Source organism: Heptranchias perlo, chromosome 20 (assembly GCF_035084215.1).
Source record: "Heptranchias perlo isolate sHepPer1 chromosome 20, sHepPer1.hap1, whole genome shotgun sequence".
Classification (NCBI taxonomy): Eukaryota; Metazoa; Chordata; class Chondrichthyes; order Hexanchiformes; family Hexanchidae; genus Heptranchias; species Heptranchias perlo.
This window is the reverse complement of record NC_090344.1, coordinates 12,857,531-13,114,035: the sequence shown is the minus strand read 5'-3', so window position 1 is coordinate 13,114,035 and position 256,505 is coordinate 12,857,531. Positions and strand designations below refer to the sequence as shown.

Sequence of the window (256,505 nt, the reverse complement as noted above, 5' to 3'; positions counted from 1 at the left end):
CATGGCTAACTAAGGAAGTCAAGGATGGTATCAGGTTAAAAGAAAAAGCATACAACATGGCAAAGATTACTGGTATGCCCGAAGATTGGGAAAACTTTAAAAACCAGCAAAGGATGACCATAAGAATAATAAAGAGGGAGAAAATCAATTATGAGAGTAAACTAGAAAGAAATATAAAAACTGACAGTAAAAGCTTCTACAATTATATGAAAAGTAAGAGGGTAGCTAAAGTAAACATTTGTCCCTTAGAGGATGAGACAGGGAAACAATAATGGAAAACATGGAAATGGCAGAGATATTTTGTATCTGTCTTCACAGTAGAAGACACTAATAATATAACAATTATAGTAGAAAATCAAGGGGCAAAGGGGAGAGAGGAACTAAAAACAATCACTATCACTAGAGAAAAAGTACTAGGTAACCTAATGGGTCCAAAGGCTGACAAGTCCCCTGGACCTGATGGCTTGCATCCGAGGGTCTTAAAGGAAGTGGCTACAGAGATAGTGGATGCATTGGTTGTAATCTTCGAGAATTCACGAGTTTCAGGAAAAGTCCCAGCGGATTGGAAAACCGCAAACGTAACACCCCTATTCAAGAAGGGAGTGAAACAGAAAGCAGGTAACTATAGACCAGTTAGCCTAACACCTGTCATTGGAAAAATGCTAGAATCCATTATTAAGGAAGTAGTAACAGGACACTTGGAGACTCATAATACACTCAAGGAGAGTCAACGTGGTTTTGTGAAGGGGAAATCGTGTCTGACAAATTTATTAGAGTTCTTTGAGGAAGTAACAGGCAGGGTGGATAAAGTTGAACCAATGGATGCAGTATATTTGGATTTCCAAAAGGTATTCGATAAAGTGCCACATAAAAGATTACTGCACAAGATAAGAGCTCATGGTGTTGGGGGTAATATACAGGCACGGATAGAGGATTGGCTAACTAACAGAAAACAAAGAATCGGGATAAAAGGGTCATTTTCAAAATGGCAATCTGTAACTAGTGGGGTGCCGCAGGGCTCAGTGTTTGGGCTTCGACTATTTACAATATACATCAATGACTTGGATGAAGGAACAGAATGTCTTGTGGCCAAATTTGCTGATGATACAAAGATAGGTGGAAAAGCAAGTAGCGATGAGGACACAAAGTGTGTGCAAAGGGTTATTGACAAGTTAAGCGAATGGGCAAAAATTTGGCAGATGGAATATAATGTGGGAAAATATGAAGTCATCCACTTTGGGAGGAAAAATAAAAAAACAAAATATTATTTGAATGGAGAAATACTACAAAATGTTCTGTTACAGAGGGATCTGGGTGTCCTCGTACATGAAATACAAAAAGTCAACATACAGGTGCAGCATGTAATCCAGAAGGCAAACAGAATATTGGCCTTTATTTCTAGGGGGATGGAATATTAAAGCAGGGAAGTCATGCTACAACTGTACAGGGTGCTGGTGAGACCACATCTGGAGTACTGTGCACAGTTCCGGTGACCTTATTTACGGAAGGACATACTTGCATTTGAGGCAGTTCGGAGAAGGTTCACTAGATTGATTCCGGGTATGGAAGGCTTGTCTTATGAGGAAAGATTGAACAGGTTGGGTCGATAGTCATTGGAGTTCAGAAGAATGAGAGGAGATCTTATTGAAACATATAAGATTCTGAGCGCTCTCGATAGGGTCGATGCTGAGAGGATGTTACCCCTCATGGGGCAATCTAAAACTAGGGGGCATAGTCTCAAAATAAGGGGTCGCCCGTTTAAGACGGAAATGAGGAGGAATTTCTTCTCCCAGAGGGTCGTGAATCTTTGGAATTCTTTACCCCAAAAAGCTGTGGAGGCTGAGTCATTGAATACATTCAAGGCTGAGTTAGACAAATTTTTGATCAGCAAGGGTGTCAAAGGATATGAGGAAAAGGCGGGAAAGTGGAGTTCAGGTAAAAATCAGATCACCCATGATCTCATTCAATGGCGGAGCAGGCTCGCGGGGCCGAATGGCAAACTGCTGCTCGTATCTTTTATGATCTTATGCTCTTATGGTCATCATCCTTTCAGGCAGCACCTTCCCGGTTATAACTACACGCTGTGTAAAACATGTATTTCATGTCGCCTTTGGCTCTTTTGCCAATCACCTTAAATCTGTGGTCTCTGGATTTAGATCCTTCCACCAATGGGAACAGTGTCTCTTTCTTTACTTTATCTAAACCCCTCATGATTTTGAACAACTCGATCTAATCTCCTCTGCTCTAAGGAGAAAAGCCCCAGCTTCTCCAGTCTATCCATGCAACTGAAGTCCCTCATCCGTCGAACCATTCTGGGAAATATTTTCTGCACAGTCTCTAAGGCCTACACAACCTTCCGAGAAAGTGCGATGCCCACAATTGGACAAAATACTCCAGTTGTGGCCGAACAAGTGCTTTATAAACGTGCAATATAACGTTCTTGCTTTTGTACTCTATGCCTCTATTTGTAAAGCACAGGATCCCGTATGCTTGTTTAACCGCTTTCTCAACCTGCCCTGCCACCTTCAAAGATTTGTGCACATGTACCCTCAGGTCTCTCTGTTCCTGCACCGACTTTAGAATGGTGCCATTTAGTTTATTTTGCCTCTCCTCGTTCTTCCTACCAAAATGTATAATTTTGCTCTTCTCTGCATTAAATTTCATCTGCCACATGTCCGTCCATTCCATCAGCCTGTCCATGCCCTCTTGAAATCTATTACTACCCTCCTCATGAGATAAGGTTAATCCTTACACCCTTTTTTGAACAAGGGTGTAACATTTGCAATTCTTCGGTCCTCTGGCACCACCCCCGTCTCTAAGGAGGATTGGAAGATTATGGCCAGTACCTCTGCAATTTCCATCCTTACTTCCCCCAACAACCAAGGTTGCATCCCATTCGGATCGGGTGACGGATCGACTTTAAATACAGCCAGCCTTTCCAGTACTGCCTCTTTTTCAATTCTCACCCCATCCAGTATCCCATCTACCTTCCGTTTACTGTGACTTTGCCAGCATCTTCTTCCCTGGTGAAGGCAGATGCAAAATATTCATTTAGTACCTCAGCCATGCCCTCTGCCTCCATGTGTAGATGCTGCATTTCCCCACTGTACGGCGATCCCATTGCTAATTGAACTGTTTTCTATTAGAGCTGATCCTGCTCTGACTGTTATCACTGACTGAGGAGATTCTGCATTCACCCACTCTAAGAAGATCTTTATTGTTCATTGTCAAGTCTTTCTGCCTTTACTCACTGCACATGGAACCTTATTGTTTATTGTTAATTCTCGCTGCATTTACCCACTCTACAGGGAACCCATTGTTCATCGCTCAATTTGCTGCATTGACCCACTGTACAGGGACTCCCATTGTTTATCGCTCAGTTTGCTGCATTGACCCACTGTACAGGGACTCCCATTGTTTATCGCTCAGTTTGCTGCATTGACCCACTGTACAGGTACCCCATTGTTTATTGCTCAGTTTGCTGCATTCCCCCACTGTACAGAGACCCCATTGTGTATCGCTCAGTTTGCTGCCTTGACCCACTGTACAGTGACCCCATTGTGTATCGCTCAGTTTGCTGCATTTCCCCACTCTACAGAGACCCCATTGTTTATCGCTCAGTTTGCTGCATTGACCCACTGTACAGGGACTCCCATTGTTTATCGCTCAGTTTGCTGCATGGACTCACTTTAACGGGACCCCATTGTTTATCGGTCAGTTTGCTGCACTGACCCACTGTAAAGGGACCCCATTGTTTATCGGTCCGTTTGCTGCGTACACCCACTGTACAGGGACCCCATTGTATATTGAAGAGTTTTGCTGCATTTACCCACTGTAAAGGGACGCCCATTCTTTATTCAACAGTTTTGTATTGGAAATGACCCTGCTTTGACTATTATTACTGACTGTAGTGATGCTGCATTTACCCACTGTAAGGGGATCTTTATTGTCAAGTCTTGCTGCGTTTCCCCACTGTTCAGGGACCGCGTTGTTTATGGCTCAGTTTTGCTGCATTTCCCCATTGTTAAGTCTCGCTGCATTTCACCAATGTGCAGGAATCCCCTTGTTTATCGTTGCATTTACCTACTGTACAGGACCCCCATGTTTTCTTGAACAGTTTTGTATTGGAGCTGACAATGCTCTGAATATTATCACTGACTGTAGTGATGTTGCATTTATTCATTATACAGGGGCCTCCCATTGTTTACCGTCCAGTTTTGCTGCATCTCCCCACTGTACAGGACCCCCATTTTTTATTGAACAGTTTTGTTTTGGAGCTGACAATGCTCTGAATATTATCACTGACTGTAGTGATGCTGCATTTATCCATTATACAGGGGCCTCCCATTGTTTACCGTCCAGTTTTGCTGCATCTCCCCACTGTACAGGACCCCCATTGTTTATTGAACAGTTTTGTATTGGAGCTGGCCCTGCAATGAATATTATCACTGACTATAGTGAATCTGCATTTATCCATTATACAGTGACCCCCATTGTTTACTGCCCAGTTTTGCTGCATCTCCCCACTGTACAGAGACTCCCATTGTCCGTGGTAAACCAACCCTCCTTATCCTTCTCGACCTGTCTGCAGCTTTTGACACAGTTGACCACAGCATCCTCCTCGAACACCTCTCTTCCTCCCTATTTGACCCTGAGCTGAGCTTCTGACCGCCGCCCCCGCCCCCCCCCCCATCCTCTCCATCACCAAGACCGCCGACTTCCACCTCTGTCGCATCGTGCGTCTCCGCCCCTGCTTCAGCTCATCTGCTGCTGAAACCTTCATCCTTGACTTTGTTACTTCTAGACTCGACTATTCTAATGCTCTCCTGCCCCGCCTCCGTAAACTTGAGCTCATTCAAAACTCTGCTGCCCGTATCCTAACTCGCACCAAGTCCCAATCACTCATCATCCCTGTGCTGACTGACTTGCATTGGCTCCCAGTCCGGCAACTTATCGGTGTTAAAATTTTCACCTTTGTATTAAAATTGCTCCATGGCCCTCGACCCTCCCTAACTCTGTAACGTGCTCCAGCCCGACAACCCTCCGAGACCTCTGTGCTCCTCCAATCCTGGTCCCTTGCACATGCCCGATTTTCATCACTCCACCACTGGCGGCCGTGCCTACAGCTGCCCAGGCCCAAAGCTCTGGAATTCCCTCTCTAAACCTCTCTGCCTCTCTACCCTCCTTAAAACCTACCTCTTTGACCAAGGTTTTGATCCCCTGTTCTAATATCGCCTTATGTGCCACAGTGTCAATATTTTGTTTGATAACGCTCCTGTGAAGAGAATTGGGACGTTTTACTATATTAAAGACGCTGTATAAATGCAAGATATTGTTCTTGTTTATCGCCCAGTGCTGTGTTTGAGCTGAATCCTGTTCTGACTATTATCACTGACTGTGCAGATTCTGCATTTACCCACTGTAACTGGATCCTTATTATTTATTGTCAAGTATTTCTGCATTTACCCAATGTACAGCGACTCCCATTGTTTATTGAACAGTTTTGTATTGGAGCCGATCCTGCTCTGACTATTATCACTGACTGTAGTGACACTGCATTTACCCACTGGACAGAATTCCTATTGTTTATCGCCCAATTTTCGTGTATTTATTCACTGTCCAGGGATAGACCGTGACTGAACTGTGCAGTTTAACAGTCACAATCGACAAATGAGCTTGTAACTTTTTATGGCAACTTGCCAAAGATTAGAGGAAATGTGTTGTGATCCCTCAGTGAGACTCTCACAGAGAAGCAGAGCCGACGGACACGTTTACTGGGAATCAGAAGTTGCACATTATCACCATCGATGAAATGTACGAGGGAAAGACACGGTGTGTTCACTGTAAACAAAAAGGGAAGTGATTTATAGAAGGTGATCACTTGGAATCGAGGATGACTTTCCATAACCCCAGTGTGTGAAAAGCCGCTCACAGTCTGCAGTGTCTCAGACCTGTCGCTGTGTGTTTTGCTGTTCTGTTGAACTGACAGGAAGCACCTGGCGTTGTGGGGATTTCTGTGGTCGAGTTTTGTTGTCTGCTCACATGAAATATTGACATAATGCTGCTGGAACTTTCCCCTTGTGATTTGAACATAGGCGGCATAACATCCAGCAGGTCAATGTATCAGAGGGAAGTATATCTGGGTAATATCATTAATTCACTGAAAACACATGACAGCTTAGTGTCTGCAAACAAACTTAACCCTTATCGCAAAGACTGAGTCCCAGTACAAGAAGACAGTAATCTGTGGAAACTTTTCCCAAATGTACAACAACAAATATCCATAGGTCCGGCTAAGTGGAATATTTCTGTGTCTAAATCAATCAGGCAATTCAGGTAGAGCGGGAGCAGCGATTCTCTCCGTGGTCTTAAAGTGAAGGAGAAGAATCCAGAAGAAGTTTAGGCTGATTTCTGGATCAGTGTCCAGTCCTGGGTGATATTGATCATTATACATATTAACCAAGGGCTGCAGTTGTTTCTCTCCCCGATATCCCAGTGTTGGGGGAGTGTCCAGTCCCGGGTGATATTGATTATTACACATATTAACCAAGGGCTGCAGTTGTTTCTATCTCTGATATCCCAGTGCTGTGGGAATGTCCAGTCCCGGGTGACATTGATCATTGCACATATCAACCAAGGGCTGCAGTTGTTTCTCTCTCTGATATCCTAGTGCTGGGGGAATGTCCAGTCCCGGGTGATATTGATCATTGCACATATCAACCAAGGGCTGCAGTTGTTTCTCTCCCTGATATCCCAGTGCTGTGGGAATGTCCAGTCCCGGGTGACATTGATCATTGCACATATCAACCAAGTGCTGCAGTTGTTTCTATCTCTGATATCCCAGTGCTGGGGGAATGTCCAGTCCCGGGTGACATTGATCATTGCACATATTAACCAAGGGCTGCAGTTGTTTCTCTCCCTGATATCCCAGTGCTGTGGGAATGTCCAGTCCCGGGTGACATTGATCATTGCACATATCAACCAAGGGCTGCAGTTGTTTCTCTCTCTGATACCCTAGTGCTGGGGGAATGTCCAGTCCCGGGTGATATTGATCATTGCACATATCAACCAAGGGCTGCAGTTGCTTCTCTCCCTGATATCCCAGTGCTGTGGGAATGTCCAGTCCCGGGTGACATTGATCATTGCACATATCAACCAAGTGCTGCAGTTGTTTCTATCTCTGATATCCCAGTGCTGGGGGAATGTCCAGTCCCGGGTGACATTGATCATTGCACATATTAACCAAGGGCTGCAGTTGTTTCTCTCCCTGATATCATAGTGCTGGGGGAGTGTCCAGTCCCGGGTGATATAGATTATTACACATATTAACCAAGGGCTGCAGTTGTTTTTATCCCTGATATCCCAGTGCTGGGCAGTGTCCAGTCCTGGTTGATATTGATAAGGCTGTGGAGGTGGGGGATAATTGTAGCTTTCAAGACTGAATTCGATCGATTTTTGTTTGGCAAAGGTATCAAGGGATATGGAGCAAAGGCGTGTAAGTGGAGTTTAGGTACAGATCAGTCATGATCTAATTGAATGGCGGGGCAGGCTCGAGGGGCTGAATGGCCTCCTCCTGTTCCTTATGTTCCTCTGTTCCCATTCATCCTCCAACTCTCTTGCTGGTCGCTTCAAAGTCATGGACTTCATGTACCCAAAGCAGAAATGTACCAACTTTCTGTCCTCATGGGCGACATTGCTACAGACCATCGAGCCTCCTCGGCCACATGTAAGTTTAAATCCCTGTTCCTGTTAATCTGCGTTAGTCTCAAGCCGTGAATCCGAACAACCCTGGTGTTTTGATTTAGGGTTAATCCACCAAGAGTGCCAATGGGAAGGTACAGGCAGCCTATTTCCTGACTACGTGATTGGAGGCCCCCTCTCCCTCCCACGCCACGCCAACCCCTCCCCGACCCGGATCCCGGGACACTGACAAGTTCAAAAAGCCATTAAAAAAAGCATATGGGCTCCTGGGGTTTATTAATTGAGAATTCGAGTATAAAAGCAAGGAAGTTATGGTAAACATTTATAAAACACTGGTTAGGCCCCAGTTGGAGTTCCCTTTTGAGAGTTACGATTGAATCTGCTTCCACCACCCTTTCAGGCTGTGCATTCCAGGTCATCACAAATTGCTGCCTAAAAATGTTTCCTCATGTCGCCTCTGGTTCTTTTGCTAATCACCATAAATCTGTGCCCTCTGGTTACCGACCCTTCTGCCACTGGAAAAAGTTTCTCCTTATTTACTCTATCAAAAATGATCATGATTTTGAACACCTCTAACAAATCTCCCCTTAACTTTTTCTGTTCCAAGGAGAACAACGCCAGCTTCTCCAGTCTCTCCACATAACTGAAGTCCCTCATCCCTAGTAACATTCTAGTAAATCTCTTCTACACCCTCTCTGAGGCCTTGACATCCTTCCTAAAGTCTGATGCCCAGAATTGAACACAACCCTCCAGCTGAGGCCGAAACAGTGTTTTATTAAGGTTTGGCATATTCTATCCATGCCTCTATTAATAAAGCTAAGGATCCTATATGCTTTTTTAACAGCCTTCTCAACTTGCCCTGTCACCTTAAAAAAGTGTGTATGTATACCGCCAGGTCTCTCTGTTCCTGCATCCCCCTTTAAAATTGTACCATTTGTTGATATTGCCTCTCCTCGTTCTTCCTACCAAAATGTATCACTTCACACTTCTCTGCACTAAATTTCATCTGCCATGTGACTGCCCCTTTCACCAGTCTGTCTATGGCCTTCTGAGGTATGTTACTATCCTCTACATTGTTTACTACATTTCCGAGTTTCATTTCATCAGCAAATTTTGAAATTAGCCTCTATACCCAAGTCCAGATCATTAATATATATAAAAGAGCAGTGGTCCTAATACCGAACTCTGGGGAACACCACTGTACACTTCCCTACGACCGGTTCCCAGACACACCACAATGTTGTTTCACTGCCCTACACCTATACCTGGGGATTCCAGAGTGTGGCCGGAGATCAGGAGAATCTGATCAGAATTTCAGGGCCAATGTTTTTGGACTTTAATTTTAAAAGCTGAATACCGCAGTTATTCACCAACAGAGGGCGTCCTTTATTCTTTCAGGCTAACTGCTGCACCGTGCAGTATTCACCAGCAGAGGGAATACATGAACAGGAGGAGGCCATTCAGCCCTTCGAGCCTGTTCCATCATTTCATTCGATCACGGCTGATCTGGAACTCAACTCAATTTAGCCGCCTTTGATTCATAATCTTTGAGATACTTATCTCATAAAAATCTGTCTATCATTTTTAAAAATATCAATTGACCCAGCCTCCACTGCCTTTTGGGAAGAGAGTTCCAGATTTCCACGAGAGAAAAAGTGCTTCCTGATTTCACTCCTGAATACCCTTGCTCTGGTTTTATGATTGTGCCTCATTGTTCGGGAATCCCCACTAGAGGAAATATCCTCTCCGTTTCTACTCTATCGAATCCTATTATCAGTTTAAACAGCTCAATCAGATCACTCGTCAAGTTTCTAAACTCGAGGGAATACAACTCAGGTTTATGCAACATGTCTCTGTAATTTAACCCTTTCAGCCCCGGTTAATTTTGGTCAATTTTCACTGTACCCCATCTAAGGCTAATATATTCTTCCCGAGGTATGGTTCCCAAAACTGAACACCGTTCTCCAGATGGGGTCTGATCAAGGCTCGAAACAACTGAAGCATCACTTCCTCCCCTCTGCATTCCAGCCCCCTCGAGATAAAGGCCAACATTCCATTCGCCATCTTGATTCTGTGTTGCACCCGTTTAGTAGCTTTTAATAATTTGTGTAAATAATATATTTGGCAATTTGTTGACAGTTTAAGGTAATTGGCAAAATAATCAGAGTGAGGTGAGGATAGAGAGACTAGGGATAAAGGGAATGTGCTCTGACTGGCGGAAAATATGATATGATCCACTTTCAAACTCAGAAATATAAATCAGAATATTTAATAAATGGTGTGAAACGAAGAACTGTAGAAGATCATAGATTTGGGACTCATGGAATCATGGCATCATACAGCACAGGAGGAGGCCATTCAGCCCATCGTGCCTGTGCCAGCTCTTTGAAAGAACTATCCAATTGGTCCCACTCCCCTGTTCCTTCCCCATCGCCCTGTAATTTTGTTCCCTTCAAGTATTTAACCAATTCACTTTTGAAAGTTATTACTGAATCTGCTTCCACCACCCTTTCAGGCAGTTCATTCCAGATCATGACAACGCATTGCATAAAAATAGTTGCCATCCGGCCTCTGGTTCTTTTGCCAATTACCTTCAATCTGTTTCCTTTGGTTACCAATCCTTCGGCTACTGGAAACGGTTTCTCTTTATTTGCTATATCAAAACCCCTCATAATGATAAACACCTCCATAAATTCTCCCCTTATCCTTCTTTGCTCTAAGGAGAACAACTCTAGCTTCTCTAGTCACTCCACGTAACTGAAATCCTGCATCCCTGGTAGCATTCCAGTAAATCTCCTCTGCACCCTCTCTGAGGCCTGTCTATAGTGCTGCCCATAATTGGAAACAATATTCCAACCGGGACCTAACCAGTGATTTATAAAGGTTTAGCATAACTTCCTTGCTTTTGCACTCTATGGCTCTGTTTATAAAGCCAAGGATCCTCTATTCTTTTTAACAGCTTTCTCAACTTAGTCCTGCAACCTTCAAAGATTTGTGTATATACACACCCAGGTCTTTTGCTCCCTACACCACCTTTAAAATTGTACCATTTAATTTATATTGCCTCTCCTCATTCTTCCCACCAAAATGCATCACCTCACACTTCCCTGTGCCATGTGTCATTTCACTGGCCCAGTTCACCAGTCTGTCTGTGTCCTTCTGAAATCCGTTACTGTCCTTTAACTGTTCACTACATTCCTGAGCTTTGTGTCATCTGCAAACTTTGAAATTGTACCCTGTATACCCACGCCCAGGTCATTCATGGAGCAGAACTTACTCAGATTGCACGCCGTTCCGTAATGGCGTCCATTCCAACCGCCGTCGGATCCATCGGAGCAAGTTCGCGAATATGAACGTGGGACCCGGAAATCACAAACTTGCTCTGATTGGTTTAACAGTGTTTTGACAGTCCCGAATTAAAGGGCCAACTACGTCACAATCATTTACAATCAAATAAAATCAAATAGAATCACCAAACAATCGTAAACTTACCCATCTGCCCAGCTGGAACGGAGATACTTACACCACGAGAAGGTACGCTTGAAAATACCAGTCCTACACTACTTTTTAAAAGCGCAGAGACTTACAATGACTGCAAAACAACAAAAAAAAAACATTTTAGAACTGTGGAATATCTAATTATTCCTATTTTAATATTTTTGATCATTAAAAACAATTAAAAGTAAAAATTTTATATTTTAAAATCTTAGTTTCTGTGGGTTTCAGTTAATTATAAATCATTTTCTTGCCTTTTTATAATGAGGTATGTTGTTATGTGAAATTTTTATTTGGACTAACATAGGGAGTGTCACTTTACATTTGTGAGTTTAACTTGCCTGCTTGTGGGCGGGGCTTGCAGTCCCACAGTGTTTCCATGCCCACATGGCCTGCACTGATATCACAACACACCACTGAGGAAGATCACAGAATCCAGCAAATTTACACCGCGGATCACACGTTAAGTACATTGGCACTTTTTATCCACGGGAGGTGCGGAGAGCCTTCCCTTGCCGGTCGGAGCAAGTTCCGGCCCATTATATATCAAAAAGGGCAGTGGTCCTAATACTGATCCCTGGGGAACACTACTGTATATCTTCCTCCAGTCTGAAAAACAACAGTTCACCGCTATTCTCTACTTTCTGTCCCTTAGCCAAATTCGTACCGACACTGCCCCTGCTCCTTTATTCCCATGGGCTTCAATTTTGCTAAAATGTCCATTATGTGGTACTTCATTAAATGCCTTTTGCCTTCAATAACACTACCCTAATCAACCCTCTCCGTTCTTTCGTCAAAGCACTCAATCAAGTTAGTCAAACACGATTTGCCTTTAACAAATCCGTGCTGGCTGTTATTTATTAACCCATATTTTTCCTAGTGAAAATTTACTTTGTCCCGGATTATTGATTCTAAATGTTTCCCCAACACCGACTTTACGCTGACTGGCCTATAATTGCCGGGTTTATCCCTCTCCCCTTTTTTGAACAGGACTGTAACATTTGCAATCCTCCAGTCCCCTGGCACCGCTCCTATGATCTAAGGAGGGTTGGAAGATTATGGCCAGAGCCTCTGCACTCTCCACCCTTTCATCCCTCAGTAAACGAGAATGCATGACATCTGGACCGGGTGATTTTTCTAATTTGAGAGCTGCCAAATTTTGAAGTCCCTCCTCTTTACCTATTTTTACCTGATCCAATTCCTCTACCATCTCCTCTTTTACTGTAACTTTGGCAGCATCCTCTTCTTCACTGAAGGCAGCGGCAAAGAACTAAATTAGAACCTCAGCCTAGCCCTCTGCCTCCACGAGAAGATCTCCTTTTTGGTCGCGAATCGGCCCCTCCCTTCCTTTGAATACACTTTCGCTATTTATATGTTTATAAAATACTTTTGTGTTCCCTTTTGTGTTACCCTCTAGTCTATTCTCATACAATATCTTTGCCCCTTTTATTTCCCTTTTCAGTTCTCCTCTGTTCTTTCTGGACTCAGTTTGGTTCTCGACTGTATTATGAAACTGGCGTTTAACATAAGCCACCTTTTTCTGTTTCATTTTAATCTCTAAATCTTCAATCATCCAGAGAGCTCTAGCTTTGGATGTCCTTCCTTTCCACCTCGTGGTAATTAGAATTACACCGAATGTACAGCACAGAAACAGGCCATTCGGCCCAACTGGTCTATGCCAGTGTTCATGGTCCACATGACCCTCCTCCCACCCTTCTCCATCTCAGCCGATCTGCATAAAACCAGATGCCTTTCTCTCTCTTTTGTGTTTATCTAGCTTCCCCCTAAATGATCAATGCGCTCCGCCACAACTACTCCATGTGGGTGTGAGTCCCACATTATTACCACTCTCTCGGTGCAGAAGTTTCTCCTGACTTCCCGATTGGATTATTAATGAATATCTTATATTTATGGCCTCTAGTTTTGGTCTCCCCCACAAGTGGAAACATTTTCTCTGCATCTACCCTATTAAACCCTTTCATTGTTTTAAAGACCTCAATCAGGTCACCCATCTGCCTTCTCTTTTCTCGAGATAAGAGCCCCAGCCTGTTCAGCCTTTCCTGAATAGTATATCCTCTCAGTTCTGGTATCAGTGAATCTTTTTTGCACCTTCTCCAATGCCTCATTTTTTTTAATAACATGGAGACCAGAAGTATGCAAAGTACTTCAAGTGTGGTCGAACCAAGTTTAACATAACTTCTCTGCTTTTCAATTCTTTCCCTATAGAAATGAAGCCCAGTGCTTGATTTGCCATTTTATGTCCTCATTAACCTGTGTCGCTACTTTTAGTGATTTGTGTAACTGTGCTGCTAACTCTCTTTGCTCCTCTATCCATAGGAACATAAGAACAGGAGTAGGCCATTCAGCCCCTCGTGCCTGCTCCGCCATTTGATAAGATCATGGCCGATCTGTGATCTAACTCAACATGCCTGCCTTTGGCACATATCCCATTTAGACTCTTATTATCCAAGCAGTATGTGGCCTCCTTATTCTTCCGAACAAAATGCACCACCTCACACTTACCTATATTGAAATTCATTTGCCAATTACACACCCATACAGTAAGTTTATTGATGTCCCCTTGCATTTTGACGCATTCTTCCTTGGTATTAACTACACACCCCAATTTGGTTCCATCCTCAAATTTTGAAATTGTACTTCCGATTCCTCAATCGAAATCGTTAATGTAAATTGTGAACAACAGTGGTCCCAGCACCGATCCCTGTGGAACACCACTTCCCACCTTTTGCCAGTCGGAGTATCTATCCTTAACCCCTGCTCTCTGTTTTATATTTTGTAGCCAGCTTGCTATCCATTCTGCTACCTGTCCCCTGACTCTACATGCTCTGACCTTAGTCATGAGTCTACAATGCAGTACCTTATCGAAGGCCTTTAGAAAATCCAAATAGACTACATCAACTGCATTACCCTTGTCTACTCTTTCTGTTATTTCTACAAAGAATTCAATAAGTTTGGTCAAGCATGAATTTCCTTTCTGAAATCAGTGCTGACTATTCTGTTATATATTCGTTTTCTGGACGTTTTTCTATTACATCTTTGTGTAAAGATTACATTATCATTTCCCACTTACTGTAATATTAAGTTCTCTCCATTCCACCATTTATATGGACTAAACTCACTCACAGTGTCAGCTCTCACTCCGGCTCCTCCCACAGTAACTCCCACTGAGGACTGTAACCAGGGACGAAACTCACTCACAGTGTCAGCTCTCACTCCGGCTCCTCCCACAGTAACTCCCACTGAGGACTGTAACCAGGGACTGAATTCACTCACAGTGTCAGCTCTCACTCCAGCTCCTCCCACAGTAACTCCCACTGATGGACTGCAACCAGGGACTAAACTCACTCACAGTGTCAGCTCTCAGTCCGGCTCCTCCCACAGTAACTCCCACTGAGGACTGTAACCAGGGACGAAACTCACTCACAGTGTCAGCTCTCACTCCGGCTCCTCCCACAGTAACTCCCACTGAGGACTGTAACCAGGGACTGAATTCACTCACAGTGTCAGCTCTCACTCCAGCTCCTCCCACAGTAACTCCCACTGAGGACTGTAACCAGGGACTAAACTCACTCACAGTGTCAGCTCTCACTCCGGCTCCTCCCACAGTAACTCCCACTGATGGACTGTAACCAGGGACCAAACTCACTCACAGTGTCAGCTCTCACTCCGGCTCCTCCCACAGTAACTCCCACTGATGGACTGCAACCAGGGACTAAACTCACTCACAGTGTCAGCTCTCACTCCGGCTCCTCCCACAGACATCCCACTGATGGACTGTAACCAGGGACCAAACTCACTCACAGTGTCAGCTCTCACTCCGGCTCCTCCCACAGTAACTCCCACTGATGGACTGCAACCAGGGACTAAACTCACTCACAGTGTCAGCTCTCACTCCGGCTCCTCCCACAGACATCCCACTGATGGACTGTAACCAGGGGTGTCAACCTGACTCCAGGTGACATCACAACGGAACCGGGAGCCAATCATACAGAAGCCAGGAACAATGTCACAAAGCAGCCGTAGCCCCTCCCACTCGAGATCACATGACCAGGCTCTGCTCCTGGTCTTCATTCTCGCTGGACTGGAGCTCAGGTTACAGAATCGGACCAATAGTTTTATGGGCCTGTCTACGACCCCAGCTCCTGTCTAACGACGCCCCAGGCAGGGAGCACAGCCTCCCAATATTACCCTTTATGAATCCTGTGTCCCAACCTCCTGATGTGAGGTCCCACTATTCAATGTCCCCACATCCACCTCTTGCTTCTTTTACCCAAAGAAATGACAAGCTGATGTTTTAAAGCAGGAAACGATAAAGAGATGTTCTGCTGCTGATGGAGGAGAATGTCCCAAGGGTCGTGTTGGTGCCATTGGATAGACGAGCAAGATGGATGGTGATGAGTGTGACTGAACATGTCACACCTCTTTGGGTTCACTCCCTTGTCCCTTGTCCAGTTCTGGAAAAGTGCTGTCAGGAAATGTGTGACATGTGAAGGGCAGTCCTGGTCTTCAGATTAGCTGAAATAGAAGAAATAAAGGGCTTACAGGTGGAAAATTCCTCAGATTTGATGTTATACACCCTCAATATTCCAACAACAAACACAAGAAAATCATAAAGTAGGATGGGAGTGGACAGGGGCTGATCTCTAGAGGTTACTCATGTACCTGGACAGTTAGTGCTGCAACTTCTCAGGGTCTGATCTCCAAAGCTTACTCATGTACCTGGACAGCTAGTGCTGCACCTTCCCAGGGTCTGATCTCTCGAGCTTACTCATGTACCTGGAGAGTTAGTGCTGCACCTTCCCAGGGTCTGATCTCTAGAGGTTACTCATGTACCTGGAGAGTTAGTGCTGCACCTTCCCAGGGTCTGATCTCTAGAGGTTACTCATGTACCTGGACAGTTCGTGCTGCACCTTCCCAGGGTCTGAACCTGTGATTGGGATGTTTCGTGCTCTTGTGCTGATCTCTGAGTGTGTGGAATGTACCAGATTTCAGCCCAGTGCTGGGTACATTAATGAAATGGTCAATGAAGAAGTCACTCAGTCTCAACGGGCAATTCAAACGAAGAGTGAAACAATTTACCTCAAAGAGCGATCTCCATCACTTGTCCGTTCATCTTTGGGAGAGGGGGCAGGACGGTTAAAACATTTGGCTGAATCATTTGTCGATTAGTTTTTCCAGTGAATATCTGTTCGTTTATCAGGCCAGTAACTGTAGAATAGAAAAGAACAGAACAGTGATGGGTCCCCACCCTCCAGGGATGTACTGAACCATTCTGACTTTGGGAGAACAGTCATGGGTCCCCACCCTCCAGGGATGTACTGAATCATCCTGACTTTGGGGAGAACAGTGATGGGTCCCCACCCTCCAGGGATGTACTGAACCATCCTGACTTTGGATCACCTCTCATTCTTCTGAACTCCAGTGTATACAGGCCCAGCTTCTCCAACCTTTCCTCATCAGATAACTCCTCATCCCAGGAATCAGTCGAGTGAACATTCTCTGAACCACCTCCAAAGCAATTATGTCCTTTCTTAAATAAGGAGACCAAAACTGCACACAGTATTCCAGATGTGGTCTCACCAATGCCCTGTACAACTGTAGCAAAACGTCTCTACTTTTATATTCCATTCCCCTTGCAATAAATGACAACATTCCATTTGCTGTATCAGCATATTAGGACACCCAGATCCCTCTGTGCCTCTGAGTTCTGCAATCTCTCGCCATTTAAATAATATACTGCTTTATATTCCTCCTGCCAAAATGGACAAGTTCACATTTTCCCACATTATACACCATCTGCCAATTTTTTGCCCACTCACTTAACCTATCTATATCCCTTTGCAGACTCCTTATGTCCTCTTCACAACTTACTTTCCTACCTACCTTTGTGTCATCAGCAAATTTAGCAAACATACATTTGGTCCCTTCATCCAAGTCATTGATATAGTTTGTCAATAGTTGAGGCCCAAGCACTGATCCCTGTGGCACTCAACTCGTTACATCTCGCCAACATGAAAATGACCCATTTATGCCTACTCTCTGATTCCTGTTAGCTAAGCAATCCATTATCCATGCTAATATGTTACTCCCTACACCATGTGCTCTTATTTTGTGCAGTAGCCTATGAGCAGGGGAATGGGATTAATTGGATAGCTCTTTCAAAGAGCCGGCACAGGCACAATGGACCATTTGGCCTTCTCCTCCGCAGTACCTACTACGATACGATACTATGACAGGTTGCATGGATTAGGCTTGCATTCCCTTGAGTGTAGAAGATTAACGGGTGACCTGATTGATCTGTTTAAGACGATTAAAGGATCTGATCGGGCAGATGGGGACAAACTATTTCCTCTAGTGCGAGTGTCCAGAGTACGGGGGCATGACATTAAAGTTAGATCTCTGTCGTTCAGGGGTGATGTTAGAAAGCATTATTTGACACAAAGTGAAGTGGAAATCTGGAACTCTCGCCTCCAAAAAGTTGTTGAGGCTGGAGATCAATTGAAAATTTCAAAACTGAGATATCGAGACTTTTGTCAGGCAAGGGTATTAAGGGTTACGGAACCAAGGTGGGTAGATGGAGTAAGATACAGATCCGACATGATCTCATTGAATGGCAGAACAGGCTTGAGGAGCTGAATGGCCTGCTCCTATGTTTCTCTGCACTGTCCCATCAAACACTCCCAGGGCAGGTACAGCTCGGGTTAGTTACAGAGTAAAGCTCCCTCCACACTGTCTCATCAAACACTCATAGGGCAGGTGCAGCATGGGTTAGATACAGAGTAAAGCTCCATCTACATTGTCCCATCAAACACTCATGGGGCAGGTGCAGCATGGGTTAGATACAGAGTAAAGCTCCCTCTAAACTGTCCCATCAAACAGTCCCAGGGCAGATCAAAGACGAAAGCTATCTTTGTCATGTCCCAGGAAACACCTCACATCCTCCCTCTCCCATCTCTCCATGGTCTCTCCTCACATTACACGAGTGATACCCTGCAGCCATGTGTCCATGCCTGCGCCTCCAACACTCCACATGGATCCCCCTTGCTCCCCGTTTCCTTTACCCCAACATCAACAGCTGCTCTTTAAGTCATTAATTTGCTGCCCATTGCAGCTTCCCTCTCCAATTCTTCTGGAATTCCAACCCTGGGACTGTACGTGGGGAGTCTGACCCCGGGGCCCGGCACGGGGAGTCTGACTCCGGGGCCCGTACACGGGGATTCTCACCCTGGGACTGCACATGGGGGCCCAAATATAGGTCTCTTCTGCTACAATTCTGCTGGGATACAAACCGTAACCCGACCACTTACAGAGTCCTTGAGGAGAGATGGTGATAAATCCCCTGTGGGCAGAGTGAGAGTAAAATAAATGAGGCAATGATTTCCTCTCCAGGTCACTGGGACCCTGAAGCCCCGCCCACTCTTTGCTCCGATCAAAAGATGGCTGCGCATGCGCAGTTCTGCTGCGCACTGAACCAAAATGGCGGCCGGTAACCTGAGCCTGTGAGCGGGAGAAAGCCCCGCAGCTGCCGACTCGATGGGAGCAAACGCGGGACCTGTCGGTTTTTATTCGGGGATTGAGACATACGCTAGTTGTTTATGAAGACTCCCTGCCCAACCGCGGGTTTCATTAATCCCCCGCTCCCGCCGTCTCTTACCCTAAATGGGATAGATTCAGAACAGATCGAGCAGCTCAAAACTGGGCATCCATGAGGCGCTGTGGGCCATCAGCAGCAGCAGATTTGAATTCCAGCACAATCTGTATCCTCATGGCCCAGCATATTCCTCACTCTATCATTACCAACAAGCCAGGAGATCAGCCCTGGTTCAATGAGGATTGTAGAAGAGCAGCCGGGAGCAGCACCAGGGGTACCTAAAAATGAGGTGCCAACCTGGTAAAGCTGCAACTCAGGACTACATACGTGCTAAACAGCGGAAGCAACATGCTGTAGACAGAGCTAAGCGATTCCACAACTAACGGATCAGATCAAAGCTCTGCAGTCCTGCCACATCCAGTCGTGAATGGTGGTGAACAATTAAACAACTAACGGGAGGAGGAGGCTCTGCAAACATCCCCATCCTCAATGATGGCGGAGTCCAGCACGTGAGTGCAAAAGACAAGGCTGAAGCGTTTTCAAACATCTTCAGCCAGAAGTGCCGAGTGGATGATCCATCTCTACCTCCTCCCGATATCCCCACTATCACAGAAGCCAGTCTTCAGCCAATTCGATTCACTCCACGTGATATCAAGAAACGGCTGAGTGCACTGGATACAGCAAAGGCTATGGGCCCCGACAACATCCCAGCTGTAGTGCTGAAGACTTGTGCTCCGGAACTAGCTGCACCTCCAGCCAAGCTTTTCCAATACAGCGACAACACTGGCATCTAACCGACAATGTGGAAAATTCCCCAGGTATGTCCTGTCCACAAAAAGCAGGACAAATCCAATCCGGCCAATTACCGCCCCATCAGTCTACTCTCAATCATCAGCAAAGTGATGGAAGGTGTCGTCGACAGTGCTATCATGCGGCATTTACTCACCAATTACCTTCTCACCGATGCTCAGTTTGGGTTCCGCGAGGACCACTCGGCTCCAGACCTCATTACAGCCTTGGTCCAAACATGGACAAAAGAGCTGAACTCCAGAGGTGAGGTGAGAGTGACTGCCCTCGACATGGCAGCATTTGACCGAGTGTGGCACCAAGGAGCCCTGGTAAAATTGAAGTCAATGGGAATCAGGGGGAAAAGTCTCCAGTGGCTGGAGTCATACCTAGCGCAAAGGAAGATGGTAGTGATTGTTGGAGGCCAATCATCTCAGCCCCAGGGCATTGCTGCAGGAGGTCCTCAAGGCAGTGTCCTAGGCCCAACCATCTTCAGCTGCTTCATCAATGACCTTCCCTCCATCATAAGATCAGAAATGGGGATGTTCGCTAATGACTGCACAGTGTTCAGTTCCATTCGCAACCCCTCAAATAATGAAGCAGTCCGAGCCTGCATGCAGCAAGACCTGGACAACATCCAGGCTTGGGCGCAGAAGTGGCAAGTAACATTCGCGCCAGACAAGTGCCAGGCAATGACCATCTCCAACAAAAGAGAGTCTAACCACCTCCCCTTGACATTCAAGAGTATTGCCATCGCCGAATCCCTCACCATCAACATCCAGGGGGTCACCATTGACCAGAAACTTAACTGGACCAGCCATATAAATACTGTGGCGATCAGAGCAGGTCAGAGGCTTGGTATTCTACGGCGAGTGACTCACCTCTTGACTCCCCAAAGCCTTTCCACCATCTACAAGGCACAAGTCAGGCGTGTGATGGAATACTCTCCACTTGCTTGGATGAGTACAGCTCCAACAACACTCAAGAAGCTCGACACCATCCAAGATAAAGCAGCCCGCTTGATTGGCACCCCATCCACCACCATAAACATTCACTCCCTTCACCACCGGCGCACTGGGGCTACAGTGTGTACCATCCACAGGATGCTCTGCAGCAACTCGCCAAGGCTTCTTCGACAGCACCTCCCAAACCCGCGACCTCTACCACCAAGAAGGATAAGAGCAGTAGGCACATGGGAACATCACCACCTGCACGTTCCCCTGCAAGTCACACACCATCCCGACTTGGAAATATATCGCCGTTCCTCCATCGTCGATGGGTCAAAATCCTGGAACTCCCTTCCTAACAGCACTTTGGGAGAACCTTCACCACATGGACTGCAGCGGTTCAAGCAGGCGACTCACCACCACCTTCTCAAGGGCAATTATGGATGGGCAATAAATGCTGGTCTTGCCAGCGACGCCCACATCCCATGAACGAATAAAAAAAAAGTATAATTGTACCAGCATTTAACAGGCTCCTGTGAACTCCTCCCTCTGCTATTTTCATGCAGACTTTAAGCCATTTATTTTAAACGGGTTTATTTTAAATGACTTAAAACCTGCCTTAAATGGGAGACACAGGACTGTCACACAAACAGGATAAATCTTCATAGAATAATGACCAGTCATTTTTACACTGGACGCCGCACGGCGACTTTGCTGTCAGTGAAGAGAGACAAGAAAGTCCAAAGTGCCGTTTGCCCCTCTCAGTGTGGCCCTGAAGGACTGTGTCCAGGCTGAAGTTCTGTTCCCACCGGGCGATCCTCCCCCCAGATTGTACTTTCTGAGCTCCAGTCAGGTGATGCTAAACAGTCAGGTGGGAAAGAACAAAATCTACAACAAGGTGTTTGAAACAAAGCTGATTTATTTAACAGATATCAAGAATATTAAACTCCAGCTCAGTTATAGAGGTTATTAACATCAGCAGAAACAAACCCCAACTGTCATAATGAACATCCAGTCCTGGATTTGATTAACAACAGAATCCAACCCCTGCAGTCATCTATGAACTCGTTGGTGTCTCAGCACGTGTGATGACTGAGTGAATCCCTTCCTGCACACGGAATCATAGAATCATAGAAAGTTACAGCACAGAAGGAAGATATTCGGCCCATCGTGTCCGTGCCGGCCGAAAAAGAGCTATCCAGCTTAATCACACTTTTCAGCACTTGGTCCATTGCCCTGGAGGTTGCGGCACTTCAAATGCACATCCAAGTACTTTTTAAATGAGTTAAGTGTTTCTGCCTCTACCACCTTTTCAGGCAGTGAGTTACAGACCCCCACCACCCTCTGGGTGAAAACAATTCTCCGTTTCTGTGTATCCTGCTACTTTATCACTGCAATCCGGAGGACTATAAACAACTCCCACCAAAGCCTTGCATCCTGTTCTGTTACTCAATTCGACCCACCTTTACTGATATCCCCTCTTTCTAATGCTGTAATAGTGTCCCTCATCAATATCGCTACTCTCTCACCTTTTCCAATGTCCATATCTTTTCTAAAGGACTTATAACCTGAAATATTTATCTCCCAGTCATGCCCAGTTTGTATCCAGGTCTCAGTGATGAACACTACGTCATGCACTATGAGCTGAATTTGCGCTTCGAATTCACTTGCTTTATTTCTTATGCTCCGTGCATTAGTGTATAGAACATTTAACCGGGCAATAGACCTTGTCCTGACTTTATGGCCTGATGTGATTAACACACTTGGTAAATAAGGTTGGTGAGCTGCAGACACAAGCAGAAACATGGGATTATGATATAGTGACAATAATGGAGACCTGGCTCGAACAAGCGGAGCAATGGCCATTTAAATATTCCTGGTTACAATGTATTCAGGAAAGAGAGGAAAAGGGAAAAAGGAGGGAGCGGAGATGGGAGCAGTCACTATTGATCAAAAATACTGTTACAGTTGTAGAAAGGGACGCCGCGCTTAAGGGTTCAAATACAGAATCTATTTGTTTAGAATTAAGGAACAATTGAGGAGCTATTACGTTGCTGGGTGCATACTATTGGGGATAAAATAGTGGGAAGGAGGTAGAGAGGCAAATTGCAGATAAATGCAGGAAGATCAGAGTAGTGATAATGGGGGACTTCATTTAACCTAATATAGACTTGGAAATAGCAGTGCAAAGGGAAAGATGGGGAGCAATTCCTGAAATGTGTACAAGAGAACTTTCTTAATCCATATGTTTTCAGCCCAACGAGGAAGGAAGCAGTGTTGGATCTAGTTCTGGGGAATGAAGTGGGGCAAGTGGAGCATGATTCAATGGGGGAGAATTTGGAGCAGGTTTAGTGTAGTTATGGACAATGCAAGGAAAAATCAAATATGAAAGTACTCAACTGGCGGAGAGCGAATTTCAGCGAGTTGAAAAGGAATCGGGTCCAGGTGGATTGGAATCAAAGATTGGCAGGTAAAACAGTAAATGAGCAATGGGAGGCTTTCACCGAGGAGATAGTTCGGGTACAGACTGGACACATTCTTACTCGGGGAAAGATGGGGCATGGAAAGCTGGAGCTCCCTGGACGATGAAGAGCATTTGAGACAGCATTTTGTACATTCTGCATACCAATGTCCCTCTACGTATGCCCGCGGTTCGCAATCCCAAACTTGTCACCTCCATGCTGACAGATACAAAGCGGCCATATTCTGCTTCAGTGAAATGAAATCCAAGAGCGGTTTGAAGGTCGATTGCAATTGCGAGCAGAATGCATTCAGAGGACCTGAGGCCATTGGGATGCCTCGAAAGATCCTGCCAGTTGGAACAGCAGCTCAAGATCAAAAGTCATGCGGAAAATGAGGGCTTATCGGGGATTTGAACCCGTGACCGCTCGCAAATTTTTAAATAACCAAACCAAAGCGAGAATCATACCCCTCGTAAAACGAGCCATTTAATGCACTTGCACCATGTAGTCACACGAGGGAGTGTTTCTGAGTATCAGCGCCCACTTTGCCCAAATCTCCCTTGAAGTACCGGAGATAAAATTGTGTCCTTATATTACTCAAAATTATAAATCCAATTTCTTCTCTCTTTGGTCTTGTTTAGGTTTCCCGATGCTGTTAAATGTGATTGGGAACAGTTAATAAGTTAACGCGTGCAGATACTCCGGTGCCAGGGTATACATACTCGGATGTAAGGGTGCAGGTACTCGGATCTTTAAAAGTGGCAGTGCAGGAATAATATGACACGCACTCACTCAATTCATGCCACTGCCGTTTGTGAGCTGTTTGTAATTTGGGTCCAAGAAAAGAAGCATCGACAAGAATTTGATTCGAACCCGCTCGTGCAAAGCACAATCGCCTTAATCACTCGGTCACCTCGCCATCGGTCAGTGAAATCCAAATAGTAAAGTTCCAATGGCAAATAATTCTCAATGACCGTTTCCCACACACAAGTCGTCAACCAAGATTCGATTCGTTTTATTTACAAACGGAGGCTTGGAACTCTCTCATCGAGATTTTGGAAATAGAAGCAAATAGAATAATAGAAAAACCCAGGTTCAGCGATAGGATTCAAACTTTGCTGAACAGAAAACTACAATTTCAATCGGTCCGCCTGGGTGTCCTTTTAAAAGTAACAAAGAATCCAAGTGTTAAAAAATGTCCCCGTCCATATTGTGCTTCTGGAAACTGAGACCGCGGAATAAACAGAGAAGGGTTGGTCACGGGGACTGATTCTCACTTCGGGGTTGATGATTAAAATATGCGAAAGATCCCGCGTTCACATCTCCAAGGAGTCTTCATTTTTCCCTGGTCTTTTGATCTTGAACTACTGTTCAAACTATTAGGAATTTTAAAGGTACCTCAGTGACCGACACGTCCTCTGAATACATTTTGCTCGCAATTGCAATTGACCTTGAAACCGCTCTCGGATTTCATCTCACTGAAGCAGATTGTGGCCGCTTTGTATCTGTCAGCGAGCAGGTGACGAGGTTGTTCTTGATAACCGTTGGCGCACGTGACGGGAGATTGGTATTTGGAAATGTACAAAATGCTGCCTGAAATGCTCTTTTGTCATCCAAGCAGCTTTAGCTTTGGTTGCCCTTCCTTTCCCCTCGTGGGAATGTGTCTCGTATGTAACCGAGCTATCACCTCATTCAAAGTCTCCAACTGATCATTGACTATTTACCTGCCAATAACTGATTCCAATCCACCTGGACCCAATCCCTTATCAACTTGCAGAAATTAGGTCTGCTCCAGTTGAGTATTTTACATTTGATTTTTCCTTGCTTTTTCCAAAACTACTCTAAACGTAATGATATTGTGAATACTGTTTCCCAAATGCTTCCCCACGGAATCATACTTCTTTTGTCCTACTTCATTCCCCAGAATTAGATCCAGCACTGCGTTCTTCCTTGTTGGGCTGAAAACGTATCAATCAAAAAGTTCTCCTCTGCACATTTCAGGAATTGCTCGCCCTCTTTGAGTTTACACTGATACTTTCCCAGTCCATATTAGGATAAATAAAGTCCCCCATTATCACTACACTAAAATTATTGCATCTATCTGAAATTGGCATCCCAACTTACTGCTCTATCTCCTTCCCACTATTTGGTCGCATATATTGTGCATCCAGCAGCGTAATAGCTCCTCAATTGTTCCTTGATTCTCACCAAATAGTTGCTGCCTTTGAACCGACAAGTACATCATCCCTTTCTAGTGCTGGAACAGTAGGAGTGACCAACACAGAGTGAAATGCTGAGAGTTTGGTAAGTGTGGGAGTTTGGTGAAGTGGGGGAAGGAGGTGCTGCTTTGCCTTGATTTTCCTAACTTTTTCCGCAGAGCGGCAGTGGACCTGAGCAGCAGAAGACTCAGATTAGGGAATAAAAGCAGCAGCAGACCTGCAACAAGAGAAAACTACTGTGCGACGTCACAGGTGAGGCAGGAGAGTCAGAGTGGTGAGTACAGTATAAAAGGAAAGACCGAGAGCGGGAGGAGAGTCCCTGGCGACCACGTGTGCAGGAAGTGTGTCCAGCTGCAGCAACTGGCTAACTGTATTTCGGAGCTGGAGCTGCGGGTGGATTCACTGTGGAGCATCCGCGATGCTGAGACTATCGTGGATAGCACGTTCAGTGAGGTGGTCACAACGCAGGTAAATATTACGCAGGCAGAAAGGAAATGGGTGACCGCCAGGCAGAGTAAAAGGATGAGGCAGGTAGAGCAGGACTCCCCTGGGGACATCTCCCTCTCAAACTGATATTCTGCTTTGGATACTGTTGGGGGAGATGGCTTATCAGGGGAAAGCAGCAAGGGCCAAGTTCGTGGCACCAGGGGTGGCTCTGCTGTACAGGAGGGGAGGAAGAAGAGTGGCAGAGCTATAGTGATAGGAGATTCAATTGTAAGGGGAACAGATAGGCGTTTCTGCGAACGTAAACGTGACTCCAGGTTGGTATGTTGCCTCCCTGGTGCTAGGGTCAAGGATGTCGCGGAGCGGCTGAAGGGGAAGGGTGAACAGCCAGTAGTCGTGGTCCATATTGGTACCAACGACATAGGTAAAAAAAGGATGAGGTCCTGCAAGGTGAATTTAAGGAGTTAGGAGATAAATTAAAAAGCAGGACTTCAAAGGTAGTGATCTCAGGATTACTACCGGTGCCACGTGCTAGTGAGTATGGGAAGAGGAGAATCGACCGGATGAATGCGTGGCTGCAGGGATAGTGTAGGAGGGAGGGATTTAGATTCCTGGGACATTGGGACCGGTTCTGGGGAAGGTGAGACCTGTACAAGCCTGACGGGTTACACCCGAGCAGGACCGGGACCAATGTCTTCGGTGGGGGGCGGGGTGGGGGGGTGTTTGCTAGTGCTGATGGGGAAGCATTAAATTAGAGTGGCAGCGTGGTGGGAACCTGAGCGGGGAGTCAGAAGGGAGTAAAATTGAGAGCAGCAAAAGAGGGGAAGACCCAGGGGAAATTTACAATACAAATAGCACAAACAGTTGTTAAAGAACAAGTGAAAAGGAAAAGTGTAGAGCAGCGGAAGGAAAGTGTACTTTAGGCACTACAGATAAAGTAAAAACTAGAAGGCGTAAGGCGATTAACCCAACATCAAAGCTGAAGATCAGGCTCGGGTGTGTGGCCCAACTAAGAGTTCTATATACAAATGCACGGAATATAAGGAATAAATTAAATGAACTACAGGTTCAAATTCAAATTGGAGGGTATGACATGATAGCTATCACTGAGACATGGCTGCAGGATGGTCAGGATTGGGAACTAAATATACCGGGTTATAAGGTCTACAGGAGAGATAGGGAAAACGGAAAGGGGGAGGAGTCGCCTTCGTGATTAGAGATGAAATCACTTCAATGATAAAGGAGGATATAACGAGAGATAAGCAACCAACAGAGACTTTATGGGTTGAATTGAGAAATAGGAAAGCATCTAAGAATATAGTGGGAGTTGTATATAGGACCCCTGGCAGCAGCTCTGAAGTGCAAGATTGTATAAATGCAGAGATTAGCCAAGCGTGTAGCAAAGGCATTGTGGTCTTAATGGGAGACTTTAACCTTCATATAGATTGGGAAAAGCAGACGAGCAACTGTCAGAAAGGTAGTGAATTTCTTGAGTGTGTCCGGGATAGTTTTCTACAGCAGTATGTCCTAGAGGCAACAAGGGGGCAAGCCATACTAGATTTAGTAATAAGTAATGAACATCTAGCCAATAGTGATCATAACATGATCGAGTTCAATGTGGTGTTTGAAAGGGAAAAAAATGAGTCAGCTGCTAAGATTCTAGACTTTGGCAAGGCCGACTTCAATGGGATGAGACAAAGACTGTCCACAGTAAACTGGGCAAATATGTTAATGGGGACAACGATTGATGATGAGTGGGAAATTTTTAAAGAAACATTTAACGATATACAGAATCGGTTTACACCTCTGTGGGGCAAGAACTCTACTTGACAAAAGAAAAACAGCCATAGACAACTAAAGAGGTAAGGGACAGTATAAGACATAAGGAAAGGGCATACAAAAAGGCAAAAAATTGCACAGATCCTGGCGAATGGGAAAGATACCAAGATCAACAAAAGGTCACAAAACAGATAGTAAGAGATAAAAAAAGAGAGTATGCAAAGTAACTCGCAAGGGATATCAAAACCAATACGTTATATTAGGAAAAAGAGGGTGGTCAGGAGCACTGTTGGCCCCTTAAAAACTGAAAGTGGGGCTATTATCTTTGACAATGGGGAAATGGCGGACATGTTGAACAATTACTTTGCTTCAGTATTTACAGCAGAGAAAGAGGATAGCATGCCGGAAATCCCAAGAAAACTAATATTGCATCGGGGCAGGGACTCGATAAAATTAACATAAGTAAAACAACAGTAATGAAGAAAATAACAGCCCTAAAGAGTGACAAATCCCCAGGACCCGATGGTTTCCATCCCAGGATTTTAAAGGAAGTAGGTGAGCACATTGCAGATGCCCTAACTATAATCTTTCGAAGTTCTCTAGACTCAGGAACTGTCCCTCTAGATTGGAAAATTGCACATGTCAATTCACTTTTTAAGAAAGAAGAGACAGGGAAACCGGGGAATTATAAACCAGTTAGCCATCTGTTGTGGGGAAAATGCTGGAATCTATAATTAAGAATAGGGTGACTGAGCGCCTCTAGAATTTTCAGTAAATCAGAGAGAGCCAGCATGGATTTGTGAAAGGTAGGTCGTGCCTGACAAACCTGATTGAATTTTTTGAAGAGGTGACTAAAGTAGTGGACAGGGGAATGTCAATGGATGTTAGTTATATGGACTCCCAGAAGGCATTTGATAAGGTCCCACATAAGAGACTGTTAGCTAAGATAGAAGCCCATGGAATCGAGGGAAAAGTACGGACTTGGTTAGGAAGTTGGCAGAGCGAAAGGGGCGGAGGGTGGGGATAATGGGTAGGTACTCACATTGGCAGGATGTGACTCGTGGAGTTCCGCAGGGATCTGTCTTGGGGCCTCAATTATTCACAATATTTATTAACGACTTAGATGAAGGCATAGAAAGTCTCATATCTAAGTTTGCCGATGACACAAAGATTGGTGGCATTGTAAGCAGTGTAGATGAAAACATAAAATTACAAAGCGATATTGATAGATTAGGTGAATGGGCAAAACACTGGCAAATGGAATTCAATGCAAACAAATGTGAGGTCATCCATTTTGGATCAAGAAAAGATAGAACAGGGTACTTTCTAAATGTTCAAAAGTTAAAAACAGTGGAGGGCCAAAGGGACCGAAGGTTTCAGGTACAAAGATCATTGAAGTGTCATGAACAGGTGCAGAAAGTAATCAATACGGCGAATGGAATGCTGGCCTTTATATCTAGAGGACTGGAGTACAAGGGGGCAGAAGTTATGCTGCACCGATACTAAACCCTGGTTAGACCGCACCGAGAGTACTGTGAGCAGTTCTGGGCACTGCACCTTTGGAAGGACATACTAGCTTTGGAGGGAGTGCAGCGTTGGTTTACTAGAATGATACCCGGACTTCAAGGGTTAAGTTACGAGGAGAGATTACACAAATTGGGGTTGTATTCTCTGGTGTTTCGAAACCTAAGGAGTGATCTGATTGAACTTTATAAGATATTAAGGGGAACTGATAGGGTGGATAGGGAGAAACTATTTTCGCTGGTTGGGGATTCTCGGAGTATGGAGCACAGTCTAAAAATTAGAGCCAGACCTTTTAGGAGCGAGATTAGAAAACATTTCCACACACAAAGGGTTGTAGAAGTTTGGAACTCTCTTCCGCAAACGGCAATTGATACTGGCTCAATTGCTGGATTTAAATCTGAGTTAGATAGCTTTTTGGCAATCAAAGGTATTAAGGGATATGGGCCAAAGGCAGGTCATAGAGTCATAGAGTCATAGAGTCATACAGCACGGATAGAGGCCCTTCGGCCCATCGTGTCCGCGCCGGCCATCAGCCCTGTCTACTCTAATCCCATATTCCAGCATTTGTTCCGTAGCCTTGTATGCTATGGCATTTCAAGTGCTCATCCAAATGCTTCTTGAATGTTGTGAGGGTTCCTGCCTCCACAACCCTTTCAGGCAGTGAGTTCCAGACTCCAACCACCCTCTGGGTGAAAAAGTTCTTTCTCAAATCCCCTCTAAACCTCCCGCCTTTTACCTTGAATCTATGTCCCCTTGTTATAGAACCCTCAACGAAGGGACAAAGCTCCTTAGTATCCATCCTATCTGTGCCCCTCATAACTTTGTACACCTCAATCATGTCCCCCCTCAGCCTCCTCTGCTCCAAGGAAAGCAAACCCAATCTTCCCAGTCTCGCTTCATAGCTGAAGCGCTCCAGCCCTGGTAACATCCTGGTGAATCTCCTCTGCACCCTCTCCAAAGCGATCACATCCTTCCTGTAGTGTGGCGACCAGAACTGCACACAGTACTCCAGCTGTGGCCTAACCAGTGTTTTATACAGCTCCATCATAACCTCCTTGCTCTTATATTCTATGCCTCGGCTAATAAAGGCAAGTATCCCATATGCTTTCTTTACCACCTTATCTACCTGTTCCGCCGCCTTCAGGGATCTGTGAACTTGCACACCAAGATCCCTCTGACCTTCTGTCTTGCCTAGGGTCCTCCCATTCATTGTGTATTCCCTTGCCTTGTTAGTCCCTCCAAAGTGCATCACCTCGCACTTTTCCGGGTTAAATTCCATTTGCCACTGTTCCGCCCATCTGACCAACCCATCTATATCGTCCTGCAGACTGAGGCTATCCTCCTCACTATTTACCACCCTACCAATCTTTGTATCATCAGCGAACTTACTGATCATACCTTTTACATTCATATCCAAGTCATTAATGTAGACCACAAACAGCAAGGGACCCAGCACCGATCCCTGTGGTACCCCACTGGCCACAGGCTTCCAGTCACAAAAACAACCTTCGACCATCACCCTCTGCCTTCTGCCACTAAGCCAGTTTTGTATCCAAAGTGCCAAGGCACCCTGGATTCCATGGGCTCGTACCTTCTTGACCAGTCTCCTGTGGGGGACTTTATCGAAGGCCTTACTGAAATCCATGTATACCACATCCACTGCGTTACCCTCATCCACACTCCTAGTCACCCCCTCAAAAAATTCAATCATATTGAGTTAGATCACAGATCAGCCATGATCTTATCAAATGGCGGAACAGGCATGAGGATCTGAATGGCCGACTCATGTTCCTACGTTCCTATGTTTCCTATATCCACAGAAACAAAGTCCAGTCTATAAAGCAGATGAATCTTAAGAGCAAAAAATTGAGAAGCAATTATTATAGGGCACGACAACAACTTGGTTCCATAATATGTTATATATATATCAAAATATATTACATCGAATACAACACAACATCAGGCCATTCAGATCAGCAGGGTAAGGACGTTTCTCCTGAAATCCTTATTTTAAAGCAACAATAACTTGTCTAAAAATATAATCTAGATTACAACAACTACTGCAACTACTACAAAACCCCCGTAAAGCTGTGTGGAAAGAGTAGGGGGGTAAATGGGACTAATTGGATAGCCCTTTCAAAGGACCAGCAGAGGTACAATGGGCCAAGTGGCCTCCTCCTGCGATATTATAATACTACGAATAACAACTTCAAAGTCATGAACCTGAAAGAAATGGCCGCCCGCCCAGAACTTGAAAAAAATGGCCGCCATGAATCTAAAACAAAATGACTGTCCTGAAACAAATGGTCGCCATGAAGCTTAAACAAAATGGTCACGAGTAAGGCAGCCATCTTTCCGAGGGGCAAGGCGGAGCTTATTATCGTGAGGGACACGGAGAGGGTTCATTTGCTGTTCCTGTTACATCACTGTTGCACTATATTTAAAGATATAAACTGAATGAGACTTGCACTAACTGGTGTTTAACACAAAGACAGCAGTGCAGCGAAGGAATTAAACATCGAAATGTGAACTTCTGCAAAAAAAATGGATTAACATTCGATTAATCGGTATAATGCTTACGGAGAAGGAGAGCGCAGACATTCGGAGGAAAGGTCAAATGAGCTATTTTGTTTAGAGAATGAAATTCTAGCTTCTATGAAATAAATCAGAGGGAAATTGGATTCAATCTGAAAGTAGTTCTGATATGGCATATTTTTAAAGTATTAATATTTCTTTTTAATCTGAAACAATAACATAGGAGAACAGTGCCAGATTAGTAGCACAGCAGAAGGGATAAGAGTGCATTGTGATTTATTACAGTATCCAATAGCTCACTGGGAAAGTTACACATTGGTAGGTGCAAAAAGGTGCAAAGTGATTTTAAAGTTTAATTTGGGGCAATGCCTTTTTATCTCCACAAGGTTTAATTCTATATTCAACTTAATTGGCTCTTTTTCCCGAAAGAAACTTCAGGCACAAACCATGGCTTTATAAAGAAAACAACCATTTATTATTAATACACTAGAAACATTGATATTTGAATTTAAACAAGATCTTGGGTTTATGATCGGTTTAGAATTGCTATAACAATAATAAAACAGCACATTCTGAATTCCAAACATGCATAACGATTTACAAATCAAATGTCTATCTTAGACTAACCCCTTGACGAAAGTTTATATACTCATGATTGGCTCAAGCTTGCAGGGAAGTTTCCAGGTATTTTGATGGATACCGTTGTAGTGTAGTGTGGCTTTCTCTTGTCGCCAGGTCATCTGCTTCATCGGCAATCTGTAAACCTGCATCGAGGCATCAAGCTGAGAGGTAGCGAGCACTCATAAAGATTCCAGATAAGGTGGTGCTGTCAGAAAGCGAAAAGTGAGGTTGGAGCAGTCATGGTCGATCCATGTCTCTCCCCACTCAACTTCTGCCCGCTTTTAAAGAGTTTTTTTAACACTCTGAGGCGGTGGCTTGTCAACAACATGTTCCTACAAATACAACCCACGATTGATTGACACTTCAATTGATTTCTCTCATTGTAACCAAGTCGGCAGGTGTCCAAACTACCTCTAGCACTCCTGGAATCGTTCTTTTTGCTATGGTGCTATGTGATGTTTTACAATATGCCATTAACAATCCTTTTTACAGTCCTTCCGCCTTTTTAGAGTTCTTTACCTTCAGGCATGCTGAAGCCGATTTAATGTCAGTCTTTCGTTTCCCAAATGAATTATTACCGCACGGAGCAGCTGGGAAACTCCTGTAGTAAGTAATGGGCAGGGTCAGGTACACAAGACTGAGGGACTTTATTGTGCAGCCTCCGGGCATCACCTTTAGAACTGTCAAAATTAAATCCACAAGAGTCTTTCCCCAGAACAAATATTAACGCTCTCTCCTTCATCATCTGCTGCTGTTCTGCTCGTCAGCACTCACACACTCCAGGCTGATTGCACAGTTTGTTTGGTTACATAATGCTTTCTCTGTTTTATTCTCTCTCCCGATTCTACCTTTCTGCACTTTATATGTTTGTCCGTCTTTCTTTGTGTATGTGTTCTGTGTATATCGTTTATCTCTGTTTATCTTCAGTCTGTTTTTCTATCTTATTCTTTCCACTTCTATTTTAAGTTCTGTCTCTCTGCTGTTGCTTATTTTTCCATCTTTTTCGATCTGTTACTCTTGGCTTTTTCACGTGGCCCCCTCTCTCTGTTTGCAAGCCGCTGTCTGTCTTCTCTCACTCCATTCTCTGTCTTTGAATACATCTGCCTCCCTGTCTCTCTCTTGTTGTCTCCCTCTCTCTGACTTCATTCGTCGTTTTATCTTTCTACTTGTCTCTGTATCCTTCTTTCTCTTTCTGTTTGCCTCTGTCTGTCTCTGTCCTTGTTTCCCTCTAGTTATCTACTTTTCCCTTGCCTTTCCTTCCATCTCTTTCTTCATGCTTCCCTTTTATCTGTTTTTGTTTCATTCTGTTTGTTTGTCACGCTCTCCAGCTCTGCTTCTGTCTACCTCTTCCTGTTTCCAGTTGAATTATCTGTCTCTTCTTTGCATCTGTTTCTTTATTTCATTCCATTTTATCTATCTCTGTTTTAATCTTTGTATGTCACCCCCTCTTTCCTGATTGCTATTTTTCTCTTGCTTTTTATTCCTCTTTCTCTCTTTCTCAAAACAGACTTTTTATATCTGACTCTCTTCTGCTCTGCCTCTCTCAGTCTCTAATTACTTTGGTTTGATTTCTTCTGTCTATTTACCTATCCACTTCTATCACTTTGTAATGCTTTGTCAGTCTCTCTCTATCTCTCGTCTGCTTTCACTCTCTCTCATTCCATCCATGTCTGCTTTCTCCCTCTTTCATTCCATCCATGTCTGCTTTCTCTCTCTCTCTCCCATTCCACATGTTTGCTTTCTCCCTCTCTCATTCCATCCATGTCTGCTTTCTCCCTCTCTCATTCCATCCATGTCTGCTTTCTATCTCTCTCATTCCACCAATATCTGCTTTCTCTCTCTCTCATTCCATCCATGTCTGCTTTCTCCCTCTCTCATTCCATCCATGTCTGCTTTCTCTCTCTCTCTCCCATTCCACATGTCTGCTTTCTCCCTCTTTCATTCCATCCATGTCTGCTTTCTCTCCCTCTCTCCCATTCCACATGTTTGCTTTCTCCCTCTCTCATTCCATCCATGTCTGCTTTCTCCCTCTCTCATTCCATCCATGTCTGCTTTCTATCTCTCTCATTCCACCAATATCTGCTTTCTCTCTCTCTCATTCCATCCATGTCTGCTTTCTCCCTCTCTCATTCCATCCATGTCTGCTTTCTCTCTCTCTCTCCCATTCCACATGTTTGCTTTCTCCCTCTCTCATTCCATCCATGTCTGATTTCTCTCTCTCTCTCCCATTCCACATGTCTGCTTTCTCCCTCTCTCATTCCATCCATGTCTGCTTTCTCTCTCTCTCTCCCATTCCACATGTCTGCTTTCTCCCTCTCTCATTCCATCCATGTCTGCTTTCTATCTCTCTCATTCCACCAATATCTTCTTTCTCCCTCTCTCATTCCACCCATATCTGCTTTCTCCCTCTCTCATTCCACCCATATCTGCTTTCTCCCTCTCTCATTCCACCCATATCTGCTTTCTCCTTCTCTCATTCCACCCATATCTGCTTTTTCTCTCTTTCATTCCATTCATGTCTACTTTCTCCCTCTCTTATTCCATCCCAGTCTGCTTTCTCTTTATCTCATATATATGTATCTGCTTTTTTCCCTCTTTATTTTTCTCTCCTGTCTCAATAACTCTCTTTATTTTTCTCCATCTCCGAGTAACTCAGTTCCTGCATCGCTTTGTTTCTATCTCTCCCCCACACGCACTCCGTCCTCTTTATGTGAATCTGTCTTAATTTTCTGTATTTTATTTAATCGTTACTTTTCCTTTGTCCTTGAGTTCTCTCTCCGTGTTTGTGTTTCTTTCGATTTTAATTTTTTCTCACCCCATATCATTTCTTTCCTCTGGCCCACTTTCTGCCTTCTCCCTGTCTCTTCACTTCTTTCTTTTCCCTTTCTGTATTTTTGCTGACTATCTCCATTTCTCCGTTATATATCTGACTGTCTTTATGTTTTTCTAGTGGTCTCTGATGATTTTTCGTTCTCTTTACATTTCGTCTCCTCAGTCACTGTCTATTATTTTGCGTTTTCCTACCTCTTCCCTTCTATCTCTCTCTTCCCTGATCTCGCTCTCTGTAACTATGTATCTGCTTCTGACTTTGACTCTGCCATAATTGCAATCTCCCATTGTGCCTGCCTGTGTTATGATGTTTGTCTCACTGTCTAACAACGTCTCTTCCTTCCCATGCCTATGTGTGTTTGTAAAAGTAAACCTATGTGTGGGTGCAGAAGATATGGGTATGGTTCTTAATGAATACGTTGCTTCTGTCTTCACAAAAGAGGGGGACAAAGCAGATATTGTAGTTATTAAGGAGGAGTGTGAAATATCGGATGGGATAAACATAGTGAGGGAGTTAGTATTAAGGGGATTAGCTTCTTTGAAAGTAGATAAATCGCCAGGCCCGAAGGAAATGTATCGCAGGCTGTTAAGAGAAGCAAGGGAGGCTCTGAATAGCGGAGGATCTGACCATCATTTTCCAATCCTCATTGGATACAGGGATGGTGCAGGAGGACTGGAGGACTGCTAAAGTCGTGCCATTGATAAAAGGGGAGCGATGGATAGACAGAGTAATTACAGGCCAGTCGGTCTAACCTCGGTGGTGAGCAAATTATTAGAGACAATTCTGAGGGACAGTAAAATCGTGATTTAGAAAGGCACGGATTAATCAAGGACAGTCAGCATGTATTTTTTAAGGGAACGCCGTGTCTGACTAACTTGATTGATTTCTTTGAGGAGGTAATGAGGAGGGCCAATGAGGGTAACGCATTTGATGTCGTCTCCGTGGATTTTAGCAAGGCTTTTGACAAAGTCCCACATGGCAGGCTGGTCCGAAAAGTAAAAGCCCACGGAATCCAAGGGAAAGTCGTAAGTTGGATCCAAAATTGGCTCAATGGCAGGAAGCAAAGGGTAATGGTCGATGGGTATTTTTGTGACTGGAAGGCTGTGTCCAGTGGGGTTGCACCCGGCTAAATACCAGGTCCTTTCCTTTTTGTGGTACATATCAATGATTTAATCTTAAATGTTGAGGGCATGATTAATTCGTGTGCAGATGATACTAAAACTGGCCATATTTTGATAGTGAGGAAGTATGCTGTAGGTTGCAGGGAAATATCAATGGACTAATCAGGTGGGCAGAAAGGTGCCAAATTGAATTCAATTCGGAAAAGTGTGAGGTAATGCAATTGGGGAGGGCGAACAAGGCAAGGGAGTATACAATAAACGGGAGGATACTGAGAGCTGCAGAGGAAGAGCGGGACCTTGAAGTGCATGACCACGGATCCCTGAAGGTAGCAGGACAGGAAGATAATGTGGTTAAGAAGGTATGCGGGATACTTTCCTTTATTATCCGAGGTATAGAATATAAGAGCAGCGAGGTTATGCTTGAACTGTATAAAACACTAGTTAGGCCACGGTTAGAGTACTGCATACAGTTCTGGTTACCACATTACAGGAACGATCTGATTGCACTCGAGAGGATACAGAGGAGATTCTGAGGATGTTGCCAGGACTGAAATATTTTAGCTATGAGGAAAGATTTGATAGTCTGGTTTTGTTTTCTTTGGAACGGAGGATGCTGAGGGGAGATTTAATTGTATATAAAACTATGAGAGGCCGAGATAGAGTGGATAGGAAGGACTTATTTTTTCTTAGCTGAGGGGTCAATAACCAGCGGACATAGATTTAAAGTAATTTGTAGAAGGATTAGAGGGGAGCTGAGGAAAAATAATTCACCCAGGGAGTGGTGGGGTTTGGAACTCACTGCCTGAAAGGGAGGTAGAGGCAGAAACCCTCATTGGACTTATAAGGTGCTTGCATATGCACTTGAAGTGCCATAACCTACAAGGCGAAGGACCAAGATCTGGAAAGTGAGATTAGGCTGGAAAGTTCTTTATCGGCCAGCACAGACACGGTCGGCCAAATAGCCTCCTTCTAAGCCGTAAATCTCTATGATTCTATGATGAGGAGACTTTTTCATGCAGCGAGTTATTATGTTCTGGAAAAAACTGGCTGAAAGGGCGGTGGAAGCAGATTCATTAATAACTTTAAGAATGTCTTTGGATAAATACGTGAAGGGGAAAAAATTGCAGGGCTCTGGGGAAAAAGCAGGGGAGTGGGACTAATTGGAGAGCTGTTCCAACGTGCTGGCACAGTCACGATGGGGGGGAATAAACTCCTTCTGTGCTCCTTCTATGATTCTATATATGTGATTACTAGGGGAGGAATGATCAATGGCGGGAGATCAAGAACGTTCATTTCCAGAAGGCAAGTGAGAGGTATTGGTTGGGGGAAACTTCGAGCGGGAATTGTAGAAGGGGAATTGTATATGCGGAAAATAGAACAGTGATCATACACTACTTGAAACTCTCTGTTTCTCTTTTGGTCTCGGTCTCCGCCCCTCTGGTTTTCTCTCTCTGTTTTTGTTATACTCTGTTGTTCTCTCTCGGTTTATCTCTTTCGTTTTCTTCTCTCACCTCTCTTATCACTTCTCTGTTTATCGCTCTTTCTCTCACTCACATTCTGGCTCTCTTTTCCTCTGTTTTTCTCTTTTCATTTCTCTCTCGTTTCCCCCGTTCTGTCGATATGCGTGTGTATCTGTTTGTCTCTCTCTGTCCCTCTCCCTCTTCCCGCATCTGTCCAGCATTCTCTTTCGCTTTCTCTGTCTTTCTGTCGCTGTCTGTCTGTCGAGATCTCTCTCTCCATCCCTCTTTCTCTCTCTCTCTCTCCCGTTCTGTCTCTCTCTACTCTCTATACCCTGCGTGTCTGCCTTTCTATCTCTTTTCATTTCTCTCTCGTTTCCCCCTTTCTGTCTATATGCGTGTGTATCTGTTTGTCGCTCTCTCTGTCCCTTTCCCTCTTCCCCCATCTGTCCAGCATTCTCTTTCGCTTTCTCTGTCTTTCTGTCGCTGTCTGTCTGTCGAGATCTCTCTCTCCATCCCTCTTTCTCTCTCTCTCTCTCCCGTTCTGTCTCTCTCTACTCTCTATACCCTGCGTGTCTGCCTTTCTGTCTCTCTCTGTGTCTCTCTCCCACTCTGTCTGTCGGTCTGTCTCCCTTTGTCTATCTGTATGTTTTTTTCTCTCTCTCTCCCTTTGTCTTTCTCTCGCTCTATCCCTATGTTTGCCTGTCTGCCTCTTTCTTTCTCTGTCTCCCGCTCTAACTGTCTCTCTGTCCCTCCATCTATCCCTATCTGTCTCTTTGTCGCTCTCTCTCTCTCCCTCTGTGTGTGTCTCTCTCTCCCTGTTTCTCCCTCTCTCTGCCTGTCTGTCTGTCTCTCTTCATTTAGACGGAGTGCATCCATTTTGATCAGGCCCACAGCAGTTACTTTGATTCGCAGGTTTCCTCATTTTGCAAATTCATTTAGTTGAAGTCTAGCTGAGCTCTTTAATGCAGCATTTTGAGCAAAAATTCATGTATTGTCTGCAGAGCAAGTCCCGCCTCAACAGCACAGATTATCAATAAAATGTAACATCAGTATCAGATTTAAGATAATTTCATGGCTCTGTCTCACTAATATAAAATGTACTTTCTGTCCCCTGGGAAGTGTAGGGGATGGAGTATGAAATGGGATTTAGTTCGAGTTCTTGAAACCATTAAGCTCTTTTCATGATTTCATTAATTTAACAATTAAATTAAATGGGTATTTCACCGCGTTCTTCAGCTCCTCTCTAAATTTAGTCTGAGTCAGGACATAAATACACAAGTTTGTGCAGGAACTGAGAAGCTGCAGCATCTTTGCTGTATGTCCTGTGATATAATTAGGGTCAGTGTAGGAGGAATAAGTCCGAATGTTTGTAATTCGCGCATAAATATTAAATACAACCCGTGTCACCCATAACAATATAAAACTGCCCGATATACTGAAGAGTAAAATGATGGATTTTTTTCGGTTCTCCATCTCTGGGTCCTTTTGATTCTCTCCATTGCTGCGGCCTTGGAGTCCCATCCGGACTCGATTCACCGCTAAAATACGCCTGACTGTCAGAATATTGAGCAGTAAAATCAGACAGAATGGCACAATAGGGGTTAAAATGAGGTGAAACATGTCAAATGCGGTCCACCCGGGGGAAGTACGGAAGCTCGGTTTAATCTTACAACGCCAGGGAACATTATCAGTTATATGGTGAGGATCATATACAAAGTACCAGGGGACACACTCTAAACAGCCCAGCACACTCACTGTTCCCAGTACCACAGTCGCCGTTTTCTCGGTGCAATATTTAGTTTTCAGCTTCTCCCAACAAATGGCCACAAATCGATCAAAGGTGAAAGCGACTGTGAGCCAGACAGAAACCACAGCGGTTGCAAAACCCAAGAAGTGAATGAGCCGACACACGGGAGTAATGTCCAGGAATGAATATGGAAAGTAAATCGAAACAATCCACCCCAATATCGGTTCAATGATAACGACCAGGAGATCGGTCGCTGCCATTCCCACCAGGTAGCGACTGATACATTTGGAGAGACCGCACTTTCCTCGTGACAGGATCACAATCGCCACCAAGTTAACTGGAACAGAGAGAGAAGGAAGCCGAGAAATTACTGATCAGACTTGGAGACAAAGCAGCAGTTTGACAGGATCTGGGCTGAAATTTGCTATCTTTTGCATCAAACGGTGGAAAGTGATTCATTGACCTGGGCAGCGCTTACAGGCAGAGAGGTGTTTTTAAACACATGGTCAACAATGAATTGGAAAATCGATACAGAAAGTGAATAAAGTGAGCACCGCATCCACTGGAAGGGCTGAGTGAGGGCGCAGTGCTGGTGGAAAAGAGAAGGGGTTTTACCGAATGGGAATCCAGTGGATTTGGGTTCCAGACCGACCGGAAAGTGGGCGAAGAGTCGGGAAGGTGAAGGGACAGGGGGAGATGGAGCTGGTTAAGAGAGTCAACAGGGGCTGGCATTAAACGGGAAAGGCAGCTGGAGACCGAGCCAGTGAGTGAGATTGGGAGGAAGACAAGGAAAAGGACATGTAGGAGCTGTAGGGGAGTCAAGAGCAGACGATTTCTGAAAGCGGACAAACTGAAGCAACAGGTGAGCAGACAATGGGAGGAGAGGCTGGCATTCACAGGGAGAGAATACGGCACAATGTTCGGTGTTAACTAATCCATCACTCTCAATAAAACAACCCAAGTAATATATTGAACAGTCGTTTCTGTGGTTATTGGTGCTAGGGAACCTGTGTTGGGTATTAAAATATGTTAATTTGAAAATATGTTCTCCCATCACCCACTGTGCTCGCTGACCTACATTGGCTCCCGGTCCGGGAACGCCTCCATTTTAAAATTCGCATCCTTGTTTTCAAATCCCTCGATGGCCCTCGCCCCCTCCCTATCTCTGTAACCTTCTCCAGCCCTATAACCCTCCGAGTTCTCTGTGCTCCTCCAATTCTTGCCTCTTGCACATCCCAGATGTTAATCGCTCCACCGTTAACGGCCGTGTCTTCAGCTGCCTCGGTCATAAGCTCTGGAGCTACCTCCCTAAACCTCTGCACCTCTCCGCCTCTCTAACTCTCTCAACTCCTTTAAGACGCTCCTTAAAACCTATCTCTTTGAACAAGCTTTTCGCCATCTGAGCTAATACCTCCTTATGTGGTCCAGCTTGATTTTTTTTCTATGAGCCCTGTGAAGCGCCGAGGGACCTTTCACCAGGTAAAAAGCGCTATATAAATTCAAGCTGCTGTTGATGAATAAATTAACTTCGTACATTCAATTAAAATTAAATTGAAAAGTATTAATTACTCAAATTCGTTTGTTGAATTAAGCCGAGTTTCCAAGATAAAATATCCTAATAATTCATTATGATCCAGGAATTACTGATTCTATTCTCGAAATAAATTTTAATTTTGTTCAGCGATCAGTTGGAAAACAACGAACATTCGCAAAAACAGACTGACGACCTGACAGGGTGATAATCATAAGGCGCGAGTCCCACAATAAAAACTCACTCAATCTGACCACATCATAATAAAACCTTCAAGTCACATTTTCTAGGTTTAACTGTCCTGAAAGATTCATCAGTTCATTCTGATGAATTATTCACACCACAGCCTCTCGCTTTCCCTCTCATTCGCCCTCTTTATGACTCAATCTACTCTCTTTCTCAAGGCCATTTTCATATCCGATTAAATCCTATCATCCTGTGCCTGCATTCTGTTCACCAGCCCCGTGTTCCACCGATCCCATTCTCAGTGTCGGTTTGTTAAATAGTGAAGCCTCTGTAGAATAACTTAATGTTTCTACAGATCGTCCCAGTCTCCACTTGTTCACTTACACTGCTCACTTCATCTACAAATCATGGAATAAACAGAATCAAATGCCTCTTCCAGACAGATCTCATAATTATTCAGAGTCCTTCTCCCGTAATTATAAAGTAAAGCGATAGATGGCGGGACTGTTCATTTGACAAAATGCCAACATTATAGGTATAATCTCCAGGAAAGTTGAAAGGATCCTGTTTCCAACAAATACAGTGCAAACTGATACAACATAACAGCAAAACATTTCATTATACAATGAAGTCCGGAGACAGTCAGTGAATTCATCCACAGTGAAGCAGAGGAGATATGAAAAAGTCAGCAACAAACTTAGTTCAGTTGCCAGACATCTGAAGCGGCGTCAGATACACACATAATGAAATAATGTGCCATGATCGTGATAACCAATAAATAATTTGAACTCCCAGTTAAACTGAAGCATGTTATTGGAGAGGGATGACATTTTGCTGCCTCCACGTAACACTGAGACCGGGAGTTGTCTCATTATCAATCACTGAAAACACATTGATGAAAAATTATTCCAGGACAGGTTAGTTCCACAACATGAAATTGTTAACAGCTCCTGATGGTCTGGTACCTGCGCTTGGAACAGACAACTGATTCCAATACTTTCAGTACAGAAAATAATCCAGTAACAATGCCAGAGTTGGGTAAACATAACTCATTAGGGATATGATGTAACTCCATCAAGACCGAATATTTAGAAGCAAAGGACATACCATTATTCAACACTGCATTCAGTAAGGAAAATAATACAATAACAATGCCAGGGTTGGATACAAAAAGTTCATTATGGATATAACGCAGCTCCTACATAACGAAAAGAGCAGAGACTTAACACATTCCATCATGCAACCGATAGAACAGAAAAGGGGAACTGTGTAAAATATCATGGGAGAAAAAATAATTTAGCAAGTACAGCAGTAGAGTTAACACCGATAGACGGCAATAACAGATGAGATAACGGCTTACCCGGAACGCCAATGGCTGCAAGAACAGGATAATAAATATCTTCTATCTGAAAGATTACTGGATATCCCATTTTTGTGAGAAGCAGTGGCTTCTGTTGATCTGAAAACCATAGCTCCGGCAGGCACTCTGAGCTGATCGATTCCAACAAGCCCTGATTTATTCAGAGGATAAGTCTCCACTGACACGGTTACACCTCTGATCATTGCTATTAGTTACACTCACTTGAACAAACACATCACATCAGCAGCTTTGGCTCCAATGTAAATGATGTGGTGGATATAACACAAACATCTCAAAATCCAGCATATTATCTTAATCAGACCAGTCTCGGGAATAAGCCTGAAATCTGTACCCATACAAGATTGCTCCAACAAATATGAGCGACTTCATTTGCAGTTTTCATGTAATTGTACTGACCATGTTCAACTCCTGGCGATTCATTTATAAATTATATCGATTTGTCTGCGGTGCACACTGAATCAGGGACAGGAGAACTTTCTTGATCATTATGTTTCCGGCCCAATGAGGAAGGCGGCATTGGTGGATCTAGTTCTGGAAATGAGGTGGAGCAATTTTCAGTGGGGGAACATTTAAGGAACAGTTATCATAGCATCATAAGGTTTAGATTAGTTATGGGAATAGGCAAGGAGAAATCTAGAATAAAAATACTTAATTGGAGGGGGGCCAAATTCGGTGGGTTGAGAACGGATTTGGTCCGGTTAAATTGGAATCAAAGATTGGCAGGCAAAACTGTAATCGAACAATGGGCGGCCTTTAAAGATGAGATGGTTCTGGTACAATCTACGTACATTCCCACCAATGGGAAAGGTAGGGCAACCAAAGCCAGAGTTCTCTGGATGACAAATGAGATGGAGAGTAAGAGGAAGCAGAAATGGGGGCAAATGACAAATGTCATGTTGATAATACAAATGAGAACCAGGCTGAATATAGAAAATGCAGAGAAGTGAAAAAGGAAATAAGAGGGGCAAAGAGAGAGTTTGAGAATAGACTGGCGGCTAACATACACGGGAATCCAGAATACTTCCATTCGCATATAAATATTAAATGGGAAGTAAGAGGAGGGGTGGGGCCGATTAACATAAGAATATAAGAAATAGGAGCTGTAGTAGGCCGTACGGCCCCTCAAGCCTGCTCCGCCATTCAGTGAGGTCATGGCTGATCTTTAATCTCAACTCATCTTTCCAGCTCGATCCCCATATTCCTTGATTCCCCTAGAGCCCAAAAATCTATCAATCTCAGCCTTGAATATACTCAACGACTAAGCAGCCCTCTGGGGTAGAGAATTCCAAAGATTCACAACCCTCTGAGTGAAGAAATTCTTCCTCATCTCAGTCTTAAATGGCTGACCCCTTATCCTGACTCTATGCCCCCTAGTTCTAGACACTCCAGCCAAGGAAAATAAACACACCCTGTCAAGCCCACTCAAAATCTTATATGTTTCAATTCGATCATCTCTCATTCTTCTAAACTCCAGAGAGTATAGGTTCGTTCTACTCAACACTTCCTCATAGGACAACCCTTTCATCCCAGGAATCAATCCAGTGAACATTCGTTGCACCGCTTCCAAGGCAAGTATATTCTTCCTTAGATAAGGAGACCAGAAGTGTACTCAGTACTTCAGGTGAGGTCTCACCAACGCCCTTTACAACTGTAGTAACACACCCTTACTCTTGTGCTCAAATCCCCTTGCAATAAAGGCAAAGGTACCATTTGCCTTCGTGAATGTTTGATGTATCTGCATGTTAAATTTTTCTGTTTCTTGAGGCGGGACACCGAAATCACTCTGAACACCAACATTTAATAGTTTCTCAACATTTTAAAAATATTCTGTTTGCCTATACTGCCGAACAAAGTGAATAACCTCAGATTTCTCTCCGATGTACTCCACCTGCCTGCTTCCTGCCCACTCACTCAGCCTCTCTATATCTCTCTGCAGCCTCTGTGTCCTCCTCACAGCTTACTTTCCCACCTAGCTTTTTATTGTCAGCAATCATCAGTGTTGTCCATTCGGGAAGGAAGCCTGCCGCTCTTACCCAGCTGGCCTATATGTGATTCCAGACAGACAGCAATGTGGCTGATTCTTAACTACCATCTGAAAAGGCCTAGCAAGCTCCTCAGTTGTACAATCCCCATCAAAAAGGCATAAAACTGGACGGACCACCCGGCATCGGACCACTAGAAACTGGACAAAACAAAGGTAAACCAAGCCCAGTCGACCTTGCAAAGTTCTCCCCACTAATATCTGGTGACTTGTGCCAAAATTGGGAGACTGGTACCACAGACTCGTCTGTTAACAGCCTGACACATCCATATTCACAGAATCGCAACTTTCAGCAAATGACGCAGACTCCTCCATCGTCATACCTGGGTATATCCTGTCCCACCGGCAGGGCAGACCCACCACGGGTAGCGGCACGGTGATATACAGTGAGGAGGATGTGACCCTGGGAGTCCTCAACATAGACTCTGGACTCCATGAAGTTTCATGGCGTCAGGTCAAATGCGGGCAAGGAAACCTCCTGCTAATTACCATCTACCGTCCTCCCTCAGCTGATGAATCAGTACTCCTCCACGTTGAGCACCATTTGGAGGAAGCACTAGGGGTAGGAAGGGCATAGAGTGTACTCTGGGTGGGCGAATTCAATGTCCATCACCAAGAGTGGCTCTGTAGCACCACCATTGACCGAGCTGGGCATGCGGCAGGTGGTGAGAGAACCAACACGAGGGAAAAACCTATTTGATCTCATCCCCACCAATCCACCAGTCTCAGATACATTTGTCTACGACAGTATTGGCAAGCGTGATCACCGCACAGTTCATGTGGAGACGAATCTCGTCTTCACATTGAGGACACCATCCAATTTGCTGTGTGCACCACCACGATGCTAAATGGGATAGATTCAGAACATATCTAGCAGCTCAAAACTGGGCATTCAACAGGCGCTGTGGGCCACCAGCAGCAGCAGAATTGTATTCCAGCACAATCTGTAATCTCATGGCCGGGCATATTCCTCATTCCACCATTACCAACAAGCCAGGGGATCAACCCTGGTTCAGTGAGGAGTGTAGAAGAGCGTGCCAGAAACAGCACCAGGCGTACCCAAAAATGAGGTGCCAACCTGATGAAGCTACAACACAGGGCAACATACTAAACAGCGGAAGCAGCACGCCACGGACACAGCTAAGCGAACCCGCAACTAATGGATCAGATCAAAGCTCTGCAGTCCTGCCACATCCAGCCATAAATGTTGGTGGACAATTAAACAACCAACGGGAGGAGAAGGCTCCATTAACATCCCCATCCTCAATGATGGCAGAGTCCAGCCGTGAGTGCAAAAGACAAGACTGAAGCGTTTGCAACCATCTTCAACCAGAAGTGTTGAGCGGATTTTCCATCTCTGCCTCCTCCCGATATCCCCACTATCACAGAACCCAGTATTCAGCCAATTCGATTCACTCCACGTGATATCAAGAAACGGCACAGTGCACTGGTTAAAACAAAGTCTATGGGCCCCGACAACATCGCGGCTGTAGTGCTGAAGACTTGTGCTCCAAAATTAGCCGCGCCTCGAACCAAGCTGTTCCAATGCAGCTAGAACACTCGAATTTACTCGACAATGTGGAAAATTGCCTAGGTATGTCTTGTCCACAAAAAGCAGGACAAATCTAATCCGGACAATTACCGCCCCATCTGTCCACTCTCAATCATCAACAAAGTAATGGAAGATGTCGTCGACAGTGCTATCAAGCGGCACTCAATCACCAATAACCTGCTCACCGATGCTCAGTTTGGGTTTCACCAGTATCACTGGGCTCCAGACCTCATTACAGCCTTGGTCCAAACATGGAAAAAAGAGCTGAACTCCAGAGGTGAGGTGAGAGTGACTGCCCTTGATAACATGCAGCATTTGACAGGGTGTGGCATTTAGGAGCCCAAGTAAAATTGAAGTCAATGGAAATCACGGGGAAAACTTTCCAGAGGCTGGAGTCATACCGAGCACAAAGGAAGATAGTTGTGATTGTTGGATGCCAATCATCTCAGTCCCAGGACATTGCTGTAGGAGTTCCTTAGGGCAATGTCCGAAGTCCAACATTCTTCAGCTGCTTCATCAATGAACTTCCCTCCAACATAAGGTCAGAAGTGAGGATGTTCGTTGTTGATTACACAGTATTCAGTTCCATTCGCAACCCCTCAGATCATGAAGTAGTCCGAGCCCGCATGCAGCAAGACCTGGACAACTTCCAGGCTTGGGCTGATAATCGGCAAATAACATCCGCGGCAGACAAGTGCCAGACGATCCAAACGATGCACTGCAGCAACTCGCCAAGCCTTCTTCGACAGCCATCTCCAACAAGAGAGAGTCTAACCACCCACTCTCGACATTCATCGGCATTACCATCGCCGAATCCACTACCATCAACATCCTGGGGGTGACCATTGACCAGAAACTTAACTGGACCAGCCACATAAATAATGTGGCTACAAGAGCAAGTCAGAGGCTGGGTATTCTGCGGTGAGTGACTCAATTCCTGACTCCCCAAAGCCTTTCCACCATCTGCAAGGCACAAGTCAGGAGTGTGATGGAACACTCTCCACTTGCCTGCATGAGTGCAGCTCCAACAACACTCAAGAACCTCGACACCATCCAGGACAAAGCAGCCCGCTTGATTGGCACCCCATCCACCACCCTAAACATTCACTCCCTTCACCACCGGCGCACTGTGGCTGCAGTGTGTACCATCCACAGGATGCACTGCAGCAACTCGCCAAGGCTTCTTTGACAGCACCTCCCAAACCCGCAACCTCTACCACCTAGAAGGACAAGAGCAGCAGGTACATGGGAATAACACCACCTACATCTTCCCCTCCAAGTCACACACCATCCCGACTTGGAAATATATCGCCGTTCCTTCATCGTCGCTGGGTCAAAATCTTGGAACTCCCTACCTAACCGCACTGTGGGAGAACCGTAACCACACGGACTGCAGCGGTTCAAGATGGTGTCTCAGCAACACCTTTTCAATGGCAATTAGGGATGGGCAATAAATGCTGGCCTCGCCAGCGATGCCCACATCCCGTGAACGAATAAAAAAAAACACTCGGTCACCTCATCTCAGTCATTCATAAATAATCTAAATAGCTGAGGCCCAACCTTGCTGCAGGTTCTCCTACGGTGATTTTAGGTAGGGATTTCCAGGATTTTGAGCCAGCGACGATGAAGGAACGGCGATATATTTCCAAGTCAGGATGGTGCGTGACTTGGAGGGTAAAGTGCAGATGGTGGTGTTTTCATGCACCTGCTGCCCTTGTCCTTCTATGTGATAGAGTTCGCGGGTTTGGGAGGTGCTGTCGAAGAAGCTTTGTCCTTCAAGGCCAATATGTCCTTCAGAAGGTGCGGTGCCCAGAACTGCTCACAGTACTCCAGGTGCGGTCTGACCAGGGTTTTGTATAGCTGCAGCATAACTTCTGTCCCCTTGTACTCTTGTCCTCTCCATATAAAGGCCAGCATTCCATTAGCCTTATTGACTATTTTCTGCACATGTTCATGACACTTCAATGATCTATGTAGCTGTGCGCCCAGGTCTCTTTGGACAGCCACTGTTTTTAACCTTTTACCGTTCAGAAAGTACCCTGTTCTATCATTTTTTGATCCAAAGTGGATGACCTCACATTTGTCTACATTGAATTCCATTTTCCACAGATTTGCCCATTCACCTGATCTATCAATATCCCATTGTAATTTTATGTTTTCACCTACACTGCTTACAATGCCACCAATCTTTGTGTCATCGGCAAACTTAGATATGAGACTTTCTATGCCTTCATCTATGTCGTTAATAAATATTGTGAATAATCTAGGCCCCAAGACAGATCCCTGCGGGAATCCACTAGTCACATCCTGCCAATGTGAGTACCTACCAATTATCCCGACTCTCTGTCGCCATTCGCTCAACCAACTTCGTAACCAAGTCCGTACTTTTCCCTCGATTCCTTGGGCTTCTATCTTAGCTTACATTCTCGTATGTGGGACCTTATCAAATGTCTTCTGGAAGTCCATTTAAATAACATCCTTTGACATTCCCCTGCCCACTACTTTAGTCAACTCTTCAAAAAATTCAATCAGGATTGTCACGCATGACCTACCTTTCACAAATCCATGCTGGCTCTCTCTGATTAACTGAAAATTCTCGAGGTGTTCAGTCCATCTTACCTTTAATTATAGATTCCAGCATTTTCTCCACAACAGATGTTAAGCTAATTGGTCTATAATTCTCTGGTTTCCCTCCTCTCTCCTTTCTTAAATCGCGGAGTGACATGTGCAATGTTCCAATCCAAAGGGGCAGTTCCTGAATCTAGAGAACTTTGAAAGATTATAGTTAGGGCATCTGTCATGTGCTCTTCGAGATGATGCACACTGCAGCCACGGTGCACCTATGGTGGAGGGTGTGAATGTTTAAGGTTTTAGATGAGTTGTCTATCACTAGTGAGCCTGACAACTGAATGTGACACGTTTATCCCTACTCTCTGTTTACTGTCCGTTAACCAATCGTCAATCCATGCGAATATATTACCCCCAACCCATGAGGTTTTATCTTGTGTAAAGCCTCTTGTGTGTCACCTCATGGACCGCCTTTTGAAAATCCAAATAAAGTACACCCACTGGCTTCCCTTTATCTACCTTGCTAGTTACATCCTCAAGAAACTCTAATAAATTTGACAAACACGATTTGCCTTTCATAAATCCATGTTGACTCCGCCTAATCATATTATTATTTTCCAAGTGCCATGTTACCACTTCCTTAATAATGGATTCCAGCATTTTTCCGACTGCTGATGTCAGGCTAGCTTACCTGAAATTCCGTGTATTTTTCCCTCCCTCCTTTCCTGAATAGTGAGTTTACATTTGGTGTTTTCCAATCCGCTGGGATCGTTCTAGAATCTAAGGAATTTTGGAAGATCACAACCAATGCATCCACTATCTCTGCAGCCTCCTCTTTCAGAACCCTAAGATGTAGGCCATCAGGTCCAAGGGATTTATTGGCTTTCAGTCCGATTAGTTTCTCCAATACTTTTTCTCAACTGATATTAATTACTTTATGTCGCTAATTCTCATTAGCCGCTTAGTTCCCAATTATTTCTGGTATGATTTTTGTGTTTTCTACTGTGAAGACAGATGCAAAATATGTATTTAACGTCTCTGTTATTTCCTTTTTTCCTATTATAATTTCTCCTGTCTCAGACTCTAAGGGATCAACGTTTACTTTTGCTACTCTCTTCCTTTTTATTTACTTGTAGAAGCTCTTACAATCCTTTTCCATATTTCTTCCTTTCATATTCTAATTTCTCCCTCTTTATCCGTTTTTTGGTCATCCTTTGCGGGTTTCTAAAACTCTTCTAAACCCCAGGCTTACTACTGTTCTTGACAACATTATAGGCCTCTTCGTTTAATCGAACACTATCCTTAAAATCTTTAGTTAAAGATGGGTGAATCACTTTTCCCGTGGCGTTTTCATTTCTCAACGGAATATATATTCATTGAGAATGTTGAATTATTTCTTTAAATGTTTGCCATTGCTTATCTACTGTCATACACTTTAATCTCATTTCCCAATCTACTTTTGCCAACTCGCCCCTCATAACTATGCAATTGTCTTTATTTAAGTTTAAGACTTTACTTTCTGACTTAATTACGTCATTCACAAACTCAATCTGATATTCTATCGTATTATGATCACTCTTTCCCAGAGGACCCTTTATTGTGAGATTATTAATTAACCCTGTCTCATTACACAGTACAAGTTCTAAAACAGCTTGTTCCCTGTTTGGTTCCATGATGTATTTTTCTAGGAAACTATCCGGACAACCTTTGCCAATTTGATGTGCCCATTCTAAATGTAGATTAAATTCCCCGACGATTATTGCATCACATTTGTTACAAGCTCCTAATATTTCTTGATTAATACTCTGTCCAACTGTATAGCTACTTTTACGAGGCCTATAAACTACTCCCACCAATGTTTTCTGTACCTTCTTAATCCTTATTTACAATCACACTGATTCTACTTCCTGATCTTCTGAGCCAAGATCCTTTCTCACCACTGTCTTTTTGTCATCCTTTATTATCAAGGTTACAGCCCCTCCTTTTCCACTCCGACTTTCTTTTAAGAATGATGAAGCCTCCGAAAGCTTGTGGAATTTAATTTAAAATAAATTTGTTGGACTATAACTTGGTATTGTAAAATTGTTTACAATTCATTTAAGAACGTCAAGTACCCTGGAATATTTAGTTCCCAATCTTGGTCACCTTGCAACCATGTCTCTGTAATGGCTATTAGATCAAACCCACTTATTTCTATCTTATTACGAATGCTCTGTGCATTCTGATAAAGAGTCTTTAATTTTAACTTTTGCCATTTTCACCTGATTTGACCTGTTTTTCTGATGCAGTATGACAGTTTAACTCTCTGTACCTTCCTGCCACACGCTGCTTATCTTTACCCAAATCATTACACTACCCTGTTGACTTGAATTTTCTCATTAGGCTTCTAAATTTAACCTCACATGACCTCTCCTCCTCCTTATTAGTTTAACGCCTGACCTACAGCCCGAGTAATGCAATTCGCCAGGTCACTGGTCCCAGTCCGATTTAACTGGCGCTCGTCCCAAAGGAGCAGCTCTCTCTTTCCCGGTACTGGTTCCGAATGCTTCATGAATCAAAACCCCTGTCTCCCACACCGCCTTAGGGACCAAAAAGGAGATATATGAATGGACGCAGAGGGCATGGCTGAGGTACTAATTGAGTACTTTGCATCTGTCTTTACCAAGGAAATAGATGTTGCCAAAGTCACAGTAAAAGAGGAGGTGGTTGAGATTATGGATGGGAAAAATTGATTAAGAGGAGGTACTAGAAGATATGCCATCCTGTCCAGATAGGATGCATCCTAGGTTGGTGAAGGAAGTAAGGGTGGAAATTGCAGAGGTGCTGGCCATAATATTCCAATCCTCCTTAGATATGGGGCTGGTGCCAGAGGACGGGAGAATTGCAAATGTTACACCCTTGTTCTTGAAAGGGTGTACGGATAAAGCTTGGCAACTAAAGGCTGTCAGTTTAACCTCGGTGGTGGGAAGCTTTAAAAACGATAATCAGGGACAAAATTAATAATCACTTATACAAGTGTGGATTAATAAAGGAAAGCCAGCATAGTTTGTTAAAGGGAAATCATTAACTAATTTGACTGAGTTTTTTGATGAAGTAACAGAGAACGTTGATGAGAGCAATGCGGTTGATGTGTATATGAACTTTCAAAAGACGTTTGACAAAGTGCTATATAATAGGCTAGTCATCAATATTGAAGCCCATGGAATTAAAGGGGCAGTGGCAACATGGATACGAAATTGGCTAAATGACAGGAAACAGAGAGTAATAGTGAGGATTGTTTTTCGGACTGGAGGAAGGTATACAGTGGTGTTCTCCAGGGTTTGGTACTGGGACCACTGTTTTTTTCTATATATTTTTTTATTCGTTCACGGGATGTGGGCGTCGCTGGTGAGGCCAGCATTTATTGGCCATCCCTAATTGCCCTTGAGAAGGTGGTGGTGAGCCGCCTTCTTGAACCGCTGCAGTCCGTGTGGTGACGGTTCTCCCACAGTGCTGTTAGGAAGGGAGTTCCAGGATTTTGACCCAGCGACAATGAAGGAACGGCGATATATTTCCAAGTCGGGATGGTGTGTGACGTGGAGGGGAACGTGCAGGTGGTGTTGTTCCGGTGTACCTGCTGCTCTTGTCCTTCTAGGTGATAGAGGTCGCGGGTTTGGGAGGAACCCAAACTGAGCATCGGTGAGCAGGTTATTGGTGAGTAAGTGCCGCTTGATAGCACTGTCGACGACACCTTCCATCACTTTGCTGATGATTGAGAGTAGACTGATGGGGCGGTAATTGGCCGGATTGGATTTGTCCTGCTTTTTGTGGACAGGACACACCTGGGCAATTTTCCACATTGTCGGGTAGATGCCAGTGTTGTCGCTGTACTGGAACAGCTTGGCTAGAGGCGCAGCTCGTTCTGGATCACAAGTCTTCAGCACGACAGCCGGGATGTTGTCGGGGCCCATAGCCTTTGCTGTATCCAGTGCACTCAGCCGTTTCTTGATATCACGTGGAGTGAATCGAATTGGCTGAAGACTGGCTTCCATGATGGTGGGGATATCGGGAGGAGGCCGAGATGGATCATCCACTCCGCACTTCTGGCTGAAGATGTTTGCAAATGCTTCAGCCTTGTCTTTTGCACTCACGTGCTGGACTCCGCCATCATTGAGGATGGGGATGTTTACACAGCCTCCTCCTCCCGTTAGTTGTTTAATTGTCCACCACCATTCACGACTGGATGTGGCAGGACTGCAGAGCTTTGATCTGATCCTGTTGGTTGTGGAATCGCTTAGCTCTGTCTATAGCATGTTGCTTCCGCTGTTTTGCATGCATGTAGTCCTGAGATGTAGCTTCACCAGGTTGGCACCTCATTTTTAGGTACGCCTGGTGCTGCTCCTGGCATGCTCTTCTACACTCCTCATTGAACCAGGGTTGATCCCCCGGCTTGTTGGTAATGGTAGAGTGAGGAATATGCCGGGCCATGAGGTTACAGATTGTGCTGGAATACAATTCTGCTGCTGCTGATGGCCCACCGCGCCTCATGGATGCCCAGTTTTGAGCTGCTGGATCTGTTCTGAATCTATCCCATTTAGCACGGTGGTAGTGCCACACAACACGTTGGATGGTGTCCTCAGTGCGAAGACGGGACTTAATCTCCACGAGGACTGTGCGGTGGGCACTCCTACCAATACTGTCATGGACAGATGCATTTGCGACAGGTCGATTGGTGAGGACGAGGTCAAGTAAGTTTTTCCCTCGTGTTGGTTCGCTCACCACCTGCCGCAGGCCCAGTCTCGCAGCTCTGTCCTTCAGGACTCGGCCAGTGGTGGTGCTACCGAGCCACTCTTCGTGATGGACATTCAAGTCCCCCACCCAGAGTACATTTTGTGCCCTTGCTTCGCACAGTGCTTCCTCCAAGTGGTGCTCAACATGGAGGAGGACTGATTCATCAGCTGAGGAAGGACGGTAGGTGGTAATCAGCAAGGAGGTTTCCTTGCCCATGTTTGACCTGATGCCATGAGGTCCAGAGTCAATGTTGAGGACTCCCAGGGCCACTCCCTCCTGACATACCCAGGGATGGTGATGGAAGAGTCTGGGACGTTGGCTGAAAGGTATGATTCTGTAAGTATGGCTATGTCAGGCTGTTGCTTGACTCGTCTGTGGGACAGCTCTCCCAATTTTGGCACAAGTCCCCAGATGTTCGTAAGGAGGACCTTGCAGGGTCGACTGGGCTTGGTGTTTTGCCGTTGTCGTGTCCGGTGCCGGGTGGTCCGTCCGGTTTTATTCTTATTATGACTTTTCGTCTCGAGATTTTACAACTGAGTGGCTTGCTGGGCCATTTCAGAGGGCAAGTTAAGAATCAACCACATTGCTGTGGGTCTGGAGTCACATTTCGGCCAGACCGGGTAAGGACGGCAGGTTTCCTTCCCTGAACATTAGTGAACCAGATGGGTTTTTACGACAATCCGGTAGTTTCATGGCCATCATTACTGATACTAGTATTTTAATTCCAGATTTTATTTAATTAATTGAATTTAAATTCGCTAGCTGCTGTGGTGAGACTTGAACTCATGACTCTGGATTTTAGCCTAGTTCTTTGGATTACGAGTCCAGTAACATAACCACTATGCTACCGTACCCTACGTATTCCATATATTAATGACTTCAACTTGGGTATACATGGCACAATTTCAAAATTTGCAGATGACACAATACTTGGAGGTGTTGTGCACAGTGAGGAGGATAGTAAATGACTTCAAGAGAGCATAGACAGGCTGGTGGCTTTGGTGGAAACATGAGAGATGAAATTTAACGCAGAGAATTGTGAAGCAATGCATTTTGGCACGAAAAATGAGGGGAGGCAATATAAACTAAAAGGTACAATTCTAACGGCGGTGCAGGAACAGAGAGACCTGGGGTTTTATTTTAGTCTACCTTGATAAAAAAAGATGCTTCAAACTGGGAATTAATCTGGTCGATTTCTACTGCAGCCTTTCCAAATCCTCAATATTACCCACCAATTGGGGCACCAAAGCTGGACAGACTATTCAAACAAAACACGACCAAGATTTTAAACAAGGACAAAATAGTAAGCTTTGCCAGTGTGGAAAAGTGTGAGTCATCCACTTTGGAACCAAAAAGGATCGATAGAGTATTTTTAAATTGTAAGACGCTAGTAACTGTCGATGAGCAGGGAGATTTAGCGGTCCAATTAAAGAATGTCTAGCGAACAGGTACACAAATAATTTTAAAGGCTAATTAAATGTTGGCCTTTATGTCAAGAGGGCTTGAATGCAAAGGGTGGAAGTTATGTTACAGTTGTACAGAGCTCTGGTTAGACCCACATTTGGAATACTGCATTTACGTCTGGTCACTGCACCTCAGGAAGGCTATATTGGCCTTGGAGTTGGTGCAGCACAGATTCATCAGAATGAAACAGGGGATAAAAAGGTTCAATTATGAGGACAGGTTGCCTAGACAAGGTTTGTATTCACTCGAATATATAAGATTAAGGGGTAACCTAATTGAGGTGTTTCAGATGATTGAAGGACTTGATAGGGTAGACAGAGAGAAATCGAGGCTCGCACCCATAAAATGCGCATCCTTTGCTATGGGGGAACTCCAGGGCGCTTCCCGTGACCTGGACAATCACAGGCTCAGAAAGTGTCGCCAGCAAGAGGAGCTCCGGGATTCGGAGCTTGAGCAACAGCTGGTATCACGACATTGCCTCCGCGAGGTTGAGAGTTACGTGGATAGCATGTTTCAGGAGGTGGTCACCCTACAGCTTAAGAGAGTGCGGACAGAAAGGGACTGGGGAATTGACAGACAGACAAGGACGACCAGGCAGATAGTGCTGGGGTCCCCTGAGAGCATCTCACTTTCTAACAAGTATTCAATTCTGAATACTGGTGGGGGAGAGGGTTCCACTGCGGAGTGCAGCCAGACCCAAAACCATAGCACATGGGTGGCTCAGCTGTACGGTTGTGTGGGGAGGAGAAAAGTCAGGACATCAATAGTGATAGAAGATTCCATAGTTTGGGGAACAGTCAGGCGTTTCTGCGGCTGCAGAAATGATTCCAGGTTGGTATGTTGCCTCCCTGGTGCCAGGATCATGATGTCACTGATTGGAACATTCCAGAGAGGAAGGGTGAACGTAGGGGTCGTGGACCATATCGGTACCAACGAGAAAGTTAGGAACAGTGATGAGATCCTGCAGGCAGAGTTTAAGGAAAATACGAATGAGATTAACAAGCAGGACCTCAAAGGTAGTAATCTCCGGATTACTTCCAGTGCCACCCGCTCGCGAGTATAGAAATCGGAGGATAGAGCAGATGAAGGCGTGGCTGGAGTGATGGTGCAGGAGGGTGCGCTTCAGATTCCTGGGGCATTGGGGCCAGTACTGAGGGAGGTGGGACCTGTAGAGGCCGGACGGGTTGCTCCTCAACGGAGCTGGGACTAATGTCCTCACGGGGAGGTTCGCTATAGTGCTGTGGCGGGGGTGGGGTTTTAAACTAATTTGGCAGGGGGATGGGCACCAGAATGTAGCATTAGAAAGGTTAAACAAAGTGCAAAAAGGATCAGGAGAGAAAGACAGCCCTAGAGTAAGAAGTAGTAAGGTATTAGGTTGGGTCAGACCAAGAGAGAGTACAAGAAAGGCTAAGATGGGTTTGCGTTTCATGTTAACGCACGAAGCGTGGTAAACCTGGTTGGTGAGCTGCAGGCGCAAATATCCACATGCGATTCAGATGCCGTGGAGATAACGGAGACCTGGCTCAAACAAGGGCAGGGTTGGATACTAAATATTCCTGGATACAAGGTGTTCAGGAAAGGTAGGGAAGCGAAAAAAGGAGGAGGGTGGCTGTATTGATAAAGGAGAATGTTGCAGTGCTGGAGAGAGGGGGTGTCATGGAGGGGTCAAGGACATAATCTATTTGGTTAGGGTTAAGGGACAATAGAGGTGCCATTACACTATTGGGTGTATTCTATAGGCCACCAGCTAGTGGGACGGATATAAAGGATCAAATTTGCAGGGAAACTACGAGAAATACAAAAGCCACAGAGTAGTGATAACGGGGGATTTCAACTATTCTAATATAGACTGGGATAACAATAACATAAGGGGCAAAGAAGGGGAGGAATTTTTGAAATGTGTTCAGGATAACTTTATCGACCAGTACATTTCCGGCCCAATGAGGAAGGAGGCATTGCTGGACTTGGTTCTCGGGAATGAGACGGGCCAAGTGGAGGAAGTGTCAGTGGGGGAGCATTTAGGTAGGAGCGATGATAGTATCATAGCTTTGGAAACGGACTCTGACCACTCTAAAGTAAAAATACTCATTTGGAAGAGGGCCAATTTCAGTGGGATGAGAACAGATCTGGCCGGGGTAAATTGGAATCAGAGATTGGCAGGCAAAACTGTAATTGAACAGTGGGCGTCCTTTAAAGAGAAGATGATTTGGGTACAGACAAGGTACATTCCAACCAGGGAGAAAGGTAGGGCAACTAAAGCCAGTGCTCCCTGGATGACAAAGGAGATAGAGAGTAAGATGAAGCGGGACAAAACGGCGTATTACAGGTGTCAAGTTGATAAAACAAGTGCCAACCAGAGAGAATTTCGAAAGTTCAGAGGGGAAGTGAAAAAAAGGAAATATTCGGGGCAAAGAGAGAATATGAAAATAGACTAGCGGACAACATAAAAAGGAATCCAAAAGTCTTCTACAGACATGTTAATAGTAAACAGGTCGTAAGAGGATGGGTGGAGCCGATTAGGCACTATAAAGGAGATCTATTCATGGAGGCAGTGGGCATGGCTGAGGTACTAAATGAGTACTTTGTATCGGTCTTTACCAAGGAAGAAGATGCTGCCAGAATCTCGGTAAATATACTATACTATAGTTAAGATACTTGATGAGCTAACAATTGATAAAGAAAAGTACTAGAAAGGCTAGCTGAAATTAAAAGAGATAAATCACCTGGTCCGGATAGGATGCATCCTAGGATGCAGAGGGAAGTAAGGGGGGAATTGCAGAGATACTGACCATAATATTCCACACATCTTTAGATACGGAGGTGGTGCCAGAGGACTGTAGAATTCCAAATATTACAAACTTGTTCAAAACGGGTGTAAAGATAAACCCACCAACCATAGGCCAGTCAGTTTAATCTCGGTGGTGGCGAAACTTTTGGAAACGATAATCTGGGACAGAATTAGCAGTCACTTTGACGAGTGTGGATTGATTAAGGAAAGCCAGCACGGATTTGTTAAAGGCAAATCGTGTTTAACCAACTTGATAGAGTTTTTTGATGAGGGAACAGAGAGCGCCGTTGATGGTGTCGATATGGAATTTCAGAATGCGTTTGATAAAGTACCACACGGTAGGCTTGCTATTAAGATTGCCGCCCATGGAATAAAGGGGGTAACATCAACATGGATACAGAATTGGCTAAATGACAGGAAACAGACAGCAGTGGTGAACGGTTGTTTTTCTGACTGGAGGGAGGTGTACAGTGATGTTCCCTAGGTGTCGGTGCTGGGACCACTGCTTTTCTTGATATATGTTAATGACTTGGACTTGGGTGTACAGGGCTCTGTTCTCCTTGAAACAGAGAAATTTGAGAGGAGATTTTATCGAGGTGTTCAAAATCACGAAGGGTCGACATGGAGTAGATAGAGAGAAACTGTTCCCATTGGCTGAAGGCTCAACAACCAAAGGGCATAGATTTAAGGTGATTGGCAAATGAACCAAAGGTAACATGAGGAAAATCTTTTTTATGCAGCGAGTCGTTGGGATCTGCCCGAGGGGGTGGTGGAGGCAGATTCAACCATGACTTTCAAAACGGAACAGGATAAGTATTGAAACGAAAAAATGTGCTAGGTACGGGGATAAGGTGGGGGAGTGGGACCAGCTGGATTGCAAGTGCATAGAGCCAGCGCGGACTCTATGGGCCAAATGGCCTCCTTCCGTGCTTTCTATGATTCTCTGATTGTGCCGGAATCATTATCAGATGAGTAGGGCTGATATTCCACCATTTACCCTGCGGTCAGAGAGCAGACACATGAATCATGTAAAGGAATGGAACATTGTCTTCACGGAAATCACAAATCTGCATGAAAGACAAGGCCCCAAAAGGCCAGAAGGGAGGCCGCACTGGTTGGAGGAGAGCTGGCTCGCTGTGACATCGAGATTTGTGAAGTGAGCGAGACCAGACTGTTGGTATGTTCAGAGAAAAAATGTCACACCCTTTATTTTGGAAAAGCAAAACGGTCCGGAGCAGTTACTATTTTTAATCACAGCCTGGTGCTTTTCGTTTTCTATCAGATGTTCCCCGTATCATTACTTTCAACTTGATCATAGAACCGGTCAGGGGGTTCCTGTGATAAACGGCGACAACTGCCTGTTAATGTTAAATTTAACAACGGCTGCACCAGATTCCTGGTGTCAGAAGCTCTGAACTTTTAATCACACTCTTAAGATACAATCTGTACGATGCTGACATGTCACCACATGCAAAGCACAGTAATTTTATTGAAGTGTTAACTGTCTCTTGATAAGCAAGTCAGTATCTCCTTCAGTCTGAAATAGAAAGGTTTTGGTTGATTAAAACAGTGAATCAACTACGAACCGCGATTAAATAGCTTCATGTAATTAATTCAATAGGTTCACCTTCTTGTTAACGTTAATTCTCAGATTGGGAATCGAACCGCGCGGCGGTGAGAGCACCGAATCCTCACCATCAGTCCACCGGGGAGCTCCCAAGATTGCGCATCAGACACAGTGGAACTGATGGCATTTATTTCTCTTTCACTCTTTCGTGATTCATTCAGCTCTGTGTTGAGTCACAGGCCTCTTATCTCTCCCTTATCTTCAGCTCCTGACTGCGGATATTTTTCTAGTTAAATGTGAATAATAGACAATATCTCACAGCCCCGATATATTTACTCTTTCTCTGTACAATTCTGTACAAAATCAAACTGTTCGCAGATACCGACAGTGTCTCTCCCTCACTCCCCACATAAGCAGCAGGAGATGCCACTTTAAACTCCCAGTTGCTTCAAACGATGCACGAATAACCTGAGTTGTCTTGCAGTTTTCCCAGAAGCTGATTGGTTCCTCAATTTTGGAAATGGAAACATGTCCATCAGCAGCTTGTGGGAGTATTTTACCTCACTTTCCATATCATGTACATGCCTACTTGCACTTGGTGCTGTCATTGCATGAACATCGCCTTCTGTCGCGATAGTAGTTCGAACAGAAAATGCAATTTTGTGCAAGAAGCTTGTCTGGGCCGAAAATGACCTGAATTACAAAGGGGCAAGTAGGAAAGGCCGCGTTGGTGTGTTTGGGCGCAGCAAAGAATTTTCAGCGTTTCCTTGGGGTCTAGTGTTTCGGATTCGGAGCTTTCATCACCATGGCAACGGTTCGATTGGTGTCTGTCTCAATATCAGCAAATGATACTCACGACTAAAGGTGTACTGTACTCGAATTGCTGATTTCTTCACGGTGAGGGCGAAGAGACATAAATGTGTGAACATTAGTTAAGAATTCATCAGCTGGGTTGCACCTTTGCTTCTCCGAACGTCTCAGTCTTTCCATCTTTACCCTTCTCTGCTGGTGTTGCAGGTTCGATCATCCTTGGCCGTTCAAGGAAGCCTGAGGGGAAACTACAGAGAGTTAAGAGACAGAAACACGGAGAGATTAAAGTATAGAAACAAACAGTAGAAATGTCAAGTTCTGCAAACGAGCAGAATTTAAGATGGAGTTTGGGTGGGATTCCTTCACGTCTTTTGCAAGAGGCCATTGGGCTCCCAATTAAAAGCGCCCGCCGCGCTGAAGCATCTTTCTGAAGGAGGGAATACGGTCGTTAATTCCAGTTCACATTTATTTGAGCATTGAACACATTTTTAAGAAGTTGCGCTGCGAGCCGAATTCGAACCTGCTCAGGAAAACCTCAATCGAATTTTAAGTACAACACCTTAACCACTCGCCCTTCGTAGCTGCTGGCATTGCTGCTCTAAATCAGAATGCGTAGGTTTATTACAGGAGCTCTATGAGACCGTATGTTCTTGCAGACGGGTTTCCAACAGTACACATGCAATCGGTTGCCGGATGGACATTGCTGTTTTAGGAGTAAATTTCTCGCATTGTACGCGGGAGGACCGGGTTCGATTAGCGACCAATGGAGGAGCATTTTCATTCTCCATGAGGTCACGTGAATTGGGATCGATTTACATTCAGTTTCAATCTGAACACCATGTTGAGACATTTTCCTTTCTCCATGTGTCGTCGACAGAACCTCTTTACTCTGTCCTCCTACATGCACTAGAATTAAATCAATCCTCTCAACTACACCGCTGACAAGACGTGAGACGCCAATTAGTGATTTTGAACCAGAAAACTCTCGCATATTAATCAACAAATCCCAAAGCGAGCATCATACCCCTAGACCAACGAACCACAGATAGCAAAGGGTTGTGACTAGTGCAGAATTGGGTGCCACCCACAGCCGACCGGCCATCCTTCTGTCCATCCAATCACGTTTTATATTCCAATGAACATTAATGTCAAGTTGCACACTATCTATTTCACATCAACAATATTAGCCTCTCTTCACCACATTCGTTTTGAATGTGCGACTTGTATTATCAAGAGAAACTTTGCAGAATTAATTAATCTAAAGCTACATTGTTGTCAGTCTCGACATCTGCAGATTATCCACTCTGCCACAAGCATAACAGTGACTGCATTTTCAGAAATACTTCATTGGTTATAAAGCGCTTTGGGACGTGTTGAGGTCATGAAAAGCGCTTTATTAATACAAGACTTTCTTTCCTTTTATACTGGGCTAAAATTACTGATTTTTTCACTGTGAGGACAAAGCGACATAAATGTGTGGACATAAGTTACGAATTCATCATCTGGGTTGGACATTTACTTTTCCAACTGTCTCATTCTTTCTATCTTTACACTTCTCTGTTGATATAGCTGGTTCGATCAGCATTGGCCGTTCAAGGAAGTCCATCAGAGGAAAACACAGACAGGAAGAGATAGAAAGATCAAAGTACAGAAAAAATGCACTAAATATCAAGTCAGCAGAATTTAAGATGAAGCTTGGGAGAGATAGAATCATAGAATCGTTACTGCACAGAAGGAGGCCATTTGGCCCATCGAGCCTGTACCGGCTCTTTAAAACCAATCCAGACCGTCCCATTCCCCCGTTCTTTCCCCGCAGAACTACAAATATTTTCCCTTCAAATACTTATCTTATTCCTTTTAGAAAGCCACGATTAAATCTGTTTCCACCACCCTTTCAGGAGATGCATTCCAGATTATGACTATTCGCTGATTTAAGAGGTTTTTCTTCATGTCGCCTTTGGTTCTTTTGTCAACCACCATAAATCTGTGTCCTCTGTTTCTCGACCCTTCCGCCAATGGGAACAGCTTCTCTTTATTTACTTTATCTAAACCCGTCATGATTTTGAACACTTCTATCACATCTCCTCTCAACCTTCTCTGCTCCAAGAACAACTCCAGCTTCTCCAGTCTGTCCACGTAACTGAAGACCCTCATCCTTGGAACCATTCTGATAAATATTTTCTGCGCCCTCTCTAAGGCCTTCGCATTCTTCCTAAAGTGCGGTGCCCAGAATTGGACATAATACTCCAGTTGTGGAATATTGTGAAGTTCCCTTCACGCATCTTGACATTTTGCAAGAGACCACTGGGCTCCCAGTTAAAAGGTTCTGCTGCGGTCGAGTATCTCTCTGAGAGAAGGAAATGCCGCCCGTTATCACAGTTCATATTTATTTGAGCATTGAACAAAACTTTAAACAATAGCGTGGCTAAAAGGCTTCGAATTTTCACCGAAACAGCCGCTTGAGTTTTAAATCTAAGGCCTTAACCACTCGGCCTTCACAAGCGGCGAGCGGTAGCAATGCACGGCTGTAAATCAGGATGCGCAAGGAACTCAGAGGCGATTTGTGAAACTATACGTTCTTTCCAACAGCTTTCCAACTGCACACAGAGAGCCTGATGCCATGCAGATTTTGCTGTTTCATCTACCGCGAGAGGGGACGAGTTTCGATTCCCGACCAATTAAGGAGCATTTTTATTCTGCTCCTCAGAGATCGCCTGAAATGGAATAAACTCACCTTCAGCTTCAATCTATATACCACCTTGAGACATTTTCCTTGCTCCATGTGTGTTGCGTGGACAAACCCTCTGCATTTCTGGCCTCCAGATGTTAAACATGTTCTAGAATTAAATCAATCCTGTTTTCTGCAACGATGAAAAGATATGAGAAACAAATGAGTGAATCTCCACTGAAAATGTTCTGGGATTTGAACCCGGGACTTCTCACACATCAATGAGTGAAACGCTTCAAGTGAAAACCAAAATCCTAAACCAACGAGCCGTCAGTAATACCACCGTGCAACCAGTTGAAAATTTCTCTGCTCTCCACAACCGATCGCCCATCCATTCAGACCGCTTCTGTCAATCCAATCATCGAATGGTTGGAGCACAGAAGGAGGCTATTCGGCCCATCGCGCACGTGTCGGCTCTTTCTCCGAGGAATCCAATTAGTCCCATTCCCTCATTCTTTCCCCGTGGCACTGCAGTTTTGACATTTCAAGTATTTCGCCAATTACTTTTTGAAAGCCACGATTTAATTTGCTTCCACCACGGTTTCAGGCAGCGCATTCCAGATTATAACTACTCACTGCGTCAAAAATATTTTTACTCATTTCGCCTTTGGGTTATTTTGCCAATCACCTTAAACCTGTGTCCCCTGGTTCTCGACCCTTCCGCCAATGGGAACAGCTTATCTTTATTCACTTTATCTAAACCCGACAAGATTTTGAACACTTCTATCACATCTCCTCTCAACCTTCTCTGCTCTAAGAACAACCCCAGCTTCTCCAGTCTGTCCACGCAACTGAAGACCCTCATCCTTGGAACCATTCTGGTAAATCTTTTCTGCGCCCTCTCGAAGGCGTTCACATCCTTCCTCAAGTGCGGTGCCCCAAATTGGACACAATACTCCAGCTGTGGCCGAACCAGTGCTTTATAAAAGGTTCATCATAATTTCTTGATTTTGTACTCCATGCTTCTATTTATATTTAACCACTTTCTCAACCTGTCCTGCCACCTTCAACGATTTGTGCACATATACACCCAGGTCTCACTGTTCCTGCACCCCCTTTAGAATTGTACCATTTTGTTTATATTGCCTCTCCTAATTCTTCCTGCCAAAATGTATCACTTCACGCTTCTCTGTTTTAAATTTCACCTGACATGTGTCCGCCCATTCCACCAGCCCGTCTGTGTACTCTTGAAGACTATTATTATCCTCTTCACTGTTTACTGCACTTCCTCGTTTTGTGTCATCTGCAATTTTTGAAATTGTGCCTGAACAATCAAGTCCAAGTCATTAATATATATCAAAAAAGCAGTGTTCCTTGTACCGACCCCTGGGGAACAGCACTGTGTCCCTTCCTCCAGTCCGAAAAACATCCGTTCACCACTACTCTCCGTTTCCTGTCATTTAGCCAATTTCGTATCCATTCTTTTATTCAATAGGCTTCAATTTTGCTGACAAGCCTATTATGTGGCACGTTACTTCATCGAAAAACTCAATCAGGTTAGTTAAACACGAATTGCTTTTATCAAATTCGTGCTGGCTTTCGTTTATTAATCTGCAGTTGTCCAAGTGATTGTTAATTTTCTCCCAGATTATCGTTTCTAAAAACTTCCCTACCACGGAGGTTTAACTGACTGGCCTGTATTTGCCGGGTTTGTCTTTACAACCTTTCTTGAACAAGTGTGTAACATTTGAGATTTTCTAGTCCTCTGGCATCAACGCCATATTTAAGTAGAATTGGATATTATGGCCATCAACTCTACAATTTCCGCCCTTACTTCCCTCCAGAAACGAGGATGCATCCGACCTGGACTGTGTGACGTACCCACTTTAAGTACAGCCAGCCTTTCTAGTACCTCTTTATTAATTTTTATCCCATTCAGCATCTCCACGGCCTCGTCTTTTACTAACTTTGGCAGCTTATTCTTCCTTGGTAAAGACAGATGTAAAGTATTCATTCAATACTTCAGCCTTGCCCTCTGCCTCCGTGCATACATCTGCTTTTTTGTTCCCTAATCTCAAATTTGGATTCCGATGCGGTGCAATCTCAAGTTGGACGCTGACTATTTCAGGTCAACAATATTAGCCACTCTTCATCAAATTCATTTATGGTGCATTTTCTTACAGTGTAAATACGCATTGAAATTCTGGATATTGTATCACACAAAGGGTGGTAGAAGTTTGGAACTCACGTCCGCAAACGGCAATTGATACTAGCACAACTATTACATTTTATAGTAGAAAAAGAGAATAGCATGCCGGAAATCCCAAGAAAACTAATATTGAATCGGGGACAGGGACTCGATCAAATTAACATAAGTAAAGCAACAGTAATGAAGAAAATAATAGCACTAAAGAGTGACAAATCCCCAGGACCAGGTGGTTTCCTTCCCAGGGTTTTAAAAGAAGTAGGTGAGCTCATTGCGCATGCCCTAACTATAATCTTTCAAAGTTCTCTAGATTCAGGAAATGTCCCTCTAGATTGGAAAATTGCACATGTCACTCCGCTTTTTAAGAAAGGAGAGAGAGGGAAACCAGGGAATTATGGACCAGTTAGCCTAACACCTGTTGTGGGGAAATTGCTGGAGTCTATAATTAAGGATAGGTTGACTGAACACATCGAGAATTTCCAGTTATTCAGGGAGAGCCAGCATGGATTTGTGAAAGGTAGGTCGTGCCTGACAAACCTGATTGAATTTTTTGAAGAGGTGACTAAAGTAGTAGAAAGGGAATGTCAGTGTATGTTATTTATATGGACTTCCAGAAGGCATTTGATAAGGTCTCACATAAGAAACTGTTAGCTAAGTTAGATGCCCATGGAATCGAGGGAAAATTACGGACTTGGTTAGGAAATTGGCTGAGCGAAAGGCGACAGAGAGTAGGGTTAATGGGTAAGTATTCACATTGGCAGGATGTGACTAGTGGAGTCCCGCAGGGATCTGCCTTGGGGCCTCAATTATTCACAATATTTATTAACGACTTAGATGAAGGCATAGAAAATCTCATATCTAAGTTTGCCGATGACACAAAGATTGGTGGCATTGTAAGCAGTGCAGATGAAAACATAAAATTACAAAGGGATATTGATCGATTAGGTGAATGGGCAAAATTGTGGCAAATGGAATTCAATGTAGACAAATGTGAGGTCGTCCACTTTGGCTCAAAAAAAGGATAGAACAGGGTACTTTCTAATTGGTAAAAAGTTAAAAACTGTGGATGTCCAAAGGGACCTAGGGGTTCAGGTACATAGATCATTGAATTGTCATGAACATGTGCAGAAAATAATCAAGAAGGCTAATGGAATGCTGGCTTTTATATCTAGAGGACCAGATAACAAGGAGGCAGAAGTTATGCTGCAGCTATACGAAACCCTGGTGAGACCGCACCTGGAGTACTGTGAGCAGTTCTGGGCATTGCACCTTCGGAAGGACATATTGGCCTTGGAGGGAGTGCAGTGTAGGTTTACTAGAATGATACCCGGACTTCAGGGGTTAAGTTACGAGGAGAGATTACACAAATTGGGGTTGTATTCTCTAGAGTTTCGAAGGTTAAGGGGTGATCTGATCGAAGTTTATAAGATATTAAGGGGAACATATAGGGTGGATAGAGAGAAACTATTTCCGCTGGTTGGGGATTCTAGGAGTAGGGGGCACAGTCTAAAAATTAGAGCCAGACCTTTCAGGAGCGAGATTAGAAAACATTTCTGCACACAAAGGGTGGTAGAAGTTTGGTACTCTCTTCCGCAAAAGGCAATTGATACTCGCTCAATTGCGAAATTTAAATGTGAGATAGATAGCTTTTTGGCAACCAAAGGTATTAAGGGATGTGGGCCAAAGGCAGCTATGTGGAGCAAGATCACATATCAGCCATGATCTTTCACATGGCGGAGCAGGCACGAGGGGCTGAATGGCCGACTCCTGTTCCTAAGTTCCTATCCCTTGGGGGGTCATCGAATCACCAACTTTTCGATTAAGAGCCGAACGCTCTAAATCATTATGCCAGGGGGATGAGGCACATCGCACATTTAACAAAAGTACTGTTTCACCGAGCTGAAGCTTGCGGTTTCAGTGACCAATGAACGTTGTTAAATTAATTAATGAAACTGATGAGAGTTTATGCTGCAGCCTCACGGAAATACTAACATGAATAGTGGAACTTTAAATAAGATTTTGTGCTTTGTATGTGATGAACTTTCACCAATTATCGTTTTCCAGACTTCATTTTAAGAGTCTGGTTAAAGATGTTGACTGTTCATGACACCAGGAATTTGGTACAGCCGTTGTTAAATTTAACAGGAAGGAACAATTCTTGCCCCTTCTCTCAACACAAGTTGACGCCTGGAGATTTATCTGAAACACGTTCCTCAAATAATGTTTTGCACCGGGATCTGAACAATCATTTTACTGATCAAAACTTCACAAGTCACCAAGGAAAAATAATTCATTTCAGAATCATCATTTTCACTGTCGTTCAAGATCCTGCCCACTGGTTATACAGCGGGTCAGTGTTTTAGGGATGGTCTGTTCAGTGTTCATAAAATAATAATTATCAGAATTAAACATGTTACGTTAAAGTTTTTTTAATCTGTTAACTTCGATTTACACGCTCGCCAGTTTTATTAAGAAACAAGTAAGTGTTTAGGGAATGTGGTTTTTTCAATGCTTTTGCAATAACCCTGTCACCCAGTGTGAGAAGTAAAACACAGACTACACAACACGTCACTCGAGCTCATCGGCATACAACTTAACTGTGGCCGATTAGCTCAGTTGGGTAAAGCGTGGTACTAATGCTGTCAAAGTATGGGTTCGATCCCCGTAGAAACCAAAAACTTTTTAGTACATTGTTGCGGTAACTTTTAAAATCCAGACTTTACAAAATTTCCGGAATCATTTTTCCGGGTATGATTAGTGACAGACAGTAAAATCTGTGTCATTCAGTATCCGGGTATGATTAGTGACACACATTACAATCTGTGTCACTCAGTATCCGAGTATGTTTACCGACACACATTACAATCCATGTCACTCAGAATCCGGGTATGTTTACTGACACACATTACAATCTGTGTCACTCAGTATCCGGGAACACATTCTGAGTGTAAAATTCCCCCTTTTTTTCTCCGCACTGATGGGCTGTGACGGGTGAGACGGAACGAAGCCCTTCTGTTCTGCACTGACCCCGAGCTGCAGGTGAACTGTAATAATGTTCTATCTGTCGCAACGAGCGGTTGGAGAGAGATCAAGTTCCTGAATCAGAGAGGGGCATTTATGATACTGCCCTTGAATCTAATTGATTTAACATATTCCTTGAATCTCTGCCAGGGGAATTTTGAACTGGGGATCGCTTGTGAAATCAGCCTAAAAATGTAAACACAAACCACCCAAAGTGAGGCTCGAACCCATAACCCTGCGAACAGCGAACACAGCAAAGGCCTGGGACCAAGCCGAGGCGTTCCATGCGCTGTGGGGCACAGTACAACTCGGGGTGAGATGAGGTAACGCACCCCAGAGCGGAAACTGCGCTTTTCCTGTTCTGTGCGCAGGTGAACGGCCTCTCCCCACTGTCACTGCGTCGATGAGTTTTCAGCTCTGAAGGGTAATTGAATTCCATCCCACAGTCCCCACATTTCCACGGTTCAAAGGCCGATGATATTCAGGTTCTGATGTATCGAGTGAATCTGAACCAAGATGGCCGCGCGTGCCCCACGATTCCACCTTGACTTCCTTTCCCAAGATGGTGGCCAGTCACAGAGCTCATCCGAGCGGCCGCATGTCGGGCCTGTCACCGACGTGCAAACACGGAGCCTGTGGACTCTTATTTGTGGCCTCAAGCCGCCAGCAGGTGTTTGTGAAGCTTCCAGCCCACCCACAGATCCAATTCCTCCCCGGTCTCCTACCGGCCTCCGTCTCGCCTGTTCCTCCTCCTTCCGTCGCCATCACTCGCACTACGCATGCTCAGACCACAGACATTTCCTGCGCCTGTGGTCATTGATCGGCACATTCTGACGCGCGACGGATTCTCGGGAAATGCCCCGCCATTGATAGCCGAGATTGGTGATAAGAAAATTGATTGTTGTCATCCCATCGAGGTTGGTGCCAGTGTGGCAACGAACAAAATAAATAAATAAACTATGCAGAAACGCTAGTGCCCGGGCCCTCCCCCATGGTGCGAAGTAAACTGGCCGCAACTTTTCCGTTACTAGGTCGCTCCTCAGGCCCATTCCGCACAGTCTGGTTTAATTGCTAAATGTTCTCCAACACAAATTCAGACCTGTCATTCTCAGGGAAACTTACGGGGTCTCATTTTTTCTGTGTCCTACCCGAGAGCCAGTTAATGGCTTTAATAAGATGGCCACAAGGTGGAAAGAGGAGACAAATGCCACGAGCGATGCCTCAATACATACTGGGCCACTTTGATTGTGACACCAAATCAAGGGCCACTTGCACTGAGACAGCAAATCCAGGGACCACTTATACTGGGACACCAATCCAGGGACCACTTGTATGGTGACATCCCTTTGAATCCTTTTTTGCACCAAGTCCAGTGCCTCTCTATCCTTTTGCTAATATGGAGACCAGAACTGTGCACAGTGCTCCAAGTGCAGTCTCATCAAGGTTCCATACAAGTTGAAGATAACTTCATTGCTTTTCAATACTATGCACCAGAAGTGAACCCCAGTGCTTGGTTTGCTTTTTTTATGCCCTTTTTAACCTGCGTCACTACTTTTAGTGAGTTGTGTATCTGTACCCCCAGATCTCTTTGCTCCTCTACCCCATTTGGACTCTTGTTATCCAAGCATTATGAGGCCGCCTTGTTCTTGCTACCAACATGCACCATTTCACCCTCATCTATATTAAAATTCATTTGCCAATTCCATCCCCATTCCGCAAGTTTATGAATGCATTCTTCCTTTTCTCGTATTCTTCATCAGTATTAACTATAAACATCTGCCCCCCCCTCCCCCCAAATCTGGTGTCATCCGTAAATTTTGAAATTGTACTTTCGCTTCCCAAGTCGAAATCGTCCCAGCACCGATCCTTGTGGAACACCACTTCCCACCTTTTACCAGTCTGAGTAGCTACCCTTAACACCGACATTCTGCTTTAGAGCAGTGATCAACAGAAACTCCTTTACATAGGGAGTTGTGAGACTGTGGAATTCACTTCCACGTTTAGTGCTTGGGGCACAAAGTTCTGTCGTGACAAGTGGTCCTCATGTTTTAATCCAAGACAGGCCTCAGCCCAGTCATTTACTCCAAATGTTGATGCAATGGTTCAAGCTAAGAGCTGCCAGGTATCGGGAGCAGCAGTAGCTCTAAATAACATCTAAATGTAAGTAAGTACCAATATAGTTCATCTTCATCTATTTCTATTTTAATAACTGTTGCTGAATGTGGGTCAGGCCAAGAGCCATGATATCGGGTCAGGTTCACCATAGGAAATGAGTTTGACACCCCTGAGATAGACAATGTGAACCGGATTACCCTCATCAACTAATCCAGCAACTTCTTCAAAAAACTCAAGCAAGTTTGTAAGACACGACATTATTTTCCGGAAGCTGTGCTGAGTATCTCTAATGGACCCTCCTCTTTCCCCGTGATCATAAACAGCATCTCTTAGGATCCCTACAAGCAGCTTCCCTCTGATCGATGTCAAACTGATGGGCCTGTCATTCCCCTGGCTCTGATTTATCCCCATTAATGAAAATGGGAACTACGTGAGCTACCTTCCAATCTCAGGGGACAATCCCTGACTCCATTGCGCTGTTGAAGATACTGGCAAGGGGCTCATAGAGCACCCGTCCCATCTCTTTGAACACCAGTGGGTGGATATCATCTGGACCTGGAGCACAAATCATTTTAAGATTCCATATTTTATCCAAGATGATATCCCATTCTATTTTAATATTTATGATGTTATTGTCGACAGCAAATCCCACAGCTGGAATCTGAGCATCATTCACAGGAGTGTAGGCTGATGAGAAATAGTCATTCAACAGCTCTGCCATGGCCTGGTAATCTTTCCTGAATTGTCTTTCAGTGGCCCTAAACCATCTTTATTGGTCTTCTGACTCCTGACGTAGCTGGAAAAGCCTTTGCTATTATTAACACAATTGTGCACCATCTTCTTTTGCGAAGATCCCTTAGCTTCTCTAATGTTTGTTTTTGTCTCCCTCCATTGTGGGTGATATTTGTCCCAATTCTCCTGTAAACTGAATTCATCCTGATCCGACCTGGATTAAATGTAAGACAGTTCGGGGAGTCACGAACCATTCACCCCTAGACCTACACTGACACGTAAATCCCCAGACGGTTCCTTAGTAAGGATTCCTCTTGTTCCTCGGCATATATTTGTCAGGATACTGAAACCCAGGTTTCTTATAGTCCATTACCGAGGCCCCACTCCCTGAGCCTATAACTTTCAGCAGGTGGAGTTCCGCAGTGGGAGTGATTCCAGATTAACTGTCGGGATCGCCCCCCGCCCCCCTCCCCGCCCCCGCCGTGGATGGTCCGGCAAGTGTATTTTTAGTGATCCTGGTGTCTAACACGCACACATTAATAAAACAGGGAATTCTGGAAACAAGCTGAAGGTCCTTCTTCATCTGGAGATGAAATGACTGTTGTATAATTGTACTAGCAGTTAACAGGCTCCTGTGAACTCCTCCGTCTACTATTTTAATGCAGACATTAACCCATTTATTTGAAACGGGTTTATATTAAATGAGTTAACGCCTGCCTTAAATGGTAGACTCAGGACTGTCACACAAAGAGGATAAATATTCATAGAATAATTACCACAGTCATTTTTAGACTGGATACCGCACGGTGACTTTGCTGTCAGTGAAGAGAGACGAGAAAGACCAAAGTGCCATTTGCCCCTCTCGGTGTGGCCCTGAACGACTGTTTACAGGCTGAAGTTCCGATCCCACCGCACGATCCTCCCCCCAGATTGTCCTTTCTGAGATCCAGCCGGGTGATGCCAGACACATAGGTGGGAAAGACCAAAATCTACAACAAGACATTTAAAACAAAGCTGATTTATTTGATATATATCCAGGATATTAAACTCCAGCCCAGTTATGGGGATTATTAACATTAGCAGAAACAAACCCCAACTATCAGAATGAAGATGGTTCAGTCCTGGATGTGATTAACAGCAGAATCCAACCCTTGCAGTCATACGTGAATTTACTGGTATCTCCGCACATATGATGACTGAGTGAATCCCTTCCCACACATGGAGCAGGTCAACAGTCTCTCCCCAGTGGGAGTGCGTTGATGCGCCAGCCGTTCATTTCTGCTTTTAAAGCTCTTCCCACAGTCATTACATTAAAAGGTCACTCAATCGTGGAACTCGCTAATGTCTCCGGAGGTGGGATGAATGAGTGAGTCCCTTCCCACGGAGCAGGTGAACAGTCGCTCCCCAGTGTGAGTGCTATTGTGTTTCAGCAGATCATGTGTGTTTTTAAAGCCCTTTTCACAGTCAGAACATTGAAAGGTCTCTCCCCAGTGTGAACTCGCTGGTGTGACAGAAGGTGGGAGCACCGAGTGAATCTCTTCTTACACTCAGTGCAGGTAAACGGCCTCTCCCCAGTGTGAGCGCGTCGATGTCTCGGCATTTTCATATCGCTTTTAAAACTCTTCCCACAGTTGGAACATTTAAAAAGTCTCTCCCCAGTGTGAATGAGTTGGTGCGTCAGCAGTTCGGATGAAATAGTGAATCCCTTCTCACACAAAGAGCAGGTAAACGGCCTCTCCGAAGTGTGAGTGCGTTGATGTTCCAGCAGTTCGTTTGTGCTTTTAAAGCTCTTCTCATAGTCAGAGCATTTAAAAGGTCGCTTTATCAGAGTGAACTTGTTGGTGTCTCAGCAGGTTGGATGAAAAAGTGAATCTCTTCCCACACACAGAGCAGGTGAAGGGTTTCTCCCCAGAGTGAGTGCGTTGGTGTGTCAGCAGATTACTTTTGCTTTTAAACCTCTTCTCACAGTCAGAACATTTACAAGGTCGCTTATCAGAGTGAAAGCGCTGGTGTGTCAGGAGGCCATATGACTGAGTGAATCCCTTCCCACAGTCCCCACATTTCCACGGTTTCTCCGTGGTGCGGGTGTCCTTGTGTTTCTCCAGGTTGTACGATCAGTTGAAGCCTCGTCCACACACAGAACACGTGTACAGTTTCTCCCCGCTGTGAATGGTGCGATGATTTTGCAGGCTGTGTAACTGATTAAAGCTTTTTCCACAGTCAGTGCACTGGAATATTCTCACTCGGGAGTGTGCGTCTCAGTGCTTTTCCACTCACACTGATGTTTGAAATCTTTTCCCACAGTCAGAACAGACAAGCATTTCTCTTTCTATATTCAAAGGCCGATAGTATTCAGGTCCTGATGTATCGAGTGACTCTATCAGATCTTGATGTGATGTTTGGTTTGAGATTCCTGTCAGCAAATTCTCCCCTTCCAATACCCTGGAAAAAGAATTTACAAAAATCATCACTGTAACGAAAGGATAGAAATTCAGAACGGATTATTCTAGTTTCTACGGAACATTCTAACCTCTCTTGTTCCTCCAAAGCTGTAAATACCCGTCACACACTCTTTCCCTCCTCCCTGTGCTGAAATCCAAACCCATATTATCATTTTTCAGTGGCCAAAAACCATGTGTGAAAAGGTAAGAGAGCGTGAGAGAATGAATGTGAAAGAGTGAATGTGAGAGATTGAATGTGAGAGAGTGAATGTGTGAGAGAGTGAGAGAGTGAATGTGAGAGAATGATTGTGAGAGAGTGAATGTGAGAGAGTGAATGTGAGAGGGTGAATGTGAAAGAGTGAATGTGATAGAGTGAATGTGAGCGAGTGAGTGTGAGGGAGTGAATGTGAGCGAGGGAACGAGAGAGTGTGAATGTGAGAGAATGAATGTGAGAGGGTGAAAGTGAGAGGGTGAATGTGAGAGAGTGAATGTGAGAGAGTGAATGTGAGAGAGTGAATGTGAGAGGGTGAATGTGAGAGAGTGAGTGTGAGAGAATGATTGTGAGAGAGTGAATGTGAGAGGGTGAATGTGAGAGAGTGAATGTCGGAGAATGATAGTGAGAGAGTGTGAGAAAGTGAATGTGAGAGAATGAATGTGAGAGAGTGAATGTGAGAGAGTGAATGTGAGAGGGTGAATGTGAGAGCGTGAATGTGAGAGAGCGAATGTGAGAGCGTGAAAGTGAAAGAGTGAATGTGAGAGCGTGAATGTGAGAGAGTGAATGTGAGAGAGTGAATGTGAGAGAGTGAATGTGAGAGCGTGAAAGTGAAAGATTCAATGTGAGAGCGTGAAAGTGAAAGAGTGAATGTGAGAGAGTGAATGTGAGAGAGTGAATGTGAGAGGGTGAATGTGAGAGAGTGAATGTGAGAGAGTGAATGTGAGAGAGTGATTATGAGAGAGTGAATGTGGGAGAGCGAATGAGGGAGAGCGAATGTGAGCGAGCGAATGTGGGAGAGCGAATGTGGGAGAGCGAATGTGAGAGAGCGAATATGAGAGAGGGAATGTGAGAGAGGGAATGCGAGAGAGTGATTGTGAGAGAGCGAATGTGAGAGAGCGAATGTGAGAGAGTGAATGTGAGAGAGGGAATGTGAGAGAGTGATTGTGAGAGATCGAATGTGAGAGAGCGAATGTGAGAGAGTGAATGTGAGAGAGTGATTGTGAGAGAGCGAATGTGAGAGAGCGAATGTGAGAGAGTGAATGAGAGAGAGTGAATGTGACAGAGTGAATGTGAGAGGGCGAATGTGAGAGAGCGAATGTGAGAGGGCGAATGTGAGAGAGTGAATGTGAGAGAGTGAATGTGAGAGAGTGATTGTGAGAGAGCGAATGTGAGAGAGCGAATGTGAGAGAGCGAATGTGAGAGAGTGATTGTGAGAGAGCGAATGTGAGAGAGCGAATGTGAGAGAGCGAATGTGAGAGAGTGAATGTGAGAGAGGGAATGTGAGAGAGTGATTGTGAGAGAGCGAATGTGAGAGAGCGAATGTGAGAGAGCGAATGTGAGAGAGTGAATGTGAGAGAGTGAATGTGAGAGAGTGAATGTGAGAGAGTGAATGAGAGAGAGCGAATGTGAGAGGGTGAATGTGAGAGAGTGAATGTGAGAGGGCGAATGTGAGAGAGCTAATGTGAGAGGGCGAATGTGAGAGAGTGAATGTGAGAGAGTGAATGTGAGAGGGCGAATGTGAGAGAGCGAATGTGGGAGAGCGAATGTGGGAGAGCGAATGTGAGAGAGCGAATGTGAGAGAGGGAATGTGAGAGAGGGAATGCGAGAGAGTGAATGTGAGACAGGGAATATGAGAGATTGATTGTGAGAGAGCGAATGTGAGAGAGTGAATGTGAGAGAGTGAATGTGAGAGGGCGAATGTGAGAGAGTGATTGTGAGAGAGTGAATGTGAGAGAGGGAATGTGAGAGGGCGAATGTGAGAGAGTGAATGTGAGAGAGTGAATGTGAGAGGGCGAATATGAGAGATTGATTGTGAGAGAGCGAATGTGAGAGAGCGAATGTGAGAGAGTGATTATGAGAGAGTGAATGTTGGAGAGCGAATGTGGGAGAGCGAATGTGAGCGAGCGAATGTGGGAGAGCGAATGTGGGAGAGCGAATGTGAGAGAGGGAATGTGAGAGAGGGAATGCGAGAGAGTGATTGTGAGAGAGCGAATGTGAGAGAGCGAATGTGAGAGAGCGAATGTGAGAGAGGGAATGTGAGAGAGTGATTGTGAGAGAGCGAATGTGAGAGAGCGAATGTGAGAGGGCGAATGTGAGAGAGTGAATGTGAGAGAGTGAATGTGAGAGAGTGAATGTGAGAGAGTGAATGTGAGAGGGTGAATGTGAGAGAGTGAATGTGAGAGGGTGAATGTGAGAGAGTGAATGTGAGAGGGTGAATGTGAGAGAGTGAATGTGAGAGGGTGAATGTGAGAGGGTGAATGTGAGAGAGTGAATGTGGGAAGGCGAATGTGAGAGAGTGAATGTGAGAGAGTGAATGTGAGAGAGTGAATGTGAGAGGGTGAATGTGAGAGAGTGAATGTGAGAGGGTGAATGTGAGAGAGTGAATGTGAGAGGGTGAATGTGAGAGGGCGAATGTGAGAGAGTGAATGTGAGAGAGTGAATGTGAGAGAGTGAATGTGAGAGAGTGAATGTGAGAGGGTGAATGTGAGAGAGTGAATGTGAGAGGGTGAATGTGAGAGAGTGAATGTGAGAGGGTGAATGTGAGAGAGTGAATGTGAGAGGGTGAATGTGAGAGAGTGAATGTGAGAGAGTGAATGTGAGAGGGTGAATGTGAGAGAGTGAATGTGGGAAGGCGAATGTGAGAGAGTGAATGTGAGAGAGTGAATGTGAGAGAGTGAATGTGAGAGGGCGAATGTGAGAGAGTGAATGTGAGAGAGTGAATGTGAGAGAGTGAATGTGAGAGAGTGAATGTGAGAGGGTGAATGTGAGAGAGTGAATGTGAGAGAGTGAATGTGAGAGGGCGAATGTGAGAGAGTGATTGTGAGAGAGTGAATGTGAGAGAGGGAATGTGAGTACAGCAGTGGGCTCGGTGTGGAGAATGAAGTGGGGCAGGTGGAGCATGTTTCAGTGGGGCAGCAGTGATCATAATCTCAATAGGTTTCGAATAGTTATGGAAAAAACAAGGAACAATCAAATGTGAAAATTCTTATCTGGAGGAGGGCAAATTTCAGTGAGTTAAAAAGGGATCTTGCCCAGGTGGATTGGAATCAAAAATTGGCAGGCAGAACAGTAATTGCACAATGGGAGGCCTTCAAGGACGAGTTGGTTCAGGTACAGAGTGGACAAATCCCTAGAAAGGAAAGGCATCCTAAGCTGGAGCTCGCTGGATGGCTAAAGATATAGAGATTAAAATGAAACAGATAAAGGAGGCTTATGACGAATGTGAGGTTCATAATATAGTCGTGAACCAGGCTGAATACTGAAAGTGCAAAGGTGATCTAAAAAAATGGAATAAGAGGAGCAAAGAGAGAGTATGAGAATAGATTACCGGTTAACTTAAAAGGGAATCCAAAAATCTTTTATAAGCATTCAAATAGTAAAAGGGTAGTCAAAGGAAGGGTGGGACCAATTCGGGACAAAAAATGGCAACTTCTTGTGGAGGCAGAGAGCATGGCTGAGGTACTAAATGAATACTTATAGAATCATAGAAGTTACAACATGGAAACAGGCCCGTCGGCCCAACATGTCCATGTCGCCCAGTTTATACCACTAAGCTAGTCCCAATTGCCTGCACTTGGCCCATATCCCTCTATACCCATCTTACCCATGTAACTGTCCAAATGCTTTTTAAAAGACAGAATTGTACCCGCCTCTACTACTGCCTCTGGCAGCTCGTTCCAGACACTCACCACCCTATGAGTGCAAAAATTGCCCCTCTGGACCCTTTTGTATCTCTCCCCTCTCACCTTAAATCTATGCCCCCTCGTTATAGACTCCCCTTCCTTTGGGAAAAGATTTTGACTATCGACCTTATCTATGCCCCTCATTATTTTATAGACTTCTATAAGATCACCCCTTAACCTCCTACTCTCCAGGGAAAAAAGTCCCAGTCTGTCTAACCTCTCCCTGTAAGTCATACCATCAAGTCCCGGTAGCATCCTAGTAAATCTTTTCTGCACTCTTTCTAGTTTAATAATATCCTTTCTATAATAGGGTGACCAGAACTGTACACAGTACTCCAAGTGTGGCCTCACCAATGCCCTGTACAACTTCAACAAGACATCCCAACTCCTGCATTCAATGTTCTGACCAATGAAACCAAGCATGCTGAATGCCTTCTTCACCACCCTATCCACCTGTGACTCCACTTTCAAGGAGCTATGAATCTGTACTCCCAGATCTCTTTGTTCTATAACTCTCCCCAACGCCCTACCATTAACGGAGTAGGTCCTGGCCCGATTCGATCTACCAAAATGCATCACCTCACATTTATCTAAATTAAACTCCTCTGCCATTCATCGGCCCACTGGCCCAATTTATCAAGATCCCGTTGCAATCCTAGATAACCTTCTTCACTGTCCACAATGCCACCAATCTTGGTGTCATCTGCAAACTTACTAACCATGCCTCCTAAATTCTCATCCAAATCATTTATATAAATAACAAATAACAGCGGACCCAGCACCGATCCCTGAGGCACACCGCTGGACACAGGCATCCAGTTTGAAAAACAACCCTCTACAACCACCCTCTGTCTTCTGTCGTCAAGCCAATTTTGTATCCAATTGGCTACCTCACCTTGGATCCCATGAGATTTAACCTTATGTAACAACCTACCATGCGGAACCTTGTCAAATGCTTTGCTGAAGTCCATGTAGACCACGTCTACTGCACAGCCCTCATCTATCTTCTTGGTTACCCCTTCAAAAAACTCAATCAAATTCGTGAGACATGATTTTCCTCTCACAAAACCATGCTGACTGTTCCTAATTAGTCCCTGCCTCTCCAAATGCCTGTACATCCTGTCCCTCAGAATACCCTCTAACAACTTACCCACTACAGATGTCAGGCTCACTGGTCTGTAATTCCCAGGCTTTTCCCTGCCGCCCTTCTTAAACAAAAGGCACAACATTTGCTACCCTCCAATCTTCAGGCACCTCACCTGTAGCGGTGGATGATTCAAGTATCTCTGCTAGGGGACCCGTAATTTCCTCCCTAACCTCCCATAACGTCCTGGGATACATTTCATCAGGTCCCGGAGATTTATCTACCTTGATGCGCGTTAAGACTTCCAGCACCTCCCTCTCTGTAATATGTACACTCCTCAAGACATCACTATTTATTTCCCCAAGTTCCCTAACCTCCATGCCTTTCTCAAGCGTAAATACCGATGTGAAATATTCATTCAGGATCTCACCCATCTCTTGTGGTTCCGCACATAGATGACCTTGTTGATCCTTAAGAGGCCCTACTCTCTCCATAGTTACCCTGTTGCCCTTTATGTATTTGTAGAAGCTCTTTGGATTCACCTTTGCCTGATCTGCCAAAGCAATCTCATATCCCCTTTTTGCCCTCCTGATTTCTCTCTTAACTCTACTCCGGCAATCTCTATACTCTTCAAGGGTTCCACTTGATCCCAGCTGCCTATGCATGTCATATGCCTCCTTCTTCTTTTTGACTAGTGCCTCAATCTCCCGAGTCATCCAAGGTTCCCTACTTCTACCAGCCTTGCCCTTCACTTTATAAGGAATGTGCTTACCCTGAACCCTGGTTAACACACTTTTGAAAGCCTCCCACTTACCAGACGTCCCTTTGCCTGCCAACAGACTCTCCCAATCAACTTCTGAAAGTTCCTGTCTAATACCATCAAAATTGGCCTTTCCCCAATTTAGAATTTTAACTTTTGGGCCAGACCTATCCTTCTCCATAGCTATCTTAAAACTAATGGAATTATGATCACTGGTCCCAAAGTGATCCCTCACTAACACTTCTGTCACTTCAAATCTGTCTTCACTGGAGAAGAGGATGCTGTTATTGTAGCAGTAAAGCAGGATGTAGTAGCGATATTGGATCGGATAAAATTAGATAAAGAGGGAATATATAAAAGATTAGCAGTACTCAAAATAGAAAAGTCACCCGGTCCAGATGGGATGCATCCTAGGTTACTGCAGGAGGTTTGGGTTAAATTGCGGAGGCTCGGGCCACAATCTCCCAATCCTCCTTAGATATGGAGAGAGTGCTGCAGGACTGGAGGGTTGTAAATGTCAGACCCCTGTTCAAAAAAGGGGAAAGGGATAAACGCTGCAATTACAGGCCAGTCAGCCGAACGTCAGTGGTGGGAAAACTTTTAGAGTCAATAATCCGGGACAGAATTAATTGGCACTTAGAAAAGTACGGGCTGATAAAGGAAAGTCAGCACGGACTTGTTAAAGGAAAATCATGTTTGACTAACTTGTTTGAATTCTTTGATGAAGTAACGGAGAGGATTGATGACGGTAATGCGATTTAGGTCCTGGACTTCCAAAAGGGATTTAATGAAGTAACAAGTAATTGGCTTGTTTGCCAAACTAAATATTTGTGTATACATATATATATATATATATATATATATGACTTCGACCTGGGTGTGCAGGGCACAATTTCCAAATTTTCAGATGACACAAAACTTGGAAATATAGTGAACAGTGAGGAGGATAGCGATAGTCTTCAAGAGGATATAAACAGGCTGGTGAAATGGGTGGACACGTGGTAGATGAAATTTAACGCAGAAAATTGTGAAGTGATACATTTCGGTAGGAAGAATGAGAAGAGGCAATATAAACTAGAGTGCATGATTCTAAAAGGGGTCCAGAAACAGAGATCTAGGGGTATATGTACACAAATCGTTGAAGGTGGCAGGGTAGATTGAGAAAGCGGTTGCAAAAACATACTGGATCCTGGGCTTTATAAATCGAGGCATAGAATCCAAAAGCAAGGAAATTAGGATGAACATTTTGAAGGAGGTCATGTTGAACCTTTATAAAACACTGGTTCGAACACAACTGGAGTATTGTGTCCAGTTCTGCGCACCGCTATTTAGGAAAGATGTGAAGACCTTAGCGAGGGTGCAGAAAAGGTTTACGAGAATGATTCCAGGGATGAGGGACTTTATTTCCATGGATAGACTGGAGAAGCTGGGGTTTTTCTCCTCGGAACAGAGAAAACTAAGTGGAGACTTGATGGAGATATTTAAAATCATGAAGGGTCTAGACAAAGCAGATAGAGAGAAACTGTTCCCATTGGCAGAAGGGTCAAGAATCAGAGGACATAGATTTAAAGTGATTGGCAAAAGAACCAAAGGTGACATGAGAAAAACGTTTTTCCGCAGCGAGTGGTTAGGATCTGGACTGCACTGCCCGTGTGGGGTGGTGGGGGCAGATTCAATTATGGCTTTTAAAAAGGAATTGGATAAGCACTTGAAAGGAAAAAGAAATGCAATGCCACCGGGATAGGGCGGGGGAGTGGGACAAGATCGATTGCTCTTGCATAGAGTTGGCACGGACTCGATGGGCCGAATGGCCCCCTTCCGTGCTGTAACATTTCTATGATTTTATGAATCTAAAGCCCATGGAATTATAGGGGCAGTGGCAGCAAGGATACAAAATTGGCTAAGGGACAGAAAACAGAGAGTAGTGGTGAATAGTTGTTTTCCAGACTGGAGGGACGTATACAGTGGTGTTCCCCAGTGGACAGTATTAGGACAACAGCTCTTTTTGATATGTATTCATGACCTGGACTTGCGTATACAGGGAAGAATTTCAAAGTTTCCAGATGACAGAAAACATGAAAATATTGTAAACAATATGGAGATTAGTGACAGATTTTAGGACATAGACAGACTGGTGAAATGGGCAGACACATGGCAGATGAAACTTAGTAGGAAGAATGAGCAGAGACAATATAAACTAAATGGTACAATTTTAAATGGGGTACAGGAACAGAGAGACCTGGGGGTGTATGTACACAAATCTTTGAGGGTTGAAAAGGCTGTTAAAAAAACATACGGGATCCTGGGCTTTATTAATAGAGGCATATAGTAGAAAAGCAAGGAAGTTATGCTAAGCCTTTCTACAACAATGGTTAGGCCTCAGCTGGAGTATTGTGTTTAATTCTGGGTAACACACTTCAGGAAGGATGTCAAGGCCTTCGAGAGGGTGCAGAGGAGGTTAATTCGAATGTTACCAGGGATGAGGGACTTCAGTGAAGCGGAGAGAATGGAGAAACTGATGACGTTCTCCTTACAACAGAGAAGTTTAAGGGGAGATTTAATAGAGAAGTTCAAAATCATGAACGGTTTTGATATAGTAAATAAAGAGAAACTGTTTCCAATAGGAAAAAAGATCGGTAACCAGAGGACACAGGTTTAAGGTGTCCGGCAAAAAAGCCAGAAACATGTTTTCACGCAGCGAGTTGCAATGATTTCGAATGCACTGCCTGAAAGAGTGGTGGAAGCAGATTCAATTGTATCTTTCAAAAGGGAATTGGATAAATACTTGAAGGGAAAACATTACAGGGCTGTGGGGAAAGAACAAAGGAATTGGACTAATTGGATAGCTCTTTCAAAGACCCAGCACAGGCACGATGGGCTGATTGGCCTGCTCCTGTGCTGCACCTACCAAGATTCTATGATAATATGATACCACTGTCTGCTTTTTGTCCCTTAGTCAATTTGGATACAGTATCCCTTTAACCTACAGGCATTAATTTTGCTAACAAGTCTATTATGTGACACTTTATCAATGCATTTTGAAAGTCCACATAAACAACATCAACTGCAGTACATAAGAACATAAGAAATAGCAGCAGGAGTAGACCATTCAGCCCCTTGAGCCTGCTCCGCCATTCAACAAGATCATGACTGATCTTGGACCACAACGCCATTTTCCTTCACCATCCCCATATCCCTTGATGCCTTTAATGTCTAGAAATCTATCGATCCCTGTTTTGAATGTTTTCAATGACTGAGCCTCCTCAGCCCTCTGGGGTAGAGAGTCCCAAAGATTCACCACCCTCTGAGTGAAGAAATTCCTCTTCATCTCAGTAGTAAATTGCACACCCTTTATTCTGAGACTCGGATCCCTGGTTCTAGATTCCACGGCTAGGGGAAACATCATCCTTGCATCTACCCTGTCGAGCCCCGCAAGAATTTTGTATGTTTCAATGCGATCACTTATTTTTCTTCTAAACTCTGGAGAAAACAGGCCTTTTCATTCAATCTTTCCTAATACGACAATCACGCCATCCCAAGAATCAGTCTGGTGAACCTTCGCTGCACTCCCTCTATGGCAAGTATATCCTTTCTTAGGTTAGGAGACCAAAATTGTACACAATACCCCAGGTGCGGTCTCACCAAGGCCCTATATAATTGCAGCAAGACATCTTTACTCCTGTACTCAAATCCTCTTGTAATAATGGCCAACATATCATTTGCCTTCCTAATTGCTTGCTGCACCTGCATGTTGGCTTTCAGTGACTCATGTACAAGGGCACCCAGGTCCCTTTGAACATCAACATTTCTCAATCTCTTACCATTTAAAAAATACCCTGCATTTCTGTTTTCCCTACCAAAGTTGATAACTTCACATTTTCCACATTATATTCCATCTGCCATGTTCTTGCCCATTCATTTAGCCTGTCTATATCCCCTTGAAGCCTCTTTGCATTCTCCTCACAACTCATATTCCCATCCAGTTTTGTGTCATCAGCAAACTTGGAAATATTACATTTGGTCCCCTCATCCAAATCATTGATATATATTTTGAATAGCTGGGGCCCAAGCACGGATCCCTGCGGTACCCCACAATTCACAGTTTGCTAAACTGAAAATGATTCATTAATTCCTACTCTCTGTTTTCTGACTGTTAACCAATTCTCAATCCAAGCCAGTATATTACCACAATTCCACGTGCTCTAACTTTGTTCACCAACCTTCTCTGTGGGACCTTATCAAAAGCATTCTGAAAATCCAAATACACTACATCCACTGCTTCCCCCTTATCTATTATACTCGTTACATCCTCAAAAATCTCCAGTAGGTTTGTCAAACATGATTTGCCTTTCATAATCCCATGTTGACTTTGTCTAACCCCAATTATATTTTCTAAGTGTCCTGTTGTCAAATCATTCAGAATAGGTTCAAGCATTTTCCCTACTACTGATGTCAGGCCAACAGATCTGTTGTTCCCTGTTTCCTCTCTACCTCCTTCCTAAAATAGTGGGGTTACATTTGCAACGCTCCAATCTGCAGGAACCGTTCAAGAATCTATAGAAGTTTGGAAGATGGCAACCAATGCATCCACTATCTCCATAGCCAGCTCTTTCAAAACCCTGGGATGTAGATCATCAGGTCCTTGGGATTCATTGACTCTCAGTTCAATTAATTTCTGTAGTACTATTTTTTTACTAAAGCTAATTTCCTTCAGTTCCACATTCTCTCCAGACCCTCGGGTCTCTAGTATTTCTGGAAGGTTTTTGTGTGTCTTCTTCCATGAATTTTGTAAACAATTTTACAACACCAAGTTATAGTCCAACAAATTTATTTTAAATTCCACAAGCTTTCGGAAGCTTCCTCCTTCCTCAGGTGAAGACAGACAGAAAGGTTTCAGATTTACCATGCTGGTGGGTTGGCAGTGGGGCGTGCGGGGGGGGGGGGGAGCGGGTGGGAGCGGGGGTTTGGAGGTCTAAAGATGCGCGTGGCAAACTCGCATGAACCAAACATACCGTTTCCGACGCGATTGCACGTTGATGGACAGTGGTTAACGTCCTCTCCAGGTTTCGCGCCGGGCAGCTAACCTGTCTCAGAATAAGAGGTCACCCGATTATGACGGAAATTAGGAGGAATTTCTTCTCCAAGAGGGTTGTGGATCTTTGGAATTCTTTACCTCAAAAAGCTGTGGAGGCTCAATCATTGAATACATTCAAGGTTGAGTTCGACAATTTTTTGATCAGCAAGTGAGTCAAGGAATATGGGGAAAGGGCGGGAAAGTGGAGTTGAGGTAAAAATCAGATCAGTCATGATCTCATTAAATGGTGGAGCAGGCTCGAGGGGCCGAATGGCCTCCTCCTGCTCCTATCTCTTTTGGTCTTATGGCCTGATGATTGATAGGCTGGCTGCCGTCAGGAGCTGAAACACGAGGGGAGGGCGAGAAAGAGAGAGAGCGAGACGTCATCTGGCGCTGGAACGGAAGACCGGGATGGGGGGCGGGCGGGGAGAGGCCACGATTGGGGGGGGGGGGGGGGGGAAGGGGAAAATCGAGGGAAGATCGGGAGGGTGAAGAGGGGGACATCGGGGGGAACTTTGGGAGGGTGAAGATGGGGACTTCGGAGCGGGAGACATCGGACATTGGATGTCCTCATCAGGAGTGCAGGTTTCACAGGTAGGTTCATTTAGTGTTTTCACTTCCGTGCACCAGGCGTGAATCAGAAGCGGTGGGCAAGCCGCCATGGTAAGTTAAAACTCTTTCTCCTCCCTCCATCTGTCACAGTAAAAGTGCCTTTTGTACCTCAATGAGGTACGATTGCCTCTTTAAATATCATCGCGCCTAGACTTCCATTTTTGTGTCACCCGTGCGCACACAGGTGGGTCCCTGGGAAAGTCGGAAGTCGGCGTGTTGGAGCTAGCTTCCGAACCCGAACAGGATTTCCGCGATTTTCAGAACCCCCAACGCACCCTCAATTGCCTCCTAAAATCTCCCCTATGTATTTGTTTAATTTCTCGGCTATTTCCTTATTCCCCATAATAAATTCTCCCGTCTCTGTCTGTAAGGGTCTCACATTTTCCTTCGACAGTCTTTTCCTTTCTACATACCTATAGAAGCTTTTATAGTCTGTTTTTATGTTTCTCTCTCGTTTACTCTCATATTCTATTTTCCCTTTCTTTATCACTTTCTTGGTCCTTCTTTGTTGAATTCGAAAATGCTCCCAATCCTCAGGCTTACTGATTTTTCTGGCAACTTTATATGCCTCTTTAATTTCTCTTGTTAGCCACGGTTGGACCACTTTTCCTGTTGGGTTGACTGCCTTAAACGGATATATATTTGTTGCAAATTATTCATTAATTCGTTAAATGCTGGCCATTGCCTGTCCACTGTCATACCTTTTAATGCAGTTCCTAAATCAACCACAGCCAACTTGTCCCTCATACCTTCGTAGTTTCCTTTGTTTAGATTTAAGACCCTAGTTTCGGATTGAACTACATCACTTTCAAACTTAATGAAGAATCTTATCATATTATGGCCACTCTTCCCTCAGGGCTCCTTTACAACAAGATTATTAATTAACCCATTCTCATTGCACAATCCTAGATCTAAAATAACCTGTTCCCTGGTTGGTTCCTCAACATACTGATCTAGAAAACCATCTCGTATACCTTCCAGGAAATCGTCCTCCGCTGTATTAGTGCTAATTTGGGTTGCCCTATTCTTATGTAGTGTAGATTAAAGTCCTCAATGATTACTGTATTACCCTTACTACATGCAGTTTTGATTTCCTGCTTCACAACGTGCCCTACATCACCACTATTGTTTGGTGGCCTGTAAACAACTCCCACCAATGTTTTCTGCCCCTTGCTGTTCCTTAGCTCCACCCAAACTGATTCTGCATCTTGATCTTCTGAGCCAAGGTCCTTTCTTACTATTGTACTGATCTCATCCTTTATTAACAGCGCGAGCTCACCCCGTTTCCCTTTTTGCCTGTCTTTCCTAAATGTCGAATATACTTCAATATTCAGTTCCAAGCCTTGGTCACCCTGCACCAACGTTTCTGTAGTGAAAATTAGATCTTACCCATTTACTTTTATTTATGCCGTCAATTCATCTATTTTGTTGTGAATGCTGCGTGTATTAAGATAAAGTGCCTTTAATTTTGCCTTTTAATCATGTTTTCCTATTTTGACCTTATTTGCTGCTGGCCTTCGTTTCCACTGCCTTCGAATTTCACTTCCATTTCCTGCTTTGTTAGTCTCCCTTCTGAATCTCCTCTAAGGTTCCCACCCCCTGCCACGTTAGTTTAAACCCTCCCCAACAGCATTAGCAAATACCGCCCCCCCCCCCCCCCCCACATCCTTAAGGATATTGGTCCCAGCCCTGTTGAGGTGCAACCCCATCTCCACCAGAACCGTTCCCAATGCCCCAGGAATCAAAAGCCCTCCCTCCTGCAACACCTCTCCAGCCACAGAATCAACTACTCCATCCTCCTATTTCTGTACTCACCAGCGTGTGGCACTGGAAGTAACCCGGAGATTACTATGCTTGAGGTCCTGCTTGATAATCTCTTCCCTAACTCCTTAAACTCTGACTGCAGGACCTGATCCCTTTTTCTACCTATGCCGTTGGTACCGATATGGACCACGACCGCTGGCTGTTCACCATCCCTCCACCCCACTCCAGAATGTTCTGCATCTGCTCAGTGACATCCATGACCCTGGCACCAGAAAGGCAACCTACCATCCTGGAATCACGTTTGAGGACGCAGAAACGCCTGTCTGCTCCCCGAACTATTGAATCTCCTGTCACTGTTGCTCTCCTGACCATTCTCTTCACCACCCCACCCCCCCCCCCCCCCACCCCGGACACCTGAGCCACCCATGGTGCTGTGGACTTGGCTCTGCCTGCACCCCCCAGAGGAACCCTCTCATCACCAGTATTCAGAACTGAATACTGGTTGGAGACTGAGATACCTACAGGGGACTCCTGCACTATCTGCCTGGTTCTCCTTCTCTGTCTGTCGGTCACCCAGTCCCTCTCCACCGGCACTTTCTTAAGCTATTGGGTGACCACATCCTGAAACGTGCAGTCCTAGTAGCTCTCAACCTCGCGGATACACTGTAGTGACGCCAGCTGCTCCTCACGTTCCGAAATCCGTGCTCGAGCTCCTTCAGCTGACGACACTTCCTGCACCTGTGGCCGTCCAGGACACGGGAAACGTCCTGGAGTTCCCACATGGCACAGGCCATGGCATGGCACGGCACAGACCCTCATCAACTCTCTCCGTTACGTCATCAAAGAAATCAATGAAATTAGTTCAACACAATTTTCCTTTAACAATTTTCCTTTATTAGCCCATACTTTTCCAAGTGCCAATTATATTGTCCCGAAAAGTTTCCCCGCCACCGACGTTAGGCTGACTGGCGTGCAATTGCTGGGCTCGTCCCTCTCCCCTTTTTTTGAACGGGGGTGTAAGATTTGCAATCCTCCCGACCTCTGGCATCACTCCCATATCTAAGGAGGACAGAAAGATTGTGGCCAGAGCCTCTGCAGTTTCCACCCTTTCCTCCTTCAGTAAGCTAGGAAGCTTCTCATCTGAATTGGTGACTTTTCTATTTGGAGTACTGCCAATCATTTAATTACATTGTCTTTACCTATTGTTTTCCTATCCATTATCGCCATTACCTCCTCCTTCACTGCTACATTGGCAGCACCTCTTCTCTGATGAAGATGGGTGCGAAGTATCCATTTAGTGCCACAGCCACGCCCTCTGGCTCCGCAAGAAAGTCTCCTATTTTGTCCCAACTTGGTCGCACCCTTCCTTTGACTACCCTTTTACTATTTATATTTTTGGGTTCTCTTTTATGTTAACCACATATCTATTCTCATAATCTCTCTTCGCCCGTCTTAAACCCTTGTTTAGATCTTCTTTGTACTTTCTGTATTCAGCCTGGTTCTCTACTGTATTATGAACCTTACAGTTGTCATAAGGCTCTTTTTTGTATTTAATTTTAATCTCTATATCATTAGTCATGGAGGGAGCTCTAGCTTTGGATGTCCTTCCTTTCTCCCCCGTGGGAATGTGTTTACTCTGCACCGGAACCAACTCCTCCTTGAAGGCCTCCCATTGTTCAATTACTGTTTTGTTGCCAATTTTTGATTCCAATACACCTGGACAAGATCCCTTTTTAACTCACTGGAATTTGCTGTCCTCCAGATATGAATTTTCACATTTGCTTGTTCCTTGTCCTTTTCCATAACTATTCTAAATCTAATGATATTATGATCACTTCTCCCCAAATGCTCTCCCACTGAAACATGCTCCACTTGCCCCAATTCATTCCCCAGAACTAGATTCAGCACTTTTTCCTTCCTGGTTGGGCTGGAAACGCACTTTTCAAGAAAGTTCTCTTGTACACATTTCAAGAATTCCTCTCCCTCTTACACGTTTCCTGTCCCAGTCTATATTGGGATAATTGAAGCCACCACCACCCCACACACACACACCATTATCACTACTCTATAATTCTTGCATCTTTCTGTAATTTGCCTGCAAATTTTCTCCTCTATCTCCTCCCCACTATTTGGTGGCCTGTAGTATAAACCCTGTAGTGTAATATCTCCTCTATTGTTCCTCAATTCTAATCAGCTAGATTCTGGCTTTCACCCCTCAACTACATCATCCCAGGAATCAGAAGCCCTCCCTCCTGCGCCATTGCTCCAGCCACACATTAATCTGTCTTATCCTACTATTCCTATACTTACTAGCACGTGACACTGGGTGTAATCCTGAGATTTCTACCTTTGACGCCCTGTTCTATCTTCCCCTTTAGCCGCTGAAACTCTGAATGCAGGACTGCGACCCTTTTCCTTCTTATGTCATTGGTTCCCACATGGACCACGACTTCTGGCAGTTCCCCTTTACCCCTTCAACAGTTCTGCACCCTCTCCGTGATGTCCTTTACCTTGGCACCAGTGAGGTAAGAAACCATGTGGGACAAACGTCGGTGATTGCAGAACCGCCTGTCTATCCCCGGATTATCCAATCCCCGATAACAACTGCTTTTCTTATGCCCCCACGCCCCCCCCTACCCATGCAGCCGAGTCCCCCACGGTGCCGTGGATTTGTTCCTGACTGCACTCCCCCGAGGTTTCAACACGCTCACTGGTATTCAACACTGAATACCGGTTTGTGAGTGCCACACTCCCAGGGGACTCCTACACTGCCTGCCTGTTCTTCCTAGTCTGTCTGATGGTATAAATCTATGACTTTAACCAGCACAGGAAAAAATAGTCAACAGACCTCATAAGAACATAAGAAATAGCAGCAGGATAGGCCATATGATCCCTCGAGCCTGCTCTGCCGTCAATAAAATCATGGCTGATCTTCGACCTCAATTCCATTTTCCCGTCCGATCTCCACACCCCTTGATTCCCCTAGATTCCAAAAATCTATCTATCTCAGCCGTTAACATATTCAACGACTCAGCATCCACAGCCATTTGGGATAGAGAATTCCAAAGATTCACCATGCTCTTTGTGAAGAAATTCTCCTTATCTCAGTATTAAAGGGCTGACACATTATCATGAGAATATGCCCCCTTGTTCTAGACTCTCCAGCCATGGGAAACAACCTCTCAGCATCTACCTTGTCAAGCTCCCTCAGAATCTTAAATGTTTCAATGAGATCACCTCTCATTATTCTAAACTTCATAGAGTATAGGCTCATTGTACTCAATCTCTCCTCATAGGACAACCCTCTTATCACAGGAATCAATGAAGTGAACCTTCCATTATCTAATGAACCTATCAGAGGCATTAATAAACACACTGGGACCTTTCAGAACGATGGATAAACACACTGGGAACTTTCAGAGTGATTAGCTAACACAGTGGGGCTACCAGAGAGATTGAAAATCACACTGGGACCTATCAGAGTGATTAACAAACAAAGTGGGACGAGCAGAGAGATTGAGAATCCTTCTGGGACATATCAGAGGAATTGATAAAAATACTGGCTCCCATCAGAGGGATCGATCAATACACTGGGACCTTTCAGAGGGATTAATAATAAACGCAGTGGGGCATCTCAGAGTGATTGATTAACACAAGGGACCTATCAATTTTATGGGTAAAGACACTGGGACCGATGAGAGCAATTCTTAAATACAAAGGGACCAATTAAAGCATTGATAAATACACAGGGACCTATCAGAAGGATGGATAAACACAATGCAACCAATGATTTATAAATACACTGGGGCCAATCAAAGGCATTGATAAGCACACTTGGACCTTTCAGAGGTGTGCTGTATGATTTTATGATATGGCCTACTGTGTGTTTGAAGCAAAGCTAATTTGTTTGACATATATCAAAATTATTAAGCTCCAGCCCAGTTATAGGCGTTATTAACATCAGCAGAAACAAACCCCAACTGCCAGAATGAAAATGGTTCAATCCTGGATGTGATTACATAGAATGTACAGCACAGAAAAAGGCCATTCGGCCCAACTAATCTAAGAAATAGCTGGGATAACCAGTGGAAAGCAGTGCTTTATATCGAACATCGTACTACCGTTCTTTAATTTGAAAGGAAGTCAAAGGAGTTTCACAGTGAATTAGCAAGTCTGGCTCAAAATAAGTTCTTGACATTTGACCAGCGATTGACAACAAAAGTGTCTCCGCAATATAATGAATCACTTCCGTTGGTCATATATCGGATTGATGGGAAAGGGGGATCACTCTTTGTAACATTAAATGGGTATCTAAGATTGTGTTTTGACACCCAACGTAGACGGGTTTTGAGGGAGAAAGAAGATGATAGGAGCTTTTGATATTTGAATAATCGAGTTACATTGAGGCTACAGCACAGAAACAGGCCATTCGGCCAAGTTGGTCTATGCCGGTGTTTATGCTCCACACGAGCCTCTTGCCTCCCTATTTCATCTAACACTATCACCATATCGTTCTCCAATGTCCCTGTACACTTTTTTTATAATATGGAGACCATAACTGTTCTCAGTACTCCAAGCGTAGTCTACCAAGGTTCTATACAAGTTTAACATAACTTCTCTGCTTTTCAATCTATCCATACAGAAATGAACCCCAGCGCTTGATTTGTCTTTTTTATGACCTTATTAACCTGTGTCGCTACTTTTAGTGTGTTGAGTATCTGTACCCCTAGATCCCTTTATTCCTCGACCCAATTTAGACTTTTATTATCCAAACAATATATGGCCTCCTTATTCGTCTTACCAAAATGCACCACCGCACAATTATCGACATTGAAATTCATTTGCCAATTACACGCCCATTCTGAAAATTCATAATGTCTTCTTGCACTTTGAACCATTCTCCCTTTGTATTAACTACAGCCGCCACATTCATGTCGTCTGCAAATTTTGAAATTGTACTTCCGATTCCCGAGTCAAAATTGTTAATGTAAATTGTGAAAAACATTGGTCCCAGCACCAATTCCTATGGAACACCACTTCCCACCTTTTGTCAGACTGTGTAGCTATCCTTAACCCCTACTCTATGTTTTCTGTTTTGTGGCCAACTTGCTATCCATTCTGCTACCTGTCACCTGACTCCACCTGCTCTGACCTGAGTCATGAGTCTTCATTGTGGTACCTTATCGAAGGCCTTTTGAAAATCCAAATATATTATATGTACTGCATTACTGTTGTCTAATCTTTCTGTTACTTCTTCAAATAATTCAATAAGGTTGGTCAAGCATGACTTTCCCTTTTGAAATCAGTGCTGATTATTCTTGATAATATTTTCAGTTTCTAGATGTTTTTCTATTACAACTTTGAGTAAAGATTCCATTGTCTTTCTTACCACCGACATTAAGCTAATTGATCTATAGTTCCCTGGACTTGTTCTATCTCCATTTTTAAATATAGCAATAACATCAGCTATCTGCCATCATCCAGTATTATTCCCCATCTAATGATTTTTTATATATATGTAATAGTGCCTCTTCTGTCTCATCCTTAGCTTCTTTTAATATTCGCAGATGCAATCCATCTGGACCAGGGGTTTTATCCTCTCTAAGTTTGATTAGTTTATCTATTATCTTCCCCTTTCTCTCCTAAATGTTTTCATATCTTTTTTGATTTCGTCTTCTAATATTATGCCCACAATTTTAGTCTCTCTAGTAAATACTGAGGCAAAGTAATTATTTAATATTTCGGTCATTTTGCTGTCATTACCTGAGAGAATATCGTGTGTATCCTTTAGTGGCCGTATCCATATCCTGAGTTTTCTTTTGTTATTTGTGTTTGTAGAACACTTTTCTATTTCTTGTTATATTCCTTGAGAATTTAATTGTAGTTTTTTTTTGCCTTCCTAATTTTTAGGCTTCTTTCCTAACCTTTTCGTCTTTCCTTTTTTCATGTTCTCCTCTATTGTCTATGTACATGGTGTATGCCTTTTAATCTAGTTTCAATTTTGCCCATATCTCTTTATTCATCCATGGTGTGTCATTGCTGGCTAGTTTGTTCTTGCTTTTAATGGCACATATTTCTCCCAGCATGTTAAAAGCCTAACAAGAGAGAAAGCACTGCTGGATCTAGTAGTGCGAAATGAACAAGAACAGATAATATTGATCACCATTTTAAATTTTTCCCACTGCTGTTCTATTTCTTTGTCGGTAAAGTTTTCCAGTTTATTTTCCCTAGTTCCAGTCTCATCCCCTGAAAGTCAGCTTGTTTTCCAATTTATTACTTTGGTCTTTGTCTAACTTAAGTCCTTCTCAATCTTTATCTTAAACCTTATTATGTTGTGATCGCTATTGCCCAGATGTTCCCCTACTTCTCTTATCTGTTGTGGTTCATTCCACACTACTAGATCCAGCAGTGATTCCTCTCTTTTTGGGCTTTTAACATTCTGGGTAAGAACAGAATCCTTAACACACTGTGAAAACTCCATTCCCTGAACCCTTTACCTCCCTCTTCTTGCCAGTTTATTTGGGATATTTAAAATCTCCCATGATTATTATTCTATGTCCTTTACTCATTTCACATATTTGCTCACATATATTTCCTCCACCTCCTTTCCATTATTAGGTTGACTGTAGTTTACTCCTATTAGTGTGATCGATCCCTTCTTATCTTTTATTTCAATCCATATCAATTCTCTGTATATCCCTCTGTTAGTTATGTCCCTTTTCTCCACTGCAATTATACTATCGCTAATTAGTGCAGCTACTCCACCCTTTCTTCCTTCCCTATCCTTTCTGATTATGCTATAACATGCAATATTTAGCTGCCAGTTCTGTTCTTTATGTGGCGATGTTTCAGTCATTCCTATTATATCTGGTTCCTCACTAAAGATTATTGCCTCCAGTTCCCCGTTTAATTTTGTTGTTGTTTACATTGCTGTCCAGGCAGTTTAATTCATCTTTATTAGTTGTTCCTTTTCCTTTATTTGTCCCAATCTTTTTATACTTCTATGTTATAACTGTATTTGTTCCTTGACCCTTTATGTTATCTTTAATCCTCATTCTGGTCTGAACTTACACTCATCTCCAGTTTCTTTTGTCTTTAAGCTTTTGTTATTGCTACAACATCCCTCCGCCCATCTTGCTCGTTTAAAGCCTTATGCACTGCCCTATTTAACCTCTCCACTCGGACTCTGGTCTCATTCCATCCAATATTTCACACTCCTCCTCCTTAACTACAATGTCTGCATCATCCCTCTCTTTTGTGAAGACAGACGCAACGTATTCATTAAGAACCATACGCACATGTTCCGCCTCCACACACAGTTTACCTTGTTGGTCTTTAATTGGCCCTACTCATTCCTTAGTTATCCTCTTGCTCTTAATGTATTTATAACCAGCTTTGGGTTTTCCTTGATTTTACTTGCCAATATTTTTTCATATCCTCTCTTTGCTTTCCTAATTTTCTTTGCAATTTCACCCCTGCACTTTCTGTACTCCTCTAGGCTTTCTGTATTATTGAGTTCTCGATGTCTGACATAAGCTTTCCTTTTCTGCCTTATCTTACCCTGCATGCTCGTTGACATCCAGGGGGCTATAGATTTTGTAGCCCCGCCCTTTTTCTTTGTGGGAACATGTTTACTCTAAACCCCTTGAATCTTCCCCTTGAAAGCCTCCCACTGCTCTGACAATGATTTACCTTCCAATAGCTGCTTCCAGTAAACTTTTGCTAAATCACTTCTTAGCTTAGTAAAATTGGCCTTTCCCCAATTGAGAACTTTAACTCCTGTTCTATCACTTTCGTTTTCCATAACTATGCTAAATCTAACTAAATTATGATCACTACCACCAAAATGCTCTCCCACTGATACTCCTTCCACCCGCCCAGCTTCATTCCCTAAAACTAAATTCAGAACTGTACCCTCCCCCCTGCTGTTGTTGGGCTTGCTACGTACTGGCTAAAAAACTTCTCCCGTAGGCAATTTAAGATTTTGCACCCTCTATACCTTTCACGCTGTTTGTGTCCCAGCTAATATTAGGTGAATTGACATCTCCCACTATTACTACCCTACTCTTTTTGCAGTTCTCAGAAATTTGCCTACACATTGCTCTTCTAACTCCCTCTGACTGTTTTGGGGTCGACAGCACAATCCCTGCAGTCTGACTTCCCCTTTTTCGTTCCTTAGCTGAACCCATATTGCCTCATTTGATGATCCTTCTAACATATCATCCCACCTCACGGCTGTAATTGTTTCTTTAACCAAAATTGCCACTCCCCTTCTTTTTATCCCCCTCTCTCTCTCGTCTGAAAACTCTATATCCAGGAACGTTTAGCTTGAGTGTTTATTGCTTTACTTGTTTGAAATTACTACGACCATTTGCAAAACAATTTTCTTAATGTGGTTACATCTTGAAAGCACAAAGAGAAGGACTTGGAGTTGGAAATTCCAAATTCAGCTGTCCTTTGCATATCTGTGTGTGGGATAGACAGGGTTAATTTCAGACTGGCTGCTCGGAGAAACGAGAGAGATAGAACAGAAAAACTAGCCAGTCTCTCCCATCTTTTTGTCTCGATATATTTTTTGGGTTTCTTTGAAATTTAGTGCTATTGTTACAGTGCTTTAGTCAAGTGTATACAATTTTTAAGTTTCTCAATTTAATATAGTTCCCCATGGTGATGGGAGGAAATCTGATGTATTACGGAGAAAAATAGCCAACCACAACCACCACAAAGATCCAATAAAGGCAACGAAAGGAAATCAGAAATCAAACTAATTGGCAAAAAAGGAGAGCAGGAAATGGATTGGGATCCAGTGGAAAGATTTGCCCCGTTGGAAACGAATCGGGCTGAGAAATTGCCTGAGCCAATCGATTTGAAACAATTACAATAAGAGGATCCTGAAATAAAGGCAGCCTTAGAGATGTTAGAAAAGAAAGAAAGCCCAAGGAGACAATATGCTAATAAGCTCAAATTAAAAGTGAAAGATTTTCCTGCTGTACGATAAAAAGTGGGCGGTGCCACAGAATGAGCAAAATGCTTGCCTTCAGCAAGCCCATGACGCGTCCACTTCAGGACAGCCCGGTCCACAGGGAAAGTTAGACACGCTCCAGCAAGTAACATGGAGGTCAGGTATTAAAGACAAGATAGAGCATCACTGTAAACACTGTTTAATTTGTGTACAACACAATCCGGATGCGAATGTTGCGCCACACTCGGCCGACGGCCGACCCTTGGACCGATCTACAAATCAATTCTATTGGGCCCTTTCCCCAGTCAACTCGAGGTAATAGAGTCATAGAGTCATAGAGTTATACAGCACGGATAGAGGCCCTTCGGCCCATCGTGTCCGCGCCGGCCATCAGCCCTGTCTACTCTAATCCCATATTCCAGCATTTGGTCAGTAGTCTTCTATGCTATGGCATTTCAAGTGCTCATCCAAATGCTTCTTGAATGTTGTGAGGGTTCCTGCCTCCACAATCCTTTCAGGCAGTGAGTTCCAGACTCCAACCACCCTCTGGGTGAAAAAGTTCTTTCTCAAATCCCCTCTAAACCTCCCGCCTTTTACCTTGAATCTATGTCCCCTTGTTATAGAACCCTCAACGAAGGGAAAAAGCTCCTTAGTATCCATCCTATCTGTGCCCCTCATCGGTATGTCAGTATCCGTAATCCGTATGAGTGAACAACTTGGGAGTTTGGTAAGTGTGGGAGTTCGGTGAAGTGGGGGTAGGAGGTGCTCCTTTGCTTTGCCTTGCTTTTCCTAACTTTTTCCGCACTGCGGCGGCGGACCTGAGCAGCAGTAGACCGAGGCCTGAGAGCGGGGATAAAAGCAGCAGCAGACCTGTAACAAGAGAAAACTGCAGTATGAGGTCACAGGTGAGGTAGATAAGTGTGTGGTAGTGAATGTGGGCTAAGTTTTAAGTTAACATAGAGCATATAACTAAATTTTAAAAAAACTAAACATAATTCAATTAATTTAATAAATTAAACGAGGTAAGTAATATGATCAATACTAAACTAATTAACTAAATATATGAAATAATGGGAGAATAGGAGATGTGTTGCTGGTGTAATATGTGGGAGCTTGTGGACATTTTTGTCCAGGGCGACTACATCTGCAGTCAGCGTCTGCGGCTCGAGGAACTTCGGCTCCGAGTTGAGGAGCTGGAGTCCGAGCTGCAGACATTGCGAGGCATCAGGGAGGGAGAAAGTTACCTGGACACTTTGATCCAGGAGGCAGTCATGCCCCTTAGATTCAATACTTTAGAATTGACACGTGGTCTGGGACAGAAGGGTGTGACTGCGAGTGAGGCAGGGACGGGGATCCAGGAATTAAAAGAAAATAGTATCAGTAAAAAAAGTGCTGCACAAATTAATGGGACTGAAAGCCGATAAATACCAAGGACCTGATAATCTGCATCCCAGAGTACTAAAATAGGTAGCCATGGAATTAGTGGATGCATTAGTTGTCATCTTCCAAGTGCTACAGATTATGGAACAGTTATTGCAGATTGGAGTGTGGTAAATGTAATCCCACTATTTAAAAAAGGAGAGAGAGAGAAAACAAGGAACTACAGATCAGTTAGCTAACATCAATAGTAGGGAAAATGCTAGAGTCTATTATAAAGGTTGTGATAACAGGACACTTGGAAAATATCAACGGGATTAGACAAAGTCAACATGGATTTATGAAAGGGAAATCATGTTTGATAAACCTACTGGAATTTTTCGAGGGAGAACCAGTGGATGTGATTCATTTGGAATTTCAGAAGGCCTTTGATTGATAAAGTTCCACATAAGAGGTTAGTGTGCAAAATTAAAATACATGGGATTGTGGGATAATATACTGGCATGGATTGAAAATTGGTTAACAGACAGGAAACAGAGAGTAAGAATAAATTGATATTTTTCAGAGTGGCAGGCGGTGACAAGTGGGGTACCGCGGTGATCAGTGCTTGTGCCCCAGCTATTCAGAATATTTTTGAATGATTTGGATGAGGGAACCAAATGTAATATTTCCAAGTTTGCTAACGACAAAAAACTAGGTGGGATCGTGAGTTGTGAGGAGGATGCAAAGAGGCTTCAAGGCGACTTAGACAAGTTGAGTGAGTGGGCAAATACATGGCAGATGCAGTATAATGTGGATAAATATGAAGTTATCCACTTCGTAAGGAAAAACAGAAAGGCAGAGTATTATTTAAATGGTGATAGATTGGAAAATGTTGATGTACAAAGAGACCTGGGTGTCCTTGTACACCAGTCACTGAAAGCAAACATGCAGGTGCAGCAAGCAGTTAGGAAGGTAAATGGTATTTTGGCCTTCATTGCAAGAGGATTTGAGTACAGCAGCAAGGGTGTCTTATTGCAATTGTACAGGGCCTTGATGAGACCACACCTGGAGTATTGTGTGCAGTTTTGGTCTCCTTACCTAAGAAAGGATATACTTGCCATGGAGGGAGTGAAGCGAAAGTTCACCAGGCTAATTCCTGGGATGGTAGGACTGTCGTATGAGGAGAAATTGGGTCGACTCCATGTGTATTAACTCGAGTTTAGAAGAATGAGACGGGTTCTCATTGAAACATACACAATTCTGACAGGGCTAGACAGACTGGATGCAGGGAGGATGTTTCCCCTGGCTGAGATGGGGGCGGTGTCCAGAACGAAGGGTCACAGTCTCAGGTTACGGGGTAGGACATTTAGAACTGAGATGAGGTGACATTTCTTCACTCAGAGGGAGGTGAACCTGTGGAATTCTCTACCACAGAAGGCTATGCAGGCCAAGTCACTTAATATATTTAAGAAGGAGCTAGATAGATTTCTGGACACAAAAGGCATTAAGGTGTATGGGGAGAAAGCGGGAATATGGTATTGAGATACAGGTTCAGCCATGAACATATTGAATGGCGGAGCAGGCTCGACGGGCCGAATGGCCTGCACCTGCTCGTATTTTCCATGTTTCCATGTATTGGTGGTAGTCATAAGAACATAAGAACATATGAAATAGGAGCAGGAGTAGGCCAATTGGCCCCTCGAGCCTGCTCCGCCATTCAACAAGATCATGGCTGATCTGATCCTAATCTCAAATCTAAATTCATGTCCAATTTCTCAAAGTGGGTGGAAGCATTTCCAACCCATAATGTGACAGCACAGGTCACTACGAAATAACTAGTTCACCACATACCAGATGAGAACTCCCAAAGTCCATCGACTCAGAACAAGGTAGTCATTTTACGTGGAGGGCAATGCAAACTACTTTGCAGCTGCTAGGAATCAAAACACGATTCCATATTTCACATATTCTTACATCATGAGACAGTGGAAAGAATGAACTGAACATTAAAAACAATGCAAAAGAAGTCGATTGGATAATCCCGCAAAACATTGGACAAATTGCTGACTTTGGCATTAATGGCTATGAGATTCATTGAATCACGTACCACAAAGGTTTCACCCAATGAGTTAATGACAGGGAGGGTGATGAGAACCCCTGAACATTTGATGTATCAGGATATGTCTGAGCCTCAGTATCAGGCCTTGACTCAAGATTGGCATGTTGAACAATTATGTGACCAATCGCAAAAGACAATGGGTTTTGCAGCTGATAATATTGGACAATCTGTAAATATCAACATGATATATTTTGACTCCAAAATCAAAGCAGTGGAATTGGATGTGGGACAGAAAGTAATAGTAAAAACATGCAATAAAAAGGGACATTTGCGGCTCGTTTTTCTGGACGATATCCCATTGTGGATAAATCCAGTCCATCAGTGTCCAATGTAGTCCTGGGAAAGGGAAACGATTAATGTTCCCATGTCATTCAGATCAATTAGTACAAGGTTGATATACTTTGTGTGATTAGTCAGGTGAAGAAAACAACTCCTCAAGTTTGACCCATGGTGTGGGACGAGGACGTCATAGTATTACACCCACCTGCGGCAGGACAGAGAAATACTGGCCCATGGCAATTAAGGCCGACGCCGAGGCCAATGCCTCGCCCACCGTGGACGGATGATCCCTCCATTGTGTATTGTGTGGAGCCCGAATCAAATCAGACCAAATACAAGATGGTCACGATATGGAAAGAATTAGGAAAAAAAATATATTAACAAATGTCAAAGGAACAGGATTAGGCCATTCAGCCACTCGTGCGTGCTCCGCCATTTGATAAGATCATGGCTGATTTGTGATCTAACTCCATATCCCTTCATACGTTTGGTTCACAAAAAGCTATCAATCTCAGGTTTAAATTTAGCAATTGAGATAGGAGTTGTTTGCGGAAGAGAGTTCCAAACTTCTACCCCACTTTGTGTGCAGAAATGTTTTCAAATCTCACTCCTGGAAGTTCTGGCTCTAATATTTAGACTATGCTTCTACTCCTCGAATCCCGAACCAGCGGAAATAGTTTCTTTCTATCAACCCTATCTGTTCCCCTTAATATCTTATAAACTTCTATCAGTTCACCCCTTAACTTTCGAAACTCTAGAGAATACAACCCCAATTTGTGTAATCTCTCCTCGTAACTAAACCCTTGAAGTCCGGGTATCATTCTGGTAAACCTACGCTGCACTCCCTGCAAGGCCAATATGTCCTTCCGAAGGTGCAGTCCCCTGAACTGCTCACAGTACTTCAGGTGCGGTCTAACCAGGGTTTTGTATAGCTACAGCATAACTTCTGCCCCTTGTAATTTAGTCCTCTCGAAATAAAGGACAGCATTCCATTAGCCTTCTTGATTATTTTCTGCACCTGTTCATGACACTTCAATGATCGATGTACCTGAACCCCTACACCCCTTTGGACATCCACTGTTTTTAACTTTTTACCATTTAGAAAGTACCCTGTCCTATCCTTTTTTTGATCCAAAGTGGATGACCTCACATTTGCCTACGTTGAATTCCATTTGCCACAGTTTTGCCCATTCACCTAATCTATCAATATCGCTTGGCAATTTTATGTTTTCACCTACACTGCTTACAATGCCACCAATCTTTGTGTCATTGGCAAATTTAGATATGAGACTTTCTATACCTTCATCTAAGTCGTTAATAAATATTGTGAATAATTTAGGCCCCAAGCAGATCCCTGCGGGACTCCACTAGTCACATCCTGCCAATGTGAGTACCTATGCATTATCCCTACTCTCTGTCGCCTTTCGTTCAGCCAACTTGCTAACCAAGTCCGTACTTTCCCCTCAATTCAGGGAACTTATAAAATGCCTTCTAGAAGTCCATATCAATAACATCCATTGTCATTCCCCTGTCCACTACTTTAGTCACCTCTTCAAAAAATTCAATCAGGTTTGTCAGGCACGACCTACCTTTCACAAATCCATGCTGGCTCTCTCTCTCTGATTAACTGAACATTTTCGAGGTATTCAGTCACCCCTATCCTTAATTATAGACTCCATCATTTTCCCCACAACAGATGTTCGGCTAACTGGTCTACAATTCCCTGGTTTTCCTCTCTCTCCTTGCTTAAAAAGCGGTGAATGTTATCAATAGGTGGGTTGGTACCCACGTGGCTTATCAAACCCGAGGTCGGCATTGTAGAATCACCAATGATGTTATATTCAGACATGGTAATACTAACTGTCCTATCACTTATTCTTCTTTCTTTCTCACCACCACGGAAATTACTTATGTTGGGGAATATGCTCTCATGCCAATGCGACCACGCAATATACCAGAGACTCATATTAATCTCTCTCTACAGGAGGAGGCAATATAAGCTGTACTACCCTTTGGTCACCCTATTCCTCTGATATCATTTAGTCTTAAGTGTATACTGGCACCGTCACATGGCTCACTTCACCACTTGATTAAAATGAAGCAATCCAATGTGCTCATCGAACGAAATGTACCAACGCTAGTCGAACATGAATGGTTGGAAACAATGTATAATGTGTGGCAAAATCCTTGGATCAACATAATTAATATGGCTTTAAAATGTACACAACGTATACTAGTGTTTATTATGATAATTTACTGATGCATAATGCGACATTTAGTTAGAAAACATGGAAAGGAAACATTCTTTTTTGCGAATGTCACTGAAAAACTGTCTTAAACTGGAATCAATGATAAAAACCTAACAACGAAAGCCAGTGCTCATGGTTTGAATTGGGTTAGCCAGAAGGCCAGACAGACACACTTCAGGAGAGACCCCTTTGAATTGAACAATGTTACATTTGAAGGAAAGTTTTAACCGTGCCCCTTTTAAACATTATATTTTAAAAACTGTAATGTGGACAGAATTGGCTTAAACTGTGTTCTCGCAAATCCTGTTCTTTTCTCAATTTTGCTGATAACATTGGAGAGGATGTGTTTCAGTACCGAAGACATGGTGCTGTGCTTAAAGATAGATAGATATATACAGATTATTAGATAAATAAGCTGGATAGATAATATTGAGCTTAAAGGCTTGTTAGGCTTTTAAAGCACATTCTTTTCATCACAGCTGGGCTGATGCCAGAGAAGGAGGTTGCTCGAATACAAAAGGCAACATGTTGCTAAAAGAGCGTACATTAAAAGTTGTTTACAGGAAACCAATGGGCTATTCATTCTTTTTCTGGTATTCCATTCAAAGAACATCAGAGTGTAGGACCCGCGTAAGATATACCATAAATCAAATGGTATAAGTAACGGATTTGAAACTACTGAAGCAACTAGAATTGGAGACATCAAGACCATTAACCTAGTCTTTGTACTGACAAAAAAAGGCCACACATTTTGATCTATGCATGAAACGCCATAAAGAAAGATAATAAAGTGGCCTCTCACATTCCTTAACTACATCAGAGATACCTAATCCAAATAACAAATGGGGCGATTGAACAGAAAATGACTTTCCTCCCAATCCTATGCCTCCTTGGGTCAAAACAATATAAAAAGAAGACATTGCGGCAAAACCAATCTCTGTCTCTCTCTCTGTAGTCGACCGAGCAAGCTTGAAAGAAAGTTGAGTTGCAACAAGGATGTCCGAAACAAGGGCAAAGAACCTCAAGTGCCAAAAAGCTGATCACTTCAGACCTTGATGAGCAAAACCCTTGATTTAAGTAATTATCTATTACTTGATTTGCCTGAGGTTCTTATCAATTGTTAAATTCTTAAATAATACCATTGCAAGACACTAAGTGTATAACAGCTTTAGTACGATCATTTGTCTGGTTTGATGTTGCCTCATGCATGCTCGTATGAATTATAACATCATTAAATAATTACTTTTGAGTAAAGAAACGACTGTGATTGTTACTTCATTTTGCTTGACTATTGAACAGGTTCAAGAATCACTGCAGAAACAGATTTTCCTACAGGTGCTGTATTAGTTTGAGGTACTGTATTAGTTTGAGGTACTGTAATAGTTTGAGGTGCTGTATTAGTTTGAGGTACTGTAATAGTTTGAGGTGCTGTAATAGTTTGAGCTGCTGTATTAGTTTGACGTACTGTAATAGTTTGAGGTACTATCATAGTTTGAGCTGCTGCATTAGTTTGAGGTACTGTAATAGTTTGAGGTACTGTAATAGTTTGAGCAGCTGTATTAGTTTGAGGTACTGTATTAGTTTGAGCTGCTGTATTAGTTTGAGGTACTGTATTAGTTTGAGTTGCTGTATTAGTTTGAGGTACTGTAATAGTTTGACCTGCTGTATTAGTTTTAGGTGATGCATTAGTTTGAGGTACTGTAATAGTTTGAGGTACTGTAATAGTTTGAGCTGCTGTATTAGTTTGAGCTGCTGTAATAGTTTGAGGTACTGTAATAGTTTGAGCTGCTGTATTAGTTTGACGTACTGTAATAGTTTGAGGTACTATCATAGTTTGAGCTGCTGCATTAGTTTGAGGTACTGTAATAGTTTGAGGTACTGTGATAGTTTGAGCAGCTGTATTAGTTTGAGGTACTGTATTAGTTTGAGCTGCTGTATTAGTTTGAGGTACTGTATTAGTTTGAGTTGCTGTATTAGTTTGAGGTACTGTAATAGTTTGACCTGCTGTATTAGTTTTAGGTGATGCATTAGTTTGAGGTACTGTAATAGTTTGAGGTACTGTAATAGTTTGAGCTGCTGTATTAGTTTGAGCTGCTGTATTAGTTTGAGCTGCTGTATTAGTTTGAGCTGCTGTATTAGTTTGAGGTACTGTATTAGTTTGAGCTGCTGTATTAGTTTGAGGTACTGTATTAGTTTGAGCTGCTGTATTAGTTTGAGGTACTGTATTAGTTTGAGGTGCTGCATTAGTTTGAGGTACTATATTAATTTGAGCTGTTGTATTAGTTTGAGGTACTGCATTAGTTTGAGCTGCTGTATTAGTTTGAGGTACTGTATTAGTTTGAGCTGCTGTATTAGTTTGAGGTACTGTATTAGTTTGAGCTGCTGCATTAGTTTGAAGTACTGTATTAGTTTGAGCTGCTGTATTAGTTTAAGGTACTGTATTAGTTTGAGGTACCGTATTAGTTTGCGAATCTGCATCAGTTTGAGATTCTGTATTCGGTTGAGATGTTGTATTAGATTCAGGTCCTGTATTAGTTTGAGGGGCTGTATTAGTTTGAGGGGCTGTATTAGTTTAAGGATCTGTATTAGTTTAAGGTGCTGTATTCTTTTGAGTTGCTCGATTAATTAGAGATGCTGCATTAGTTTGAAGAGCTGTATTAGTTTGAGCTGCTGCATTAGTTTGAAGTGCTGTATTAATTTGAGCTGCTGTATTGGTTTGAGGTACTGTATTAGTTTGAGGTGCTGCATTTGTTTGAGGTACTATATTAATTTGAGGTGCTGCATTAGATTGAGGTACTGTATTAGTTTGAGGTGTTGTATTAGTTTGAGGTACTGTAATAGTTTGAGGTACTGTAATAGTTTGAGCTGCTTTGTTAGTTTGAGGTACTGTATTAGTTTGAGGTGTTGTATTAGTTTGAGGTACTGTAATAGTTTGAGTTACTGTAATAGTTTGAGCTGCTTTGTTAGTTTGAGGTAGTGTATTAGTTTGAGGTTCCGTATTAGTTTGCGAATCTGCAATAGTTTGAGATGCTGTATCAGTTTGAGATGTTGTATTACATTCAGTATTAGTTTGAGGTGTTTTATTAGACTGAGGTCTTGTATTAATTGAGGTGCTTTATTAGTTTGAGGTAAAGTAATAATTTGAGGTGCTGTATTAGTTTGAGCTGCTGTATTAGTTTGAGGTACTGTATTAGTTTGAGGTACCGTATTAGTTTGCGAATCTGCATTAGTTTGAGATTCTGTATTCGGTTGAGATATTGTATTAGTTTGAGGGGCTGTATTAGTTTGAGGGGCTGTATTAGTTTGAGGGGCTGTATTAGTTTAAGGTTCTGTATTAGTTTAAGGTGCTGTATTCTTTTGAGTTGCTCGATTAATTAGAGATGCTGTATTAGTTTGAAGAGCTGTATTAGTTTGAGGGGCTGCATTAGTTTGTGGGGCTGTATTTGTTTGAGCTGCTGTATTGGTTTGCGAATCTGCATTAGTTTGAGATTCTGTATTCGGTTGAGATGTTGTATTAGTTTGAGGGGCTGTATTAGTTTGAGGGGCTGTATTAGTTTGAGGGGCTGTATTAGTTTAATGTTCTGTATTAGTTTAAAGTGCTGTATTCTTTTGAGTTGCTCGATTAATTAGAGATGCTGTATTAGTTTGAAGAGCTGTATTAGTTTGAGGTGCTGCATTAGTTTGTGGTGCTGTATTAATTTGAGGGGCTGCATTAGTTTGTGGGGCTGTATTTGTTTGAGTGTTTGTATTAGTGTTACATGCTGTAATAGTTTGAGGTGTTATATTAGTTTGAGGTTCTATATTAATTTAAGGTGTTGTATTCTTTTGAGTTGCTCCATTAATTTGAGTTGCTCTATTAATTTGAGCTGTTGTATGGTTTGAATTGCTGCATTAGTTGGAGTGTTTGCATTAGTTTAATAGTTTACATTAGTTTGAGATGTTGTATAGTTTTGATGTGCCGTATTAGTTGGAGTGTTTGCATGAGTTCAATAGTTTAAATTAGTTTGAGATGCTGTATTGGTTTGACGTGCTGCATTAGTTGGAGTGTTTGCATTAGTTTAATAGTTTACATTAGTTTGAGATGTTGTATAGTTTTGATGTGCCGTATTAGTTGGAGTGTTTGCATTAGTTGAATTGTTTACATTAGTTTGGGGTGTTCTATTGGTTTAAGCGTTGTATTAGTTTGAGATTTTGTACTAGTGTTACAAGCTCTCATAGTTTGAGGTTCTGAATTAGTTTGAGATCCTGTGTCAGTTTCAGGTGCTGTATTAGTTTGAGGTGAGTTATTAATTTGAACATTTATATTAGTTTGAGATGCCTAATCAATTTGAATGTTTCTATTAGTTTTAGGTGCTGTATTCGTTCCAGGTGCAGAATCAGTTTAAGATGCTGTACTAGTTTCAGGTGTTGTATTAGTTTGAGGTACTGCATTAATTTAAGTTGCAGAATTAGACTGAGGTTTAATACAAGTTTGAGTTGCTGCATTAGTTTGAGATGTTCTTTTAGTTAACATGTTGTATTAGTTCGAGGTGTTTCCTTCGAATTGTTTTTATGCCGATGTGTGCAATTAGTTGCAATGCTCCCTCGCCACTTGCTTATTTTAATAAATACTTTATAATGATTTTTTAACATCTCTACTTTGTATAAGAAGAATGTAAGTAAATAACTCGCTAAATTGAACAGCCCAATTCTGTGCGAGAAAGTAACTATGTCCGTCAGACAGGCTCAAGTTCCCCACTTTAATTGGCAAAATAATGGCCATCGTTAAAGACTGGAGCCACATCCCAGAGTGCAATACAGCAACCCTGAGACGGAATCTGTAACTATTGTATTTTATTTACTGAATGAACACAGCAGAGTGAAGGACATCAGCAAAACAATATGTGATACATAAATGGGCCTGATCTTGTTTGAAGGAGCAACATCATCACATCAAGCTTCCAATTTTCATCCGTTGATTAATGTCATTCTAATTGTGCAGTCTTTGGAGTGTTACAATTCAGTCTGAGCGTTAAATATATTAAATATATTCCATCTCAATAGGGACTGAAATCAGATGTCGTAATCTGTTTGTTCGAAAAAATAAAACTAATTTTGAACGGTTATTGCAACCGCAATATCCCCGTGGAGATCCCATAGGGTATAAATTAAAGGCTCTGGGAATGTATTGCCACAGAATTTAATTCAGAGCGATTACCTGCAGCACGAAGGGACAGATCGCTACTCACAAAAAATGCTTGCGACATTTTTAATTATCAGAAAAATATACTACCTGATCCTGGCCGTCATTGGTGTACCTGGTAAGTGATTATAAACATTTATATTGTGTAAATCTGCGTGTGAGCTGGCCTCAGGTTTTAATCTATAACTGACAATGTTACATTCTGGTCGAGTGGTGACCGTTATACAGTCAGCGGATCAGTGGTACAATTTCAATAAATAAATGTCATAAATATTAACGATCCTATGTGGCCAAGTATTTCTGGGAGTGGCTGCCGGTGCAGAACAGTATTGATTGTGTGTCACTAAATGGATTGGAACTCCTGACCCCAATGAACCTGTATTACTGGGAGTATCTGTCACTGCAGAATTGTACCGAATTTGGGTCATTAAAACGAATGGAACATCTAACCCCAGTGGTCATCTATTACTGGCAGTATCTGTCAGTGTAGAATAACGATTTGGGTAAAAACAAGCAGAGTAAGTCAGGAAGGGAGAAAAAATTTAACAACAGTAATAGGGCATTAGTGACTAAGGTCACATCAGGGAAAAATAGGAAAAAAATTCAAAATTAAAGGCGTTGTATCTGAATGCACGAAGCATTCGTAACAATGTAGATGAATTAATTGCACTAATAGAGATAAATGGGTTTGATCTAGCAGCCATTACTGAGACGTGGTTGCAGGGTGACCAAGGTTGGTAACTAAATATTTCAGGTTACTTGACGTCTAGAAAAGATAGGCAAAATGGAAAAGGAGTCGGGGGTGAGGGGTGCTGGGGTTAGCCCTGATAATAAAGGATGAGATAAAGGCAGTAGTGGGAAAGGATCTTAGCTCAGAAAATCAGGATGTAGAATCAGTTTGGATGGAGCTAAGAAATAACAAGGGGCAGAAAACACTGGTGAGAGTAGTTTACAGGCCCCCTAACACTAGTTCTACTGTTGGACAGCGTAAAGATCAGGAAATTAGAGGAGCTTGTAACAAGGGTAATGCAATAATGATGGGGGGATTTTAATCTTCATGGAGAATGGGCAAATCAAATTAGCAAAAGTAGTTTGGAGGACGAGTTCATGGAATGCATTCGAGAAGGTTTTGTAGAACAATATGTCGAGGAACTAACATTGGAACTGGCTGTTTTAGATCTGGTATTGTGTAATGAGACAGGGTTAATTACTAATCTTATAATAAAGGATCCTCTGGGGATGAGGGATCATAATATGATAGAATTTCATTGGAGTTTGTGAATGATGTATGTAAGTCCGAAACTAGGGTCTTAATTTTAAACAACGACATTTATGCAGATATGAGGGAAAGGTTGGCTACGGTAGATTGGGAAATTAGATTAAAAATATGATGGTAGATAAGCAATGGCTAACAATTAAAGAAATAATTCATACTTCCCAGAGAATATACATACATTTGAGGAGTAAAAGTTCCACTGGAAAAGTGATCCAACCGAGCGAACTAGAGAAGTTAAGGATAGTATTAGATTAAAAGAAGAGGCTTACAATGTTGCTAAAAAGAGGACTAAGCCTGAGGATTGGGAGGGTTATCGAAATCAGCAAAGGTTGAACAAGAAATTGATAAAGAGGGAAAAAAATATATGAGGATAAACTAACAAGAAATATAAAAATGGATTGTAAGAATTTCTGCAAGTATGTAAAAAGGAAGAAATTAGCGAAAGTAAAGGTAGGTCCCTTAGAGGCAGAGACAGGAGAAATTATAATGGGGGAAAAGGAAATGGCAGAGACATTAAACAAAGATTTTATATCTATCTTGACAGCAGACGGCACAAAAAACATAACGGAAATAGTGGGGAACCAAGGGTCTAATGAGAGGGAGGAACATAAAGTAATTAAGATGAGTAAAGAAAAAGTATTAGAAAAAATAATTCGTCCAAAAGCCGACAAATTCCCTGGAACTGATGGCCTACATGTTAGGGTTTTAAAAGAGGTGGCTGCAGAGGTAGTGGAAGCATTAGTTTTGATCTTCCAGAATTCACTAAATTCTAGAATGATCCCCGTGGATTGGAAGGTACCAAATGTAACCGCACTATTCAAGAAAGGAAGGAGAGAGAAAACAGGGAACTACAGTCCAGTTAGCTTGACATCAGTAGTCGGGAAAATGCTCGAATCCATTATTAAGCACTTAGTAATAGGGCCTTAAAAATCATAATATGATTAGGCAGAGTCAATACAGTTTTATCAAAAGGAAATTGTAATTGATAGATCTATTCGTATTTTTGAGGGTGTATCTAGCAGGGCAGATAAGGGGAACCAGCGGATGTGGTTTATTTGGATTTTCGAAAGGCTTTCGATAAGGGGCCACACAAGAGGTTGTGACACAAGATTAGGGTTCATGTGATTGGAGGTACTATATTAGCATGAACTGAGGATTGATTAAAGGGCAGAAAACAAAGAGTAGGAATAAACGGATCATCCTAGGGTAGGCAGGTTGTAACTAGAGGGGTGCCGCAAGGATCAGCGCTTAGGCCTCAACTTTTCACAATCTTTATTAATGAGTTAGAAGGAGGGACCGATTGTAACGTATCCGAGTTTTCTCACAATACAAAGCTAGGTGGGAAAATAAGCTGTGATGAGAATGCAAAGAGTCTACAAAGGGAAATCGACAGGTTTAGTGAGTGGGCAAGAAGGTGGCCGAGGCAGTATAATTGCAGAAATGGGAGGTCATTCAATTTGGCAGGAAAGATAAAAAAAGGAATATTTTATTAAATGGTGAGAAGCTATTAAATGTTGGTGTTCAGAGAGATTTGGATGTCCTTGTACACGAAACACAGAAAGTTAACATGCAGGTACAGCAAGCAATTAGGAAGGCAAATGATATGTTGAGCTTTATTTCAAGGGGTTGACGGAGAAGAGTAAGGAAATGTACAGTGATTTGATGAGACCACACCTGGAGTACTGCGTATAGTTTTGGTCACCTTACCTTAGGAAGGATATACTTGCATTACTGTCTGGGCTCAGGTGTACACTGGAATATGTCAACACTCACATTCACATTTCTTGGGCCGAACAGAACACTGATATATCCCCACACAGACATAATTACTGTTTGGGCGCAGTAAAACACTGATATATCCCCATAGTGATACGTTTACTGTATGGGCTCAGTATAGCACTTAGATAGCCCAACATTCACATACTCACTGTCTGGGCTCAGTAGAACACTGAGATATCCCCACACTCACAACCTTACTGTCTGGGCCTAGGAAACTTTGAAAATCCCACATTCACATACTTACTCTAAATCAAAAACAAAATCCTGCTGATGCTGGAAATCTGAAATAGAAACAGATGCTGCCTGACTTGCTGAGCTTCTCCAGTATTTTCCGTTTTCTTCCCACATACATACTGTCTGGGCTCCGAAGAACACTGGGATATTCCCACACTCACATTCCTAGTGTCTGGGTTCAGGAGAACACTGAGAAATCCCAACATTCACAAATTGCTCTCTGTGCTCAGGAGAACACTGGGATATTCCCACACTCACATACTTACTATCTGTGCTCAGGAGAATACTGGGATATTCCCACACTCACATACTTACTATCTGTGCTCAGGAGAATACTGGGATATTCCCACACTCACATACTTACTATCTGTGATCAGGAGAATACTGGGATATTCCCACACTCACATACTTACTATCTGTGCTCAGGAGAATACTGGGATATTCCCACACTCACATATTTACTATCTGTGCTCAGGAGAATACTGGGATATTCCCACACTCACATACTTACTATCTGTGCTCAGGAGAATACTGGGATATTCCCACACTCACATACTTACTATCTGTGCTCAGGAGAATACTGGGATATTCCCACACTCACATACTTACTATCTGTGCTCAGGAGAATACTGGGATATTCCCACACTCACATATTTACTATCTGTGCTCAGGAGAATACTGGGATATTCCCACACTCACATATTTACTCTAAACTCTAAACTGATGATGCTGGAAATCTGAAATAAAAACACAAAATGCTGGATAAACTATGTTTGTTTCTCCACAGATTCTGCCTGACTTGATGAGCGTCTCCAACATTTTCTGTTTTTATCTCACATACTTACTGTATGGGCTCTGGGGAACACTGGGATATCCCCACACTCACAAACTTACTGTCTGGGCCCTGGAGAGCACTGTGATATCCGCACAATCACATACTTACTGTCTGGGCTCAGGAGAATACTGGGATATCCCCGCATTCGCACACTTACTATATGGGCTAATGTGAACACTGGGATATCTCTACACTCGCATAATTAATCTCTGGTTCAGGAGAACACTGGATTATCCCCACATTCACACACTTACTGTCTGGGTTAATGTGAACACTTGGATATTCCCACATTCACACACTTACTGTCTGGGTTAATGTGAACACTTGGATATTCCCACACTCGCATAACTGCTCTCTGGTTCAGGAGAACACCGAGATATCCCAACACTCATTGACTTACTGTCTGGGATCAGACACGGAGAATGGTTCGTTGACTTTGACCAGTAATTTCGAATCTCTTTTCCCTTCTCTTTCTTACAGTTAATTTAATGGCGATTGTGATCCTATCCCGGGGAAAGTGCGGTCTCTCCACCTGCACCACACACTACCTGGTGGCCATGGCAGCGGCGGATCTACTGGTCATTGTCTTTGAGGTCATACTGTGGCGGCTCAGTTATTATTATTTCCCAGGATCTTTCCTGGACATCACCCCTGTGTGCAGTGTTACCGCTGTCCTGCTTTACACAGCGATCGACTGTTCGGTCTGGTTCACCGTCACTTTCTCCTTTGATCGATTTGTGGCCATTTGTTGCCAGAAGCTGAAAACTAAATATTGCACCAAGAGAACGGCGGCTGTCGTTCTAGCAACAACCTGCATTCTGCTCTGTTTGAAAGACGTTCCATTCTACTTTATATACGAACCTGGTGCGATAGTCGACAATGTACCGTGGGATTGTTATACAAAACCAAGTTATTATACTGAGCCGGGATGGGTGGGATTTGATTTGTTTGGTGTGATTTTAAACCCATTGCTCCCAATGGCTTTAATTTTGTTGCTCAATGCTCTGACCGTCAGGCACATTTTAGTGACCAGTCGAGTCCGTAAGGGACTGAGGGGTCAGAGCAAGGGAGAGAATTGCAATGACCCAGAGATGGAGAGCAGAAAGAAGTCTGTCATTTTACTCTTTACCATATCCGGCAGTTTCATACTTCTTTGGCTGATATATGTTATAGATATCCTATATTATAACATTGCAGGAAGAAATTATTTCGATAACAAAGATTCTTCGTATATCTTTGGACAAGTTGGATCTATGCTGCAGCTTTTAAGTTCCTGCACAAACACATTTATTTATGGGGTGACTCAGTCCAGGTTCAGAGAACAGTTCAAAAGCACGGTGAAATATCCGATCACTTTAATTATTAATTTAATGAATAATAGTCACAACTGAGCCCAGCCCAGAGGTGATACCGTGTGTATCTCTTATGTATCGCCAGACTTCCGTCCCCTGTTTTGCAGCAGGAATCGCTCACGGACTGACAATACAACCAGGGTGGGGCAACCATTCTCTTTCGGGGACCTCACTGTTTTGATTGACAGGTCCACTATTTTGTTTAGGGAAACGCACTATTTTGATTGACAGGTCCACTATTTTGTTTAGGGAACCTCACTATTTTGATTGACAGGTCTGCTATTCTCTTTAAGGGACCTCACTATTTTGATTAACAGTTCCGCTATTTTGTTGTATTCCATCTGAGCTCTTGTATAAAGAGTCAGTTCCGCCATTTAGTTGAGCAATCCATTTGCAGCTTCCAGAGTAAGACCCTCTTCATAGGTAGACAGACAGAGCTGGGCTTTAATCTAGAGGATGTGGAATGTTGTTCAGGGATATGTTTCTGAAATATTTGAATCAAAACATCAGTTAAAAAAATCAATAATAAAAACACATGTCCCCAACTGAGAGAAGTCTTTGAATTTGAACCCAGAAGATGAAGAATTAGTGCACAGTAAATCTCCTTACTTATCAACTGATTATTGATAGTTCTGGTTTTCTAAAAGATTGGTGAAATTATTATTTCTTTTAACTAAAGGGCCGCTTGCTTCTCAGTTTTTTATCTCGTTGTTTCGTTTGCTGTTTCGGTAACTCTGATCTGTCCATTTCGCTTTCTATCTCTGCTTCTTGTTCTCTTGTTTCTTACTGCCGTTCACTCTTCTCTATTCTCACCGTCTCTCTTCTGGTATTTTCTCCTGTCTTCCCCTTCCATTCAGTTTGCTGATCTTTTTATAATTCTCTTGCTCTCAGTCTTACTCTTCTTCCTACATCAACGCCCGCTTGTCCTTTTTTCTCGTTCATTCTGTTTTACCTGCTCTCTTTTCCTTTTCACTCCATATATTTCCCTCGTTTTCTTGTATCCCTTGCCTTTTCTCTGAGTGTATCTCGATGTGCTTATGCATCGGTCTATCTATCACACTCCCTCTATGTTTCGGTGACCACTTCCTCCATCGCTTCTTTTCATTCTTCCTTCTCTCCCTTTGTTGCATTTCTTCTCACCTGTTTTCCTTCACGTCCATTCTTTTCGTCTTCAGCTAAGGAGGAAATCAGAAACAGAGATAGAGAGAGAGTAAATGTGAAAATAATAATGGAACGAGGCGAGTTGGACAAAACACATAAAGGAAGAGTAATCGAAAAGTGCGTGAGAGAGAGCTGGAACAGTGTCAGAAAGTGAAAGAGAAGTGAAAGGGAAATTGGAGAAAGAGTGCAAGCAAAAGGAAGAAAAAGAGGTTAAACACAGAATAGAAATGAAGGAGGAAGTAAGAAAGGAGGAAAGAATGAAAGAGAATGAAGTATCATGAAGCAAGGGATGGCGCTCAAGGTAGTGAATCAATTATAAAAAAAGAATGGGCTCAGCGTTGAGGAATTATGGGGGAGACAATGAAACGAAATCAGAGACAAAAAAGAGAAAGACAGAAAAAATAAAAAATGAGGAAAGAGAAAGGAGACTCCCTCAATCACTGCAATAAATTCAGGGTGTGGTCGATTGAAACTCAGACCGTCTGTCTGTTGCTGATAATTTCCACACGGGCTGGAAGCTTCACTCTGTAATACAGAACTGGGTACAGGGAACAGACATTAAACAAAGGATTAGGTACACGGAACAGATATCGAACACAGGACTCGGAACAGGGGCCAAATATTGAACACAGTACTCAGAACAGGGATCAGATATTGAACACGGGACTCGGTAGAGGGATCAGATATTGAACACAGGACTCAGAACAGGGGCCAGATATTGAACACAGGACTCAGAACAGGGGCCAGATATTGAACACAGGACTCAGAACAGGGGCCAGATATTGAACACAGGACTCGGAACAGGGGCCAGATATTGAACACAGGACTCAGAACAGGGGCCAGATATTGAACACAGGACTCGGTACAGGGATCAGATATTGAACACAGGACTCGGTATAGTGATCAGATATTGAACACAGGACTCGGTGCACGGATCAAATATTGAACACAGGGCTCGTTACAGGGATCAGATATTCAACACAGGAGTTGGTACAGGGATCAGACATTGAACACAGGGCTTGGTACCGGGGTCACATATTGAACACAGGACTCGGTACAGGGGACATGTATTGCACACAGGACTCGGTACAGGGATCATATAATGAACACATGACGCGGTACAGGGATCAGGTATTGCACAAAGGAGTTGGTACAGGGATCAGATATTGAACTCAGGACTAGGTACAGGGAACATGTAATGCACACAGGATTCTGTACAAGGATCAGATCTTGAACATAGGACTCATTATATGGATCAGATATTGAACACAGGGCTCGGTACACGGATCAGATATTGAACACAGCATTCGGTATATGGACAAAAGTGAACACAGGAGTAGGTGGAGGGATCAGATATTGAATACTGCACTCAGTGGAGGGAACAGGCATTGAAAACAGGACTCGGTACAAGGAAAATATATTGAACGGAGGACTTGGTCAAGGGATCTGATAGTGAACACAGGACTCAGTAGAGGGAGCAGACGTTGAGCACAGGACCCGGTACAAGGAAAGAAACATTGAACACATGTCTCGGTACAGGGATCAAATATTGAACAGGGTGCACGGTAGAGGGAAAGTGGAGTTGAGGTAAAAATCAGATCAGCCATGATCTCATTAAATGGCGGAGCAGGCTCGAGTGGCCGGATGGCCTACTCCTGCTCCTATCTCTTATGGTCTTATTGACTGTCCCACAGTGAGTGTCAATATTTACAGCATGTCTTAGAGCGATTGTCATTATTTACTGGATGATCCTGAGTGAGTGTTAGCATTTACAGGATGTTCCTGGTGAGTGTCGGTATTTGCAAGTTGCTTATGCTGAGTGTTTGTATTTACAGGGGGTTCCTGAGTGGGTGTCAGTAGTTACAGGATGTCCCTGGATGTGTGTCAGAATTTACAGGAAGTTCTTGAGTGAGTGTCCGATTCTGCAAGCCCACGAACTGTGAGTGTCAGTATTTACAGGATGTTCCTGGGTGAGTGTCAGTATTTACCGGATGTTCTAGAGTAGTGTCTGTATTTAGGGGATATTCCTGAGCGAATGTCGGTATTTAAAGGAAGAACCTAGGTTAAAGTTAGTATTTACAAGTTGCTCGTTGTGAGTGCCTGCATTTAAAGGTTATTTTCGATTCACTGTCAGTATTTACAGGATATTCGTGGATGGGTATCAGCATTTGCGGGATGTTCCTGAGTGACTGTCAATATTTACAGAATGTTAAATAAGAACATAAGAACATAAGAAATAGGAGCAGGAGTAGGCCAATCGGCCCCTCGAGCCTGCTCCGCCATTCAATAAGATCATGGCTGATCTGATCCTGACCTCAAATCTAAATTCATGTCCAATTTCCTGCCCGCTCCCCGGAACCCCTAATTCCCTTTACTTCTAGGAAACTGTCTATTTCGGTTTTAAATGTATTTAATGATGTAGCTTCCACAGCTTCCTGGGGCAGCAAATTCCACAGACCTTCTACCCTCTGAGTGAAGAAGTTTCTCCTCATCTCAGTTTTGAAAGAGCAGCCCCTTATTCTAAGATTATGCCCCCTAGTTCTATTTTCACCGATCCTTGGGAACATCCTTACTGCATCAACCCGATCAAGCCCCTTCACAATCTTATATGTTTCAATAAGATCGCCTCTCATTCCTCTGAACTCCAATGAGTAGAGTCCCAATCTACTCAACCTCTCCTCATATGTCCACCCCCTCATCCCCGGGATTAACCGAGTGAACCTTCTAAAGTTCCTGAGTGAGTGTCAGTATATACAGAATGTTCATGAGTGAGTGTCAGTATTTACATTTGTTATGGAGTGTGTGTCAGTATTTACACGATGCTCCTGTGAATGTGTATATTTTCAGGATGCTCCTGAGTAAATGTCATTAATTCCGGGATTTTCCTTTTTGACTGTGTGTATTTACACGATGTTCCTGTGTAAGTTTCAGCATTTTCTAATTTCAACGTAATTTAAAAGGGGTAACTCAGCTAAGGCAAGTCATGGCAGCAGACCTCGCACCCGTGATATGCTCCTCCTGCAAGATGTGGGAAGTCATGGACACTACCAGTGTCCCTGCCGACCATGTGTGCGGGAAGTGTGTCCACCTGCAGCTACTGACCGATCGTATCTCGGAGCTGGAGCTGAGGGTGGACTCACTGTGGAGCATCCGCGATGCAGAGAAACTCGTGGATAGCACGTTTAGCGAGTTGGCCACACCGCAGGTAAAGGGTATACAGGCAGGAAGTGAATGGGTGACCACCAGGAAGAGTAAGAGATGCAGGCAGGTAGTGCAGGGGTCCCCTGTGGCCATCCCCCTCTCAAACAGATATGCCACTTTGGATGCTGTTGGGGGGGATGACTTATCAGGGGAAGGCAGCAGCAGCCAACTTCCTGGCACCACGGGTAGCTCTGCTGCACAGGCTGGGAGGAAAAAGAGTGGCAGAGCTAGAGTGATAGGGGACTCAATTGTAAGGGGAATAGACAGGCGTTTCCGCGGCCGCAACCGAGACTCCAGGATGGTGTGTTGCCTCCCTGGTGCAAGGATCAAGGACGTCTCGGAGCGGCTACAGAACATTTTGGAGGGGGAGGGCGAACAGCCAGCTGTCGTGGTTCACATAGGCACCAACGATATAGGTAAAAAAAGGGGATGAGGTCCGAAAAGCAGAATATAGGGAGTTAGGAGGTAAATTAAAAAATAGGACCTCAAAGGTAGTAATCTCAGGATTGCTGCCAGTGCCACGTGCTAGTCAGAGTAGAAATAGGAGGATATTTCAAATGAATACGTGGCTAGAGGAATGGTGCAAGGGGGAGGGAGTCAAATTCCTGGGACACTGGAAACGGTTCTGGGGGAGGTGGGACCAGTACAAACCGGACGGTCTGCACCTGGGCAGGGCCGGGACCGCTGTCCTAGGAGGAGTGTTTGCTAGTGCTGTTGGGGAGGGTTTAAACTAAAGTGGCAGGGGGTTGGGAACCTGAGCAGGGAGAGAGAGGAAAGCGTAACAGGAAGGGACAGAAGGTATGGAGTAATAGGTAAAGTGTTAAAAAAGGAAAAAGCAGGAACTAAGCGTCACAAAACAGATTTGAAAGTTCTTTATCTGAATGCACGTAGCATTCGTAACAAAATGGACGAGTTAACGGCACAAATAACTACGTATGGGTATGATCTTGTGGCCATTACAGAAACATGGCTGCAGGGTGACAACGACTGGGAATTAAATATGCCAGGTTATTTAACAATCAGGAAGGACAGGCAGGAAGGAAGGGGAGGTGGGGTGGCTATGTTAATAAAGGAAGGAATCACTGTAATACAGAGAAATGATATTGGGACAAAGCATCAAGATAATGAAACAGTTTGGGTGGAGATAAGGAATAACAAGGGAAAAAAAACATTAGTGGGCGTAGTATATAGGCCTCCTAATAGTTGCAACTCTGCTGGAAGAAGTATTAATCAGGAAATAGTCGGGGCATGTAATAAGGGAACAGCTATAATTATGGGGGATTTCAATTATCATATTAACTGGACAAATCAAATTGGGCAGAGCAGCCTTGAGGACGAGTTCATTGAGTGCATCATAAGAACATAAGAACATAAGAAATTGGAGCAGGAGTAGGCCAATCGGCCCCTCGAGCCTGCTCCGCCATTCAATAAGATCATGGCTGATCTGATCCCAACCACAAATCTAAAGAACACAAGAAGTCGGAGCAGGACCCGGCCACATAGCCCCTGGGCCCTCTCCGCCACCCACAGGGCATTGACCGATCCGAACTCAGCTTCATGTCCAATTTCCTGCCCGCTCCCCATAACCCCTAATTCCCTTTACTTCTAGGAAACTGTCTATTTCTGTTTTAAATTTATCTAATGATGTAGCTTCCACAGCTTCCTGGGGCAGCAAATTCCACAGACCTACCACCCTCTGAGTGAAGAAGTTTCTCCTCATCTCAGTTTTGAAAGAGCAGCCCCTTATTCTAAGATTATGCCCCCTAGTTCTAGTTTCACCCATCTTTGGGAACATCCTTACCGCATCCACCCGATCAAGCCCCTTCACAATCTTATATGTTTCAATAAGATCGCCTCTCATTCTTCTGAACTCCAATGAGTAGAGTCCCAATCTACTCAACCTCTCCTCATATGTCCGCCCCCTCATCCCCGGGATTAACCGAGTGAACCTTCTTTGTGCTGCCTCGAGAGCAAGTATGTCTTTTCTTAAGTATGGAGACCAAAACTGTATGCAGTATTCCAGGTGCGGTCTCACCAATACCTTATATAACTGCAGCAATACCTCCTTGTTTTTATATTCTATCCCCCTAGCAATAAAAGCCAACATTCCGTTGGCTTTCTTGATCACCTGCTGCACCTGCATACCAACTTTTTGATTTTCTTGCACTAGGACCCCCAGATCCCTTTGTACTGCAGTACTTTCCAGTCTCTCGCCATTAAGAAAATAACTTGCTCTCTGATTTTTCCTGCCAAAGTGCATAACCTCACATTTTCCAATATTATATTGCATCTGCCAAATCTCCGCCCACTCACCCAGCCTGTCTATATCCCCTTGCAGGTTTTTTATGTCCTCCTCACTCTCTACTTTCCCTCCCATCTTTGTATCATCTGCAAATTTTGATATGTTGCACTCGGTCCCCTCCTCCAAATCATTGCTGCAACAATGGGACAGGACATTTAATTGAACTGTTTTGGGCTGTGCTTTCAGTTATTTATTTGTCTGTTATTCTTCCCTTATCGATTGGGTATCCGTTCCATCCCTTCAGTTTCTGGGTCCGGATATCCAATCTCGAAATCTTTCACCAGCTTCTGTCGTCATTTTGAGAGGTGACACTTTTATAAGACTTTTTGCTTTCGCCAGTGATTATTCTACATCCCAGCACAACTATTCCACTCACATCTCACCCACCCACCATAGTCCTACACAGCAAGTCACTTCTCATACTGACGGGATAGGCCAAGGAACCATGAACTCCTCAGTCGATCCACTATAGTGATACTATCCGCACCGTGACCACCACAGTCGGTCCTCCATTCTGATACTCTCCACACTGTGACCTCCTCAGTCGGTCCTCCATTCTGATACTGTCCGCACCATGACCTCCTCAGTCGGTCCTCCATTTTGATACTGTCCGCACCATGACCTCCTCAGTCGGTCCTCCATGTTGATACTGTCCGCACCGTGACCTCCTCAGTCGGTCCTCCATTCTGATACTGTCCGCATCGTGACCTCCTCAGTCGGTCCTCCATTCTGATACTGTCCGCACCGTGATCTCCACAGTCGGTCCTCCATTCTGATACTGTCCACACCGTGATCTCCCCAGTCGGACCTCCATTCTGATACTGTCCACACCGTGACCTCCTCAGTCTCCATTTTGATACTGTCCGCACCGTGACCTCCTCAGTCGGTCTTCCATTCTGATACTGTCCGCACCGTGACCTCCTCAGTCGGTCTTCCATTCTGATACTGTCCGCACCGTGACCTCCTCAATCGGCCCTCCATTCTGATACTGTCCACACCGTGATCTCCTCAGTCGGGCTTCCATTCTGATACTGTCCACAGAGATCAGTTAACTTTGTCCAGCTTCTTTTCAGCTGAATTCTCCGTGCGGCCCCATAACTGAGGGATCAGTTGGAACTTATTGCTCCAACTACCCCCTCATTTTGCCTTTTCCGAGTTGAATACATTTGGCCCCAGTTTACCGGAGGTGAACATGAGTCAACACAGACACACGCACACGTATAGACACACACATTCCACGGACATACACACACAAAAACATATGCACAAATCGACACACGAACACAGACACACACGAACGTATACATACACACATACATCCACACAAACACATACAAATAAACACATATACATAAAGGTATACATTTACAGACACAGCCACATAGATATACAAACACACATACACGCACACACTATGCACACACACACGTTCATACACCACTCGCATAATAAAAACAATTTGCATTTAAATATCACCTTTAACGCAGTAAAACGTCCCAAGGCGATTCGCAGGATCGTAATGAGCCAAAATGTGATACCGAGCGACATAAGGAGATATTAAGATTGGGGACTAAATGCTTGGTCAAAGGGGTAGGTTTTAAGCAGCGTCTTAAAGGAGGAGAGAGAGGGAGAGAGGCGGAGAGGTTTCGGGAGGGAATTCCAGAGCTTCGGTCCTAGGCAGCTGAAGGCACAGCTGCCACTCGTCTATGCGCACACATACCCACACATTCATTCATACACCCACAGACACACATATATACACACGCATTCATACACATGCACACTTGCTCATACTCACACACACATATAAACATTCATGGACTCACACAGACACACACTCACACGCACACGCACACACGGAAACTCCTTCCCTGTCCACACTAACTGACTTTGTTTTTTGACTACCAGCTTCTCTGTGATTTGGATTTATTCGAACACTAATCAGTGTTAAATATGCGTGGAGTGAAACAAAATGTTAATCTCCCCGCCCTCCCTCCAACAGGTGCTGTCATTCGCGGCAGGGGTTCACCTGCTGGTTTCTACCAAGTAATTTATGAAGAGATTGAGAATATTCCAACCGGCGAGGTTTCCGCTCAACTCCGTGGATCAGGTCTGCTCGTTTCGTTTGATATTGAATCTTTACTGGATAGGCTCCGCTTTCCTTAAATAACAATTTTAATGATAACTGTACTGACTGGACACGATCAACAGTCTGTTCACTGTCCCCTTGTGACGTATTCCTTTCACAGTGAGAGTGTCTCTGTGTCCGTGTGTACAGTGATCCCAGTATTGTCTTTGGGAAGATTCCCATTGTTCTGATATCTGAGAGCTTCTTTACGAAGGGGCTGTACTTTGTATTATTGTGTCTGCTCTGTTCGGTGCAACAGATTCGGTATTAACGGGCTGCCCAGTTTGTTTCTTATTCATTATAGGAATGTGGGTATAACTGGTAGGGACATCATTCATTGTCCATCCCGAGGTATCCGGAGATGGCAATGGTGGACCATCTGTTTGAATCACTGCAGTCCGTGTGGTCAAGGTGTTCTGGGCCCATTTATTTTCCATCTCCAGTTATCCTCGGATGGCGATGGTGGGCCAACTGTTTGAATCACTGCAGTCCATGTAGTGAAGGTGTTCTGGGCCCATTTATTTTCCATCTCCAGTTATCCTCGGATGGCGATGGTGGGCTAACTGTTTGAATCACTGCAGTCCATGTAGTGAAGGTGTTCTGGGCCCATTTATTGCCCATCTCTAGTTATCCTCGGATGGCGATGGTGGGCCAACTGTTTGAATCACTGCAGTCCATGTAGTGAAGGCGTTCTGGGCCCATTTATTGCCCATCCCTAGTTATCCTCGGATGGCGATGGTGGGCCAACTGTTTGAATCACTGCAGTCCGTGTGGTGAAGGTATTCTGGGCCCATTTATTGACCAGCTCTAGTTATCCTGAGAAGGTGTTGGTGGGCCATCTGTTTGAATCACTGCAGTCCATTTGGTGAAGGTGTTCTGGGCCTATTTATTGCCCATCCCTAGTTATACTCAGATAGCGATGGTGGCCCATCTGTTTGAATCACTGCAGTCCATCTGGTGAAGGTGTTATAGAGTCATAGAGTCATAGAGTTATACAGCACGGATAGAGGCCCTTCGGCCCATCGTGTCCGCGCCGGCCATCAAGCCCTGTCTACTCTAATCCCATATTCCAGCATTTGGTCCGTAGCCTTGTATGCTATGGCATTTCAAGTGCTCATCCAAATGCTTCATGAATGTTGTGAGGGTTCCTGCCTCCACAACCCTTTCAGACAGTGAGTTCCAGACTCCAATCACCCTCTGGGTGAAAAAGTTCTTTCTCAAATCCCCTCTAAACCTCCCGCCTTTTACCTTGAATCTATGTCCCCTTGTTATAGAACCCTCAACGAAGGGAAAAAGCTCCTTAGTATCCATCCTATCTGTGCCCCTCATAATTTTGTACACCTCAATCATGTCCCCCCTCAGCCTCCTCTTCTCCAAGGAAAACAAACCCAATCTTCCCAGTCTCTCTTCATAGCTGAAGCGCTCCAGTCCTGGTAACATCCTGGTGAATCTCCTGTGCACCCTCTCCAAAGCGATCACATCCTTCCTGTAGTGTGGCGACCAGAACTGCACACAGTACTCCAGCTGTGACCTAACCAGTGTTTTATACAGCTCCATCATAACCTCCTTGTTCTTATATTCTATGCCTCGGCTAATAAAGGCAAGTATCCCATATGCCTCCTTTACCACCTTATCTACCTGTTCCGCCGCCTTCAGGGATCTGTGAACTTGCACACCAAGATCCCTCTGACCCTCTGTCTTGCCTAGGGTCCTCCCATTCATTGTGTATTCCCTTGCCTTGTTAGTCCCTCCAAAGTGCATCACCTCGCACTTTTCCGGGTTAAATTCCATTTGCCACTGTTCCGCCCATCTGACCAACCCATCTATATCGTCCTGCAGACTGAGGCTATCCTCCTCGCTATTTACCACCCTACCAATTTTTGTATCATCAGCGAACTTACTGATCAGACCTTTTACATTCATATCCAAGTCATTAATGTAGACCACAAACAGCAAGGGACCCAGCACCGATCCCTGTGGTACCCCACTGGCCACAGGCTTCCAGTCACAAAAACAACCTTCGACCATCACCCTCTGCCTTCTGCCACTAAGCCAGTTTTGTATCCAAAGTGCCAAGGCACCCTGGATTCCATGGGCTCGTACCTTCTTGACCAGTCTCCTGTGGGGGACTTTATCGAAGGCCTTACTGAAATCCATGTGTACCACATCCACTGCGTTACCCTCATCCACACGCCTAGTCACCCCCTCAAAAAATTCAATCAAATTAGTCAGACATGATCTTCCCTTGACAAAGCCATGTTGACTATCCCTGATTAATCCTTGCTTCTCCAAGTGGAGACTAATTTTGTCCTTCAGAATTTTTTCCAATAATTTTCCTACCACTGATGTTAGGCTCACTGGCCTGTAGTTCCCCGGTTTTTCCCTACTCCCCTTCTTGAATAATGGTACTACATTAGCGGTTCTCCAGTCCTCTGGCACATCCCCTGTGGCCAGAGAGGTTCTGAATATATGTGTTAGAGCCCCCACAATCTCCTCCTTTGCCTCACACAGTAGCCTGGGATACATTTCGTCCGGGCCTGGGGATTTATCCATTTTTAGGCCTGCTAAAACCGCCAATACCTCCTCCCGCTCGATGTTAATATGTTCGAGTTTATCACAGTCCCCCTGCCGTATTTCTATGTCTACATCGTCCTTCTCCATAGTGAAACAGATGCAAAAAATTCATTCAGAACCCCTCCTACATCTGCCGGCTCCACACACAGATTGCCATTTTTGTCCCTAATGGACCCTATTTTTTCCCTAGTCATCCTCTGACCCTTAATATACTGATAAAATATCTTAGGATTTTACTTTATTTTGCTCGCCAGTGTTATTTCATGGCCCCTCCTTGATCTCCTAATTTCTTTTTTAAGTATCCCCCAACTATTGTCCAACTAGAGATGGACAATAAATGTTCTGGGCCCATTTATTGTCCATCTCTAGTTATCCTGAGAAGGTCGTGATCGGCCTTCGTCTTGAACCAAATTCCAGGAACTTGACACAGTGACGATGAAGGTTTTATATTATCTGCTCCTATTTCCAAATTAATCTCTCCAATAACCACCAATGTTTTGTGTTTCACAGTTTCCATTTCCATTGACTCCCTCAATAATATTGAATATTACACGAGTGGCAGTTTGCGTGACAATGATCCGGGATCAGAAGATCCTGAAGGGATCTCCTCCAGTGATCAGGGAGGGTACATTTTCACTTCCCATGATCTCTTTGTTGTCTTCGCGCTCTCTACTGTCTAAAACCAACAATTGAAGATATCAGAGATTAATCACAGTACAATGACACTGCCAAGGACCCGGGGTCCTGGAGAGGAATTTTAGTTCCAAAAGATTGCAGAAATACTTTGGATGTCAAGCAAATTTATCCCTTTTGTTACCAGTAGCATCATGGAATGAAAAATCCAATTCAATGTGTTTCCTCACACGGCTCGATGGGATGTGAAATGTGTCTACAGGTTGGGTGGGTGATTCAGTGGGATATCAGAGGACCCTTCTATGTCCATGGTTTAAATCACAGATGCTTTTGTCTCATTAACGTCTGTGCACTCTGCGTGTTGAGGTTACGTTATGTTAATGCGAATTGATCCCAACTCGGTCCAGAAATCAATGACCAAAGGTCACAGCAAAAAATAACTCGAGTACAGGTCAGTCTGCGCTCAGTGAAACGAAAGGGCTGGGACTGTGGGAGAAGTAGATCCGTCACTCTGATATTACTGGGAGTGTGGGGGAAGTGGATCCGTCACTCTGATATTACTGGGAGTGTGGGGGAAGTGGATCCGTCACTCTGATATTACTGGGAATGTGGGAGAAGTGGATCCGTCACTCTGATATTACTGGGGGTGTGGGGGAAGTGGATCCGTCACTCTGATATAAGTGGGAATGTGAGGGAAGTGGATCCATCACTCTGATATTACTGGGAGTGTGAGGGAAGTGGATCCGTCACTCTGATATTACTGGGAGTGTGGGGGAAGTGGATCCTTCACTCTGATATTACTGGGAGTGTGGGGAAGTGGATCGGTCACTGTGATATTCCTGGAAGTATGGGGGAAGTGGATCCGTCACTCTGATATTACTGGGAGTTGGGGGAAGTGAATCCGTCACTCTGATTTTGTTGGGAGTGAGGGGGAAGTGGATCCGTCACTATGATATTACTGGGAGTTGGGGGAAGTGAATCCGTCACTCTGATATTACTGGGAGTGTGGGGGAAGTGGATCCGTCACTCTGATTTTGTTGGGAGTGAGGGGGAAGTGGATCCATCACTATGATATTACTGGGAGTTGGGGGAAGTGAATCCGTCACTCTGATATTACTGGGAGTGTGGGGGAAGTGGATCCGTCACTCTGATATTACTGGGAATGTGAGGGAAGTGGATCCATCACTCTGATATTACTGGGAGTGTGGGAGAAGTGGATCCGTCACTCTGATATTACTGGGAGTGTGGAGGAAGTGGATCCGTCACTCTGATATTACTGGGAGTGTGGGGGAAGTGGATTCGTCACTCTGATATTACTGGGACTGTGGGGGAAGTGGATCCGTCACTCTGATTTTACTGGGAGTGTGGGGGAAGTGGATCCGTCACTCTGATATTACTGGAATGGGGAAGTGGATCCGTCACTCTGATATTACTGGGATGGAGAAAAACGATCTGTCATATTTATTTTTCTGGGAATGCGGTTCCAAACTGGACTTAATATAATTCACGAAAATAATTGCATCTTCAAGATCTGTGAAAAATGAATTCAGCAATTCAGCATGTTTAAAATAATAATAATAGAAACTTCAATTGAGTTGTGAAAATTACAACAGGGTGTTTTCTCAGCACGTTTCTCGAGCGAGTGTTTTTCCAGACACGTTGAATGAACAGGCTCAATTATATCAATATTCGATCAGATTTATAACAGTCGATATTATAAACAGATAATGACTCTCAATCCATTAACATTCTGGCTATAAGAGCATTGAATCTAATTCTAATCGCAGATTTTAAAAGTTATATCTGAATGTAAGGACTGTCAAATTTCTTTTGTGACTCCCACCAGTGACGGCTCTGTAGTTCATTCACTGGACGGGAGAAGCAATTCCAGCCTGACAGGTGGACACGGGAAGCTTCTGTTCTAAATTTGGACACAGGACTTAATAATGTACATTCAAAATATCAGGAGAGGATGTGTGAGTTTTAAAAGGAGACTAAACTACCTCTGCACAACATAATGCAATAATTACCCGCCCTCCAACCCCAATTCACCTGAAAAATACAATCGCTCCACTTTCCCGCCCTGCAAGTCCCAGGGAGATTGACTGATAATAATATAATTCGAAGTTCCTAGTTCTAGCATTTTGATTCAGTGAGAATCATTATTTCCTCCCAGGTTCGGTTCCGGGCGATTATGACGATGTTGAGCCTGGCGACTTTGACTCTCAGGAAGGTCAGTTCCCGCTGGAAAGTGACCCTGATGATCTCGGCGGTGATCTCTCCATTCTCGGTGAGTTCAGTCTCTGATATTCCCGAATGCACCAACTCTCTGTGTAGGAATGTACTGGCGTTTTTTTTAATTCCATTATGTGTGTGTCGGTGACACACACATAATATATAGATATACATTCCTGTTTCGATCGTAACATTAACCCATAATCTCTCTCTCCCCACAGTATACAGCTCTCGGACCCGCACTGAGCCCGGTTTCAATCCCATCATTAATCCATAATCTGTCTCACCCCAAAGTATACAGCTCTCAGACCCGCACTGAGCCCGGTTTCCCTGTTGCTTCCACTCACGGTAACAATGACGATGTTATCCATGACTCGGGCACAACTCCGGACATTTGGCCACCGATGGGCAGTGAGATTGTGGCTCAAAATATTCACAATTCTACATCAAATCGGTAAGAGCAGCGTTTTATTATCTGTTCAATTGTTTGTGTCCCAATGTTCGTGGAGTGTCCAGTCCCGGGTGATATTGATTATTACACATATTAACCAAGGGCTGCAGTTGTTTCTCTCCCTGATATCCCAGTCCTGGGGGAATATTTAGTCCCGGGTGATATTGATTATTACACATATTAACCAAGGGCTGTAGTTGTTTCTATCCTTGATATCCCAGTGCTGGGAAGTGTCCAGTCCCGGGTGATATCTATTGTGTTATAATGGAGAGTGTGTTCTGCGGTTTGTGATACTGAAAGTATCAGGGAGAACATGCTGTGTATTTACTATTTAAATAAAATGCCCCTTTAATACTGGCTGTATTTAATTATATTATCTGATTGTGGGGAGTGTGTTCCCTACAGTTTATGATTCTAAAACTACAAAAGAGAACATGCTCTATCGTTATTATTAAATTAAAAGTTCCTAGATTTGAATCTATGGTATGTTGTGGGGAATTGTTTTCACCGCTCTCTCTCTCTCCCTCTCTCTCTCTCCCTCTCTCTCTCTCACGGTCTTTGTTTTCCTTCCAGGTAAATGTCAACATAAAATGCAGGATGTGATGTCCCGAGACGTATCAGAGACTGGCGGGAATTTTCTGTGTTAAATCTGAGAAAATGTCCTAAAGTGTGAACATGCTGAATGTGCTGTTCTTTAATATATAAACATCACTGTATCTGAATCGATCACCATATTACTTTGTGTTGAAATTACAAGATGTGGCTTTTCTCCATACTCTGTCTGAAATTGTCTGTGTTCTGTGCAATTAACAAATGTAAAACGGAACAATGTATTTCCGATAATTTCCAGTCTGTGTTAATTCTGTATATACGCTGATTCACATGCATGAACCAACTCTGTAATAGAAGACCTGTGTTTCCTAACACTAGGTTTAGAGGAACTTCATTTTCTGATCGCCTCACATTTTCATATCTCATCATTAAAGGAGGTTTAGAAACCGCAGGGGGTCCAAAGAATCGTCTGTCTGTTTTATATCCATTTATTGTAACTGGTCCCTCCACCAACACAAAAGCTGAAACAACAGAAATTTTCCCATCTTATACTCGATGTACAGAGACTGCTGCAGTCACATAGTGTAATGTGGTGATGTACAGCGTAAACAGCGTTCAACAATAAAAAAATACATTTATTACATATTTTAGTTGGAATTTGTGCCTTTATCGCTATTAAGTTACCATTGATTGTTTCTACCATCCTTTCAGGCACTGCTTTCCAGAGCATAACAACTCTCTGCGTAAAAAAAAATCCTCATGTCGCCTCTATTATCACTGACTGTAGTGATGCTGCATTTCCCCACTGTACATGAACCCCCATTGTTTATCACCCAGTTTTTTATTGTTGCTGACCCTGCTCTGACTCTTATCACTGACTGTAGTGATGCTGCATTTACCCACAGTACAGGGACCCCCATTGTTTATTGAACAGTTTTGAATTAGAGCTGATCCTGCTCTGACTATTATCACTGACTGTGCAGATAGAATCATAGAATCGTTACAGCACAGAAGGAGGCCATTCGTCCCCTCGAGCCTATGTCGGCTCTTTGTAAGAGCAATCCTGTTAGTCCCATTCCCCCGCTTCTTCCCCGTAGCCCTGATTTTTTTCCCTTCAAGTACTTATCCAATTCTTTTTTGAAAGCCATGATTGAATCTGCTTCCACCACCAATATGTGGGAGCTACTGGCCAGTTTTGTCCAGAGCGACTACATCTGCGGTAAGTGTCTGCAGCTCGAGGAACTTCGGCTCCGAGTTGAGGAGCTGGAGTCCGAGCTGCAGACATTGCGAGGCATCAGGGAGGTAGAAAGTTACCTGGTCACTTTGATCCAGGAGGCAGTCACTCCCCTTGGACTAAATACTGTAGAATTGGCACGTGGTCAGGGACAGGAGGGTGTGACTGTGAGTGAGGCAGGTACGGGGATCCAGGAGGTAGCATTGCAGGAGCCTCAGCCTCTGCACTTGTCCAATCGTTAGGAGGTTCTTGCAGCCCTTGTGGACGAGTGCAGGGACTGCAGGGAGGATGAGCAAAATGGCTCCGGCTCCATGGTTCAGGGGGCCATTCAAGTCGGGGGAGTAAAAAGGAACGTGGTTGTCGTAGGCAGCAATATTGTTAGAGGGATAGATACTTTTCTCTGCAGCCAAGAGCGAGAGTCCCGAGCGAGAGACCCGGTGCCAGGCTTAAGGACATCTCCCCAAGGCTGGAGAGAAATTTGGAGTGGGAGGGGGAGGATCCAGTTGTCGTGGTCCATGGAGGTACCAACAACATAGGTAGGACTAAGAAAAATGTTCTGCTGAGGGAGTTGAGCAGCTCGGGGCTAAATTAAAAAGCAGAACCACAAAGGTGATAATCTCCGGATTATTACCTGAGCCACGAGCAAATTGGCACAGGGTAAATCAGATCAGAGAGATGAATGAAGATTGGCGTGGGAGAAGTGGGTTTCGATTCATGGGGCACTGACTCCAGTACTGGGGAAAGATGGAGCTGTTCCTTTGGGATAGGCTTCACCTGATCCATGCTGGGACTAGTGTCCTGGCAAACCGAATAACTCGGGCGGTAGAGAAGGCTTTAAACTAAATGGAGGAGGGGAGGGCTCAGGTGGGGCGAAGTTTAGATTGATAAAGAGAAAAGACAAGGAAGTAGTACAGGAAAGTGATGGGGGTAATGGATAAACAGAGTGTTTCAGGAAGGGACAGAGCATTCAAACATAAGAGTACACTAGCAAATGGGACCGGGGTAGGAAAGAATGGAAAAAAGACAAAATTAAAGGTTTTTTTATCTGAATGCATGCAGCATTCATAATAAGATAGAAATAAATGGGTATGATCTCTTGGCCATTACAGAGACGTGGTTGCAAGGTGACCAAGGTTGGGAGCTAAATATTCAGGGTGATTTAACATTTCGGAAGGATAGGAAAAAAGGTAAAGGTGCAGGGGTAGCTCTGTTATTAAAGGATGAAATTGGTACAATAGTCAGAAATGATCCTGGCTCAGAAGATCAAGATGTCGAATCAATTTGGGTGGCGATAAGTAATAGCAGGGGAAAGAAATCACTGATGGGAGTAACACTTAGGCCCCCAAAAAGTAGCTACAATGTAGGGCAAAATATTAATCAGGATATAAGGGGGGCTCGTTAAAATGATAATGCAATAATCATGGGCGGTTTTAACTTTCACATAGATTGGACAAATCAAATTGGCAAAAAAATAGCCCTGAGGAGGAGTTCATAAAGTGTATTAGGGGATGTTTCTTAGACCAATACGTCGGGGAACCAACCAGGGAACAGATCATTTTGGATCTGGTAATGGGTTACGAAACAGAATTAATTAATGATCTCAAAGTAAAGGATCCCTTGGAAGCAGTGATCTTAACATGATAGAACGTCACATCCAGTTTGAGAGCGAGGATCTTGAGTCTGAAACTACTGCATTAAACTTAAATAAGGGCAAATATAAATGACTTAGGACGGAATTGGCTAAAGTGGACTCGGTAAAAGATTAGATGGTATGATGGTGGATAAGCAGTGGCAAACATTAAAAAATATATGTTATGAATCGCAACAAAAATATATCCCTGTGAGGAGGAAAGACTCTACAAAATGGGTGAACCAACCATGGCTAACTAAGGAAGTCAAGGATGGTATCAGGTTAAAAGAAAAAGCATACAACATGGCAAAGATTACTGGTATGCCCGAAGATTGGGAAAACTTTAAAAACCAGCAAAGGATGACCATAAGAATAATAAAGAGGGAGAAAATCAATTATGAGAGTAAACTAGAAAGAAATATAAAAACTGACAGTAAAAGCTTCTACAATTATATGAAAAGTAAGAGGGTAGCTAAAGTAAACATTTGTCCCTTAGAGGATGAGACAGGGAAACAATAATGGAAAACATGGAAATGGCAGAGATATTTTGTATCTGTCTTCACAGTAGAAGACACTAATAATATAACAATTATAGTAGAAAATCAAGGGGTAAGGGGGAGAGAGGAACTAAAAACAATCACTATCACTAGAGAAAAAGTACTAGGTAACCTAATGGGTCCAAAGGCTGACAAGTCCCCTGGACCTGATGGCTTGCATCCGAGGGTCTTAAAGGAAGTGGCTACAGAGATAGTGGATGCATTGGTTGTAATCTTCGAGAATTCACGAGTTTCAGGAAAAGTCCCAGCGGATTGGAAAACCGCAAACGTAACACCCCTATTCAAGAAGGGAGTGAAACAGAAAGCAGGTAACTATAGACCAGTTAGCCTAACACCTGTCATTGGAAAAATGCTAGAATCCATTATTAAGGAAGTAGTAACAGGACACTTGGAGACTCATAATACACTCAAGGAGAGTCAACGTGGTTTTGTGAAGGGGAAATCGTGTCTGACAAATTTATTAGAGTTCTTTGAGGAAGTAACAGGCAGGGTGGATAAAGTTGAACCAATGGATGCAGTATATTTGGATTTCCAAAAGGTATTCGATAAAGTGCCACATAAAAGATTACTGCACAAGATAAGAGCTCATGGTGTTGGGGGTAATATACAGGCACGGATAGAGGATTGGCTAACTAACAGAAAACAAAGAATCGGGATAAAAGGGTCATTTTCAAAATGGCAATCTGTAACTAGTGGGGTGCCGCAGGGCTCAGTGTTTGGGCTTCGACTATTTACAATATACATCAATGACTTGGATGAAGGAACAGAATGTCTTGTGGCCAAATTTGCTGATGATACAAAGATAGGTGGAAAAGCAAGTAGCGATGAGGACACAAAGTGTGTGCAAAGGGTTATTGACAAGTTAAGCGAATGGGCAAAAATTTGGCAGATGGAATATAATGTGGGAAAATATGAAGTCATCCACTTTGGGAGGAAAAATAAAAAAGCAAAATATTATTTGAATGGAGAAATACGACAAAATGTTCTGTTACAGAGGGATCTGGGTGTCCTCGTACATGAAATACAAAAAGTCAACATACAGGTGCAGCATGTAATCCAGAAGGCAAACAGAATATTGGCCTTTATTTCTAGGGGGATGGAATATTAAAGCAGGGAAGTCATGCTACAACTGTACAGGGTGCTGGTGAGACCACATCTGGAGTACTGTGCACAGTTCCGGTGACCTTATTTACGGAAGGACATACTTGCATTTGAGGCAGTTCGGAGAAGGTTCACTAGATTGATTCCGGGTATGGAAGGCTTGTCTTATGAGGAAAGATTGAACAGGTTGGGTCGATAGTCATTGGAGTTTAGAAGAATGAGAGGAGATCTTATTGAAACATATAAGATTCTGAGCGCTCTCGATAGGGTCGATGCTGAGAGGATGTTACCCCTCATGGGGCAATCTAAAACTAGGGGGCATAGTCTCAAAATAAGGGGTCGCCCGTTTAAGACGGAAATGAGGAGGAATTTCTTCTCCCAGAGGGTCGTGAATCTTTGGAATTCTTTACCCCAAAAAGCTGTGGAGGCTGAGTCATTGAATACATTCAAGGCTGAGTTAGACAAATTTTTGATCAGCAAGGGTGTCAAAGGATATGAGGAAAAGGCGGGAAAGTGGAGTTCAGGTAAAAATCAGATCACCCATGATCTCATTCAATGGCGGAGCAGGCTCGCGGGGCCGAATGGCAAACTGCTGCTCGTATCTTTTATGATCTTATGCTCTTATGGTCATCATCCTTTCAGGCAGCACCTTCCCGGTTATAACTACACGCTGTGTAAAACATGTATTTCATGTCGCCTTTGGCTCTTTTGCCAATCACCTTAAATCTGTGGTCTCTGGATTTAGATCCTTCCACCAATGGGAACAGTGTCTCTTTCTTTACTTTATCTAAACCCCTCATGATTTTGAACAACTCGATCTAATCTCCTCTGCTCTAAGGAGAAAAGCCCCAGCTTCTCCAGTCTATCCATGCAACTGAAGTCCCTCATCCGTCGAACCATTCTGGGAAATATTTTCTGCACAGTCTCTAAGGCCTACACAACCTTCCGAGAAAGTGCGATGCCCACAATTGGACAAAATACTCCAGTTGTGGCCGAACAAGTGCTTTATAAACGTGCAATATAACGTTCTTGCTTTTGTACTCTATGCCTCTATTTGTAAAGCACAGGATCCCGTATGCTTGTTTAACCGCTTTCTCAACCTGCCCTGCCACCTTCAAAGATTTGTGCACATGTACCCTCAGGTCTCTCTGTTCCTGCACCGACTTTAGAATGGTGCCATTTAGTTTATTTTGCCTCTCCTCGTTCTTCCTACCAAAATGTATAATTTTGCTCTTCTCTGCATTAAATTTCATCTGCCACATGTCCGTCCATTCCATCAGCCTGTCCATGCCCTCTTGAAATCTATTACTACCCTCCTCATGAGATAAGGTTAATCCTTACACCCTTTTTTGAACAAGGGTGTAACATTTGCAATTCTTCGGTCCTCTGGCACCAGCCCCGTCTCTAAGGAGGATTGGAAGATTACGGCCAGTACCTCTGCAATTTCCATCCTTACTTCCCCCAACAACCAAGGTTGCATCCCATTCGGATCGGGTGACGGATCGACTTTAAATACAGCCAGCCTTTCCAGTACTGCCTCTTTTTCAATTCTCACCCCATCCAGTATCCCATCTACCTTCCGTTTACTGTGACTTTGCCAGCATCTTCTTCCCTGGTGAAGGCAGATGCAAAATATTCATTTAGTATCTCAGCCATGCCCTCTGCCTCCATGTGTAGATGCTGCATTTCCCCACTGTACGGCGATCCCATTGCTAATTGAACTGTTTTCTATTAGAGCTGATCCTGCTCTGACTGTTATCACTGACTGAGGAGATTCTGCATTCACCCACTCTAAGAAGATCTTTATTGTTCATTGTCAAGTCTTTCTGCCTTTACTCACTGCACATGGAACCTTATTGTTTATTGTTAATTCTCGCTGCATTTACCCACTCTACAGGGAACCCATTGTTCATCGCTCAATTTGCTGCATTGACCCACTGTACAGGGACTCCCATTGTTTATCGCTCAGTTTGCTGCATTGACCCACTGTACAGGGACTCCCATTGTTTATCGCTCAGTTTGCTGCATTGACCCACTGTACAGGTACCCCATTGTTTATTGCTCAGTTTGCTGCATTCCCCCACTGTACAGAGACCCCATTGTGTATCGCTCAGTTTGCTGCCTTGACCCACTGTACAGTGACCCCATTGTGTATCGCTCAGTTTGCTGCATTTCCCCACTCTACAGAGACCCCATTGTTTATCGCTCAGTTTGCTGCATTGACCCACTGTACAGGGACTCCCATTGTTTATCGCTCAGTTTGCTGCATGGACTCACTGTAACGGGACCCCATTGTTTATCGGTCAGTTTGCTGCACTGACCCACTGTAAAGGGACCCCATTGTTTATCGGTCCGTTTGCTGCGTACACCCACTGTACAGGGACCCCATTGTATATTGAAGAGTTTTGCTGCATTTACCCACTGTAAAGGGACGCCCATTCTTTATTCAACAGTTTTGTATTGGAAATGACCCTGCTTTGACTATTATTACTGACTGTAGTGATGCTGCATTTACCCACTGTAAGGGGATCTTTATTGTCAAGTCTTGCTGCGTTTCCCCACTGTTCAGGGACCGCGTTGTTTATGGCTCAGTTTTGCTGCATTTCCCCATTGTTAAGTCTCGCTGCATTTCACCAATGTGCAGGAATCCCCTTGTTTATCGTTGCATTTACCTACTGTACAGGACCCCCATGTTTTCTTGAACAGTTTTGTATTGGAGCTGACAATGCTCTGAATATTATCACTGACTGTAGTGATGTTGCATTTATTCATTATACAGGGGCCTCCCATTGTTTACCGTCCAGTTTTGCTGCATCTCCCCACTGTACAGGACCCCCATTTTTTATTGAACAGTTTTGTTTTGGAGCTGACAATGCTCTGAATATTATCACTGACTGTAGTGATGCTGCATTTATCCATTATACAGGGGCCTCCCATTGTTTACCGTCCAGTTTTGCTGCATCTCCCCACTGTACAGGACCCCCATTGTTTATTGAACAGTTTTGTATTGGAGCTGGCCCTGCAATGAATATTATCACTGACTATAGTGAATCTGCATTTATCCATTATACAGTGACCCCCATTGTTTACTGCCCAGTTTTGCTGCATCTCCCCACTGTACAGAGACTCCCATTGTCCGTGGTAAACCAACCCTCCTTATCCTTCTCGACCTGTCTGCAGCTTTTGACACAGTTGACCACAGCATCCTCCTCGAACACCTCTCTTCCTCCCTATTGGACCCTGAGCTGAGCTTCTGACCGCCGCCCCCGCCCCCCCCCCATCCTCTCCATCACCAAGACCGCCGACTTCCACCTCTGTCGCATCGTGCGTCTCCGCCCCTGCTTCAGCTCATCTGCTGCTGAAACCTTCATCCTTGACTTTGTTACTTCTAGACTCGACTATTCCAATGCTCTCCTGCCCCGCCTCCGTAAACTTGAGCTCATTCAAAACTCTGCTGCCCGTATCCTAACTCGCACCAAGTCCCAATCACTCATCATCCCTGTGCTGACTGACTTGCATTGGCTCCCAGTCCGGCAACTTATCGGTGTTAAAATTTTCACCTTTGTATTAAAATTGCTCCATGGCCCTCGACCCTCCCTAACTCTGTAACGTGCTCCAGCCCGACAACCCTCCGAGACCTCTGTGCTCCTCCAATCCTGGTCCCTTGCACATGCCCGATTTTCATCACTCCACCACTGGCGGCCGTGCCTACAGCTGCCCAGGCCCAAAGCTCTGGAATTCCCTCTCTAAACCTCTCTGCCTCTCTACCCTCCTTAAAACCTACCTCTTTGACCAAGGTTTTGATCCCCTGTTCTAATATCGCCTTATGTGCCACAGTGTCAATATTTTGTTTGATAACGCTCCTGTGAAGAGAATTGGGACGTTTTACTATATTAAAGACGCTGTATAAATGCAAGATATTGTTCTTGTTTATCGCCCAGTGCTGTGTTTGAGCTGAATCCTGTTCTGACTATTATCACTGACTGTGCAGATTCTGCATTTACCCACTGTAACTGGATCCTTATTATTTATTGTCAAGTATTTCTGCATTTACCCAATGTACAGCGACTCCCATTGTTTATTGAACAGTTTTGTATTGGAGCCGATCCTGCTCTGACTATTATCACTGACTGTAGTGACACTGCATTTACCCACTGTACAGAAATCCTATTGTTTATCGCCCAATTTTCGTGTATTTATTCACTGTCCAGGGATAGACCGTGACTGAACTGTGCAGTTTAACAGTCACAATCGACAAATGAGCTTGTAACTTTTTATGGCAACTTGCCAAAGATTAGAGGAAATGTGTTGTGATCCCTCAGTGAGACTCTCACAGAGAAGCAGAGCCGACGGACACGTTTACTGGGAATCAGAAGTTGCACATTATCACCATCGATGAAATGTACGAGGGAAAGACACGGTGTGTTCACTGTAAACAAAAAGGGAAGTGATTTATAGAAGGTGATCACTTGGAATCGAGGATGACTTTCCATAACCCCAGTGTGTGAAAAGCCGCTCACAGTCTGCAGTGTCTCAGACCTGTCGCTGTGTGTTTTGCTGTTCTGTTGAACTGACAGGAAGCACCTGGCGTTGTGGGGATTTCTGTGGTCGAGTTTTGTTGTCTGCTCACATGAAATATTGACATAATGCTGCTGGAACTTTCCCCTTGTGATTTGAACATAGGCGGCATAACATCCAGCAGGTCAATGTATCAGAGGGAAGTATATCTGGGTAATATCATTAATTCACTGAAAACACATGACAGCTTAGTGTCTGCAAACAAACTTAACCCTTATCGCAAAGACTGAGTCCCAGTACAAGAAGACAGTAATCTGTGGAAACTTTCCCAAATGTACAACAACAAATATCCATAGGTCCGGCTAAGTGGAATATTTCTGTGTCTAAATCAATCAGGCAATTCAGGTAGAGCGGGAGCAGCGATTCTCTCCGTGGTCTTAAAGTGAAGGAGAAGAATCCAGAAGAAGTTTAGGCTGATTTCTGGATCAGTGTCCAGTCCTGGGTGATATTGATCATTATACATATTAACCAAGGGCTGCAGTTGTTTCTCTCCCCGATATCCCAGTGTTGGGGGAGTGTCCAGTCCCGGGTGATATTGATTATTACACATATTAACCAAGGGCTGCAGTTGTTTCTATCTCTGATATCCCAGTGCTGTGGGAATGTCCAGTCCCGGGTGACATTGATCATTGCACATATCAACCAAGGGCTGCAGTTGTTTCTCTCTCTGATATCCTAGTGCTGGTGGAATGTCCAGTCCCGGGTGATATTGATCATTGCACATATCAACCAAGGGCTGCAGTTGTTTCTCTCCCTGATATCCCAGTGCTGTGGGAATGTCCAGTCCCGGGTGACATTGATCATTGCACATATCAACCAAGTGCTGCAGTTGTTTCTATCTCTGATATCCCAGTGCTGGGGGAATGTCCAGTCCCGGGTGACATTGATCATTGCACATATTAACCAAGGGCTGCAGTTGTTTCTCTCCCTGATATCCCAGTGCTGTGGGAATGTCCAGTCCCGGGTGACATTGATCATTGCACATATCAACCAAGGGCTGCAGTTGTTTCTCTCTCTGATACCCTAGTGCTGGGGGAATGTCCAGTCCCGGGTGATATTGATCATTGCACATATCAACCAAGGGCTGCAGTTGCTTCTCTCCCTGATATCCCAGTGCTGTGGGAATGTGCAGTCCCGGGTGACATTGATCATTGCACATATCAACCAAGTGCTGCAGTTGTTTCTATCTCTGATATCCCAGTGCTGGGGGAATGTCCAGTCCCGGGTGACATTGATCATTGCACATATTAACCAAGGGCTGCAGTTGTTTCTCTCCCTGATATCATAGTGCTGGGGGAGTGTCCAGTCCCGGGTGATATAGATTATTACACATATTAACCAAGGGCTGCAGTTGTTTTTATCCCTGATATCCCAGTGCTGGGCAGTGTCCAGTCCTGGTTGATATTGATAAGGCTGTGGAGGTGGGGAATAATTGTAGCTTTCAAGACTGAATTCGATCGATTTTTGTTTGGCAAAGGTATCAAGGGATATGGAGCAAAGGCGTGTAAGTGGAGTTTAGGTACAGATCAGTCATGATCTAATTGAATGGCGGGGCAGGCTCGAGGGGCTGAATGGCCTCCTCCTGTTCCTTATGTTCCTCTGTTCCCATTCATCCTCCAACTCTCTTGCTGGTCGCTTCAAAGTCATGGACTTCATGTACCCAAAGCAGAAATGTACCAACTTTCTGTCCTCATGGGCGACATTGCTACAGACCATCGAGCCTCCTCGGCCACATGTAAGTTTAAATCCCTGTTCCTGTTAATCTGCGTTAGTCTCAAGCCGTGAATCCGAACAACCCTGGTGTTTTGATTTAGGGTTAATCCACCAAGAGTGCCAATGGGAAGGTACAGGCAGCCTACTTCCTGACTACGTGATTGGAGGCCCCCTCTCCCTCCCACGCCACGCCAACCCCTCCCCGACCCGGATCCCGGGACACTGACAAGTTCAAAAAGCCATTAAAAAAAGCATATGGGCTCCTGGGGTTTATTAATTGAGAATTCGAGTATAAAAGCAAGGAAGTTATGGTAAACATTTATAAAACACTGGTTAGGCCCCAGTTGGAGTTCCCTTTTGAGAGTTACGATTGAATCTGCTTCCACCACCCTTTCAGGCTGTGCATTCCAGGTCATCACAAATTGCTGCCTAAAAATGATTCCTCATGTCGCCTCTGGTTCTTTTGCTAATCACCATAAATCTGTGCCCTCTGGTTACCGACCCTTCTGCCACTGGAAAAAGTTTCTCCTTATTTACTCTATCAAAAATGATCATGATTTTGAACACCTCTAACAAATCTCCCCTTAACTTTTTCTGTTCCAAGGAGAACAACGCCAGCTTCTCCAGTCTCTCCACATAACTGAAGTCCCTCATCCCTAGTAACATTCTAGTAAATCTCTTCTGCACCCTCTCTGAGGCCTTGACATCCTTCCTAAAGTCTGATGCCCAGAATTGAACACAACCCTCCAGCTGAGGCCGAAACAGTGTTTTATTAAGGTTTGGCATATTCTATCCATGCCTCTATTAATAAAGCTAAGGATCCTATATGCTTTTTTAACAGCCTTCTCAACTTGCCCTGTCACCTTAAAAAAGTGTGTATGTATACCGCCAGGTCTCTCTGTTCCTGCATCCCCCTTTAAAATTGTACCATTTGTTGATATTGCCTCTCCTCGTTCTTCCTCCCAAAATGTATCACTTCACACTTCTCTGCACTAAATTTCATCTGCCATGTGACTGCCCCTTTCACCAGTCTGTCTATGGCCTTCTGAGGTCTGTTACTATCCTCTACATTGTTTACTACATTTCCGAGTTTCATTTCATCAGCAAATTTTGAAATTAGCCTCTATACCCAAGTCCAGATCATTAATATATATACAAAAGAGCAGTGGTCCTAATACCGAACTCTGGGGAACACCACTCTACACTTCCCTACGACCGGTTCCCAGACACACCACAATGTTGTTTCACTGCCCTACACCTATACCTGGGGATTCCAGAGTGTGGCCGGAGATCAGGAGAATCTGATCAGAATTTCAGGGCCAATGTTTTTGGACTTTAATTTTAAAAGCTGAATACCGCAGTTATTCACCAACAGAGGGCGTCCTTTATTCTTTCAGGCTAACTGCTGCACCGTGCAGTATTCACCAGCAGAGGGAATACATGAACAGGAGGAGGCCATTCAGCCCTTCGAGCCTGTTCCATCATTTCATTCGATCACGGCTGATCTGGAACTCAACTCAATTTAGCCGCCTTTGATTCATAATCTTTGAGATACTTATCTCATAAAAATCTGTCTATCATTTTTAAAAATATCAATTGACCCAGCCTCCACTGCCTTTTGGCAAGAGAGTTCCAGATTTCCACGAGAGAAAAAGTGCTTCCTGATTTCACTCCTGAATACCCTTGCTCTGGTTTTATGATTGTGCCTCATTGTTCGGGAATCCCCACTAGAGGAAATATCCTCTCCGTTTCTACTCTATCGAATCCTATTATCAGTTTAAACAGCTCAATCAGATCACTCCTCAAGTTTCCAAACTCGAGGGAATACAACTCAGGTTTATGCAACCTGTCTCTGTAATTTAACCCTTTCAGCCCCGGTTAATTTTGGTCAATTTTCACTGTACCCCATCTAAGGCTAATATATTCTTCCCGAGGTATGGTTCCCAAAACTGAACACCGTTCTCCAGATGGGGTCTGATCAAGGCTCGAAACAACTGAAGCATCACTTCCTCCCCTCTGCATTCCAGCCCCCTCGAGATAAAGGCCAACATTCCATTCGCCATCTTGATTCTGTGTTGCACCCGTTTAGTAGCTTTTAATAATTTGTGTAAATAATATATTTGGCAATTTGTTGACAGTTTAAGGTAATTGGCAAAATAATCAGAGTGAGGTGAGGATAGAGAGACTAGGGATAAAGGGAATGTGCTCTGACTGGCGGAAAATATGATATGATCCACTTTCAAACTCAGAAATATAAATCAGAATATTTTCTAAATGGTGTGAAACGAAGAACTGTAGAAGATCATAGATTTGGGACTCATGGAATCATGGCATCATACAGCACAGGAGGAGGCCATTCAGCCCATCGTGCCTGTGCCAGCTCTTTGAAAGAACTATCCAATTGGTCCCACTCCCCTGTTCCTTCCCCATCGCCCTGTAATTTTGTTCCCTTCAAGTATTTAACCAATTCACTTTTGAAAGTTATTACTGAATCTGCTTCCACCACCCTTTCAGGCAGTTCATTCCAGATCATGACAACGCATTGCATAAAAATAGTTGCCATCCGGCCTCTGGTTCTTTTGCCAATTACCTTCAATCTGTTTCCTTTGGTTACCAATCCTTCGGCTACTGGAAACGGTTTCTCTTTATTTGCTATATCAAAACCCCTCATAATGATAAACACCTCCATAAATTCTCCCCTTATCCTTCTTTGCTCTAAGGAGAACAACTCTAGCTTCTCTAGTCACTCCACGTAACTGAAATCCTGCATCCCTGGTAGCATTCCAGTAAATCTCCTCTGCACCCTCTCTGAGGCCTGTCTATAGTGCTGCCCATAATTGGAAACAATATTCCAACCGGGACCTAACCAGTGATTTATAAAGGTTTAGCATAACTTCCTTGCTTTTGCACTCTATGGCTCTGTTTATAAAGCCAAGGATCCTCTATTCTTTTTAACAGCTTTCTCAACTTAGTCCTGCAACCTTCAAAGATTTGTATACATACACGCCCAGGTCTTTTGCTCCCTACATCAACTTTAAAATTGTACCATTTAATTTATATTGCCTCTCCTCATTCTTCCCACCAAAATGCATCACCTCACACTTCCCTGTGCCATGTGTCATTTCACTGGCCCAGTTCACCATTCTGTCTGTGTCCTTCTGAAATCCGTTACTGTCCTTTAACTGTTCACTACATTCCTGAGCTTTGTGTCATCTGCAAACTTTGAAATTGTACCCTGTATACCCACGCCCAGGTCATTCATGGAGCAGAACTTACTCAGATTGCACGCCGTTCCGTAATGGCGTCCATTCCAACCGCCGTCGGATCCATCGGAGCAAGTTCGCGAATATGAACGTGGGACCCGGAAATCACAAACTTGCTCTGATTGGTTTAACAGTGTTTTGACAGTCCCGAATTAAAGGGCCAACTACGTCACAATCATTTACAATCAAATAAAATCAAATAGAATCACCAAACAATCGTAAACTTACCCATCTGCCCAGCTGGAACGGAGATACTTACACCACGAGAAGGTACGCTTGAAAATACCAGTCCTACACTACTTTTTAAAAGCGCAGAGACTTACAATGACTGCAAAACAGCAAAAAAAAAACATTTTAGAACTGTGGAATATCTAATTATTCCTATTTTAATATTTTTTGATCATTAAAAACAATTAAAAGTAAAAAATTTATATTTTAAAATCTTAGTTTCTGTGGGTTTCAGTTAATTATAAATCATTTTCTTGCCTTTTTATAATGAGGTATGTTGTTATGTGAAATTTTTATTTGGACTAACATAGGGAGTGACACTTTACATTTGTGAGTTTAACTTGCCTGCTTGTGAGCGGGGCTTGCAGTCCCACAGTGTTTCCATTCCCACATGGCCTGCACTGATATCACAACACACCACTGAGGAAGATCACAGAATCCAGCAAATTTACACCGCGGACCACACGTTAAGTACATTGGTACTTTTTATCCACGGGAGGTGCGGAGAGCCTTCCCTTGTCGGTCGGAGCAAGTTCCGGCCCATTATATATCAAAAAGGGCAGTGGTCCTAATACTGATCCCTGGGGAACACTACTGTATATCTTCCTCCAGTCTGAAAAACAACAGTTCACCGCTATTCTCTACTTTCTGTCCCTTAGCCAAATTCGTACCGACACTGCCCCTGCTCCTTTATTCCCATGGGCTTCAATTTTGCTAAAATGTCCATTATGTGGTACTTCATTAAATGCCTTTTGCCTTCAATAACACTACCCTAATCAACCCTCTCCGTTCTTTCATCAAAGCACTCAATCAAGTTAGTCAAACACGATTTGCCTTTAACAAATCCGTGCTGGCTGTTACTTATTAACCCATATTTTTCCTAGTGAAAATTTACTTTGTCCCGGATTATTGATTCTAAATGTTTCCCCAACACCGACTTTACGCTGACTGGCCTATAATTGCCGGGTTTATCCCTCTCCCCTTTTTTGAACAGGACTGTAACATTTGCAATCCTCCAGTCCCCTGGCACCGCTCCTATGATCTAAGGAGGGTTGGAAGATTATGGCCAGAGCCTCTGCTCTCTCCACCCTTTCATCCCTCAGTAAACGAGAATGCATGACATCTGGACCGGGTGATTTTTCTAATTTGAGAGCTGCCAAATTTTTAAGTCCCTCCACTTTACCTATTTTTACCTGATCCAATTCCTCTACCATCTCCTCTTTTACTGTAACTTTGGCAGCATCCTCTTCTTCACTGAAGGCAGCGGCAAAGAACTAAATTAGAACCTCAGCCAAGCCCTCTGCCTCCACGAGAAGATCTCCTTTTTGGTCGCGAATCGGCCCCTCCCTTCCTTTGAATACACTTTCGCTATTTATATGTTTATAAAATACTTTTGTGTTCCCTTTTGTGTTACCCTCTAGTCTATTCTCATACAATATCTTTGCCCCTTTTATTTCCCTTTTCAGTTCTCCTCTGTTCTTTCTGGACTCAGTTTGGTTCTCGACTGTATTATGAAACTGGCGTTTAACATAAGCCACCTTTTTCTGTTTCATTTTAATCTCTAAATCTTCAATCATCCAGAGAGCTCTAGCTTTGGATGTCCTTCCTTTCCACCTCGTGGTAATTAGAATTACACCGAATGTACAGCACAGAAACAGGCCATTCGGCCCAACTGGTCTATGCCAGTGTTCATGGTCCACATGACCCTCCTCCCACCCTTCTCCATCTCAGCCGATCTGCATAAAACCAGATGCCTTTCTCTCTCTTTTGTGTTTATCTAGCTTCCCCCTAAATGATCAATGCGCTCCGCCACAACTACTCCATGTGGGTGTGAGTCCCACATTATTACCACTCTCTCGGTGCAGAAGTTTCTCCTGACTTCCCGATTGGATTATTAATGAATATCTTATATTTATGGCCTCTAGTTTTGGTCTCCCCCACAAGTGGAAACATTTTCTCTGCATCTACCCTATTAAACCCTTTCATTGTTTTAAAGACCTCAATCAGGTCACCCATCTGCCTTCTCTTTTCTCGAGATAAGAGCCCCAGCCTGTTCAGCCTTTCCTGAATAGTATATCCTCCCAGTTCTGGTATCAGTGAATCTTTTTTGCACCTTCTCCAATGCCTCATTTTTTTTAATAACATGGAGACCAGAAGTATGCAAAGTACTTCAAGTGTGGTCGAACCAAGTTTAACATAACTTCTCTGCTTTTCAATTCTTTCCCTATAGAAATGAAGCCCAGTGCTTGATTTGCCTTTTTATGGCCTCATTAACCTGTGTCGCTACTTTTAGTGATTTGTGTACCTGTACTGCTAACTCTCTTTGCTCCTCTATCCATAGGAACATAAGAACAGGAGTAGGCCATTCAGCCCCTCGTGCCTGCTCCGCCATTTGATAAGATCATGGCTGATCTGTGATCTAACTCAACATGCCTGCCTTTGGCACATATCCCATTTAGACTCTTATTATCCAAGCAGTATGTGGCCTCCTTATTCTTCCGAACAAAATGCACCACCTCACACTTACCTATATTGAAATTCATTTGCCAATTACACACCCATACAGTAAGTTTATTGATGTCCCCTTGCATTTTGACGCATTCTTCCTTGGTATTAACTACACACCCCAATTTGGTTCCATCCTCAAATTTTGAAATTGTACTTCCGATTCCTCAATCGAAATCGTTAATGTAAATTGTGAACAACAGTGGTCCCAGCACCGATCCCTGTGGAACACCACTTCCCACCTTTTGCCAGTCGGAGTATCTATCCTTAACCCCTGCTCTCTGTTTTATATTTTGTAGCCAGCTTGCTATCCATTCTGCTACCTGTCCCCTGACTCTACATGCTCTGACCTTAGTCATGAGTCTACAATGCAGTACCTTATCGAAGGCCTTTAGAAAATCCAAATAGACTACATCAACTGCATTACCCTTGTCTACTCTTACTGTTATTTCTACAAAGAATTCAATAAGTTTGGTCAAGCATGAATTTCCTTTCTGAAATCAGTGCTGACTATTCTGTTATATATTCGTTTTCTGGACGTTTTTCTATTACATCTTTGTGTAAAGATTCCATTATCATTTCCCACTTACTGTAATATTAAGTTCTCTCCATTCCACCATTTATATGGACTAAACTCACTCACAGTGTCAGCTCTCACTCCGGCTCCTCCCACAGTAACTCCCACTGAGGACTGTAACCAGGGACGAAACTCACTCACAGTGTCAGCTCTCACTCCGGCTCCTCCCACAGTAACTCCCACTGAGGACTGTAACCAGGGACTGAATTCACTCACAGTGTCAGCTCTCACTCCAGCTCCTCCCACAGTAACTCCCACTGATGGACTGCAACCAGGGACTAAACTCACTCACAGTGTCAGCTCTCAGTCCGGCTCCTCCCACAGTAACTCCCACTGAGGACTGTAACCAGGGACGAAACTCACTCACAGTGTCAGCTCTCACTCCGGCTCCTCCCACAGTAACTCCCACTGAGGACTGTAACCAGGGACTGAATTCACTCACAGTGTCAGCTCTCACTCCAGCTCCTCCCACAGTAACTCCCACTGAGGACTGTAACCAGGGACTAAACTCACTCACAGTGTCAGCTCTCACTCCGGCTCCTCCCACAGTAACTCCCACTGATGGACTGTAACCAGGGACCAAACTCACTCACAGTGTCAGCTCTCACTCCGGCTCCTCCCACAGACATCCCACTGATGGACTGTAACCAGGGGTGTCAACCTGACTCCAGGTGACATCACAACGGAACCGGGAGCCAATCATACAGAAGCCAGGAACAATGTCACAAAGCAGCCGTAGCCCCTCCCACTCGAGATCACATGACCAGGCTCTGCTTCTGGTCTTCATTCTCGCTGGACTGGAGCTCAGGTTACAGAATCGGACCAATAGTTTTATGGGCCTGTCTCCGACCCCAGCTCCTGTCAAACGACGCCCCAGGCAGGGAGCACAGCCTCCCAATATTACCCTTTATGAATCCTGTGTCCCAACCTCCTGATGTGAGGTCCCACTATTCAATGTCCCCACATCCACCTCTTGCTTCTTTTACCCAAAGAAATGACAAGCTGATGTTTTAAAGCAGGAAACGATAAAGAGATGTTCTGCTGCTGATGGAGGAGAATGTCCCAAGGGTCGTGTTGGTGCCATTGGATAGACGAGCAAGATGGATGGTGATGAGTGTGACTGAACATGTCACACCTCTTTGGGTTCACTCTCTTGTCCCTTGTCCAGTTCTGGAAAAGTGCTGTCAGGAAATGTGTGACATGTGAAGGGCAGTCCTGGTCTTCAGATTAGCTGAAATAGAAGAAATAAAGAGCTTACAGGTGGAAAATTCCTCAGATTTGATGTTATACACCCTCAATATTCCAACAACAAACACAAGAAAATCATAAAGTAGGATGGGAGTGGACAGGGGCTGATCTCTAGAGGTTACTCATGTACCTGGACAGTTAGTGCTGCAACTTCCCAGGGTCTGATCTCCAAATGTTACTCATGTACCTGGACAGCTAGTGCTGCACCTTCCCAGGGTCTGATCTCTCGAGCTTACTCATGTACCTGGAGAGTTAGTGCTGCACCTTCCCAGGGTCTGATCTCTAGAGGTTACTCATGTACCTGGAGAGTTAGTGCTGCACCTTCCCAGGGTCTGATCTCTAGAGGTTACTCATGTACCTGGACAGTTCGTGCTGCACCTTCCCAGGGTCTGAACCTGTGATTGGGATGTTTCGTGCTCTTGTGCTGATCTCTGAGTGTGTGGAATGTACCAGATTTCAGCCCAGTGCTGGGTACATTAATGAAATGGTCAATGAAGAAGTCACTCAGTCTCAACGGGCAATTCAAACGAAGAGTGAAACAATTTACCTCAAAGAGCGATCTCCATCACTTGTCCGTTCATCTTTGGGAGAGGGGGCAGGACGGTTAAAACATTTGGCTGAATCATTTGTCGATTAGTTTTTCCAGTGAATATCTGTTCGTTTATCAGGCCAGTAACTGTAGAATAGAAAAGGACAGAACAGTGATGGGTCCCCACCCTCCAGGGATGTACTGAACCATTCTGACTTTGGGAGAACAGTCATGGGTCCCCACCCTCCAGGGATGTACTGAACCATCCTGACTTTGGGGAGAACAGTGATGGGTCCCCACCCTCCAGGGATGTACTGAACCATCCTGACTTTGGATCACCTCTCATTCTTCTGAACTCCAGTGTATACAGGCCCAGCTTCTCCAACCTTTCCTCATCAGATAACTCCTCATCCCAGGAATCAGTCGAGTGAACATTCTCTGAACCACCTCCAAAGCAATTATGTCCTTTCTTAAATAAGGAGACCAAAACTGCACACAGTATTCTAGATGTGGTCTCACCAATGCCCTGTACAACTGTAGCAAAACGTCTCTACTTTTATATTCCATTCCCCTTGCAATAAATGACAACATTCCATTTGCTGTATCAGCATATTAGGACACCCAGATCCCTCTGTGCCTCAGAGTTCTGCAATCTCTCGCCATTTAAATAATATACTGCTTTATATTCCTCCTGCCAAAATGGACAAGTTCACATTTTCCCACATTATACACCATCTGCCAATTTTTTGCCCACTCACTTAACCTATCTATATCCCTTTGCAGACTCCTTATGTCCTCTTCACAACTTACTTTCCTACCTACCTTTGTGTCATCAGCAAATTTAGCAAACATACATTTGGTCCCTTCATCCAAGTCATTGATATAGTTTGTCAATAGTTGAGGCCCAAGCACTGATCCCTGTAGCACTCAACTCGTTACATCTCGCCAACATGAAAATGACCCATTTATGCCTGCTCTCTGATTCCTGTTAGCTAAGCAATCCATTATCCATGCTAATATGTTACTCCCTACACCATGTGCTCTTATTTTGTGCAGTAGCCTATGAGCAGGGGAATGGGATTAATTGGATAGCTCTTTCAAAGAGCCGGCACAGGCACAATGGACCATTTGGCCTTCTCCTCCGCAGTACCTACTACGATACGATACTATGACAGGTTGCATGGATTAGGCTTGCATTCCCTTGAGTGTAGAAGATTAACGGGTGACCTGATTGATCTGTTTAAGACGATTAAAGGATCTGATCGGGCAGATGGGGACAAACTATTTCCTCTAGTGCGAGTGTCCAGAGTACGGGGGCATGACATTAAAGTTAGATCTCTGTCGTTCAGGGGTGATGTTAGAAAGCATTATTTGACACAAAGTGAAGTGGAAATCTGGAACTCTCGCCTCCAAAAAGTTGTTGAGGCTGGAGATCAATTGAAAATTTCAAAACTGAGATATCGAGACTTTTGTCAGGCAAGGGTATTAAGGGTTACGGAACCAAGGTGGGTAGATGGAGTAAGATACAGATCCGACATGATCTCATTGAATGGCAGAACAGGCTTGAGGAGCTGAATGGCCTGCTCCTATGTTTCTCTGCACTGTCCCATCAAACACTCCCAGGGCAGGTACAGCTCGGGTTAGTTACAGAGTAAAGCTCCCTCCACACTGTCTCATCAAACACTCATAGGGCAGGTGCAGCATGGGTTAGATACAGAGTAAAGCTCCATCTACATTGTCCCATCAAACACTCATGGGGCAGGTGCAGCATGGGTTAGATACAGAGTAAAGCTCCCTCTAAACTGTCCCATCAAACACTCCCAGGGCAGATCAAAGACGAAAGCTATCTTTGTCATGTCCCAGGAAACACCTCACATCCTCCCTCTCCCATCTCTCCATGGTCTCTCCTCACATTACACGAGTGATACCCTGCAGCCATGTGTCCATGCCTGCGCCTCCAACACTCCACATGGATCCCCCTTGCTCCCCGTTTCCTTTACCCCAACATCAACAGCTGCTCTTTAAGTCATTAATTTGCTGCCCATTGCAGCTTCCCTCTCCAATTCTTCTGGAATTCCAACCCTGGGACTGTACGTGGGGAGTCTGACTCCGGGGCCCGTACACGGGGATTCTCACCCTGGGACTGCACATGGGGGCCCAAATATAGGTCTCTTCTGCTACAATTCTGCTGGGATACAAACCGTAACCCGACCACTTACAGAGTCCTTGAGGAGAGATGGTGATAAATCCCCTGTGGGCAGAGTGAGAGTAAAATAAATGAGGCAATGATTTCCTCTCCAGGTCACTGGGACCCTGAAGCCCCGCCCACTCTTTGCTCCGATCAAAAGATGGCTGCGCATGCGCAGTTCTGCTGCGCACTGAACCAAAATGGCGGCCGGTAACCTGAGCCTGTGAGCGGGAGAAAGCCCCGCAGCTGCCGACTCGATGGGAGCAAACGCGGGACCTGTCGGTTTTTATTCGGGGATTGAGACATACGCTAGTTGTTTATGAAGAATCCCTGCCCAACCGCGGGTTTCATTAATCCCCCGCTCCCGCCGTCTCTTACCCTAAATGGGATAGATTCAGAACAGATCGAGCAGCTCAAAACTGGGCATCCATGAGGCGCTGTGGGCCATCAGCAGCAGCAGATTTGAATTCCAGCACAATCTGTATCCTCATGGCCCAGCATATTCCTCACTCTATCATTACCAACAAGCCAGGAGATCAGCCCTGGTTCAATGAGGATTGTAGAAGAGCAGCCGGGAGCAGCACCAGGGGTACCTAAAAATGAGGTGCCAACCTGGTAAAGCTGCAACTCAGGACTACATACGTGCTAAACAGCGGAAGCAACATGCTGTAGACAGAGCTAAGCGATTCCACAACTAACGGATCAGATCAAAGCTCTGCAGTCCTGCCACATCCAGTCGTGAATGGTGGTGAACAATTAAACAACTAACGGGAGGAGGAGGCTCTGCAAACATCCCCATCCTCAATGATGGCGGAGTCCAGCACGTGAGTGCAAAAGACAAGGCTGAAGCGTTTTCAAACATCTTCAGCCAGAAGTGCCGAGTGGATGATCCATCTCTACCTCCTCCCGATATCCCCACTATCACAGAAGCCAGTCTTCAGCCAATTCGATTCACTCCACGTGATATCAAGAAACGGCTGAGTGCACTGGATACAGCAAAGGCTATGGGCCCCGAAAACATCCCAGCTGTAGTGCTGAAAACTTGTGCTCCGGAACTAGCTGCACCTCCAGCCAAGCTTTTCCAATACAGCGACAACACTGGCATCTAACCGACAATGTGGAAAATTCCCCAGGTATGTCCTGTCCACAAAAAGCAGGACAAATCCAATCCGGCCAATTACCGCCCCATCAGTCTACTCTCAATCATCAGCAAAGTGATGGAAGGTGTCGTCGACAGTGCTATCATGCGGCACTTACTCACCAATTACCTTCTCACCGATGCTCAGTTTGGGTTCTGCGAGGACCACTCGGCTCCAGACCTCATTACAGCCTTGGTCCAAACATGGACAAAAGAGCTGAACTCCAGAGGTGAGGTGAGAGTGACTGCCCTTGACATGGCAGCATTTGACCGAGTGTGGCACCAAGGAGCCCTGGTAAAATTGAAGTCAATGGGAATCAGGGGGAAAAGTCTCCAGTGGCTGGAGTCATACCTAGCGCAAAGGAAGATGGTAGTGATTGTTGGAGGCCAATCATCTCAGCCCCAGGGCATTGCTGCAGGAGGTCCTCAAGGCAGTGTCCTAGGCCCAACCATCTTCAGCTGCTTCATCAATGACCTTCCCTCCATCATAAGATCAGAAATGGGGATGTTCGCTAATGACTGCACAGTGTTCAGTTCCATTCGCAACCCCTCAAATAATGAAGCAGTCCGAGCCTGCATGCAGCAAGACCTGGACAACATCCAGGCTTGGGCGCAGAAGTGGCAAGTAACATTCGCGCCAGACAAGTGCCAGGCAATGACCATCTCCAACAAAAGAGAGTCTAACCACCTCCCCTTGACATTCAAGAGTATTGCCATCGCCGAATCCCTCACCATCAACATCCAGGGGGTCACCATTGACCAGAAACTTAACTGGACCAGCCATATAAATACTGTGGCGATCAGAGCAGGTCAGAGGCTTGGTATTCTACGGCGAGTGACTCACCTCTTGACTCCCCAAAGCCTTTCCACCATCTACAAGGCACAAGTCAGGAGTGTGATGGAATACTCTCCACTTGCTTGGATGACTACAGCTCCAACAACACTCAAGAAGCTCGACACCATCCAAGATAAAGCAGCCCGCTTGATTGGCACCCCATCCACCACCATAAACATTCACTCCCTTCACCACCGGCGCACTGGGGCTACAGTGTGTACCATCCACAGGATGCTCTGCAGCAACTCGCCAAGGCTTCTTCGACAGCACCTCCCAAACCCGCGACCTCTACCACCAAGAAGGATAAGAGCAGTAGGCACATGGGAACATCACCACCTGCACGTTCCCCTGCAAGTCACACACCATCCCGACTTGGAAATATATCGCCGTTCCTCCATCGTCGATGGGTCAAAATCCTGGAACTCCCTTCCTAACAGCACTTTGGGAGAACCTTCACCACATGGACTGCAGCGGTTCAAGCAGGCGACTCACCACCACCTTCTCAAGGGCAATTATTGATGGGCAATAAATGCTGGTCTTGCCAGCGACGCCCACATCCCATGAGCGAATAAAAAAAAAGTATAATTGTACCAGCATTTAACAGGCTCCTGTGAACTCCTCCCTCTGCTATTTTCATGCAGACTTTAAGCCATTTATTTTAAACGGGTTTATTTTAAATGACTTAAAACCTGCCTTAAATGGGAGACACAGGACTGTCACACAAACAGGATAAATCTTCATAGAATAATGACCAGTCATTTTTACACTGGACGCCGCACGGCGACTTTGCTGTCAGTGAAGAGAGACAAGAAAGTCCAAAGTGCCGTTTGCCCCTCTCAGTGTGGCCCTGAAGGACTGTGTCCAGGCTGAAGTTCTGTTCCCACCGGGCGATCCTCCCCCCAGATTGTACTTTCTGAGCTCCAGTCAGGTGATGCTAAACAGTCAGGTGGGAAAGAACAAAATCTACAACAATGTGTTTGAAACAAAGCTGATTTATTTAACAGATATCAAGAATATTAAACTCCAGCTCAGTTATAGAGGTTATTAACATCAGCAGAAACAAACCCCAACTGTCATAATGAACATCCAGTCCTGGATTTGATTAACAACAGAATCCAACCCCTGCAGTCATCTATGAACTCTTTGGTGTCTCAGCACGTGTGATGACTGAGTGAATCCCTTCCTGCACACGGAATCATAGAATCATAGAAAGTTACAGCACAGAAGGAAGCTATTCGGCCCATCGTGTCCGTGCCGGCCGAAAAAGAGCTATCCAGCTTAATCACACTTTTCAGCACTTGGTCCATTGTCCTGGAGGTTGCGGCACTTCAAATGCACATCCAAGTACTTTTTAAATGAGTTCAGTGTTTCTGCCTCTACCACCTTTTCAGGCAGTGAGTTACAGACCCCCACCACCCTCTGGGTGAAAACAATTCTCCGTTTCTGTGTATCCTGCTACTTTATCACTGCAATCCGGAGGACTATAAACAACTCCCACCAAAGCCTTGCATCCTGTTCTGTTACTCAATTCTACCCACCTTTACTGATATCCCCTCTTTCTAATGCTGTAATAGTGTCCCTCATCAATATCGCTACTCTCTCACCTTTTCCAATGTCCATATCCTTTCTAAAGGACTTATAACCTGAAATATTTATCTCCCAGTCATGCCCAGTTTGTATCCAGGTCTCAGTGATGAACACTACGTCATGCACTATGAGCTGAATTTGCGCTTCGAATTCACTTGCTTTATTTCTTATGCTCCGTGCATTAGTATATAGAACATTTAACTGGGCAATAGACCTTGTCCTGACTTTATGGCCTGATGTGATTAACACACTTGGTAAATAAGGTTGGTGAGCTGCAGACACAAGCAGAAACATGGGATTATGATATAGTGACAATAATGGAGACCTGGCTCGAACAAGCGGAGCAATGGCCATTTAGATATTCCTGGTTACAATGTATTCAGGAAAGAGAGGAAAAGGGAAAAAGGAGGGAGCGGAGATGGGAGCAGTCACTATTGATCAAAAATACTGTTACAGTGGTAGAAAGGGACGCCGCGCTTAAGGGTTCAAATACAGAATCTATTTGTTTAGAATTAAGGAACAATTGAGGAGCTATTACGTTGCTGGGTGCATACTATTGGGGATAAAATAGTGGGAAGGAGGTAGAGAGGCAAATTGCAGAGAAATGCAGGAAGATCAGAGTAGTGATAATGGGGGACTTCATTTAACCTAATATAGACTTGGAAATAGCAGTGCAAAGGGAAAGATGGGGAGCAATTCCTGAAATGTGTACAAGAGAACTTTCTTAATCCATATGTTTTCAGCCCAACGAGGAAGGAAGCAGTGTTGGATCTAGTTCTGGGGAATGAAGTGGGGCAAGTGGAGCATGATTCAATGGGGGAGAATTTGGAGCAGGTTTAGTGTAGTTATGGACAATGCAAGGAAAAATCAAATATGAAAGTACTCAACTGGCGGAGAGCGAATTTCAGCGAGTTGAAAAGGAATCGGGTCCAGGTGGATTGGAATCAAAGATTGGCAGGTAAAACAGTAAATGAGCAATGGGAGGCTTTCACCGAGGAGATAGTTCGGGTACAGACTGGACACATTCTTACTCGGGGAAAGATGGGGCATGGAAAGCTAGAGCTCCCTGGACGATGAAGAGCATTTGAGACAGCATTTTGTACATTCTGCATACCAATGTCCCTCTACGTATGCCCGCGGTTCGCAATCCCAAACTTGTCACCTCCATGCTGACAGATACAAAGCGGCCATATTCTGCTTCAGTGAAATAAAATCCAAGAGCGGTTTGAAGGTCGATTGCAATTGCGAGCAGAATGCATTCAGAGGACCTGAGGCCATTGGGATGCCTCGAAAGATCCTGCCAGTTGGAACAGCAGCTCAAGATCAAAAGTCATGCGGAAAATGAGGGCTTATCGGGGATTTGAACCCGTGACCGCTCGCAAATTTTTAAATAACCAAACCAAAGCGAGAATCATACCCCTCGTAAAACGAGCCATTTAATGCACTTGCACCATGTAGTCACACGAGGGAGTGTTTCTGAGATTCAGCGCCCACTTTGCCCAAATCTCCCTTGAAGTACCGTAGATAAAATTGTGTCCTTATATTACTCAAAATTATAAATCCAATTTCTTCTCTCTTTGTTCTTGTTTAGGTTTCCCGATGCTGTTAAATGTGATTGGGAACAGTTAATAAGTTAACGCGTGCAGATACTCCGGTGTCAGGGTATACATACTCGGATGTAAGGGTGCAGGTACTCGGATCTTTAAAAGTGGCAGTGCAGGAATAATATGACACGCACTCACTCAATTCATGCCACTGCCGTTTGTGAGCTGTTTGTAATTTGGGTCCAAGAAAAGAAGCATCGACAAGAATTTGGTTCGAACCCGCTCGTGCAAAGCACAATCGCCTTAATCACTCGGTCACCTCGCCATCGGTCAGTGAAATCCAAATAGTAAAGTTCCAATGGCAAATAATTCTCAATGACCGTTTCCCACACACAAGTCGTCAACCAAGATTCGATTCGTTTTATTTACAAACGGAGGCTTGGAACTCTCTCATCGAGATTTTGGAAATAGAAGCAAATAGAATAATAGAAAAACCCAGGTTCAGCGATAGGATTCAAACTTTGCTGAACAGAAAACTACAATTTCAATCGGTCCGCCTGGGTGTCCTTTTAAAAGTAACAAAGAATCCAAGTGTTAAAAAATGTCCCAGTCCATATTGTGCTTCTGGAAACTGAGACCGCGGAATAAACAGAGAAGGGTTGGTCACGGGGACTGATTCTCACTTCGGGGTTGATGATTAAAATATGCGAAAGATCCCGCGTTCACATCTTCAAGGAGTCTTCATTTTTCCCTGGTCTTTTGATCTTGAACTACTGTTCAAACTATTAGGAATTTTAAAGGTACCTCAGTGACCGACACGTCCTCTGAATACATTTTGCTCGCAATTGCAATTGACCTTGAAACCGCTCTCGGATTTCATCTCACTGAAGCAGATTGTGGCCGCTTTGTATCTGTCAGCGAGCAGGTGACGAGGTTGTTCTTGAGAACCGTTGGCGCACGTGACGGGAGATTGGTATTTGGAAATGTACAAAATGCTGCCTGAAATGCTCTTTTGTCATCCAAGCAGCTTTAGCTTTGGTTGCCCTTCCTTTCCCCTCGTGGGAATGTGTCTCGTATCTAACCGAACTATCACCTCATTCAAAGTCTCCAACTGATCATTGACTATTTACCTGCCAATAACTGATTCCAATCCACCTGGACCCAATCCCTTATCAACTTGCAGAAATTAGGTCTGCTCCAGTTGAGTATTTTATATTTGATTTTTCCTTGCTTTTTCCAAAACTACTCTAAACGTAATGATATTGTGCATACTGTTTCCCAAATGCTTCCCCACGGAATCATACTTCTTTTGTCCTACTTCATTCCCCAGAATTAGATCCAGCACTGCGTTCTTCCTTGTTGGGCTGAAAACGTATCAATCAAAAAGTTCTCCTCTGCACATTTCAGGAATTGCTCGCCCTCTTTGAGTTTACACTGATACTTTCCCAGTCCATATTAGGATAAATAAAGTCCCCCATTATCACTACACTAAAATTATTGCATCTATCTGAAATTGGCATCCCAACTTACTGCTCTATCTCCTTCCCACTATTTGGTCGCATATATTGTGCATCCAGCAGCGTAATAGCTCCTCAATTGTTCCTTGATTCTCACCAAATAGTTGCTGCCTTTGAACCGACAAGTACATCATCCCTTTCTAGTGCTGGAACAGTAGGAGTGACCAACACAGAGTGAAATGCTGAGAGTTTGGTAAGTGTGGGAGTTTGGTGAAGTGGGGGAAGGAGGTGCTGCTTTGCCTTGATTTTCCTAACTTTTTCCGCAGAGCGGCAGTGGACCAGAGCAGCAGAAGACTCAGATTAGGGAATAAAAGCAGCAGCAGACCTGCAACAAGAGAAAACTACTGTGCGACGTCACAGGTGAGGCAGGAGAGTCAGAGTGGTGAGTACAGTATAAAAGGAAAGACCGAGAGCGGGAGGAGAGTCCCTGGCGACCACGTGTGCAGGAAGTGTGTCCAGCTGCAGCAACTGGCTAACTGTATTTCGGAGCTGGAGCTGCGGGTGGATTCACTGTGGAGCATCCGCGATGCTGAGACTATCGTGGATAGCACGTTCAGTGAGGTGGTCACAACGCAGGTAAATATTACGCAGGCAGAAAGGAAATGGGTGACCGCCAGGCAGAGTAAAAGGATGAGGCAGGTAGAGCAGGACTCCCCTGGGGACATCTCCCTCTCAAACAGATATTCTGCTTTGGATACTGTTGGGGGAGATGGCTTATCAGGGGAAAGCAGCAAGGGCCAAGTTCGTGGCACCAGGGGTGGCTCTGCTGTACAGGAGGGGAGGAAGAAGAGTGGCAGAGCTATAGTGATAGGAGATTCAATTGTAAGGGGAACAGATAGGCGTTTCTGCGAACGTAAACGTGACTCCAGGTTGGTATGTTGCCTCCCTGGTGCTAGGGTCAAGGATGTCGCGGAGCGGCTGCAGGGGAAGGGTGAACAGCCAGTAGTCGTGGTCCATATTGGTACCAACGACATAGGTAAAAAAAGGATGAGGTCCTGCAAGGTGAATTTAAGGAGTTAGGAGATAAATTAAAAAGCAGGACTTCAAAGGTAGTGATCTCAGGATTACTACCGGTGCCACGTGCTAGTGAGTATGGGAAGAGGAGAATCGACCGGATGAATGCGTGGCTGCAGGGATAGTGTAGGAGGGAGGGATTTAGATTCCTGGGACATTGGGACCGGTTCTGGGGAAGGTGAGACCTGTACAAGCCTGACGGGTTACACCCGAGCAGGACCGGGACCAATGTCTTCGGTGGGGGGCGGGGTGGGGGGGTGTTTGCTAGTGCTGATGGGGAAGCATTAAATTAGAGTGGCAGCGTGGTGGGAACCTGAGCGGGGAGTCAGAAGGGAGTAAAATTGAGAGCAGCAAAAGAGGGGAAGACCCAGGGGAAATTTACAATACAAATAGCACAAACAGTTGTTCAAGAACAAGTGAAAAGGAAACGTGTAGAGCAGCGGAAGGAAAGTGTACTTTAGGCACTACAGATAAAGTAAAAACTAGAAGGCGTAAGGCGATTAACCCAACATCAAAGCTGAAGATCAGGCTCGGGTGTGTGGCCCAACTAAGAGTTCTATATACAAATGCACGGAATATAAGGAATAAATTAAATGAACTACAGGTTCAAATTCAAATTGGAGGGTATGACATGATAGCTATCACTGAGACATGGCTGCAGGATGGTCAGGATTGGGAACTAAATATACCGGGTTATAAGGTCTACAGGAGAGATAGGGAAAACGGAAAGGGGGAGGAGTCGCCTTCGTGATTAGAGATGAAATCACTTCAATGATAAAGGAGGATATAACGAGAGATAAGCAACCAACAGAGACTTTATGGGTTGAATTGAGAAATAGGAAAGCATCTAAGAATATAGTGGGAGTTGTATATAGGACCCCTGGCAGCAGCTCTGAAGTGCAAGATTGTATAAATGCAGAGATTAGCCAAGCGTGTAGCAAAGGCATTGTGGTCTTAATGGGAGACTTTAACCTTCATATAGATTGGGAAAAGCAGACGAGCAACTGTCAGAAAGGTAGTGAATTTCTTGAGTGTGTCCGGGATAGTTTTCTACAGCAGTATGTCCTAGAGGCAACAAGGGGGCAAGCCATACTAGATTTAGTAATAAGTAATGAACATCTAGCCAATAGTGATCATAACATGATCGAGTTCAATGTGGTGTTTGAAAGGGAAAAAAATGAGTCAGCTGCTAAGATTCTATATTTGGGTGAGGCCGACTTCAATGGGATGAGACAAAGACTGTCCACAGTAAACTGGGCAAATATGTTAATGGGGACAACGATTGATGATGAGTGGGAAATGTTTAAAGAAACATTTAACGATATACAGAATCGGTTTACACCTCTGTGGGGCAAGAACTCTACTTGACAAAAGAAAAACAGCCATAGACAACTAAAGAGGTAAGGGACAGTATAAGACATAAGGAAAGGGCATACAAAAAGGCAAAAAATTGCACAGATCCTGGCGAATGGGAAAGATACCAAGATCAACAAAAGGTCACAAAACAGATAGTAAGAGATAAAAAAAGAGAGTATGAAAAGAAACTCGCAAGGGATATCAAAACCAATACGTTATATTAGGAAAAAGAGGGTGGTCAGGAGCACTGTTGGCCCCTTAAAAACTGAAAGTGGGGCTATTATCTTTGACAATGGGGAAATGGCGGACATGTTGAACAATTACTTTGCTTCAGTATTTACAGCAGAGAAAGAGGATAGCATGCCGGAAATCCCAAGAAAACTAATATTGCATCGGGGCAGGGACTCGATAAAATTAACATAAGTAAAACAACAGTAATGAAGAAAATAACAGCCCTAAAGAGTGACAAATCCCCAGGACCCGATGGGTTCCATCCCAGGATTTTAAAGGAAGTAGGTGAGCACATTGCGGATGCCCTAACTATAATCTTTCGAAGTTCTCTAGACTCAGGAACTGTCCCTCTAGATTGGAAAATTGCACATGTCAATTCACTTTTTAAGAAAGAAGAGACAGGGAAACCGGGGAATTATAAACCAGTTAGCCATCTGTTGTGGGGAAAATGCTGGAATCTATAATTAAGAATAGGGTGACTGAGCGCCTCTAGAATTTTCAGTAAATCAGAGAGAGCCAGCATGGATTTGTGAAAGGTAGGTCGTGCCTGACAAACCTGATTGAATTTTTTGAAGAGGTGACTAAAGTAGTGAACAGGGGAATGTCAATGGATGTTAGTTATATGGACTCCCAGAAGGCATTTGATAAGGTCACACATAAGAGACTGTTAGCTAAGATAGAAGCCCATGGAATCGAGGGAAAAGTACGGACTTGGTTAGGAAGTTGGCAGAGCGAAAGGGGCGGAGGGTGGGGATAATGGGTAGGTACTCACATTGGCAGGATGTGACTCGTGGAGTTCCGCAGGGATCTGTCTTGGGGCCTCAATTATTCACAATATTTATTAACGACTTAGATGAAGGCATAGAAAGTCTCATATCTAAGTTTGCCGATGACACAAAGATTGGTGGCATTGTAAGCAGTGTAGATGAAAACATAAAATTACAAAGCGATATTGATAGATTAGGTGAATGGGCAAAACACTGGCAAATGGAATTCAATGCAAACAAATGTGAGGTCATCCATTTTGGATCAAGAAAAGATAGAACAGGGTACTTTCTAAATGTTCAAAAGTTAAAAACAGTGGAGGGCCAAAGGGACCGAAGGTTTCAGGTACAAAGATCATTGCAGTGTCATGAACAGGTGCAGAAAGTAATCAATACGGCGAATGGAATGCTGGCCTTTATATCTAGAGGACTGGAGTACAAGGGGGCAGAAGTTATGCTGCACCGATACTAAACCCTGGTTAGACTGCACCGAGAGTACTGTGAGCAGTTCTGGGCACTGCACCTTTGGAAGGACATACTAGCTTTGGAGGGAGTGCAGCGTTGGTTTACTAGAATGATACCCGGACTTCAAGGGTTAAGTTACGAGGAGAGATTACACAAATTGGGGTTGTATTCTCTGGTGTTTCGAAACCTAAGGAGTGATCTGATTGAACTTTATAAGATATTAAGGGGAACTGATAGGGTGGATAGGGAGAAACTATTTTCGCCGGTTGGGGATTCTCGGAGTATGGAGCACAGTCTAAAAATTAGAGCCAGACCTTTTAGGAGCGAGATTAGAAAACATTTCCACACACAAAGGGTTGTAGAAGTTTGGAACTCTCTTCCGCAAACGGCAATTGATACTGGCTCAATTGCTGGATTTAAATCTGAGTTAGATAGCTTTTTGGCAATCAAAGGTATTAAGGGATATGGGCCAAAGGCAGGTCATAGAGTCATGGAGTCATAGAGTCATACAGCACGGATAGAGGCCCTTCGGCCCATCGTGTCCGCGCCGGCCATCAGCCCTGTCTACTCTAATCCCATATTCCAGCATTTGGTCCGTAGCCTTGTATGCTATGGCATTTCAAGTGCTCATCCAAATGCTTCTTGAATGTTGTGAGGGTTCCTGCCTCCACAACCCTTTCAGGCAGTGAGTTCCAGACTCCAACCACCCTCTGGGTGAAAAAGTTCTTTCTCAAATCCCCTCTAAACCTCCCGCCTTTTACCTTGAATCTATGTCCCCTTGTTATAGAACCCTCAACGAAGGGAAAAAGCTCCTTAGTATCCATCCTATCTGTGCCCCTCATAATTTTGTACACCTCAATCATGTCCCCCCTCAGCCTCCTCTGCTCCAAGGAAAGCAAACCCAATCTTCCCAGTCTCGCTTCATAGCTGAAGCGCTCCAGCCCTGGTAACATCCTGGTGAATCTCCTCTGCACCCTCTCCAAAGCGATCACATCCTTCCTGTAGTGTGGCGACCAGAACTGCACACAGTACTCCAGCTGTGGCCTAACCAGTGTTTTATACAGCTCCATCATAACCTCCTTGCTCTTATATTCTATGCCTCGGCTAATAAAGGCAAGTATCCCATATGCCTTCTTTACCACCTTATCTACCTGTTCCGCCGCCTTCAGGGATCTGTGAACTTGCACACCAAGATCCCTCTGACCTTCTGTCTTGCCTAGGGTCCTCCCATTCATTGTGTATTCCCTTGCCTTGTTAGTCCCTCCAAAGTGCATCACCTCGCACTTTTCCGGGTTAAATTCCATTTGCCACTGTTCCGCCCATCTGACCAACCCATCTATATCGTCCTGCAGACTGAGGCTATCCTCCTCACTATTTACCACCATACCAATCTTTGTATCATCAGCGAACTTACTGATCATACCTTTTACATTCATATCCAAGTCATTAATGTAGACCACAAACAGCAAGGGGCCCAGCACCGATCCCTGTGGTACCCCACTGGCCACAGGCTTCCAGTCACAAAAACAACCTTCGACCATCACCCTCTGCCTTCTGCCACTAAGCCAGTTTTGTATCCAAAGTGCCAAGGCACCCTGGATTCCATGGGCTCGTACCTTCTTGACCAGTCTCCTGTGGGGGACTTTATCGAAGGCCTTACTGAAATCCATGTATATCACATCCACTGCGTTACCCTCATCCACACGCCTAGTCACCCCCTCAAAAAATTCAATCATATGGAGTTAGATCACAGATCAGCCATGATCTTATCAAATGGCGGAACAGGCATGAGGATCTGAATGGCCGACTCATGTTCCTACGTTCCTATGTTTCCTATATCCACAGAAACAAAGTCCAGTCTATAAAGCAGATGAATCTTAAGAGCAAAAAATTGAGAAGCAATTATTATAGGGCACGACAACAACTTGGTTCCATAATATGATATATATATATCAAATTATATTACATCGAATACAACACAACATCAGGCCATTCAGATCAGCAGGGTAAGGACGTTTCTCCTGAAATCCTTATTTTAAAGCAACAATAACTTGTCTAAAAATATAATCTAGATTACAACAACTACTGCAACTGCTACAAAACCCCCGTAAAGCTGTGTGGAAAGAGTAGGGGGGTAAATGGGACTAATTGGATAGCCCTTTCAAAGGACCAGCAGAGGTACAATGGGCCAAGTGGCCTCCTCCTGCGATATTATAATACTACGAATAACAACTTCAAAGTCATGAACCTGAAAGAAATGGCCGCCCGCCCTGAACGTGAAAAAAATGGCCGCCATGAATCTAAAACAAAATGACTGTCCTGAAACAAATGGTCGCCATGAAGCTTAAACAAAATGGTCACGAGTAAGGCAGCCATCTTTCCGAGGGGCAAGGCGGAGCTTATTATCGTGAGAGACACAGAGAGGGTTCATTTGCTGTTCCTGTTACATCACTGTTGCACTATATTTAAAGATATAAACTGAATGAGACTTGCACTAACTGGTGTTTAACACAAAGACAGCAGTGCAGCGAAGGAATTAAACATCGAAATGTGAACTTCTGCAAAAAAAATGGATTAACATTCGATTAATCGGTATAATGCTTACGGAGAAGGAGAGCGCAGACATTCGGAGGAAAGGTCAAATGAGCTATTTTGTTTAGAGAATGAAATTCTAGCTTCTATGAAATAAATCAGAGGGAAATTGGATTCAATCTGAAAGTAGTTCTGATATGGCATATTTTTAAAGTATTAATATTTCTTTTTAATCTGAAACAATAACATAGGAGAACAGTGCCAGATTAGTAGCACAGCAGAAGGGATAAGAGTGCATTGTGATTTATTACAGTATCCAATAGCTCACTGGGAAAGCTACACATTGGTAGGTGCAAAAAGGTGCAAAGTGATTTTAAAGTTTAATTTGGGGCAATGCCTTTTTATCTCCACAAGGTTTAATTCTATATTCAACTTAATTGGCTCTTTTTCCCGAAAGAAACTTCAGGCACAAACCATGGCTTTATAAAGAAAACAACCATTTATTATTAATACACTAGAAACATTGATATTTGAATTTAAACAAGGTCTTGGGTTTATGATCGGTTTAGAATTGCTATAACAATAATAAAACAGCACATTCTGAATTCCAAACATGCATAACGATTTACAAATCAAATGTCTATCTTAGACTAACCCCTTGACGAAAGTTTATATACTCATGATTGGCTCAAGCTTGCAGGGAAGTTTCCAGGTATTTTGATGGATACCGTTGTAGTGTAGTGTGGCTTTCTCTTGTCGCCAGGTCATCTGCTTCATCGGCAATCTGTAAACCTGCATCGAGGCTTCAAGCTGAGAGGTAGCGAGCACTCATAAAGATTCCAGATAAGGTGGTGCTGTCAGAAAGCGAAAAGTGAGGTTGGAGCAGTCATGGTCGATCCATGTCTCTCCCCACTCAACTTCTGCCCGCTTTTAAAGAGTTTTGTTAACACTCTGAGGCGGTGGCTTGTCAACAACATGTTCCTACAAATACAACCCACGATTGATTGACACTTCAATTGATTTCTCTCATTGTAACCAAGTCGGCAGGTGTCCAAACTACCTCTAGCACTCCTGGAATCGTTCTTTTTGCTATGGTGCTATGTGATGTTTTACAATATGCCATTAACAATCCTTTTTACAGTCCTTCCGCCTTTTTAGAGTTCTTTACCTTCAGGCATGCTGAAGCCGATTTAATGTCAGTCTTTCGTTTCCCAAATGAATTATTACCGCACGGAGCAGCTGGGAAACTCCTGCAGTAAGTAATGGGCAGGGTCAGGTGCACAAGACTGAGGGACTTTATTGTGCAGCCTCCGGGCATCACCTTTAGAACTGTCAAAATTAAATCCACAAGAGTCTTTCCCCAGAACAAATATTAACGCTCTCTCCTTCATCATCTGCTGCTGTTCTGCTCGTCAGCACTCACACACTCCAGGCTGATTGCACAGTTTGTTTGGTTACATAATGCTTTCTCTGTTTTATTCTCTCTCCCGATTCTACCTTTCTGCACTTTATATGTTTGTCCGTCTTTCATTGTGTATGTGTTCTGTGTATATCGTTTATCTCTGTTTATCTTCAGTCTGTTTTTCTATCTTATTCTTTCCACTTCTATTTTAAGTTCTGTCTCTCTGCTGTTGCTTATTTTTCCATCTTTTTCGATCTGTTACTCTTGGCTTTTTCACGTGCCCCCCTCTCTCTGTTTGCAAGTCGCTGTCTGTCTTCTCTCACTCCATTCTCTGTCTTTGAATACATCTGCCTCCCTGTCTCTCTCTTGTTGTCTCCCTCTCTCTGACTTCATTCGTCGTTTTATCTTTCTACTTGTCTCTGTATCCTTCTTTCTCTTTCTGTTTGCCTCTGTCTCTGTCCTTGTTTCCCTCTAGTTATCTACTTTTCCCTTGCCTTTCCTTCCATCTCTTTCTTCATGCTTCCCTTTTATCTGTTTTTGTTTCATTCTGTTTGTTTGTCACGCTCTCCAGCTCTGCTTCTGTCTACCTCTTCCTGTTTCCAGTTGAATTATCTGTCTCTTCTTTGCATCTGTTTCTTTATTTCATTCCATTTTTTCTATCTCTGTTTTAATCTTTGTATGTCACCCCCTCTTTCCTGATTGCTATTTTTCTCTTGCTTTTTATTCCTCTTTCTCTCTTTCTCAAAACAGACTTTTTATATCTGACTCTCTTCTGCTCTGCCTCTCTCAGTCTCTAATTACTTTGGTTTGATTTCTTCTGTCTATTTACCTATCCACTTCTATCACTTTGTAATGCTTTGTCAGTCTCTCTCTATCTCTCGTCTGCTTTCCCTCTCTCTCATTCCATCCATGTCTGCTTTCTCCCTCTTTCATTCCATCCATGTCTGCTTTCTCTCTCTCTCTCCCATTCCACATGTTTGCTTTCTCCCTCTCTCATTCCATCCATGTCTGCTTTCTCCCTCTCTCATTCCATCCATGTCTGCTTTCTATCTCTCTCATTCCACCAATATCTGCTTTCTCTCTCTCTCATTCCATCCATGTCTGCTTTCTCCCTCTCTCATTCCATCCATGTCTGCTTTCTCTCTCTCTCTCCCATTCCACATGTCTGCTTTCTCCCTCTTTCATTCCATCCATGTCTGCTTTCTCTCTCTCTCTCCCATTCCACATGTTTGCTTTCTCCCTCTCTCATTCCATCCATATCTGCTTTCTCCCTCTCTCATTCCATCCATGTCTGCTTTCTATCTCTCTCATTCCACCAATATCTGCTTTCTCTCTCTCTCATTCCATCCATGTCTGCTTTCTCCCTCTCTCATTCCATCCATGTCTGCTTTCTCTCTCTCTCTCCCATTCCACATGTTTGCTTTCTCCCTCTCTCATTCCATCCATGTCTGCTTTCTCTCTCTCTCTCCCATTCCACATGTCTGCTTTCTCCCTCTCTCATTCCATCCATGTCTGCTTTCTCTCTCTCTCTCCCATTCCACATGTCTGCTTTCTCCCTCTCTCATTCCATCCATGTCTGCTTTCTATCTCTCTCATTCCACCAATAACTTCTTTCTCCCTCTCTCATTCCACCCATATCTGCTTTCTCCCTCTCTCATTCCACCCATATCTGCTTTCTCCCTCTCTCATTCCACCCATATCTGCTTTCTCCTTCTCTCATTCCACCCATATCTGCTTTTTCTCTCTTTCATTCCATTCATGTCTACTTTCTCCCTCTCTTATTCCATCCCAGTCTGCTTTCTCTTTATCTCATATATATGTATCTGCTTTTTTCCCTTTTTATTTTTCTCTCCTGTCTCAATAACTCTCTTTATTTTTCTCCATCTCCGAGTAACTCAGTTCCTGCATCGCTTTGTTTCTATCTCTCCCCCACACGCACTCCGTCCTCTTTATGTGAATCTGTCTTAATTTTCTGTATTTTATTTAATCGTTACTTTTCCTTTGTCCTTGAGTTCTCTCTCCGTGTTTGTGTTTCTTTCGATTTTAATTTTTTTCTCATCCCATATCATTTATTTCCTCTGGCCCACTTTCTGCCTTCTCCCTGTCTCTTCACTTCTTTCTTTTCCCTTTCTGTATTTTTGCTGACTATCTCCATTTCTCCGTTATATATCTGACTGTCTTTATGTTTTTCTAGTGGTCTCTGATGATTTTTCGTTCTCTTTACATTTCGTCTCCTCAGTCACTGTCTATTATTTTGCGTTTTCCTACCTCTTCCCTTCTATCTCTCTCTTCCCTGATCTCGCTCTCTGTAACTATGTATCTGCTTCTGACTTTGACTCTGCCATAATTGCAATCTCCCATTGTGCCTGCCTGTGTTATGATGTTTGTCTCACTGTCTAACAACGTCTCTTCCTTCCCATGCCTATGTGTGTTTGTAAAAGTAAACCTATGTGTGGGTGCAGAAGATATGGGTATGGTTCTTAATGAATACGTTGCTTCTGTCTTCACAAAAGAGGGGGACAAAGCAGATATTGTAGTTATTAAGGAGGAGTGTGAAATATCGGATGGGATAAACATAGTGAGGGAGTTAGTATTAAGGGGATTAGCTTCTTTGAAAGTAGATAAATCGCCAGGCCCGAAGGAAATGTATCGCAGGCTGTTAAGAGAAGCAAGGGAGGCTCTGAATAGCGGAGGATCTGACCATCATTTTCCAATCCTCATTGGATACAGGGATGGTGCAGGAGGACTGGAGGACTGCTAAAGTCGTGCCATTGATAAAAGGGGAGCGATGGATAGACAGAGTAATTACAGGCCAGTCCGTCTAACCTCGGTGGTGAGCAAATTATTAGAGACAATTCTGAGGGACAGTAAAATCGTGATTTAGAAAGGCACGGATTAATCAAGGACAGTCAGCATGTATTTTTTAAGGGAACGCCGTGTCTGACTAACTTGATTGATTTATTTGAGGAGGTAATGAGGAGGGCCAATGAGGGTAACGCATTTGATGTCGTCTCCGTGGATTTTAGCAAGGCTTTTGACAAAGTCCCACATGGCAGGCTGGTCCGAAAAGTAAAAGCCCACGGAATCCAAGGGAAAGTCGTAAGTTGGATCCAAAATTGGCTCAATGGCAGGAAGCAAAGGGTAATGGTCGATGGGTATTTTTGTGACTGGAAGGCTGTGTCCAGTGGGGTTGCACCCGGCTAAATACCAGGTCCTTTCCTTTTTGTGGTACATATCAATGATTTAATCTTAAATGTTGAGGGCATGATTAATTCGTGTGCAGATGATACTAAAACTGGCCATATTTTGATAGTGAGGAAGTATGCTGTAGGTTGCAGGGAAATATCAATGGACTAATCAGGTGGGCAGAAAGGTGCCAAATTGAATTCAATTCGGAAAAGTGTGAGGTAATGCAATTGGGGAGGGCGAACAAGGCAAGGGAGTATACAATAAACGGGAGGATACTGAGAGCTGCAGAGGAAGAGCGGGACCTTGAAGTGCATGACCACGGATCCCTGAAGGTAGCAGGACAGGAAGATAATGTGGTTAAGAAGGTATGCGGGATACTTTCCTTTATTATCCGAGGTATAGAATATAAGAGCAGCGAGGTTATGCTTGAACTGTATAAAACACTAGTTAGGCCACGGCTAGAGTACTGCATACAGTTCTGGTTACCACATTACAGGAACGATCTGATTGCACTCGAGAGGATACAGAGGAGATTCTGAGGATGTTGCCAGGACTGGAATATTTTAGCTATGAGGAAAGATTTGATAGTCTGGTTTTGTTTTCTTTGGAACGGAGGATGCTGAGGGGAGATTTAATTGTATATAAAACTATGAGAGGCCGAGATAGAGTGGATAGGAAGGACTTATTTTTTCTTAGCTGAGGGGTCAATAACCAGCGGACATAGATTTAAAGTAATTTGTAGAAGGATTAGAGGGGAGCTGAGGAAAAATAATTCACCCAGGGAGTGGTGGGGTTTGGAACTCACTGCCTGAAAGGGAGGTAGAGGCAGAAACCCTCATTGGACTTATAAGGTGCTTGCATATGCACTTGAAGTGCCATAACCTACAAGGCGAAGGACCAAGATCTGGAAAGTGAGATTAGGCTGGAAAGTTCTTTATCGGCCAGCACAGACACGGTCGGCCAAATAGCCTCCTTCTAAGCCGTAAATCTCTATGATTCTATGATGAGGAGACTTTTTCATGCAGCGAGTTATTATGTTCTGGAAAAAACTGGCTGAAAGGGCGGTGGAAGCAGATTCATTAATAACTTTAAGAATGTCTTTGGATAAATACGTGAAGGGGAAAAAATTGCAGGGCTATGGGGAAAAAGCAGGGGAGTGGGACTAATTGGAGAGCTGTTCCAACGTGCTGGCACAGGCACGATGGGGGGGAATAAACTCCTTCTGTGCTCCTTCTATGATTCTATATATGTGATTACTAGGGGAGGAATGATCAATGGCGGGAGATCAAGAACGTTCATTTCCAGAAGGCAAGTGAGAGGTATTGGTTGGGGGAAACTTCGAGCGGGAATTGTAGAAGGGGAATTGTATATGCGGAAAATAGAACAGTGATCATACACTACTTGAAACTCTCTGTTTCTCTTTTGGTCTCGGTCTCCGCCCCTCTGGTTTTCTCTCTCTCTTTTTGTTATACTCTGTTGTTCTCTCTCGGTTTATCTCTTTCGTTTTCTTCTCTCACCTCTCTTATCACTTCTCTGTTTATCGCTCTTTCTCTCATTCACATTCTGGCTCTCTTTTCCTCTGTTTTTCTCTTTTCATTTCTCTCTCGTTTCCCCCGTTCTGTCTATATGCGTGTGTATCTGTTTGTCTCTCTCTGTCCCTCTCCCTCTTCCCGCATCTGTCCAGCATTCTCTTTCGCTTTCTCTGTCTTTCTGTCGCTGCCTGTCTGTCGAGATCTCTCTCTCCATCCCTCTTTCTCTCTCTCTCTCTCCCGTTCTGTCTCTCTCTACTCTCTATACCCTGCGTGTCTGCCTTTCTATCTCTTTTCATTTCTCTCTCGTTTCCCCCTTTCTGTCTATATGCGTGTGTATCTGTTTGTCGCTCTCTCTGTCCCTTTCCCTCTTCCCCCATCTGTCCAGCATTCTCTTTCGCTTTCTCTGTCTTTCTGTCGCTGTCTGTCTGTCGAGATCTCTCTCTCCATCCCTCTTTCTCTCTCTCTCTCTCCCGTTCTGTCTCTCTCTACTCTCTATACCCTGCGTGTCTGCCTTTCTGTCTCTCTCTGTGTCTCTCTCCCACTCTGTCTGTCGGTCTGTCTCCCTTTGTCTATCTGTATGTTTTTTTCTCTCTCTCTCCCTTTGTCTTTCTCTCGCTCTATCCCTATGTTTGCCTGTCTGCCTCTTTCTTTCTCTGTCTCCCGCTCTAACTGTCTCTCTGTCCCTCCATCTATCCCTATCTGTCTCTTTGTCGCTCTCTCTCTCTCCCTCTGTGTGTGTCTCTCTCTCCCTGTTTCTCCCTCTCTCTGCCTGTCTGTCTGTCTCTCTTCATTTAGACGGAGTGCATCCATTTTGATCAGGCCCACAGCAGTTACTTTGATTCGCAGGTTTCCTCATTTTGCAAATTCATTTAGTTGAAGTCTAGCTGAGCTCTTTAATGCAGCATTTTGAGCAAAAATTCATGTATTGTCTGCAGAGCAAGTCCCGCCTCAACAGCACAGATTATCAATAAAATGTAATATCAGTATCAGATTTAAGATAATTTCATGGCTCTGTCTCACTAATATAAAATGTACTTTCTGTCCCCTGGGAAGTGTAGGGGATGGAGTATGAAATGGGATTTAGTTCTAGTTCTTGAAACCATTAAGCTCTTTTCATGATTTCATTAATTTAACAATTAAATTAAATGGGTATTTCACCGCGTTCTTCAGCTCCTCTCTAAATTTAGTCTGAGTCAGGACATAAATACACAAGTTTGTGCAGGAACTGAGAAGCTGCAGCATCTTTGCTGTATGTCCTGTGATATAATTAGGGTCAGTGTAGGAGGAATAAGTCCGAATGTTTGTAATTCGCGCATAAATATTAAATACAACCCGTGTCACCCATAACAATATAAAACTGCCCGATATACTGAAGAGTAAAATGATGGATTTTTTTCGGTTCTCCATCTCTGGGTCCTTTTGATTCTCTCCATTGCTGCGGCCTTGGAGTCCCAACCGGACTCGATTCACCGCTAAAATACGCCTGACTGTCAGAATATTGAGCAGTAAAATCAGACAGAATGGCACAATAGGGGTTAAAATGAGGTGAAACATGTCAAATGCGGTCCACCCGGGGGAAGTACGGAAGCTCGGTTTAATCTTACAACGCCAGGGAACATTATCAGTTATATGGTGAGGATCATATACAAAGTACCAGGGGACACACTCTAAACAGCCAAGCACACTCACTGTTCCCAGTACCACAGTCGCCGTTTTCTCGGTGCAATATTTAGTTTTCAGCTTCTCCCAACAAATGGCCACAAATCGATCAAAGGTGAAAGCGACTGTGAGCCAGACAGAAACCACAGCGGTTGCAAAACCCAAGAAGTGAATGAGCCGACACACGGGAGTAATGTCCAGGAATGAATATGGAAAGTAAATCGAAACAATCCACCCCAATATCGGTTCAATGATAACGACCAGGAGATCGGTCGCTGCCATTCCCACCAGGTAGCGACTGATACATTTGGAGAGACCGCACTTTCCTCGTGACAGGATCACAATCGCCACCAAGTTAACTGGAACAGAGAGAGAAGGAAGCCGAGAAATTACTGATCAGACTTGGAGACAAAGCAGCAGTTTGACAGGATCTGGGCTGAAATTTGCTATCTTTTGCATCAAACGGTGGAAAGTGATTCATTGACCTGGGCAGCGCTTACAGGCAGAGAGGTGTTTTTAAACACATGGTCAACAATGAATTGGAAAATCGATACAGAAAGTGAATAAAGTGAGCACCGCATCCACTGGAAGGGCTGAGTGAGGGCGCAGTGCTGGTGGAAAAGAGAAGGGGTTTTACCGAATGGGAATCCAGTGGATTTGGGTTCCAGACCGACCGGAAAGTGGGCGAAGAGTCGGGAAGGTGAAGGGACAGGGGGAGATGGAGCTGGTTAAGAGAGACAACAGGGGCTGGCATTAAACGGGAAAGGCAGCTGGAGACCGAGCCAGTGAGTGAGATTGGGAGGAAGACAAGGAAAAGGACATATAGGAGCTGTAGGGGAGTCAAGAGCAGACGATTTCTGAAAGCGGACAAACTGAAGCAACAGGTGAGCAGACAATGGGAGGAGAGGCTGGCATTCACAGGGAGAGAATACGGCACAATGTTCGGTGTTAACTAATCCATCACTCTCAATAAAACAACCCAAGTAATATATTGAACAGTCGTTTCTGTGGTTATTGGTGCTAGGGAACCTGTGTTGGGTATTAAAATATGTTAATTTGAAAATATGTTCTCCCATCACCCACTGTGCTCGCTGACCTACATTGGCTCCCGGTCCGGGAACGCCTCCATTTTAAAATTCGCATCCTTGTTTTCAAATCCCTCGATGGCCCTCGCCCCCTCCCTATCTCTGTAACCTTCTCCAGCCCTATAACCCTCCGAGTTCTCTGTGCTCCTCCAATTCTTGCCTCTTGCACATCCCAGATGTTAATCGCTCCACCCTTAACGGCCGTGTCTTCAGCTGCCTCGGTCATAAGCTCTGGAGCTACCTCCCTAAACCACTGCACCTCTCCGCCTCTCTAACTCTCTCAACTCCTTTAAGACGCTCCTTAAAACCTATCTCTTTGAACAAGCTTTTCGCCATCTGAGCTAATACCTCCTTATGTGGTTCAGCTTGATTTTTTTTCTATGAGCCCTGTGAAGCGCCGAGGGACCTTTCACCAGGTAAAAAGCGCTATATAAATTCAAGCTGTTGTTGATGAATAAATTAACTTCGTACATTCAATTAAAATTAAATTGAAAAGTATTAATTACTCAAACTCGTTTGTTGAATTAAGCCGAGTTTCCAAGATAAAATATCCTAATAATTCATTATGATCCAGGAATTACTGATTCTATTCTCGAAGTAAATTTTAATTTTGTTCAGCGATCAGTTGGAAAACAACGAACATTCGCAAAAACAGACTGACGACCTGACAGGGTGATAATCATGAGGCGCGAGTCCCACAATAAAAACTCACTCAATCTGACCACATCATAATAAAACCTTCAAGTCACATTTTCTAGGTTTAACTGTCCTGAAAGATTCAGCAGTTCATTCTGATGAATTATTCACACCACAGCCTCTCGCTTTCCCTCTCATTCGCCCTCTTTATGACTCAATCTACTCACTTTCTCAAGGCCATTTTCATATCCGATTAAATCCTATCATCCTGTGCCTGCATTCTGTTCACCAGCCCCGTGTTCCACCGATCCCATTCTCAGTGTCGGTTTGTTAAATAGTGAAGCCTCTGTAGAATAACTTAATGTTTCTACAGATCATCCCAGTCTCCACTTGTTCACTTACACTGCTCACTTCATCTACAAATCATGGAATAAACAGAATCAAATGCCTCTTCCAGACAGATCTCATAATTATTCAGAGTCCTTCTCCCGTAATTATAAAGTAAAGCGATAGATGGCGGGACTGTTCATTTGACAAAATGCCAACATTATAGGTATAATCTCCAGGAAAGTTGAAAGGATCCTGTTTCCAACAAATACAGTGCAAACTGATACAACATAACAGCAAAACATTTCATTATACAATGAAGTCCGGAGACAGTCAGTGAATTCATCGACAGTGAAGCAGAGGAGATATGAAAAAGTCAGCAACAAACTTAGTTCAGTTGCCAGACATCTGAAGCGGCGTCAGATACACACATAATGAAATAATGTGCCATGATCGTGATAACCAACAAATAATTTGAACTCCCAGTTAAACTGAAGCATGTTATTGGAGAGGGATGACATTTTGCTGCCTCCACGTAACACTGAGACCGGGAGTTGTCTCATTATCAATCACTGAAAACACATTGATGAAAAATTATTCCAGGACAGGTTAGTTCCACAACATGAAATTGTTAACAGCTCCTGATGGTCTGGTACCTGCGCTTGGAACAGACAACTGATTCCAATACTTTCAGTACAGAAAATAATCCAGTAACAATGCCAGAGTTGGGTAAACATAACTCATTAGGGATATGATGTAACTCCATCAAGACCGAATATTTAGAAGCAAAGGACATACCATTATTCAACACTGCATTCAGTAAGGAAAATAATACAATAACAATGCCAGGGTTGGATACAAAAAGTTCATTATGGATATAACACAGCTCCTACATAACGAAAAGAGCAGAGACTTAACACATTCCATCATGCAACCGATAGAACAGAAAAGGGGAACTGTGTAAAATATCATGGGAGAAAAAATAATTTAGCAAGTACAGCAGTAGAGTTAACACCGATAGACGGCAATAACAGATGAGATAACGGCTTACCCGGAACGCCAATGGCTGCAAGAACAGGATAATAAATATCTTCTATCTGAAAGATTACTGGATATCCCATTTTTGTGAGAAGCAGTGGCTTCTGTTGATCTGAAAACCATAGCTCCGGCAGGCACTCTGAGCTGATCGATTCCAACAAGCCCTGATTTATTCAGAGTATAAGTCTCCACTGACACGGTTACACCTCTGATCATTGCTATTAGTTACACTCACTTGAACAAACACATCACATCAGCAGCTTTGGCTCCAATGTAAATGATGTGGTGGATATAACACAAACATCTCAAAATCCAGCATATTATCTTAATCAGACCAGTCTCGGGAATAAGCCTGAAATCTGTACCCATACAAGATTGCTCCAACAAATATGAGCGAATTCATTTGCAGTTTTCATGTAATTGTACTGACCATGTTCAAATCCTGGCGATTCATTTATAAATTATATCGATTTGTCTGCGGTGCACACTGAATCAGGGACAGGAGAACTTTCTTGATCATTATGTTTCCGGCCCAATGAGGAAGGCGGCATTGGTGGATCTAGTTCTGGAAATGAGGTGGAGCAATTTTCAGTGGGGGAACATTTAAGGAACAGTTATCATAGCATCATAAGGTTTAGATTAGTTATGGGAATAGGCAAGGAGAAATCTAGAATAAAAATACTTAATTGGAGGGGGGCCAAATTCGGTGGGTTGAGAACGGATTTGGTCCGGTTAAATTGGAATCAAAGATTGGCAGGCAAAACTGTAATCGAACAATGGGCGGCCTTTAAAGATGAGATGGTTCTGGTACAATCTACGTACATTCCCACCAATGGGAAAGGTAGGGCAACCAAAGCCAGAGTTCTCTGGATGACAAATGAGATAGAGAGTAAGAGGAAGCAGAAATGGGGGCAAATGACAAATGTCATGTTGATAATACAAATGAGAACCAGGCTGAATATAGAAAATGCAGAGAAGTGAAAAAGGAAATAAGAGGGGCAAAGAGAGAGTTTGAGAATAGACTGGCGGCTAACATACACGGGAATCCAGAATACTTCCATTCGCATATAAATAGTAAATGGGAAGTAAGAGGAGGGGTGGGGCCGATTAACATAGAATATAAGAAATAGGAGCTGTAGTAGGCCGTACGGCCCCTCAAGCCTGCTCCGCCATTCAGTGAGGTCATGGCTGATCTTTAATCTCAACTCATCTTTCCAGCTCGATCCCCATATTCCTTGATTCCCCTAGAGCCCAAAAATCTATCAATCTCAGCCTTGAATATACTCAACGACTAAGCAGCCCTCTGGGGTAGAGAATTCCAAAGATTCACAACCCTCTGAGTGAAGAAATTCTTCCTCATCTCAGTCTTAAATGGCTGACCCCTTATCCTGAGTCTATGCCCCCTAGTTCTAGACACTCCAGCCAAGGAAAATAAACACACCCTGTCAAGCCCATTCAAAATCTTATATGTTTCAATTCGATCATCTCTCATTCTTCTAAACTCCAGAGAGTATAGGTTCGTTCTACTCAACACTTCCTCATAGGACAACCCTTTCATCCCAGGAATCAATCCAGTGAACATTCGTTGCACCGCTTCCAAGGCAAGTATATTCTTCCTTAGATAAGGAGACCAGAAGTGTACTCAGTACTTCAGGTGAGGTCTCACCAACGCCCTTTACAACTGTAGTAACACACCCTTACTCTTGTGCTCAAATCCCCTTGCAATAAAGGCAAAGGTACCATTTGCCTTCGTGAATGTTTGATGTATCTGCATGTTAAATTTTTCTGTTTCTTGAGGCGGGACACCGAAATCACTCTGAACACCAACATTTAATAGTTTCTCAACATTTAAAAAATATTCTGTTTGCCTATACTGCCGAACAAAGTGAATAACCTCAGATTTCCCTCCGATGTACTCCACCTGCCTGCTTCCTGCCCACTCACTCAGCCTCTCTATATCTCTCTGCAGCCTCTGTGTCCTCCTCACAGCTTACTTTCCCACCTAGCTTTTTATTGTCAGCAATCATCAGTGTCGTCCATTCGGGAAGGAAGCCTGCCGCTCTTACCCAGCTGGCCTATATGTGATTCCAGACAGACAGCAATGTGGCTGATTCTTAACTACCATCTGAAAAGGCCTAGCAAGCTCCTCAGTTGTACAATCCCCATCAAAAAGGCATAAAACTGGACGGACCACCCGGCATCGGACCACTAGAAACTGGACAAAACAAAGGTAAACCAAGCCCAGTCGACCTTGCAAAGTTCTCCCCACTAATATCTGGTGACTTGTGCCAAAATTGGGAGACTGGTACCACAGACTCGTCTGTTAACAGCCTGACACATCCATATTCACAGAATCGCACCTTTCAGCAAATGACGCAGACTCCTCCATCGTCATACCTGGGTATATCCTGTCCCACCGGCAGGACAGACCCACCACGGGTAGCGGCATGGTGATATACAGTGAGGAGGATGTGACCCTGGGAGTCCTCAACATAGACTCTGGACTCCATGAAGTTTCATGGCGTCAGGTCAAATGCGGGCAAGGAAACCTCCTGCTAATTACCATCTACCGTCCTCCCTCAGCTGATGAATCAGTACTCCTCCACGTTGAGCACCATTTGGAGGAAGCACTAGGGGTAGGAAGGGCATAGAGTGTACTCTGGGTGGGCGACTTCAATGTCCATCACCAAGAGTGGCTCTGTAGCACCACCATTGACCGAGCTGGGCATGCGGCAGGTGGTGAGAGAACCAACACGAGGGAAAAACCTATTTGATCTCATCCCCACCAATCCACCAGTCTCAGATACATTTGTCTACGACAGTATTGGCAAGCGTGATCACCGCACAGTTCATGTGGAGACGAATCTCGTCTTCACATTGAGGACACCATCCAATTTGCTGTGTGCACCACCACGATGCTAAATGGGATAGATTCAGAACATATCTAGCAGCTCAAAACTGGGCATTCAACAGGCGCTGTGGGCCACCAGCAGCAGCAGAATTGTATTCCAGCACAATCTGTAATCTCATGGCCGGGCATATTCCTCATTCCACCATTACCAACAAGCCAGGGGATCAACCCTGGTTCAGTGAGGAGTGTAGAAGAGCGTGCCAGAAACAGCACCAGGCGTACCCAAAAATGAGGTGCCAACCTGATGAAGCTACAACACAGGGCAACATACTAAACAGCGGAAGCAGCACGCCACGGACACAGCTAAGCGAACCCGCAACTAATGGATCAGATCAAAGCTCTGCAGTCCTGCCACATCCAGCCATAAATGTTGGTGGACAATTAAACAACCAACGGGAGGAGAAGGCTCCATTAACATCCCCATCCTCAATGATGGCAGAGTCCAGCCGTGAGTGCAAAAGACAAGACTGAAGCGTTTGCAACCATCTTCAACCAGAAGTGTTGAGCGGATTTTCCATCTCTGCCTCCTCCCGATATCCCCACTATCACAGAACCCAGTATTCAGCCAATTCGATTCACTCCACGTGATATCAAGAAACGGCACAGTGCACTGGTTAAAACAAAGTCTATGGGCCCCGACAACATCGCGGCTGTAGTGCTGAAGACTTGTGCTCCAAAATTAGCCGCGCCTCGAACCAAGCTGTTCCAATGCAGCTAGAACACTCGAATTTACCCGACAATGTGGAAAATTGCCCAGGTATGTCTTGTCCACAAAAAGCAGGACAAATCTAATCCGGACAATTACCGCCCCATCTGTCCACTCTCAATCATCAGCAAAGTAATGGAAGATGTCGTCGACAGTGCTATCAAGCGGCACTCAATCACCAATAACCTGCTCACCGATGCTCAGTTTGGGTTTCACCAGTATCACTGGGCTCCAGACCTCATTACAGCCTTGGTCCAAACATGGAAAAAAGAGCTGAACTCCAGAGGTGAGGTGAGAGTGACTGCCCTTGATAACATGCAGCATTTGACAGGGTGTGGCATTTAGGAGCCCAAGTACAATTGAAGTCAATGGAAATCACGGGGAAAACTTTCCAGAGGCTGGAGTCATACCGAGCACAAAGGAAGATAGTTGTGATTGTTGGATGCCAATCATCTCAGTCCCAGGACATTGCTGTAGGAGTTCCTTAGGGCAATGTCCGAAGTCCAACATTCTTCAGCTGCTTCATCAATGAACTTCCCTCCAACATAAGGTCAGAAGTGAGGATGTTCGTTGTTGATTACACAGTATTCAGTTCCATTCGCAACCCCTCAGATCATGAAGTATCCGAGCCCGCATGCAGCAAGACCTGGACAACTTCCAGGCTTGGGCTGATAATCGGCAAATAACATCCGCGGCAGACAAGTGCCAGACGATCCAAACGATGCACTGCAGCAACTCGCCAAGCCTTCTTCGACAGCCATCTCCAACAAGAGAGAGTCTAACCACCCACTCTCGACATTCATCGGCATTACCATCGCCGAATCCACTACCATCAACATCCTGGGGGTGACCATTGACCAGAAACTTAACTGGACCAGCCACATAAATAATGTGGCTACAAGAGCAAGTCAGAGGCTGGGTATTCTGCGGTGAGTGACTCAATTCCTGACTCCCCAAAGCCTTTCCACCATCTGCAAGGCACAAATCAGGAGTGTGATGGAATACTCTCCACTTGCCTGCATGAGTGCAGCTCCAACAACACTCAAGAACCTCGACACCATCCAGGACAAAGCAGCCCGCTTGATTGGCACCCCATCCACCACCCTAAACATTCACTCCCTTCACCACCGGCGCACTGTGGCTGCAGTGTGTACCATCCACAGGATGCACTGCAGCAACTCGCCAAGGCTTCTTTGACAGCACCTCCCAAACCCGCAACCTCTACCACCTAGAAGGACAAGAGCAGCAGGTACATGGGAATAACACCACCTACATCTTCCCCTCCAAGTCACACACCATCCCGACTTGGAAATATATCGCCGTTCCTTCATCGTCGCTGGGTCAAAATCTTGGAACTCCCTACCTAACCGCACTGTGGGAGAACCGTAACCACACGGACTGCAGCGGTTCAAGATGGTGTCTCAGCAACACCTTTTCAATGGCAATTAGGGATGGGCAATAAATGCTGGCCTCGCCAGCGATGCCCACATCCCGTGAACGAATAAAAAAAAACACTCGGTCACCTCATCTCAGTCATTCATAAATATTCTAAATAGCTGAGGCCCAACCTTGCTGCAGGTTCTCCTACGGTGATTTTAGGTAGGGATTTCCAGGATTTTGAGCCAGCGACGATGAAGGAACGGCGATATATTTCCAAGTCAGGATGGTGCGTGACTTGGAGGGTAAAGTGCAGATGGTGGTGTTTTCATGCACCTGCTGCCCTTGTCCTTCTATGTGATAGAGTTCGCGGGTTTGGGAGGTGCTGTCGAAGAAGCTTTGTCCTTCAAGGCCAATATGTCCTTCAGAAGGTGCGGTGCCCAGAACTGCTCACAGTACTCCAGGTGCGGTCTGACCAGGGTTTTGTATAGCTGCAGCATAACTTCTGTCCCCTTGTACTCTTGTCCTCTCCATATAAAGGCCAGCATTCCATTAGCCTTATTGACTATTTTCTGCACATGTTCATGACACTTCAATGATCTATGTAGCTGTGCGCCCAGGTCTCTTTGGACAGCCACTGTTTTTAACCTTTTACCGTTCAGAAAGTACCCTGTTCTATCATTTTTTGATCCAAAGTGGATGACCTCACATTTGTCTACATTGAATTCCATTTTCCACAGATTTGCCCATTCACCTGATCTATCAATATCCCATTGTAATTTTATGTTTTCACCTACACTGCTTACAATGCCACCAATCTTTGTGTCATCGGCAAACTTAGATATGAGACTTTCTATGCCTTCATCTATGTCGTTAATAAATATTATGAATAATCTAGGCCCCAAGACAGATCCCTGCGGGAATCCACTAGTCACATCCTGCCAATGTGAGTACCTACCAATTATCCCGACTCTCTGTCGCCATTCGCTCAACCAACTTCGTAACCAAGTCCGTACTTTTCCCTCGATTCCTTGGGCTTCTATCTTAGCTTACATTCTCGTATGTGGGACCTTATCAAATGTCTTCTAGAAGTCCATTTAAATAACATCCTTTGACATTCCCCTGCCCACTACTTTAGTCAACTCTTCAAAAAATTCAATCAGGATTGTCACGCATGACCTACCTTTCACAAATCCATGCTGGCTCTCTCTGATTAACTGAAAATTCTCGAGGTGTTCAGTCCATCTTACCTTTAATTATAGATTCCAGCATTTTCTCCACAACAGATGTTAAGCTAATTGGTCTATAATTCTCTGGTTTCCCTCCTCTCTCCTTTCTTAAATCGCGGAGTGACATGTGCAATGTTCCAATCCAAAGGGGCAGTTCCTGAATCTAGAGAACTTTGAAAGATTATAGTTAGGGCATCTGTCATGTGCTCTTCGAGATGATGCACACTGCAGCCACGGTGCACCTATGGTGGAGGGTGTGAATGTTTAAGGTTTTAGATGAGTTGTCTATCACTAGTGAGCCTGACAACTGAATGTGACACGTTTATCCCTACTCTCTGTTTACTGTCCGTTAACCAATCGTCAATCCATGCGAATATATTACCCCAACCCATGAGGTTTTATCTTGTGTAAAGCCTCTTGTGTGTCACCTCATGGACCGCCTTTTGAAAATCCAAATAAAGTACACCCACTGGCTTCCATTTATCTACCTTGCTAGTTACATCCTCAAGAAACTCTAATAAATTTGACAAACACGATTTGCCTTTCATAAATCCATGTTGACTCCGCCTAATCATATTATTATTTTCCAAGTGCCATGTTACCACTTCCTTAATAATGGATTCCAGCATTTTTCCGACTGCTGATGTCAGGCTAGCTTACCTGAAATTCCGTGTATTTTTCCCTCCCTCCTTTCCTGAATAGTGAGTTTACATTTGGTGTTTTCCAATCCGCTGGGATCGTTCTAGAATCTAAGGAATTTTGGAAGATCACAACCAATGCATCCACTATCTCTGCAGCCTCCTCTTTCAGAACCCTAAGATGTAGGCCATCAGGTCCAAGGGATTTATTGGCTTTCAGTCCGATTAGTTTCTCCAATACTTTTTCTCAACTGATATTAATTACTTTATGTCGCTAATTCTCATTAGCCGCTTAGTTCCCAATTATTTCTGGTATGATTTTTGTGTTTTCTACTGTGAAGACAGATGCAAAATATGTATTTAACGTCTCTGTTATTTCCTTTTTTCCTATTATAATTTCTCCTGTCTCAGACTCTAAGGGATCAACGTTTACTTTTGCTACTCTCTTCCTTTTTATTTACTTGTAGAAGCTCTTACAATCCTTTTCCATATTTCTTCCTTTCATATTCTAATTTCTCCCTCTTTATCCGTTTTTTGGTCATCCTTTGCGGGTTTCTAAAACTCTTCTAAACCCCAGGCTTACTACTGTTCTTGACAACATTATAGGCCTCTTCGTTTAATCGAACACTATCCTTAAAATCTTTAGTTAAAGATGGGTGAATCACTTTTCCCGTGGCGTTTTCATTTCTCAACGGAATATATATTCATTGAGAATGTTGAATTATTTCTTTAAATGTTTGCCATTGCTTATCTACTGTCATACACTTTAATCTCATTTCCCAATCTACTTTTGCCAACTCGCCCCTCATAACTATGCAATTGTCTTTATTTAAGTTTAAGACTTTACTTTCTGACTTAATTACGTCATTCACAAACTCAATCTGATATTCTATCGTATTATGATCACTCTTTCCCAGAGGACCCTTTATTGTGAGATTATTAATTAACCCTGTCTCATTACACAGTACAAGTTCTAAAACAGCTTGTTCCCTGTTTGGTTCCATGATGTATTTTTCTAGGAAACTATCCGGACAACCTTTGCCAATTTGATGTGCCCATTCTAAATGCAGATTAAATTCCCCGACGATTATTGCATCACATTTGTTACAAGCTCCTAATATTTCTTGATTAATACTCTGTCCAACTGTATAGCTACTTTTACGAGGCCTATAAACTACTCCCACCAATGTTTTCTGTACCTTCTTAATCCTTATTTACAATCACACTGATTCTACTTCCTGATCTTCTGAGCCAAGATCCTTTCTCACCACTGTCTTTTTGTCATCCTTTATTATCAAGGTTACAGCCCCTCCTTTTCCACTCCGACTTTCTTTTAAGAATGATGAAGCCTCCGAAAGCTTGTGGAATTTAATTTAAAATAAATTTGTTGGACTATAACTTGGTGTTGTAAAATTGTTTACAATACATTTAAGAACGTCAAGTACACTTGGAATATTTAGTTCCCAATCTTGGTCACCTTGCAACCATGTCTCTGTAATGGCTATTAGATCAAACCCACTTATTTCTATCTTATTACGAATGCTCTGTGCATTCTGATAAAGAGTCTTTAATTTTAACTTTTGCCATTTTCACCTGATTTGACCTGTTTTTCTGATGCAGTATGACAGTTTAACTCTCTGTACCTTCCTGCCACACGCTGCTTATCTTTACCCAAATCATTACACTACCCTGTTGACTTGAATTTTCTCATTAGGCTTCTAAATTTAACCTCACATGACCTCTCCTCCTCCTTATTAGTTTAACGCCTGACCTACAGCCCGAGTAATGCAATTCGCCAGGTCACTGGTCCCAGTCCGATTTAACTGGCGCTCGTCCCAAAGGAGCAGCTCTCTCTTTCCCGGTACTGGTTCCGAATGCTTCATGAATCAAAACCCCTGTCTCCCACACCGCCTTAGGGACCAAAAAGGAGATATATGAATGGACGCAGAGGGCATGGCTGAGGTACTAATTGAGTACTTTGCATCTGTCTTTACCAAGGAAATAGATGTTGCCAAAGTCACAGTAAAAGAGGAGGTGGTTGAGATTATGGATGGGAAAAATTGATTAAGAGGAGGTACTAGAAGATATGCCATCCTGTCCAGATAGGATGCATCCTAGGTTGGTGAAGGAAGTAAGGGTGGAAATTGCAGAGGTGCTGGCCATAATATTCCAATCCTCCTTAGATATGGGGCTGGTGCCAGAGGACGGGAGAATTGCAAATGTTACACCCTTGTTCTTGAAAGGGTGTACGGATAAAGCTTGGCAACTAAAGGCTGTCAGTTTAACCTCGGTGGTGGGAAGCTTTAAAAACGATAATCAGGGACAAAATTAATAATCACTTATACAAGTGTGGATTAATAAAGGAAAGCCAGCATAGTTTGTTAAAGGGAAATCATTAACTAATTTGACTGAGTTTTTTGATGAAGTAACAGAGAACGTTGATGAGAGCAATGCGGTTGATGTGTATATGAACTTTCAAAAGACGTTTGACAAAGTGCTATATAATAGGCTAGTCATCAATATTGAAGCCCATGGAATTAAAGGGGCAGTGGCAGCATGGATACGAAATTGGCTAAATGACAGGAAACAGAGAGTAATAGTGAGGATTGTTTTTCGGACTGGAGGAAGGTATACAGTGGTGTTCTCCAGGGTTTGGTACTGGGACCACTGTTTTTTTCTATATATTTTTTTATTCGTTCACGGGATGTGGGCGTCGCTGGTGAGGCCAGCATTTATTGGCCATCCCTAATTGCCCTTGAGAAGGTGGTGGTGAGCCGCCTTCTTGAACCGCTGCAGTCCGTGTGGTGACGGTTCTCCCACAGTGCTGTTAGGAAGGGAGTTCCAGGATTTTCACCCAGCGACAATGAAGGAACGGCGATATATTTCCAAGTCGGGATGGTGTGTGACGTGGAGGGGAACGTGCAGGTGGTGTTGTTCCCGTGTACCTGCTGCTCTTGTCCTTCTAGGTGATAGAGGTCGCGGGTTTGGGAGGAACCCAAACTGAGCATCGGTGAGCAGGTTATTGGTGAGTAAGTGCCGCTTGATAGCACTGTCGACGACACCTTCCATCACTTTGCTGATGATTGAGAGTAGACTGATGGGGCGGTAATTGGCCGGATTGGATTTGTCCTGCTTTTTGTGGACAGGACACACCTGGGCAATTTTCCACATTGTCGGGTAGATGCCAGTGTTGTCGCTGTACTGGAACAGCTTGGCTAGAGGCGCAGCTCGTTCTGGATCACAAGTCTTCAGCACGACAGCCGGGATGTTGTCGGGGCCCAGAGCCTTTGCTGTATCCAGTGCACTCAGCCGTTTCTTGATATCACGTGGAGTGAATCGAATTGGCTGAAGACTGGCTTCCATGATGGTGGGGATATCGGGAGGAGGCCGAGATGGATCATCCACTCCGCACTTCTGGCTGAAGATGTTTGCAAATGCTTCAGCCTTGTCTTTTGCACTCACGTGCTGGACTCCGCCATCATTGAGGATGGGGATGTTTCCACAGCCTCCTCCTCCCGTTAGTTGTTCAATTGTCCACCACCATTCACGACTGGATGTGGCAGGACTGCAGAGCTTTGATCTGATCCTGTTGGTTGTGGAATCGCTTAGCTCTGTCTATAGCATGTTGCTTCCGCTGTTTAGCATGCATGTAGTCCTGAGATGTAGCTTCACCAGGTTGGCACCTCATTTTTAGGTACGCCTGGTGCTGCTCCTGGCATGCTCTTCTACACTCCTCATTGAACCAGGGTTGATCCCCCGGCTTGTTGGTAATGGTAGAGTGAGGAATATGCCGGGCCATGAGGTTACAGATTGTGCTGGAATACAATTCTGCTGCTGCTGATGGCCCACCGCGCCTCATGGATGCCCAGTTTTGAGCTGCTGGATCTGTTCCATTTCGCACGGTGGTAGTGCCACACAACACGTTGGATGGTGTCCTCAGTGCGAAGACGGGACTTAATCTCCACGAGGACTGTGCGGTGGGCACTCCTACCAATACTGTCATGGACAGATGCATTTGCGACAGGTCGATTGGTGAGGACGAGGTCAAGTAAGTTTTTCCCTCGTGTTGGTTCGCTCACCACCTGCCGCAGGCCCAGTCTCGCAGCTCTGTCCTTCAGGACTCGGCCAGTGGTGGTGCTACCGAGCCACTCTTGGTGATGGACATTGAAGTCCCCCACCCAGAGTACATTTTGTGCCCTTGCTTCGCACAGTGCTTCCTCCAAGTGGTGCTCAACATGGAGGAGGACTGATTCATCAGCTGAGGAAGGACGGTAGGTGGTAATCAGCAAGGAGGTTTCCTTGCCCATGTTTGACCTGATGCCATGAGGTCCAGAGTCAACGTTGAGGACTCCCAGGGCCACTCCCTCCTGACATACCCAGGGATGGTGATGGAAGAGTCTGGGACGTTGGCTGAAAGGTATGATTCTGTAAGTATGGCTATGTCAGGCTGTTGCTTGACTCGTCTGTGGGACAGCTCTCCCAATTTTGGCACAAGTCCCCAGATGTTCGTAAGGAGGACCTTGCAGGGTCGACTGGGCTTGGTGTTTTGCCGTTGTCGTGTCCGGTGCCGGGTGGTCCGTCCGGTTTTATTCTTATTATGACTTTTCGTCTCGAGATTTTACAACTGAGTGGCTTGCTGGGCCATTTCAGAGGGCAAGTTAGGAATCAACCACATTGCTGTGGGTCTGGAGTCACATTTCGGCCAGACCGGGTAAGGACGGCAGGTTTCCTTCCCTGAAGGACATTAGTGAACCAGATGGGTTTTTACGACAATCCGGTAGTTTCATGGCCATCATTACTGATACTAGTATTTTAATTCCAGATTTTATTTAATAAATTGAATTTAAATTCGCTAGCTGCTGTGGTGGGATTTGAACTCATGACTCTGGATTTTAGCCTAGTTCTTTGGATTACGAGTCCAGTAACATAACCACTATGCTACCGTACCCTACGTAGTCCATATATTAATGACTTCAACTTGGGTATACATGGCACAATTTCAAAATTTGCAGATGACACAATACTTGGAGGTGTTGTGCACAGTGAGGAGGATAGTAAATGACTTCAAGAGAGCATAGACAGGCTGGTGGCTTTGGTGGAAACATGAGAGATGAAATTTAACGCAGAGAATTGTGAAGCAATGCATTTTGGCACGAAAAATGAGGGGAGGCAATATAAACTAAAAGGTACAATTCTAACGGCGGTGCAGGAACAGAGAGACCTGGGGTTTTATTTTAGTCTACCTTGATAAAAAAAGATGCTTCAAACTGGGAATTAATCTGGTCGATTTCTACTGCAGCCTTTCCAAATCCTCAATATTACCCACCAATTGGGGCACCAAAGCTGGACAGACTATTCAAACAAAACACGACCAAGATTTTAAACAAGGACAAAATAGTAAGCTTTGCCAGTGTGGAAAAGTGTGAGTCATCCACTTTGGAACCAAAAAGGATCGATAGAGTATTTTTAAATTGTAAGACGCTAGTAACTGTCGATGAGCAGGGAGATTTAGCGGTCCAATTAAAGAATGTCTAGCGAACAGGTACACAAATAATTTTAAAGGCTAATTAAATGTTGGCCTTTATGTCAAGAGGGCTTGAATGCAAAGGGTGGAAGTTATGTTACAGTTGTACAGAGCTCTGGTTAGACCCACATTTGGAATACTGCATTTACGTCTGGTCACTGCACCTCAGGAAGGCTATATTGGCCTTGGAGTTGGTGCAGCACAGATTCATCAGAATGAAACAGGGGATAAAAAGGTTCAATTATGAGGACAGGTTGCCTAGACAAGGTTTGTATTCACTCGAATATATAAGATTAAGGGGTAACCTAATTGAGGTGTTTCAGATGATTGAAGGACTTGATAGGGTAGACAGAGAGAAATCGAGGCTCGCACCCATAAAATGCGCATCCTTTGCTATGGGGGAACTCCAGGGCGCTTCCCGTGACCTGGACAATCACAGGCTCAGAAAGTGTCGCCAGCAAGAGGAGCTCCGGGATTCGGAGCTTGAGCAACAGCTGGTATCACGACATTGCCTCCGCGAGGTTGAGAGTTACGTGGATAGCATGTTTCAGGAGGTGGTCACCCTACAGCTTAAGAGAGTGCGGACAGAAAGGGACTGGGGAATTGACAGACAGACAAGGACGACCAGGCAGATAGTGCTGGGGTCCCCTGAGAGCATCTCACTCTCTAACAAGTATTCAATTCTGAATACTGGTGGGGGAGAGGGTTCCACTGCGGAGTGCAGCCAGACCCAAAACCATAGCACATGGGTGGCTCAGCTGTACGGTTGTGTGGGGAGGAGAAAAGTCAGGACATCAATAGTGATAGAAGATTCCATAGTTTGGGGAACAGTCAGGCGTTTCTGCGGCTGCAGAAATGATTCCAGGTTGGTATGTTGCCTCCCTGGTGCCAGGATCATGATGTCACTGATTGGAACATTCCAGAGAGGAAGGGTGAACGTAGGGGTCGTGGACCATATCGGTACCAACGAGAAAGGTAGGAACAGTGATGAGATCCTGCAGGCAGAGTTTAAGGAAAATACGAATGAGATTAACAAGCAGGACCTCAAAGGTAGTAATCTCCGGATTACTTCCAGTGCCACCCGCTCGCGAGTATAGAAATCGGAGGATAGAGCAGATGAAGGCGTGGCTGGAGTGATGGTGCAGGAGGGTGCGCTTCAGATTCCTGGGGCATTGGGGCCAGTACTGAGGGAGGTGGGACCTGTAGAGGCCGGACGGGTTGCTCCTCAACGGAGCTGGGACTAATGTCCTCACGGGGAGGTTCGCTATAGTGCTGTGGCGGGGGTAGGGTTTTAAACTAATTTGGCAGGGGGATGGGCACCAGAACGTAGCATTAGAAAGGTTAAACAAAGTGCAAAAAGGATCAGGAGAGAAAGACAGCCCTAGAGTAAGAAGTAGTAAGGTATTAGGTTGGGTCAGACCAAGAGAGAGTACAAGAAAGGCTAAGATGGGTTTGCGTTTCATGTTAACGCACGAAGCGTGGTAAACCTGGTTGGTGAGCTGCAGGCGCAAATAGCCACATGCGATTAAGATGCCGTGGAGATAACGGAGACCTGGCTCAAACAAGGGCAGGGTTGGATACTAAATATTCCTGGATACAAGGTGTTCAGGAAAGGTAGGGAAGCGAAAAAAGGAGGAGGGTGGCTGTATTGATAAAGGAGAATGTTGCAGTGCTGGAGAGAGGGGGTGTCATGGAGGGGTCAAGGACATAATCTATTTGGTTAGGGTTAAGGGACAATAGAGGTGCCATTACACTATTGGGTGTATTCTATAGGCCACCAGCTAGTGGGACGGATATAGAGGAGCAAATTTGCAGGGAAACTACGAGAAATACAAAAGCCACAGAGTAGTGATAACGGGGGATTTCAACTATTCTAATATAGACTGGGATAACAATAACATAAGGGGCAAAGAAGGGGAGGAATTTTTGAAATGTGTTCAGGATAACTTTATCGACCAGTACATTTCCGGCCCAATGAGGAAGGAGGCATTGCTGGACTTGGTTCTCGGGAATGACACGGGCCAAGTGGAGGAAGTGTCAGTGGGGGAGCATTTAGGTAGGAGCGATGATAGTATCATAGCTTTGGAAACGGACTCTGACCACTCTAAAGTAAAAATACTCATTTGGAAGAGGGCCAATTTCAGTGGGATGAGAACAGATCTGGCCGGGGTAAATTGGAATCAGAGATTGGCAGGCAAAACTATAATTGAACAGTGGGCGTCCTTTAAAGAGAAGATGATTTGGGTACAGACAAGGTACATTCCAACCAGGGAGAAAGGTAGGGCAACTAAAGCCAGTGCTCCCTGGATGACAAAGGAGATAGAGAGTAAGATGAAGCGGGACAAAAAGGCGTATTACTGGTGTCAAGTTGATAAAACAAGTGCCAACCAGAGAGAATTTCGAAAGTTCAGAGGGGAAGTGAAAAAAAGGAAATATTCGGGGCAAAGAGAGAATATGAAAATAGACTAGCGGACAACATAAAAAGGAATCCAAAAGTCTTCTACAGACATGTTAATAGTAAACAGGTCGTAAGAGGATGGGTGGGGCCGATTAGGCACTATAAAGGAGATCTATTCATGGAGGCAGTGGGCATGGCTGAGGTACTAAATGAGTACTTTGTATCGGTCTTTACCAAGGAAGAAGATGCTGCCAGAATCTCGGTAAATATACTATACTATAGTTAAGATACTTGATGAGCTAACAATTGATAAAGAAAAGTACTAGAAAGGCTAGCTGAAATTAAAATCGATAAATCACCTGGTCCGGATAGGATGCATCCTAGGATGCAGAGGGAAGTAAGGGGGGAATTGCAGAGATACTGACCATAATATTCTACACATCTTTAGATACGGAGGTGGTGCCAGAGGACTGTAGAATTCCAAATATTACAAACTTGTTCAAAACGGGTGTAAAGATAAACCCACCAACCATAGGCCAATCAGTTTAATCTCGGTGGTGGCGAAACTTTTGGAAACGATAATCTGGGACAGAATTAGCAGTCACTTTGACGAGTGTGGATTGATTAAGGAAAGCCAGCACGGATTTGTTAAAGGCAAATCGTGTTTAACCAACTTGATAGAGTTTTTTGATGAGGGAACAGAGAGCGCCGTTGATGGTGTCGATATGGAATTTCAGAATGCGTTTGATAAAGTACCACACGGTAGGCTTACTATTAAGATTGCCGCCCATGGAATAAAGGGGGTAACATCAACATGGATACAGAATTGGCTAAATGACAGGAAACAGACAGCAGTGGTGAACGGTTGTTTTTCTGACTGGAGGGAGGTGTACAGTGATGTTCCCTAGGTGTCGGTGCTGGGACCACTGCTTTTCTTGATATATGTTAATGACTTGGACTTGGGTGTACAGGGCTCTGTTCTCCTTGAAACAGATAAATTTGAGAGGAGATTTTATCGAGGTGTTCAAAATCACGAAGGGTCTACATGGAGTAGATAGAGAGAAACTGTTCCCATTGGCTGAAGGCTCAACAACCAAAGGGCATAGATTTAAGGTGATTGGCAAATGAACCAAAGGTAACATGAGGAAAATCTTTTTTATGCAGCGAGTCGTTGGGATCTGCCCGAGTGGGTGGTGGAGGCAGATTCAACCATGACTTTCAAAACGGAACAGGATAAGTATTGAAACGAAAAAATGTGCTAGGTACGGGGATAAGGTGGGGGAGTGGGACCAGCTGGATTGCAAGTGCATAGAGCCAGCGCGGACTCTATGGGCCAAATGGCCTCCTTCCGTGCTTTCTATGATTCTCTGATTGTGCCGGAATCATTATCAGATGAGTAGGGCTGATATTCCACCATTTACCCTGCGGTCAGAGAGCAGACACATGAATCATGTAAAGGAATGGAACATTGTCTTCACGGAAATCACAAATCTGCATGAAAGACAAGGCCCCAAAAGGCCAGAAGGGAGGCCGCACTGGTTGGAGGAGAGCTGGCTCGCTGTGACATCGAGATTTGTGAAGTGAGCGAGACCAGACTGTTGGTATGTTCAGAGAAAAAATGTCACACCCTTTATTTTGGAAAAGCAAAACGGTCCGGAGCAGTTACTATTTTTAATCACAGCCTGGTGCTTTTCGTTTTCTATCAGATGTTCCCCGTATCATTACTTTCAACTTGATCATAGAACCGGTCAGGGGGTTCCTGTGATAAACGGCGACAACTGCCTGTTAATGTTAAATTTAACAACGGCTGCACCAGATTCCTGGTGTCAGAAGCTCTGAACTTTTAATCACACTCTTAAGATACAATCTGTACAATGCTGACATGTCACCACATGCAAAGCACAGTAATTTTATTGAAGTGTTAACTGTCTCTTGATAACCAAGTCAGTATCTCCTTCAGTCTGAAATAGAAAGGTTTTGGTTGATTAAAACAGTGAATCAACAACGAACCGCGATTAAATAGCTTCATGTAATTAATTCAATAGGTTCACCTTCTTGTTAACGTTAATTCTCAGATTGGGAATCGAACCGCGCGGCGGTGAGAGCACCGAATCCTCACCATCAGTCCACCGGGGAGCTCCCAAGATTGCGCATCAGACACAGTGGAACTGATGGCATTTATTTCTCTTTCACTCTTTCGTGATTCATTCAGCTCTGTGTTGAGTCACAGACCTCTTATCTCTCCCTTATGTTCAGCTCCTGACTGCGGATATTTTTCTAGTTAAATGTGAATAATAGACAATATCTCACAGCCCCGATATATTTACTCTTTCTCTGTACAATTCTGTACAAAATCAAACTGTTCGCAGATACCGACAGTGTCTCTCCCTCACTCCCCACATAAGCAGCAGGAGATGCCACTTTAAACTCCCAGTTGCTTCAAACGATGCACGAATAACCTGAGTTGTCTTGCAGTTTTCCCAGAAGCTGATTGGTTCCTCAATTTTGGAAATGGAAACATGTCCATCAGCAGCTTGTGGGAGTATTTTACCTCACTTTCCATATCATGTACATGCCTACTTGCACTTGGTGCTGTCATTGCATGAACATCGCCTTCTGTCGCGATAGTAGTTCGAACAGAAAATGCAATTTTGTGCAAGAAGCTTGTCTGGGCCGAAAATGACCTGAATTACAAAGGGGCAAGTAGGAAAGGCCGCGTTGGTGTGTTTGGGCGCAGCAAATAATTTTCAGCGTTTCCTTGGGGTCTAGTGTTTCGGATTCGGAGCTTTCATCACCACGGCAACGGTTCGATTGGTGTCTGTCTCAATATCAGCAAATGATACTCACGACTAAAAGTGTACTGTACTCGAATTGCTGATTTCTTCACGGTGAGGGCGAAGAGATATAAATGTGTGAACATTAGTTAAGAATTCATCAGCTGGGTTGCACCTTTGCTTCTCCGAACGTCTCAGTCTTTCCATCTTTACCCTTCTCTGCTGGTGTTGCAGGTTCGATCATCCTTGGCCGTTCAAGGAAGCCTGAGGGGAAACTACAGAGAGTTAAGAGACAGAAACACGGAGAGATTAAAGTATAGAAACAAACAGTAGAAATGTCAAGTTCTGCAAACGAGCAGAATTTAAGATGGAGTTTGGGTGGGATTCCTTCACGTCTTTTGCAAGAGGCCATTGGGCTCCCAATTAAAAGCGCCCGCCGCGCTTAAGCATCTTTCTGAAGGAGGGAATACGGTCGTTAATTCCAGTTCACATTTATTTGAGCATTGAACACATTTTTAAGAAGTTGCGCTGCGAGCCGAATTCGAACCTGCTCAGGAAAACCTCAATCGAATGTTAAGTACAACACCTTAACCACTCGCCCTTCGTAGCTGCTGGCATTGCTTCTCTAAATCAGAATGCGTAGGTTTATTACAGGAGCTCTATGAGACCGTATGTTCTTGCAGACGGGTTTCCAACAGTACACATGCAATCGGTTGCCGGATGGACATTGCTGTTTTAGGAGTAAATTTCTCGCATTGTACGCGGGAGGACCGGGTTCGATTAGCGACCAATGGAGGAGCATTTTCATTCTCCATGAGGTCACGTGAATTGGGATCGATTTACATTCAGTTTCAATCTGAACACCATGTTGAGACATTTTCCTTTCTCCATGTGTCGTCGACAGAACCTCTTTACTCTGTCCTCCTACATGCACTAGAATTAAATCAATCCTCTCACCTACACCGCTGACAAGACGTGAGACGCCAATTAGTGATTTTGAACCAGAAAACTCTCGCATATTAATCAACAAATCCCAAAGCGAGCATCATACCCCTAGACCAACGAACCACAGATAGCAAAGGGTTGTGACTAGTGCAGAATTGGGTGCCACCCACAGCCGACCGGCCATCCTTCTGTCCATCCAATCACGTTTTATATTCCAATGAACATTAATGTCAAGTTGCACACTATCTATTTCACATCAACAATATTAGCCTCTCTTCACCACATTCGTTTTGAATGTGCGACTTGTATTATCAAGAGAAACTTTGCAGAATTAATTAATCTAAAGCTACATTGTTGTCTGTCTCGACATCTGCAGATTATCCACTCTGCCACAAGCATAACAGTGACTGCATTTTCAGAAATACTTCATTGGTTATAAAGCGCTTTGGGACGTGTTGAGGTCATGAAAAGCGCTTTATAAATACAAGACTTTCTTTCCTTTTATACTGGGCTAAAATTACTGATTTTTTCACTGTGAGGACAAAGCGACATAAATGTGTGGACATAAGTTACGAATTCATCATCTGGGTTGGACATTTACTTTTCCAACTGTCTCATTCTTTCTATCTTTACCCTTCTCTGTTGATATAGCTGGTTCGATCAGCATTGGCCGTTCAAGGAAGTCCATCAGAGGAAAACACAGAGAAACAGAGACAGGAAGAGATAGAAAGATCAAAGTACAGAAAAAATGCACTAAATATCAAGTCAGCAGAATTTAAGATGAAGCTTGGGAGAGATAGAATCATAGAATCGTTACTGCACAGAAGGAGGCCATTTGGCCCATCGAGCCTGTACCGGCTCTTTAAAACCAATCCAGACCGTCCCATTCCCCCGTTCTTTCCCCGCAGAACTACAAATATTTTCCCTTCAAATACTTATCTTATTCCTTTTAGAAAGCCACGATTAAATCTGTTTCCACCACCCTTTCAGGAGATGCATTCCAGATTATGACTATTCGCTGATTTAAGAGGTTTTTCTTCATGTCGCCTTTGGTTCTTTTGTCAACCACCATAAATCTGTGTCCTCTGTTTCTCGACCCTTCCGCCAATGGGAACAGCTTCTCTTTATTTACTTTATCTAAACCCGTCATGATTTTGAACACTTCTATCACATCTCCTCTCAACCTTCTCTGCTCCAAGAACAACTCCAGCTTCTCCAGTCTGTCCACGTAACTGAAGACCCTCATCCTTGGAACCATTCTGATAAATATTTTCTGCGCCCTCTCTAAGGCCTTCGCATTCTTCCTAAAGTGCGGTGCCCAGAATTGGACATAATACTCCAGTTGTGGAATATTGTGAAGTTCCCTTCACGCATCTTGACATTTTGCAAGAGACCACTGGGCTCCCAGTTAAAAGGTTCTGCTGCGGTCGAGTATCTCTCTGAGAGAAGGAAATGCCGCCCGTTATCACAGTTCATATTTATTTGAGCATTGAACAAAACTTTAAACAATAGCGTGGCTAAAAGGCTTCGAATTTTCACCGAAACAGCCGCTTGAGTTTTAAATCTAAGGCCTTAACCACTCGGCCTTCACAAGCGGCGAGCGGTAGCAATGCACGGCTGTAAATCAGGATGCGCAAGGAACTCAGAGGCGATTTGTGAAACTATACGTTCTTTCCAACAGCTTTCCAACTGCACACAGAGAGCCTGATGCCATGCAGATTTTGCTGTTTCATCTACCGCGAGAGGGGACGAGTTTCGATTCCCGACCAATTAAGGAGCATTTTTATTCTGCTCCTCAGAGATCGCCTGAAATGGAATAAACTCACCTTCAGCTTCAATCTATATACCACCTTGAGACATTTTCCTTGCTCCATGTGTGTTGCGTGGACAAACCCTCTGCATTTCTGGCCTCCAGATGTTAAACATGTTCTAGAATTAAATCAATCCTGTTTTCTGCAACGATGAAAAGATATGAGAAACAAATGAGTGAATCTCCACTGAAAATGTTCTGGGACTTCTCACACATCAATGAGTGAAACGCTTCAAGTGAAAACCAAAATCCTAAACCAACGAGCCGTCAGTAATACCACCGTGCAACCAGTTAAAAATTTCTCTGCTCTCCACAACCGATCGCCGATCCATTCAGACCGCTTCTGTCAATCCAATCATCGAATGGTTGGAGCACAGAAGGAGGCTATTCGGCCCATCGCGCACGTGTCGGCTCTTTCTCCGAGGAATCCAATTAGTCCCATTCCCTCATTCTTTCCCCGTGGCACTGCAGTTTTGTCCTTTCAAGTATTTCGCCAATTCCTTTTTGAAAGCCACGATTTAATTTGCTTCCACCACGGTTTCAGGCAGCGCATTCCAGATTATAACTACTCACTGCGTCAAAAATATTTTTACTCATTTCGCCTTTGGATTCTTTTGCCAATCACCTTAAACCTGTGTCCCCTGGTTCTCGACCCTTCCGCCAATGGGAACAGCTTATCTTTATTCACTTTATCTAAACCCGACAAGATTTTGAACACTTCTATCACATCTCCTCTCATCCTTCTCTGCTCTAAGAACAACCCCAGCTTCTCCAGTCTGTCCACGCAACTGAAGACCCTCATCCTTGGAACCATTCTGGTAAATCTTTTCTGCGCCCTCTCGAAGGCGTTCACATCCTTCCTCAAGTGCGGTGCCCCAAATTGGACACAATACTCCAGCTGTGGCCGAACCAGTGCTTTATAAAAGGTTCATCATAATTTCTTGATTTTGTACTCCATGCTTCTATTTATATTTAACCACTTTCTCAACCTGTCCTGCCACCTTCAACGATTTGTGCACATATACACCCAGGTCTCACTGTTCCTGCACCCCCTTTAGAATTGTACCATTTTGTTTATATTGCCTCTCCTAATTCTTCCTGCCAAAATATATCACTTCACGCTTCTCTGTTTTAAATTTCACCTGACATGTGTCCGCCCATTCCACCAGCCCGTCTGTGTACTCTTGAAGACTATTATTATCCTCTTCACTGTTTACTACACTTCCTCGTTTTGTGTCATCTGCAATTTTTGAAATTGTGCCTGAACAATCAAGTCCAAGTCATTAATATATATCAAAAAAGCAGTGTTCCTTGTACCGACCCCTGGGGAACAGCACTGTGTCCCTTCCTCCAGTCCGAAAAACATCCGTTCACCACTACTCTCCGTTTCCTGTCATTTAGCCAATTTCGTATCCATTCTTTTATTCTATAGGCTTCAATTTTGCTGACAAGCCTATTATGTGGCACGTTACTTCATCGAAAAACTCAATCAGGTTAGTTAAACACGAATTGCTTTTAACAAATTCGTGCTGGCTTTCGTTTATTAATCTGCAGTTGTCCAAGTGATTGTTAATTTTCTCCCAGATTATCGTTTCTAAAAACTTCCCTACCACGGAGGTTTAACTGACTGGCCTGTATTTGCCGGGTTTGTCTTTACAACCTTTCTTGAACAAGTGTGTAACATTTGAGATTTTCTAGTCCTCTGGCATCAACGCCATATTTAAGTAGAATTGGATATTATGGCCATCAACTCTACAATTTCCGCCCTTACTTACCTCCAGAAACGAGGATGCATCCGACCTGGACTGTGTGACTTACCCACTTTAAGTACAGCCAGCCTTTCTAGTACCTCTTTATTAATTTTTATCCCATTCAGCATCTCCACGGCCTCGTCTTTTACTAACTTTGGCAGCTTATTCTTCCTTGGTAAAGACAGATGTAAAGTATTCATTCAATACTTCAGCCTTGCCCTCTGCCTCCGTGCATACATCTGCTTTTTTTTCCCTAATCTCAAATTTGGATTCCGATGCGGTGCAATCTCAAGTTGGACGCTGACTATTTCAGGTCAACAATATTAGCCACTCTTCATCAAATTCATTTATGGTGCATTTTCTTACAGTGTAAATACGCATTGAAATTCTGGATATTGTATCACACAAAGGGTGGTAGAAGTTTGGAACTCACGTCCGCAAACGGCAATTGATACTAGCTCAACTATTACATTTTATAGTAGAAAAAGAGAATAGCATGCCGGAAATCCCAAGAAAACTAATATTGAATCGGGGACAGGGACTCGATAAAATTAACATAAGTAAAGCAACAGTAATGAAGAAAATAATAGCACTAAAGAGTGACAAATCCCCAGGACCAGGTGGTTTCCTTCCCAGGGTTTTAAAGGAAGTAGGTGAGCTCATTGCGCATGCCCTAACTATAATCTTTCAAAGTTCTCTAGATTCAGGAAATGTCCCTCTAGATTGGAAAATTGCACATGTCACTCCGCTTTTTAAGAAAGGAGAGAGAGGGAAACCAGGGAATTATGGACCAGTTAGCCTAACACCTGTTGTGGGGAAATTGCTGGAGTCTATAATTAAGGATAGGTTGACTGAACACATCGAGAATTTCCAGTTATTCAGGGAGAGCCAGCATGGATTTGTGAAAGGTAGGTCGTGCCTGACAAACCTGATTGAATTTTTTGAAGAGGTGACTAAAGTAGTAGAAAGGGAATGTCAGTGTATGTTATTTATATGGACTTCCAGAAGGCATTTGATAAGGTCTCACATAAGAAACTGTTAGCTAAGTTAGATGCCCATGGAATCGAGGGAAAATTACGGACTTGGTTAGGAAATTGACTGAGCGAAAGGCGACAGAGAGTAGGGTTAATGGGTAAGTATTCACATTGGCAGGATGTGACTAGTGGAGTCCCGCAGGGATCTGCCTTGGGGCCTCAATTATTCACAATATTTATTAACGACTTAGATGAAGGCATAGAAAATCTCATATCTAAGTTTGCCGATGACACAAAGATTGGTGGCATTGTAAGCAGTGCAGATGAAAACATAAAATTACAAAGGGATATTGATCGATTAGGTGAATGGGCAAAATTGTGGCAAATGGAATTCAATGTAGACAAATGTGAGGTCGTCCACTTTGGCTCAAAAAAAGGATAGAACAGGGTACTTTCTAATTGGTAAAAAGTTAAAAACTGTGGATGTCCAAAGGGACCTAGGGGTTCAGGTACATAGATCATTGAATTGTCATGAACATGTGCAGAAAATAATCAAGAAGGCTAATGGAATGCTGGCTTTTATATCTAGAGGACCAGATAACAAGGGGGCAGAAGTTATGCTGCAGCTATACGAAACCCTGGTGAGACCGCACCTGGAGTACTGTGAGCAGTTCTGGGCATTGCACCTTCGGAAGGACATATTGGCCTTGGAGGGAGTGCAGTGTAGGTTTAATAGAATTATACCCGGACTTCAGGGGTTAAGTTACGAGGAGAGATTACACAAATTGGGGTTGTATTCTCTAGAGTTTCGAAGGTTAAGGGGTGATCTGATCGAAGTTTATAAGATATTAAGGGGAACATATAGGGTGGATAGAGAGAAACTATTTCCGCTGGTTGGGGATTCTAGGAGTAGGGGGCACAGTCTAAAAATTAGAGCCAGACCTTTCAGGAGCGAGATTAGAAAACATTTCTGCACACAAAGGGTGGTAGAAGTTTGGTACTCTCTTCCGCAAAAGGCAATTGATACTCGCTCAATTGCGAAATTTAAATGTGAGATAGATAGCTTTTTGGCAACCAAAGGTATTAAGGGATGTGGGCCAAAGGCAGCTATGTGGAGCAAGATCACATATCAGCCATGATCTTTCACATGGCGGAGCAGGCACGAGGGGCTGAATGGCCGACTCCTGTTCCTAAGTTCCTATCCCTTGGGGGGTCATCGAATCACCAACTTTTCGATTAAGAGCCGAACGCTCTAAATCATTATGCCAGGGGGATGAGGCACATCGCACATTTAACAAAAGTACTGTTTCACCGAGCTGAAGCTTGCGGTTTCAGTGACCAATGAACGTTGTTAAATTAATTAATGAAACTGATGAGAGTTTATGCTGCAGCCTCACGGAAATACTAACATGAATAGTGGAACTTTAAATAAGATTTTGTGCTTTGTATGTGATGAACTTTCACCAATTATCGTTTTCCAGACTTCATTTTAAGAGTCTGGTTAAAGATGTTGACTGTGCATGACACCAGGAATTTGGTACAGCCGTTGTTAAATTTAACAGGAAGGAACAATTCTTGCCCCTTCTCTCAACACAAGTTGACGCCTGGAGATTTATCTGAAACACGTTCCTCAAATAATGTTTTGCACCCGGGATCTGAACAATCATTTTACTGATCAAAACTTCACAAGTCACCAAGGAAAAATAATTCATTTCAGAATCATCATTTTCACTGTCGTTCAAGATCCTGCCCACTGGTTATACAGCGGGTCAGTGTTTTAGGGATGGTCTGTTCAGTGTTCATAAAATAATAATTATCAGAATTAAACATGTTACGTTAAAGTTTTTTTAATCTGTTAACTTCGATTTACACGCTCGCCAGTTTTATGAAGAAACAAGTAAGTGTTTAGGGAATGTGGTTTTTTCAATGCTTTTGCAATAACCCTGTCACCCAGTGTGAGAAGTAAAACACAGACTACACAACACGTCACTCGAGCTCATCGGCATACAACATAACTGTGGCCGATTAGCTCAGTTGGGTAAAACGTGGTACTAATACTGTCAAAGTATGGGTTCGATCCCCGTAGAAACCAAAAACTTTTTAGTACATTGTTGCGGTAACTTTTAAAATCCAGACTTTACAAAATTTCCGGAATCATTTTTCCGGGTATGATTAGTGACAGACAGTAAAATCTGTGTCATTCAGTATCCGGGTATGATTAGTGACACACATTACAATCTGTGTCACTCAGTATCCGAGTATGTTTACCGACACACATTACAATCCATGTCACTCAGAATCCGGGTATGTTTACTGACACACGTTACAATCTGTGTCACTCAGTATCCGGGAACACATTCTGAGTGTAAAATTCCCCCTTTTTTTCTCCGCACTGATGGGCTGTGACGGGTGAGACGGAACGAAGCCCTTCTGTTCTGCACTGACCCCGAGCTGCAGGTGAACTGTAATAATGTTCTATCTGTCGCAACGAGCGGTTGGAGAGAGATCAAGTTCCTGAATCAGAGAGGGGCATTTATGATACTGCCCTTGAATCTAATTGATTTAACATATTCCTTGAATCTCTGCCAGGGGAATTTTGAACTGGGGATCGCTTGTGAAATCAGCCTAAAAATTTAAACACAAACCACCCAAAGTGAGGCTCGAACCCATAACCCTGCGAACAGCGAACACAGCAAAGGCTTGGGACCAAGCCGAGGCGTTCCATGCGCTGTGGGGCACAGTACAACTCGGGGTGAGATGAGGTCACGCACCCCAGAGCGGAAACTGCGCTTTTCCTGTTCTGTGCGCAGGTGAACGGCCTCTCCCCACTGTCACTGCGTCGATGAGTTTTCAGCTCTGAAGGGTAATTGAATTCCATCCCACAGTCCCCACATTTCCACGGTTCAAAGGCCGATGATATTCAGGTTCTGATGTATCGAGTGAATCTGAACCAAGATGGCCGCGCGTGCCCCACGATTCCACCTTGACTTCCTTTCCCAAGATGGTGGCCAGTCACAGAGCTCATCCGAGCGGCCGCATGTCGGGCCTGTCACCGACGTGCAAACACGGAGCCTGTGGACTCTTATTTGTGGCCTCAAGCCGCCAGCAGGTGTTTGTGAAGCTTCCAGCCCACCCACAGATCAAATTCCTCCCCGGTCTCCTACCGGCCTCCGTCTCGCCTGTTCCTCCTCCTTCCGTCGCCATCACTCGCACTACGCATGCTCAGACCACAGACATTTCCTGCGCCTGTGGTCATTGATCGGCACATTCTGACGCGCGACGGATTCTCGGGAAATGCCCCGCCATTGATAGCCGAGATTGGTGATAAGAAAATTGATTGTTGTCATCCCATCGAGGTTGGTGCCAGTGTGGCAACGAACAAAATAAATAAATAAACTATGCAGAAACGCTAGTGCCCGGGCCCTCCCCCATGGTGCGAAGTAAACTGGCCGCAACTTTTCCGTTACTAGGTCGCTCCTCAGGCCCATTCCGCACAGTCTGGTTTAATTGCTAAATGTTCTCCAACACAAATTCAGACCTGTCATTCTCAGGGAAACTTACGGGGTCTCATTTTTTCTGTGTCCTACCCGAGAGCCAGTTAATGGCTTTAATAAGATGGCCACAAGGTGGAAAGAGGAGACAAATGCCACGAGCGATGCCTCAATACATACTGGGCCACTTTGATTGTGACACCAAATCAAGGGCCACTTGCACTGAGACAGCAAATCCAGGGACCACTTATACTGGGACACCAATCCAGGGACCACTTGTATGGTGACATCCCTTTGAATCCTTTTTTGCACCAAGTCCAGTGCCTCTCTATCCTTTTGCTAATATGGAGACCAGAACTGTGCACAGTGCTCCAAGTGCAGTCTCATCAAGGTTCCATACAAGTTGAAGATAACTTCATTGCTTTTCAATACTATGCACCAGAAGTGAACCCCAGTGCTTGGTTTGCTTTTTTTATGCCCTTTTTAACCTGCGTCACTACTTTTAGTGAGTTGTGTATCTGTACCCCCAGATCTCTTTGCTCCTCTACCCCATTTGGACTCTTGTTATCCAAGCATTATGAGGCCGCCTTGTTCTTGCTACCAACATGCACCATTTCACCCTCATCTATATTAAAATTCATTTGCCAATTCCATCCCCATTCCGCAAGTTTATGAATGCATTCTTCCTTTTCTCGTATTCTTCATCAGTATCAACTATAAACATCTGCCCCTCCCTCCCCCCAAATCTGGTGTCATCCGTAAATTTTGAAATTGTACTTTCGCTTCCCAAGTCGAAATCGTCCCAGCACCGATCCTTGTGGAACACCACTTCCCACCTTTTACCAGTCTGAGTAGCTACCCTTAACACCGACATTCTGCTTTAGAGCAGTGATCAACAGAAACTCCTTTACATAGGGAGTTGTGAGACTGTGGAATTCACTTCCACGTTTAGTGCTTGGGGCACAAAGTTCTGTCGTGACAAGTGGTCCTCATGTTTTAATCCAAGACAGGCCTCAGCCCAGTCATTTACTCCAAATGTTGATGCAATGGTTCAAGCTAAGAGCTGCCAGGTATCGGGAGCAGCAGTAGCTCTAAATAACATCTAAATGTAAGTAAGTACCAATATAGTTCATCTTCATCTATTTCTATTTTAATAACTGTTGCTGAATGTGGGTCAGGCCAAGAGCCATGATATCGGGTCAGGTTCACCATAGGAAATGAGTTTGACACCCCTGAGATAGACAATGTGAACCGGATTACCCTCATCAACTAATCCAGCAACTTCTTCAAAAAACTCAAGCAAGTTTGTAAGACACGACATTATTTTCCGGAAGCTGTGCTGAGTATCTCTAATGGACCCTCCTCTTTCCCCGTGATCATAAACAGCATCTCTTAGGATCCCTACAAGCAGCTTCCCTCTGATCGATGTCAAACTGATGGGCCTGTCATTCCCCTGGCTCTGATTTATCCCCATTAATGAAAATGGGAACTACGTGAGCTACCTTCCAATCTCAGGGGACAATCCCTGACTCCATTGCGCTGTTGAAGATACTGGCAAGGGGCTCATAGAGCACCCGTCCCATCTCTTTGAACACCAGTGGGTGGATATCATCTGGACCTGGAGCACAAATCATTTTAAGATTCCATATTTTATCCAAGATGATATCCCATTCTATTTTAATATTTATGATGTTATTGTCGACAGCAAATCCCACAGCTGGAATCTGAGCATCATCCACAGGAGTGTAGGCTGATGAGAAATAGTCATTCAACAGCTCTGCCATGGCCTGGTAATCTTTCCTGAATTGTCTTTCAGTGGCCCTAAACCATCTTTATTGGTCTTCTGACTCCTGACGTAGCTGGAAAAGCCTTTGCTATTATTAACACAATTGTGCACCATCTTCTTTTGCGAAGATCCCTTAGCTTCTCTAATGTTTGTTTTTGTCTCCCTCCATTGTGGGTGATATTTGTCCCAATTCTCCTGTAAACTGAATTCATCCTGATCCGACCTGGATTAAATGTAAGACAGTTCGGGGAGTCACGAACCATTCACCCCTAGACCTACACTGACACGTAAATCCCCAGACGGTTCCTTAGTAAGGATTCCTCTTGTTCCTCGGCATATATTTGTCAGGATACTGAAACCCAGGTTTCTTATAGTCCATTACCGAGGCCCCACTCCCTGAGCCTATAACTTTCAGCAGGTGGAGTTCCGCAGTGGGAGTGATTCCAGATTAACTGTCGGGATCGCCCCCCGCCCCCCTCCCCGCCCCCGCCGTGGATGGTCCGGCAAGTGTATTTTTAGTGATCCTGGTGTCTAACACGCACACATTAATAAAACAGGGAATTCTGGAAACAAGCTGAAGGTCCTTCTTCATCTGGAGATGAAATGACTGTTGTATAATTGTACTAGCAGTTAACAGGCTCCTGTGAACTCCTCCGTCTACTATTTTAATGCAGACATTAACCCATTTATTTGAAACGGGTTTATATTAAATGAGTTAACGCCTGCCTTAAATGGTAGACTCAGGACTGTCACACAAAGAGGATAAATATTCATAGAATAATTACCACAGTCATTTTTAGACTGGATACCGCACGGTGACTTTGCTGTCAGTGAAGAGAGACGAGAAAGACCAAAGTGCCATTTGCCCCTCTCGGTGTGGCCCTGAAGGACTGTGTCCAGGCTGAAGTTCCGATCCCACCGCACGATCCTCCCCCCAGATTGTCCTTTCTGAGATCCAGCCGGGTGATGCCAGACACATAGGTGGGAAAGACCAAAATCTACAACAAGACATTTAAAACAAAGCTGATTTATTTGATATATATCCAGGATATTAAATTCCAGCCCAGTTATGGGGATTATTAACATTAGCAGAAACAAACCCCAACTGTCAGAATGAAGATGGTTCAGTCCTGGATGTGATTAACAGCAGAATCCAACCCTTGCAGTCATACGTGAATTTACTGGTATCTCCGCACATATGATGACTGAGTGAATCCCTTCCCACACATGGAGCAGGTCAACAGTCTCTCCCCAGTGGGAGTGCGTTGATGCGCCAGCCGTTCATTTCTGCTTTTAAAGCTCTTCCCACAGTCATTACATTAAAAGGTCACTCAATCGTGGAACTCGCTAATGTCTCCGGAGGTGGGATGAATTAGTGAGTCCCTTCCCACGGAGCAGGTGAACAGTCGCTCCCCAGTGTGAGTGCTATTGTGTTTCAGCAGATCATGTGTGTTTTTAAAGCCCTTTTCACAGTCAGAACATTGAAAGGTCTCTCCCCAGTGTGAACTCGCTGGTGTGACAGAAGGTGGGAGCACCGAGTGAATCTCTTCTTACACTCAGTGCAGGTAAACGGCCTCTCCCCAGTGTGAGCGCGTCGATGTCTCGGCATTTTCATATCGCTTTTAAAACTCTTCCCACAGTTGGAACATTTAAAAAGTCTCTCCCCAGTGTGAATGAGTTGGAGCGTCAGCAGTTCGGATGAAATAGTGAATCCCTTCTCACACAAAGAGCGAAGTGTGAGTGCGTTGATGTTCCAGCAGTTCGTTTGTGCTTTTAAAGCTCTTCTCATAGTCAGAGCATTTAAAAGGTCGCTTTATCAGAGTGAACTTGTTGGTGTCTCAGCAGGTTGGATGAAAAAGTGAATCTCTTCCCACACACAGAGCAGGTGAAGGGTTTCTCCCCAGAGTGAGTGCGTTGGTGTGTCAGCAGATTACTTTTGCTTTTAAACCTCTTCTCACAGTCAGAACATTTACAAGGTCGCTTGTCAGAGTGAAAGCGCTGGTGTGTCAGGAGGCCATATGACTGAGTGAATCCCTTCCCACAGTCCCCACATTTCCACGGTGTCTCCGTGGTGCGGGTGTCCTTGTGTTTCTCCAGGTTGTACGATCAGTTGAAGCCTCGTCCACACACAGAACACGTGTACGGTTTCTCCCCGCTGTGAATGGTGCGATGATTTTTCAGGCTGTGTAACTGATTAAAGCTTTTTCCACAGTCAGTGCACTGGAATATTCTCACTCGGGAGTGTGCGTCTCAGTGCTTTTCCACTCACACTGATGTTTGAAATCTTTTCCCACAGTCAGAACAGACAAGCATTTCTCTTTCTATATTCAAAGGCCGATAGTATTCAGGTCCTGATGTATCGAGTGACTCTATCAGATCTTGATGTGATGTTTGGTTTGAGATTCCTGTCAGCAAATTCTCCCCTTCTAATACCCTGGAAAAATAATTTACAAAAATCATCACTGTAACGAAAGGATAGAAATTCAGAACGGATTATTCTAGTTTCTACGGAACATTCTAACCTCTCTTGTTCCTCCAAAGCTGTAAATACCCGTCACACACTCTTTCCCTCCTCCCTGTGCTGAAATCCAAACCCATATTATCATTTTTCAGTGGCCAAAAACCATGTGTGAAAAGGTAAGAGAGCGTGAGAGAATGAATGTGAAAGAGTCAATGTGAGAGATTGAATGTGAGAGAGTGAATGTGAGAGAGAGTGAGAGAGTGAATGTGAGAGAATGATTGTGAGAGAGTGAATGTGAGAGAGTGAATGTGAGAGGGTGAATGTGAAAGAGTGAATGTGAGAGAGTGAATGTGAGCGAGTGAGTGTGAGGGAGTGAATGTGAGCGAGGGAACGAGAGAGTGTGAATGTGAGAGAATGAATGTGAGAGGGTGAAAGTGAGAGGGTGAATGTGAGAGAGTGAATGTGAGAGAGTGAATGTGAGAGAGTGAATGTGAGAGGGTGAATGTGAGAGAGTGAATGTGAGAGAATGATTGTGAGAGAGTGAATGTGAGAGGGTGAATGTGAGAGAGTGAATTTCGGAGAATGATAGTGAGAGAGTGTGAGAAAGTGAATGTGAGAGAATGAATGTGAGAGAGTGAATGAGAGAGAGTGTGAGAGAGTGAATATGAGAGAAGGAATGTGAGAGCGTGAATGTGAGAGGGTGAATGTGAGAGGGTGAATGTGAGAGCGTGAATGTGAGAGAGCGAATGTGAGAGCGTGAAAGTGAAAGAGTGAATGTGAGAGCGTGAATGTGAGAGAGTGAATGTGAGAGAGTGAATGTGAGAGAGTGAATGTGAGAGCGTGAAAGTGAAAGATTCAATGTGAGAGCGTGAATGTGAGAGAGTGAATGTGAGAGAGTGAATGTGAGAGCGTGAAAGTGAAAGAGTGAATGTGAGAGAGTGAATGTGAGAGAGTGAATGTGAGAGGGTGAATGTGAGAGAGTGAATGTGAGAGAGTGAAGTGATTATGAGAGAGTGAATGTGGGAGAGCGAATGAGGGAGAGCGAATGTGAGCGAGCGAATGTGGGAGAGCGAATGTGGGAGAGCGAATGTGAGAGAACGAATATGAGAGAGGGAATGTGAGAGAGGGAATGCGAGAGAGTGATTGTGAGAGAGCGAATGTGAGAGAGCGAATGTGAGAGAGTGAATGTGAGAGAGGGAATGTGAGAGAGTGATTGTGAGAGATCGAATGTGAGAGAGCGAATGTGAGAGAGTGAATGTGAGAGAGTGATTGTGAGAGAGCGAATGTGAGAGAGCGAATGTGAGAGAGTGAATGAGAGAGAGTGAATGTGACAGAGTGAATGTGAGAGGGCGAATGTGAGAGAGCGAATGTGAGAGGGCGAATGTGAGAGAGTGAATGTGAGAGAGTGAATGTGAGAGAGTGATTGTGAGAGAGCGAATGTGAGAGAGCGAATGTGAGAGTGTGATTGTGAGAGAGCGAATGTGAGAGAGCGAATGTGAGAGAGGGAATGTGAGAGAGTGATTGTGAGAGAGCGAATGTGAGAGAGCGAATGTGAGAGAGCGAATGTGAGAGAGTGAATGTGAGAGAGTGAATGTGAGAGAGTGAATGTGAGAGAGTGATTGTGAGAGAGCGAATGTGAGAGAGTGAATGTGAGAGAGGGAATGTGAGAGAGTGATTGTGAGAGAGCGAATGTGAGAGAGCGAATGTGAGAGAGCGAATGTGAGAGAGTGAATGTGAGAGAGTGAATGTGAGAGAGTGAATGTGAGAGAGTGAATGAGAGAGAGCGAATGTGAGAGGGTGAATGTGAGAGAGTGAATGTGAGAGGGCGAATGTGAGAGAGCGAATGTGAGAGGGCGAATGTGAGAGAGTGAATGTGAGAGAGTGAATGTGAGAGGGCGAATGTGAGAGAGCGAATGTGGGAGAGCGAATGTGGGAGAGCGAATGTGAGAGAGCGAATGTGAGAGAGGGAATGTGAGAGAGGGAATGCGAGAGAGTGAATGTGAGACAGGGAATATGAGAGATTGATTGTGAGAGAGCGAATGTGAGAGAGCGAATGTGAGAGAGTGAATGTGAGAGGGCGAATGTGAGAGAGCGAATGTGAGAGGGCGTATGTGAGAGAGTGAATGTGAGAGAGTGATTATGAGAGAGTGAATGTGGGAGAGCGAATGTGAGCGAGCGAATGTGGAGAGCGAATGTGGGAGAGCGAATGTGAGAGAGCGAATGTGAGAGAGGGAATGTGAGAGAGGGAATGCGAGAGAGTGATTGTGAGAGAGCGAATGTGAGAGAGCGAATGTGAGAGAGCGAATGTGAGAGAGGGAATGTGAGAGAGTGATTGTGAGAGAGCGAATGTGAGAGAGCGAATGTGAGAGAGTGAATGTGAGAGAGCGAATGTGAGAGAGCGAATGTGAGAGAGTGAATGTGAGTGAGTGAATGTGAGAGAGTGAATGTGAGAGGGCGAATGTGAGAGAGCGAATGTGAGAGGGCGAATGTGAGAGAGTGAATGTGAGAGAGTGAATGTGAGAGGGTGAATGTGAGAGAGTGAATGTGAGAGGGTGAATGTGAGAGAGTGAATGTGAGAGGGTGAATGTGAGAGAGTGAATGTGAGAGGGTGAATGTGAGAGAGTGAATGTGAGAGAGTGAATGTGAGAGGGTGAATGTGAGAGAGTGAATGTGGGAAGGCGAATGTGAGAGAGTGAATGTGAGAGAGTGAATGTGAGAGAGTGAATGTGAGAGGGCGAATGTGAGAGAGTGAATGTGAGAGAGTGAATGTGAGAGAGTGAATGTGAGAGAGTGAATGTGAGAGGGTGAATGTGAGAGAGTGAATGTGAGAGAGTGAATGTGAGAGGGCGAATGTGAGAGAGTGATTGTGAGAGAGTGAATGTGAGAGAGGGAATGTGAGTACAGCAGTGGGCTCGGTGTGGAGAATGAAGTGGGGCAGGTGGAGCATGTTTCAGTGGGGCAGCAGTGATCATAATCTCAATAGGTTTCGAATAGTTATGGAAAAAACAAGGAACAATCAAATGTGAAAATTCTTATCTGGAGGAGGGCAAATTTCAGTGAGTTAAAAAGGGATCTTGCCCAGGTGGATTGGAATCAAAAATTGGCAGGCAGAACAGTAATTGCACAATGGGAGGCCTTCAAGGACGAGTTGGTTCAGGTACAGAGTGGACAAATCCCTAGAAAGGAAAGGCATCCTAAGCTGGAGCTCGCTGGATGGCTAAAGATATAGAGATTAAAATGAAACAGATAAAGGAGGCTTATGACGAATGTGAGGTTCATAATATAGTCGTGAACCAGGCTGAATACTGAAAGTGCAAAGGTGATCTAAAAAAATGGAATAAGAGGAGCAAAGAGAGAGTATGAGAATAGATTACCGGTTAACTTAAAAGGGAATCCAAAAATCTTTTATAAGCATTCAAATAGTAAAAGGGTAGTCAAAGGAAGGGTGGGACCAATTCGGGACAAAAAATGGCAACTTCTTGTGGAGGCAGAGGGCATGGCTGAGGTACTAAATGAATACTTATAGAATCATAGAAGTTACAACATGGAAACAGGCCCTTCGGCCCAACATGTCCATGTCGCCCAGTTTATACCACTAAGCTAGTCCCAATTGCCTGCACTTGGCCCATATCCCTCTATACCCATCTTACCCATGTAACTGTCCAAATGCTTTTTAAAAGACAGAATTGTACCCGCCTCTACTACTGCCTCTGGCAGCTCGTTCCAGACACTCACCACCCTTTGAGTGAAAAAATTGCCCCTCTGGACCCTTTTGTATCTCTCCCCTCTCACCTTAAATCTATGCCCCCTCGTTATAGACTCCCCTACCTTTGGGAAAAGATTTTGACTATCGTCCTTATCTATGCCCCTCATTATTTTATAGATTTCGATAAGATCACCCCTTAACCTCCTACTCTCCAGGGAAAAAAGTCCCAGTCTGTCTAACCTCTCCCTGTAAGTCAAACCATCAAGTCCCGGTAGCATCCTAGTAAATCTTTTCTGCACTCTTTCTAGTTTAATAATATCCTTTCTATAATAGGGTGACCAGAACTGTACACAGTACTCCAAGTGTGGCCTCACCAATGCCCTGTACAACTTCAACAAGACATCCCAACTCCTGCATTCAATGTTCTGACCAATCAAACCAAGCATGCTGAATGCCTTCTTCACCACCCTATCCACCTGTGACTCCACTTTCAAGGAGCTATGAATCTGTACTCCCAGATCTCTTTGTTCTATAACTCTCCCCAAAGCCCTACCATTAACGGAGTAGGTCCTGGCCCGATTCGATCTACCAAAATGCATCACCTCACATTTATCTAAATTAAACTCCATCTGCCATTCATCGGCCCACTGGCCCAATTTATCAAGAACCCGTTGCAATCCTGGATAACCTTCTTCACTGTCCACAATGCCACCAATCTTGGTGTCATCTGCAAACTTACTAACCATGCCTCCTAAATTCTCATCCAAATCATTTATATAAATAACAAATAACAGCGGACCCAGCACCGATCCCTGAGGCACACCGCTGGACACAGGCATCCAGTTTGAAAAACAACCCTCTACAACCACCCTCTGTCTTCTGTCGTCAAGCCAATTTTGTATCCAATTGGCTACCTCACCTTGGATCCCATGAGATTTAACCTTATGTAACAACCTACCATGCGGTACCTTGTCAAATGCTTTGCTGAAGTCCATGTAGACCACGTCTACTGCACAGCCCTCATCTATCTTCTTGGTTACCCCTTCAAAAAACTCAATCAAATTCGTGAGACATGATTTTCCTCTCACAAAACCATGCTGACTGTTCCTAATTAGTCCCTGCCTCTCCAAATGCCTGTAGATCCTGTCCCTCAGAATACCCTCTAACAACTTACCCACTACAGATGTCAGGCTCACTGGTCTGTAGTTCCCAGGCTTTTCCCTGCCGCCCTTCTTAAACAAAAGGCACAACATTTGCTACCCTCCAATCTTCAGGCACCTCACCTGTAGCGGTGGATGATTCAAATATCTCTGCTAGGGGACCCGTAATTTCCTCCCTAACCTCCCATAACGTCCTGGGATACATTTCATCAGGTTCCGGAGATTTATCTACCTTGATGCGCGTTAAGACTTCCAGCACCTCCCTCTCTGTAATATGTACACTCCTCAAGACATCACTATTTATTTCCCCAAGTTCCCTAACCTCCATGCCTTTCTCAAGCGTAAATACCGATGTGAAATATTCATTCAGGATCTCACCCATCTCTTGTGGTTCCGCACATAGATGACCTTGTTGATCCTTAAGAGGCCCTACTCTCTCCATAGTTACCCTTTTGCCCTTTATGTATTTGTAGAAGCTCTTTGGATTCACCTTTGCCTGATCTGCCAAAGCAATCTCATATCCCCTTTTTGCCCTCCTGATTTCTCTCTTCACTCTACTCCGGCAATCTCTATACTCTTCAAGGGATCCACTTGATCCCAGCTGCCTATGCATGTCATATGCCTCCTTCTTCTTTTTGACTAGTGCCTCAATCTCCCGAGTCATCCAAGGTTCCCTACTTCTACCAGTCTTGCCCTTCACTTTATAAGGAATGTGTTTACGCTGAACCCTGGTTAACACACTTTTGAAAGCCTCCCACTTACCAGACGTCCCTTTGCCTGCCAACAGACTCACCCAATCAACTTCTGAAAGTTCCTGTCTAATACCATCAAAATTGGCCTTTCCCCAATTTAGAATTTTAACTTTTGGGCCAGACCTATCCTTCTCCATAGCTATCTTAAAACTAATGGAATTATGATCACTGGTCCCAAAGTGATCCCTCACTAACACTTCTGTCACTTCAAATCTGTCTTCACTGGAGAAGAGGATGCTGTTATTGTAGCAGTAAAGCAGGATGTAGTAGCGATATTGGATAGGATAAAATTAGATAAAGAGGGAATATATAAAAGATTAGCAGTACTCAAAATAGAAAAGTCACCCGGTCCAGATGGGATGCATCCTAGGTTACTGCAGGAGGTTTGGGTTAAATTGCGGAGGCTCGGGCCACAATCTCCCAATCCTCCTTAGATATGGAGAGAGTGCTGCAGGACTGGAGGGTTGTAAATGTCAGACCCCTGTTCAAAAAAGGGGAAAGGGATAAACGCTGCAATTACAGGCCAGTCAGCCGAACGTCAGTGGTGGGAAAACTTTTAGAGTCAATAATCCGGGACAGAATTAATTGGCACCTAGAAAAGTACGGGCTGATAAAGGAAAGTCAGCACGGACTTGTTAAAGGAAAATCATGTTTGACTAACTTGTTTGAATTCTTTGATGAAGTAACGGAGAGGATTGATGACGGTAATGCGATTAAGGTCCTGGACTTCCAAAAGGGATTTAATGAAGTAACAAGTAATTGGCTTGTTTGCCAAACTAAATATTTGTGTATACATATATATATATATATATATATGACTTGGACCTGGGTGTGCAGGGCACAATTTCCAAATTTTCAGATGACACAAAACTTGGAAATATAGTGAACAGTGAGGAGGATAGCGATAGTCTTCAAGAGGATATAAACAGGCTGGTGAAATGGGTGGACACGTGGCAGATGAAATTTAACGCAGAAAATTGTGAAGTGATACATTTCGGTAGGAAGAATGAGAAGAGGCAATATAAACTAGAGTGCATGATTCTAAAAGGGGTCCAGAAACAGAGATCTAGGGGTATATGTACACAAATCGTTGAAGGTGGCAGGGTAGATTGAGAAAGCGGTTGCAAAAACATACTGGATCCTGGGCTTTATAAATCGAGGCATAGAATCCAAAAGCAAGGAAATTAGGATGAACATTTTGAAGGAGGTCATGTTGAACCTTTATAAAACACTGGTTCGAACACAACTGGAGTATTGTGTCCAGTTCTGCGCACCGCTATTTAGGAAAGATGTGAAGACCTTAGCGAGGGTGCAGAAAAGGTTTACGAGAATGATTCCAGGGATGAGGGACTTTATTTCCATGGATAGACTGGAGAAGCTGGGGTTTTTCTCCTCGGAACAGAGAAAACTAAGTGGAGACTTGATGGAGATATTTAAAATCATGAAGGGTCTAGACAAAGCAGATAGAGAGAAACTGTTCCCATTGGCAGAAGGGTCAAGAATCAGAGGACATAGATTTAAAGTGATTGGCAAAAGAACCAAAGGTGACATGAGAAAAACGTTTTTCCGCAGCGAGTGGTTAGGATCTGGACTGCACTGCCCGTGTGGGGTGGTGGGGGCAGATTAAATTATGGCTTTTAAAAAGGAATTGGATAAGCACTTGAAAGGAAAAAGAAATGCAATGCCACCGGGATAGGGCGGGGGAGTGGGACAAGATCGATTGCTCTTGCATAGAGTTGGCACGGACTCGATGGGCCGAATGGCCCCCTTCCGTGCTGTAACGTTTCTATGATTTTATGAATCTAAAGCCCATGGAATTATAGGGGCAGTGGCAGCAAGGATACAAAATTGGCTAAGGGACAGAAAACAGAGAGTAGTGGTGAATAGTTGTTTTCCAGACTGGAGGGACGTATACAGTGGTGTTCCCCAGTGGACAGTATTAGGACAACAGCTCTTTTTGATATGTATTCATGACCTGGACTTGCGTATACAGGGAAGAATTTCAAAGTTTCCAGATGACAGAAAACATGAAAATATTGTAAACAATATGGAGATTAGTGACAGATTTTAGGACATAGACAGACTGGTGAAATGGGCAGACACATGGCAGATGAAACTTAGTAGGAAGAATGAGCAGAGACAATATAAACTAAATGGTACAATTTTAAATGGGGTACAGGAACAGAGAGACCTGGGGGTGTATGTACACAAATCTTTGAGGGTTGAAAAGGCTGTTAAAAAAACATACGGGATCCTGGGCTTTATTAATAGAGGCATATAGTAGAAAAGCAAGGAAGTTATGCTAAGCCTTTCTACAACAATGGTTAGGCCTCAGCTGGAGTATTGTGTTTAATTCTGGGTAACGCACTTCAGGAAGGATGTCAAGGCCTTCGAGAGGGTGCAGAGGAGGTTAATTCGAATGTTACCAGGGATGAGGGACTTCAGTGAAGCGGAGAGAATGGAGAAACTGATGACGTTCTCCTTACAACAGAGAAGTTTAAGGGGAGATTTAATAGAGAAGTTCAAAATCATGAACGGTTTTGATATAGTAAATAAAGAGAAACTGTTTCCAATAGGAAAAAAGATCGGTAACCAGAGGACACAGGTTTAAGGTGACCGGCAAAAAAGCCAGAAACATGTTTTCACGCAGCGAGTTGCAATGATTTCGAATGCACTGCCTGAAAGAGTGGTGGAAGCAGATTCAATTGTATCTTTCAAAAGGGAATTGGATAAATACTTGAAGGGAAAACATTACAGGGCTGTGGGGAAAGAACAAAGGAATTGGACTAATTGGATAGCTCTTTCAAAGACCCAGCACAGGCACGATGGGCTGATTGGCCTGCTCCTGTGCTGCACCTACCAAGATTCTATGATAATATGATACCACTGTCTGCTTTTTGTCCCTTAGTCAATTTGGATACAGTATCCCTTTAACCTACAGGCATTAATTTTGCTAACAAGTCTATTATGTGACACTTTATCAATGCATTTTGAAAGTCCACATAAACAACATCAACTGCAGTACATAAGAACATAAGAAATAGCAGCAGGAGTAGACCATTCAGCCCCTTGAGCCTGCTCCGCCATTCAACAAGATCATGACTGATCTTGGACCACAACGCCATTTTCCTTCACCATCCCCATATCCCTTGATGCCTTTAATGTCTAGAAATCTATCGATCCCTGTTTTGAATGTTTTCAATGACTGAGCCTCCTCAGCCCTCTGGGGTAGAGAGTCCCAAAGATTCACCACCCTCTGAGTGAAGAAATTCCTCTTCATCTCAGTAGTAAATTGCACACCCTTTATTCTGAGACTCGGATCCCTGGTTCTAGATTCCACGGCTAGGGGAAACATCATCCTTGCATCTACCCTGTCGAGCCCCGCAAGAATTTTGTATGTTTCAATGCGATCACTTATTTTTCTTCTAAACTCTGGAGAAAACAGGCCTTTTCATTCAATCTTTCCTAATACGACAATCACGCCATCCCAAGAATCAGTCTGGTGAACCTTCGCTGCACTCCCTCTATGGCAAGTATATCCTTTCTTAGGTTAGGAGACCAAAATTGTACACAATACCCCAGGTGCGGTCTCACCAAGGCCCTATATAATTGCAGCAAGACATCTTTACTCCTGTACTCAAATCCTCTTGTAATAATGGCCAAAATATCATTTGCCTTCCTAATTGCTTGCTGCACCTGCATGTTGGCTTTCAGTGACTCATGTACAAGGGCACCCAGGTCCCTTTGAACATCAACATTTCTCAATCTCTTACCATTTAAAAAATACCCTGCATTTCTGTTTTCCCTACCAAAGTTGATAACTTCACATTTTCCACATTATATTCCATCTGCCATGTTCTTGCCCATTCATTTAGCCTGTCTATATCCCCTTGAAGCCTCTTTGCATTCTCCTCACAACTCATATTCCCATCCAGTTTTGTGTCATCAGCAAACTTGGAAATATTACATTTGGTCCCCTCATCCAAATCATTGATATATATTTTGAATAGCTGGGGCCCAAGCACGGATCCCTGCGGTACCCCACAATTCACAGTTTGCTAAACTGAAAATGATTCATTAATTCCTACTCTCTGTTTTCTGACTGTTAACCAATTCTCAATCCAAGCCAGTATATTACCACAATTCCACGTGCTCTAACTTTGTTCACCAACCTTCTCTGTGGGACCTTATCAAAAGCATTCTGAAAATCCAAATACACGACATCCACTGCTTCCCCCTTATCTATTATACTCGTTACATCCTCAAAAATCTCCAGTAGGTTTGTCAAACATGATTTGCCTTTCATAATCCCATGTTGACTTTGTCTAACCCCAATTATATTTTCTAAGTGTCCTGTTGTCAAATCATTCAGAATAGGTTCAAGCATTTTCCCTACTACTGATGTCAGGCCAACAGATCTGTTGGGATTCATTGACTCTCAGTTCAATTAATTTCTGTAGTACTATTTTTTTACTAAAGCTAATTTCCTTCAGTTCCACATTCTCTCCAGACCCTCGGGTCTCTAGTATTTCTGGAAGGTTTTTGTGTGTCTTCTTCCATGAATTTTGTAAACAATTTTACAACACCAAGTTATAGTCCAACAAATTTATTTTAAATTCCACAAGCTTTCGGAAGCTTCCTCCTTCCTCAGGTGAAGACAGACAGAAAGGTTTCAGATTTACCATGCTGGTGGGTTGGCAGTGGGGCGTGCGGGGGGGGGGGGGAGCGGGTGGGAGCGGGGGTTTGGAGGTCTAAAGATGCGCGTGGCAAACTCGCATGAACCAAACATACCGTTTCCGACGCGATTGCACGTTGATGGACAGTGGTTAACGTCCTCTCCAGGTTTCGCGCCGGGCAGCTAACCTGTCTCAGAATAAGAGGTCACCCGATTATGACGGAAATTAGGAGGAATTTCTTCTCCAAGAGGGTTGTGGATCTTTGGAATTCTTTACCTCAAAAAGCTGTGGAGGCTCAATCATTGAATACATTCAAGGTTGAGTTCGACAATTTTTTGATCAGCAAGTGAGTCAAGGAATATGGGGAAAGGGCGGGAAAGTGGAGTTGAGGTAAAAATCAGATCAGTCATGATCTCATTAAATGGTGGAGCAGGCTCGAGGGGCCGAATGGCCTCCTCCTGCTCCTATCTCTTTTGGTCTTATGGCCTGATGATTGATAGGCTGGCTGCCGTCAGGAGCTGAAACACGAGGGGAGGGCGAGAAAGAGAGAGAGCGAGACGTCATCTGGCGCTGGAACGGAAGACCGGGGTGGGGGGCGGGCGGGGAGAGGCCACGATTGGGGGGGGGGGGGGAAGGGGAAAATCGAGGGAAGATCGGGAGGGTGAAGAGGGGGACATCGGGGGGAACTTTGGGAGGGTGAAGATGGGGACTTGGGAGCGGGAGACATCGGACATTGGATGTCCTCATCAGGAGTGCAGGTTTCACAGGTAGGTTCATTTAGTGTTTTCACTTCCGTGCACCAGGCGTGAATCAGAAGCGGTGGGCAAGCCGCCATGGTAAGTTAAAACTCTTTCTCCTCCCTCCATCTGTCACAGTAAAAGTGCCTTTTGTACCTCAATGAGGTACGATTGCCTCTTTAAATATCATCGCGCCTAGACTTCCATTTTTGTGTCACCCGTGCGCACACAGAAGGGTCCCTGGGAAAGTCGGAAGTCGGCGTGTTGGAGCCAGCTTCCGAACCCGAACAGGATTTCCGCGATTTTCAGAACCCCCAACGCACCCTCAATTGCCTCCTAAAATCTCCCCTATGTATTTGTTTAATTTCTCGGCTATTTCCTTATTCCCCATAATAAATTCTCCCGTCTCTGTCTGTAAGGGTCTCACATTTTCCTTCGACAGTCTTTTCCTTTCTACATACCTATAGAAGCTTTTATAGTCTGTCTTTATGTTTCTCTCTCGTTTACTCTCATATTCTATTTTCCCTTTCTTTATCACTTTCTTGGTCCTTCTTTGTTGAATTCGAAAATGCTCCCAATCCTCAGGCTTACTGATTTTTCTGGCAACTTTATATGCCTCTTTAATTTCTCTTGTTAGCCACGGTTGGACCACTTTTCCTGTTGGGTTGACTGCCTTAAACGGATATATATTTGTTGCAAATTATTCATTAATTCGTTAAATGCTGGCCATTGCCTGTCCACTGTCATACCTTTTAATGCAGTTCCTAAATCAACCACAGCCAACTTGTCCCTCATACCTTCGTAGTTTCCTTTGTTTAGATTTAAGACCCTAGTTTCGGATTGAACTACATCACTTTCAAACTTAATGAAGAATCTTATCATATTATGGCCACTCTTCCCTCAGGGCTCCTTTACAACAAGATTATTAATTAACCCATTCTCATTGCACAATCCTAGATCTAAAATAACCTGTTCCCTGGTTGGTTCCTCAACATACTGATCTAGAAAACCATCTCGTATACCTTCCAGGAAATCGTCCTCCGCTGTATTAGTGCTAATTTGGGTTGCCCTATTCTTATGTAGTGTAGATTAAAGTCCTCAATGATTACTGTATTACCCTTACTACATGCAGTTTTGATTTCCTGCTTCACAACGTGCCCTACATCACCACTATTGTTTGGTGGCCTGTAAACAACTCCCACCAATGTTTTCTGCCCCTTGCTGTTCCTTAGCTCCACCCAAACTGATTCTGCATCTTGATCTTCTGAGCCAAGGTCCTTTCTTACTATTGTACTGATCTCATCCTTTATTAACAGCGCGAGCTCACCCCGTTTCCCTTTTTGCCTGTCTTTCCTAAATGTCGAATATACTTCAATATTCAGTTCCAAGCCTTGGTCACCCTGCACCAACGTTTCTGTAGTGAAAATTAGATCTTACCCATTTACTTTTATTTATGCCGTCAATTCATCTATTTTGTTGTGAATGCTGCGTGTATTAAGATAAAGTGCCTTTAATTTTGCCTTTTAATCATGTTTTCCTATTTTGACCTTATTTGCTGCTGGCCTTCGTTTCCACTGCCTTCGAATTTCACTTCCATTTCCTGCTTTGTTAGTCTCCCTTCTGAATCTCCTCTAAGGTTCCCACCCCCTGCCACGTTAGTTTAAACCCTCCCCAACAGCATTAGCAAATACCGCCCCCCCCCCCACATCCTTAAGGATATTGGTCCCAGCCCTGTTGAGGTGCAACCCCATCTCCACCAGAACCGTTCCCAATGCCCCAGGAATCAAAAGCCCTCCCTCCTGCAACACCTCTCCAGCCACAGAATCAACTACTCCATCCTCCTATTTCTGTACTCACCAGCGTGTGGCACTGGAAGCAACCCGGAGATTACTATGCTTGAGGTCCTGCTTGATAATCTCTTCCCTAACTCCTTAAACTCTGACTGCAGGACCTGATCCCTTTTTCTACCTATGCCGTTGGTACCGATATGGACCACGACCGCTGGCTGTTCACCATCCCTCCACCCCACTCCAGAATGTTCTGCATCTGCTCAGTGACATCCATGACCCTGGCAACAGAAAGGCAACCTACCATCCTGGAATCACGTTTGAGGACGCAGAAACGCCTGTCTGCTCCCCTAACTATTGAATCTCCTGCCACTGTTGCTCTCCTGACCATTCTCTTCACGACCCCACCCCCCCCCCCACCCCGGACACCTGAGCCACCCATGGTGCTGTGGACTTGGCTCTGCCTGCACCCCCCAGAGGAACCCTCTCATCACCAGTATTCAGAACTGAATACTGGTTGGAGACTGAGATACCTACAGGGGACTCCTGCACTATCTGCCTGGTTCTCCTTCTCTGTCTGTCGGTCACCCAGTCCCTCTCCACCGGCACTTTCTTAAGCTATTGGGTGACCACATCCTGAAACGTGCAGTCCTAGTAGCTCTCAACCTCGCGGATACACTGTAGTGACGCCAGCTGCTCCTCACGTTCGGAAATCCGTGCTCGAGCTCCTTCAGCTGACGACACTTCCTGCACCTGTGGCCGTCCAGGACACGGGAAACGTCCTGGAGTTCCCACATGGCACAGGCCATGGCATGGCACGGCACAGACCCTCATCAACTCTCTCCGTTACGTCATCAAAGAAATCAATGAAATTAGTTCAACACAATTTTCCTTTAACAATTTTCCTTTATTAGCCCATACTTTTCCAAGTGCCAATTATATTGTCCCGAAAAGTTTCCCCACCACCGACGTTAGGCTGACTGGCGTGCAATTGCTGGGCTCGTCCCTCTCCCCTTTTTTTGAACGGGGGTGTAAGATTTGCAATCCTCCCGACCTCTGGCATCACTCCCATATCTAAGGAGGACAGAAAGATTGTGGCCAGAGCCTCTGCAGTTTCCACCCTTTCCTCCTTCAGTAAGCTAGGAAGCTTCTCATCTGAATTGGTGACTTTTCTATTTGGAGTACTGCCAATCATTTAATTACATTGTCTTTACCTATTGTTTTCCTATCCATTATCGCCATTACCTCCTCCTTCACTGCTACATTGGCAGCACCTCTTCTCTGATGAAGATGGGTGCGAAGTATCCATTTAGTGCCACAGCCACGCCCTCTGGCTCCGCAAGAAAGTCTCCTATTTTGTCCCAACTTGGTCGCACCCTTCCTTTGACTACCCTTTTACTATTTATATTTTTATAAAAGACTTTTGGGTTCTCTTTTATGTTAACCACATATCTATTCTCATAATCTCTCTTCGCCCGTCTTAAACCCTTGTTTAGATCTTCTTTGTACTTTCTGTATTCAGCCTGGTTCTCTACTGTATTATGAACCTTACAGTTGTCATAAGGCTCTTTTTTGTATTTAATTTTAATCTCTATATCATTAGTCATGGAGGGAGCTCTAGCTTTGGATGTCCTTCCTTTCTCCCCCGTGGGAATGTGTTTACTCTGCACCGGAACCAACTCCTCCTTGAAGGCCTCCCATTGTTCAATTACTGTTTTGTTGCCAATTTTTGATTCCAATACACCTGGACAAGATCCCTTTTTAACTCACTGGAATTTGCTGTCCTCCAGATATGAATTTTCACATTTGCTTGTTCCTTGTCCTTTTCCATAACTATTCTAAATCTAATGATATTATGATCACTTCTCCCCAAATGCTCTCCCACTGAAACATGCTCCACTTGCCCCAATTCATTCCCCAGAACTAGATTCAGCACTTTTTCCTTCCTGGTTGGGCTGGAAACGCACTTTTCAAGAAAGTTCTCTTGTACACATTTCAAGAATTCCTCTCCCTCTTACACGTTTCCTGTCCCAGTCTATATTGGGATAATTGAAGCCACCACCACCCCCCACACACACACCATTATCACTACTCTATAATTCTTGCATCTTTCTGTAATTTGCCTGCAAATTTTCTCCTCTATCTCCTCCCCACTATTTGGTGGCCTGTAGTATAAACCCTGTAGTGTAATATCTCCTCTATTGTTCCTCAATTCTAATCAGCTAGATTCTGGCTTTCACCTCTCAACTACATCATCCCAGGAATCAGAAGCCCTCCCTCCTGCGCCATTGCTCCAGCCACACATTAATCTGTCTTATCCTACTATTCCTATACTTACTAGCACGTGACACTGGGTGTAATCCTGAGATTTCTACCTTTGACGCCCTGTTCTATCTTCCCCTTTAGCCGCTGAAACTCTGAATGCAGGACTGCGACCCTTTTCCTTCTTATGTCATTGGTTCCCACATGGACCACGACTTCTGGCAGTTCCCCTTTACCCCTTCAACAGTTCTGCACCCTCTCCGTGATGTCCTTTACCTTGGCACCAGTGAGGTAAGAAACCATGTGGGACAAACGTCGGTGATTGCAGAACCGCCTGTCTATCCCCGGATTATCCAATCCCCGATAACAACTGCGTTTCTTATGCCCCCACGCCCCCCCCCCTACCCATGCAGCCGAGTCCCCCACGGTGCCGTGGATTTGTTCCTGACTGCACTCCCCCGAGGTTTCAACACGCTCACTGGTATTCAACACTGAATACCGGTTTGTAAGTGCCACACTCCCAGGGGACTCCTACACTGCCTGCCTGTTCTTCCTAGTCTGTCTGATGGTATAAATCTATGACTTTAACCAGCACAGGAACAAATAGTCAACAGACCTCATAAGAACATAAGAAATAGCAGCAGGATAGGCCATATGACCCCTCGAGCCTGCTCTGCCGTCATTAAAATCATGGCTGATCTTCGACCTCAATTCCATTTTCCCGTCCGATCTCCACACCCCTTGATTCCCCTAGATTCCAAAAATCTATCTATCTCAGCCGTTAACATATTCAACGACTCAGCATCCACAGCCATTTGGGATAGAGAATTCCAAAGATTCACCATGCTCTTTGTGAAGAAATTCTCCTTATCTCAGTATTAAAGGGCTGACACATTATCATGAGAATATGCCCCCTTGTTCTAGACTCTCCAGCCATGGGAAACAACCTCTCAGCATCTACCTTGTCAAGCTCCCTCAGAATCTTAAATGTTTCAATGAGATCACCTCTCATTATTCTAAACTTCATAGAGTATAGGCTCATTGTACTCAATCTCTCCTCATAGGACAACCCTCTTATCACAGGAATCAATGAAGTGAACCTTCCATTATCTAATGAACCTATCAGAGGCATTAATAAACACACTGGGACCTTTCAGAACGATGGATAAACACACTGGGAACTTTCAGAGTGATTAGCTAACACAGTGGGGCTACCAGAGAGATTGAAAATCACACTGGGACCTATCAGAGTGATTAACAAACAAAGTGGGACGAGCAGAGAGATTGAGAATCCTTCTGGGACATATCAGAGGAATTGATAAAAATACTGGCTCCCATCAGAGGGATCGATCAATACACTGGGACCTTTCAGAGGGATTAATAATAAACGCAGTGGGGCATCTCAGAGTGATTGATTAACACAAGGGACCTATCAATTTTATGGGTAAAGACACTGGGACCGATGAGAGCAATTCTTAAATACAAAGGAACCAATTAAAGCATTGATAAATACACAGGGACCTATCAGAAGGATGGATAAACACAATGCAACCAATGATTTATAAATACACTGGGGCCAATCAAAGGTATTGATAAGCACACTTGGACCTTTCAGAGGTGTGCTGTATGATTTTATGATATGGCCTACTGTGTGTTTGAAGCAAAGCTAATTTGTTTGAAATATATCAAAATTATTAAGCTCCAGCCCAGTTATAGGCGTTATTAACATCAGCAGAGGACAACATAGTGTGCTGAGAGTTCGGTACGTGTGGGAGTTGAAGGGTTAATCTCTTTAAGGGTTAATCTCTTTAAATCTAGTGCATGTTGCTTCAACTGTTTAAGGTCAATTTAAAAGTTTAAATTTCTAAGTTTCTGTCTGGCTTCAGCAGAGAGCTGCTGTAGCAAGTTAATTGGTTAGCTAGATTCAATTGGTACCTGAAGGTGGGGCAGGCCTGACTCATCTGAGTCTCAACTGTAGAAATACAGGGGCCTGTCAGTGCGGACAGCACGGTGTGAGGACAACATAGTGTGCTGAGAGTTCGGTACGTGTGGGAGTTGAAGGGTTAATCTCTTTAAGGGTTAATCTCTTTAAATCTAGTGCATGTTGCTTCAACTGTTTAAGGTCAATTTAAAAGTTTAAATTTCTAAGTTTCTGTCTGGCTTCAGCAGAGAGCTGCTGTAGCAAGTTAATTGGTTAGCTAGATTCAATTGGTACCTGAAGGTGGGGCAGGCCTGACTCATCTGAGTCTCAACTGTAGAAATACAGGGGCCTGTCAGTGCGGACAGCACGGTGTGAGGACAACACAGTGTGCTGAGAGTTCGGTACGTGTGGGAGTTTGGTAAAGTGGGGGAAGGAGGTGCTGCTTTGCCTTGCTTTTCCTGCAGAGCGGTAGTGGACCTGAGAGCGGTGAGCGGCGGGAGAGAGCGAGACCAGAGCGGGGATAAAAACAGCGCGGAGAGAGCTAGAGTCCAGTCGGTGAGCGGCGGTAAAGAGCGAGACCAGAGCGGAGATATAAACAGCGCGGAGAGAGCGAGAGTCCAGTCGGTGAGCGGCGGGAGAGAGCGAGACCAGAGCGGAGATATAAACAGCGCGGATAGAGCGAGAGTCCAGTCGGTGAGCGGCGGGAGAGAGCGAGACCAGAGCGGGGATATAAACAGCGCGGAGAGAGCGAGACCAGAGCGGGGATATAAACAGCGCTGAGAGAGCGAGACCAGAGCGGGGATATAAACAGCGCGGAGAGAGCGAGAGTCCAGTCGGTGAGCGGCGGGAGAGAGCGAGACCAGAGCGGGGATATAAACAGCACGGAGAGAGCGAGACCAGAGCGGGGATATAAACAGCGCGGAGAGAGTGAGACCAGAGCGGGGATATAAACAGCGCGGAGAGATCGAGACCAGAGCGGAGATATACACAGCGCGGAGAGAGTGAGACCAGAGCTCACTCTGAGAGCGAGACTCTGAGACCAGCGGCAGAGTTCGGGGTGACGTCACCAGTCAGAAAGTGACGCGGCACAGGGGAGGCAGCTGATTGGTGAGTAGGTTCAGGTGAGTATTTCTACCATTTTACTGTAAGTAAAGTAATAAGAAAGGGAAGATCTGCAGGTTTTATAGCAGATAGTGTTTTTTTTAGTGAACCTAGGTCCCTAGTATAGTTAACATTTTCTAATTTCAACGTAATTTAAAAGGGGTAACTAAGCTAAGGCAAGTCATGGCAGCAGACCTCGCACCCGTGATATGCTCCTCCTGCAAGATGTGGGAAGTCATGGACACTACCAGTGTCCCTGCCGACCATGTGTGCGGGAAGTGTGTCCACCTGCAGCTACTGACCGATCGTATCTCGGAGCTGGAGCTGCGGGTGGACTCACTGTGGAGCATCCGCGATGCAGAGAAACTCGTGGATAGCACGTTTAGCGAGTTGGTCACACCGCAGGTAAAGGGTATACAGGCAGGAAGTGAATGGGTGACCACCAGGAAGAGTAAGAGATGCAGGCAGGTAGTGCAGGGGTCCCCTGTGGCCATCCCCCTCTCAAACAGATATGCCACTTTGGATGCTGTTGGGGGGGATGACTTATCAGGGGAAGGCAGCAGCAGCCAACTTCCTGGCACCACGGGTAGCTCTGCTGCACAGGCTGGGAGGAAAAAGAGTGGCAGAGCTATAGTGATAGGGGACTCAATTGTAAGGGGAATAGACAGGCGTTTCTGCGGCCGCAACCGAGACTCCAGGATGGTGTGTTGCCTCCCTGGTGCAAGGATCAAGGATGTCTCGGAGCGGCTACAGAACATTTTGGAGGGGGAGGGCGAACAGCCAGCTGTCGTGGTGCACATAGGCACCAACGATATAGGTAAAAAAGGGGATGAGGTCCTAAAAGCAGAATATAGGGAGTTAGGAGGTAAATTAAAAAATAGGACCTCAAAGGTAGTAATCTCAGGATTGCGGCCAGTGCCACGTGCTAGTCAGAGTAGAAATAGGAGGATATTTCAAATGAATACGTGGCGAGAGGAATGGTGCAAGGGGGAGGGATTCAAATTCCTGGGACACTGGAAACGGTTCTGGGGGAGGTGGGACCAGTACAAACCGGATGGTCTGCACCTGGGCAGGGCCGGGACGGCTGTCCTAGGAGGAGTGTTTGCTAGTGCTGTTGGGGAGGGTTTAAACTAAAGTGGCAGGGGGTTGGGAACCTGAGCAGGGAGAGAGAGGAAAGCGTAACAGGAAGGGACAGAAGGTATGGAGTAATAGGTAAAGTGTTAAAAAAGGAAAAAGCAGGAACTAAGCGTCACAAAACAGATTTGAAAGTTCTTTATCTGAATGCACGTAGCATTCGTAATAAAATGGACGAGTTAACGGCACAAATAACTACGTATGGGTATGATCTTGTGGCCATTACAGAAACATGGCTGCAGGGTGACAACGACTGGGAATTAAATATGCCAGGGTATTTAACAATCAGGAAGGACAGGCAGGAAGGAAGGGGAGGTGGGGTGGCTATGTTAATAAAGGAAGGAATCACTGTAATACAGAGAAATGATATTGGCACAAAGCATCAAGATAATGAAACAGTTTGGGTGGAGATAAGGAATAATAAGGGAAAAAAAACATTAGTGGGCGTAGTATATAGGCCTCCTAATAGTTGCAACTCTGCTGGAAGAAGTATTAATCAGGAGATAGTCGGGGCATGTAATAAGGGAACAGCCATAATTATGGGGGATTTTAATTATCATATTAACTGGACAAATCAAATTGGGCAGAGCAGCCTTGAGGACGAGTTCATTGAGTGCATCAGGGATGGATTTCTTGAGCAGTATGTAACTGATCCTACAAGGGGGCAGGCAACCTTGGACCTGGTCCTGTGTAATGAGTCAGGATTAATTAATAATGTCCTAGTTAAGGATCCCCTTGGAACGAGCGACCACAACATGGTTGAATTCCATATCCAATTAGAGGGTGAGAAGGTTGATTCTCAAACAAGCGTACTGAGCTTGAATAAAGGAGACTATGATGGTATGAGAGCGGAATTGATTAAAGTGGACTGGGAAAATAGATTAAAGGGTAAGACGGTACATGAGCAGTGGTGTTCATTCAGGGAGTTATTTTACAACTTTCAAAATAAATATATTCCACTGAGGAAAAAAGGGTGTAAAAGAAATGACAGCCATCCGTGGCTAAGTAAAGAAATCAAGGATAGTATCCGACTAAAAACAAGGACATATAAGGTAGCCAAACTAAGTGGGAGGATAGAAGATTGGGAATTCTTCAAAAGACAGCAAAAAGTAACTAAAGGATTGATTAAGAAAGGGAAGTTAGATTATGAAAAGAAATTAGAAAAAATATTAAAACAGATAGCAAGAGTTTCTATAGTTATATAAAAAGAAAAAGGGTGGCTAAGGCAAACATAGGTCCCTTAGAGGATGAGACCGGGAAATTAATGGTGGGAAACATGGAGATGGCAAAAATGCTGAACAAATATTTTGTTTCAGTCTTTACAGTAGAGGACACTAAGAATATCCCAACACTGGACAAACAGGGGACTCTCGGGGGGGAGGAGCTAAATACGATTAAAATCACTCAGGAGATGGTACTCAGTAAAATAATGGGACTCAAGGCGGATAAATCCCCTGGACCTGATGGCTTCCATCCTAGGGTCTTGAGGGAAGTGGCAGTAGGGATTGTGGATGCTTTGGTGATAGTTTCCAAAATTCCCTGGACTCAGGAGAGGTCCCGGCAGATTGGAAAACTGCGAATGTAACACCGTTATTTAAAAAGGGTAGTAGGCAGAAGGCTGGAAATTATAGGCCAGTTAGCTTAACATCTGTGGTGGGTAAAATTTTGGAGTCTATTATTAAGGAGACAGTAACGGAACATTTAGATAAGCATAATTTAATAGGACAAAGTCAGCATGGCTTTATGAAGGGGAAGTCATGTCTGACAAATTTGCTTGAGTTCTTCGAGGATATAACGTATCGGGTGGATAAAGGGGAACCAGTGGACATCGTGTATTTAGACTTCCAGAAGGCATTCGACAAGGTGCCACATAAAAGATTATTACTTAAGATAAAAAATCACGGGATTGGGGGTAATATTCTGGCATGGGTGGAGGATTGGTTATCGAACAGGAAGCAGAGAGTTGGGATAAATGGTTCATTTTCGGACTGGCAACCAGTAACCAGTGGTGTTCCACAGGGGTCGGTGCTGGGTCCCCAACTCTTTACAATCTATATTAACGATTTGGAGGAGGGGACCGAGTGCAACATATCAAAATTTGCAGATGATACAAAGATGGGAGGGAAAGTAGAGAGTGAGGAGGACATAAAAAACCTGCAAGGGGATATAGACAGGCTGGGTGAGTGGGCGGAGATTTGGCAGATGCAATATAATATTGGAAAATGTGAGGTTATGCACTTTGGCAGGAAAAATCAGAGAGCAAGTTATTTTCTTAATGGCGAGAGACTGGAAAGTACTGCAGTACAAAGGGATCTGGGGGTCCTAGTGCAAGAAAATCAAAAAGTTGGTATGCAGGTGCAGCAGGTGATCAAGAAAGCCAACGGAATGTTGGCTTTTATTGCTAGGGGGATAGAATATAAAAACAAGGAGGTATTGCTGCAGTTATATAAGGTATTGGTGAGACCGCACCTGGAATACTGCATACAGTTTTGGTCTCCATACTTAAGAAAAGACATACTTGCTCTCGAGGCAGTACAAAGAAGGTTCACTCGGTTAATCCCGGGGATGAGGGGGCGGACATATGAGGAGAGGTTGAGTAGATTGGGACTCTACTCATTGGAGTTCAGAAGAATGAGAGGCGATCTTATTGAAACATATAAGATTGTGAAGGGTCTTGATCGGGTGGATGCAGTAAGGATGTTCCCAAAGATGGGTGAAACTAGAACTAGGGGGCATAATCTTAGAATAAGGGGCTGCTCTTTCAAAACTGAGATGAGGAGAAACTTCTTCACTCAGAGGGTAGAAGGTCTGTGGAATTTGCTGCCCCAGGAAGCTGTGGAAGCTCCATCATTAAATACATTTAAAACCGAAATAGACAGTTTCCTAGAAGTAAAGGGAATTAGGGGTTACGGGGAGCGGTCAGGAAATTGGACATGAATTTAGATTTGAGGTTAGGATCAGATCAGCCATGATCTTATTGAATGGCGGAGCAGGCTCGAGGGGCCGATTGGCCTACTCCTGCTCCTATTTCTTATGTTCTTATGTTCTTATTTAACATTCTGTAAATATTGACAGTCACTCAGGAACATCCCGCAAATGCTGATACCCATCCACGAATATCCTGTAAATACTGACAGTGAATCGAAAATAACCTTTAAATGCAGGCACTCACAACGAGCAACTTGTAAATACTAACTTTAACCTCGGTTCTTCCTTTAAATACCGACATTCGCTCAGGAATATCCCCTAAATACAGACACTACTCTAGAACATCCGGTAAATACTGACACTCACCCAGGAACATCCTGTAAATACTGACACTCACAGTTCGTGGGCTTGCAGAATCGGACACTCACTCAAGAACTTCCTTTAAATTCTGACACACATCCAGGGACATCCTGTAACTACTGACACCCACTCAGGAACCCCCTGTAAATACAAACACTCAGCATAAGCAACTTGCAAATACCGACACTCACCAGGAACATCCTGTAAATAATGACAATCGCTCTAAGACATGCTGTAAATATTGACACTCACTGAGGGACAGTCAATAAGACCATAAGAGATAGGAGCAGGAGTAGGCCATCCGGCCACTCGAGCCTGCTCCGCCATTTAATGAGATCATGGCTGATCTGATTTTTACCTCAACTCCACTTTCCCTCTACCGTGCACCCTGTTCAATATTTGATCCCTGTACCGAGACATGTGTTCAATGTTTCTTTCCTTGTACCGGGTCCTGTGCTCAACGTCTGCTCCCTCTACTGAGTCCTGTGTTCACTATCAGATCCCTTGACCAAGTCCTCCGTTCAATATATTTTCCTTGTACCGAGTCCTGTTTTCAATGCCTGTTCCCTCCACTGAGTGCAGTATTCAATATCTGATCCCTCCACCTACTCCTGTGTTCACTTTTGTCCATATACCGAATGCTGTGTTCAATATCTGATCCGTGTACCGAGCCCTGTGTTCAATATCTGATCCATATAATGTGTCCTGTGTTCAAGATCTGATCCTTGTACAGAATCCTGTGTGCATTACATGTTCCCTGTACCTAGTCCTGAGTTCAATATCTGATCCCTGTACCAACTCCTTTGTGCAATACCTGATCCCTGTACCGCGTCATGTGTTCATTATATGATCCCTGTACCGAGTCCTGTGTGCAATACATGTCCCCTGTACCGAGTCCTGTGTTCAATATGTGACCCCGGTACCAAGCCCTGTGTTCAATGTCTGATCCCTGTACCAACTCCTGTGTTGAATATCTGATCCCTGTAACGAGCCCTGTGTTCAATATTTGATCCGTGCACCGAGTCCTGTGTTCAATATCTGATCACTATACCGAGTCCTGTGTTCAATATCTGATCCCTGTACCGAGTCCTGTGTTCAATATCTGGCCCCTGTTCTGAGTCCTGTGTTCAATATCTGGCCCCTGTTCCGAGTCCTGTGTTCAATATCTGGCCCCTGTTCTGAGTCCTGTGTTCAATATCTGGCCCCTGTTCTGAGTCCTGTGTTCAATATCTGGCCCCTGTTCTGAGTCCTGTGTTCAATATCTGATCCCTCTACCGAGTCCCGTGTTCAATATCTGAACCCTGTTCTGAGTCCTGTGTTCAATATCTGGCCCCTGTTCTGAGTCCTGTGTTCAATATCTGGCCCCTGTTCTGAGTCCTGTGTTCAATATCTGATCCCTCTACCGAGTCCCGTGTTCAATATCTGATCCCTGTTCTGAGTACTGTGTTCAATATTTGGCCCCTGTTCCGAGTCCTGTGTTCGATATCTGTTCCGTGTACCTAATCCTTTGTTTAATGTCTGTTCCCTGTACCCAGTTCTGTATTACAGAGTGAAGCTTCCAGCCCGTGTGGAAATTATCAGCAACAGACAGACGGTCTGAGTTTCAATCGACCACACCCTGAATTTATTGCAGTGATTGAGGGAGTCTCCTTTCTCTTTCCTCATTTTTTATTTTTTCTGTCTTTCTCTTTTTTGTCTCTGATTTCGTTTCATTGTCTCCCCCATAATTCCTCAACGCTGAGCCCATTCTTTTTTTATAATTGATTCACTACCTTGAGCGCCATCCCTTGCTTCATGATACTTCATTCTCTTTCATTCTTTCCTCCTTTCTTACTTCCTCCTTCATTTCTATTCTGTGTTTAACCTCTTTTTCTTCCTTTTGCTTGCACTCTTTCTCCAATTTCCCTTTCACTTCTTTTTCACTTTCTGACACTGTTCCAGCTCTCTCTCACGCACTTTTCGATTACTCTTCCTTTATGTGTTTTGTCTAACTCGCCTCGTTCCATTATTATTTTCACATTTACTCTCTCTCTATCTCTGTTTCTGATTTCCTCCTTAGCTGAAGACGAAAAGAATGGACGTGAAGGAAAACAGGTGAGAAGAAATGCAACAAAGGGAGAGAAGGAAGAATGAAAAGAAGCGATGGAGGAAGTGGTCACCGAAACATAGAGGGAGTGTGATGGATAGACCGATGCATAAGCACATCGAGATACACTCAGAGAAAAGGCAAGGGATACAAGAAAACGAGGGAAATATATGGAGTGAAAAGGAAAAGAGAGCAGGTAAAACAGAATGAACGAGAAAAAAGGACAAGCGGGCGTTGATGTAGGAAGAAGAGTAAGACTGAGAGCAAGATAATTATAAAAAGATCAGCAAACTGAATGGAAGGGGAAGACAGGAGAAAATACCAGAAGAGAGATGGTGAGAATAGAGAAGAGTGAACGGCAGTAAGAAACAAGAGAACAAGAAGCAGAGATAGAAAGCGAAATGGACAGATCAGAGTTACCGAAACAGCAAACGAAACAACGAGATAAAAAACTGAGAAGCAAGCGGCCCTTTAGTTAAAAGAAATAATAATTTCACCAATCTTTTAGAAAACCAGAACTATCAATAATCAGTTGATAAGTAAGGAGATTTACTGTGCACTAATTCTTCATCTTCTGGGTTCAAATTCAAAGACTTCTCTCAGTTGGGGACATGTGTTTTTATTATTGATTTTTTTAACTGATGTTTTGATTCAAATATTTCAGAAACATATCCCTGAACAACATTCCACATCCTCTAGATTAAAGCCCAGCTCTGTCTGTCTACCTATGAAGAGGGTCTTACTCTGGAAGCTGCAAATGGATTGCTCAACTAAATGGCGGAACTGACTCTTTATACAAGAGCTCAGATGGAATACAACAAAATAGCGGAACTGTTAATCAAAATAGTGAGGTCCCTTAAAGAGAATAGCAGACCTGTCAATCAAAATAGTGAGGTTCCCTAAACAAAATAGTGGACCTGTCAATCAAAATAGTGCGTTTCCCTAAACAAAATAGTGGACCTGTCAATCAAAACAGTGAGGTCCCCGAAAGAGAATGGTTGCCCCACCCTGGTTGTATTGTCAGTCCGTGAGCGATTCCTGCTGCAAAACAGGGGACGGAAGTCTGGCGATACATAAGAGATACACACGGTATCACCTCTGGGCTGGGCTCAGTTGTGACTATTATTCATTAAATTAATAATTAAAGTGATCGGATATTTCACCGTGCTTTTGAACTGTTCTCTGAACCTGGACTGAGTCACCCCATAAATAAATGTGTTTGTGCAGGAACTTAAAAGCTGCAGCATAGATCCAACTTGTCCAAAGATATACGAAGAATCTTTGTTATCGAAATAATTTCTTCCTGCAATGTTATAATATAGGATATCTATAACATATATCAGCCAAAGAAGTATGAAACTGCCGGATATGGTAAAGAGTAAAATGACAGACTTCTTTCTGCTCTCCATCTCTGGGTCATTGCAATTCTCTCCCTTGCTCTGACCCCTCAGTCCCTTACGGACTCGACTGGTCACTAAAATGTGCCTGACGGTCAGAGCATTGAGCAACAAAATTAAAGCCATTGGGAGCAATGGGTTTAAAATCACACCAAACAAATCAAATCCCACCCATCCCGGCTCAGTATAATAACTTGGTTTTGTATAACAATCCCACGGTACATTGTCGACTATCGCACCAGGTTCGTATATAAAGTAGAATGGAACGTCTTTCAAACAGAGCAGAATGCAGGTTGTTGCTAGAACGACAGCCGCCGTTCTCTTGGTGCAATATTTAGTTTTCAGCTTCTGGCAACAAATGGCCACAAATCGATCAAAGGAGAAAGTGACGGTGAACCAGACCGAACAGTCGATCGCTGTGTAAAGCAGGACAGCGGTAACACTGCACACAGGGGTGATGTCCAGGAAAGATCCTGGGAAATAATAATAACTGAGCCGCCACAGTATGACCTCAAAGACAATGACCAGTAGATCCGCCGCTGCCATGGCCACCAGGTAGTGTGTGGTGCAGGTGGAGAGACCGCACTTTCCCCGGGATAGGATCACAATCGCCATTAAATTAACTGTAAGAAAGAGAAGGGAAAAGAGATTCGAAATTACTGGTCAAAGTCAACGAACCATTCTCCGTGTCTGATCCCAGACAGTAAGTCAATGAGTGTTGGGATATCTCGGTGTTCTCCTGAACCAGAGAGCAGTTATGTGAGTGTGGGAATATCCAAGTGTTCACATTAACCCAGACAGTAAGTGTGTGAATGTGGGAATATCCAAGTGTTCACATTAACCCAGACAGTAAGTGTGTGAATGTGGGGATAATCCAGTGTTCTCCTGAACCAGAGATTAATTATGCGAGTGTAGAGATATCCCAGTGTTCACATTAGCCCATATAGTAAGTGTGCGAATGCGGGGATATCCCAGTATTCTCCTGAGCCCAGACAGTAAGTATGTGATTGTGCGGATATCACAGTGCTCTCCAGGGCCCAGACAGTAAGTTTGTGACTGTGGGGATATCCCAGGTTTCACATTAACCAGACAGTAAGTATGTGAGTGTGGCGATATCTCAGTGTTCCCCAGAGCCCATACAGTAAGTATGTGAGATAAAAACAGAAAATGTTGGAGACGCTCATCAAGTCAGGCAGAATCTGTGGAGAAACAAACATAGTTTATCCAGCATTTTGTGTTTTTATTTCAGATTTCCAGCATCATCAGTTTAGAGTTTAGAGTAAATATGTGAGTGTGGGAATATCCCAGTATTCTCCTGAGCACAGATAGTAAATATGTGAGTGTGGGAATATCCCAGTATTCTCCTGAGCACAGATAGTAAGTATGTGAGTGTGGGAATATCCCAGTATTCTCCTGAGCACAGATAGTAAGTATGTGAGTGTGGGAATATCCCAGTATTCTCCTGAGCACAGATAGTAAGTATGTGAGTGTGGGAATATCCCAGTGTTCTCCTGAGCACAGAGAGCAATTTGTGAATGTTGGGATTTCTCAGTGTTCTCCTGAACCCAGACACTAGGAATGTGAGTGTGGGAATATCCCAGTGTTCTTCGGAGCCCAGACAGTATGTATGTGGGAAGAAAACGGAAAATACTGGAGAAGCTCAGCAAGTCAGGCAGCATCTGTTTCTATTTCAGATTTCCAGCATCAGCAGGATTTTGTTTTTGATTTAGAGTAAGTATGTGAATGTGGGATTTTCAAAGTTTCCTAGGCCCAGACAGTAAGGTTGTGAGTATGGGGATATCTCAGTGTTCTACTGAGCCCAGACAGTGAGTATGTGAATGTCGGGCTATCTAAGTGCTATACTGAGCCCATACAGTAAACGTATCACTATGGGGATATATCAGTGTTTTACTGCGCCCAAACAGTAATTATGTCTGTGTGGGGATATATCAGTGTGCTGTTCGGCCCAAGAAATGTGAATGTGAGTGTTGACATATTCCAGTGTACACCTGAGCCCAGACAGTAATGCAAGTATATCCTTCCTAAGGTAAGGCGACCAAAACTATACGCAGTACTCCAGGTGTGGTCTCATCAAATCACTGTACATTTCCTTACTCTTCTCCGTCAACCCCTTGAAATAAAGCTCAACATATCATTTGCCTTCCTAATTGCTTGCTGTACCTGCATGTTAACTTTCTGTGTTTCGTGTACAAGGACATCCAAATCTCTCTGAACACCAACATTTAATAGCTTCTCACCATTTAATAAAATATTCCTTTTTTTATCTTTCCTGCCAAATTGAATGACCTCCCATTTCTGCAATTATACTGCCTCGGCCACCTTCTTGCCCACTCACTAAACCTGTCGATTTCCCTTTGTAGACTCTTTGCATTCTCATCACAGCTTATTTTCCCACCTAGCTTTGTATTGTGAGAAAACTCTGATACGTTACAATCGGTCCCTCCTTCTAACTCATTAATAAAGATTGTGAAAAGTTGAGGCCTAAGCGCTGATCCTTGCGGCACCCCTCTAGTTACAACCTGCCTACCCTAGGATGATCCGTTTATTCCTACTCTTTGTTTTCTGCCCTTTAATCAATCCTCAGTTCATGCTAATATAGTACCTCCAATCACATGAACCCTAATCTTGTGTCACAACCTCTTGTGTGGCCCCTTATCGAAAGCCTTTCGAAAATCCAAATAAACCACATCCGCTGGTTCCCCTTATCTGCCCTGCTAGATACACCCTCAAAAATACGAATAGATCTATCAATTACAATTTCCTTTTGATAAAACTGTATTGACTCTGCCTAATCATATTATGATTTTTAAGGCCCTATTACTAAGTGCTTAATAATGGATTCGAGCCAGACTACTGATGTCAAGCTAACTGGACTGTAGTTCCCTGTTTTCTCTCTCCTTCCTTTCTTGAATAGTGCGGTTACATTTGGTACCTTCCAATCCACGGGGATCATTCTAGAATTTAGTGAATTCTGGAAGATCAAAACTAATGCTTCCACTACCTCTGCAGCCACCTCTTTTAAAACCCTAACATGTAGGCCATCAGTTCCAGGGAATTTGTCGGCTTTTGGACGAATTATTTTTTCTAATACTTTTTCTTTACTCATCTTAATTACTTTATGTTCCTCCCTCTCATTAGACCCTTGGTTCCCCACTATTTCCGTTATGTTTTTTGTGCCGTCTGCTGTCAAGATAGATATAAAATCTTTGTTTAATGTCTCTGCCATTTCCTTTTCCCCCATTATAATTTCTCCTGTCTCTGCCTCTAAGGGACCTACGTTTACTTTCGCTAATTTCTTCCTTTTTACATACTTGCAGAAATTCTTACAATCCATTTTTATATTTCTTGTTATTTTATCCTCATATATTTTTTTCCCTCTTTATCAATTTCTTGTTCAACCTTTGCTGATTTCGATAACCCTCCCAATCCTCAGGCTTAGTCCTCTTTTTAGCAACATTGTAAGCCTCTTCTTTTAATCTAATACTATCCTTAACTTCTCTAGTTCGCTCGGTTGGATCACTTTTCCAGTGGAACTTTTACTCCTCAAATGTATGTATATTCTCTGGGAAGTATGAATTATTTCTTTAATTGTTAGCCATTGCTTATCTACCATCATATTTTTAATCTAATTTCCCAATCTACCGTAGCCAACCTTTCCCTCATATCTGCATAAATGTCGTTGTTTAAAATTAAGACCCTAGTTTCGGACGTACATACATCATTCACAAACTCCAATGAAATTCTATCATATTATGATCCCTCATCCCCAGAGGATCCTTTATTATAAGATTAGTAATTAACCCTGTCTCATTACACAATACCAGATCTAAAACAGCCAGTTCCAATGTTAGTTCCTCGACATATTGTTCTACAAAACCTTCTCGAATGCATTCCATGAACTCGTTCTCCAAACTACTTTTGCTAATTTGATTTGCCCATTCTCCATGAAGATTAAAATCCCCCCATCATTATTGCATTACCCTTGTTACAAGCTCCTCTAATTTCCTGATCTTTACGCTGTCCAACAGTAGAACTAGTGTTAGGGGGCCTGTAAACTACTCTCACCAGTGTTTTCTGCCCCTTGTTATTTTTTAGCTCCATCCAAACTGATTCTACATCCTGATTTTCTGAGCTAAGATCCTTTCCCACTACTGTCTTTATCTCATCCTTTATTATCAGGGCTAACCCCAGCACCCCTCACCCCCGACTCCTTTTCCATTTTGCCTATCTTTTCTAGACGTCAAGTAACCTGAAATATTTAGTTACCAACCTTGGTCACCCTGCAACCACGTCTCAGTAATGGCTGCTAGATTAAACCCATTTATCTCTATTAGTGCAATTAATTCATCTACATTGTTACGAATGCTTCGTGCATTCAGATACAACGCCTTTAATTTTGACTTTTTTTCCTATTTTTCCCTGATGTGACCTTAGTCACTAATGCCCTATTACTGTTGTTAAATTTTTTCTCCCTTCCTGACTTACTCTGCTTGTTTTTACCCAAATCGTTATTCTACACTGACAGATACTGCCAGTAATAGATGACCACTGGGGTTAGATGTTCCATTCGTTTTAATGACCCAAATTCGGTACAATTCTGCAGTGACAGATACTCCCAGTAATACAGGTTCATTGGGGTCAGGAGTTCCAATCCATTTAGTGACACACAATCAATACTGTTCTGCACCGGCAGCCACTCCCAGAAATACTTGGCCACATAGGATCGTTAATATTTATGACATTTATTTATTGAAATTGTACCACTGATCCGCTGACTGTATAACGGTCACCACTAGACCAGAATGTAACATTGTCAGTTATAGATTAAAACCTGAGGCCAGCTCACACGCAGATTTACACAATATAAATGTTTATAATCACTTACCAGGTACACCAATGACGGCCAGGATCAGGTAGTATATTTTTCTGATAATTAAAAATGTCGCAAGCATTTTTTGTGAGTAGCGATCTGTCCCTTCGTGCTGCAGGTAATCGCTCTGAATTAAATTCTGTGGCAATACATTCCCAGAGCCTTTAATTTATACCCTATGGGATCTCCACGGGGATATTGCGGTTGCAATAACCGTTCAAAATTAGTTTTATTTTTTCGAACAAACAGATTACGACATCTGATTTCAGTCCCTATTGAGATGGAATATATTTAATATATTTAACGCTCAGACTGAATTGTAACACTCCAAAGACTGCACAATTAGAATGACATTAATCAACGGATGAAAATTGGAAGCTTGATGTGATGATGTTGCTCCTTCAAACAAGATCAGGCCCATTTATGTATCACATATTGTTTTGCTGATGTCCTTCACTCTGCTGTCTTCATTCAGTAAATAAAATACAATAGTTACAGATTCCGTCTCAGGGTTGCTGTATTGCACTCTGGGATGTGGCTCCAGTCTTTAACGATGGCCATTATTTTGCCAATTAAAGTGGGGAACTTGAGCCTGTCTGACGGACATAGTTACTTTCTCGCACAGAATTGGGCTGTTCAATTTAGCGAGTTATTTACTTACATTCTTCTTATACAAAGTAGAGATGTTACAAAATCATTATAAAGTATTTATTAAAATAAGCAAGTGGCGAGGGAGCATTGCAACTAATTGCACACATCGGCATAAAAACAATTCGAAGGAAACACCTCGAACTAATACAACATGTTAACTAAAAGAACATCTCAAACTAATGCAGCAACTCAAACTTGTATTAAACCTCAGTCTAATTCTGCAACTTAAATTAATGCAGTACCTCAAACTAATACAACACCTGAAACTAGTACAGCATCTTAAACTGATTCTGCACCTGGAACGAATACAGCACCTAAAACTAATAGAAACATTCAAATTGATTAGGCATCTCAAACTAATATAAATGTTCAAATTAATAACTCACCTCAAACTAATACAGCACCTGAAACTGACACAGGATCTCAAACTAATTCAGAACCTCAAACTATGAGAGCTTGTAACACTAGTACAAAATCTCAAACTAATACAACGCTTAAACCAATAGAACACCCCAAACTAATGTAAACAATTCAACTAATGCAAACACTCCAACTAATACGGCACATCAAAACTATACAACATCTCAAACTAATGCAAACTATTAAACTAATGCAAACACTCCAACTAATGCAGCACGTCAAACCAATACAGCATCTCAAACTAATTTAAACTATTGAACTAATGCAAACACTCCAACTAATACGGCACATCAAAACTATACAACATCTCAAACTAATGTAAACTATTAAACTAATGCAAACACTCCAACTAATGCAGCAATTCAAACCATACAACAGCTCAAATTAATAGAGCAACTCAAATTAATGGAGCAACTCAAAAGAATACAACACCTTAAATTAATATAGAACCTCAAACTAATATAACACCTCAAACTATTACAGCATGTAACACTAATACAAACACTCAAACAAATACAGCCCCACAAACTAATGCAGCCCCTCAAACTAATACAGCCCCTCAAACCAATACAGCAGCTCAAATTAATACAGCACCACAAACTAATGCAGCACCTCAAACTAATACAGCTCTTCAAACTAATACAGCATCTCTAATTAATCGAGCAACTCAAAAGAATACAGCACTTTAAACTAATACAGAACCTTAAACTAATACAGCCCCTCAAACTAATACAGCCCCTCAAACTAATACAGCCCCTCAAACTAATACAACATCTCAACCGAATACAGAATCTCAAACTAATGCAGCTTCGCAAACCAATACAGCAGCTCAAACAAATACAGCCCCACAAACTAATGCAGCCCCTCAAACTAATACAGCTCTTCAAACTAATACAGCATCTCTAATTAATCGAGCAACTCAAAAGAATACAGCACCTTAAACTAATACAGAACCTTAAACTAATACAGCCCCTCAAACTAATACAGCCCCTCAAACTAATACAGCCCCTCAAACTAATACAACATCTCAACCGAATACAGAATCTCAAACTAATGCAGATTCGCAAACTAATACGGTACCTCAAACTAATACAGTACCTCAAACTAATACAGCAGCTCAAACTAATACAGCACCTCAAATTATTACTTTACCTCAAACTAATAAAGCACCTCAATTAATACAAGACCTCAGTCTAATAAAACACCTCAAACTAATACTGAATGTAATACAACATCTCAAACTGATACAGCATCTCAAACTATTGCAGATTCGCAAACTAATACGGAACCTCAAACTAATACAGTACCTCAAACTAACAAAGCAGCTCAAACTATTACAGTACCTCAAACTAATACAACACCTCAAACTAATACAGTACCTCAAACTAACAAAGCAGCTCAAACTATTACAGTACCTCAAACTATTACAGTACCTCAAACTAATACAGTACCTCAATCTAATGCAGCACCTCAAATTAATATAGTACCTCAAACAAATGCAGCACCTCAAACTAATACAGTACCTCAAACCAATACAGCAGCTCAAATTAATACAGCACTTCAAACTAATGCAGCAGCTCAAACTAATACAGCTCTTCAAACTAATGCAGCATCTCTAATTAATCGAGCAACTCAAAAGAATACAGCACCTTAAACTAATACAGATCCTTAAACTAATACAGCCCCTCAAACTAATACAGCCCCTCAAACTAATACAGGACCTGAATCTAATACAACATCTCAACCGAATACAGAATCTCAAACTGATGCAGATTCGCAAACTAATACGGTACCTCAAACTAATACAGTACCTTAAACTAATACAGCAGCTCAAACTAATACAGTACTTCAAACTAATGCAGCAGCTCAAACTAATACAGTACCTCAAACTAATACAGCAGCTCAAACTAATACAGTACCTCAAACTAATACAGCAGCTCAAACTAATGCAGTACCTCAAACTAATACAGCAGCTCAAATTAATATAGTACCTCAAACTAATGCAGCACCTCAAACTAATACAGCAGCTCAAACTAATACAGCAGCTCAAACTAATACAGTACCTCAAACTAATACAGCAGCTCAAACTAATACAGTACCTCCAACTAATACAGTACCTCAAACTAATACAGTACCTCAAACAAATACAGCAGCTCAAACTAATACAGTACCTCAAACTAATACAGCAGCTCAAACTAATGCAGTACCTCAAACTAATACAGCAGCTCAAACTAATACAGTACCTCAAACTAATACAGCAGCTCAAACTAATGCAGTACCTCAAACTAATACAGCAGCTCAAATTAATATAGTACCTCAAACTAATGCAGCACCTCAAACTAATACAGTACCTCAAACTAATACAGCAGCTCAAACTAATACAGTACCTCAAACTAATACAGCAGCTCAAACTAATACAGTACCTCCAACTAATACAGTACCTCAAACTAATACAGTACCTCAAACAAATACAGCAGCTCAAACTAATACAGTACCTCAAACTAATACAGCAGCTCAAACTAATACAGCAGCTCAAACTAATACAGTACCTCAAACTAATACAGCAGCTCAAACTAATACAGTACCTCCAACTAATACAGTACCTCAAACTAATACAGTACCTCAAACTAATACAGTACCTCAAACAAATACAGCAGCTCAAACTAATACAGTACCTCAAACTAATACAGCAGCTCAAACTAATGCAGTACCTCAAACTAATACAGCAGCTCAAACTAATACAGTACCTCAAACTAATACAGCAGCTCAAACTAATGCAGTACCTCAAACTAATACAGCAGCTCAAATTAATATATTACCTCAAACTAATGCAGCACCTCAAACTAATACAGTACCTCAAACTAATACAGCAGCTCAAACTAATACAGTACCTCAAACTAATACAGCAGCTCAAACTAATACAGTACCTCCAACTAATACAGTACCTCAAACTAATACAGTACCTCAAACAAATACAGCAGCTCAAACTAATACAGTACCTCAAACTAATACAGCAGCTCAAACTAATACAGTACCTCAAACTAATACAGTACCTCCAACTAATACAGTACCTCAAACTAATACAGTACCTCAAACAAATACAGCAGCTCAAACTAATACAGTACCTCAAACTAATACAGCAGCTCAAACTAATACAGCAGCTCAAACTATTACAGTACCTCAAACTATTACAGTACCTCAAACTAATGCATCACCTAAAACTAATACAGCAGGTCAAACTATTACAGTACCTCAAACTAATACAGCAACTCAAACTAATACAGTACCTCAAACTAATACAGCAGCTCAAACTAATACAGTACCTCAAACTAATACAGCTGCTCAAACTATTACAGTACCTCAAACTAATGCAGTAGCTCAAACTATGATAGTGCCTCAAACTATTACAGTACGTCAAACTAATACAGCAGCTCAAACTATTACAGTACCTCAAACTATTACAGCAGCTCAAACTAATACAGCAGCTCAAACTATTACAGTACCTCAAACTATTACAGTACCTCAAACTAATGCATCACCTAAAACTAATACAGCAGGTCAAACTATTACAGTACCTCAAACTAATACAGCAGCTCAAACTAATGCAGTACCTCAAACTAATACAGCAGCTCAAACTAATACAGTACCTCAAACTAATACAGCAGCTCAAACTAATGCAGTACCTCAAACTAATACAGCAGCTCAAATTAATATAGTACCTCAAACTATTACAGTACCTCAAACTAATGCAGCAGCTCAAACTATGATAGTAACTCAAACTATTACAGTACGTCAAACTAATACAGCAGCTCAAACTATTACAGTACCTCAAACTATTACAGTACCTCAAACTAATACAGCAGCTCAAACTATTACAGTACCTCAAACTATTACAGTACCTCAAACTAATACAGCACCTCAAACTATTACAGTACCTCAAACTAATACAGTACCTCAAACTAATACAGCACCTGTAGGAAAATCTGTTTCTGCAGTGATTCTTGAACCTGTTCAATAGTCAAGCAAAATGAAGTAACAATCACAGTGGTTTCTTTACTCAAAAGTAATTATTTAATGATGTTATAATTCATACGAGCATGCATGAGGCAACATCAAACCAGACAAATGATCGTACTAAAGCTGTTATACACTTAGTGTCTTGCAATGGTATTATTTAAGAATTTAACAATTGATAAGAACCTCAGGCAAATCAAGTAATAGATAATTACTTAAATCAAGGGTTTTGCTCATCAAGGTCTGAAGTGATCAGCTTTTTGGCACTTGAGGTTCTTTGCCCTTGTTTCGGACATCCTTGTTGCAACTCAACTTTCTTTCAAGCTTGCTCGGTCGACTACAGAGAGAGAGACAGAGATTGGTTTTGCCGCAATGTCTTCTTTTTATATTGTTTTGACCCAAGGAGGCATAGGATTGGGAGGAAAGTCATTTTCTGTTCAATCGCCCCATTTGTTATTTGGATTAGGTATCTCTGATGTAGTTAAGGAATGTGAGAGGCCACTTTATTATCTTTCTTTATGGCGTTTCATGCATAGATCAAAATGTGTGGCCTTTTTTTGTCAGTACAAAGACTAGGTTAATGGTCTTGATGTCTCCAATTCTAGTTGCTTCAGTAGTTTCAAATCCGTTACTTATACCATTTGATTTATGGTATATCTTACGCGGGTCCTACACTCTGATGTTCTTTGAATGGAATACCAGAAAAAGAATGAATAGCCCATTGGTTTCCTGTAAACAACTTTTAATGTACGCTCTTTTAGCAACATGTTGCCTTTTGTATTCGAGCAACCTCCTTCTCTGGCATCAGCCCAGCTGTGATGAAAAGCATGTGCTTTAAAAGCCTAACAAGCCTTTAAGCTCAATATTATCTATCCAGCTTATTTATCTAATAATCTGTATATATCTATCTATCTATAAGCACAGCACCATGTCTTCGGTACTGAAACACATCCTCTCCAATGTTATCAGCAAAATTGAGAAAAGAACAGGATTTGCGAGAACACAGTTTAAGCCAATTCTGTCCACATTACAGTTTTTAAAATATAATGTTTAAAAGGGGCACGGTTAAAACTTTCCTTCAAATGTAACATTGTTCAATTCAAAGGGGTCTCTCCTGAAGTGTGTCTGTCTGGCCTTCTGGCTAACCAAATTCAAACCATGAGCACTGGCTTTCGTTGTTAGGTTTTTATCATTGATTCCAGTTTAAGACAGTTTTGCAGTGACATTCGCAAAAAAGAATGTTTCCTTTCCATGTTTTCTAACTAAATGTCGCATTATGCATCAGTAAATTATCATAATAAACATTAGTATACGTTGTGTACATTTTAAAGCCATATTAATTATGTTGATCCAAGGATTTTGCCACACATTATACATTGTTTCCAACCATTCATGTTCGACTAGCGTTGGTACATTTCGTTCGATGAGCACATTGGATTGCTTCATTTTAATCAAGTGGTGAAGTGAGCCATGTGACGGTGCCAGTATACACTTAAGACTAAATGATATCAGAGGAATAGGGTGACCAAAGGGTAGTACAGCTTATATTGCCTCCTCCTGTAGAGAGAGATTAATATGAGTCTCTGGTATATTGCGTGGTCGCATTGGCATGAGAGCATATTCCCCAACATAAGTAATTTCCGTGGTGGTGAGAAAGAAAGAAGAATAAGTGATAGGACAGTTAGTATTACCATGTCTGAATATAACATCATTGGTGATTCTACAATGCCGACCTCGGGTTTGATAAGCCACGTGGGTACCAACCCACCTATTGATAACATTCACCGCTTTTTAAGCAAGGAGAGAGAGGAAAACCAGGGAATTGTAGACCAGTTAGCCGAACATCTGTTGTGGGGAAAATGATGGAGTCTATAATTAAGGATAGGGGTGACTGAACACCTCGAAAATGTTCAGTTAATCAGAGAGAGAGAGCCAGCATGGATTTGTGAAAGGTAGGTCGTGCCTGACAAACCTGATTGAATTTTTTGAAGAGGTGACTAAAGTAGTGGACAGGGGAATGACAATGGATGTTATTGATATGGACTTCTAGAAGGCATTTTATAAGTTCCCTGAATTGAGGGGAAAGTACGGACTTGGTTAGCAAGTTGGCTGAACGAAAGGCGACAGAGAGTAGGGATAATGCATAGGTACTCACATTGGCAGGATGTGACTCGTGGAGTCCCGCAGGGATCTGCTTGGGGCCTAAATTATTCACAATATTTATTAACGACTTAGATGAAGGTATAGAAAGTCTCATATCTAAATTTGCCAATGACACAAAGATTGGTGGCATTGTAAGCAGTGTAGGTGAAAACATAAAATTGCAAAGCGATATTGATAGATTAGGTGAATGGGCAAAACTGTGGCAAATGGAATTCAACGTAGGCAAATGTGAGGTCATCCACTTTGGATCAAAAAAAGGATAGGACAGGGTACTTTCTAAATGGTAAAAAGTTAAAAACAGTGGATGTCCAAAGGGGTGTAGGGGTTCAGGTACATCGATCATTGAAGTGTCATGAACAGGTGCAGAAAATAATCAAGAAGGCTAATGGAATGCTGTCCTTTATTTCGAGAGGACTAAAGTACAAGGGGCAGAAGTTATGCTGTAGCTATACAAAACCCTGGTTAGACCGCACCTGAAGTACTGTGAGCAGTTCAGGGGACTGCACCTTCGGAAGGACATATTGGCCTTGCAGGGAGTGCAGCGTAGGTTTACCAGAATGATACCCGGACTTCAAGGGTTTAGTTACGAGGAGAGATTACACAAATTGGGGTTGTATTCTCTAGAGTTTCGAAAGTTAAGGGGTGAACTGATAGAAGTTTATAAGATATTAAGGGGAACAGATAGGGTTGATAGAAAGAAACTATTTCCGCTGGTTCGGGATTCGAGGAGTAGAAGCATAGTCTAAATATTAGAGCCAGAACTTCCAGGAGTGAGATTTGAAAACATTTCTGCACACAAAGTGGGGTAGAAGTTTGGAACTCTCTTCCGCAAACAACTCCTATCTCAATTGCTAAATTTAAACCTGAGATTGATAGCTTTTTGTGAACCAAACGTATGAAGGGATATGGAGTTAGATCACAAATCAGCCATGATCTTATCAAATGGCGGAGCACGCACGAGTGGCTGAATGGCCTAATCCTGTTCCTTTGACATTTGTTAATATATTTTTTTTCCTAATTCTTTCCATATCGTGACCATCTTGTATTTGGTCTGATTTGATTCGGGCTCCACACAATACACAATGGAGGGATCATCCGTCCACGGTGGGCGAGGCATTGGCCTCGGCGTCGGCCTTAATTGCCATGGGCCAGTATTTCTCTGTCCTGCCGCAGGTGGGTGTAATACTATGACGTCCTCGTCCCACACCATGGGTCAAACTTGAGGAGTTGTTTTCTTCACCTGACTAATCACACAAAGTATATCAACCTTATACTAATTGATCTGAATGACATGGGAACATTAATCGTTTCCCTTTCCCAGGACGACATTGGACACTGATGGACTGGATTTATCCACAATGGGATATCGTCCAGAAAAACGAGCCGCAAATGTCCCTTTTTATTGCATGTTTTTACTATTACTTTCTGTCCCACATCCAATTCCACTGCTTTGATTTTGGAGTCAAAATATATCATGTTGATATTTACAGATTGTCCAATATTATCAGCTGCAAAACCCATTGTCTTTTGCGATTGGTCACATAATTGTTCAACATGCCAATCTTGAGTCAAGGCCTGATACTGAGGCTCAGACATATCCTGATACATCAAATGTTCAGGGGTTCTCATCACCCTCCCTCATAGCCATTAATGCCAAAGTCAGCAATTTGTCCAATGTTTTGCGGGATTATCCAATCGACTTCTTTTGCATTGTTTTTAATGTTCAGTTCATTCTTTCCACTGTCTCATGATGTAAGAATATGTGAAATATGGAATCGTGTTTTGATTCCTAGCAGCTGCAAAGTAGTTTGCATTGCCCTCCACGTAAAATGACTACCTTGTTCTGAGTCGATGGACTTTGGGAGTTCTCATCTGGTATGTGGTGAACTAGTTCTTTCGTAGTGACCTGTGCTGTCACATTATGGGTTGGAAATGCTTCCACCCACTTTGAGAAATTGGACATGAATTTAGATTTGAGATTAGGATCAGATCAGCCATGATCTTGTTGAATGGCGGAGCAGGCTCGAGGGGCCAATTGGCCTACTCCTGCTCCTATTTCATATGTTCTTATGTTCTTATGACTACCACCAATACATGGAAACATGGAAAATACGAGCAGGTGCAGGCCATTCGGCCCTTCGAGCCTGCTCCGCCATTCAATATGTTCATGGCTGAACCTGTATCTCAATACCATATTCCCGCTTTCTCCCCATACACCTTAATGCCTTTTGTGTCCAGAAATCTATCTAGCTCCTTCTTAAATATATTAAGTGACTTGGCCTGCATAGCCTTCTGTGGTAGAGAATTCCACAGGTTCACCTCCCTCTGAGTGAAGAAATGTCACCTCATCTCAGTTCTAAATATCCTACCCCGTAACCTGAGACTGTGACCCTTCGTTCTGGACACCGCCCCCATCTCAGCCAGGGGAAACATCCTCCCTGCATCCAGTCTGTCTAGCCCTGTCAGAATTGTGTATGTTTCAATGAGAACCCGTCTCATTCTTCTAAACTCGAGTTAATACACATGGAGTCGACCCAATTTCTCCTCATACGACAGTCCTACCATCCCAGGAATTAGCCTGGTGAACTTTCGCTTCACTCCCTCCATGGCAAGTATATCCTTTCTTAGGTAAGGAGACCAAAACTGCACACAATACTCCAGGTGTGGTCTCATCAAGGCCCTGTACAATTGCAATAAGACACCCTTGCTGCTGTACTCAAATCCTCTTGCAATGAAGGCCAAAATACCATTTACCTTCCTAACTGCTTGCTGCACCTGCATGTTTGCTTTCAGTGACTGGTGTACAAGGACACCCAGGTCTCTTTGTACATCAACATTTTCCAATCTATCACCATTTAAATAATACTCTGCCTTTCTGTTTTTCCTTACGAAGTGGATAACTTCATATTTATCCACATTACACTGCATCTGCCATGTATTTGCCCACTCACTCAACTTGTCTAAGTCGCCTTGAAGCCTCTTTGCATCCTCCTCACAACTCACGATCCCACCTAGTTTTGTGTCGTCAGCAAACTTGGAAATATTACATTTGGTTCCCTCATCCAAATCATTCAAAAATATTCTGAATAGCTGGGGCACAAGCACTGATCACCGCGGTACCCCACTTGTCACCGCCTGCCACTCTGAAAAATATCAATTTATTCTTACTCTCTGTTTCCTGTCTGTTAACCAATTTTCAATCCATGCCAGTATATTATCCCACAATCCCATGTATTTTAATTTTGCACACTAACCTCTTATGTGGAACTTTATCAATCAAAGGCCTTCTGAAATTCCAAATGAATCACATCCACTGGTTCTCCCTCGAAAAATTCCAGTAGGTTTATCAAACATGATTTCCCTTTCATAAATCCATGTTGACTTTGTCTAATCCCGTTGATATTTTCCAAGTGTCCTGTTATCACAACCTTTATAATAGACTCTAGCATTTTCCCTACTATTGATGTTAGCTAACTGATCTGTAGTTCCTTGTTTACTCTCTCTCTCCTTTTTTAAATAGTGGGATTACATTTACCACACTCCAATCTGCAATAACTGTTCCATAATCTGTAGCACTTGGAAGATGACAACTAATGCATCCACTAATTCCATGGCTACCTATTTTAGTACTCTGGGATGCAGATTATCAGGTCCTTGGTATTTATCGGCTTTCAGTCCCATTAATTTGTGCAGCACTTTTTTTACTGATACTATTTTCTTTTAATTCCTGGATCCCCGTCCCTGGCTCACTCGCAGTCACACCCTTCTGTCCCAGACCACGTGTCAATTCTAAAGTATTGAATCTAAGGGGCATGACTGCCTCCTGGATCAAAGTGTCCAGGTAACTTTCTCCCTCCCTGATGCCTCGCAATGTCTGCAGCTCGGACTCCAGCTCCTCAACTCGGAGCCGAAGTTCCTCGAGCCGCAGACGCTGACTGCAGATGTAGTCGCCCTGGACAAAAATGTCCACAAGCTCCCACATATTACACCAGCAACACATCTCCTATTCTCCCATTATTTCATATATTTAGTTAATTAGTTTAGTATTGATCATATTACTTACCTCGTTTAATTTATTAAATTAATTGAATTATGTTTAGTTTTTTTTAAATCTAGTTATATGCTCTATGTTAACTTAAAACTTAGCCCACATTCACTACCAATCACTTATCTACCTCACCTGTGACCTCATACTGCAGTTTTCTCTTGTTACAGGTCTGCTGCTGCTTTTATCCCCGCTCTCGGGCCTCGGTCTGCTGCTGCTTTTATCCCCGCTCTCAGGCCTCGGTCTACTGCTGCTCAGGTCCGCCGCCGCAGTGCGGAAAAAGTTAGGAAAAGCAAGGCAAAGCAAAGGAGCACCTCCTACCCCCACTTCACCGAACTCCCACACTTACCAAACTCCCAAGTTGTTCACTCATACGGATTACGGATACTGACATACCGATGAGGGGCACAGATAGGATGGATACTAAGGAGCTTTTTCCCTTCGTTGAGGGTTCTATAACAAGGGGACATAGATTCAAGGTAAAAGGCGGGAGGTTTAGAGGGGATTTGAGAAAGAACTTTTTCACCCAGAGGGTGGTTGGAGTCTGGAACTCACTGCCTGAAAGGGTTGTGGAGGCAGGAACCCTCACAACATTCAAGAAGCATTTGGATGAGCACTTGAAATGCCATAGCATACAAGGCTACGGACCAAATGCTGGAATATGGGATTAGAGTAGACAGGGCTGATGGCCGGCGCGGACACGATGGGCCGAAGGGCCTCTATCCGTGCTGTATAACTCTATGACTCTATGACTCTATTACCTCGAGTTGACTGGGGAAAGGGCCCAATAGAATTGATTTGTAGATCGGTCCAAGGGTCGGCCGTCGGCCGAGTGTGGCGCAACATTCGCATCCGGATTCTGTTGTACACAAATTAAACAGTGTTTACAGTGATGCTCTATCTTGTCTTTAATACCTGACCTCCATGTTACTTGCTGGAGCGTGTCTAACTTTCCCTGTGGACCGGGCTGTCCTGAATTGGACGCGTCATGGGCTTGCTGAAGGCAAGCATTTTGCTCATTCTGTGGCACCGCCCACTTTTTATCGTACAGCAGGAAAATCTTTCACTTTTAATTTGAGCTTATTAGCATATTGTCTACTTGGGCTTTCTTTCTTTTCTAACATCTCTAAGGCTGCCTTTATTTCAGGATCCTCTTATTGTAATTGTTTCAAATCGATTGGCTCAGGCAATTTCTCAGCCCGATTCGTTTCCAACGGGGCAAATCTTTCCACTGGATCCCAATCCATTTCCTGCTCTCCTTTTTTGCCAATTAGTTTGATTTCTGATTTCCTTTCGTTGCCTTTATTGGATCTTTGTGGTGGTTGTGGTTGGCTATTTTTCTCCGTAATACATCAGATTTCCTCCCATCACCATGGGGAACTATATTAAATTGAGAAACTTAAAAATTGTATACACTTGACTAAAGCACTGCAACAATAGCACTAAATTTCAAAGAAACCCAAAAAATATATCGAGACAAAAAGATGGGAGAGACTGGCTAGTTTTTCTGTTCTATCTCTCTCGTTTTTCCGAGCAGCCAGTCTGAAATTAACCCTGTCTATCCCACACACAGATATGCAAAGGACAGCTGAATTTGGAATTTCCAACTCCAAGTCTTTCTCTTTGTGCTTTCAAGATGTAACCACATTAAGAAAATTGTTTTGCAAATGGTCGTAGTAATTTCAAACAAGTAAAGCAATAAACACTCAAGCTAAACGTTCCTGGATATAAAGTTTTCAGACGAGAGAGAGAGGGGGATAAAAAGAAGGGGAGTGGCAATTTTGGTTAAAGAAACAATTACAGCCGTGAGGTGGGATGATATGTTAGAAGGATCATCAAATGAGGCAATATGGGTTCAGCTAAGGAACGAAAAAGGGGAAGTCAGACTGCAGGGATTTTGCTGTCGACCCCAAAACAGTCAGAGGGAGTTAGAAGAGCAATGTGTAGGCAAATTTCTGAGAACTGCAAAAAGAGTAGGGTAGTAATAGTGGGAGATGTCAATTCACCTAATATTAGCTGGGACACAAACAGCGTGAAAGGTATAGAGGGGGCAAAATCTTAAATTGCCTACGGGAGAAGTTTTTTAGCCAGTACGTAGCAAGCCCAACAACAGCAGGGGGGAGGGTACAGTTCTGAATTTAGTTTTAGGGAATGAAGCTGGGCGGGTGGAAGGAGTATCAGTGGGAGAGCATTTTGGTGGTAGTGATCATAATTTAGTTAGATTTAGCATAGTTATGGAAAACGAAAGTGATAGAACAGGAGTTAAAGTTCTCAATTGGGGAAAGGCCAATTTTACTAAGCTAAGAAGTGATTTAGCAAAAGTTTACTGGAACCAGCTATTGGAAGGTAAATCATTGTCAGAGCAGTGGGAGGCTTTCAAGGGGAAGATTCAAGGGGTTTAGAGTAAACATGTTCCCACAAAGAAAAAGGGCGGGGCTACAAAATCTATAGCCCCCTGGATGTCAACGAGCATGCAGGGTAAGATAAGGCAGAAAAGGAAAGCTTATGTCAGACATCGAGAACTCAATAATACAGAAAGCCTAGAGGAGTACAGAAAGTGCAGGGGTGAAATTGCAAAGAAAAGTAGGAAAGCAAAGAGAGGATATGAAAAAATATTGGCAAGTAAAATCAAGGAAAACCCAAAGCTGGTTATAAATACATTAAGAGCAAGAGGATAACTAAGGAATGAGTAGGGCCAATTAAAGACCAACAAGGTAAACTGTGTGTGGAGGCGGAAGATGTGCGTATGGTTCTGAATGAATACGTTGCGTCTGTCTTCACAAAAGAGAGGGATGATGCAGACATTGTAGTTAAGGAGGAGGAGTGTGAAATATTGGATGGAATGAGACCAGAGTCCGAGTGGAGAGGTTAAATAGGGCAGTGCATAAGGCTTTAAACGAGCAAGATGGGCGGAGGGATGTTGTAGCAATAACAAAAGCTTAAAGACAAAAGAAACTGGATATGAGTGTAAGTTCAGACCAGAATGAGGATTAAAGATAACATAAAGGGTCAAGGAACAAATACAGTTATAACATAGAAGTATAAAAAGATTGGGACAAATAAAGGAACAACTAATAAAGATGAATTAAACTGCCTGGACAGCAATGTAAACAACAACAAAATTAAACGGGGAACTGGAGGCAATAATCTTTAGTGAGGAACCAGATATAATAGGAATGACTGAAACATCGCCACATAAAGAACAGAACTGGCAGCTAAATATTGCATGTTATAGCATAATCAGAAATGATAGGGAAGGAAGAAAGGGTGGAGTAGCTGCACTAATTAGCGATAGTATAATTGCAGTGGAGAAAAGGGACATAACTAACAGAGGGATATACAGAGAATTGATATGGATTGAAATAAAAGATAAGAAGGGATCGATCACACTAATAGGAGTAAACTACAGTCAACCTAATAATGGAAAGGAGGTGGAGGAAATATATGTGAGCAAATATGTGAAATGAGTAAAGGACATAGAATAATAATCATGGGAGATTTTAAATATCCCAAATAAACTGGCAAGAAGAGGGAGGTAAAGGGTTCAGGGAATGGAGTTTTCACAGTGTGTTAAGGATTCTGTTCTTACCCAGAATGTTAAAAGCCCAAAAAGAGAGGAATCACTGCTGGATCTCGTAGTGGGGAATGAACCACAACAGATAAGAGAAGTAGGGGAACATCTGGGCAATAGCGATCACAACATAATAAGGTTTAAGATAAATATTGAGAAGGACTTAAGTTAGACAAAGACCAAAGTAATAAATTGGAAAACAAGCTGACTTTCAGGGGATGAGACTGGAACTAGGGAAAATAAACTGGAAAACTTTACCGACAAAGAAATAGAACAGCAGTGGGAAAAATTTAAAATGGTGATCAATATTATCTGTTCTTGTTCATTTCGCACTACTAGATCCAGCAGTGCTTTCTCTATTGTTAGGCTTTTAACATGCTGGGAGAAATATGTGCCATTAAAAGCAAGAACAAACTAGCCAGCAATGACACACCATGGATGAATAAAGAGATATGGGCAAAATTGAAACTAGATTAAAAGGCATACACCATGTACATAGACAATAGAGGAGAACATGAAAAAAGGAAAGACGAAAAGGTTAGGAAAGAAGCCTAAAAATTAGGAAGGCAAAAAAAAACTACAATTAAATTCTCAAGGAATATAACAAGAAATAGAAAAGTGTTCTACAAACACAAATAACAAAAGAAAACTCAGGATATGGATACGGCCACTAAAGGATACACACGATATTCTCTCAGGTAATGACAGCAAAATGACCGAAATATTAAATTATTACTTTGCCTCAGTATTTACTAGAGAGACTAAAATTGTGGGCATAATATTAGAAGACGAAATCAAAAAAGATATGAAAACATTTAGGAGAGAAAGGGGAAGATAATAGATAAACTAATCAAACTTAGAGAGGATAAAACCCCTGGTCCAGATGGATTGCATCTGCGAATATTAAAAGAAGCTAAGGATGAGACAGAAGAGGCACTATTACATATATATAAAAAATCATTAGATAGGGAATAATACTGGATGATGGCAGATAGCTGATGTTATTGCTATATTTAAAAATGGAGATAGAACAAGTCCAGGGAACTATAGATCAATTAGCTTAATGTCGGTGGTAAGAAAGACAATGGAATCTTTACTCAAAGTTGTAATAGAAAAACATCTAGAAACTGAAAATATTATCAAGAATAATCAGCACTGATTTCAAAAGGGAAAGTCATGCTTGACCAACCTTATTGAATTATTTGAAGAAGTAACAGAAAGATTAGACAACAGTAATGCAGTACATATAATATATTTGGATTTTCAAAAGGCCTTCGATAAGGTACCACAATGAAGACTCATGACTCAGGTCAGAGCAGGTGGAGTCAGGTGACAGGTAGCAGAATGGATAGCAAGTTGGCCACAAAACAGAAAACATAGAGTAGGGGTTAAGGATAGCTACACAGTCTGACAAAAGGTGGGAAGTGGTGTTCCATAGGAATTGGTGCTGGGACCAATGTTTTTCACAATTTACATTAACAATTTTGACTCGGGAATCGGAAGTACAATTTCAAAATTTGCAGACGACATGAATGTGGCGGCTGTAGTTAATACAAAGGGAGAATGGTTCAAAGTGCAAGAAGACATTATGAACTTTCAGAATGGGCGTGTAATTGGCAAATGAATTTCAATGTCGATAATTGTGCGGTGGTGCATTTTGGTAAGACGAATAAGGAGGCCACATATTGTTTGGATAATAAAAGTCTAAATTGGGTCGAGGAATAAAGGGATCGAGGGGTACAGATACTCAACACACTAAAAGTAGCGACACAGGTTAATAAGGTCATAAAAAAGACAAATCAAGCGCTGGGGTTCATTTCTGTATGGATAGATTGAAAAGCAGAGAAGTTATGTTAAACTTGTATAGAACCTTGGTTAGACTACGCTTGGAGTACTGAGAACAGTTATGGTCTCCATATTATAAAAAAAGTGTACAGGGACATTGGAGAACGATATGGTGATAGTGTTAGATGAAATAGGGAGGCAAGAGGCTCGTGTGGAGCATAAACACCGGCATAGACCAACTTGGCCGAATGGCCTGTTTCTGTGCTGTAGCCTCAATGTAACTCGATTATTCAAATATCAAAAGCTCCTGTCATCTTCTTTCTCCCTCAAAACCCGTCGACGTTGGGTGTCAAAACACAATCTTAGATACCCATTTAATGTTACAAAGAGTGATCCCCCTTTCCCATCAATCCGATATATGACCAACGGAAGTGATTCATTATATTGCGGAGACACTTTTGTTGTCAATCGCTGGTCAAATGTCAAGAACTTATTTTGAGCCAGACTTGCTAATTCACTGTGAAACTCCTTTGACTTCCTTTCAAATTAAAGAACGGTAGTACGATGTTCGATATAAAGCACTGCTTTCCACTGGTTATCCCAGCTATTTCTTAGATTAGTTGGGCCGAATGGCCTTTTTCTGTGCTGTACATTCCATGTAATCACATCCAGGATTGAACCATTTTCATTCTGGCAGTTGGGGTTTGTTTCTAAGAACATAAGAACATAAGAAATTGGAGCAGGAGTAGGCCAATCGGCCCCTCGAGCCTGCTCCGCCATTCAATAAGATCATGGCTGATCTGATCCCAACCACAAATCTAAAGAACACAAGAAGTCGGAGCAGGACCCGGCCACATAGCCCCTGGGCCCTCTCCGCCACCCACAGGGCATTGACCGATCCGAACTCAGCTTCATGTCCAATTTCCTGCCCGCTCCCCATAACCCCTAATTCCCTTTACTTCTAGGAAACTGTCTATTTCTGTTTTAAATTTATCTAATGATGTTGCTTCCACAGCTTCCTGGGGCAGCAAATTCCACAGACCGACCACCCTCTGAGTGAAGAAGTTTCTCCTCATCTCAGTTTTGAAAGAGCAGCCCCTTATTCTAAGATTATGCCCCCTAGTTCTAGTTTCACCCATCTTTGGGAACATCCTTACTGCATCCACCCGATCAAGACCCTTCACAATCTTATATGTTTCAATAAGATCGCCTCTCATTCTTCTGAACTCCAATGTGTAGAGTCCCAATCTACTCAACCTCTCCTCATATGTCCGCCCCCTCATCCCCGGGATTAACCGAGTGAACCTTCTTTGTACTGCCTCGAGAGCAAGTATGTCTTTTCTTAAGTATGGAGACCAAAACTGTATGCAGTATTCCAGGTGCGGTCTCACCAATACCTTATATAACTGCAGCAATACCTCCTTGTTTTTATATTCTATCCCCCTAGCAATAAAAGCCAACATTCCGTTGGCTTTCTTGATCACCTGCTGCACCTGCATACCAACTTTTTGATTTTCTTGCACTAGGACCCCCAGATCCCTTTGTACTGCAGTACTTTCCAGTCTCTCGCCATTATGAAAATAACTTGCTCTCTGATTTTTCCTGCCAAAGTGCATAACCTCACATTTTCCAATATTATATTGCATCTGCCAAATCTCCGCCCACTCACCCAGCCTGTCTATATCCCCTTGCAGGTTTTTTATGTCCTCCTCACTCTCTACTTTCCCTCCCATCTTTGTATCATCTGCAAATTTTGATATGTTGCACTCGGTCCCCTCCTCCAAATCGTTAATATAGATTGTAAAGAGTTGGGGACCCAGCACCGACCCCTGTGGAACACCACTGGTTACTGGTTGCCAGTCCGAAAATGAACCATTTATCCCAACTCTCTGCTTCCTGTTCGATAACCAATCCTCCACCCATGCCAGAATATAACCCCCAATCCCGTGATTTTTTATCTTAAGTAATAATCTTTTATGTGGCACCTTGTCGAATGCCTTCTGGAAGTCTAAATACACTATGTCCACTGGTTCCCCTTTATCCACCCTGTACGTTATATCCTCAAAGAACTCAAGCAAATTTGTCAGACATGACTTCCCCTTCATAAAGCCATGCTGACTTTGTCCTATTAAATTATGCTTATCTAAATGTTCCGTTACTGTCTCCTTAATAATAGACTCCAAAATTTTACCCACCACAGATGTTAAGCTAACTGGCCTATAATTTCCAGCCTTCTGCCTACTACCCTTTTTAAATAACGGTGTTACATTAGCAGTTTTCCAATCTGCCGGGACCTCTCCTGAGTCCAGGGAATTTTGGAAAACTATCACCAAAGCATCCACAATCCCTAATGCCACTTCCCTCAAGACCCTAGGATGGAAGCCATCAGGTCCAGGGGATTTATCCTCTTTGAGTCCCATTATTTTACTGAGTACCATCTCCTGAGTGATTTTAATCGTATTTAGCTCCTCCCCCCGTAGAGTCCCCTGTTTGTCCAGTGTTGGGATATTCTTAGTGTCCTCTACTGTAAAGACTGAAACAAAATATTTGTTCAGCATTTTTGCCATCTCCATGTTTCCCACCGTTAATTTCCCGGTCTCATCCTCTAAAGGACCTACGTTTGCCTTAGCCACCCTTTTTCTTTTTATATAACTATAGAAACTCTTGCTATCTGTTTTTATATTTTTTGCTAATTTCTTTTCATAATCTAACTTCCCTTTCTTAATCAATCCTTTAGTTACTTTTTGCTGTCTTTTGAAGAATTCCCAATCTTCTATCCTCCCACTAAGTTTGGCTACCTTATATGTCCTTGTTTTTAGTCGGATACTATCCTTGATTTCTTTACTTAGCCACGGATGGCTGTAATTTCTTTTACACCCTTTTTTCCTCAGTGGAATATATTTATTTTGAAAGTTGTAAAATAACTCCCTAAATGAACACCACTGCTCATGTACCGTCTTACCCTTTAATCTATTTTCCCAGTCCTCTTTAATCAATTCCGCTCTCATACCATCATAGTCTCCTTTATTCAAGCTCAGTACGCTTGTTTGAGAATCACCCTTCTCACCCTCTAATTGGATATGGAATTCAACCATGTTGTGTTCGCTCGTTCCAAGGGGATCCTTAACTAGGACATTATTAATTAATCCTGACTCATCACACAGGACCAGGTCCAAGGTTGCCTGCCCCCTTGTAGGATCAGTTACATACTGCTCAAGAAATCCATCCCTGATGCACTCAATGAACTCGTCCTCAAGGCTGCTCTGCCCAATTTGATTTGTCCAGTTAATATGATAATTAAAATCCCCCATAATTATGGCTGTTCCCTTATCACATGCCCCGACTATCTCCTGATTAATACTTCTTCCAGCAGAGTTGCAACTATTAGGAGGCCTATATACTACGCCCACTAATGTTTTTTTTCCCTTATTATTCCTTATCTCCACCCAAACTGTTTCATTATCTTGATGCTTTGTCCCAATATCATTTCTCTGTATTACAGTGATTCCTTCCTTTATTAACATAGCCACCCCACCTCCCTTTCCTTCCTGCCTGTCCTTCCTGATTGTTAAATACCCTGGCATATTTAATTCCCAGTCGTTGTCACCCTGCAGCCATGTTTCTGTAATGGCCACAAGATCATACCCATACGTAGTTATTTGTGCCGTTAACTCGTCCATTTTATTAAGAATGCTACGTGCATTCAGATAAAGAAGTTTCAAATCTGTTTTGTGACGCTTAGTTCCTGCTTTTTCCTTTTTTAACACTTTACCTATTACTCCATACCTTCTGTCCCTTCCTGTTACGCTTTCCTCTCTCTCCCTGCTCAGGTTCCCAACCCCCTGCCACTTTAGTTTAAACCCTCCCCAACAGCACTAGCAAACACTCCTCCTAGGACAGCGGTCCCGGCCCTGCCCAGGTGCAGACCATCCGGTTTGTACTGGTCCCACCTCCCCCAGAACCGTTTCCAGTGTCCCAGGAATTTGAATCCCTCCCCCTTGCATCATTCCTCTAGCCACGTATTCATTTGAAATATCCTCCTATTTCTACTCTGACTAGCACGTGGCACTGGCAGCAATCCTGAGATTACTACCTTTGAGGTCCTATTTTTTAATTTACCTCCTAACTCCCTATATTCTGCTTTTAGGACCTCATCCCCTTTTTTACCTATATCGTTGGTGCCTATGTGCACCACGACAGCTGGCTGTTCGCCCTCCCCCTCCAAAATGTTCTGTAGCCGCTCCGAGACATCCTTGATCCTTGCACTAGGGAGGCAACACACCATCCTGGAGTCTCGGTTGCGTCCGCAGAAACGCCTGTCTATTCCCCTTACAATTGAGTCCCCTATCACTATAGCTCTGCCACTCTTTTTCCTCCCAGCCTGTGCAGCAGAGCTACCCGTGGTGCCAGGAAGTTGGCTGCTGCTGCCTTCCCCTGATAAGTCATCCCCCCCAACAGCATCCAAAGTGGCATATCTGTTTGAGAGGGGGATGGCCACAGGGGACCCCTGCACTACCTGCCTGCACCTCTTACTCTTCCTGGTGGTCACCCATTCACTTCCTGCCTGTATACCCTTTACCTGCGGTGTGACCAACTCGCTAAACGTGCTATCCACGAGTTTCTCTGCATCGCGGATGCTCCACAGTGAGTCCACCCGCAGCTCCAGCTCCGAGATACGATCGGTCAGTAGCTGCAGGTGGACACACTTCCCGCACACATGGTCGGCAGGGACACTGGTAGTGTCCATGACTTCCCAAATCTTGCAGGAGGAGCATATCACGGGTGCGAGGTCTGCTGCCATGACTTGCCTTAGCTTAGTTACCCCTTTTAAATTACGTTGAAATTAGAAAATGTTAACTATACTAGGGACCTAGGTTCACTAAAAAAAAACTATCTGCTATAAAACCTGCAGATCTTCCCTTTCTTATTACTTTACTTACAGTAAAATGGTAGAAATACTCACCTGAACCTCCTCACCATTCAGCTGCCTCCCCTGTGCCGCGTCACTTTCTGACTGGTGACGTCACCCCGAACTCTGCCGCTGGTCTCAGAGTCTCGCTCTCAGAGTCAGCTCTGGTCTCACTCTCTCCGCGCTGTTTATATCCCCGCTCTGGTCTCGCTCTCTCCGCGCTGTTTATATCCCCGCTCTGGTCTCACTCTCTCCGCGCTGTTTATATCCCCGCTCTGGTCTCGCTCTCTCCGCGCTGTTTATATCCCCGCTCTGGTCTCGCTCTCTCCCGCCGCTCACCGACTGGACTCTCGCTCTCTCCGCGCTGTTTATATCTCCGCTCTGGTCTCGCTCTTTACCGCCGCTCACCGACTGGACTCTCGCTCTCTCCGCGCTGTTTTTATCCCCGCTCTGGTCTCGCTCTCTCCCGCCGCTCACCGCTCTCAGGTCCACTACCGCTCTGCAGGAAAAGCAAGGCAAAGCAGCACCTCCTTCCCCCACTTTACCAAACTCCCACACGTACCGAACTCTCAGCACACTGTGTTGTCCTCACACCGTGCTGTCCGCACTGACAGGCCCCTGTATTTCTACAGTTGAGACTCAGATGAGTCAGGCCTGCCCCACCTTCAGGTACCAATTGAATCTAGCTAACCAATTAACTTGCTACAGCAGCTCTCTGCTGAAGCCAGACAGAAACTTAGAAATTTAAACTTTTAAATTGACCTTAAACAGTTGAAGCAACATGCACTAGATTTAAAGAGATTAACCCTTAAAGAGATTAACCCTTCAACTCCCACACGTACCGAACTCTCAGCACACTATGTTGTCCTCACACCGTGCTGTCCGCACTGACAG

General features: G+C 43.7%; 4 protein-coding genes and 1 pseudogene across 4 annotated transcripts; 1 reads left to right on the top strand and 4 right to left on the bottom strand.

Annotated features, from left to right (window-relative positions):
- Positions 1-38,715: 38,715 nt before the first annotated feature.
- LOC137335926 (probable G-protein coupled receptor 139) lies at positions 38,716-42,430 on the bottom strand. Its single transcript, XM_068001439.1, has 2 exons — positions 42,361-42,430; positions 38,716-39,620 (listed from the first exon to the last, which is right to left on the bottom strand). Exons 1-2 carry the CDS (start codon positions 42,428-42,430, stop codon positions 38,716-38,718), a joined length of 975 nt encoding a protein of 324 aa, XP_067857540.1.
- Positions 42,431-72,109: 29,679 nt separating this feature from the next.
- Positions 72,110-216,782, bottom strand: LOC137335924 (zinc finger protein 271-like; annotated as a pseudogene).
- On the top strand, positions 106,517-111,980 carry LOC137335627 (probable G-protein coupled receptor 139). Its single transcript, XM_068000928.1, has 2 exons — positions 106,517-106,583; positions 111,070-111,980. The coding sequence occupies exons 1-2, from the start codon at positions 106,517-106,519 to the stop codon at positions 111,978-111,980; spliced, it is 978 nt and encodes a 325-aa protein (XP_067857029.1).
- On the bottom strand, positions 168,749-172,463 carry LOC137335547 (probable G-protein coupled receptor 139). The gene is made up of 2 exons (XM_068000864.1): positions 172,394-172,463; positions 168,749-169,653 (listed from the first exon to the last, which is right to left on the bottom strand). The coding sequence occupies exons 1-2, from the start codon at positions 172,461-172,463 to the stop codon at positions 168,749-168,751; spliced, it is 975 nt and encodes a 324-aa protein (XP_067856965.1).
- A 12,092-nt stretch (positions 216,783-228,874) lies between the features above and the next one.
- On the bottom strand, positions 228,875-234,135 carry LOC137335625 (probable G-protein coupled receptor 139). Its single transcript, XM_068000927.1, has 2 exons — positions 234,069-234,135; positions 228,875-229,785 (listed from the first exon to the last, which is right to left on the bottom strand). The coding sequence occupies exons 1-2, from the start codon at positions 234,133-234,135 to the stop codon at positions 228,875-228,877; spliced, it is 978 nt and encodes a 325-aa protein (XP_067857028.1).
- Between the last annotated feature and the right edge of the window lie 22,370 nt (positions 234,136-256,505).

What these genes read in the sequence shown, in the direction of transcription:
- LOC137335547 (XM_068000864.1), bottom strand. Translation starts at nt 172,463, where the DNA reads ATGGGATATCCAGTAATCTTTCAGATAGAAGATATTTATTATCCTGTT. An exon ending in TGCAGCCATTGGCGTTCCGG is followed by an intron (nt 169,654 to 172,393) that starts GTAAGCCGTTAT and finishes TCTCTGTTCCAG; the next exon opens with TTAACTTGGTGGCGATTGTG.
- LOC137335625 (XM_068000927.1), bottom strand. Translation starts at nt 234,135, where the DNA reads ATGCTTGCGACATTTTTAATTATCAGAAAAATATACTACCTGATCCTG. An exon ending in GGCCGTCATTGGTGTACCTG is followed by an intron (nt 229,786 to 234,068) that starts GTAAGTGATTAT and finishes TCTTTCTTACAG; the next exon opens with TTAATTTAATGGCGATTGTG.
- LOC137335627 (XM_068000928.1), top strand. Translation starts at nt 106,517, where the DNA reads ATGCTTGCGACATTTTTAATTATCAGAAAAATATACTACCTGATCCTG. An exon ending in GGCCGTCATTGGTGTACCTG is followed by an intron (nt 106,584 to 111,069) that starts GTAAGTGATTAT and finishes TCTTTCTTACAG; the next exon opens with TTAATTTAATGGCGATTGTG.
- LOC137335926 (XM_068001439.1), bottom strand. Translation starts at nt 42,430, where the DNA reads ATGGGATATCCAGTAATCTTTCAGATAGAAGATATTTATTATCCTGTT. An exon ending in TGCAGCCATTGGCGTTCCGG is followed by an intron (nt 39,621 to 42,360) that starts GTAAGCCGTTAT and finishes TCTCTGTTCCAG; the next exon opens with TTAACTTGGTGGCGATTGTG.